This window comes from Arachis stenosperma, chromosome 3 (assembly GCF_014773155.1).
Source record: "Arachis stenosperma cultivar V10309 chromosome 3, arast.V10309.gnm1.PFL2, whole genome shotgun sequence".
Taxonomy (NCBI): Eukaryota; Viridiplantae; Streptophyta; class Magnoliopsida; order Fabales; family Fabaceae; genus Arachis; species Arachis stenosperma.
The window spans coordinates 154917655-155206012 of record NC_080379.1 but is presented as its reverse complement, the minus strand read 5'-3'; the positions used below and the strand labels follow the sequence as shown (position 1 = coordinate 155206012).

The 288358-nt window shown below is 34.1% G+C and overlaps 21 protein-coding genes and 3 non-coding genes across 41 annotated transcripts; 13 read left to right on the top strand and 11 right to left on the bottom strand.

Moving 5' to 3' along the window:
* Positions 1–22941: 22941 nt before the first annotated feature.
* LOC130967449 (protein GID8 homolog) lies at positions 22942–26989 on the top strand. 3 transcript variants are annotated; one of them, XM_057892304.1, is made up of 7 exons: positions 22942–23108; positions 23215–23328; positions 24386–24545; positions 24663–24769; positions 24971–25102; positions 25359–25515; positions 26530–26989. In XM_057892304.1, the coding sequence occupies exons 2-7, from the start codon at positions 23278–23280 to the stop codon at positions 26649–26651; spliced, it is 729 nt and encodes a 242-aa protein (XP_057748287.1). In that variant the 5' UTR covers positions 22942–23108; positions 23215–23277; the 3' UTR covers positions 26652–26989. The 3 variants fall into 3 exon arrangements, with proteins under 3 accessions (XP_057748287.1, XP_057748288.1, XP_057748289.1); XM_057892305.1 differs by having other exon boundaries at positions 22943–23108; positions 23205–23328; XM_057892306.1 differs by having other exon boundaries at positions 22949–23108; positions 23220–23328.
* Positions 26990–28034: 1045 nt separating this feature from the next.
* LOC130970424 (uncharacterized) lies at positions 28035–29403 on the top strand. Its single transcript, XM_057896509.1, has one exon. The coding sequence runs from the start codon at positions 28104–28106 to the stop codon at positions 29184–29186; it is 1083 nt and encodes a 360-aa protein (XP_057752492.1). The 5' UTR covers positions 28035–28103; the 3' UTR covers positions 29187–29403.
* Positions 29404–61577: 32174 nt separating this feature from the next.
* LOC130972762 (small nucleolar RNA R71) lies at positions 61578–61685 on the top strand. Its single transcript, XR_009083925.1, has one exon. It is a non-coding gene; the product is annotated as a small nucleolar RNA R71 (small nucleolar RNA).
* A 13634-nt stretch (positions 61686–75319) lies between these two features.
* LOC130971049 (small nucleolar RNA R71) lies at positions 75320–75427 on the top strand. The gene has a single exon (XR_009082285.1). It is a non-coding gene; the product is annotated as a small nucleolar RNA R71 (small nucleolar RNA).
* Positions 75428–94571: 19144 nt separating this feature from the next.
* Positions 94572–95435, bottom strand: LOC130966970 (uncharacterized). Its single transcript, XM_057891791.1, has one exon. The coding sequence runs from the start codon at positions 95433–95435 to the stop codon at positions 94572–94574; it is 864 nt and encodes a 287-aa protein (XP_057747774.1).
* Positions 95436–95444: 9 nt separating this feature from the next.
* LOC130966969 (uncharacterized) lies at positions 95445–98811 on the bottom strand. Its single transcript, XM_057891790.1, has 5 exons — positions 98612–98811; positions 98109–98374; positions 96144–97361; positions 95760–96030; positions 95445–95703 (listed from the first exon to the last, which is right to left on the bottom strand). Exons 1-5 carry the CDS (start codon positions 98809–98811, stop codon positions 95445–95447), a joined length of 2214 nt encoding a protein of 737 aa, XP_057747773.1.
* Positions 98812–102047: 3236 nt separating this feature from the next.
* LOC130966968 (uncharacterized) lies at positions 102048–104741 on the bottom strand. Its single transcript, XM_057891789.1, has 10 exons — positions 104673–104741; positions 104262–104366; positions 103605–103816; positions 103368–103484; positions 103149–103270; positions 102981–103059; positions 102748–102880; positions 102458–102612; positions 102215–102344; positions 102048–102107 (listed from the first exon to the last, which is right to left on the bottom strand). Exons 1-10 carry the CDS (start codon positions 104739–104741, stop codon positions 102048–102050), a joined length of 1182 nt encoding a protein of 393 aa, XP_057747772.1.
* Positions 104742–128146: 23405 nt separating this feature from the next.
* Positions 128147–132295, top strand: LOC130970794 (uncharacterized). The gene is made up of 2 exons (XM_057896983.1): positions 128147–128624; positions 131636–132295. Exons 1-2 carry the CDS (start codon positions 128316–128318, stop codon positions 131786–131788), a joined length of 462 nt encoding a protein of 153 aa, XP_057752966.1. The 5' UTR covers positions 128147–128315; the 3' UTR covers positions 131789–132295.
* A 924-nt stretch (positions 132296–133219) lies between these two features.
* Positions 133220–135017, bottom strand: LOC130970793 (uncharacterized). The gene is made up of 2 exons (XM_057896982.1): positions 133333–135017; positions 133220–133231 (listed from the first exon to the last, which is right to left on the bottom strand). The coding sequence occupies exon 1, from the start codon at positions 134696–134698 to the stop codon at positions 133889–133891; it is 810 nt and encodes a 269-aa protein (XP_057752965.1). The 5' UTR covers positions 134699–135017; the 3' UTR covers positions 133220–133231; positions 133333–133888.
* An 886-nt stretch (positions 135018–135903) lies between these two features.
* LOC130970791 (protein STRUBBELIG-RECEPTOR FAMILY 3-like) lies at positions 135904–140155 on the top strand. Of its 2 annotated transcripts, none has more exons than XM_057896981.1 (16): positions 135904–136026; positions 136115–136257; positions 136447–136570; positions 136759–136827; positions 136942–137007; positions 137103–137174; positions 137274–137345; positions 137427–137498; positions 137593–137658; positions 137793–137858; positions 137991–138334; positions 138465–138715; positions 138810–139075; positions 139218–139472; positions 139553–139715; positions 139951–140155. In XM_057896981.1, exons 2-16 carry the CDS (start codon positions 136158–136160, stop codon positions 140023–140025), a joined length of 2061 nt encoding a protein of 686 aa, XP_057752964.1. In that variant the 5' UTR covers positions 135904–136026; positions 136115–136157; the 3' UTR covers positions 140026–140155. The 2 variants fall into 2 exon arrangements, with proteins under 2 accessions (XP_057752964.1, XP_057752963.1); XM_057896980.1 differs by having other exon boundaries at positions 136441–136570.
* Positions 140156–152821: 12666 nt separating this feature from the next.
* LOC130967598 (katanin p80 WD40 repeat-containing subunit B1 homolog KTN80.1-like) lies at positions 152822–159844 on the top strand. Of its 2 annotated transcripts, none has more exons than XM_057892528.1 (18): positions 152822–153093; positions 153575–153705; positions 153880–153997; positions 154094–154320; positions 154408–154510; positions 154897–154967; positions 155624–155698; positions 155787–155930; positions 156062–156239; positions 156521–156997; positions 157247–157300; positions 157381–157649; positions 158269–158394; positions 158599–158673; positions 158809–158921; positions 159053–159169; positions 159251–159319; positions 159418–159844. In XM_057892528.1, the coding sequence occupies exons 1-18, from the start codon at positions 153069–153071 to the stop codon at positions 159476–159478; spliced, it is 2433 nt and encodes an 810-aa protein (XP_057748511.1). In that variant the 5' UTR covers positions 152822–153068; the 3' UTR covers positions 159479–159844. The 2 variants fall into 2 exon arrangements, with proteins under 2 accessions (XP_057748511.1, XP_057748512.1); XM_057892529.1 differs by having other exon boundaries at positions 152985–153093; positions 154089–154320.
* Positions 159845–164971: 5127 nt separating this feature from the next.
* LOC130970219 (uncharacterized) lies at positions 164972–168257 on the top strand. Its single transcript, XM_057896231.1, has 5 exons — positions 164972–165648; positions 166305–166357; positions 166462–166539; positions 166621–167230; positions 167368–168257. The coding sequence occupies exons 1-5, from the start codon at positions 165499–165501 to the stop codon at positions 167875–167877; spliced, it is 1401 nt and encodes a 466-aa protein (XP_057752214.1). The 5' UTR covers positions 164972–165498; the 3' UTR covers positions 167878–168257.
* Positions 168258–168518: 261 nt separating this feature from the next.
* Positions 168519–172783, top strand: LOC130967387 (protein POLLEN DEFECTIVE IN GUIDANCE 1-like). Its single transcript, XM_057892216.1, has 11 exons — positions 168519–169110; positions 169244–169383; positions 169644–169747; positions 170213–170301; positions 170424–170497; positions 170804–170960; positions 171072–171239; positions 171535–171632; positions 171739–171861; positions 171975–172043; positions 172135–172783. Exons 1-11 carry the CDS (start codon positions 168657–168659, stop codon positions 172333–172335), a joined length of 1677 nt encoding a protein of 558 aa, XP_057748199.1. The 5' UTR covers positions 168519–168656; the 3' UTR covers positions 172336–172783.
* Positions 172784–173778: 995 nt separating this feature from the next.
* Positions 173779–177160, bottom strand: LOC130967644 (inositol 1,3,4-trisphosphate 5/6-kinase 4-like). Of its 3 annotated transcripts, none has more exons than XM_057892594.1 (3): positions 176939–177160; positions 174883–176302; positions 173779–174008 (listed from the first exon to the last, which is right to left on the bottom strand). In XM_057892594.1, exons 2-3 carry the CDS (start codon positions 176300–176302, stop codon positions 173965–173967), a joined length of 1464 nt encoding a protein of 487 aa, XP_057748577.1. In that variant the 5' UTR covers positions 176939–177160; the 3' UTR covers positions 173779–173964. The 3 variants fall into 3 exon arrangements, with proteins under 3 accessions (XP_057748577.1, XP_057748578.1, XP_057748579.1); XM_057892595.1 differs by having other exon boundaries at positions 176946–177154; XM_057892596.1 differs by lacking the exon at positions 173779–174008 and having other exon boundaries at positions 174202–176302; positions 176939–177154.
* An 11654-nt stretch (positions 177161–188814) lies between these two features.
* Positions 188815–188922, bottom strand: LOC130971984 (small nucleolar RNA R71). The gene has a single exon (XR_009083191.1). It is a non-coding gene; the product is annotated as a small nucleolar RNA R71 (small nucleolar RNA).
* An 8155-nt stretch (positions 188923–197077) lies between these two features.
* On the top strand, positions 197078–202743 carry LOC130967746 (uncharacterized). 9 transcript variants are annotated; one of them, XM_057892743.1, is made up of 16 exons: positions 197079–197183; positions 198136–198231; positions 198357–198461; positions 198594–198635; positions 198854–198964; positions 199106–199189; positions 199262–199380; positions 199828–199929; positions 200142–200258; positions 200339–200404; positions 200649–200715; positions 201301–201354; positions 201510–201596; positions 201730–201756; positions 201853–201879; positions 201984–202740. In XM_057892743.1, exons 2-16 carry the CDS (start codon positions 198229–198231, stop codon positions 202125–202127), a joined length of 1155 nt encoding a protein of 384 aa, XP_057748726.1. In that variant the 5' UTR covers positions 197079–197183; positions 198136–198228; the 3' UTR covers positions 202128–202740. The 9 variants fall into 9 exon arrangements, with proteins under 9 accessions (XP_057748721.1, XP_057748726.1, XP_057748723.1 ...); XM_057892741.1 differs by lacking the exon at positions 197079–197183 and adding an exon at positions 197218–197483; XM_057892744.1 differs by lacking the exon at positions 197079–197183 and adding an exon at positions 197226–197325.
* A 1507-nt stretch (positions 202744–204250) lies between these two features.
* On the top strand, positions 204251–209892 carry LOC130968938 (secretory carrier-associated membrane protein). Its single transcript, XM_057894457.1, has 12 exons — positions 204251–204517; positions 205124–205240; positions 205341–205403; positions 205523–205556; positions 205805–205927; positions 206500–206562; positions 206678–206771; positions 208716–208761; positions 208847–208914; positions 209138–209186; positions 209395–209460; positions 209546–209892. The coding sequence occupies exons 1-12, from the start codon at positions 204461–204463 to the stop codon at positions 209630–209632; spliced, it is 867 nt and encodes a 288-aa protein (XP_057750440.1). The 5' UTR covers positions 204251–204460; the 3' UTR covers positions 209633–209892.
* Positions 209893–210442: 550 nt separating this feature from the next.
* LOC130969653 (PAP-specific phosphatase HAL2-like) lies at positions 210443–212789 on the bottom strand. Its single transcript, XM_057895484.1, has 3 exons — positions 212400–212789; positions 211044–211716; positions 210443–210963 (listed from the first exon to the last, which is right to left on the bottom strand). The coding sequence occupies exons 1-3, from the start codon at positions 212743–212745 to the stop codon at positions 210660–210662; spliced, it is 1323 nt and encodes a 440-aa protein (XP_057751467.1). The 5' UTR covers positions 212746–212789; the 3' UTR covers positions 210443–210659.
* Positions 212790–224184: 11395 nt separating this feature from the next.
* Positions 224185–226800, bottom strand: LOC130970742 (internal alternative NAD(P)H-ubiquinone oxidoreductase A1, mitochondrial-like). Its single transcript, XM_057896916.1, has 8 exons — positions 226192–226800; positions 225885–226098; positions 225600–225760; positions 225438–225503; positions 225163–225326; positions 224954–225068; positions 224652–224831; positions 224185–224566 (listed from the first exon to the last, which is right to left on the bottom strand). The coding sequence occupies exons 1-8, from the start codon at positions 226798–226800 to the stop codon at positions 224414–224416; spliced, it is 1662 nt and encodes a 553-aa protein (XP_057752899.1). The 3' UTR covers positions 224185–224413.
* A 1542-nt stretch (positions 226801–228342) lies between these two features.
* On the bottom strand, positions 228343–231295 carry LOC130970102 (endonuclease 1). Of its 3 annotated transcripts, XM_057896090.1 has the most exons (11): positions 231155–231295; positions 231026–231061; positions 230551–230704; positions 230222–230402; positions 230013–230120; positions 229841–229896; positions 229672–229755; positions 229403–229498; positions 229226–229290; positions 229065–229138; positions 228343–228686 (listed from the first exon to the last, which is right to left on the bottom strand). In XM_057896090.1, exons 3-11 carry the CDS (start codon positions 230683–230685, stop codon positions 228562–228564), a joined length of 924 nt encoding a protein of 307 aa, XP_057752073.1. In that variant the 5' UTR covers positions 230686–230704; positions 231026–231061; positions 231155–231295; the 3' UTR covers positions 228343–228561. The 3 variants fall into 3 exon arrangements, with proteins under 3 accessions (XP_057752073.1, XP_057752071.1, XP_057752072.1); XM_057896088.1 differs by having other exon boundaries at positions 231026–231174; XM_057896089.1 differs by lacking the exons at positions 231026–231061; positions 231155–231295 and having other exon boundaries at positions 230551–230983.
* On the bottom strand, positions 231026–234520 carry LOC130970103 (endonuclease 4-like). Its single transcript, XM_057896092.1, has 9 exons — positions 234033–234520; positions 233779–233959; positions 233598–233687; positions 233450–233505; positions 233242–233325; positions 232719–232811; positions 232583–232650; positions 232221–232294; positions 231026–232118 (listed from the first exon to the last, which is right to left on the bottom strand). Exons 1-9 carry the CDS (start codon positions 234138–234140, stop codon positions 232000–232002), a joined length of 873 nt encoding a protein of 290 aa, XP_057752075.1. The 5' UTR covers positions 234141–234520; the 3' UTR covers positions 231026–231999.
* Positions 234521–234822: 302 nt separating this feature from the next.
* LOC130970101 (bifunctional 3-dehydroquinate dehydratase/shikimate dehydrogenase, chloroplastic-like) lies at positions 234823–239454 on the bottom strand. Of its 2 annotated transcripts, none has more exons than XM_057896086.1 (12): positions 239293–239454; positions 238971–239202; positions 238782–238887; positions 237862–238089; positions 237224–237570; positions 236658–236721; positions 236432–236537; positions 236201–236344; positions 235676–235824; positions 235373–235535; positions 235160–235242; positions 234823–235065 (listed from the first exon to the last, which is right to left on the bottom strand). In XM_057896086.1, exons 1-11 carry the CDS (start codon positions 239315–239317, stop codon positions 235202–235204), a joined length of 1605 nt encoding a protein of 534 aa, XP_057752069.1. In that variant the 5' UTR covers positions 239318–239454; the 3' UTR covers positions 234823–235065; positions 235160–235201. The 2 variants fall into 2 exon arrangements, with proteins under 2 accessions (XP_057752069.1, XP_057752070.1); XM_057896087.1 differs by having other exon boundaries at positions 237871–238089.
* Positions 239455–263893: 24439 nt separating this feature from the next.
* LOC130969766 (uncharacterized) lies at positions 263894–265411 on the top strand. The gene is made up of 2 exons (XM_057895649.1): positions 263894–264763; positions 265228–265411. The coding sequence occupies exon 1, from the start codon at positions 263920–263922 to the stop codon at positions 264733–264735; it is 816 nt and encodes a 271-aa protein (XP_057751632.1). The 5' UTR covers positions 263894–263919; the 3' UTR covers positions 264736–264763; positions 265228–265411.
* A 12679-nt stretch (positions 265412–278090) lies between these two features.
* LOC130966966 (protein SHORT INTERNODES-like) lies at positions 278091–282308 on the top strand. The gene is made up of 3 exons (XM_057891788.1): positions 278091–278128; positions 278322–278744; positions 282173–282308. The coding sequence occupies exons 1-3, from the start codon at positions 278091–278093 to the stop codon at positions 282306–282308; spliced, it is 597 nt and encodes a 198-aa protein (XP_057747771.1).
* The last annotated feature ends 6050 nt before the right edge of the window (positions 282309–288358 follow it).

Here is a 288358-nt window from a genome sequence, read left to right as displayed (position 1 = left end):
CAGTAACTTCCCAATCTCAGTTTTCAAAAATGTCGAGACCAGCTAATTCTGAAATACATATTTCCGGATTACAAAACAATTCAAGCATTTCTCAAGGAGTTTACCAAGAAGATGATGGTGATGTAGAATTTGAAGTTGAATCTTCTATTCCATCTCATCAATCTCCAACATATTCTTCTTTGAATGGTAAATGAATAACACAGAATTTATTATAAACAGAGAAGCCTTACTTAAAAACCTTAACTCTAAAGAGTATGACCTCCAAAGAGAATGGTATTTAAGTAATTATACAGCTTCTCAAATCTCATCATTCAAAGAAAAATATTACAAATTTTTAAATGATGTTAGATTGCATATTCCCTTTTTTGAATGGTTTCATGCTTATTCCATCAAAAACAACATTGAGTATCCTTTTAAAAATAAACAAACTTCATTTTCAGCAAATGTTATTTCAACTTGGAAAGTCAAAGATGGGAACTTAGTTAGATCTGAGTTTCCCCCAAAAGGAGCTTTTATTATCTCAAACACGGAAGGACATAATCCTGTTATGGCCTCTCCCTTTAAAACAAAAATGTGGATGAAGCTGTCGCCCCTAAGGATATTAAAAATCTCATTGAACAATCAAATTATACCAACAAATTTTTACAATGCTTAGGCGACAATCTCTCATCTTCAAGATCTACTTTCTCTTTGAAAAATGATTCTGAAACATCTACTTCTAAAAGTATTGAGAAACCTCTTTTTAAACCTTTTAAAATAAGTAGCAAGGTTAAGCAAAGTCTTAAAACCTCCATTTTAAAACAACAATCTAGTGATTCGGAAGTTATTCAAAAGATTGACCAACTTTTGAACCGTTTTACTACTATCCCTGAAACTCCCACAAACTCCGGAGAATCTACTTCTCGTATTCAAACACGTGCTTCTAAGGCTATTAATGCCCTTGGCCTTGAGTCCAATGATTCTTGCTCTGAGCAAAGTGATGATTCTGGCAAATCATCCCTCAAGATCAGTCCCATTTTAACCAACTCTCTAACCAAGTGGAAGGGTTTAACTAAACCCTCTACGTACGGTTATAATCGTGTATCCGCTCCTGATCTAGCTCTTGAAGAAAGAGAACTAGGTTTTGTTAGCTTCAATGCCAATAATGTCTATGAATGGAATATAGATGGCAAAACGGAATATAATATCATGAGTATGCTCCAGCACATGACAATGGTAGGCACAGCCTATCAAGCAGCCCATGACACCTCTGAAGAAGCTATAGCTAATGTTATTGTTTCTGGTTTTAGTGGCCAGCTGAAGGGATGGTGGGATAACTACCTTTCCGATAACCAAAAGCACTCGATCTTTTCTGCCATAAAAGTTAATGACCAAAACGAACCCATCATTGGCGACGACGGGGAACCTATCCCCGATGCTGTCAATACCTTAATTTTTACTATAGCAAGCCACTTCATTGGTGATCCGTCTCTTTGGAAAGACCGTTCTGCTGAGCTACTTTCCAATCTCAGATGCAAAACTTTGTCTGACTTCCGATGGTATAAAGACACCTTTCTTACTAGGGTTTATACCAGAGAAGACAGTCAACAACCTTTCTGGAAAGAAAAATTCCTTGCTGGACTCCCCAAATCCCTTGGCGATAAAGTAAGGGACAAAATTCGTAGCTTAACTCCGGACGGGATAATACCCTATGATGAGTTAAGTTATGGCCAACTCATTTCTTTTATTCAAAAGGTTGCCTTAAAGATTTGTCAAGATGATAAAATTCAAAGGCAACTTGCTCGTGAGAAAACTCAAAATCGTATCGATCTGGGAACTTTCTGTGAACAATTTGGTCTTCCTGCTTGTCATCCAAGGAAATCCAAAAGACCTTCCAACCGAAAAGTTTTTAAACCTAACCCTGAAAAGAATTTCAGACGTTTCAAAAGGGATTTTCAAAAACCTAAACATGAAACAGGTTTCCAAAAGAATTTCCATAAGCATCCCCAGAGAAACCCCATTATTTGTTATACATGTAAAAAACCAGGACATGTTAGCAAATATTGTCGGTTAAAAGGAAAGATTAATAATCTGAACCTTGATCCTCAGATTGAGGACCAGATTAATAATCTTATGATTGAAAGCTCAGATGATAACTCTGGACCAGAATCTTCTGATAATAATATCAACAACATCCAAGTTGATGATGTTGAGTCATCATCAGATTCAGATATCAAACAAATTAATGTTTTATCCAAAGATCAAGATCTCTTATTTGATGCAATCGAGGCTATTGACAATCCAGAACAAAAGAAAGATTTCTTTTGAAATTAAAAAGATCTTTACAAAAGGAGAAAAAGCCCAAAAGCTTAGTTCTTAATAACAAATATGACGTCAAACCTATTTTCAAAAAATTAGAAAAACAAGTTATTCGTCCCGTAACCATTCAGGACCTCCAAAGTGAGGTTAACAACCTTAAGAGAGAAATCCAGGAAATCAAAAGAAACCAAAACGATCATCATCTTATTCTCTCACAATTAGTACAAGAAGAAGAATCTGGTGATGAGGATCTTGGTTCTCTTTTAAACCAAACTGAGTCCTCTAAGGAACAAGAAAACAAAATTTCTAACGACAATGAGGTAAAACAAATTTTGAGAATAATAAATGTATTCTCCTTCATGAAACACCGTGTTAATGTCCGAATTGTCGTTAAAGATTTTGTTTTTGACACCATTGCACTCTTTGATTCAGGTGCAGATTCAAACTGTATTATGGAAGGTCTGGTCCCCACAAAATATTTTGAAAAAACTACTGAACGCCTTAGCTCAATAACGGGTGAAAGGCTAAGTATCAATTTTAAAATAACCAATGTTTTTATTGAAAAGGGAAATATCAGTATTCCCACCGATTTCATCATCTCAAAAGAGATAAAAAACGATGTAGTTTTGGGGACACCTTTTATAAATCTTTTGTTTCCTTATCTGGCAGATTGGCCTGGACTTACCTCTTTTGTAGGAGGACAAATAACTTTTTTTAAGTTCTTAGACTCACCAAAGCAAAGATCTCTAAACCTAATCGAATCCAAAACCAAACAGATTTGTTTTCTAAAACAAGAAATCTCTTTCAAAACCCTTGAATCGCAGCTTTCGCAACCAAAGGTTCAAGAAAAGATAAAAAAATCTTTTACACCAAATTGAAACATCTATTTGTTCTGATTTGCCTCATGCCTTCTGGGATAGGAAACAACATATAGTTGATCTTCCATATGAAAAGGATTTCAAAGAATCTAAAATCCCTACAAAAGCCCGTCCCATTCAAATGAATGAGCAGCTTTTACAGCATTGTCAACAAGAAATTAATGATCTCTTGGATAAAAGATTAATTAGGCCCAGCAAAAGTCCTTGGTCTTGCTCTGCTTTTTATGTTAATAAACAAGCTGAGATAGAAAGAGGAACTCCCAGGCTTGTTATCAATTATAAACCTTTGAATCAAGCTTTACAGTGGATTCGTTATCCAATCCCAAATAAAAAGGATTTGCTTAACAGGTTAAACTCGGCAAATATTTTTTCAAAATTTGATATGAAGTCAGGCTTTTGGCAAATCCAAATTACTGAATCAGATCGATATAAAACAGCTTTTACAGTTCCATTCGGGCAATATGAATGGAATGTAATGCCTTTTGGTCTGAAAAATGCCCCTTCAGAATTTCAGAAAATCATGAATGATATTTTCAATCCATACTCAAACTTTGCAATTGTCTATATTGATGATGTCTTAATTTTTTCCCAAACTCTGGATGAACATTTCAAACATGTTAAAACTTTTATGTACATTATCCAAAAAAATGGACTTGCTGTTTCTAAACCAAAAATTGTTCTTTTCCAAACAAAATCCGATTTCTCGGTCACATTATTTTCCAAGGAACAATAACTCCTATTGAAAGATCAATTCTGTTTGCAGAAAAATTTCCAGATTATATCCTCGATAAACCTCAGCTCCAGAGGTTCCTAGGATGTCTTAATTATGTTTCAGATTTCATCCCGAATTTGAACAACCTCCTTAAGCCCCTCCATGATAGGCTTAAGAAAAATCCCCCACCTTGGACGGACAAACATTCGGATATCATCAGATTTCTTAAAACCAAAGTTCGCAATCTTCCATGTCTTTACCTACCAATTCCTCATGCATTCAAAATTGTAGAAACTGATGCATCAGATTTAGGATATGGTGGTATTTTAAAACAAAAACTGCATGATAAAGAAGGTATCATTGCATTTACATCCAAACACTGGAATTCTACTCAACAAAAATATTCCACTATCAAAAAAGAAATTTTAGCCATTGTTTTATGCATCACAAAATTTCAATCAGATTTACTCAACCAAAAATTTTTAGTCCGAGTTGATTGTAAATCAGCTAAAGACGTGTTACAAAATGATGTAAAAAACCTTGCATCAAAACAAATTTTTGCCAGATGGCAAGCAATTTTAAGTGTCTTTGATTTCGACATTGAGCACATCAAGGGTAACTCAAACTCTCTCCCTGACTTTCTCACACGTGAATATTTGCAGGGAGATAATCAAGGAAAAGATGCCTAGAAAGGCAGCACTAGCCTCGGTAAGAGGCAGAGGAATTCGCTTAGCCCTTCCTGGGCCAACAAAGAGGTCTGGGTCAAGTACCCCGACTGGGTCATCTACCCAACAACCTTCCCCTTTAACCCAAGAGCCGACTGGGTCATCTACTCAGATCACAAAAATGTAGTTGAGTCATCTACTCAACCCCCAAGTAGCCAAACAGCAAAACAAACAAAGGCAGACTATGCCTTCCCAATCCAAACCTTGTTGGCCTTACAAGATGCAGGCCTTACAAAACTTCATAAAAAATCCTGGGCTGACATATGTGACAGCTCAGATGAAGATGAGATAGACCTCACCAAACTTATATCACAGATGGCAACTCAAAAAACCATTTGCAATGATCCAAAAGGAAAAACAATTGCCCAAACCATGCCACCTCAATCAAACCAAACCCATCCTGTCAACACTCAATTAAAACAACCAACCACATACATTTCTAAAAACAAGTTCTCTTCTGTCCTTCTAATGGAACCTGAGTTTTGGGAAAAATCACCTTTTAAAGTTATTCCTAAAGTCTTTCTACCAGGATTCCATTTTAGACCAACAGCCTTGAATAAAACCAGACAGTTTTATGAATTCATATTAGTGGATTCAGATTCAGTCTCAATAAAACATTACAAAGATCCTAAAGATGCCACCAACATAACTCATTCAACCCTTCAAATTCTCAAAGTACTCACCCCTAATCAATTTGGTAAAAACCCAAACAATACAAAAAAATTCTCTAATCCTTATGACCCGATAGGATATTCTTATTGGGATTATGTGGATGCCTGGACAAGAGTATTCTGGTTACAAAATAATCAGAATAGACATTCTTGGCTCATTTATTTCAAGAAAAATACCAATTATCAATTCCCAAATTGGTTCACCCAATGGTGGGATTACTTTGGCCCTCTACCAGAAATTTTGCCCCCACCTGTCGATGAGGGGTTCAAAATTTTCACCAAAAAATTTGACCAACAGGAAACAAGCATTCCTGCTGATCTCCAATTTTTCTCTGTTTTCTCCCTGGCCTGGGTATTCTCATGGCAGTACAGGTACGGCAAACAAGAACATCCAAAATCACCACCTATGCTTCAAAGGAATGCCTATGTAAAATGGTGGTCTCAGTTTGACGCCTCCATGGCTCATCCAGACAAAGTTCGTAATTGGTTCAAAGAGCACCCCAAGTTCACCAAACCATTCGACCATGAAGAATCAGTATTTCTCAACCAGAAAGCCCAAATTGCAGCAGCCCTTGCAGGGGCCCAATCAAAAGAAACCTTAGCAAGACACCTTCAAGAAATCATGAAGATGATCGAGGAAGACAAAAAACACAAAGATGATCATACTCCCTCAGAAGAATCATCAAGTGATTACAATCAAAATGAAGACGATTGCTTTGGAATCAATCTAGGAGAAGATTAGAAGACAATTTGCAAAATAAATTGTATCAACTTGTTCTGTAGAAATAGTACCGGTTAACATAACCGGTACTGTAGAAACAGTATTTTTCTCAATTATAAAAGGGGGCTACGCTTTCATAGAAAGGCACCCTTTTCATTTTACAAAAACATAGAGAGAAGTTAGAGAGAGATGCTCTGAGATTTCCCCTTGTAAGCTCTTCAGCTCCTCTTCCCTCTTCTCCCTTTTCAATACATTCAATAAAAATCTTTTATTCAGTTCTTCATATTTGTGTTTCCATATTTACATTACTGCAGTTGCATATGTGTGCGGACTACCGCCACATCTAACTACATAACTAACTTGCATATGCGTGCGGACTACCGCCGCATCTAACTTCATATTTACTTCCCTGTTCTTGCACATCATACTGCATTCATACTGACTGCTATCTCCTTCTTCCCCTTTCCCTCCTTGATCCACTTCGGGCCATCTGGTATCAGAGCCTGATGGGGAAGTAGGAATATACATATTATCATTAAATTTTCTCTGAAATTCATGGATCTGGGATTTTACTGTTCATATTTACTGTTGTTAATGTTTTTATTCACTGTTCCTTTTGTACATAAGAAACAACACTTTAAATCTGGAAGTACAGGACGTTTAACCTTATTACTTAAAGGGACTGTAGCAGTAAGACCCTGGAATTCGGGCAGTAAGGCTAACTAGATGATGTCCCCAAAAGTAATAATGGTCCAAACGTAAGAACACCTGGTGGCTATAGATTTAGAGAGTTTTAAAAAAAAAAAAAAAAAAAGAGTTAAGAACCCAGATTCAAAAATTTGAGTGATAGTTTAGTGATAATATATATGTTCTCTCTGAACCAAAGGAGGGCTATGATATCAGATTTTATGTAATCATGTCTAAACTCTTTCGTTCTCTCTCTAGACGCCTTTCTTTTTCTTCACCGTCCTCTTCTTCCTCCTCTCCGATCTATTCTTCTTCCAACCCCCTTACTGAGAAAGTTACTCGTCCTGAGGAACTTTCCCCCAAACACAATATCTTCGAAGAAGAAGTCTGCTTCGAAGATATCAATCAAGCCATTGACAATTGGGAAATACCCAAAATCCCTCAAGATGAGTTATATGTCCCTGATGATAACAAGAGAAAATCTGATTATATCATCAAAACCGCTGAAAATAATATTCCTCTAGGACCCGATTCCGGTGAGGAATTCCATCTTCTGACTAAACAATCAGTTAGAGAACATGCCCGCCACTACAGATATCTGCACATAGGGTGTGTTCAAGTTGCAGTCAAACCTCTCATCCGAGAAGGCTTGAATGCCTCTATCCTCATGTGTCTTAGAGACATCAGACACAATGACTTCCAAGACTCCTTAATCGGAACGGTTGAAACAAGTCTTGGACATGGTCCAGTTTACTTCAACTGTTTCCCAAATAAGACGGTCAGCCTGTTAGATCTTAACATTCTTGACTCTCTTTTTCTAAACATCCGAATTCATGGTCTTAACATGAAAGAAGGTTCCATTCCAGCCGCCTTAATCTATAGGATTCAATACAAGGTCATGAACACTTGTAACTCTAGAGTCCTTCTTAAGTCCCAAGATCGTGAAACCACTTTGTTTGTCACAGACATGACAAAGGCCAATGTTATGATCCCAAAGCTCATAAGATGGGATGAAATTGACCTCCCACAATCATGGTCAATTGACCGAGCCATTCCAACGCAACCTAGACAAGCACCTCTTTTACGAGAAGTAAAACAGGATGAATCAGGGAAAGTAGAAATTTTCTTTGATAGACGAAACTCTTTTTCTTCTAGATCTGAAGCAGGAACTTCTAATGATTTTGCTTCAGCAAGAAGATCTTTTTCAGTAACTTCCCAATCTCAGTTTTCAAAAATGTCGAGACCAGCTAATTCTGAAATACATATTTCCGGATTACAAAACAATTCAAGCATTTCTCAAGGAGTTTACCAAGAAGATGATGGTGATGTAGAATTTGAAGTTGAATCTTCTATTCCATCTCATCAATCTCCAACATATTCTTCTTTGAATGGTAAATGAATAACACAGAATTTATTATAAACAGAGAAGCCTTACTTAAAAACCTTAACTCTAAAGAGTATGACCTCCAAAGAGAATGGTATTTAAGTAATTATACAGCTTCTCAAATCTCATCATTCAAAGAAAAATATTACAAATTTTTAAATGATGTTAGATTGCATATTCCCTTTTTTGAATGGTTTCATGCTTATTCCATCAAAAACAACATTGAGTATCCTTTTAAAAATAAACAAACTTCATTTTCAGCAAATGTTATTTCAACTTGGAAAGTCAAAGATGGGAACTTAGTTAGATCTGAGTTTCCCCCAAAAGGAGCTTTTATTACAAACGGAAGGACATAATCCTGTTATGGCCTCTCCCTTTAAAACAAAAAATGTGGATGAAGCTGTCGCCCCTAAGGATATTAAAAATCTCATTGAACAATCAAATTATACCAACAAATTTTTACAATGCTTAGGCGACAATCTCTCATCTTCAAGATCTACTTTCTCTTTGAAAAATGATTCTGAAACATCTACTTCTAAAAGTATTGAGAAACCTCTTTTTAAACCTTTTAAAATAAGTAGCAAGGTTAAGCAAAGTCTTAAAACCTCCATTTTAAAACAACAATCTAGTGATTCGGAAGTTATTCAAAAGATTGACCAACTTTTGAACCGTTTTACTACTATCCCTGAAACTCCCACAAACTCCGGAGAATCTACTTCTCGTATTCAAACACGTGCTTCTAAGGCTATTAATGCCCTTGGCCTTGAGTCCAATGATTCTTGCTCTGAGCAAAGTGATGATTCTGGCAAATCATCCCTCAAGATCAGTCCCATTTTAACCAACTCTCTAACCAAGTGGAAGGGTTTAACTAAACCCTCTACGTACGGTTATAATCGTGTATCCGCTCCTGATCTAGCTCTTGAAGAAAGAGAACTAGGTTTTGTTAGCTTCAATGCCAATAATGTCTATGAATGGAATATAGATGGCAAAACGGAATATAATATCATGAGTATGCTCCAGCACATGACAATGGTAGGCACAGCCTATCAAGCAGCCCATGACACCTCTGAAGAAGCTATAGCTAATGTTATTGTTTCTGGTTTTAGTGGCCAGCTGAAGGGATGGTGGGATAACTACCTTTCCGATAACCAAAAGCACTCGATCTTTTCTGCCATAAAAGTTAATGACCAAAACGAACCCATCATTGGCGACGACGGGGAACCTATCCCCGATGCTGTCAATACCTTAATTTTTACTATAGCAAGCCACTTCATTGGTGATCCGTCTCTTTGGAAAGACCGTTCTGCTGAGCTACTTTCCAATCTCAGATGCAAAACTTTGTCTGACTTCCGATGGTATAAAGACACCTTTCTTACTAGGGTTTATACCAGAGAAGACAGTCAACAACCTTTCTGGAAAGAAAAATTCCTTGCTGGACTCCCCAAATCCCTTGGCGATAAAGTAAGGGACAAAATTCGTAGCTTAACTCCGGACGGGATAATACCCTATGATGAGTTAGGTTATGGCCAACTCATTTCTTTTATTCAAAAGGTTGCCTTAAAGATTTGTCAAGATGATAAAATTCAAAGGCAACTTGCTCGTGAGAAAACTCAAAATCGTATCGATCTGGGAACTTTCTGTGAACAATTTGGTCTTCCTGCTTGTCATCCAAGGAAATCCAAAAGACCTTCCAACCGAAAAGTTTTTAAACCTAACCCTGAAAAGAATTTCAGACGTTTCAAAAGGGATTTTCAAAAACCTAAACATGAAACAGGTTTCCAAAAGAATTTCCATAAGCATCCCCAGAGAAACCCCATTATTTGTTATACATGTAAAAAACCAGGACATGTTAGCAAATATTGTCGGTTAAAAGGAAAGATTAATAATCTGAACCTTGATCCTCAGATTGAGGACCAGATTAATAATCTTATGATTGAAAGCTCAGATGATAACTCTGGACCAGAATCTTCTGATAATAATATCAACAACATCCAAGTTGATGATGTTGAGTCATCATCAGATTCAGATATCAAACAAATTAATGTTTTATCCAAAGATCAAGATCTCTTATTTGATGCAATCGAGGCTATTGACAATCCAGAACAAAAGAAAGATTTTCTTTTGAAATTAAAAAGATCTTTACAAAAGGAGAAAAAGCCCAAAAGCTTAGTTCTTAATAACAAATATGACGTCAAACCTATTTTCAAAAAATTAGAAAAACAAGTTATTCGTCCCGTAACCATTCAGGACCTCCAAAGTGAGGTTAACAACCTTAAGAGAGAAATCCAGGAAATCAAAAGAAACCAAAACGATCATCATCTTATTCTCTCACAATTAGTACAAGAAGAAGAATCTGGTGATGAGGATCTTGGTTCTCTTTTAAACCAAACTGAGTCCTCTAAGGAACAAGAAAACAAAATTTCTAACGACAATGAGGTAAAACAAATTTTGAGAATAATAAATGTATTCTCCTTCATGAAACACCGTGTTAATGTCCGAATTGTCGTTAAAGATTTTGTTTTTGACACCATTGCACTCTTTGATTCAGGTGCAGATTCAAACTGTATTATGGAAGGTCTGGTCCCCACAAAATATTTTGAAAAAACTACTGAACGCCTTAGCTCAATAACGGGTGAAAGGCTAAGTATCAATTTTAAAATAACCAATGTTTTTATTGAAAAGGGAAATATCAGTATTCCCACCGATTTCATCATCTCAAAGAGATAAAAAACGATGTAGTTTTGGGGACACCTTTTATAAATCTTTTGTTTCCTTATCTGGCAGATTGGCCTGGACTTACCTCTTTTGTAGGAGGACAAATAACTTTTTTGAGTTCTTAGACTCACCAAAGCAAAGATCTCTAAACCTAATCGAATCCAAAACCAAACAGATTTGTTTTCTAAAACAAGAAATCTCTTTCAAAACCCTTGAATCGCAGCTTTCGCAACCAAAGGTTCAAGAAAAGATAAAAAATCTTTTACACCAAATTGAAACATCTATTTGTTCTGATTTGCCTCATGCCTTCTGGGATAGGAAACAACATATAGTTGATCTTCCATATGAAAAGGATTTCAAAGAATCTAAAATCCCTACAAAAGCCCGTCCCATTCAAATGAATGAGCAGCTTTTACAGCATTGTCAACAAGAAATTAATGATCTCTTGGATAAAAGATTAATTAGGCCCAGCAAAAGTCCTTGGTCTTGCTCTGCTTTTTATGTTAATAAACAAGCTGAGATAGAAAGAGGAACTCCCAGGCTTGTTATCAATTATAAACCTTTGAATCAAGCTTTACAGTGGATTCGTTATCCAATCCCAAATAAAAAGGATTTGCTTAACAGGTTAAACTCGGCAAATATTTTTTCAAAATTTGATATGAAGTCAGGCTTTTGGCAAATCCAAATTACTGAATCAGATCGATATAAAACAGCTTTTACAGTTCCATTCGGGCAATATGAATGGAATGTAATGCCTTTTGGTCTGAAAAATGCCCCTTCAGAATTTCAGAAAATCATGAATGATATTTTCAATCCATACTCAAACTTTGCAATTGTCTATATTGATGATGTCTTAATTTTTTCCCAAACTCTGGATGAACATTTCAAACATGTTAAAACTTTTATGTACATTATCCAAAAAAATGGACTTGCTGTTTCTAAACCAAAAATTGTTCTTTTCCAAACAAAAATCCGATTTCTCGGTCACATTATTTTCCAAGGAACAATAACTCCTATTGAAAGATCAATTCTGTTTGCAGAAAAATTTCCAGATTATATCCTCGATAAACCTCAGCTCCAGAGGTTCCTAGGATGTCTTAATTATGTTTCAGATTTCATCCCGAATTCCAGGGTCTTACTGCTACAGTCCCTTTAAGTAATAAGGTTAAACGTCCTGTACTTCCAGATTTAAAGTGTTGTTTCTTATGTACAAAAGGAACAGTGAATAAAAACATTAACAACAGTAAATATGAACAGTAAAATCCCAGATCCATGAATTTCAGAGAAAGTTTAATGATAATATGTATATTCCTACTTCCCCATCAGGCTCTGATACCAGATGGCCCGAAGTGGATCAAGGAGGGAAAGGGGAAGAAGGAGATAGCAGTCAGTATGAATGCAGTATGATGTGCAAGAACAGGGAAGTAAATATGAAGTTAGATGCGGCGGTAGTCCGCACGCATATGCAAGTTAGTTATGTAGTTAGATGTGGCGGTAGTCCGCACACATATGCAACTGCAGTAATGTAAATATGGAAACACAAATATGAAGAACTGAATAAAAGATTTTTAATATCCTTAGGGGCGACAGCTTCATCCACATTTTTTGTTTTAAAGGGAGAGGCCATAACAGGATTATGTCCTTCCGTGTTTGAGATAATAAAAGCTCCTTTTGGGGGAAACTCAGATCTAACTAAGTTCCCATCTTTGACTTTCCAAGTTGAAATAACATTTGCTGAAAATGAAGTTTGTTTATTTTTAAAAGGATACTCAATGTTGTTTTTGATGGAATAAGCATGAAACCATTCAAAAAAGGGAATATGCAATCTAACATCATTTAAAAATTTGTAATATTTTTCTTTGAATGATGAGATTTGAGAAGCTGTATAATTACTTAAATACCATTCTCTTTGGAGGTCATACTCTTTAGAGTTAAGGTTTTAAGTAAGGCTTCTCTGTTTATAATAAATTCTGTGTTATTCATTTACCATTCAAAGAAGAATATGTTGGAGATTGATGAGATGGAATAGAAGATTCAACTTCAAATTCTACATCACCATCATCTTCTTGGTAAACTCCTTGAGAAATGCTTGAATTGTTTTGTAATCCGGAAATATGTATTTCAGAATTAGCTGGTCTCGACATTTTTGAAAACTGAGATTGGGAAGTTACTGAAAAAGATCTTCTTGCTGAAGCAAAATCATTAGAAGTTCCTGCTTCAGATCTAGAAGAAAAAGAGTTTCGTCTATCAAAGAAAATTTCTACTTTCCCTGATTCATCCTGTTTTACTTCTCGTAAAAGAGGTGCTTGTCTAGGTTGCGTTGGAATGGCTCGGTCAATTGACCATGATTGTGGGAGGTCAATTTCATCCCATCTTATGAGCTTTGGGATCATAACATTGGCCTTTGTCATGTCTGTGACAAACAAAGTGGTTTCACGATCTTGGGACTTAAGAAGGACTCTAGAGTTACAAGTGTTCATGACCTTGTATTGAATCCTATAGATTAAGGCGGCTGGAATGGAACCTTCTTTCATGTTAAGACCATGAATTCGGATGTTTAGAAAAAGAGAGTCAAGAATGTTAAGATCTAACAGGCTGACCGTCTTATTTGGGAAACAGTTGAAGTAAACTGGACCATGTCCAAGACTTGTTTCAACCGTTCCGATTAAGGAGTCTTGGAAGTCATTGTGTCTGATGTCTCTAAGACACATGAGGATAGAGGCATTCAAGCCTTCTCGGATGAGAGGTTTGACTGCAACTTGAACACACCCTATGTGCAGATATCTGTAGTGGCGGGCATGTTCTCTAACTGATTGTTTAGTCAGAAGATGGAATTCCTCACCGGAATCGGGTCCTAGAGGAATATTATTTTCAGCGGTTTTGATGATATAATCAGATTTTCTCTTGTTATCATCAGGGACATATAACTCATCTTGAGGGATTTTGGGTATTTCCCAATTGTCAATGGCTTGATTGATATCTTCGAAGCAGACTTCTTCTTCGAAGATATTGTGTTTGGGGGAAAGTTCCTCAGGACGAGTAACTTTCTCAGTAAGGGGGTTGGAAGAAGAATGGATCGGAGAGGAGGAAGAAGAGGACGGTGAAGAAAAAGAAAGGCGTCTAGAGAGAGAACGAAAGAGTTTAGACATGATTACATAAAATCTGATATCATAGCCCTCCTTTGGTTCAGAGAGAACATATATATTATCACTAAACTATCACTCAAATTTTTGAATCTGGGTTTTTAACTCTTTTTTTTTTTTTTTTTAAAACTCTCTAAATCTATAGCCACCAGGTGTTCTTACGTTTGGACCATTATTACTTTTGGGGACATCATCTAGTTAGCCTTACTGCCCGAATTCCAGGGTCTTACTGCTACAGTCCCTTTAAGTAATAAGGTTAAACGTCCTGTACTTCCAGATTTAAAGTGTTGTTTCTTATGTACAAAAGGAACAGTGAATAAAAACATTAACAACAGTAAATATGAACAGTAAAATCCCAGATCCATGAATTTCAGAGAAATTTTAATGATAATATGTATATTCCTACTTCCCCATCAGGCTCTGATACCAGATGGCCCGAAGTGGATCAAGGAGGGAAAGGGGAAGAAGGAGATAGCAGTCAGTATGAATGCAGTATGATGTGCAAGAACAGGGAAGTAAATATGAAGTTAGATGCGGCGGTAGTCCGCACGCATATGCAAGTTAGTTATGTAGTTAGATGTGGCGGTAGTCCGCACACATATGCAACTGCAGTAATGTAAATATGGAAACACAAATATGAAGAACTGAATAAAAGATTTTTATTGAATGTATTGAAAAGGGAGAAGAGGGAAGAGGAGCTGAAGAGCTTACAAGGGGAAATCTCAGAGCATCTCTCTCTAACTTCTCTCTATGTTTTTGTAAAATGAAAAGGGTGCCTTCCTATGAAAGCGTAGCCCCCTTTTATAATTGAGAAAAATACTGTTTCTACAGTGCCGGTTATGTTAACCGGTACTATTTCTACAGAACAAGTTGATACAATTTATTTTGCAAATTGTCTTCTAATCTTCTCCTAGATTGATTCCAAAGCAATCGTCTTCATTTTGATTGTAATCACTTGATGATTCTTCTGAGGGAGTATGATCATCTTTGTGTTTTTTGTCTTCCTCGATCATCTTCATGATTTCTTGAAGGTGTCTTGCTAAGGTTTCTTTTGATTGGGCCCCTGCAAGGGCTGCTGCAATTTGGGCTTTCTGGTTGAGAAATACTGATTCTTCATGGTCGAATGGTTTGGTGAACTTGGGGTGCTCTTTGAACCAATTACAAACTTTGTCTGGATGAGCCATGGAGGCGTCAAACTGAGACCACCATTTTACATAGGCATTCCTTTGAAGCATAGGTGGTGATTTTGGATGTTCTTGTTTGCCGTACCTGTACTGCCATGAGAATACCCAGGCCAGGGAGAAAACAGAGAAAAATTGGAGATCAGCAGGAATGCTTGTTTCCTGTTGGTCAAATTTTTTGGTGAAAATTTTGAACCCCTCATCGACAGGTGGGGGCAAAATTTCTGGTAGAGGGCCAAAGTAATCCCACCATTGGGTGAACCAATTTGGGAATTGATAATTGGTATTTTTCTTGAAATAAATGAGCCAAGAATGTCTATTCTGATTATTTTGTAACCAGAATACTCTTGTCCAGGCATCCACATAATCCCAATAAGAATATCCTATCGGGTCATAAGGATTAGAGAATTTTTTTGTATTGTTTGGGTTTTTACCAAATTGATTAGGGGTGAGTACTTTGAGAATTTGAAGGGTTGAATGAGTTATGTTGGTGGCATCTTTAGGATCTTTGTAATGTTTTATTGAGACTGAATCTGAATCCACTAATATGAATTCATAAAACTGTCTGGTTTTATTCAAGGCTGTTGGTCTAAAATGGAATCCTGGTGGAAAGACTTTAGGAATAACTTTAAAAGGTGATTTTTCCCAAAACTCAGGTTCCATTAGAAGGACAGAAGAGAACTTGTTTTTAGAAATGTATGTGGTTGGTTGTTTTAATTGAGTGTTGACAGGATGGGTTTGGTTTGATTGAGGTGGCATGGTTTGGGCAATTGTTTTTCCTTTTGGATCATTGCAAATGGTTTTTTGAGTTGCCATCTGTGATATAAGTTTGGTGAGGTCTATCTCATCTTCATCTGAGCTGTCACATATGTCAGCCCAGGATTTTTTATGAAGTTTTGTAAGGCCTGCATCTTGTAAGGCCAACAAGGTTTGGATTGGGAAGGCATAGTCTGCCTTTGTTTGTTTTGCTGTTTGGCTACTTGGGGGTTGAGTAGATGACTCAACTACATTTTTTGTGATCTGAGTAGATGACCCAGTCGGCTCTTGGGTTAAAGGGGAAGGTTGTTGGGTAGATGACCCAGTCGGGTACTTGACCCAGACCTCTTTGTTGGCCCAGGAAGGGCTAAGCGAATTCCTCTGCCTCTTACCGAGGCTAGTGCTGCCTTTCTAGGCATCTTTTCCTTGATTATCTCCCTGCAAATATTCACGTGTGAGAAAGTCAGGGAGAGAGTTTGAGTTACCCTTGATGTGCTCAATGTCGAAATCAAAGACACTTAAAATTGCTTGCCATCTGGCAAAAATTTGTTTTGATGCAAGGTTTTTTACATCATTTTGTAACACGTCTTTAGCTGATTTACAATCAACTCGGACTAAAAATTTTTGGTTGAGTAAATCTGATTGAAATTTTGTGATGCATAAAACAATGGCTAAAATTTCTTTTTTGATAGTGGAATATTTTTGTTGAGTAGAATTCCAGTGTTTGGATGTAAATGCAATGATACCTTCTTATCATGCAGTTTTTGTTTTAAAATACCACCATATCCTAAATCTGATGCATCAGTTTCTACAATTTTGAATGCATGAGGAATTGGTAGGTAAAGACATGGAAGATTGCGAACTTTGGTTTTAAGAAATCTGATGATATCCGAATGTTTGTCCGTCCAAGGTGGGGGATTTTTCTTAAGCCTATCATGGAGGGGCTTAAGGAGGTTGTTCAAATTCGGGATGAAATCTGAAACATAATTAAGACATCCTAGGAACCTCTGGAGCTGAGGTTTATCGAGGATATAATCTGGAAATTTTTCTGCAAACAGAATTGATCTTTCAATAGGAGTTATTGTTCCTTGGAAAATAATGTGACCGAGAAATCGGATTTTTGTTTGGAAAAGAACAATTTTTGGTTTAGAAACAGCAAGTCCATTTTTTTGGATAATGTACATAAAAGTTTTAACATGTTTGAAATGTTCATCCAGAGTTTGGGAAAAAATTAAGACATCATCAATATAGACAATTGCAAAGTTTGAGTATGGATTGAAAATATCATTCATGATTTTCTGAAATTCTGAAGGGGCATTTTTCAGACCAAAAGGCATTACATTCCATTCATATTGCCCGAATGGAACTGTAAAGGCTGTTTTATATCGATCTGATTCAGTAATTTGGATTTGCCAAAAGCCTGACTTCATATCAAATTTTGAAAAAATATTTGCCGAGTTTAACCTGTTAAGCAATCCTTTTTATTTGGGATTGGATAACGAATCCACTGTAAAGCTTGATTCAAAGGTTTATAATTGATAACAAGCCTGGGAGTTCCTCTTTCTATCTCAGCTTGTTTATTAACATAAAAAGCAGAGCAAGACCAAGGACTTTTGCTGGGCCTAATTAATCTTTTATCCAAGAGATCATTAATTTCTTGTTGACAATGCTGTAAAAGCTGCTCATTCATTTGAATGGGACGGGCTTTTGTAGGGATTTTAGATTCTTTGAAATCCTTTTCATATGGAAGATCAACTATATGTTGTTTCCTATCCCAGAAGGCATGAGGCAAATCAGAACAAATAGATGTTTCAATTTGGTGTAAAAGATTTTTTATCTTTTCTTGAACCTTTGGTTGCGAAAGCTGCGATTCAAGGGTTTTGAAAGAGATTTCTTGTTTTAGAAAACAAATCTGTTTGGTTTTGGATTCGATTAGGTTTAGAGATCTTTGCTTTGGTGAGTCTAAGAACTCAAAAAAAGTTATTTGTCCTCCTACAAAAGAGGTAAGTCCAGGCCAATCTGCCAGATAAGGAAACAAAAGATTTATAAAAGGTGTCCCCAAAACTACATCGTTTTTTATCTCTTTTGAGATGATGAAATCGGTGGGAATACTGATATTTCCCTTTTCAATAAAAACATTGGTTATTTTAAAATTGATACTTAGCCTTTCACCCGTTATTGAGCTAAGGCGTTCAGTAGTTTTTTCAAAATATTTTGTGGGGACCAGACCTTCCATAATACAGTTTGAATCTGCACCTGAATCAAAGAGTGCAATGGTGTCAAAAACAAAATCTTTAACGACAATTCGGACATTAACACGGTGTTTCATGAAGGAGAATACATTTATTATTCTCAAAATTTGTTTTACCTCATTGTCGTTAGAAATTTTGTTTTCTTGTTCCTTAGAGGACTCAGTTTGGTTTAAAAGAGAACCAAGATCCTCATCACCAGATTCTTCTTCTTGTACTAATTGTGAGAGAATAAGATGATGATCGTTTTGGTTTCTTTTGATTTCCTGGATTTCTCTCTTAAGGTGTTAACCTCACTTTGGAGGTCCTGAATGGTTACGGGACGAATAACTTGTTTTTCTAATTTTTGAAATAGGTTTGACGTCATATTTGTTATTAAGAACTAAGCTTTTGGGCTTTTTCTCCTTTTGTAAAGATCTTTTTAATTTCAAAAGAAAATCTTTCTTTTGTTCTGGATTGTCAATAGCCTCGATTGCATCAAATAAGAGATCTTGATCTTTGGATAAAACATTAATTTGTTTGATATCTGAATCTGATGATGACTCAACATCATCAACTTGGATGTTGTTGATATTATTATCAGAAGATTCTGGTCCAGAGTTATCATATGAGCTTTCAATCATAAGATTATTAATCTGGTCCTCAATCTGAGGATCAAGGTTCAGATTATTAATCTTTCCTTTTAACCGACAATATTTGCTAACATGTCCTGGTTTTTTACATGTATAACAAATAATGGGGTTTCTCTGGGGATGCTTATGGAAATTCTTTTGGAAACCTGTTTCATGTTTAGGTTTTTGAAAATCCCTTTTGAAACGTCTGAAATTCTTTTCAGGGTTAGGTTTAAAAACTTTTCGGTTGGAAGGTCTTTTGGATTTCCTTGGATGACAAGCAGGAAGACCAAATTGTTCACAGAAAGTTCCCAGATCGATACGATTTTGAGTTTTCTCATGAGCAAGTTGCCTTTGAATTTTATCATCTTGACAAATCTTTAAGGCAACCTTTTGAATAAAAGAAATGAGTTGGCCATAACTTAACTCATCATAGGGTATTATCCCGTCCGGAGTTAAGCTACGAATTTTGTCCCTTACTTTATCGCCAAGGGATTTGGGGAGTCCAGCAAGGAATTTTTCTTTCCAGAAAGGTTGTTGACTGTCTTCTCTGGTATAAACCCTAGTAAGAAAGGTGTCTTTATACCATCGGAAGTCAGACAAAGTTTTGCATCTGAGATTGGAAAGTAGCTCAGCAGAACGGTCTTTCCAAAGAGACGGATCACCAATGAAGTGGCTTGCTATAGTAAAAATTAAGGTATTGACAGCATCGGGGATAGGTTCCCCGTCGTCGCCAATGATGGGTTCGTTTTGGTCATTAACTTTTATGGCAGAAAAGATCGAGTGCTTTTGGTTATCGGAAAGGTAGTTATCCCACCATCCCTTCAGCTGGCCACTAAAACCAGAAACAATAACATTAGCTATAGCTTCTTCAGAGGTGTCATGGGCTGCTTGATAGGCTGTGCCTACCATTGTCATGTGCTGGAGCATACTCATGATATTATATTCCGTTTTGCCATCTATATTCCATTCATAGACATTATTGGCATTGAAGCTAACAAAACCTAGTTCTCTTTCTTCAAGAGCTAGATCAGGAGCGGATACACGATTATAACCGTACGTAGAGGGTTTAGTTAAACCCTTCCACTTGGTTAGAGAGTTGGTTAAAATGGGACTGATCTTGAGGGATGATTTGCCAGAATCATCACTTTGCTCAGAGCAAGAATCATTGGACTCAAGGCCAAGGGCATTAATAGCCTTAGAAGCACGTGTTTGAATACGAGAAGTAGATTCTCTGGAGTTTGTGGGAGTTTCAGGGATAGTAGTAAAACGGTTCAAAAGTTGGTCAATCTTTTGAATAACTTCCGAATCACTAGATTGTTGTTTTAAAATGGAGGTTTTAAGACTTTGCTTAACCTTGCTACTTATTTTAAAAGGTTTAAAAAGAGGTTTCTCAATACTTTTAGAAGTAGATGTTTCAGAATCATTTTTCAAAGAGAAAGTAGATCTTGAAGATGAGAGATTGTCGCCTAAGCATTGTAAAAATTTGTTGGTATAATTTGATTGTTCAATGAGATTTTTAATATCCTTAGGGGCGACAGCTTCATCCACATTTTTTGTTTTAAAGGGAGAGGCCATAACAGGATTATGTCCTTCCGTGTTTGAGATAATAAAAGCTCCTTTTGGGGGAAACTCAGATCTAACTAAGTTCCCATCTTTGACTTTCCAAGTTGAAATAACATTTGCTGAAAATGAAGTTTGTTTATTTTTAAAAGGATACTCAATGTTGTTTTGATGGAATAAGCATGAAACCATTCAAAAAAGGGAATATGCAATCTAACATCATTTAAAAATTTGTAATATTTTTCTTTGAATGATGAGATTTGAGAAGCTGTATAATTACTTAAATACCATTCTCTTTGGAGGTCATACTCTTTAGAGTTAAGGTTTTTAAGTAAGGCTTCTCTGTTTATAATAAATTCTGTGTTATCATTTACCATTCAAAGAAGAATATGTTGGAGATTGATGAGATGGAATAGAAGATTCAACTTCAAATTCTACATCACCATCATCTTCTTGGTAAACTCCTTGAGAAATGCTTGAATTGTTTTGTAATCCGGAAATATGTATTTCAGAATTAGCTGGTCTCGACATTTTTGAAAACTGAGATTGGGAAGTTACTGAAAAAGATCTTCTTGCTGAAGCAAAATCATTAGAAGTTCCTGCTTCAGATCTAGAAGAAAAAGAGTTTCGTCTATCAAAGAAAATTTCTACTTTCCCTGATTCATCCTGTTTTACTTCTCGTAAAAGAGGTGCTTGTCTAGGTTGCGTTGGAATGGCTCAGTCAATTGACCATGATTGTGGGAGGTCAATTTCATCCCATCTTATGAGCTTTGGGATCATAACATTGGCCTTTGTCATGTCTGTGACAAACAAAGTGGTTTCACGATCTTGGGACTTAAGAAGGACTCTAGAGTTACAAGTGTTCATGACCTTGTATTGAATCCTATAGATTAAGGCGGCTGGAATGGAACCTTCTTTCATGTTAAGACCATGAATTCGGATGTTTAGAAAAAGAGAGTCAAGAATGTTAAGATCTAACAGCTGACCGTCTTATTTGGGAAACAGTTGAAGTAAACTGGACCATGTCCAAGACTTGTTTCAACCGTTCCGATTAAGGAGTCTTGGAAGTCATTGTGTCTGATGTCTCTAAGACACATGAGGATAGAGGCATTCAAGCCTTCTCGGATGAGAGGTTTGACTGCAACTTGAACACACCCTATGTGCAGATATCTGTAGTGGCGGGCATGTTCTCTAACTGATTGTTTAGTCAGAAGATGGAATTCCTCACCGGAATCGGGTCCTAGAGGAATATTATTTTCAGCGGTTTTGATGATATAATCAGATTTTCTCTTGTTATCATCAGGGACATAACTCATCTTGAGGGATTTTGGGTATTTCCCAATTGTCAATGGCTTGATTGATATCTTCGAAGCAGACTTCTTCTTCGAAGATATTGTGTTTGGGGGAAAGTTCCTCAGGACGAGTAACTTTCTCAGTAAGGGGGTTGGAAGAAGAATGGATCGGAGAGGAGGAAGAAGAGGACGGTGAAGAAAAAGAAAGGCGTCTAGAGAGAGAACGAAAGAGTTTAGACATGATTACATAAAATCTGATATCATAGCCCTCCTTTGGTTCAGAGAGAACATATATATTATCACTAAACTATCACTCAAATTTTTGAATCTGGGTTTTTAACTCTTTTTTTTTTTTTTTTTTAAAAACTCTCTAAATAATGAACCAAACATATCACATAGGTTAACTATTAGGGTTTTATTAGGTAAAAAATGATTTTTTTAAATAATAATTTTTGTAAATAATGTGAATAATGAATTTTAAAATTGATCTAATAAAGTGAATATTCCACTCTTAAATTACTTCATAAATCTTAATATTAAGATAATCATTTACATACCTAGTGAATTGAACATCCAGCTATTGTTAACTGTGTATGAGTAAATTGAATAAAAAAAATAATCATCAAATTAAAAATAATGAACATAATCATCTGCATACCTATTAAATTAAACATCTGACATAATTATTCACATTGTTTAATATTCTCATTGTCTACTTATACTCTTCCTAATTATTATAACTTTCCATATTAATCTTATTAAATCCGATAAACTTTTATAGGTCCTTTGAGAAATTAGATTAACTCTGTCTTAACTATAACTTTAATTTTAGGCCATAGTATAAACATATTTCATATCTAAAATTTTGAGGGAAATTTTTAAAAATATATTTGACTCTTAATTTATTTTAATTTTATTCTTAATATTTTAAATATATTATATATTTGGAGTTTACATTGTTAATGAAAATGTTAACCTCTCATTTAGCACGTGAGATTTAACAATGATTTTTTTGGCTTCTTTGAATTAATTTCATGACTGAATTTCTTTTAAAAATCTTTTTCTGGTTCAAAAAGTTAAAAAGATTAACAAAAATATAATTGTTGTGTCAAAAGAATATTCGTTGATCCTTTTATTTATTTTATTTAATTTTTTGGGTGGGGGGGGGGGGGGAGTTCTTCAGGAATACTGCTTGATCAAATCCAACGGTTCAGTAGTGGGTTGGTCCCGATCTGATTTTAGGTGAAACTATTTTGGACTAAAATGGGCCTAGCTAAACATAAAAAAAGTGAGGCCCATCCAGATGAACCCGCTAAAACAAACCGGGTTCGGACCGACCACAACCATCGACCGAAAGTTCTTGCACCCTCCAGCCCCCCAGCTAGCTACTCTGCGTGCGCGAAGAGAGAGAGAAGCGTCGCCAGAACCTACATAGACACTCATTGCGGAATCGTCTTTTGTCGGCATTATTTTCCCGGAAAATAACAGTTCTACTATATTTTCCCTGAAAATACTTTTTGCGGTAATATCACATTCTGCCGACCTTTATTTTCTTTTTTGTTTTTTGGTTTTGACCTGGATTTTAGTTCAGGAATATATAATTTAACGGTTTCGATAGTTTCTTGCAGTGCAGGGAGACCGTAGTCGTTTCGCTTCGCCTCGGACTTAATGGGGTTGAAGCTGGTGCACTGATGTCACTATTCTGGATTGTGATTCGTGAGCTCGCAGAAATCGAGGCAATGGTAATTTAATTATTTTTATTTGTTTATTTTTAACAGTTTCTTTAGGTATTAGTTTTGAGCAAAGGATTCCCTATTTGTGTTTCCTTAATTAACAGCTGATGATGCTTTGTTTTACGTTTATTTGCATGATTCTGAATAGATTTAGAAAGATAGTTCGGATTTCATGTAATTTTGAGATTTACTTTCACTGATTGCGAAATGCTTTATACAATGCTTTGATTGTAATGATAGGGTAATGGGAGTAGATTGGTTTAGTTTAGCATGTGAGGTGTTTTCTTATGTTATACTATGTTAAAATTAAAAAGAGTAAAGTACTATTTTGGTACCTGATGCTTGGGCAAAATCCTAATTTGGTCCCTAATATTTTAAACGTCATATTTCTGTTCCAAAAAGTTTTATACAGGCTCAATATTGTCCTATGGTTAAATTTGACACTAATAGTTAACAAAATAAGTGACATGGACGTGAATAACGTTGCTAATTAAGTCATGTCTTCTTCTATGCGTAAAAAATATAACGAAAACCTTCTTGTAACACTTTTTCTCCTCAAATTTTTTATACTAAACTCCAAATCCTAACATTCAATTATCAATGCTTCAAAATCGAAAGAAAACTTTTATATTTTGTTGGACATTGATAGATCGATTTTACTTACATAATAAAATCGAATGCTATTGGCACTTCAATATATGAATTGTTTGTGTCAAATTTAATGGTGCGACAGCATTGAACCCGCTTAAAACTTTTTTGGAATTGAAATAGGACGTTTGAAAGTTTTTGGGATTGAAATAGGACGTTTGAAATATTAAGGACCAAATTAGGATTCGGCCCAAATGTTGGGGACCAAAATATTACTTTATCCGATTAAAAATGGTTGAAGAATTGCGATGTTCTATGTACTTATTGCTCAATTTATTCAATTGGTTGCTTCTTTTTTCTTCCGGAAGTTACTGTGTATCGAGAATGAAGTAATTGTGGACTTAATGGAATGTGTAAATTACAAATGTCTCTGCAGTGGCATGCTAATGCATTTTTCTTTAAACTTGTTTGTGCTAAGGCTGCATCAAAGAAGGTGATAACAAGAGAAGAGTGGGAGAAGAAGCTTAATGATGTGAAGATCAGGAAAGAAGACATGAATAAATTGGTCATGAATTTCCTTGTGACTGAGGGTTATGTTGAAGCTGCTGAGAAATTCCAGATGGAGTCTGGAACTGAACGTATCCTTCATTAAACCATGTCTCGCTGCTTCTTTTAACTTATGTATTTCTTTTCATTATTTTATTGGAATCACGTCTTTGCTGTTTTCTGCTTTGGTCTTCCTTATAGACACACAGCAGACATAGATCTCGCAACAATCACGGATCGCATGGCTGTTAAGAAGGCAGTACAAAGTGGTAATGTTGAGGACGCAATTGAAAAAGTGAATGACCTAAATCCGGAGGTAGGTTGTCAATACCTTTAGTTTATCCTTGCAATTGTAATGCAGTGTTAACAATATAGTACGTTAATTACTTTTATACAAAAAAACCTGTTCTCAATCTACTATATACCACAACGCATATAATACAATTTTTGGTGTAATCATCAGATTTTTGTTCATCTATTTATGAACTTAATATTTGTTTTGGAATGCTGTTTGCAGATACTAGATACAAATCCACAACTATTTTTCCATCTCCAACAACAGCGGCTGATAGAACTGATTCGGAATGGAAAAGTAGAAGAAGCTCTAGAGTTTGCCCAGGAGGAGCTTGCCCCAAGGGGGGAGGAAAATGTAAGTCTAAATTTGGTTAGTTTTTTTTAATCTATATTTTCCTATGTGGTATCTTGATTAATGAAGTATTTTATTAGCTTATTTATCTTTTTTAGTGGTAGATTGCTTGCACCCTTAGTTTACTCTGGTTGAATGAAGCTTGGAAAGATGCAAAATGTGAAAATAATTTTTCATCACAGAGAAGTTTATATATAGCATTATTAGTTGCACTAGTGTTACCCACTAATGCTTAGTTTAACTTTTTAATTACCTCCAGCAAAGCTTCTTAGAAGATTTGGAGAGGACTGTTGCACTTCTTGCCTTTGAAGATGTCTCTAACTGTCCTATTGGAGAGCTTCTTGATATATCACAACGTCTAAAGACGGCAAGTGAGGTGAATGCTGCCATCCTTACAAGCCAGAGTCATGAAAAAGGTCTGTATCTGCTACACCATCTGTTTCCTAGTATTTATGACTTGAGCATGGACCCTGGTTTTTTACTTTGTCATATTCCACATATATACATCTGAGGAATCTGTCTAACAAGCATGTATTCCTACTAGCTTTTCCTGATTGACTTATAAAGTTTGTTAGGTAGCATAGCAAATTAGCAGATGTTATAAAATTTCTGGGCATAATTTTCTGAGATTCTATGTCTGCACCGAAAGATGGATTCGAACTTCTTGTGCTTGTAACTTATTCATTACCTGAAATATATGCCCCCTTTAACAAATATAAATTGCAAGAGGACAAGGAGTGCACATATGATACTATCATTTTGTAGTTTTTTTATTCCATGTTATGTCATTGGGGGACGTCAAAAGCATGTTTGGATGTGCTTTTATTCCATTATATATGTACTTGAATTAAAGACTTGGCCTGTTATGAGCTTTTCATAGAGAAAGAGAGAATATGGAAGTAAACTGAAAGTATTGAATTGATATGAATGTGTTATGTTCTGATACAAAGAGATATGCTATTTATAGTAATGGTTGTTAGCTCTAACAACATTCTGTTATCCGTTATACTATATATAGCCTAATACTTGCAAAGCCAGGATTGGGTTGTCTATGTATGACTTATGGCCTTCAATTTGCTTCCACTTGAGAGATGAGCAATGAGAATTTTCTTCCATTTGGTGATTTAAAATTTCTTCTAAAACTTCTTTATTTTGATTTCTGCAAGTAGATTAAAAATATGTGGAACCAAGTCCACAGGATACATACCTAACAAGAGAATATATGCATAATAGCAAAGCATGAGGTAGTGGCTGTATATAATGTTTGAGTGACTGATATTAAATTTTGTTTTTCTTTGGTTATAGAGATATAGTTGTCAGCTTTTGCTAACTGGGGGGTTGCCAGTTTGAAATTCGCACTTGTTTTTTTGGTCTTGTTCCATTCCTCCACAATTGGATTTAATAACCTTGCCTGACTTTTGTTGTATCAGATCCTAAACTTCCAAGCTTGTTGAAGATGTTGATATGGGCCCAAAAAGAGTTGGATGAGAAAGCTGCTTATCCTCACATTAATGATCTATCCAAGGCTGTACTAGAAGACCCTGCTGTTTGAATGCTTGTAAGTTTACTTGCAATTGCATTGTGCAAGTTTTAGATGAAGATATGGTCATCATTGGCATCAAATGCGACATTTAATCCGAACGTGGCCAATCCAATGTCCAGATTCTCGTAGATAGTTCGTTTAAGTGGTGTTATACCGTTGTAAAAAGATAATTCAGTACATTTATCAATTCTTTCGTTAAACTTGGTGTTTGCAGCATTTTCATATGCATGCTTTTCGTTACAATCTATAGAATTTGTTCTGAAATTGCTTGAGTGTAGGCGATCTTTTCACTTTCGCTGTCTTAACTCCTAAATGCGTAATCTGTCCTGGACTATTGATTTTTCTTATTCTGGACTCGTGATTGGCGATTACATTTACCTCCCAGGCATTTATTATTTTGACATTGTGTTCTAGCTGGATTTAGCTCGGATAGCTAGTTAAAGGATGTGCTATTAACTAACAGCTACAAGTGAATCAAATTCGAAAGTTCACCAAAACGAATAAAGCTTAGGTAAACTTAATCGGAAAAGCTTAACTGGTAAACACTACTAGTGAAATTAAGATCATGGGCTAACTATAAAAAATCGCACCTAATTCGAGATGGAAAACCTATTTATAAACCAAGTTGGGTTGGTCTAGTGGTTAGCTCACTAGTCTGCTTAAGCAAGTGTCGGGGGTTCGAATCCCGTCTTGGAGCTCAGTACAGCGGTTTGATTAGAGTAGTATATGGGTGTGATGGATCTTCGCTAATGATAGTAGCTTTGAAGAAGTGGATTCTCTTAATTTAATTTTTTTAGTTGACAAAGATAAGTATAATCCTTATCATACGACTTCTAAATGAGATCAATATATTCAATACAAGGCATTTACCAATTTATTTCTGAAGGGATTTAAAACAAATATAGTGATGATAATACTTTGAAAATAGAAAATAATAGATATAGGAATGAATGATGCATTCTCAAGGTTTGATATTTCAATTATAGCTGCATACCCCAAGTACATCACATCAGATTTACTAACTAAGATGGCACGTTACTCAAATAAAACAAAACACCACTCAATGGATCACTTTACAAAGTCTCAATGCCTTGTCCAACTTCAAAATCCACGCCTCTAAGGAGACATTAAACAATTTGCTTTTAATCCAATCAATTGATTACCAGTATTTAATACTTGCTACAAAAACCTTGTAGAATCCGGAAAATTCATGTTTTAGCTTTATGTTTAAGAGATAAAAAGACAACAATGCATACAATGGGCAACAATATATCAAATGTGTTACAATGTTATCACCACAAGTTGATGTTAACACGCAAACTCTGATCTATATGCATTTTATTTTTGTTTTCTCCGCCAACCTTCCCTACAAATATCACTCTTCTTCATACTGTAACACTTCCCAGTGGCAACTTATACAAAACACACATAAGAGTGATCATTAACAGTATCCCAAAAAGAATGGGTTCCCTCTCATGTTTGTCAAGGCCAATGGAGGATGATTTTCTTTCCAATTATGCAATAGTTGCTGTGTTTTGTCCTACAAAACCAACAACTGACAATAAAGATATTGTTCCTAACTCAATGGAGCTCTTTAATCCATCCACCAACACATGGAGCCATGTGACCTCAATTCCAGGACTAATTGAAGGCCAAATCTTGAAAGCCTTTTCCATGGTCTCCTTAGGGGACTCTGTTTACATAATTGGTGGCCTAGTTTGCCACAAAGAAAGGGTTCATGTGTCTGATGACTCAGCTGAATTGGTTGATGTGGGTATCCATGTTTCACCAAATGTCCTGCGTTACAACATAACAACCAATCAATGGTTCCATTGCGCGCCACTTGGCATGCCAAGGTATGATTTTGCCTGCACCATTTGCAATAACAGAATCTACGTGGCAGGGGGGAAATCCAAGCTGGCGAGCGCACACGGGATCTCGTCGGCTGAGGTGTATGATCCTAGTCTTGACACATGGACACCTTTGCCTAGTATGCATATTTTGAGATATAAATGTGTAGGGGTGACATGGCAAGGAAAAGTATATATTATTGGAGGGTTCACAATGCCTAGCCTAGTGGAGCGTAGCTCTGCTGAGGTGTACGACACGCTGGCAAAAAAGTGGGACCTCGTGGCAGGGATGTGGCAGTTGGATGTGCCTCCTAATCAAATCGTGGCGGTTAATGACTCCCTTTTTAGCTCAGGGGATTGCTTGAATGCATGGAAGGGACATGTTGAGGCCTATGATGGGAAGCTTTGGAATGAAGTTGAAGGGTCACAGAAACCAAGCCTTTCCACATTGGAGACCAACTATGAGAATTGGCCTCATAGCCAAAGATCATACCTAACTATGGCCCCAATAGGGACTCAATTATTTTTCTTGGCAGGGTACAAGACAGGTAATGATTATGATGAGATAGAAAGATCAATGTCCCTTGTCCACTTGTTTGATACAACAAGGGGTGCATGGAGGAGCCTTGAGCCTGTGGAATTGGAGGGTGAGAAAGAGCTCTGTAGTCATTGTTGTGTTGTGCAACTATCATAAACATTTATTTTTCTAAAAAGTATGTTTAGATCAATGGTGATCCAAATCCAATAAAGATATCATACAGAATAGTAGTGGCATTAATCAATGCATGCATGACTTTTCGATTAAGACACACTGCATTTTCCAAGGCAGCTGTCTTTGTTTGGATTGATTATAATGATGGGGCAAATCAAAACAAGAAAAGATCTTGTACCATGTTTTTAGAATGTAGGAACGTGATATTATAGTATTTAGATATTAATGAATATTAAATCTTATTAGATGTTTGGATATATATAACTCTGATAACTCTCACCCTTTGGGTGATGGGAGGATTTAGAATAATTCTCTGAAATTGGAAAGAAACTAGTGATCCAAATCATGGTTACCTTTTGGTTAGCAATGTTTCAGAAAGTTAATTAATTTGCTCCGCACTTTGCAAACAGACATGACAAACGGACTGAATTGAATAAATGATCAACACGTGTTATTTGCACAACTTTTTTTCTTTTTTGGTTGCACACGGTATCCTCAAACTCGACAAGTCAAAGACTAATTCGTTACGAATCTGAGCTCCATTTAAGGGTCTGCTGCGGGCCAATAAATTACTGCATTCACGATGTGAGATTCAAATTTCCGACATTTATTTAGATGGACAAGTAAAGTGACCACTTGATCAACCAAAATTAATTTATTTGCACAACTTTTTCTAACACCTTTATGTTCTCTGAGTTGGGCTAGGGGAGAGTCCTTGGTCTATATCATGAAAACGATGTACAATATTACTATTTATGTGAGAATGCTTTTTATTAGCAGAAATATTGTGCGATTAATTTAAGAGTAACATACTATATAGAAATTTTAAAGATAAACACACAAATTTTTTAAGAGTAACATAGGATAAAAATTTTGACTTAATCAGATAAATTTTTTATGCTAAACGAAAAAATTCTTTAAAAATAAACACACAAATTTTTGAAGAGAAATATGAAATAAATACACAGAACATTTTTTTCTAATTACATAAATTTTTTATGTCAAACATAAAAATTTTATGATGTAAACATAGAAATATTTTGAAGATAAACATACAAATTTTTTTATTAGGTATACTACAAAAAGAGGAGCATTAAAGGCTAACAAAGAGATGAATGGAATGTGTTTAAGGAGCAAAAAAATCTTTGTGAGTGAGGCTAAGTACAGGAGGAGAATTGATGTCCGGAAAAAAATTACTATACATGATGAAGATTCTCTTGATGGAAAACAAAAAAAAAATTAAAGAAAAGGATATTGAGGTGAACGAGAAAGAGAGAGTTGTTTTGGAACACCATAGAAGTGAAGAATTAGAAATTCAGAGGGAATATTGGAGTTGGAATGGAATGCGGTGGTAATGATGCCACAGGGGCTACGGGAGGTAGAGCATGACAAGGATAGAAAGGTATTTGCCGTTGATGATTTGGATGAGTGGCATGAGTGTTTTTTGAAAACGCGAACAGATAATTCTTTGGTGTATCTGGCAATGGTGAGTGCGGAATCTATGGGATCTCAAACAATCAGTAATGAAGCAATCTATGAAAGAACGGAGACTTGAGAATACGGGAATAAACAGAAAGAAGGAGTTGATCTGGTGTTGAACAAAAGTTCAGTTGGGGTTGGGTTGAAGCATATAAGACCCAATATGTTAGTGAGGTGTGGCGGCAAAGTGGCTGTGTGGTGCGACGGAGAGTACGTCATTGTGCGTTTTAAAAGGGCCTCCTTGCTGGCTGCTGCGGGCGACGATGAAGAGAGGGCCGTGGCTGGTCATAGAGTTCGTGAAGGGGTTGATGCCATGGTGAACAACGCTGACGAGGTAGATCTGGGAGCAGTGCGGAAGTCAGCTGCTAGTGGCGGAAGTGATAATGTCCACGCTGAACTTGATGGCGTGGAGGGCAGGGAGGAGCGTGAAGCCCCTTATGCACCCGACGAGCAGAATCAATCCGGAAAAGAGATTGGCGAAGGTGCGGATAATTATTCGAACAGCACAGCGGAGAAAAAAATTCCACCAAATGTAGTTAATGATATCCACGCTAGTTTAGACGACAGTAGTAAGCAGCATGTTGGCATATGTCTGATGAGGGGTGATGCAGGAAACTGGGTTAGATGATAACTTGGAAGATTCGGATGACTCAGAGTAGGATGCAGATGGTGAAACTAATCAAGATGAACACGGAGAAAGTTGGGATAAAGATATGGCTGAAAATAAGGCTGCTTGGGATCTAACTGTTGAATCAGGAGCTGTTTTATATGACGAGAATGAGGACATTATGGTTATTCTCCAAGCTCAGAATGAAGTATTGGCAAAACAGAAAGAGAAAGCAAGAAGGTGCCGCCCCAAAAATCGAAATAAGGTGTGTAATAAAGTTTTTAAATGATTTTAGTTCGTGGAATATGAGGGGTTTAGGGAGTGTTGAAAAGTGAAAAATGGTGAAAAAATTTAAGCGTAAAAATAATGTGAATATATTAGGATTGATAGAAACAAAGAAGGAAGTGATTTCTAAGTTGGATATAGTACAATTTTGGGATAATGATGCGGTGAGTTTGGAATTTGTAGGATCGGAAGGTGTTTCTGGAGGTTTATTAATAATGTGAGATGTTATGATGTTTAGCTTGAGTAATTGTTACAAAGGGAAGATATGGTTATGTATAAAAGGAGAATTGACAAATAATAATTTTTATTTGTGCTGTTTGCTTGGTATACGGTGCACATACAAGGGAAAAGAAGCTTGCTGTGTGGGAAGAGTTGAATTTTTTTTATCGAAAATATGTTAGGTTCTTCTTTGCTACATGGGTGTCTTCAATGAGGTTGTGCAGTTGGAAGAAAGAAAAAGTGCTAGTGTTTTAACAGCATTATCAAACTGGTTGATATAAAGGTGAATGACCGTAAATTTACATGGTTTAGGGTCAATCGTGCAGTCAAATTAATAGAATATTGGTGAGTTTGATTTCATTGTTATCATTTGAAACCAGTGACGGATTCAGAAAATTTTGACAGTAGAACAAAAAATATATAATATAATAATAATTTTTATAATAAAAATATTATATATACATAAAAATTAACTATCAAAATATTCATTAATTATTATATATGTATATAAATATATGTATTATTTAATTTATTTTTAATGTATATTTTTTATTTTAATATATATATATAGATAGTTATTTTCTATATACATATAATATGATTAGTCTTTAAAATATTTAATTTATAAATTAAAATATTAAAATAATAATTTAAATAATAACATATAATTTAGAATTTTATTATTTAGGTTTTATATTTTTAAAAAATTGAGTAATCTTTTTCTTAATAATACAATTAAAATATCTCTCTTTTTATATAAAATAATACTACACACTCAAGTATTTTTTTGTTAAATAAGTCCAACCAAATTAATCTAAGATAACAAAAATCAATTATGACTAACATTATTCTAATCTTATTGTTTAACTTGCTTAAATTTAGTTCATAAAAAGACTTAAATGTGTAGTATTATTCTTATATATATATATATATATATAAAAGTAAATGCTTATTTAAAAATTTACTTCTCATATAATTAGAAGCTAACTTTTATTAAAATTTATAGTTAAAAAAGTTCTTTCAATTAATACAGTTGTTACAAAAAATATTAAAACTAATATAAAAAAAGATAAATAATACTCTATTTTAAGTTGATTTCTAAAAAAACATAAATTTATTTAAATTGATAATTGATCATTCTAATGACGTCTAATATGAAATTTTTAAATTGATTATCAAGTATCAAAAATTAAATAAAAAATTATTGTGGGGTCAAATTTAATAATTTAGTGGGGGCAAATAAATATTATTATCATGCCCCCACAACCAAACATATAGATCTGTCTCTGTTTGAAACACTTGATTGAAAAGGAATTATAAGAATCAAGAATCAAGTATTGTATGAGTATTTAACAGGTTGATTAAGAGTTACAAAAAGTGGAGTTATATTTGATCTTTTGAATTGTTGATGACTTTAGTCAAAGATGATTAAAAATTAGTTTATTTTAACTGTTTAATATTTTTTTGTTAAGACGTTGATACTCCAACTTATTGTGTTAAGATTTTTATTTAAAAAAAACAACAGAAACCAAATATATAATTTTTTTACGATAAGCATACGAAAAAAAATTTAATGTAAGAACACAACTTTTTTATACTATTAATTTATCTATACTCGATGGAAAGATTTTCCAAGTCATGATTAATATATATTTCTCTCTGCAAGACACACTTATTAACGTCACTATATATATATATAAAATTTAAACCTTTTTAAAAGAAAAATACTAAGAATATAACTAAAATATATTCTATAAAAATAGATATGTTGTATTAAATTTGGATAATTATAAAATTATTATTACACTAAAATAAAAAATAGAATACAACAATTATTCAATATGTCAATAAATGGTATAACATATATTCTAAAATAATAAAAGATAATAAAATATTCAAACAATTGTTGGCCACTAAAAAAACAGAAAAAAGAAGTCCAACAGAGATGTAGTTTACTATTATGTATTATCTTAAAAACACATAAGGTCAAGATACCTACTGATAGCAAAACAAAATATATACAATATATATAAATTTGTTCATTAAACAAAAAACAAAATATGTCCAAGACAATTTAACATATAATTCAAAATATCCATCAAATAGAGTTATACATAGGAGGCCTAACGTCGCTGAATCGATAACTCTATCTGGCGGTTAGCTATCGAGCCGAGTTTCAAGGTAATGATATCATCCTCCTTTAAATTGTATACTCTACAACATTCATTCCACTCGACCCCAAATTTTCATTCTCCACCTCTTCCTCCACTTTTCAGTAAGTGGAAAAAGAATACATTCTTCTCTACATTAGAATCTAGACCGGTGATCGTCCAAATCGAACCATCTCCAGATAGTTTAAGATACGCAGCAAATTTTGAAGCCAAATACTGCAACGAATAATTCATAGTTAACATAAACATAATATTTTCATACACAATGAATAACAGATTTAGAAAGAACATCCAATAAGCTTGCAAAAAAAAATAAAAGAAATCACTCTTTTGAGATGAAGTTACCAATCTAGATTGACCCAGATCCGAAACCGTGATGATCTTTTCATAATAAACCTCTGGAGCGTATCTAATTCAGGATAATTTAAATATGTTAGTCACCACCCTAAAAAATAGCAAGCTATGCCATGATATTAAAATCCAAAACAGAAGGAAAAAAAGGTACATCTAGAATTACCTAGGATCAGACAATTCATTTGCCGCGTTACTTTGTTCGTTGACCTCCAATGATAAACTGCTTCCACTAGACAAATCTATCGGATTATGCGGATTATCCTCTACCAGTGTCCCATCTTGATCATTATTTTCATCACCATTTGATGAAAACTGATCATCAGATGGTTCAGACCCAGATAGAACCATCACATCAGCTGATGACTCCTCATCAATCCTGGTATACTTGATGTGAAACACTCTTTATACATTATCAAGTATCTCTGGGTCCATTAGCTCAAGCACATATGCATCAGGATCAAGGTGAACTTGGATGGGTTGGTTATCCTTATTTCACAATGAAATAAAAAAATTTCAAAATCGACATACCTAAATTGAACAGATGCCCCTCTATTGATAAAATAGAAAGTTCTAATCTGTTCAAATGAGCAGTCAGTTATAAGCAACTGATCATTCTTTCTTATCACCTCCATGACTAAACAATTATCTAGCTCGTCAATGACATAGAACATTGGCCCAAATCCTTCGCCATGAGTTGAAACAAAAGTTGAGGGAAGAGGTCTCTCACCCTATATTCAAATTTCTTCCCAAAGTTAATTCATGTCTAACAAAAGATGCTAAAAATGCTTCAGATAATTTTACCTAATTATTTAGCAAAGAGAGCTATATATACCTTTAAATCTACCATTATTACCAACTGAGCAACACAAGAGAATAATAATCACGAATGAACAGATATTATAATCAGCATCACAAAAACAGGTAACTAAGTAACTAACACATATGAGGTCTTTTTGAATGTCCAAGAAAAAAATACTAAAGTTCTGAAAGAAACAATGAAAAAGAAATTGCTGTTATCTTGATGGATTCTGAAACCAAATCATGTACATAAACTTCGAATCATCTTTTCACATATTAATAAATGCTGAATTTTTAAAATCAGTATCAATATATGTATGATTAGTAAAGATTATATTATTTATTTTGAATGGACATTGATAATTTATAAAAACTAATCTTTTTAGATTTGTTTAGTCTACACCCATTTGAGATTAGAAATATCATGAACTCAGAATTAGCAAATCAAACTCACCTAACAGGAAAAAGAAACTATCAAGAGGAGGAAAGTAGAAAAGACCACTAACTGAATATAAATTAAAAACAAACCATTCGAAGTTAAAGATTAAACCCACCTCTTTAATCGGTTAACATGCATGATATAATATTCCATAATATATTTCGTTACCTGGTCACTGAAAAGGCGAAATCTAAAAATAAGTTCTTTTCTGTTGGGCCAATATTGCTGGGTTGCTAAAAACCTCCTATTAGCACATAATGGTACGATTAGAATGTAAGATTGAGACGTTTAACCAAAAAACGAACTAACTAAGTATACAAAAAAAGTTAAGTAACAAATTAAAAGCATATTAATAAAAAATACCCAAGAAACCACTTTGAAAGAAAAATCACTATACAACATATTTTACAGATTAGGTCAACTTATGAAATCTGGCCTACATATAAATGCGAAGACATTCAAGACAATAAAATTAAATTACAACATGAAAAATATCTGAGAAAGAATTTAAAAAAAAAAACTATAGATGGCATAACACGATATTTAATTGACATTAAAATTTTCAAAAGCTAATCTGAAATATATTGAATGAAAAAATAAATGAGACTTCAATGGAATTGAAAATACAGCAAAGAAAACATCTTTTCTAATGCTCAACACCATATCTGTTTGGATCTCTCTATTAGCATTCATCACTATTCAGCCTTATCAGATAGAGAGACTTAGTATAAAGATTCAAGAACAGAGAAAAGATCCTGTGTCTTACTGCAAAATAGAGTACTATAATAAAGTAAACCCTAATATGAGATTTCAACAAATTCAAGAAAAATAACTGATAAAATTGAATCCAGAAAGATAAAGAACAAACATAAAGAAGGAACAGCAATCATTGATAAACAAAAGAAGAAATAGATGAACAAGAATATGGTTATTTATTCTAGTAAATTAAATTTCTGCTAATGCTAATTATAAAGCCAAGAAGTTTCAGAAAGCTAACCACTACTACTAATAATAATTTAAACAAACAATCATGAATTATCAATTTGTTAATTACAATACGCATTACAAACGATATGGAAGAAAGAAAATATACAAAAATTAGATCAATATTAAAATATAAAAGACTAGAATGAATATTCAAAAATTATAAATATGATAAAACTGATTTCAAGAAAATCTTTTTTAAATTTTAAAATAATCGATAAAATAATGTAAACAATGATTATATGTTTTAAGTTGAGGAAGAGTTTACAAAACTTAAAAGAGTAAAGCCATACCTGAGAATATAAAATTGGGATTAATAGTTGGAGTACTTTGCAAAATAACTGATCTTTGTAGAGAACAAAAAAAAATTTAAATGTAAAATTAAAATCATGCTAACAGAAAGCATAAAAAAAAACAACTTGATAAGAATCAAATGTTGCGATCAAGGAAGTATGAGACATGTCATGTTCTGAAAATCAACTGTTTCTTTCTTTCCCTTTAAATTTGCAACTAAACTTTCACTGAATAATACATGCATGTCCAAAAAAAAAATTTAAAGGCAAAGAAAGCTAGCAGAACTGAAAAGAAAACGAAAAGAAAAAATATAAAACAGAAAATTTAGTTACCAGTGCAACCATTAGAGAAAAAGCTGAAATTGATCCTTATTTTCAGTTTTTAAAGGATTTACCTTAACAACACCTCCCTTGTTACTTGGCTGAAGTTTAGTATCTCGATCTGTCAAAACCTGAAGATAAAGAAGTATCCGCCGAATCACCGAGGTAGATTGGTCTGTCGGAGGGATTCGAAGCATTGGGAGCCACCGCAGATGAGGACAGCTTGGTATCCTGTAGGAGGATATGGGGTTTTGAATATGGAAAAATTCAGTTGTAGACTTTGCGGGTTGAGCGAGGTGAGACGATACAGAGAAAGACGAAGGAGCTTCAGTAAGTATGTTGTTATCGCGTTTCTTTCCTTTTTTTTCGCTAGGGGAAATGTGGAGAAAGTGGGTCCTGACCTTTGGATTTTTACTCTTTGCTGGTGATTACTGTTGATTTTCTTAAACCTAGGGAAAAATTAAAGAAATACAAAAATAAAAGATAGTTAATTTTTTTTTTAAAAAAGATTATACTGGACCATTATGAAGAATTAATTACTAATGATCATAAAGACTTTTAATATTTGAATTGTTAAGAAGCACTTATTTTTTTTAGTATTTATGACAATTAAAAAGAAGGGTTAAATGTTGAAAAAAATATATCATGAATTATTTTCTTTATTTATTTCTGAATTTTTTATAGAGTTAATACTCAAAATCGTCCCTGAAAGATATCCCAATCTTCATTTTGGTCCTCGAAAGATAAAGTTAATCAAAATTATCCCCAAAAGATACACGACTTGGTCACGTTAGTCCTTCCGTTAGTTGGCTGATGACGTGTCACGTTAAGTGCCACGTGGCACATGATAACGTGGTGGGTGATGCCACGTGTCACGACTTGATTGGTTGACGTGTCAGATCAGTGACGCGTGGCACGCCACGTGTCAGGTCAGTGACACGTGTCACTTGACATATAAAAAAGCTGAAATTGATCCTTGATTTTCAGTTTTTAAAGGATTTACCTTAACAACACCTCCCTTGTTACTTGGCTGAAGTTTAGTATCTCGACCTTTGGATTTTTACTCTTTGCTGGTGATTACTGTTGATTTTCTTAAACCTAGGGAAAAATTAAAGAAATACAAAAATAAAAAATAGTTAAATTTTTTTTAAAAAAAAGATTATACTGGACCATTATGAAGAATTAATTACTAATGATCATAAAGACTTTTAATATTTGAATTGTTAAGAAGCACTTATTTTTTTAGTATTTATGACAATTAAAAAGAAGGGTTAAATGTTGAAAAAAATATATCATGAATTATTTTCTTTATTTATTTCTGAATTTTTTATAGAGTTAATACTCAAAATCGTCCCTGAAAGATATCCCAATCTTCATTTTAGTCCTCGAAAGATAAAGCTAATCAAAATCATCCCCAAAAGATACACGACTTGGTCACGTTAGTCCTTCCGTCAGTTGGCTGATGACGTGTCACGTTAAGTGCCACGTGGCACATGATAACGTTGTGGGTGATGCCACGTGTCACGACTTGATTGGTTGACGTGTCAGATCAGTGACGCGTGGCACGCCACGTGTCAGGTCAGTGACACGTGTCACTTGACATATAAAAAAGTTATTTTTAATCAAAATAGTCCTTGAAAGTTCAGACGTAAGTCATTTTCATCCCTAAAATTTTAAAAAATAATCAAAATTAGTCCTTATATTATTTTTTTTATTTTTTCTTGATAATATTAAATTTGAAATATTTTTTGATACTACTAATTTTAATAAAAATATAATTGACAAACAAAAAATTAGTAATTATATCTTTTCTTCTTAAAAATTTTGTCAATAAAATTATCTTTCTCCTTTAAATCTTTTCAAAATCTCTCTTATTCTTTTCTATTCTAAAACTTTTTTCTTATATTATCACATTTTGCTAGAATATATATATATATATATATATATACTCAAAATTGAAATGTATGTATTTGTTAGGCTAAACAAAGTTATATGCTCAAAATCAAAATTTATATATTAAAAAAAATTATATAATCTATCTCAAACATATGGAACACACAAAAATTATATAATCTTTCACAATTATAAATTGAAACTAATTAAATTTAGAAAGTTCTAAGAAAAATTGAATTTCTTTTCAAATTCATTATTTAGAAAAAGTAAAATGACACTCCTTTGACCCTTGAATAACATCACTTATAAATTTAGATGTGATAATCACGTAATTAGTTTAATAATTTTGTTTGTGCTTTTTTATAGTTGTTTCTTGTAAATATTTTAAAAAAAAAGAAAAAATTTGGATCTCTTAATAGATCTTTTGACTCAAACCAAAATAATTTGACAACTAAGATATTAACCCTGGTAACGAATATATATTATGACCAGATTAATATTTTCTTTAGTACTTTCATATAGTTAAAAATATTTAATATTTTGTGTGTTTCATATGTTTGAGATAGATTATATAATTTTTCTTTTAATACATAAATTTTGATTTTGAGCATATAATTTTATTTAGGTTAATAAATACATACATTTTAATTTTAAGTATATATATATTCTAGCAAAATGTGATAATATAAGAAAAAAGTTTTAGAATAGAAAAGAATAAGAGAGATTTTGAGAAGACTTAAAGGAGAGAGATAATTTTATTGACAAAATTTTTGAGAAGAAAAGATACCATTACTAATTTTTTGTTTGTCAATTATATTTCTATTAAAATTAGTAGTATCAAAAAATATTTTAAATTTAATATTATCAAGAAAAAATTAAAAAAATTTATATAAGGACTCATTTTTATTATTTTTTAAAATTTTAGGGATGAAAATGGCTTACGTCTGAACTTTTAAGGACTATTTTGATCAAAAATAACTTTTTTACATGTCAAGTGACACGTCAACCAATCATGTCGTGACACGTGGCATCACCCACCAAGTCATCATGTGCCACGTGGCACTTAACGTGACACATTATCAGCCAACTGACGGAAGGACTAACGTGACCAAGTCGTGTATCTTTTGAGGACGATTTTGATTAATTTTATCTTTCGAGGACCAAAATGAAAATCGGAGTATCTTTCAGGAACGATTTTGAGTATTAACTCATTTTTTATATTAATAAATTTTATATATCCTAAAATTTAAGTAATGTTCACATTTTTTTCAATTATTTTTTCTATTGTTAATGTGCATAAAAATGACGAAAAATCACAAAAAGCTAAAAAAACAATAAATAACTAAATTATTGATAAAGATTTTTACGTGATACAAAAAATCATTAAAATACAAATTATGAAAATTACATAAAAAAATAATTACGAATATATTTATTTTTTTATAAAATATTTGCTTCTTCTTAAATATGATACATATTAAAACAAAAAGTTGATTATTCTTAACAAATTTGGTACTAAAAATCTTTTTAATAGGACTTAATTAATGATCTTGAGTTTAAGTAATAAAAAACTGACCTTTTCTATTCTCAATTTCTACTCTCTTTTTAATTAGATATTTTTTTTATATAATCTTGTAGTAGAATAATAATAAGACATTTTTATAAAATTTTAATCAACTCAAAGAAAATTAGAACCAACTAATATTCTCAATAATTATAGTTTGAAAAATTAATATTTACTTGTTAATGATTCAAATAAAATTTATAGACCAGAATGAAAAATATTTTACTAAAAAATTATGACTCAAATCACCAACAATAAGATCTTTCTTCACTTTTGAATAGATATTCTTGTGTTCGTGTAAAACTTTCCTAAAAAAGTTAAGCGTGCCTCAACCTTGAACCAATACCAAACGGCTCTGTAAGAATTTATGATACATGTTAAAAAAAATTAATTATTGTTACTAATTTTGGCATTAAAAGTTTTTTTAATAAGACTTAATTAATAATTTTGAGTTCAAGTAATAAAAAACTGACCTTTTCTATTCTCAACTTCTCCTCTCTTTTTAATTAGATATTATTTTGATATAATGTTGAGTGGAATAAGATTAACAGATTTTTATAAAATTTTAATCAATTCAAAGATAATTAGAACCAACTAATATTCACCATAATTATAGTTTGAAAAAATTAATACTTATTTCTTAATGACTCAAATGAAATCTATAGACCACAATAAAAAGTATTTTAGTTAAAAATTATTACCCAAATCACCAACAATCAGATCTTTCTTTACTTTTGAACAGACCTTATCAAAGCAAAGGTAACATCCTAGGAATCTTTCTCGAGAGATGTCTATGTCAGTACGATGTTATCAACTTGTAACCAGAGTATCAAAGCAAAGGTAAAATCTTAGGAATCTTTCCTCACCACATAAGTAAAACCATAATGAAACTTGAATACCTATGAAAAGTGAATTTTATATAATGCAATGTGCAAAATAATAGGAAATGAAAACAATAAGGACCACACTTCAAAATATATCGTGCTGCAAATTTAATGAAGCCTCACAAATTGCAAAATCACACTAATAGAAAATAGATCCAGCAAGAGCATAATATTCGAGAACCCAATTTGAAATAAATCAGAATATTTTTTCTAGAAAATTCATTTAAACACATCAATTATGAAGATTGAACCAAATGAAAATAAAATTAAAAAATATAAACTTTTATCACTCATGCAAAAGAGTTCAGGTAAAACTTCAAGAGATTTGAAAAACAAAATAAAACCTACACCCAAAAAAAGACAAATTTGAGACGAACCCACACCAATTCAAAATAAACTAATCACTTTTTTTCTCATTGATAATTTTCTTTCAACCTGAACCTAGATTAGAAAATCATTAAGGAGGTTGATTAAAGTCTTACTTTATCACTTTACCAACTTCCTGAAAATATATGAAGATAAGTCAATTTTTATCCTACCATACCAAAGATAACATAACTAAAGGAAACATGAGAGAGAGAGAGAGAGAGAGAGAGAGAGAGAGAGAGAGAGAGAGAGAGAGAGAGAGAGAGAGAGAGAGAGAGAGAGAGAGAGAGAGAGAGAGAGAGAGAGAGAGAGAGAGAGAGAGAGAGAGAGAGAGAGAGAGAGTATTATCATAGGCACTGCTAGCAAGACTGCTGCCTCTATCAGAAGAGAAGATCCCATTAATCAAAGAATCAGCTCAAAATTATGATTCTTGGTGGATGAGTAAACCAATTGACATGTGATGTTTAATATCACAGAGGGAAAACACCTTCCTACATAATTAGAAGAAGAAGTTAGAAAACATACTAACATAAGTTTAATTAATGTTAATGATGAATTCTTACAAACTAATAAACATAAAATTGAATCTGAAAACACATAATTAACTAACAATCAGAAGATAAAAGCATCAAAGATTGTAAATACATAATAATCAAAACCCATCATTTGTTGCAGGGATCAATATCCACAGGAAATAAAATTTAAAGAGAAGAAAATACCTACTCATTACACATAACGTTATAATATACTAACTTTGAAACATCTGCACTAAAAAATCTTTCTCCTTCATTTCCTTTACAGTGCATATCGAAATTATAGTTATATGAAAGTGCTCAAGCTTAACTTCAACCGGGATGGCAATAATTCAAACTCTCATCCATGTACATTAGAAACCCAAAAAGCACACAGTTATATCTAAGAGACACCTAATGAAGAACTAAGAGACAGAGAAGAGGAAACCACCACGAAACCCAAGAATCTAATATTATGCACAATTTCACTTAACTCTTAAAAAATATCCCACTTCTAACCGAAATGAGATGAAACAGAACAGACAAAAACCCCCAATTACTACCTCCTTCCCCAACTTACCCCTAAACACAATAAAATCTCGCCTAACCATAGAACAGATAGCAAACATGATCACAATTTACACAATTAGAAATTTTAGAAATCCTAGACAATAGAATCTCGGTTAACCATGGAACAGATACAAAAAATGATCACATTTTGCACAATTAAGAATTTCTCAAACCCTAGACAATTGAATCTGGGTTAACCCTGCAACAGTAACTAAGATTGATCAGAAGAATGTACACAATGAAGGAAAAGAAATAGGATGAAGAGGAAAATAGGTTTGAACGCACCTGATTGATTGATCATAGATCTTCCATTTGAGCATCCACTGGATGAATGGCGACGAACCAAAGTCCTAGAAAAACAGGGCTCCTGAACAGAGCTTCCTAGGGCAGAGTAAGGACAAGAAAGCAAAGCTCGTATGGTTTCAAGTAATCATTACTTGTTCAAACAAATCGATGGAGAAGCCAGGTTGCGTGAAAGACTCGCTGAAAGGGAAGGTAGGAAAAAAATCAGACATGAAAGAAGGGGGATAATAAAAGGTTCCTAGAGAGAGAAAGGCTAGGGTTTTGATACAGAGAGAGAAAGAGGATGAACTCACAGTGACATTGAGGTGGCTCCATTGAAGCTCGAGACTGATCCCCCCTCCCGAAGAGTGTCGAGGAGCCAAAGCGTTAGAGTTTTAAAAAGAGAATATGTTAAACAAAAAAAAGGGAATATGCATCTAATATTACTTTTTGCATTTATAAATAACAAAAAAAAAATATAACAAAATGCATACATATTAAAAAAATAATGAGTGAAAGATATGTTAAACAAAATAGAAACAGAATAAAAAAATAAAAAATTAAAAGAAAGAAGAAGAAGAAAAAAGAGAAAAAGAATTTATAAAAAAAATTAAAAAAAGGATGAGAAACAGTAAAGTGTAAATTTAGTAATATACATCCCATGAATTTTTTTTAATAAATTCAAAAATCATTTAACTTTCTTAACTTGGTCAAATTTTAAAAGTGTGAAAAGATTATATGTGAGCATGTAATCCATTAATGTGAGCATGAAAAGATTATATGTGACCGTAATGGAATAAAAACATATTGTTCACATATAATCTTTTCACATTTTTTAAATTTGACCAAATTAAAAAAGTTAAATAATTTTTAAATTTATGATAAAAATTAATAGAATGTATATTACTAAATTTACACTTTACTGTTTCTCATCTTTTTTTTTAATTTTTTTATAAATCTTTTTCTCTTTTTTTCTTCTTCTTTCTTTTAATTTTTTTTATTCTGTCTCTACTTTTTTAACATATATTTGACTCATTATTTTTTAATATGTATACATTATATATATATATATATATATATATATATATATATATATATATATATATATTTGTTATTTATAAATGCATAAAGTAATGTTTTTTTCACTGATTATTTATAAATGTATTAAGAGAAAATATATTTTTTCCGATAAAAAAGAGAAGAAAGAAATCATAAAAAGAATATCTCACAATAACAAGAAAACACACACACACACACATATATATATATATATATATATATTTTTTTTTTCTTTTTTAAAATTCACTAAAATAATTTATGTAAGAGTGATAGTTATTTAGAATGTTTCAATTTTTATTTCTAGAAAAAAATAACTTTCTTTGTATAAAAAAGGGAAGTAGAATAAGTACAAATTATAACACGATTGAAAAAATACATTTTTTCAATGATTTTGGGGTTCATTATTTATATTATTGCATACATTTAAATAATTTGTAAGGAAAAAAAATATATCATATATATATATATAAGGATATATATATATACCAAACAAAGTACATGTCTATATATAATAACCATGGTTTATTCAACAATACAGAGAAACATACCCACACATAGAAATTTAAATATATGAAAGAGAACAATAAGTTTCATAAACATCACAACTCCGGAAATAAGTTGATATTACATACCAAAATAGATATGTTGACAACAGATTTTACCAATTTTCCAACTACTTAACACAACTAAGCAAACTTCTGACAATTCTTTACAGAGTTGGAATTATATTATAGATATCTATATATATTGTAATGTAACAAATGATTAGCCACTACACTCATCCATCCTTTCAACAGCCTCGACAGTATTTTTACATTGTCTAAAAGCACTCCGAAACTCTTCCCTAATAGTGAGAGGCTGATGACTCCCAAATAAATTTGAACCTTGTGAGGACGAGATTCTTGCATGAAAATCATGGTTAACAGTCTACAAATAACATAGCAAAATATAAGAACAACGAATGAAGAAGCCACAAAAAAAGAGATGAGAAAGAAACCAGGTATGATGAAACTTTGAAGAGTAATAAAACAAATATTAAACAAATAAAGTAAAAAAATTTAAGCGATACATATGTAGGAATATATCTGTTACTGTTCACATAGTTTAGCAAGAGATAAAGAATCAAAGTGCATTAGGTCAACAAATACCCAACAATTCCAGTTGAGAACAGAAATGGGTGAAGCCTGACCCACCGCAGGACTTGAGCTCGATGAACATTGAATGCTTGCATTGGAGTGAAACTGAATTGGATTCTTAAATTCGAAAGGAAAATGAGGAACAAAGGGATCCAAATCAAATTTCTAAATTGAACAACAGAGGAATAACATCAGTAACCATTAACACATGACACATGAAAAACACAGAACAATATAGCCAATTCAGGTTGACCTGATTAGAAATAAATTCGACTAACTCAACATCAGATTCACTTAACAATCATATCGCCTGCTATTGATTATCATGACTGGAGTCCTCCAAAAATTTCACAATTTTAACATCATCACATACTGCATGAACAACGTGAAGAGATGTATTCAATTCATATCCAACAGGTCTAGGATCCACTATGAAGACAATTTTCTTGTTCATCAACTGAGAAATCATCCCATTCGGAACAGTGTAATCATCGGTTGACTAAGAAAAAAAAGGAGAAGGTACATTATCAAAATCCACATACCAGAACCATAAATACTAAACCGAAAAGAAGGACAACTAAATTAAATTAAAACCAAAATGATTACTTGGGAGGATTTTCTTTCGTCTATCAAAAAGTCTGAACAACTCTTTTTGAGTAATTGCATCACCTCATCATCCTCAAGTATGAAAATATTGCTGCCATTTGAATGGGAAACAATAATTTTGACCCGATACCTAAATAATGTAAACAAAAAAATATACAATAAGAAACATGTGCAGAAGATGCAATAAACCAAAAAGAAAACTGGTACCAACAACTCCGAGAGATAAAATAGATACCTTCTTATGGCATCAACACACTCAACTCTACACAGATAACAATAAAATACATTCCCAACATGAGAAACATGTGCATTACACAAACAACAGTAGTACCACCACTTCTGATGTTTCAGCACATCAATAATCTCACCGATCAAAAAACAAATCTGATCCTGTAGACAAACAATAATTAGTATATTATGATACATATTTTATCATACTACACATTTTGAAACACAGTTCAGATGGTTGAAAACAAAAACATAAATACTAACATTTCTTAATGCAGAAGAATATATCTTAGCACAAAGAATGTCAGCAAGCATCTCTTTAATGCTATGCAGTTGGATTGGAACACCAGATATGACTTGGTTCTCATAACTTCTAAGCTGTCCATACGGAGAGAAGTCTTCAAATATTGGGCTAAAGGCCAAATCAGAACTAATATCATTAAAATTTGGAAAGAAAACATGAATTATTAAACGCAGCCAACTTTGTAAAGTATGAGGCAAAATCATGTTGGCTTGTAAAGGATACCATTCAAAACAACAGCCAAATAATTAAAAAATGGGGATCAACAAACTATATATAAAAATGATTCCTCCAATTTATCCATATCTAACATAAAGAAAGAATACTAACCTTGATGCACTGATCAGCCTGAAGTTTGTTGAAAAAACGTGCATCACTAATGACATTGATGACTTTAAAGGTACCACAATAACCCTGAGTGCTAATCCTCTTTGCTTGAACTTTGAAAATAATTTCTTTTCCAAGGAGTTTATGAAAAAACTGTGGACAGTATCGGTGCTCAATTCTCTATCATACACACAAATGAAGTATAAGAAATACTTATTCATAGAGTATACAGCAATAAAATCTAAGTGGATAAACCATACATCTATTTCATCTTCTAACAACAAAAAGACATCAGAACAGGTTCTCCCTAATAGCTTAGTGGCTGGGCTGTCTAACAAGACAAACATTCCACAAGAAGTACCGTCTTCAACAAGTATCTTAATCCTGTAATTATAACAAAGAAAGTAAATATGAGATTCACCTATTTCTGAGTCCAAGAAGAGGCTGATACATGAAGGCTACTTATATTATTCAATCAGAACACACGAAAGAAAATTTGTAAATCATAACCTGGATTTACCTTATTATAAAATGTTGAACCTCTCTACTGCACAGCTGACAATGGAACACATTATCATCACCTACAATAGGATGACCGCAAACACAAGAAAAAACCCACCACTCCGGATCTTCAATCTCCTTAATTTTTCCAACCACAAAGAATTGTCCATCCTATTAAAAAAAATTATGAATTGAATGGGTAAGGGATGTCTACAATTTTCAAAAATCAATTAACATGAGTACTTCTTACATAGCACTAAAACATGTTAAAAAACTAATAGTGCGCACCTCATTGTTTGCCTTAAGATTATCAATAGTGTGTATTAGCTTCCAATCAAAAGATTCATCATCAATTACACATACTAAATCCCCAACCTCATTACTACGGAGTCTACTGAAATGGTGGCTCACAATACCATATCTATTTAAAAAAAATTAATATTAGGATGAAAAAATTTCAAGAAGAGAGTTATAGAGGGACACAAAGAGAAAGAGAGAAACAGAAAGAGATAGAGAGAGTGAGTAGAGAGGGAGGCACAAATTTTGAGTTTAGAAAGGCAAAACTTAAAGAGAACTGAATAAAACTAACTGATTCAGAAAATTCACAGTTTCTTGTATATCAGGGTTTATCAAAACTCGAGAAATATTGATGACATTTTGGAGACTGACTTTATCTACAAATCAGAGAAGACAATAAGAAGAAATTAATTCATAAAGAAAGTATTCATTCGTATAAAAAAATATTTAAACAAATCAAACTGAGACATGTGCAACATGGACAACTCTTCACCTCCATTGACTTTGATCTTGAAAAATTACAAAATTACAACGGTGGTCTCTGGTACCTTTTCAAAGTATTCATGTCTATAAGAGTAGGACAATCACCAACAAAATTGCAGGAGATCTTCTTCCTGGGTAATGATTATAAGAAAGGATGGACAACAATAGAATAATTCAAGAGCAGTAAAAAAACAAGAAAAACAAACACAACGTAATTTAAAAAAAGATGAGAAATAGAAACATAATCGATACCCATCAGCAAAAACTTCAAGGGTCAAAACTTTCAATATCTTTCCATTACACTCAACATCCCTTCTCTTTTTCAATCCGCAAAGGACCCCAACAAAATCTGTTTAGTAAAATTATAGAAGACAAGATTAAACCCTCAGATAGAATACCATGAGACATTTGTTGAATTTTTATTAATTTCAATTTAAAACACCTTTATAATGGTTCATATTTCAAAAAGTGAAACTTACCTATTAAGTACTCACAACCAATGCACTTCTAAAGAATCTGGTCCATAGAAGTTACACTTAAACCAGGATTGGGTATGACTATACTTGCAGCAGCAACAACAGAGGTACTACACTTGAAAATGATGCGAAACCGATGTCTTGTAACCCTGACCAATCCACGATTAGGTATCACTTTGAAGTCAAAAATAATGAATACTTCTCCTTCTTTTAACTGATCAATAAAAGTTGCAATCAAATCATCCTCAACAGTTGCTTTTGGATTTTGTGGTGCTGAAAAAAAAAGAAAAAAAAAACACCTCAGCTTTTATAAATATTATACCATGAGACATTACATGCTAAAAATTATCACATATAGAATTTTAAAAAACATAATTTAGTTAACTAAAAAATGAGTTTTTGATAGAACATACGCACACACAAACACACAGACACACACACATATTCACCTGTTTATCCATCAAGACCATGTGTAAGAGTTTCTGCATATTTTCATTAACAATCGTAACATCTTCCCAAATGGTCAAGATCTTAGCTTCAATACTCCAAGCTTCCTTCCATGGAGAGATTTTTCCAAGAGCATCAATAGCAAGACTCATCTTATAAATAGTAAAGATGAAAGAATGTAGATGAAAAAAACAGAAAGCAAAATGTTGGCAAGAGAAAACTGTGTCGGATCTGAGTCTTATCTCAATGGAAGGGAATGCAAGAGAAGAAAAACAAGTAAGGAACAAGTGATAGCTTCTGAGAGATCAGCACAATACTCCATCACCTCATCACTACTTATAGCAGAGAAATGAGCAACCCTGTAACGCAAAGCTTGTAGAATACGTTTCTGTTGAAGTCCTTGCATAGATTGATTGATTGATTGACATATGACTTTCAATGTGTCCATACTTAATTAAATTACATATACTCATACCTCTATATATAGGTATGTCATATTAACCTATCTATGAATCTATATCTATATATCTATCTATCTATAAACAAACCATACCTATTGTTTCATGATATCTTTGACTATATAATTATACTGTTTCCCACCAATATGAGTGGTGATATAGAACACATGATCAAGATTCACACAAATAAAAATAAAATAAAAGCTACAAACTTTTATCAATCATGCCCAAGAGCTCAGCTGAAACTCCAAGAAAGCTGAAAAAGAAAGTAAAAACTACACCCAAAAAAAAATAAATTTCAAACCAACCCAGACTAATTCAAAATCAACAAATCACTTGTTTTGTGGTCGATAATTTTGTTTTTAACCTGAAACAGAAATCAACATAAAAAACGATATCCCTTTTTCAAATTGTATCTTTTAAATATAATAGAGCTCCCAATAACAACAGGCTTTGGAGATATTTCAATTGAAGAAATGTTAACATCCTAGTTTGATTCTTATCAGCATAGATTTTAAGGACACCATTTTCCTGAGACCAAACACGGAAAAAAACCTACAAATGAAAACAAGTATACTGTCCCAAGAGCCCCTGTATAAACGGTATAGTCCCTTGCATGATTTTCACTTGAATCCCTTCTCTCCTTCACTACCTGAACACACTCAGAAAGAAACCAAATGACCCAAAACAGCTGGTGAGAAAAGTAAAAAAAAAAATCGATCACAATTGAACATAGTTTCTACACAAATAGCTCAGAAGAAAAATTATTTAACTTAACTTTCTTACAAATTTTCCGACCACATCTCAATTTTTAGTGAAACCCAGTTGCAATTTCAGATCCAAAACCAGCTCCATTCTCAATTGATCTCTTATACATCTTCATCTACCAACAGATTACAGTATAAAAATTACTAAATTAGAATTCTATTTTAAACAAAAGGAAACAAATCACAGAAAACACGATGATGATAGGAATATTGTTCCGAGGGGACCTTTGAGACCGAAAATGTCAATCGAAGTGGGTAACCTTGATGCACAGTTTTTCGACAGAGAGAAAACTCAGTTAATCCAAGAAAGGATCCAGAAACACGAATTGCATAGGGATAAAGAAAACCATGTTGATGATGCTGAGGGACGAATCGGGGTCACAACAACCACAAAGAAGAAAGAAGAAGGAACACAAGAGTGGCAACAGCTAGCAAAAAGAGAAAAGAGAAAGATAGGGCTGAGGTCTCGGTAAGGAAGGAGAAAGTTATGAGGAAGATGACTTCCAACCCATTGAGCACCGAACAAAGTAATGAAACCAAAATAAACCAATACTAAATATTCGAAGATTATCATAATGCTGTTTTATTAATCCAATACTATTGTAATTAAAAGCAAATAAAAGCAACAACAATGAAAGCTCATCCTTAAACACTCCTTGTTAAGTATGGAGTGTTGCATATTTTGTTAATTCGTTAAATTTGAATTATTTATTTACTATATCTTATTTGAATAGTCTATATTTAAAAACCTAACCTGTTAATTAGGTGAACCATTTTTTTATGTTTTAGATTCTTTTATAAGTTTCAGATATTAGCTTGAAGTCCAAAATAAAAATAAAATAGTATAAAAATATTAAAATCAACATATCTGTACAACAAAAGAAATTACTAGTCCTTAAAACTAAAATAAATAATATACGAAAAAAAAGTTAAAAATTTATGTACTAAATTATGAAAAAAAGATATATTAGAATCTTAAAAAAAATTAATATTAAATATATATTAGGTATATAATATGAAAATTTAAATAAATTTTGTTTTGTCTAAAACAAAATTATAATATTAAATGTAAATACAATAATAGAAGCTTTTATGCTATATAAAAGAATATTTAAAATATATATTATTTTGTATCATAGCTTTAGTGATTGATGAGACGGCTGATGCTACAACACCCTACCATCACGACCACGCCACCGACACCGCTACCCTATGATAATGATACGACTACCTCACTAAGCAAACTAACTAAAATTGTATATATATGTATATTAATTAGATTTATATATTATTATAAAAGAATATTTAAAATTTATTATTTTGTTTTAAAGATATATTATGAGTTTTTTATTAAAATAAGATTTTCTTTTTTTTGGTTCAAATACCATGAAAAAAAAATTTACACCACAATTCAATAAACATTATATAAGATCTTTTAGGTGAGCATGAAAAGAGTACACCAATAAATTTAAAGTTTAATTATTTTTTTAATAAATTAACAAAAAAATAATACAAATAATTCTTTAAATATAATTGTATTTTAATTGTTCATGTTATTACGTACACGTTGAGCAGTGGCGGAGTTTGAAAAAAATTTTTGGAGGGGCGAGAAATTTTAATAAAAATTATATAATAGTATTTATATTAAAATCAAATTTATAAATTTAATTATTTTATTTTTAAATTTATTATTAATATGTAGGATTATATATGGTTAAAATTAATACAAAATAATTTTGATTTTGATTAATAAATTTTTTTAAGTTAATAATCCAATTTGATTTTAAATAAAACATTAATTTTAAAAAATCAATTTTTACATAAAAAAATAGTTTTTGCACATAAAAATCTATTTTTATTTAGAAAACTAATTTTTTTATCTAAAAACTGAATTTTCTTTTTAAAAAATTGATTTTTTATTTAAATTATATAAAATCAATTATAACTTATAAATTATTTTTTAACATTTTAAAAAATTAATTTTATTTTTATAATATTTATCTCTCAAAAGTCTCAAGATTAATTATTTTTATTATTACTTTTATTACAAATTAAATAATATAATACAACAAAATAAAATCTTAAATTTCTAATAAAATAAAAATATCAAAATTTATTAATGTAAATAGTGTTATACTATAATGACATTAAATTTGTAAAGTTGATTTAAAAATAAAATAATATTTTTTATTAATAACTGATATTACTACTAGTTATATTATAATTTATATTATTCTAAAAATAAAATAATGCATGAAACTATATAAGAAGTTAAATATAATTTAGTGTTAATTCTATAATGATATTTAATTTGTAATGTTGATTTAACGATATGTCACTTGTTGTTGATTTAAAGATATGTTATTTCTTATATCAAATAGGATCGGATAAAAAGTTTGAAAAAATGGTGAAAATAGACATGAAACTCAGACACATAAGTTAAAAGTATATCAATTTAATCAAACAAGCTAAATTTATTTTCTTTAAAGTAGAATTACTAATATTTTTACAAAAACTTTGGGGGGGCCATGGCCCCCCCTTGCCCACACAAAGCTCCGCCAATAACGTTGAGGATGATTTGAAATAAAAGATAATGAACTTGTTGTAACTACAATATATTTTGTCTTTTGACTATGTTGTCATAAAAAAAATCCTTTCATATGAACACCGGAGTTCTTCTACAGAATCGATTCTGTATTTGGAGTTAGCCAACCAGCAACGACTTTCATATTTATATTTCAATTTGAAATGTTATAAATTTTTAAATGAAGAGAAGATATATATTTTTTAATAACAATTAAATTTAACTTTAGCTTGAATACATTTAAAAATGTAAATGTAAAGCATTTTATTAACCAACATCTATATCTTTTTGGTCGATTATAATTTTTTCTTGTTTTTATCAACAGAGTAATAATTAATTAATTATTAAATCAGTTCATTTGAAATTGATAAAATAAACGAATATTTTCTTTTCTTGTAATTAAAAAGAACTTTGATTAAATACATAAATATCACAATTATATCCATATTAGAATTCAAGAGACACTAAGTATCACAAATCAAATAACAATTTAAAATAGTATGTGAACACATTAAACTAAAAAGCATGCTGATTCTCCACAGCCTCATGATCGCTTCCACATTGGCTGAAAGCATCTTCAACTTCAGGCATAGAATCAACCAGAACATTAATCTGAAGAAAATTGAAATCCTCTTAGTTATTGATATTTTTAAACACTAATAATTGAACAAATTATAAAAAATATACAACAGACCTTATGCTCATTCATTTTAGCAGTAGCCTCAAAAACATTAATAACAGAGGCATCATCCCAGATTTGTTAAACAATATACATAGATCGATTCATCTCATAACCCACAGGCCTAGCATCAACCATGAATACAACTTTTTTGTGCAAAAGACTTGAAATGAGTTTCAATGGAACAACTTTGCAATAAGATCCCTAAAAACAAAAAAAAAAACAAAACAAAATACTTAACAAAATACGTCAATAATAATTTATGTTTTCTCTAGGAATTTCAAAAGAAACAAAGTAACTATATCTATATCTATATACTAATTAAAACCACAATTGGATGACAACCTGATTGAACTCTGGGTGATTATCCAAAAAGCTCGAGCATCTTGTCTTTATTATTTGGATGATTTCACGATCTTTAAGAACAAATATATTGTTCCCATTTGAATGAGACACTACAACCTTCAAGCAGAACCTTCCAAAGCATGAGAAAACAACGAAAATTTGAGTTAACATTGAAATAATAATTAGTTACCAAAATAGAATAAAACGAAAGAACAAAACACCTTGGGACAGCATCAATGCATTGAAACTGATATAAATCACATGATAAAATATTTTTATTAGTTGACACAAGAGAACCACATAAACAAGTTGAGAACCACCACTTATGATTCTTCAAGACAGGTGATATAGTTCCTAGAATAAAAACAAAACCATCCTGCAGTAAAGAAAAAAGGATTACAGCATTTAAAATTTCAAATAATTTACAAAACTATCATTTACTAACTTTTCGAGTTATGATATAACAAGATTAACAAAAACAAATGATCTAAGAGATTTTATTCCAAATGAAGAAAAAAATATACGTTCCCAGCATCAGAATAGCAGCAGTTCGGTGAAATAAGATCAGTGATAATATCTTCAATAGTTTCTGATTGAATAGTATTATCACACACTACTTGAGTCTTGTAATCTTTGCCAGTTGCATACTGCAAGTAGCTGTCATAGATTGGTGGAAAAATGGGACCATGAAGCATTGCCTAGGACAAGTTGGTTAGAATAAGTATCGAATGCCGAATGCATTGATTGAGAAAAAAACAATTGCATGAACATGTTGTAACATAAGGTGAGGAATCATACATTGATATAATCATCGGTTGCAACTGGTTCTGGATTATGACTAAAGACATTTACAATTTTAAAGCAGCTAGAGTAATCTGGATCAACTACAGAATCAATTTCAACCTTGAAAACTTTCTCCTCTCCAACAGCATCATCAAACATTTGTGGAGAATATGACCGACAGACCTTAGGAGTTTAATATAAAAAAATCAATAAACATGAACACAAAATATAAATAATAAAGATTAAATGAGGTTCGCTATAAAAGAGTTCATACTGCAAGCACACTAGGATCAACAGGAAATTCTTCTTCTATCCTCAGAAATGCTTCAGAACAGGTTCTTCCAAATAGTTTTGTTGCCGCATTATCAAGCAGAACAAACAAAACAGTACACCCACCATCCTGAATCTTTACCCGAATCCCATATCTAACACAATTAACAACCAAGAATGATAACTAAAACCAAGAAATCTGCTTAACAACACATAGAGTGGCGCATAACAAAGAACTAACAAAAAATCCATAAGATTATTAATTAATCTATTCCAAAATAAAGTTACATATGAAGCTCACTGGTGCACGAAATTGTGATCATCAATGGTGCCATCAACATGGTACGCTCATTGCAATCTCAACTCTCTATCACAACTCCGCACAACTAACCAGCAAGTGCACTGGGTCGTCCAGGTAATAAACCTTACGCGAGTAAGGGTCGATCCCACGGAGATTGTTGGTATGAAGCAAGCTATGGTCACCTTGTAAATCTTAGTCATGCAGACTCAGATGGTTATAGATGAAATATGAATAAAACATAAAGATAAAGATAGAGATACTTATGTATATCATTGGTGAGAGCTTCAGATAAGCATATGAAGATGCTTTGTCCCTTCCGTCTCTCTGCTTTCCTACTGTCTTCACCCAATCCTTCTTACTCCTTTCCATGGCAAGCTTATGCAAGGGTTTCACCGTTGTCAGTGGCTACCTCCCATCCTCTCAGTGGAAATGTTCAACGCACCCTGTCACGGCACGGCTATCCAGCTGTCGGTTCTCGATCATGTCGGAATAGAATCCAGTGATTCTTTTGCGTCTGTCACTAACGCCCCACAATCGCGAGTTTGAAGCACGTCACAGTCATTCAATCATTGAATCCTACTCAGAATACCACAGACAAGGTTAGACCTTCCGGATTCTCTTGAATACCGCCATCAGTTCTTGCCTATACCACAAAGACTCTGATCTCACGGAATGGCTGGCTCGTTTGTCAGGCGAGCGCTCGGTTGTCAGGCGATCAACCATGCGTCGTGTATCAGGAATCCAAGAGATATTCACCCAATCTAAGGTAAAACGGAGGTGGTTGTCAGTCACACGTTCATAGGTGAGAATGATGATGAGTGTCACGGATCATCACATTCATCAAGTTGAAGAACAAGTGATATCTTGGAACAAGAACAAGTTGAATTGAATAGAAGAACAATAGTAATTGCATTAATACTCGAGGTACAGCAGAGCTCCACACCTTAATCTATGGTGTGTAGAAACTCCACCGTTGAAAATACATAAGAACAAAAGTGATCATTGGTTTCGGCCCCAGAGAGGTAACCAGAAGAACCAAGATGAAAATACAATAGTAAAAGGTCCTATTTATAGGGAACTAGTAGCTTAAGAATTACAAAGATGAGTAAAAGACATAAAAATCCACTTCCGGGCCCACTTGGTGTGTGCTTGGGCTGAGCATTGAAGCATTTTCGTGTAGAGACTCTTCTTGGAGTTAAACGCCAGCTTTTGTGCCAGTTTGGGCGTTTAACTCCCACTTTGGTGCCAGTTCCGGCGTTTAACGCTGGGAAATCTGAGGGTGACTTTGAACGTCGGTTTGGGCCATCAAATCTTGGGCAAAGTATGGACTATCATATATTGCTGGAAATCCCAGGATGTCTACTTTCCAACGCCGTTGAGAGCGCGCCAATTGGGCTTCTGTAGCTCCAGAAAATCCACTTCGAGTGCAGGGAGGTCAGAATCCAACAGCATCTGCAGTCCTTTTCAGTCTCTGAATCAGATTTTTGCTCAGGTCCCTCAATTTCAGCCAGAAAATACCTGAAATCACAGAAAAACACAAAAACTCATAGTAAAGTCCAGAAAAGTGAATTTTAACTAAAAACTAATAAAAATATACTAAAAACTAACTAAATCCTACTAGAAACATACTAAAAATAATGCCAAAAAGCGTACAAATTATCCGCTCATCACAACACCAAACTTAAATTGTTGCTTGTCCTCAAGCAACTGAAAATCAAATAAGATAAAAAGAAGAGAATATGCAATGAATTCCAAAAACATCTATGAAGATCAGTATTAATTAGATGAGCGGGGCTTTAGCTTTTTGCCCCTGAACAGTTTTGGCATCTCACTTTATCCTTTGAAATTCAGGATGATTGGCTTCTTTAGGAACTCAGAATCCAGATAGTGTTATTGATTCTCCTAGTTAAGTATGATGATTCTTGAACACAACTACTTTATGAGTCTTGGCCGTGGCCCAAAGCACTCTGTCTTCCAGTATTACCACCGGATACATACATACCACAGACACATAATTGGGTGAACCTTTTCAGATTGTGACTCAGCTTTGCTAGAGTCCCCAATTAGAGGTGTCCAGGGTTCTTAAGCACACTCTTTTGCCTTGGATCACAACTTTATTTCTACCCTTGCCTTTTGGTTTAAAGGGCTATTGGCTTTTTCTGCTTACTTTTTCTTTTTCTCTTCTATTTTTTTTCGTTTTTCTCCTTCTTTTTTTTTCACTGCTTTTTCTTGCTTCCAGAATCATTTTTATGATTTTTCAGATCCCCAGTAATATGTCTCCTTTTTCATCATTCTTTCAATAGCCAACAACTTTAACATTCATGAACCACAAATTCAAAAGACATATGCACTGTTTAAGCATACATTTAGAAACAAAAGTATTGCCACCACATCAAAATAATTAATTTGTTATAAAATTTGAAATTCATGCAATCCTTTTCTTTTTTTTTTCAATTAAGAACAATTTTTTATTCAAGAAAGGTGATGGATTCATAGGACATTCATAACTTTAAGGCATAGACACTAATGATCATAAGACACAAACATGGATAAACATAAAGCATAATTTTCAAAAAACAGAAAAATAAAGAACAAGGAGATTAAAGAACGGGTCCACCTTAGTGATGGCGGCTTGTTCTTCCTCTTGAAGGTCTTATGGAGTGCTTGAGCTCCTCAATGTCTCTTCCTTGTCTTTGTTGCTCCTCTCTCATGATTCTTTGATCTTCTCTAATTTCATGGAGGAGGATGGAATGTTCTTGGTGCTCCACCCTTAGTTGTCCCATGTTGGAACTTAATTCTCCTAGGGAGGTGTTTAGTTGCTCCCAATAGTCTTGTGGAGGAAAGTGCATCCCTTGAGGCATCTCAGGGATCTCATGATGAGAGGGGTCTCTTGTTTGCTCCATCCTTTTCTTAGTGATGGGTTTGTCCTCATCAATGAGGATGTCTCCTTCTATGTCAACTCCTACTGAATAACAGAGGTGACAAACGAGATGAGGAAAGGCTAACCTTGCTAAGGTAGAGGACTTGTCCGCCACCTTATAGAGTTCTTGGGCTATAACCTCATGAACTTCCACTTCCTCTCCAATCATGATGCTATGAATCATGATGGCCCGGTCTAGAGTAACTTCGGACCGGTTGCTAGTGGGAATGATTGAGCGTTGGATAAACTCCAACCATCCCCTAGCTACGGGCTTGAGGTCATGCCTTCTCAATTGAACCGGCTTCCCTCTTGAATCTCTCTTCCATTGGGCGCCCTCTTCACAAATGTCAGTGAGGACTTGGTCCAACCTTTGATCAAAGTTGACCCTTCTTGTGTAAGGATGTTCATCTCCTTGCATCATGGGCAAGTTGAATGCTAACCTCACATTTTCCGGACTAAAATCTAAGTATTTCCCCCGAACCATTGTAAGCCAATTCTTTGGGTTCGGGTTCACACTTTGATCATGGCTCTTGGTGATCCATGCATTGGCATAGAACTCTTGAACCATTAAGATTCCGACTTGTTGAATGGGGTTGGTGAGAACTTCCCAACCTCTTCTTCGGATCTCATGTCGGATCTCTGGATATTCACTCTTTTTGAGTTTGAAAGGGACCTCGGGGATCACCTTCTTCAAGGCCACAACTTCATAGAAGTGGTCTTGATGCACCCTTGAGATGAATCTCTCCATCTCCCATGACTCGGAGGTGGAAGCTTTTGCCTTCCCTTTCCTCTTTCTAGAGGTTTCTCCGGCCTTGGATGCCATAAATGGTTATGGAAAAATGAAAAGCGACGCTTTTACCACACCAAACTTAAGAGGTTTGCTCGTCCTCGAGCAAAAGAAGAAAGAATAGAGGAGAAGAAGAAGAAAATGGAGGAGGTTTTGGTTCGGCCAAAAGGGGGAAGAAGTAGTGTTTAGGGTGTGTGAAAATGAAGGAGTGAAGATGGGTTTATATAGGGGTGAAGGGAGGGGTAGGGTTCGGCCATTATGGGTGGGTTTGGGAGGAAAAGTGGTTTGAATTTGAATGGTGAGGTAGGTGGGGTTTTATGAAGGATGGATGTGAGTGGTGAAGAGAAAGATGGGATTTGATAGGTGAAGCGTTTTTGGGGAAGAGGTGTTGAGGTGATTGGTGAATGGGTGAAGAAGAAGAGAGAGGGTGGTGGGGTAGGTGGGGATCCTGTGGGGTCCACAGATCCTGAGGTGTCAAGGAAAAGTCATCCCTGCACCAAATGGCATGCAAAAATGCGTTTTAAGCCAATTCTGGCGTTAAACGCCGGGCTGGTGCCCATTTCTGGCGTTTAACGCCAAGTGCTTGCCCATATCTGGCGTTTAACGCCAGTCTGGTGCCCCTTTCTGGCATTAAACGCCCAGAATGGTGCCAGACTGGGCGTTAAACGCCCATCTGCTAGCCTTACTGGCGTTTAAACGCCAGTAGGTTCTTCCTCCAGGGTGTGCTGTTTTTCTTCCTGTTTTTCATTCTGTTTTTGCTTTTTCAATTGATTTTGTGACTTCTCATGATCATCAACCTACAAAAAACATAAAATAACAAAGGAAAATAGATAAAATATAACATTGTGTTGCCTCCCAACAAGCGCTTCTTTAATGTCAGTAGCTTGACAGAGGGCTCTCATGGAGCCTCACAAATGCTCAGAGCAATGTTGGAACCTCCCAACACCAAACTTAGAGTTTGAATGTGGGGGTTCAACACCAAACTTAGAGTTTGGTTGTGGCCTCCCAACACCAAACTTAGAGTTTGACTGTGGGGGCTCTGTTTGCCTCTGTTTTGAGAGAAGCTCTTCATGCTTCCTCTCCATGGTGACAGAGGGATATCCTTGAGCCTTAAACACAAAGGATTCTTCATTCACTTGAATGATCAATTCTCCTCTGTCCACATCAATCACAGCCTTTGCTGTGGCTAGGAAGGGTCTGCCAAGGATGATGGATTCGTCCATGCACTTCCCAGTCTCTAGGACTATGAAATCAGCAGGGATGTAATGGTCTTCAATTTTCACCAGAACATCTTCTATAAGTCCATGAGCTTGTTTTCTTGAGTTGTTTGCCATCTCTAGTGAGATTCTTGCAGCTTGCACCTCAAAGATCCCTAGCTTCTCCATTACAGAGAGAGGCATGAGGTTTACACTTGACCCTAAGTCACACAGAGCCTTTTTGAAGGTCATGGTGCCTATGGTACAAGGTATTGAAAACTTCCCAGGATCTTGTCTCTTTTGAGGTAATTTCTGCCTAGACAAGTCATCCAGTTCTTTGGTGAGCAAAGGAGGTTCATTCTCCCAAGTCTCATTACCAAATAACTTGTCATTTAGCTTCATGATTGCTCTAAGGTATTTAGCAACTTGCTCTTCAGTGACATATTCATCATCTTCAGAGGAAGAATACTCATCAGAGCTCATGAAAGGAAGAAGTAAGTCTAATGGAATCTCTATGGTCTCATTTTGAGCCTCAGATTCCCATGGTTCCTCATTGGGGAACTCAGTGGAGGCCAGTGCATGCCTATTGAGGTCTTCCTCAGTGGCGTTCACTGCCTCTTCATCCTCTTCAAGTTCGGCCATGTTGATGGCCTTGCACTCTCCTTTTGGATTTTCTTCTGTATTGCTTGGAAGAGTGCTAGGAGGGAGTTCAGTAATTTTCTTACTCAGCTGTCCCACTTGTGCCTCCAAATTTCTAATGGAGGACCTTATTTCAGTCATGAAACTTTGAGTGGTTTTTATTAGATCAGAGACCATGGTTGCTAAGTCAGAGTGGCTCTGCTTAGAATTCTCTGTCTGTTGCTGAGAAGATGATGGAAAAGGCTTGCTATTGCTAAACCTGTTTCTTCCACCATTATTGTTATTGAAACCTTGTTGAGGTCTCTGTTGATCCTTCCATGAGAGATTTGGGTGATTTTTCCATGAAGAATTATAGGTGTTTCCATAGGGTTCTCCGATGTAATTCACCTCTTCCATTGAGGGGTTCTCAGGATCATAAGCTTCTTCTTCAGATGAAGCATCCTTAGTACTGCTTGGTGCATTTTGCATTCCAGACAGACTTTGAGAAATCAAATTAACTTGCTGAGTCAATATCTTGTTCTGAGCCAATATGGCATTCAGAGTATCAATCTCAAGAACTCCTTTCTTCTGATGTGTCCCATTGTTCACAGGATTCCTTTCAGAAGTGTACATGAATTGGTTATTTGCAACCATTTCAATTAGTTCTTGAGCTTCTGTAGGCATCTTCTTCAGATGAAGAGATCCTCCAGCAGAGCTATCCAAAGACATCTTGGATAGTTCAGAGAGACCATCATAGAAAATACCTATGATGCTCCATTCAGAAAGCATGTCAGAAGGACATTTTCTGATTAATTGTTTGTATCTTTCCCAAGCTTCATAGAGGGATTCACCTTCCTTCTGTCTGAAGGTTTGGACTTCCACTCTAAGCTTACTCAATTTTTGAGGTGGAAAGAACTTTGCCAAGAAGGCATTGACTAGCTTTTCCCAAGAGTTCAGGCTTTCTTTAGGTTGTGAGTCCAACCATATTCTAGCTCTGTCTCTTACAGCAAAAGGGAATAGCATAAGTCTGTAGACCTCAGGGTCAACCCCATTAGTCTTGACAGTGTCACAGATTTGCAAGAATTCAGCTAAGAACTGATGAGGATCTTCCAATGGAAGTCCATGGAACTTGCAATTCTGTTGCATTAGAGAAACTAATTGAGGCTTAAGCTCAAAGTTGTTTGCTCCAATGGCAGGGATAGAGATGCTTCTCCCATAGAAGTCGGGAGTAGGTGCAGTAAAGTCACCCAGCACCTTCCTTGCATTGTTGGCATTGTTGTTGTTTTCGGCTGCCATGGGTTCTTCTTCTTTGAAGGTTTCTGTTAGATCCTCTATAGAGAGTTGTGCCTTAGCTTCTCTTAGCTTTCGCTTCAAGGTCCTTTCAGGTTCAGGGTCAGCTTCAACAAGAATGCCTTTGTCTTTGTTCCTGCTTATATGAAAGAGAAGAGAACAAGAAAATATGGAATCCTCTATGTCACAGTATAGAGATTCCTTTAGGTGTCAGAGAAAAAGAAAAATAGAAGGAAGAGGGAGAAGAATTCGAACTTAGTGAGATAGAGTTCGAATTGTGCATTGAGGAGGAGTGGTACTTGGTGCGCAAAATTGTGATCACTACACAACTTTGCACAACTAACCAGCAAGTGCACTGGGTCGTCCAAGTAATAAACCTTACGCGAGTAAGGGTCGATCCCACGGAGATTGTTGGTATGAAGCAAGCTATGGTCACCTTGTAAATCTTAGTCAGGTAGACTCAAATGGGTATAGATGATATATGAATAAAACATAAAGATAAAGATAGAGATACTTATGTATATCATTGGTGAGAACTTCAGATAAGCGTATGAAGATACTTGCCCTTCCGTCTCTCTGCTTTCCTACTGTCTTCATCCAATCCTTCTTACTCCTTTCCATGGCAAGCTTATGCAAGGGTTTCACCGTTGTCAGTGGCTACCTCCCATCCTCTCATTGGAAATGTTCAACGCACCCTGTCACGGCACGGCTATCCATCTATCGGTTCTCAATCAGGCCGGAATAGAATCCAGTGATTCTTTTGCGTCTGTCACTAACGCCCCGCCCTCAGGAGTTTGAAGCACGTCACAGTCATTCAATCATTGAATCCTACTCAGAATACCACAGACAAGGTTAGACCTTCCGGATTCTCTTGAATGCCGCCATCAGTTCTTGCCTATACCACGAAGACTCTGATCTCACGGAATGGCTGGCTCGTTTGTCAGGCGAGCACTCGGTTGTCAGGCGATCAACCATGCATCGTGTATCAGGAATCCAAGAGATATTCACCCAATCTAAGGTAGAACGGAGGTGGTTGTCAGTCACACGTTCATAGGTGAGAATGATGATGAGTGTCACGGATCATCACATTCATCAAGTTGAAGAACAAGTGATATCTTGGACAAAGAACAAGCGGAATTGAATAGAAGAACAATAGTAATTGCATTAATACTCGAGGTACAGCAGAGCTCCACACCTTAATCTATGGTGTGTAGAAACTCCACCGTTGAAAATACATAAGAACAAGGTCTAGGCATGGCCGTGAGGCCAGCCTCCCAAAGTGATCAAAAGATCTAAAGAACAAGAGATTCCAAAGATCAGAAGATTAAAAATACAATAGTAAAAGGTCCTATTTATAGGGAACTAGTAGCTTAAGAGTTACAAAGATGAGTAAATGACATAAAAATCCACTTTCGGGCCCACTTGGTGTGTGCTTGGGCTGAGCAATGAAGCATTTTTCGTGTAGAGACTCTTCTTGGAGTTAAACGCCAGCTTTTATGCCAGTTTGGGCGTTTAACTCCCATTTAGGTGCCAGTTCCGGCGTTTAACGCTGGGAATTCTGAGGGAGACTTTGAACGCCGGTTTGGGCCATCAAATCTTGGGCAAAGTATGAACTATCATATATTGCTGGAAAGCCCAGGATGTCTACTTTCCAAAGCCGTTGAGAGCGCGCCAATTGGGCTTCTGTAGCTCCAGAAAATCCACTTCGAGTGCAGGGAGGTCAGAATCCAACAGCATCTGCAGTCCTTTTCAGTCTCTGGATCAGATTTTTGCTCAGGTCCCTCAATTTCAGCCAGAAAATACCTGAAATCACAGAAAAACACACAAAATCATAGTAAAGTCCAGAAAAGTGAATTTTAACTAAAAACTAATAAAAATATACTAAGAACTCAACTAGAACTACTAAAAACATACTAAAAACAATGCCAAAAAGCGTACAAATTATCCGCTCATCAGTACTCCATAAATAGAAGGATGTAAGAAGAGGGGAAGAAATTTCGAAAATTAAATTAAAAAGATTTTAAAAACATTTTGAAAAACTTTAATTGATTTTCGAAAATCAAGAGTGGGAAAGAGATCAAGTAATTTTTTGAAAAAGATTTTGGAATTAGAAATCAAAAAGATATGATTAAAAACTGTTTTGAAAAAGATGTGATTAAAAAGATATGATTAAAAAGTCATTGTTTTAAAAAGATATGATTGAAAAGATATGATTTGAAAAACAATTTAAAAAGATTTGATTTTTTTTTTAAAAAATAATGACTTGACTAACAAGAAAAGATATGATTCAGACATTAAACCTTTCTCAACAGAAAAGGCAACATACTTGAAATGTTGAATCAAATCATTAATTGATAGCAAGTATCTTTGAAAAAGGAAAGAAATTGATTTTGAAAACATTTGATTGAAAAGAATTGATTTGAAAAAGATTTGATTTTGAAAAACTTTGAAAACATGAAAAAAATTTGCATTAAAAATAGAATCTTCCCTCTTGTGCCATCCTGGCGTTAAACGCCCAGAATGGTGCACATTCTGGCGTTTAACGCCCAATGCTCTACCTTTTTGGGCGTTAAACGCCCAACCAGGCACCCTGGCTGGCGTTTAAACGCCAGTCTGTCCTTCTTCACTGGGCGTTTTGAACGCCCAGCTTTTTCTGTGTAATTCCTCTGCTGCATGTTCTGAATCTTCAGTTCCCTGTACTATTGACTTGAAAATAGAACCAAGATCAAATAAACAATGCATGCAAGACACCAAACTTAAAATGAGACATTAGACTTAAACAAGAAACATAAAATATTTTTGGTTTTTTTTTTATGATTTTGTAATTTTTTTGGATTTTTCGAAAATTAAGTGGGAAAAGAAAATAAAGGTATCAAAATTCTTAATAAGAATTCCAGGAATCATGCAATGTTAGTCTAAAGCTTTAGTCCAAAGGAATTAGACATGGATAACCAAGCTTCAGCAGGACATTGCATTCAAGAGCTAAATTGATGAGAATCAATCAGCTTTGGTGATGATAAGAACATCACCTTGAAACACTAGAATTCATTCTTAAGAACTCTGAAAAATACCTAATCTAAGCAACAAGATGGACCGTCAGTTGTCCATACACGAAACAATCCCCGGCAACGGCGCCAAAAACTTGGTGCACGAAATTGTGATCATCAATGGCGCCATCAACATGGTACGCTCATTGCAATCTCAACTCTCTATCACAACTCCGCACAACTAACCAGCAAGTGCACTGGGTCGTCCAAGTAATAAACCTTACGCGAGTAAGGGTCGATCCCACGGAGATTGTTGGTATGAAGCAAGCTATGGTCACCTTGTAAATCTTAGTCAGGCAGACTCAGATGGTTATAGATGAAATATGAATAAAACATAAAGATAAAGATAGAGATACTTATGTATATCATTGGTGAGAGCTTCAGATAAGCATATGAAGATGCTTTGTCCCTTCCGTCTCTCTGCTTTCCTACTGTCTTCACCCAATCCTTCTTACTCCTTTCCATGGCAAGCTTATGCAAGGGTTTCACCGTTGTCAGTGGCTACCTCCCATCCTCTCAGTGGAAATGTTCAACGCACCCTGTCACGGCACGGCTATCCAGCTGTCGGTTCTCGATCATGTCGGAATAGAATCCAGTGATTCTTTTGCGTCTGTCACTAACGCCCCACAATCGCGAGTTTGAAGTACGTCACAGTCATTCAATCATTGAATCCTACTCAGAATACCACAGACAATGTTAGACCTTCCGGATTCTCTTGAATGCCGCCATCAGTTCTTGCCTATACCACGAAGACTCTGATCTCATGGAATGGCTGGCTCGTTTGTCAGGCGAGCGCTCGGTTGTCAGGCGATCAACCATGCGTCGTGTATCAGGAATCCAAGAGATATTCACCCAATCTAAGGTAGAACGGAGGTGGTTGTCAGTCACACGTTCATAGGTGAGAATGATGATGAGTGTCACGGATCATCACATTCATCAAGTTGAAGAACAAGTGATATCTTGGAACAAGAACAAGCTGAATTGAATAGAAGAACAATAGTAATTGCATTAATACTCGAGGTACAGCAGAGCTCCACACCTTAATCTATGGTGTGTAGAAACTCCACCGTTGAAAATACATAAGAACAAAAGTGATCATTGGTTTTGGCCCCAGAGAGGTAACCAGAAGAACCAAGATGAAAATACAATAGTAAAAGGTCCTATTTATAGGGAACTAGTAGCTTAAGAATTACAAAGATGAGTAAAAGACATAAAAATCCACTTCCGGGCCCACTTGGTGTGTGCTTGGGCTGAGCATTGAAGCATTTTCGTGTAGAGACTCTTCTGGGAGTTAAACGCCAGCTTTTGTGCCAGTTTGGCCGTTTAACTCCCACTTTGGTGCCAGTTCCGGCGTTTAACGCTGGGAAATCTGAGGGTGACTTTGAACGCCGGTTTGGGCCATCAAATCTTGGGCAAAGTATAGACTATCATATATTTCTGGAAAACCCAGGATGTCTACTTTCCAACGCCGTTGAAAGCGCGCCAATCGGGCTTCTATAGCTCCAGAAAATCCACTTCGAGTGCAGGGAGGTTAGAATCCAACAGCATCTGCAGTCCTTTTCAGTCTCTGAATCAGATTTTTGCTCAGGTCCCTCAATTTCAGGCAGAAAATACCTGAAATCACAGAAAAACACACAAACTCATAGTAAAGTCCAGAAAAGTGAATTTTAACTAAAAACTAATAAAAATATACTAAAAACTAACTAAATCCTACTAGAAACATACTAAAAACAATGCCAAAAAGCGTACAAATTATCCGCTCATCACTCACTTGACCATAACATGTTCAACACATGAACCACAAGCATCAAAAAGGTAGAGATCCTCATGCTCAACAACGGCATGACCACACACACATGTGTAGTACCACCAATCTGTTTCATCCATAACTTCCTTACTTGTCCCAATAACAAAGTAATGAGGATCCTATAAAATTTTAAAAACAATGATATACTATACAATAATCATTAACAAACCAGATTACAAAACCCAAGACACATGTTTAAGAAATTTAAGTTTAAGTATTAAATGAAGAGTTTGCCAATCTAAAATAGTACCCCATTATCTGAATGAAGATCTTGAATATTACTGATCTCTTTGGGATTGAAATAATCACCATCAACTTTAGAAACTAAGTATCCAAGGTCATTGGTCACAAGTCTTGAGAATCCATAACTGGCTATACTAAATCTACACACAAGATACAATAACTAATCTTTATAACACAAAACATATACATGAATACCAACAAAATAAGCATAGCAGCTTCTAGGTTTTTAATATTTTTTTCACAACTAACCTGCTTAGGAACTCAACAGACTCAGGAATTTCAGGATTAATGAATAACCTAGAGACATTTATCACATTCTGTAGGATTACCCCACCTGCATGCAAGAATCCTATTTTATTAGCCTCAAACCATATTTAGAATAAAAGGTCAAAAAACAGAAAACTAAATATTAGAGTAAAAATTTGCTAAATATGGGTGAAACTAACCTTCAATTGCTTTGATTTTAAAAGACTCGAGGACAACCAGCGGATATCTTGGATATTTTTGTAACTTATCATATTCTAACAGATCACAAGCATTTCCAAACACATTGCATTGTACCCTTTTGCTGAACAGATAAGTTTCAAAAGATCAAAAGGATCTAACTATATATTTATTCTTATAAACATAAAGACTGGAAGAAAAAAAATAGAATGAATAGAAGATAACTATTGATATAGGAGACAGTCAGAGAGATATTACCCATCAGCAAAGACTTCTAGCACCACTGCTTTGACCAGCTTCCCATATGATTCTACATCTCTTTCTTTTCGAACACCAGTAATGATCCCAACAAAGTCTAATAATTAGATTGAAACATATACAAGTTTGAATGAGAAACCACACTTTTTAAAACATAATACTATGATAGTAAAAGGAAATAGCAAGAAACTTGTACGAACCAATGAAAAAATTATGGTCCTTTGTCATTTGATCAATTTCATCTATTGATGCAAAACATAGACCCGAATGAGGTATCCTTGGAGATACCATAGAAACAACAGAGGTGTTGTATTGGAACAAAAGTCTGAACCGATGTTTCATCACCCTGTTCAAACCAGTGTTCGGTACAACTGTAAAATGGGTCATCAAGTACACATCCCCTTCATTTAGAGACACCACAAAATTTGATATAAGCTGATCTCTAATGGTGGCTTGGATCTTGTGTAACTGTAGTTGAAAAAAATGCTTCATATTTTGAATTTATTAACTTATTTAGGTATCCAAACAGCATAACAACACTTGATTAAAAAAATAAAACAACAAAAACATATCAGTTTCCAACCTTCCCTTCTGCATATTAAAAAAAAAAAGAAAACTTGCAACAACCTAAGGAAATGCTAACATAGAATAAAACTCACCTTCTCATCCATTAAGACCATATGCTATAACACCCTAACTACCAAAACTCACGCTTCCGGCTGCGCACTCTGATAGCTCGGACATTACGATGACACTTATACTATTTAATACTAAAATATGAGCATGTTTAAAACTTTTTAAACCGCAATACCACAACCAAAAATACTTTTGCTACACAACGTACATCCATACATACCATACAACTTACAAAAACTCATAAAGAGTACATCCATATATATACATATATATATATAAATAATATTATAAGCATTAACCAATACAATTCCTATCCCTCTTATAGAATATATCAAGATAAAGGCGAGGGTACAAAAATAATAATTTAACGCAATACAGAGCATCTCAATAACAAATAAATAAACTCCTCGTGACTTCTGCGCCCATATCCTGAAAGGAAAAAATGTAGGGGGGTGAGAACATCATCCTCGAAAGGGTTCTCAGTAGAGGGTGTTTGGGAATTACTGTAATAGGATATGGTGTGCGAAATTGTGATCACTACTTTTCACAACTCAAATAATCCCTAGTAATGGCCCCAAAAACTTGGTGCTCAATACCATGGCATAAACACAACTTTGCACAACTAACCAGCAAGTGCACTGGGTCGTCCAAGTAATAAACCTTACGCGAGTAAGGGTCGATCCCACGGAGATTGTTGGTATGAAGCAAGCTATGGTCACCTTGTAAATCTTAGTCAGGCAGACTCAAATGGGTATAGATGAAATATGAATAAAAGATAAAGATAGAGATACTTATGCAATTCATTGGTAAGAACTTCAGATAAGCGAATGGAGATGCTTTGTCCCTTCCGTCTCTCTGCTTTCCTACTGTCTTCATCCAATCCTTCTTACTCCTTTCCATGGCAAGCTTATGCAAGGGTTTCACCGTTGTCAGTGGCTACCTCCCATCCTCTCAGTGGAAATGTTCAACGCACCCTGTCATGGCACGGCTATCCAGCTGTCGGTTCTCGATCATGTCGGAATAGAATCCAGTGATTCTTTTGCGTCTGTCACTAACGCCCCACAATCGCGAGTTTGAAGCACGTCACAGTCATTCAATCATTGAATCCTACTCAGAATACCACAGACAAGGTTAGACCTTCCGGATTCTCTTGAATGCCGCCATCAGTTCTAGCCTATACCACGAAGACTCTGATCTCACGGAATGGCTGGCTCGGTTGTCAGGCGAGCGCTCGGTTGTCAGGCGATCAACCATGCGTCGTGTATCAGGAATCCAAGAGATATTCACTCAATCTAAGGTAGAATGGAGGTGGTTGTCAGTCACACGTTCATAGGTGAGAATGATGATGAGTGTCACGGATCATCACATTCATCAAGTTGAAGAACAAGTGATATCTTGGAACAAGAACAAGCGGAATTGAATAGAAGAACAATAGTAATTGCATTAATACTCGAGGTACAGCAGAGCTCCACACCTTAATCTATGGTGTGTAGAAACTCCACCGTTGAAAATACATAAGAACAAGAGTGATCATTGGCTTCGGTCCCAAAGAGGGAACCAGAAGAGCCAAGATGAAAATACAAAAGTAAAAGGTCCTATTTATAGGGAACTAGTAGCTTAAGAATTACAAAGATGAGTAAATGACATAAAAATCTACTTCCGGGCCCACTTGGTGTGTGTTTGGGCTGAGCATTGAAGCATTTTCGTGTAGAGACTCTTCTTGGAGTTAAACGCTAGCTTTTGTGCCAGTTTGGGCGTTTAACTCCCACTTTGGTGCCAGTTCCGGCGTTTAACGCTGGGAATTCTGAAGGTGACTTTGAACGCCGGTTTGGGCCATCAAATCTTGGGCAAAGTATGGACTATCATATATTGCTGGAAAGCCCAGGATGTCTACTTTCCAACGCTGTCGAGAGCGCGCCAATTGGGCTTCTGTAGCTCCAGAAAATCCACTTCGAGTGCAGGAAGGTCAGAATCCAACAGCATCTGCAGTTCTTTTCAGTCTCTGAATCAGATTTTTGCTCAGGTCCCTCAATTTCAGCCAGAAAATACCTGAAATCACAGAAAAACACACAAACTCATAGTAAAGTCTAAAAAAGTGAATTTTAACTAAAAAGTAATAAAAATATACTAAAAACTAACTAAATCCTACTAGAAACATACTAAAAACAATGCCAAAAAGCGTACAAATTATCCGCTCATCACAACACCAAACTTAAATTGTTGCTTGTCCTCAAGAAACTGAAAATCAAATAAGATAAAAAGAAGAGAATATACAATGAATTCCAAAAACATCTATGAAGATCAGTATTAATTAGATGAGCGGGGCTTTTAGCTTTTTGCCTCTGAACAGTTTTGGCATCTCACTTTATCCTTTGAAATTCAGAATGATTGGCTTCTTTAGGAACTAAGAATCCGGATAGTGTTATTAATTCTCCTAGTTAAGTATGATGATTCTTGAACACAGCTACTTTATGAGTCTTGGTCGTGGCCCAAAGCACTCTGTCTTCCAGTATTACCACCGGATACATACATGCCACAGACACATAATTGGGTGAACCTTTTTAGATTGTGACTCAGCTTTGCTAGAGTCCCCAATTAGAGGTGTCCAGGGTTCTTAAGCACACTCTTTTTGCCTTGGATCACAACTTTATTTCTTTCTTTTTTTCTTTTTTTTCGTTTTTCTCCTTCCTTTTTTTTTCTTTTTTTTTTTGTATTCACTGCTTTTTCTTGCTTCAAGAATCATTTTTATGATTTTTCAGATCCTCAGTAACATGTCTCCTTTTTCATCATTCTTTCAAGATCCAACATTCATGAACAACAAATTCAAAAGACATATGCACTGTTTAAGCATACATTTAGAAAACAAAAGTGTTGCCACCACATCAAAATAATTAATCTGTAATAAAATTTGAAATTCATGCAATTCTTTTCTTTTTTCAATTAAGAACAATTTTTTATTCAAGAAAGGTGATGGATTCATAGGACATTCATAACTTTAAGGCATAGACACTAATGATCATAAGACACAAACATGGATAAACATAAAGCATAATTTTCGAAAAACAGAAAAATAAAGAACAAGGAGATTAAAGAACGGGTCCACCTTAGTGATGGTGGCTTGTTCTTCCTCTTGAAGGTCTTATGGAGTGCTTGAGCTCCTTAATATCTCTTCCTTGTCTTTGTTGCTCCTCTCTCATGATTCTTTGATCTTCTCTAATTTCATGGAGGAGGATGGAATGTTCTTGGTGCTCCACCCTTAGTTGTCCCATGTTGGAACTTAATTCTCCTAGGGAGGTGTTCGGTTGCTCCCAATAGTCTTGTGGAGGAAAGTGCATCCCTTGAGGCATCTCAGGGATCTCATGATGAGAGGGGTCTCTTGTTTGCTCCATCCTTTTCTTAGTGATGGACTTGTCCTCATCAATGAGGATGTCTCCTTCTATGTCAACTCCTACTGAATAACAGAGGTGACAAACGAGATGAGGAAAGGCTAACCTTGCTAAGGTAGAGAACTTGTCCGCCACCTTATAGAGTTCTTGGGCTATAACCTCATGAACTTTCACTTCCTCTCCAATCATGATGCTATGAATCATGATGGCCCGGTCTAGAGTAACTTCGGACCGGTTGCTAGTGGGAATGATTGAGCGTTGGATAAACTCCAACCATCCTCTAGCCACGGGCTTGAGGTCATGCCTTCTTAATTGAACCGGCTTCCCTCTTGAATCTCTCTTCCATTGGGCGCCCTCTTCACAAATGTCAGTGAGGACTTGGTCCAACCTTTGATCAAAGTTGACCCTTCTTGTGTAAGGATGTTCATCTCCTTGCATCATGGGCAAGTTGAATGCTAACCTCAAATTTTCCGGACTAAAATCTAAGTATTTCCCCCGAACCATTGTAAGCCAATTCTTTGGGTTCGGGTTCACACTTTGATCATGGCTCTTGGTGATCCATGCATTGGCATAGAACTCTTGAACCATTAAGATTCCGACTTGTTGAATGGGGTTGGTGAGAACTTCCCAACCTCTTCTTCGAATCTCATGTCGGATCTCCGGATATTCACTCTTTTTGAGTTTGAAAGGGACCTCGGGGATCACCTTCTTTAAGGCCACAACTTCATAGAAGTGGTCTTGATACACCCTTGAGATGAATCTCTCCATCTCCCATGACTCGGAGGTGGAAGCTTTTGCCTCTCCTTTCCTCTTTCTAGAGGTTTCTCCGGCCTTGGATGCCATAAATGGTTATGGAAAAACGAAAAGCAACGCTTTTACCACACCAAACTTAAAAGGTTTGCTCGTCCTCGAGCAAAAGAAGAAAGAATAGAGGAGAAGAAGAAGAAAATGGAGGAGATGGAGGAGGTTGTGTGGTTCGGCCAAAAGGGGGAAGAAGTAGTGTGTAGGGTGTGTGAAAATGAAGGAGTGAAGATGGGTTTATATAGGGGTGAAGTGAGGGGTAGGGTTTGGCCATTATGGGTGGGTTTGGGAGGGAAAGTGGTTTGAATTTGAATGGTGATGTAGGTGGGGTTTTATGAAGGATGGATGTGAGTGGTGAAGAGAAAGATGGGATTGGATAGGTGAAGGGTTTTTGGGGAAGAGGTATTGAGGTGATTGGTGAATGGATGAAGAAGAAGAGAGAGGGTGGTGGGGTTGGTGGGGATCCTGTGGGGTCCACAGATCTTGAGGTGTCAAGGAAAAGTCATCCCTGCACCAAATGGCATGCAAAAATGCGTTTTGAGCCAATTCTGGCGTTAAACGCCGGGCTGGTGCCCATTTCTGGCGTTTAACGCCAAGTGCTTGCCCATATCTGGCATTTAACGCCAGTCTGGTGCCCCTTTCTGGCGTTAAACGCCCAGAATGGTGCCAGACTGGGCGTTAAATGCCCATCTGCTAGCCTTACTGGCGTTTAAACGCCAGTAGGTTCTTCCTCCAGGGTGTGCTGTTTTTCTTCCTTTTTTCATTCTGTTTTTGCTTTTTCAATTGATTTTGTGACTTCTCATGATCATCAACCTACAGAAAACATAAAATAACAAAGGAAAATAGATAAAATATAACATTGGGTTGCCTCCCAACAAGCGCTTCTTTAATGTCAGTAGCTTGACAGAGGGCTCTCATGGAGCCTCACAAATGCTCAGAGCAATGTTGGAACCTCCCAACACCAAACTTAGAGTTTGAATGTGGGGGTTCAACACCAAACTTAGAGTTTGGTTGTGGCCTCCCAACACCAAACTTAGAGTTTGACTGTGGGGGCTCTGTTTGACTCTGTTTTGAGAGAAGCTCTTCATGCTTCCTCTCCATGGTGACAGAGGGATATCCTTGAGCCTTAAACACAAAGGATTCTTCATTCACTTGAATGATCAATTCTCCTCTGTCCACATCAATCACAGCCTTTGCTGTGGCTAGGAAGGGTCTGCCAAGGGTGATGGATTCGTCCATGCACTTCCCAGTCTCTAGGACTATGAAATCAGCAGGGATGTAATGGTCTTCAATTTTCACCAGAAAATCTTCTACAAGTCCATGAGCTTGTTTTCTTGAGTTGTCTGCCATCTCTAGTGAGATTCTTGCAGCTTGCACCTCAAAGATCCCTAGCTTCTCCATTACAGAGAGAGGCATGGGGTTTACACTTGACCCTAAGTCACACAGAGCCTTCTTGAAGGTCATGGTGCCTATGGTACAAGGTATTGAAAACTTCCCAGGATCTTGTCTCTTTTGAGGTAATTTCTGCCTAGACAAGTCATCCAGTTCTTTGGTGAGCAAAGGAGGTTCATTCTCCCAAGTCTCATTACCAAATAACTTGTCATTTAGCTTCATGATTGCTCCAAGGTATTTAGCAACTTGCTCTTCAGTGACATATTCATCCTCTTCAGAGGAAGAATACTCATCAGAGCTCATAAAAGGCAGAAGTAAGTCTAATGGAATCTCTATGGTCTCATTTTGAGCCTCAGATTCCCATGGTTCCTCATTGGGGAACTCAGTGGAGGCCAGTGCACGCCCATTGAGGTCTTCCTCAGTGGCGTTCACTGCCTCTTCATCCTCTTCAAGTTCGGCCATGTTGATGGCCTTGCACTCTCCTTTTGGATTTTCTTCTGTATTGCTTGGAAGAGTACTAAGAGGGAGTTCAGTAACTTTTTTGCTCAGCTGACCCACTTGTGCCTCCAAGTTTCTAATGGAGGATCTTGTTTCATTCATGAAACTTTGAGTGGTTTTGATTAGATCAGAGACCATGGTTGCTAAGTCAGAGTGGTTCTGCTTAGAACTCTCCATCTGTTGCTGAGAAGATGATGGAAAAGGCTTGCCATTGCTAAACCTGTTTCTTCCACCATTATTGTTATTGAAACCTTGTTGAGGTCTCTGTTGATCCTTCCATGAGAAATTTGGATGATTTCTCCATGAAGAATTATAGGTGTTTCCATAGGGTTCTCCCATGTAATTCACCTCTTCCATTGAAGGGTTCTCAGGATCATAAGCTTCTTCTTCAGATGAAGCATCCTTAGTACTGCTTGGTGCATTTTGCATTCCAGACAGACTTTGAGAAATCAAATTGACTTGCTGAGTCAATATTTTGTTCTGAGCTAATATGGCATTCAGAGTATCAATCTCAAGAACTCCTTTCTTCTGATTTGTCCCATTGTTCACAGGATTCCTTTCAGAAGTGTACATGAATTGGTTATTTGCAACCATTTCAATTAGTTCTTGAGCTTCTGTAGGCATCTTCTTCAGATGAAGAGATCCTCCAGCAGAGCTATCCAAAGACATCTTGGATAGTTCAGAGAGACCATCATAGAAAATACCTATGATGCTCCATTCAGAAAGCATGTCAGAAGGACATTTTCTGATTAATTGTTTGTATCTTTCCCAAGCTTCATAGAGGGATTCACCTTTCTTCTGTCTGAAGGTTTGGACTTCCACTCTAAGCTTACTCAATTTTTGAGGTGGAAAGAACTTTGCCAAGAAGGCATTGACTAGCTTTTCCCAAGAGTTCAAGCTTTCTTTAGGTTGTGAGTCCAACCATATTCTAGCTCTGTCTCTTACAGCAAAAGGGAATAGCATAAGTCTGTAGACCTCAGGGTCAACCCCATTAGTCTTGACAGTGTCACAGATTTGCAAGAATTCAGCTAAGAACTGATGAGGATCTTCCAATGGAAATCCATGGAACTTGCAATTCTGTTGCATTAGAGAAACTAATTGAGGCTTAAGCTCAAAGTTGTTTGCTCCAATGGCAGGGATAGAGATGCTTCTCCCATAGAAGTCAGGAGTAGGTGCAGTAAAGTCACCCAGCACCTTCCTTGCATTGTTGGCATTGTTGTTATTTTCGGCTGCCATGGGTTCTTCTTCTTTGAAGGTTTCTGTTAGGTCCTCTATAGAGAGTTGTGCCTTAGCTTCTCTTAGCTTTCGCTTCAAGGTCCTTTCAGGTTCAGGGTCAGCTTCAACAAGAATGCCTTTGTCTTTGTTCCTGCTCATATGAAAGAGAAGAGAACAAAAAAATATGGAATCCTCTATGTCACAGTATAGAGATTCCTTTAGGTGTCAGAGAAAAAGAAAAATAGAAGGAAGAGGGAGAAGAATTCGAACTTAGTGAGATAGAGTTCGAATTGTGCATTGAGGAGGAGTGGTACTCCATAAATAGAAGGATGTAAGAAGAGGGGAAGAAATTTCGAAAATTAAATTAAAAAGATTTTAAAAACATTTTGAAAAACTTTAATTGATTTTCGAAAATCAAGAGTGGGAAAGAGATCAAGTAATTTTTGAAAAAGATTTTGAAATTAGAAATAAAAAAGATATGATTAAAAACTGTTTTGAAAAAGATGTGATTAAAAAGATACGATTAAAAAGTCATGGTTTTAAAAAGATATGATTGAAAAGATATGATTTGAAAAACAATTTAAAAAGATTTGATTTTTTTTTTAAAAAATAATGACTTGACTAACAAGAAAAGATATGATTCAGACATTAAATATTTCTCAACAGAAAAGGCAACATACTTGAAATGTTGAATCAAATCATTAATTGATAGCAAGTATCTTTGAAAAAGGAAAGAAATTGATTTTGAAAACATTTGATTGAAAAGATTTGATTTGAAAAAGATTTGATTTTGAAAAACTTTGAAAACTTGAAAAAATTTGCATTAAAAACAGAATCTTCCCTCTTGTGCCATCCTGGCGTTAAACGCCCAGAATGGTGCACATTCTGGCGTTTAACGCCCAATGCTCTACCTTTTTGGGCGTTAAACGCCCAACCAGGCACCCTGGCTGGTGTTTAAACGCCAGTCTGTCCTTCTTCACTGGGCGTTTTGAACGCCCAGCTTTTTCTGTGTAATTCCTCTACTGCATGTACTGAATCTTCAGTTCCCTGTACTATTGACTTGAAAATAGAACCAAGATCATATAAACAATGCATGCAAGAAACCAAACTTAAAATGAGACATCAAACTTAAAATGAGACCAGTGCCTCAGTAAGAAACATAACATATTTTTGGTTTTTATGATTTTGTAAAATTTTTTTGGTTTTTTGAAAATTAAGTGAAAAAGAAAATAAAGGTATCAAAATTCTTAATGAGAATTCCAGGAATCATGCAATGTTAGTCTAAAGCTTCAGTCTAAAGGAATTAGACATGAATAGCCAAGCTTCAGCAGGACACTGCATTCAAGAGCAAAATTGATGAGAATCAATCAGCTTTGGTGATGATAAGAACATCACCTTGAAACACTAGAATTCATTCTTAAGAACTCTGAAAAATACCTAATCTAAGCAACAAGATGAACCGTCAGTTGTCCATACACGAAACAATCCCCGGCAACGGCGCCAAAAACTTGGTGTGCGAAATTGTGATCACTACTTTTCACAACTCAAATAATCCCTAGTAATGGCCCCAAAAACTTGGTGCTCAATACCATGGCATAAACACAACTTTGCACAACTAACCAGCAAGTGCACTGGGTCGTCCAAGTAATAAACCTTACGCGAGTAAGGGTCGATCCCACGGAGATTGTTGGTATGAAGCAAGCTATGGTCACCTTGTAAATCTTAGTCAGGCAGACTCAAATGGGTATAGATGAAATATGAATAAAAGATAAAGATAGAGATACTTATGCAATTCATTGGTAAGAACTTCAGATAAGCGAATGGAGATGCTTTGTCCCTTCTGTCTCTCTGCTTTCCTACTGTCTTCATCCAATCCTTCTTACTCCTTTCCATGGCAAGCTTATGCAAGGGTTTCACCGTTGTCAGTGGCTACCTCCCATCCTCTCAGTGGAAATGTTCAACGCACCCTGTCACGGCACGGCTATCCAGCTGTCGGTTCTTGATCATGTCGGAATAGAATCCAGTGATTCTTTTGCGTCTGTCACTAACGCCCCACAATCGCGAGTTTGAAGCACGTCACAGTCATTCAATCATTGAATCCTACTCAGAATACCACAGACAAGGTTAGACCTTCCGGATTCTCTTGAATGCCGCCATCAGTTCTAGCCTATACCACGAAGACTCTGATCTCACGGAATGGCTGGCTCGGTTGTCAGGCGAGCGCTCGGTTGTCAGGCGATCAACCATGCGTCGTGTATCAGGAATCCAAGAGATATTCACTCAATCTAAGGTAGAACAGAGGTGGTTGTCAGTCACACGTTCATAGGTGAGAATGATGATGAGTGTCACGGATCATCACATTCATCAAGTTGAAGAACAAGCGGAATTGAATAGAAGAACATTAGTAATTGCATTAATACTCGAGGTACAACAGAGCTCCACACCTTAATCTATGGTGTGTAGAAACTCCACCGTTGAAAATACATAAGAACAAGAGTGATCATTGGCTTCGGTCCCAAAGAGGGAACCAGAAGAACCAAGATGAAAATACAAAAGTAAAAGGTCCTATTTATAGGGAACTAGTAGCTTAAGAATTACAAAGATGAGTAAATGACATAAAAATCCACTTCCGGGCCCACTTGGTGTGTGTTTGGGCTGAGCATTGAAGCATTTTCGTGTAGAGACTCTTCTTGGAGTTAAACGCTAGCTTTTGTGCCAGTTTGGGCGTTTAACTCCCACTTTGGTGCCAGTTCCGGCGTTTAACGCTGGGAATTCTGAAGGTGACTTTGAACGCCGGTTTGGGCCATCAAATCTTGGGCAAAGTATGGACTATCATATATTGCTGGAAAGCCCAGGATGTCTACTTTCCAACGCCGTTGAGAGCGCGCCAATTGGGCTTCTGTAGCTCCAGAAAATCCACTTCCAGTTCAGGGAGGTCAGAATCCAACATCATCTGCAGTCCTTTTCAGTCTCTGAATCAGATTTTTGCTCAGGTCCCTCAATTTCAGCCAGAAAATACCTGAAATCACAGAAAAATACACAAACTCATAGTAAAGTCCAGAAAAGTGAATTTTAACTAAAAACTAATAAAAATATACTAAAAACTAACTAAATCCTACTAGAAACATACTAAAAACAATGCCAAAAAGCGTACAAATTATCCGCTCATCAGGATACATGAAGACAAATCGTATCAGTGATTAATAACAGTCTTATGCTTCTTTTCAAAAACAACGGCTTTCAATAAAAGTAAAGTCATAAATCTTTTCTGAAAGAGGAACCATTTAATACTCAATAATTCAAAAACCTTTCAAAACGGTTTATCTATGCTGAAACAAAATAGCCTTTCATATTTATTCCAAACCAGAAACACAAAACCGAAATCAACCATCGATTCATCTCATTCCAACTACGGCCCTAGGCCCAAACAATCCAACCATCAACCAATCACCACAGTCCAACAGAGTCCCAGTAAAAAAAACACAAATAGGAAGATGCAAGCACAAACAAACAGTTATTGCAAGTAGGACAATTAGCAAATAATCACATAGGCAAACCAAGTATAATATGCACACACAAACAATGTCACATAGATGCATATGATGCATGCCTGTCCCTAGTGGCTGATGATATCATCTTTCGGTTACTAAGCCAACCCGACGTGTCCGGTAGCTAACCCGGACACAGTCTCTCTGTTGCACATTATTATCATTAGAGGGTATCTGCGCCCTGTCGCCATTAGAGGGTATATGCGCCCTGTCGCCATTGGAGGGTATCTGCGCCCTGTCGCCATTAGAGGGTATCGGTGCCCTGTCACCCTTACAACCAGAGAGAAAACACAAGCATACTCGCTTACAACTTTCATCTCAACCATTCGGCTTAAATTCACAAATCATTCAATTGTATACATGCATTTATATTCAATCATGGATCACCATCCATCTCAGCCATCCGACTCACGGTTCAATCCAGAACCAACCAATATTCATAATCATACACAGCCATTCTGGCCCATAACAAAAATAGTACTTCCATCATTCAACATCGTCAAATTCATAAAACCGGCATTTAAGCCATAACTCACTTTTCTCAAGCCATTTCACTTTGAAATCAAATTTTAACTCTTTTCGACCTTGGCTTTAAAGATCTCATTTCTCAAATCATCTCAGGCTCATAAGCCAAATTTACTCAAAGTGAGTTCTCTTTTAAAACAAAGCCACTCTCGGCATTCTCTTTCCAAAACTTCCAAAACCACGGCAAGTTAAGGATTTATTTCAAAGTATTCAAAATCACCCATCCAATAATGGGATTTTATAATAAAAGCTTCTCGGCAAAGTCCCAAGTCTTTAGGGAAGGTCAAACTATATCAATTCCTTAAAATTCATTGAGACTCTTAAAATCATAGATTCTCGGCTCAAGTAAATAAAGCTGAATTTATTATGAAACCGAACCATACAAAATCACAAGTTCCAACCCGGTCCAAAAATCAACTCATTTGAAACGGAACCGGTTCATTTGAATCAAACCACTTTCAGGTTTCTTTTTGGAACCCATTTTTCTAACTCTTCCAGAATGCCTCAAGCTTAATTACTCAATCAAAAGTCTGGTTTCTTTTAAAACCACCAAAAGCTCCCTTTTATATTGAAATCAATATTAGAGCACTATTCTTCCCTTCAGTGATTCAAATGGTAAAAATAGTTCATTTCTAAATAAGCCGAACTCAAGGTATAAGGTTCATTAAATAAATTAAGTTTGAAAACATAAATATTCTCTTAATAAATCAAATAATACAATTTCTCAAATCCAACCCTTTTTAAATAACTTTTCTAACAAGATTAGGATTTTGTAGAAATTTCGGCAGCACCTCCCCTAAAACTTGGACTTTTGCCACCCGGTTCGGATCCCAACTAAACCGTTTCTCATTCCTTTTCAACAGCTCAAAACCAGAAATCAATTCAAAAGCAAGCTAAATCCAACAGTCGCCTCAGTGGCATATCTCAAGGAAATCATTACAAAATCAACTCAATATCAACCGTTTTAACTCATTTCCAAAGCCTTAAAGAAACAGCTCAGTAATAAATCATTTGTCCAAAACCAAGTCAATTAAAGTAAACCAGGCTGAATCCAAAAGTGCATTCAACTTCTCAAATCATCAAAATAATTAACTCAAATCAAATCAATCCTCAATGGATTAAACTTAAATTTTGAATCTTTAAAGAATCAGCTTCAAACATTACAATTCACAAAGCCACACAACAATTCAGCCAAACCAACATCCATAATCATTCGAGTCAATCAAATAATACATAAGGCAGTTACAATCACCAAATACACAATATCTCACATCAGTATCCATATGTAATAATTCCAATACATAAAACATAATTCTTGGAAAGCGCCACTACCTCAAAACGCAAATCCATAATCCAAACGTCTTACAGAGTCCTTTCTGCCTCAACCCGAACTGACGGCAATCAAAACATCAGCTCCCAGTCACTTTCGCAATAACCATAGCAACACTAATCGCAACATACAACAATCAGGACTCGATTTCCACGTTATCAAAACTCATATTCATTAACCGAACACAACAGAATACTAACGCGAGATCATTCGAAACATAATTTCTTACCGAAACAACACAATGAGGCAACTGCGATTTCGAACTGGCTCGGCAACAACTCCGGCGGCGGCCAGAAGCTCCGGCGGATCAACTGGAAGAACCGTACAACATTAAAACCATCTCAAAAACTAAAAAGGCAGAAACCTCAAATGAAACCCTTACCGACAACTTTTCCGGCGACGGCAGATGTAGCCAGAAGCTCCGGCGGTGGTTCCGGTGGCCTCAGAACTCCGGCAGCGGCGGATCTGAACCCTCTCCTGACCGCGGTTCAACTAACCATCACCAGCAACGGCGACGGACATCAGCAGCGGTGAACAGCAGTAGCTCCGGTGTGGTTCTGACAGCCACAACCACTCCGGCGGCCAGAATCACAGAGATACAGCTCCTTTCTCCGGTCAGATCCAACGGCTGTAAAAGGATCAACCCCGACTCGCGACGCCATTTCCTCCTCCCTTCATGCTTGACGGTGGCAGACCTAGCAGGAAAAGGATCCTCGGCGCGGCGAAACGGCGGTGGTCAGTGGCGCGTCGGCGGCGACTGGACGCAGCTCGTTGCTCCACGGTGACTCCCTTTCTCCCGTTGTGTCGCCTCCACCTCCTCGGGTTCTCCGACAACAGTGGCGCAAACATCGGCGACCACCGTGGCTGGGAGCAGCTCCTTCAACGGCGAGGAACAAGAACCCAATGGCGACTACATTTGACGGTTCTTTCCCCCTCCGCGGCCCTCTTCTCCATCGGTCTCTCTCTCTGTCTTGTGCTGTATTGGCGGAAGCTCGATTGGACTGTGACGGCGTGAGATTAGCGGCGGCGATGCGTGGCAGGTTCGGTGGCTTGGTGTGGTCACGCAGCTGGCAGCAGTGAGGATGGACGGCGTTGACCAGCTGAGCGGCGGCGCCCTCACCCTCCTCTGCCGCAGCTCAGCCTCTCTCTCTCTCTCTCTTTCTTTCTGCTCTCGTTCCTTTCTTTCATGAAAAGGGAAAAAGGAAAATCATGTGCTGCTGCTGCTTGGTTGAGTGGGAAGGGAACCGGGTCATGGTAACGGGTTACTGGGTTAGGGTTTTCTTATTTTAAAAATTAGGGTTAGGGGTAAATTGATAATTTCACATAAAATTGGGAATAATATAATGATTGAAACTCAATTAAATCCAAAACTAATTATGTATTGAAAATACTATTTGTTCCTCAACTTTACAAATTATTTTCAATAAAGTGTCCAAATCAAGTAATTAGAAATAATATACTTAATTCTTTCATTTTCAAAAATAACAGTATTAATATTTTAAAATATTAATTATTTAATCCAAACCATATGAAAATCCTTATTATTTCACAACTATCAACTTTATACTTTAAATATAGAAAATAATCCAATAATTGTGAAATTGGATAATAATCATAACTTATCTCAAATCCAATATATCAAAACTTGCCTTAAAATAATTTCTAAAATTAAGGCTATAAATAGCTATATGATTTGAGACTTGATCATAGAAATACTTTTCAAAGATTTTGGGTCTTACATTCTACCCACCTTATAAAAATTTTTGCCCTCGAAAATTGATGCAAAACGAAAGGAATTTCATAACAGTTCACCCTTAAACACATTTAAGGAAGAAGCAAAATATCTCAACGTATAAACATATATATACCGTTTTTCAAATACTTGGATGGTCGTATGCATAAAGATACAAAGGTAGGAGTGTGATTGCAAAGCAAACCTTACAAGATAGGCTCAATGCACAAGGTCATATGATCTCAAGGCTTTACAAAAACTTGAGGTGCTAAAATAGGGTGCAAATCAAGATAGGCGCTCACAAGGCAAAGTGGTAATTAGTGTGGTAAAAGGCTGCAAAGCATGTTGGTATCTAAATAGCGGCATAATTCGCTAACAAATCTCGTTCCCACTTCAGAACTTCGATTTCCCAACTCCACCAAATATTTTACAACCTCATAGCCAAACATACGCCTAACACTCGCAAACTTGTTTGCAAGGGACAAAACACCCACAACTCATAACATTGTATACCTACCGCTTCAACTTCCATATACACATATCACGTCTTAAGAACTAACGCATCGCGCTACGTATACGTCTACAAGTCGCAAGTGATATCAAAACAATTCTCGAGTCTACTCAGAAGGATACAAGATTTAGAAAGGAGAGTCAAATATCAAAGATAGTACTCATAGATCCGAGGGAATGTATCCAATCCCAGACAACAAGGATGATCAAGCAAATGAAGTTTGCTAGAAATAAATCAATTGACAACCTCAAAGATGACCCTTGGATCAAAGAAATTCAATAGGGCCAATAAGCAGAAAATTAACGCATTAGTTTAAAACAATTTCAAGCTGAGCCGAAGAAGCATGAGATTTGCAGAAGAGAAGATTTCAAACCCGAGACAAAGCTCACAGAACTCAAGAGCATGATTAAAAGTACTTCTGAATGCATTATTCACAAAAGAATCGAAAACTTGCGGAAAATCACTTCGCAATTTAGAAGAAAAGTTAAGTAACAAACATTCTCCAGGAGAATAACAAAAGCAATAACGTGGCTTTGCTGTAATACCATTTTCTGTTGAAGCAAGTCATGCAGTATTTTAAAAACAAGGTGCACACAAGTTTGGCTAAAGGCTAAAATATCTCCTCAAATATTTTAGAAAGATAATTAGGTGCACAACTTAACCAAAAGCAATCATAAAACTCGGAAGAAGAATCAAATGCTTGTTCAAAAATCTCCAAAGTCCATATTCAAAAAAGCGTGTATAAAAATCTTAGCGAAGTCGAAAGAGAAAGTTAAGCTCTATTTAGAAAAGGAAATCCGAGGTAAAAGTTTGCTATAAATTGGTAAAGGAATTAAGTGTTGCATTACTGACAAACCGGTTTCCAATAAACAAGAAAGCTTTCAAAACTTCATTTAAAATAGCGCATGCCCAATTTAAATCAACTTTGTCAAAGATTGAACAATGGTCTCAATTGTAACCAAGCAACAAAAAAATAAGTTCGATTTAGAGCTTCTTCAAAGAGAATTCAATCTGCTTTATAAAATTCAAAACAAGACTCCAAAAGTATACTTGAAATCACCATCTCACAATAATATTCAAGAAGATTAGAATGTACTTGAAAAGGAGTCAAGTCATACAAGAAAGGATCTTAAATCAAAGTAGTTCAAACAAGATCCACTAGGCATGAGACATCAAACAAGCTTTCAATTGATTCAAAAGAATACAAAAGTCATAGAAAAGACAACTCAACCATTAGTAACTTCTCAAGGATAAATCTTTGACTAAAACTCTGGTAAAGACAATGAGAGGATAAACGATGCACCATTTTGAAACGAATTAAACTAACTCATATAGGAATGAGATTCACAAGAAAAATAAAAACCAAGATCAATAGTAACGTTCACAAGGTGTAAAAGGTTAGTTAAAAACAAAGTCAAACATGACGTTCATGGAGATAGAAAGCTATGAGTCCAACATTCTCAAAAGAACAACAATGGCATAAACCATATAGCATGCTAAATCAAACTCAATTCAAAATAAGTTAAGTAAAGCTTATCAAACGAAACTCAACCGGGATAGAAATGAAAAATTCCTTCTTTCCAAAATTTTGAAAAATATCCAAATACATAATCAAATGAAAATGTGCCTTAGAACTATAGTAAAATTATTAGAAAGTCAATTTGTATTTAAAGTAAGTGCAGTTCCATAACACAGTAAAAGCTCACACGAGGTATTAGAAATAGACAATTGTTAAACTATATAAGAAATCTTCAAAGTTGCACCTATAGAGAAGTATATATCTTTTTAACAGCAATTTTCATAAAAATCTCAAAATTGGTTACAATCACTGTTAAATAAGAGGAAAATTGAATCAACAATTTCTCTATTAATGGACTCGGAATCCGGAGTTAAAATGCACAACGCAGAAGGACAAGTTCAAAGTCATATCAAAGGATACATGAATCAAGAAGAACTCAATCAGAGAAAGGTAGATACAACAAGGATTTCAACCAAGCATATGCAATTAAGTTCAAACAGGAATGCATATGAATAGAGGAATAAAGTTGAAAAATCGAGCTACTTTTCAAAAGGATTAGTAACCAAGAACGTCAAGTTAGGATACGAAAGAATAGGTCGACTCGAACAGAATTCAAGACACACAACTGAATAGCCTCGAGAAATAGTTTCCAACGCTCCCAAAACTCGCGATTTGCTTTACTCAAAACTCGTATATCATCTATGATAACCCATTAGTGCTTTCATATACAAAATTCACTAGTATTAAGCCGGCCAAACTTAATACCAAGAATTATGCAATGCAAGACTAACAGCGTTAATCAATAGATCGTCATGTGCACAAAGTTCTAATTCTCGTCATCCGATAAGACCTAATACATGACAAACGCCCAGAGTATGCAATTGAAGCATAGTTGGTCCATTCCTCAGGCTCTACAGGAAGGACTGCTCTGATACCATAATGTAACACCCTAACTACCAAAACTCACGCTTCCGGCTGCGCACTCTGATAGCTCGGACATTACGACGACACTTATACTATTTAATACTAAAATATGAGCCTGTTTAAAACTTTTTAAACCGCAATACCGCAACCAAAAACACTTTTGCTACACAACGTACATCCATACATACCATACAACTTACAAAAACTCATAAAGAGTACATCCATATATATATACATATATATATATATATACAATATTATAAGCATTAACCAATACAATTCCTATCCCTCTTACAGAATATATCAAGATAAAGGCGAGGGTACAAAAATAATAATTTAATGCAATACAGAGCATCTTAATAACAAATAAATAAACTCCTCGTGACTTCTGCGTCCATATCCTGAAAGGGAAAAAATGTAGGGGGTGAGAACATCATCCTCGAAAGGGTTCTCAGTAGAGGGTTTTTGGGAATTACTGTAATAGGATACATGAAGACAAATCGTATCAGTGATTAATAACAGTCTTATGCCTCTTTTCAAAAACAACGGTTTTCAATAAAAGTAAAGTCGGAAATATTTTCTGAAAGAGGAACCATTCAATACTCAACAATTCAAAAACCTTTCAAAACGGTTTATCTATGCTGAAACAAAATAGCCTTTCATATTTATTCCAAACCAGAAACACAAAACCGAAATCAACCATCGATTCATCTCATTCCAACCACGGCCCTAGGCTCAAACAATCCAACCATCAACCAATCACCACAGTCCAACAGAGTCCCAGTAAAAAAAAACACAAATAGGAAAATGCAAGCACAAACAAACAGTTATTGCAAGTAGGACAATTAGCAAATAATCACATAGGCAAACCAAGTATAATATGCACACACAAACAATGTCACATGGATGCATATTATGCATGCCTGTCCCTAGTGGCTGATGATATCATCTGTCGGTTACCAAGCCAACCCGACGTGTCCGGTATCTAACCCGGACACAGTCTCTCTATTGCGCATTATTATCATTAGGGGGTATATGCGCCCTATCACCATTAGAGGGTATATGCGCCCTGTCGCCATTAGAGGGTATATGCGCCCTGTCGCCATTAGAGGGTATCGGTGCCCTGTCACCCTTACAACCAGAGAGAAAACACAAGCATACTCGCTTACAACTTTCATCTCAGCCATTCGGCTTAAATTCACAAATCATTCAATTGCATAAATGCATTTATATTCAATCATGGATCACCATCCATCTCAGCCATCCGGCTCACGGTTCAATCCAGAACCAACCAATATTCATAATCATACACAGCCATTCTGGCTCATAACAAAAACAGTACTTCCATCATTCAACATCATCAAATTCATAAAACCGGCATTTAAGCCATAACTCACTTTTCTCAAGCCATTTCACTTTTAAATCAAATTTTAACTCTTTTCGACCTTGGCTTTAAAGATCTCATTTCTCAAATCATCTCAAGCTCATAAGCCAAATTTACTCAAAGTGAGTTCTCTTTTAAAACAAAGCCACTCTCGGCATTATCTTTCCAAAACTTCCAAAACCATGGCAAGTTAAGGATTTATTTCAAAGTATTCAAAATCACCCATACAATAATGGGATTTTATAATAAAAGCTTCTCGGCAAAGTCCCAAGTCTTTAGGGAAGGTCAAACTATATCAATTCCTTAAAATTTATTGAGACTCTTAAAATCATAGATTCTCAGCTCAAGTAAATAAAGCTGAATTTATTATGAAACCGAACCATACAAAATCACAAGTTCCAACCCGGTCCAAAAATCAACTCATTTGAAACGGAACCGGTTCATTTGAATCAAACCACTTTCAGGTTTCTTTTTGGAACCCATTTTTCTAACTCTTCCAAAATGCCTCAAGCTTAATTACTCAATCAAAAGTCTGGTTTCTTTTAAAACCACTAAAAGCTCCCTTTTATATTGAAATCAATATTAGAGCACCATTCTTCCCTTCAGTGATTCAAATGGTAAAAATAGTTCATTTCTAAATAAGCCGAACTCAAGGTATAAGGTTCATTAAATAAATTAAGCTTGAAAACATAAATATTCTCTTAATAAATCAAATAATACAATTTCTCAAATCCAACCCTTTTTAAATAACTTTTCAAACAAGATTAGGATTTTGTAGAAATTTCGGCAGCACCTCCCCTAAAACTTGGACTTTTGCCACCCGGTTCGGGTCCCAACTAAACTGTTTCTCATTCCTTTTCAACAGCTCAAAACCAAAAATCAATTCAAAAGCAAGCTAAATCCAACAGTCGCCTCAGTGGCATATCTCAAGGAAATCATTACAAAATCAACTCAATATCAACTGTTTTAACTCATTTCCAAAGCCTTAAAGAAATAGCTCAGTAATAAATCATTTGTCCAAAACCAAGTCAATTAAAGCAAACCAGGCTGAATCCAAAAGTTCATTCAACTTCTCAAATCATCAAAATAATTAACTCAAATCAAATCAATCCTCAACAAATTAAACTTAGATTTCGAATCTTTAAAGAATCAGCTTCAAACATTACAATTCACAAAGCCACACAACAATTCAGCCAAACCAACACCCATAATCATTCGAGTCAATCAAATAATACATAAGGCAGATACAATCACCAAATACACAATATCTCACATCAGTATCCATATGTAATAATTCCAATACATAAAACATAATTCTTGGAAAGCGCCCCTACCTCAAAACGCAAATCCATAATCCAAACGTCTTACAGAGTCCTTTCTGTCTCAACCCGAACTGACGGCAATCAAAACATCATATCCCAATCACTTTCGCAATAACCATAGCAACACTAATCGCAACATACAACAATCAGGACTCGATTTCCACGTTATCAAAACTCATATTCATTAACCGAACACAACAGAATACTAACGCGAGATCATTCGAAACATAATTTCTTACCGAAATAACACAATGAGGCAACTGCGATTTCGAACCGGCCCGGCAACAGCTCCGGCGGCGGCCAGAAGCTCTGGCGGATTAACTGGAAGAACCGTACAGCATTAAAACTATCTCAAAAACTAAAAAGGTTGAAACCTCAAATGAAACCCTTACCGACAACTTTTCCGGCGACGGCAGAAGTAGCCAGAAGCTCCGGCGGTGGTTCTGGTGGCCTCAGAACTCCGGCAGCGGCGGATCTGAACCCTCTCCTGACCGCGGTTCAACTAACCATCACCAGCAACGGCGACGGACATCAGCAGCGGTGAACGGCAGTAGCTCCGGTGTGGTTCCGACAGCCACAACCACTCCGGCGGCCAGAATCACAGAGATACAGCTCCTTTCTCCGGTCAGATCCAACGACCGTAAATGGATCAACCCCGACTCGCGACGCCATTTCCTCCTCCCTTCATGCTTGACGGCGGCAGACCTAGCAGGAAAAGGATCCTCGGCGTGGCAGAACGGCGGTGGTCAGTGGCGCGTCGGCGGCGACTGGACGCAGCTCGTTGCTCCACGACGACTCCCTTTCTCCCGTTGTGTCGCCTCCACCTCCTCGGGTTCTCCGACAACAGTGGCGCAAACATTGGCGACCACCGTGGCTGGGAGCAGCTCCTTCAACGGCGAGGAACAAAGACCCAATGGCGACTGCATTCGGCGGTTCTTTCCCCCTCCGCGGCCCTCTTCTCCATCGGTCTCTCTCTCTGTCTCGTGCTGTATTGGCGGAAGCTCGACGGGACCGTGGCGGCGCGAGATTAGCGGCGGCGATGTGTGGCAGGTTTGGCGGCTTGGTGGGGACACGTAGCTGGCAGCAGTGAGGATGGACGGCGGCGCCCTCACCCTCCTCTGCCGTAGCTCAGCTCTCTCTCTCTCTCTCTCTCTCTCTCTCTCTCTCTCTCTCTCTCTCTCTCTCTCTCTCTCTTTCTGCTCTCGTTCCTTTCTTTCATGAAAAGGGAAAAAGGAAAATCATGTGCTGCTGCTGCTTGGTTGAGTGGGAAGGGAACCGGGTCATGGTAACGGGTTACTGGGTTAGGGTTTCCTTATTTTAAAAATTAGGGTTAGGGGTAAATTGATAATTTTACATAAAATTGGGAATAATATAATGATTGAAACTCAATTAAATCCAAAACTAATTATGTATTGAAAATACTATTTGTTCATCAACTTTACAAATTATTTTCAATAAAGTGTCCAAATCAAGTTATTAGAAATAATATACTTAATTCTTTCATTTTCCAAAATAACAGTATTAATATTTTAAAATATTAATTATTTAATCCAAACCATATGAAAATCCTTATTATTTCACAACTATCAACTTTATACTTTAAATATAGAAAATAATCCAATAATTGTGAAATTGGATAATAATCATAACTTATCTCAAATCCAATATATCAAAACTTGCCTTAAAATAATTTCTAAAATTAAGGCTATAAATAGCTATATGATTTGAGACTTGATCATAAAAAGACTTTTCAAAGATTTTGGGTCTTACATATGCAACAGATTTTGAGAAGGATCCAAAGTAGGATTCTTGTGGTACCACAACTTCACAACTTTAACATGAACTTTCCATGATTCTCTCCACGGAGTGATTTTCTCCACCAGATCAACATGGTTATTCATTCCCAAAATATGTAGGATAAGAACACCAAATAGAGAAAATATACAGAGAAGAATTTAGAACTAAGATGAGAAGATAAACACATGAGTTTACAATGTAAGCTTTACATATAGGACAGAGATAGACTAATAGGCATATATAGATTGATATGGCTACACACATCATTTAGGAAGATATCACAAGTAACCAAACACTCATGGGAAAAGAGCAAAAATAATATGGGAAGAGACCTGTTGCAAATTACCAAATACCTACCACATATAGTTGATTTGACAATTCACAATAAAGTAAAAATAGAATTTCATCAGTCAACTATACCAAACACTACAGTTAACTTCAGTCCAATAGCAGAAAGAAAATTATATAATTTATAATGAGCAAACACCCCAAGAAGTAAATTATTTCACAGAAACACCAATAGCACAAACATAGGAGAGAACCATTGATTTATAAAAATAAGTAACAATCACCATGATTAAATCAGAAACCAAACAACTCAAAATTAAATGATAGATCCAGAAAATAGCAACAATTAACACAAAAAAGAAATTGAAACTGCAGAAGGAATCGAGAATGAGATTGAACAGGAGGAGAATAGAACCATAGCCCACATATATCTCTTGAATCGCGGTGGCAACGTCTGCTATCCAAAACCGAGAAATCGAGATGGAGAATGAGATATGCTCGACAGAGCAACCCTGGGGAGAAGGAACAGACACAACGAAGAGAACAACACCCTCATGGTGGGATCGAATGGAATCGCAAAGATAGCCATAACTTCCCTGCATGTGGCCAGAACCGAGGAGGGAAGCCGAAATCTCAGTCGTGGATGGGGGTGCAGACATCATGCGACGGATGGAGATTGGGTTAGGGATAGAGGAGATGGGGTGAGGTAGAAACGCCTTTTAGGATCCCTAATCAACCGAAAGTGATGAATTTGCTGAAAAAAATTAGAATAATCTCACTTTAATTAAGTTTATCGTTTAATTGAGATGATTATATTAATAAAAACAAAATCCTGCAACCAAGTATTTTTTAGACTCGTACTAAAAAAAAGAAAATCAATAATTTTATATATTTAATTTTTTTATTTTATGCAAATTCAATGTATTTAAAAAAATAGTTTAAATTGAAATTTTTAAAAAATAAAAATCTGGTTCATCTATTAAAACAGATACATTTTAACTAACAAAAAAAACAAAATCAATTGAGATTTAGATAAATTCACAAAAATAAAATATAAAATAATAACAATATATTTTATTTGAAAAAAAAACAATATCAGATTTAAAAAAGTAAATAATCAAGTTTTTTAATAAAATTTAATATTTTCAAAAAGATATAGGGCCCGTTTGCAAAACTTTAGAAGTAACTTTTTTAACTTTTAACTTATGAAAAGTAGTAGTATTAATGTCTGATACAATTTTCAAAACCAAATTGCAACTTTCTAAAAAGCTATTTAGGAGCTTATAAAGAAATTAAAAAAAGTGACTTCTCTCATAATACATTTACTTTTTATCACATTTCTATAAAATAAGCACTTTTAGAGTTAAAAATCTAAACACAAAATAACCTAGTTATAAGTTACTTTTAATAGAGTCATTTATTATTTAAGTTATTTTATCAAAAGGAGAAGTTGGTTACCCAAACTGGCCTGGGCCATAGTCAATTAACTTTTTGATAGTCGATAAAATAGCAATATTTAAAAACTGGCTTTTTTAAATGAAAAAAATCAAAGTAAAATATGAACCATCAATTCTATTCATTAAACAAGAGGGTATATCTTAAATGAGAACAACAATTATGTACTTATAGAGTATGCCATATTTGTATAGAGCATTAGATTATATTACATAGAGATCAAAGGTTAATATAAAAGAAGAACATTGGTAGACTGTAATAGATACATAATATCTTAGTGCATAATTAAGTACTTTAAATAACAATACTATAACAATATTTAAATTCATACAAAATTATTTTGAACTAAAACAAAATATTTAAAATATTAGACATCAAATTAGAATTTTTACTAAATATTAAAACCAAAATAATAAAAAAATAGAAGACAGAAGACACCAAGAATAATTGATACATACATTATAAAAAAGTTACTACTAATAATAAATATTACATAAATATATATCTTAGAAATAATTAACAAAAATAAAATAAATTGTATGGACCGAGTCTAATTAAGATTAAAATAAATTTTTTGTTTATAATATTAAAATGAAACTTGCATTGGTATCATATGACTTTTCTTGCAGTAAAAAGATAAATAATTATTTTTCATTAATAAGATGGTCATATTTTATTTTTATTAATATATTAACAATATAATTTCTTTCTAATTTTTTGGAAAAAATAATATTAGAATTAAAAAAGTAAATAATCAAATTTTTGAATAAAATTTAATATTTTCAAAAAGACACATAATATATGGAAGAACATCATTATATGTGCAGAAGACATTTTTAGGGAAAGATAACAGAGGACCATGATGCCAACTTGGTGTCACAACACCCATTCCTTTCTCAATGAAGCTATTAAATTCAGTGCAAACAACTTTATGTCTATGAAATATAACAGATGAAATATAAAATAGTTTTTATTAAAAAAATAAAAAAATGAAATTAAACAATATAACAAACAATTTAAATGGATTATTGAATGGGAAGAAAAATCGAAATGCAAAACTTGAATAGGAGAGGGTGGATCCATAAACTCACTTTGTTGGAAAAACTCTGCTAATCACATCACGCTGATGAAGTAGATTAGGTAGAAACCCGATACCTAGACAATGACTGACAAAAACAAACCATGATCCATAAATATAAAAAAACATAAGTAGAAATTTCATCTTTCTAATCATTATAAAAACCAAAATATTGATAAAATAGACAAACCACATACAAAAAAAACCTCAACAGCTAACAATAGGAGAAATGATAATCAAATTAACACGAAATTGCAGACAATGAAGGTGAAGAAGATGAATCCAATTGATAGACCATATTCAAATTAACATCAACTTCCAAAGAATGTAAAAAAGAACATGAACCCAGAAACATACGAAGCTAGATAACAATTCACAAATTAGCAGATTCACAAACCCTAGACAGTAAAACCTGGATTAACAGTGTAAGAGATACGAAATTTGATCACAAGAATATACACAATGAACAAAAAGGAAAACGATGAAGACGAAAACAGGTTTGGAAGTAAAGGTACCAGAAGAGTGTATCTGATTGATTGGTTGCAGATCTTCTATTTGAGACTCTATGGGAAAATCCTTAACCTGCAATGAATGACAAGGAACCAAAGACCGAAGAAATAGAGGCTGTAGACAACGTTTGGTAGGGCAGAGGGAAGCAGATCAGGAAATGAAAACAAAGGGGCTTGTGTTCAATTTGATGATTACCAGATCAACTAAATCCGCAAAAAAGGGGCTTGCATGAAGGAATTGCGAGAAAAGACAGCTGACGGCGAAAGCAAAGAGGAGCACATACACCCTTCCTGAGGAGAAGCCACACTGGAGAAGAACGTCCATCTTGGATGTCTGCGGGCCTGAAACGCGGATAGCTCTCCACATCGGAGATGAAACCACGCGTATGCTAATATATAGTAATATATTCTATATTTATAAATCGTATAAATACTCTTCTTTTATAACATCCTTTGATTTTCATTTAATAGAATCTAACGGTTCATAAAAAATGGTGCATCTAGTGCACACAAAATGGTTGAGACGATTTTACACATACCCCAAAGAAATTGTCCCTCTCTAAAGAAAACATAGACCAAAATAAAACTATAAATTACATAGATAAGATTGGAATGTATAAGAAGAAACTACATTATATCTTATCAAAAACTTCCGTAAATACAACGTTTTCAGTTCTGATAGGATCAACTAATCCATCATCACAAAGTAAAATCTTAAGACCATTTCTATTCCTAACTCGGGAAACAGCTACATAAAGTTGACCGTGACAAAACACAGGACGACGCAAGAACAAACCAACTGTTGATAATGTCTGACCCTGGCTTTTGTTTATTGTCATCACAAACGACAGAGAAACCGGGAACTGACGGCGTTGGAATTTAAACGGTATAATATAACTGTATCACTGGAAATCATATTCATTCTACTGATAAAAACTTTATCCCCAACATTGCTACCAGAAACAATATCCGTACCGATCACATTTCTCCCTAAATCTCGCACAACAAGTCGGGTCCCATTACACAAACCCCCAGCTAGATCAATATTCCTCAACAAAATAATAGGCACGCCTATTTTCATCTTCAACGAATGATTAGGTAGACCAGAACACCTAATCTGATTCAAGAATTCAACATTTATCCAATCAACATCAACATTAGAATAGACATCACTACCACATATCGAATCAGCACTGAGATAATTTTTCTCCTCCCCGGACAACAAGTCAACTATATAATTGTTTATCTCTTCAACATTGTCGACAGTCTGAGCCAAAATTGCCCTATCCTGGAAAAAACTTGGATCACGAAAATTCTTAACCAAATTCGGATAGATTGTATTTACAATATCTTCCACTGGATTTTCCAAGACAGGAATGATTAGATCAGAAGGAATTTCAACAAAAAGTTTATCATTGACCACTGTTCTACATCGACCTTCACCGATTTGAAGTATCCAATCTGAAAATGACCTTAACTCCTGAGGAGTTGATTGTTCCAATCCCATTGTTAACCTCATATTTTTCGTCAGACACAAAACTTCACAATATTTCCAGAGGACAGAAGAATTTATCGAAGCCATGACAATCTCAGCACGAGAACCTTTCGAAATAACTGGCAAGACCTGCCTAAAATCACCACCGAGAACGACCACCTTCCCACCAAAAGGTAAATCTTTATTCCTATCAGAGACCGAAACCATTATATCACGTTACGTCTTATCGAGCGCTTCAAATGCCAATTTGTTAGTCATCGGTGCCTCATCCCAAATAATCAAATCGGCCATTCGGATTACCTCAGCTTTTGCACTATCCTTCTTAATCTTACAAACAGTATCTTCAGTCAGCTCAACAGGAATATTGAACATAGAGTGAGCCGTCTTACCACCAGGTAACAACAGAGAAGCAATACCACTAGAAGCAACGTTTATAACAATCCTTTTCTCAGATCGTAATCTAGCCGACAAAACCCTGTATAAAAAAGTTTTTTCAGTGCCACCAAACCCATACACAAAAAGAATCTATGCCTCTTATTCGAAACGCAATCAATGATTTTATCGTAGACCACCCTCTGTTCTTCATTTAACTTTAACACATTTACATCATGCTCACGAGTCAAAGAAACTGTGTCATACTGCAACTCACGCAGCAGCATCAAGTTGCTAAATTGAGAGACTAAAGAGTTATTAGGAACCGGCATGTCAGCATAATTTCTCAATGATTTTCCATTACTCTGCAATAGTTTCTCAATCTCCAACAAAAAAAATGTTTGCAACTCATCCTGACTCATCGTTAGATCTATGTTTAACGATAATTAATAAATATTAGCACGATAATATAATTTCTGCACTGTCTGTGTCCGTGTGTGACTGCTTGTCATATAATAAAATCACCATGAATAAAATTCTTACCAGGATATTGCAGCTCATGCCTTCTGCGATAAAGAATATCATCAGACAAATAAGCCCAAGTTTGTTCCCAAACTGACAGAGGCCTTCCCATGGAACCAGATAGTAACAACATCACAAAAGGCTTCCTTAGCTGTGTAGCGGACGCTACCTCGGCGACTTCCTTAATAGTAGAAACATACTCCTTATCATCTATCAAGAATCCCATGGCAGAACATGCCTCCTGAAATGTATCATAAGTAACACCATTCACGGTTCTTATACTTCGAAAACTGGTACAACCTCTCTGCACATTCAAAAGCATCCGCATATAGAAAAGTTCACCAGATGAGGGATGAGCAAAACTCAATCTTCCAATTGAGAATCCCCTCTGTCTCGGCTTCCACTCCCTACTGTTCGAACAATAGACAAATTTTCCTGGATATTCAACATATGTTAAAGACCGCCCATCCGAAAATCGCCTGTTGGCCATCATCCAACCCGTAAACATCGTTAGCAAATCTTTGTTGCGCAAATAAATATGAGTAGTGATATCAGCATCATCGAATACAACATGCTGCTGGTTCGGCAACTGAAAAGTCAACCTCTGTACTGACGGCCATCTATGATGAATATCATAAGCAAAAATTCTCCACATGGATTCAGACGGTGATGAATAACGACAATCGTAATACTGTTTGATCTCATCAACCACCTGAGAAGATTCACCAACATGATATGTTTCTCTAACAGTTGCAGTCACCCGATCCGGACCCTTATTGATATACTTAAAAAGATACTTGTTGATGTTTGACTTGTTATAAAACTCAAGATTTATGTGAGCTTGATATTTCATTAACAGCTGTGGATTATAAGGCACAACAAATCTGTTGTCAATATCAACGTTGTTGATCTTCACTGTCACACCCATATTACGACGTCTATATATCGGATAGCCATCTTCATCAAAGCTCGTTTGATCAACGAATCTTTTCGGATAAAATTTTGAGCACTTACCATCTTTCATGCAAGGAGAACTCGGTCTAAGTCGACCATAGGGACCATGGATCATGTACTTGGTGACGACATTATAAAGAGCTGGAAATTTGAGGGGATTGGGTAGCTCGGCACATATGAATTCATCAACAATTTCAACACTTTGTAAGTTGCTTTCCTCGTTAAGCCATAGTAACATGTGTGCATGTGGTAGACCTCTTTTTTGAAACTCAATAGTATACATACCTAAAAAATACAAAAGCATCATTAAGAAGCCAGACAATAACATGTCCGAGCACAACAGACAAAAATTGAAATGCCAAGCGAGAAATAACATACCTGCACTAAGTGAACCAAAAAACACACCTTCCTTGAGATTGCTTAGAAGGCATTTTAACTTAGCATGAAAAACACGGCAAGAGATATCAGGACGATCAACGATGGGAATTCGCTATCGCTCTGTGAATCGCTGAAATTCAGGCCAATTTGGATTACACGTAATAGTAAGGAATAAATCTGGATAGCCAAAATATTTACAGATTGCCATCGCATCCTGACAACGATTAAACATATAACGTCTACCACCAGTGAACAAAGAAGGCAAGATGACTCGTGTCCCAATTGAAGAAGCTTCGTCATTACCACGACGCATAGCCTTTTCTATTCCTTAAAGCACTTCTCCTCTAATTGTACTTTGCTTCATTCTAATCTCATACAACCTCTGGGACTCAATCATGGTGAAATAGTCAACAACAAATTATTGAAATAATCGCCTACACTTGTGAATAATTCCATCTTCTTGCTCCCTAATCTGCAGACGAAAACATATGAATTCCCTGAGAGAAACCCTTGTTCTCCTTCCAGGGACATATCCCTCCTGTTGACCTCGATAAAGAATATTCAACTGGTAACCATCCTCACCATATGAAAACAACAATGGATACTATAAAGGCCAATACAGAGCATGAGTTTCATAGATACGTTACAACTGACCAGCAGTAGATCGAACAATAATGTCACAACCATGATCCGACGAATCAAAATCTCCAACAATCAGAGCAGCAACTTCATCACAAGAGGGAGTATTGTAAGTTCTTCGATCAACTTTCCTATGCGAATACAACTTCAAAGAGAAGATCTCGGATGGATGACACTGATAGAATTCTCTGACTCTTCGAAATGACTGTGCTATGACATTATGAGTATCGATCATTTGTAATAACTCAGTTATCAATTCTTTATCTATCTCAGATGTTTGCCTAAAATAAATATACATTAACCACAAAAATATATTTAAAAACCACACAGAATACAATTTCGATATGTTTTGATACATCATTATAAGTCAAAAATGATTAATAACGCATTATAATGGGAATGAAATACAATATAACTATGCAATGACAGATATAAACGTGTTTTTCAATGCAAATAACATTAAAAAATCAGGGAAATAAAATAAAAAAACTTAACAACAAAACTTTAAATACACATACCGAAAGATTCTCTGCCTATGCATTATCTCATGCTGAGTGTCATATATATATAATTGTGCAAATTTAGGCTTCTGACCAGGATCCGGGAGCAAACTTCCAATCCGATGATAATTTTGACCAGTTATTATAAATTGCGGTGGACCACTCCCATCATTCACTGAATCCAAAACCTTACCACCAAGAGACGTGAAGGCAAACATAATGTTATAAGATCGAATATTTTTTTGGAAATACAAACTCTTCCTATCATGTCCATTAATCAAATTATATAGCAGATCTAGGGGCTTTCAGAGATAAGGTAACTGAATATTCCCTTTTGAGCAATAAATAGTAAAAACAGCACGATTAATTGTATAGTCTCTTTCAACATGTTCTGATAACTAGAAACACGCCCCATATATTGAACATTCATAGCTAGGATCACCAACATCAAGACAACCTGGTAAAGATAAAGGAGAAAAAAACATGCATAACAATAAAAAAAAAAATTTATCTCAATTAGATGGCATGAAATAGATTCAACATAAAATGAATAAACCATTAGCTTACTGATATAATATATAATAAATACTTGACTCATTTAAATTTTGTCAAAAGAATATATCACAAAATATTATTTCTATTTTACACTGCCTGAATAATATCTCATCACGGAAGCACAATAGAATCTTTTAAAACTAAGTAAATAAGATTTCTATTTGACTATTCTTGAATAATAGATTATTTAAGAAAGAAAGCGTACCTTGCATCTCACTTTGCAAGAACAGAGGATGATCAATAATAGAACCAACTTGACTGAATGAATTTATCGAAGGATCATATATTTCTGATTGGTCTATATCATCCATTTTAATTTAAGATAACAACACAAATTTATGTAAATATATATTTCACAACCAAACATAAAAAAAAGTTAATGATGAAATAAGAAATCAATTAATTATTTAATAATCAGCATGCAAATTGAACATTAAAAATGTAATAAACTACAAAAATCAATCTGAATTAGCATTGATTTATTAAATAACTAAATATAAATAAAGCTTAATGCACATTCAAGAACAGTTTAATTTTTTTAATGTTAGAATAGACTTTGTTTCATTATTTTAATCACTCATACTAATTGTCTAGGTTGCAATTAAATAACCTAAATCACTATTAGAATCATTTTGTATTTTTTTAGACTTTAATCGCTCTATTGCTCCATAGAATCCTGCAAAATTTTTAACCAAGTGCGTATATTTTTTTTTCTACTATCAAGGGAGGCATAATAAAATATTTTTATTAACCTCTAGTACTTGTGTATGTTTGAAACAACAATATAAATTAAACATATATACTGATCTAAATCATTCCATAGAAAAATTTATAACAGTGTAAAAAAAACAATAATAAAACAACAAACCAATCTATTATTAGATATAAATCCAAAGAATTTAAAATATAATTTAACAAAAACAAAATTGAACAGGGATAAAATACTTAAAGATATTATTATACCTGACAAGATAAGATTTGAACTCTGATTAACATTTTGGGACACATCAACAAAATTTTCTAAAAAATATAAATAAACAAAAACATTGGAAACATATAAAATAAACAGATAAATTTTTAGAAACACAAAGATTAATTAAAAAAATATAGGTAGAGCAAAAAAAATTACCCATATAATCATTAAAAGAGAGAGCAGGCATCGAGGAATCGAGGACCTCTAAAACATTAAAAAACAAAAGAAAATTACAAAAGATTCCCATAGATATAAAATCACTGAAAAATGGAACATAAAACACTAAAAATATCACGAAAGTCAATTTAGTACTTACCTCTTACATTTCGATGGTGACTTTGTGTTCGCTTTCTTTTCAAAGAATTTCGCCTATATTCTCTAGCACGAACAGAATTATGAGACATCTTTGTTACTCGTACTAAAGAAAACAAGAGGTTGAAACATAAATCGCAAAAACTACTCCTAATTCATTGCCCAAAAGACATCCACATTGTTAAGTTCCTATAAGCAAGAGGTAAAAAAAAGTGGGGGGTTGAGTGGGAAGAGAACTTGTGAAACACACCAACAAAGAACTTATACAACCATGCACACCTTTGATAACGCAGAACATAAAAAAATAAAGTATTATAATTAACACCAATAATAGTGATAGTGATATACAAAAATAAAGAAATAAAAATAAGAACTGCCACATTTCATTAAAATAGTGATAGTGATATACACAATTACATATGGGTATCTCTCCTATGATAAGGAGGATTCCAAGATCTGATACATATCCTAGTATGTAACCTAAAGAGGGTACAACATTGAAAATGTGTCCAATCCCTAGCAAAGTCACTATTACAAAAGAAGGAGTTGATAATAGACATAGTTGGCAGATGACACTAGCTAACAGAAAAGAAAAACCCCTATATCTGACAATCTTATTTGTTGGACACAATCCAAAAAGGACAAATCAAAATACCATCCAGCCAGCATGATTATATTTCGATGTATTTGGAATCACAAGCCTTCCTAAACACTTGTAGATATACTATATAAACTACCTACACCTAAACACATCAGCTCAATTCCACACCTTAGATCAAACTCCATTAACCTTGGCAATCTTGAACCCACGCCCATCTGCATCAGCAGCCGCCTCTTCAAATTGGGGATTCAGATTCCTCTTGCCCTTGGAGGTGACAACATCATTTTCATGAATAAGCTTCTCTCCATATTTGGAAGGTGCATCAATAACGTGGGACAACACCTTCTATCACAAAGAAATTAACGAAAGGTATGAAAGTCAGTCAAGAAATACAAAATCCATTTAGAAACAACACACATAGGAAGGAGGAAAAAATATTATATAACAGCACCTGAGTTTCTTTTTCTTGTGAGTGAAGTAATATATCTAGTTCAGCAGAAAGATCATCACTAACAGTATCATTGTGGATGTTTTCTCATCTTTTCCATGTTCACCATTAATTAAGGAAGCAAACTTGGTCCTTCCGGAAACAGCAGGCTGCTTTCCAGCCAGAAAATCTATAAGAACTGGGGATTTATATAAAATCTCAGAAGACTTACCAGTAACTTTCTCACTTTTGATAAAATTCTTTGATGAAACCTTCTTAACACCAATATCCCCTTCTCCACAGGGAACAGATTTGTGTAAATCAGCCACCTATTCATATGCCACAAGAGTTTAAAAATACATAAGACCGTAAGGAAAATTCACCACAGCACAATAAATAAAAAAAGGAACAAAACATGAATTTACACAATCTAAGAATAATTATACTTATATCTAACCTTTTTTGGAGTAGACTCATCATCAGCATCATAATCGGAAAGCTCAAACATGGCAATAATGGTGGATCATCACATATTCTCCTAACTCGGAAAGTGCCATAAAATGTATCATGTGGCACACCTTTGTTATCAACCTTCAGCAGTAACTTCTTTCCAATGAGCCCTTGGAATAAGGGAGGATAAGTATCCCTACATACAAGCTATTTTGAAAATAATACATAACAAATACAGAGTTTAAATAACACATATCACATCCCATAAAGGGAACAATACACTAAAGAAAACTAAGAACATACACTTGCATCTCTTTGAACTTCGGTAAACAAATAAGCACATGATTTCTTAAGCAAATAAGATGCCTCACGATCAAAGAGAAGGAAAATACCCTCCCCACTATGATCTTCAACTGTTATTTTAATTTTAAATCTGCGGAGAAAAAAAGGAACACAATGATTCGGAATAAATAATACCAAGAAACATTATTTTCATAAACAATCCACAAGACAAAATGAAAAGACATTTTGAAAAAAATTTCTGACCTTGGAGTCACATTAGTTATGTGCTTGAAACAAAAATCATAGTAGTATGCACCATTTTGAGGATAGATACCCTTTCCACACATACAAGCAGAATACCACCAACCTCCATCCTCAACAATACCTTGGATTGTACCAAAAATGATAAAAGAACTCTCCTATGCAATCAGCATTTCAAAATTTGTTAAGAATATGAATGGAAAAACAGATCTGGAAATTGTTCTTTAATTTTTCTTTTAAGTTCATTTCTGTATAAAATAAATATAAACACAACTAACTCAAAAGAAGGCAACCTCATTGTTATCTTGAAGCTCTTCAATAGTGCATTTTCTAGTTAAACGCATGAAATCATCTTCCAAGGAGACAACTTTACCCTCATTTGAAATAAACAGTGGCTGGGTACCATTGACACCTTGCTCAACCATACTAAAAAAAATATATGCAAATACTTGTACTTGTTATTCCAGATTGGTTGTAAATAAAGAATACAATAAAAATCAACAAAATAAAACATCCTAACCTCTACCTGAATTCAATAACTTCAGGAAGATCAGGATTAAATAACATTTGAGTGGCATACATCATATTTTGAAGGCCTACTTGACCTACAGAGCAACATAGAAATAGTCTAGCAAAGTTTATTGCAGGCAACACCTAGAGTAGCAATGAGATGTACAGAAAAGAAACAGTTTACCCCTAAAGAACTTGACTTTAGCAAGTTGAATCACTACAACAGGCTGCTCCACATAGCCAGAGGCAAGGAAATGATTTACTTGATTAACATAGTCCCCAAACAATGCACATCGCATTGTAAGACTGAAACTCAAAACATGACAAAGGATCAAACAGAAAACAAGAAAAAAGATGACTAAAACATAAAGAGAAACCAGCAGAAATGACTCAATCAACATACTCTTTTGAACTTAATTCAAGCACAATCATTTTCACAATTTCCCCCTCTTTTGCATATTCTTTCTCTTCTCCCACTGAAGTTAAAAGGCCAATGACATCTATTCCAAATAAACACAACCTATTAAATATTGAAACCATTTGTTAAAAAAAACTTGAATAACAGCAAACCAAGAAGATAGACACACCAACTAAAAAATCATAATCTTGGGTCATGTTCAGCAGCTCAGAAAAAGAAAACATGTTGAAATAAGTCTTAGGGATAACATCTTCATCAACAGCTACAACAGTGGTTCGGTGAAGGAAAACCAATTTGAATTCATGAGAAGTTGCTCTATAACTACCATGATTTGACACAACAGTAAAGTATGCCATTCTATAAACTTGACCTTCAACTATATGATCCCTAAACCTATTGAGTGATTTCTTAACTATAGCTTGAATTTTTCCACACTGGAAATCCAACAAAAGAACGAAATTAGATCAGTGAAACACATTATTTAAAACTGAAAACTTAAAAAACAATAACTAAGACCATATTTAAAAGAGAAGCTAATAGGGTCTAATATGCTCATCAAGGAGAATCATCTCCATTGAGTTAGGAACATCATGATTCCCAAAAGAGGGTACAATCTAAAGCCTTAGAACCCTAACTTTCAGCCTCCAAGCCTCTCTAGGAGGATGCATCTTAGAAATCATATCAAATGGAGGAGGCATTGCAGAAAAAAAAAAAGAAACAAAGGAGGTAAATAGAGTTGATGAAATAGATCAAATGTAAACAGAAAAATTCTAATGTAGACAAAGCTTAGGAGGAAATAGAACAAAGCAGAATGTTTGTGCATTGAATGTGCATCACCAACCATCCTTTTATAGAAAAAATCAAGGGATTTAGGCTCACCTTTTTTAATTCAAATTGAATATGGAAAATGGAGGGAAAATAAAACATGGGTCCATATGCATCTCCATTCAATGCCATAGAGACAACTAATGAGAGCGGAAAAACCTGAACCAACACAAAAATAGCAAAAACAAGTGAAACTTTCAAGAAATCAAGAAATAGGGACCAAAAACTGAGATATCACACTATACCTACTACAGTGCACCTACATGTCATCACACCATAGGGAAGGCAGTCATCAACTACCCCAAACAATCATTGTACTCATGGCAATGAGACTTGGTAAATGTCTTAGGTAGAGATACATTGGAAACAGCAAAATGAATGGGAAAAAAAAGTATACAGAAACATCAATAAAAATCTGTCAATCACATCAACATTCAGGAAATGGGTGAGATTGAAACCTCATACCTTGATAATGATTGCCAAATTTCCAATGAAGAATAAATAGCACAACCTTATTATGTGTGCAGAAGACATTTTCATGGGAAGAGCAGCTGGTGGATAGATTTTTCTTTGGATAAAGAGATGTGCTAGTTAGATAAACAATACCATGGAGCCATTTTACTCGCACAAGGCCATTCTTTTCTCAGTGAACCTCTTAAATTCAGTCCAAAGAGCTGTATGTCCATCCAACAGCTGATATATAAAATAATGTTTACACAAAGAAAAAAATGTAATGCAATTCAGTTGAACTCAAAAAATAAATAAATGACCAGCAGACTATACATAAATTTCTGTCAATCACATAACCACGGATAGAATACATTAACCACAAAAATAATTCTTTGATAATGATTCTCACAACCCACATGTAACCAGCAATTCATTTTAGGTAAACTTAATGGATTTGATGGACATAGCTTAAAAAAAAGATTCATCAATGGCATTATTGAATCAGAATTGAAATGGGAATGCAAGACTTGAATAGGAGAGAATGGAATTGGGACGGAAAAACTTGAATGGGAGTGGCAAAAGCATATTCTTTTAAAACAGAAGCACACAAATTCATGACAATCAGCTCTACTTCTATGCAACAGGCGAAATATAAAGCACTCTTTGCATAACCAATAAAGAATTCAAATGCAAGTGAGTTGACTAACAAAAGCTTTCATCAAAATACAAATCAAAATGCAAAAAATCATGAAGAAGCTATCAATCAATTCCTATCAATCACATTATCACTCATCAAATAGACTACCTAGAAGAGAATTCCCTAGTAACACAAACAGTGGAGTGAGGCCATCTGATTGTGAGAAATCCACCTCCTTCCTATCAATCACATCACTACTGACTAAATAGATATAAAATGGAATGAAATTGACCTAAAATCAAAACATCAAAACATATAAATAAACAACCAGCAAGCTATACATCAATTTCTATCAATCACATCACCACCAATAGAACAGATTAGGTACAAAACCCATTCCCTCATCATGATTCACACAACCCAGATGCAACCACCAATTCACTTGATCTAAACTTGATAGATTTGTTGAATATACAGAAAATAAAAAATAAAAATAGATTCATGAAATTTTAATATTGCATTCAATGGGTCTACTCTCAATATAATTATGAGAGTGCTTCATAAAATTTGAAATCAAACATAAAATGAACGAACATGATCCTGAATACAGAAAACAATATAAAAACTAAATGGATTTGTTGAATATATACAAAGTAAAAGATTAAAAATACATTCATCAGTTGATATATAGGATTTAATGGTCTACTTTGGATATAATTAAATGAAGCACGCAAATGTATCACAATTAGTTCTACTTGTATGAAAGAGGCTCACCTTTTTTAATTCAAATTGAATATGGAAATGCAGGAAAAACAAAATATGAGTCCATATCCATCTCCATTCAATGCCATAGAGATAACTAATGAGAGGGGCAAAACCTGAACAAACACAAAAACAGCAAAAACAAGTGAAACTTTCAAGAAATCAAGAAGTAGGGACCAAATCACACCATACCTGCTACAGTGCACCTACATGTCATTTCACCATAGCGAAGGGAGTCATCAACTACCCCAAACAATCATTGTACTCATGGCAATGAGAGTTAGTAAATGTCTTAGGTAGGCATACATTGGATAAAGCAAATGAATGGGAAAAAAAGTATACAGAAATATCAATAAAAATCATGAAATTTTAATATTGCATTCAATGGGTCCACTCTCAATAAAATTATGAGAGTGCTTCATAAAATTTGAAATCAAACATAAAATGAAAGAACATGATTCTGAATACAGAAAACAATATAAAAACTAAATGGATTTGTTGAATATATACAAAGTAAAAGATTAAAAATAGATTCATCAGTTGATATATAGGATTTAATGGGTCTATTTTAGATATAATTAAATGAAGCACACAAATGCATCACAATTAGCTCTACTTGTATGAGAGAGTCTCACCTTTTTGAATTCAAATTGAATATGGAAATGCAGGAAAAACAAAATATGACTCCATATCTATTTCCATTCAATGCCATAGAGACAACTAATGAGAGGGGCAAAACCTGAACTAAAACAAAAATAGCAAGAACAAGTGAAAGTTTCAAGAAACCAAGAAATAGGGACCAAATCACACCATACATGCTACAGTACACCTACATGTCATTTCACCATAGGGAAGGCAGTCATCAACTACCCCAAACAATCATTGTACTCATGGCATTGAGAGTTAGTAAATGTCTTAGTTAGGTGATGAGCGGATATTTTATACGCTTTTTGGGGGTAATTTCATGTAGATTTTAGTATGTTTTAATTGGTTTTTAGTAGAATATTATTGGTTTTTAGGCAAAAATTATATTTTTGGACTTTACTATGAGTTTGTGTGTTTTTCTGTGATTTCAGGTATTTTCTGGCTGAAATTGAAGGAGCTGAGCAAAAATCTGAGTTAGGCTGAAAAAGGACTGCTGATGCTGTTGGATTCTGACCTCCCTGCACTCGAAATGGATTTTTTGGAGCTACAGGAGTTCAATTGGCGCGCTCTCAACGGCGTTGGAAAGTAGACATCCAGGGCTTTCCAGCAATATATAATAGTCCATACTTTGCGCGAAGATAGACGACGTAACTTGGCGTTGAACGCCAAGTACATGCTGCTGTCTGGAGTTAAACGCCAGAAACACGTCATGATCCGGAGTTGAACGCCCAAAACACGTCATAACTTGGAGTTCAACTCCAAGAAAAGCCTCTACTCGTGGATAGCTTTAGTCTCAGCCCCAGCACACACCAAGTGGGCCCCAGAAGTGGATTTCTGCACCAATTATCTTAGTTCACTCATATTCTGTAAACCTAGGTTACTAGTTTACTATTTAAACAACTTTTAGAGAATTATTTTGTACCTCATGACATTTTTTCAGATCTGAGTTACATACTTTTTGACGGCATGAGTCTCTAAACTCCATTGTTGGGGGTGAGGAGCTCTGCAGCGTCTCGATGAATTAATACAATTCCTTTATTTTCCATTCAAACACGCTTGTTCTTATCTAAGATGTTCATTCGCGCTTAATTATGGAGAAGGTGATGATCCGTGACACTCATCACCTTCCTCAATCCATGAACGTGTGCCTGACAACCACCTCCGTTCTACATCAGATTGAATGAGTATCTCTTAGATTCATTACTCAGAATCTTCGTGGTATAAGCCGGATTGATGGCGGCATTCATGAGAATCCGGAAAGTCTAAACCTTGTCTGTGGTATTCTGAGTAGGATTCTGGGATTGAATGACTGTGACGAGCTTCAAACTCCTGAAGGCTGGGCGTTAGTGACAAACGCAAAAGAATCAATGGATTCTATTCCAACCTGATTGAGAACCGACAGATGATTAGCCGTGCTGTGACAGAGCATAGGAACGTTTTCACTGAGAGGATGGGAAGTAGCCATTGACAACGGTGACACCCTACATAGAGCTTGCCATGGAAGGGACTTTGCGTGTGGAAAAGGATTTCAAGGAAGAGTTGAAGTTCAGAGGACAAAGCATCTCCAAAACTCCAACATATTTCTCATTACTGCACAACAAGTAACGCTTTTATTCTCTTTTATTTTTCCAATCTAATAATTCCAACTGATAATTTTAATTAATATCCTGACTAAGAATAATAAGATAAACATAGCTTGATTCAAACCAATAATCTCCGTGGGATCGACCCTTACTCACGTAAGGTATTACTTGGACGACCCAGTGCATTTGCTGGTTAGTTGTGCGGATCACAAATTCGTGCACCAAGTTTTTGGCGCCGTTGCCGGGGATTATTCGAGTTTGAACAACTAAAGATTTATTTTATTTCTTAGATTAGGAATAATTTATTTTTATTGTTATAGAGTCATTAAATCTTGATAGGATAGTTTCTTTTCAAAAATTTCTTTTCAAAATTTATTATTTTTCTTAATTAATTGCTAATTTTCGTGAGTTTAGTGTCTTGTTCTAAGTTTGGTGTCAATTGCATATTTTATATTTTTTTTTTAAAAAAAAAATTTCGACTTGTGTTCTTTATTCTTCATTGATCTTCAAGTTGTTCCTGTTTATTTTTCTTGTTTGATCTCAAGTTTTTCTTGTTTTGTGTCTTTTCTTGTTTTTCTTGTGCTTTTTCAAAACATTAACTTTCAAAAATTTATATTTTTATCCATAAATATGATACATTTTTAAAAATCAACATTGAAGTTACTGCCCAATTGGCTGGAGCATTGGTAGTTGTTCTTGATAATTGGGTATCTTCTTTAGAATCTTTTTCAAAAATAATTTTCTTTGATTGAATCTTGTGCCAAACTCTAAGTTTGGTGTTTTCTTGTTGATCTTTCTTTAATTTTCGAAAATTTATCTTGGTTTTCTAAAAATTTTAAGTTTGGTGTTCTTTCTTTTGTTCTTGGTGTTCTTGTGAATCTTCAAGGTGTTCTTGAGTCTTTCTTGTGTTTTGATCTTAAAATTTTTAAGTTTGGTGTTCCTTAGTGTTTTCCCTCCAAAATTTTCGAAAATAAGGAGCATTGGATCTAAAAATTTTAAATCTTGTGTCTTTTGCATATTTTTCTCTTTCCTCATAAAAATTCAAAATTCAAAAAAAAAATATATACTTTCTAACTAATTTTGAACTACATTTTTTTCGAAAATTTTATATAAAAATTCAATTTTCAATTTCAAAATATTTCCAATTTCTTTTATTTATTTCGTTTTTATTTTATTTTATAAAAATTAATTTTTATAAAATAAATAATATCAACATACATATCATCTATTTTATTCCATCATGGAATTAAGTGGGAATGAACAGTCCAGGAGGACTCTGGGGTCATATGCGCGCTAACCCCACTACTGCTTCATATGGGAGTAGTATCTGTATACCCTCCATTGGAGTTAGTAGCTTTGAGTTGAATCCTCAGCTCATTATCATGGTGCAGCAAAACTGCCAGTATTCTGGTCTTCCACATGAAGAACCTACAGAGTTTCTGGCATAATTTTTACAAATTGCTGACACAGTACATGATAAAGAAGTAGATCAGGATGTCTACAGATTATTACTATTTCCATTTGCTGTAAAAGATCAAGCTAAGAGGTGGTTAAATAACCAACCTAAGAACAGCATAAAAACATGGAAACAGCTGTCAGAAAAATTCCTGAATCACTATTTCCCTCCAAAACGGATGACACAGCTAAGGCTAAGCATCCAAGGCTTCAAACAAGGAGATAATGAATCTCTTTATGATGCCTGGGAGAGATACAGAGAGATGCTAAGAAAATGCCCCTCTGAAATATTTTCAGAATGGGTGCAATTAGACATCTTCTACTATGGGCTTACAGAAAAAGCTCAGATTTCTCTAGACCACTCAGCTGGTGGATCTATACATATGAGAAAAACAATTGAAGAAGCTCAAGAGCTTATTGATACAGTTGCCAGAAATCAGCATCTGTACCTAAGCAGTGAATCTTCCATGAAGGAAGAAGCTAAAACAGTAACTACTGAACTCAGTCCGGTGGATCAGGCTAATGAATTTAATCAGCAATTAGACTTTCTAACTCAGCAGCTAGCCGAATTCAAGGAAATATTACAGGAAACAAGAATGGCTAGCAGGAATATGGAAGTACAATTAAAGCAGACAGAAAAGCAACTGTCAAAATAAATAGCAGAAGAATGCCAAGCAGTTCAATTAAGAAGTGAGAAAACATTAAATACCTCACTTCAAAGCAGCAGAAAACCAAGAAATGAACAAATGGCTACTCAAAATCCCTCTGAGGACAGTCAGAGCCCAGAGAGGAATAAAACTGGCGCTGAACGCCCAGACCATGCTCATTCCTGGCGTTCAACGCCAGAAACAAGCATGAATCCGGCGTTGAACGCCCAAAGGGAGCATGGTTCTGGCGTTCAAACGCCAGTAACAAATAAGGAGGTGGCGTCTAACGCCACTCCAGCTTCCACCCCTGGCATTCAAATGCCAGTGGGGGATCAGTCACATACAAGTGCTGATGACAACCCTTCTAAAAAGGCTTCCCAACCCACTTCTGTAGGTAATAAACCTGCAGCAACTAAGGTTGAGGAATACAAAGCCAAAATGCCTTATCCTCAAAAACTCCGCCAAGCGAAACAGGATAAGCAATTTGCCCGCTTTGTAGACTATCTCAGGACTCTTGAAATAAAGATTCCATTTGCAGAAGCACTTGAGCAAATACCCTCTTATGCTAAGTTCATGAAAGATATCTTAAGTCATAAGAAGGATTGGAGGGAAACTGAAAAAGTTTACCTCACTGAAGAATGCAGTACAGTCATTCTGAAAAGCTTACTTGAGAAGCTTAAAGATCCTGGGAGCTTTATGATACCATGCACATTAGAGGGTACTTGTACCAAGCAAGCTTTATGTGATCTTGGGGCAAGTATCAACCTAATACCTGCATCTACTATCAGAAAGCTTGGTTTAACTGAAGAAATCAAACCAACCAGGATATGTCTTCAACTTGCTGATGGCTCCATTAAATACCCATCAGGCGTGATTGAAGACATGATTGTCAAGGTTGGGCCATTCGCCTTTCCTACTGACTTTGTGGTGCTGGAAATGGAGGAGCACAAGAGTGCAACTCTCATTCTAGGAAGACCTTTCCTAGCAACTGGCCGAACCCTCATTGACGTCCAAAAAGGAGAAGTAACCTTGAGAGTCAATGAGGAGGAGTTCAAGTTGAATGTTGTCAAAGCCATGCAACATCCAGACACCCCAAATGACTGCATGAGTGTTGATATTATTGACTCTCTGGTAAGAGAGGTCAATATGGCTGAGAATCTCGAATCAGAGCTAGAGGACATGTTTAAAGATGTTCAGCCCGACCTGGAGGAATCAGAGAGAATAGTAGAACCTCTGAAAATCCCTCAAGAAGAGGAGAAACCTCCAAAACCCAAGCTCAAACCATTACCACCATCCCTGAAATATGCATTTCTGGGAGAAGGTGATACCTTTCCTGTAATTATAAGCTCTACCTTAGAGCCACAGGAAGAGGAAGCACTAATTCAAGTGCTAAAGACACACAAGACAGCTCTTGGGTGGTCCATCAGTGATCTTAAGGGCATTAGCCCAGCCAGATGCATGCACAAGATCCTATTGGAGGGTGACGCCAAGCCTGTAGTCCAACCACAAAGGCGGCTGAATCCAGCCATGAAGGAAGTGGTGCAAAAGGAGGTCACTAAATTACTAGAGGCTGGGATTATTTATCCTATTTCTGACAGCCCCTGGGTAAGCCCTGTCCAAGTCGTCCCTAAAAAGGGAGGCATGACAGTGGTTCACAATGAAAAAAATGAACTGGTTCCTACAAGAACAGTTACAGGGTGGCGTATGTGTATTGATTATAGAAGGCTCAATACAGCCACCAGAAAGGATCATTTTCCTTTACCATTCATAGACCAAATGCTAGAAAGACTAGCAGGTCATGAATACTACTGCTTTCTGGATGGATATTCAGGTTATAATCAAATTGCAGTAGATCCCCATGATCAGGAGAAAACGGCATTCACCTGCCCATCTGGAGTATTTGCATACAGAAGGATGCCATTTGGCCTGTGCAATGCACCTGCAACCTTTCAGAGGTGCATGCTCTCAATTTTCTCTGATATGGTGGAAAAATTCCTGGAAGTCTTCATGGATGACTTTTCAGTATTTGGAGACTCATTCAGCTCCTGCCTTAACCATTTAGCACTTGTTCTAAAAAGATGCCAAGAGACTAACCTGGTTTTAAACTGGGAGAAGTGTCACTTTATGGTGACTGAAGGAATTGTCCTTGGGCACAAAATCTCGAACAAGGGGATAGAGGTGGATCAAGCTAAGGTAGAGGTAATTGAAAAATTACCACCACCTGCTAATGTTAAGGCAATCAGAAGCTTTCTGGGGCATGCAGGATTCTATAGGAGGTTTATAAAGGATTTTTCAAAAATCGCCAAACCTCTGAGCAACCTGCTAGCTGCTGACACGCCATTTATCTTTGATAAAGAGTGTCTGCAGGCATTCGAGACTCTGAAAGCTAAATTGGTTACAGCACCAATCATCTCTGCACCAGACTGGACATTACCATTTGAATTGATGTGTGATGCCAGTGACCATGCCATTGGTGCAGTGTTGGGACAAAGGCATGACAAGCTTCTGCACGTCATTTACTATGCCAGCCGTGTTTTAAATGATGCACAGAAGAATTACACAACCACAGAAAAAGAGCTACTTGCAGTGGTTTACGCCATTGACAAATTCAGATCCTATTTAGTAGGATCAAAAGTGATTGTGTATACTAATCATGCTGCTCTTAAATATCTACTCACAAAGCAGGATTCAAAGCCCAGACTTATAAGATGGGTGTTGCTTCTGCAAGAGTTTGATATAGAAATAAGAGATAGAAAAGGGACAGAGAATCAAGTAGCAGATCACCTGTCCCGAATAGAACCAGTAGAAGGGGCGTCCCTCCCTCTCACTGAGATCTCTGAAACCTTTCCGGATGAGCAACTCTTTGCCATCCAGCAAGTGCCATGGTTTGCAGACATTGCAAACTACAAGGCAGTGAGATTCATACCCAAAGAGTACAGTAGACAGCAATCAAAGAAGCTGATCACAGATGCAAAGTATTATCTTTGGGATGAACCATATCTCTTCAAGAGATGTGCAGACGGAGTAATCCGTAGATGTGTGCCTAAGGAAGAAGCGCAGAAGATCCTATGGCACTGCCATGGATCACAGTATGGAGGACATTTTGGAAGTGAGCGAACAGCCACAAGAGTCCTCCAAAGTGGCTTCTACTGGCCTACTCTCTATAAAGATTCCCGAGTGTTTGTGCTTAATTGTGACAGTTGCCAAAGATCTGGCAATCTACCTCACAGTTATGCCATGCCTCAACAAGGGATCTTGGAGATTGAGTTGTTTGATGTATGGGGTATTGACTTCATGGGACCTTTCCCACCATCATACTCAAACACTTATATTCTGGTGGCAGTGGATTATGTATCCAAATGGGTGGAGGCTATTGCAACACCCACTAATGACACTAAAATAGTGTTAAAATTCCTCCAGAAACACATCTTCAGCAGATTTGGTATCCCTAGAGTATTAATCAGTGATGGGGGCACTCATTTCTGCAATAAACAGCTTTACTCTGCTTTGGTTCGTTATGGAGTTAGCCACAGGGTAGCTACTCCATATCACCCACAGACTAATGGGCAAGCTGAAGTCTCAAATAGAGAACTCAAAAGAATCCTGGAACGGACTGTAATTAACCGTAGAAGGGATTGGGCAAGGAGCTTGGATGATGCTCTGTGGGCATACAGAACAGCATTCAAGACCCCTATAGGGACCTCTCCATACCAGCTTGTGTATGGAAAGGCATGCCACTTGCCAGTGGAACTGGAACACAAGGCCTATTGGGCAACCAGATTCCTGAACCTTGATGCCAAGTTAGCTGGAGAAAAACGTTTACTACAGCTAAATGAGCTAGAGGAATTTAGACTCAATGCTTTCGAGAATGCAAAAATTTACAAGGAGAAAGCAAAAAGATGGCATGATAAGAAATTGTCATCCAGAGTCTTTGAACCGGGGCAGAAAGTTCTGCTATTTAATTCTAGGCTCAAATTATTCCCCGGGATATTAAAATCCCGGTGGAGAGGTCCATATGTAATTACAAGTGTATCACCATATGGATACGTAGAGCTTCAGGATAATGACTCTAACAAAAAGTTCATTGTTAATGGACAGAGAATTAAACATTATCTTGAAAGTAACTTCGAGCAAGAATGCTCGAAACTGAGACTTACTTAGAGCTCAGTGGTAGTCCAGCTAAAGACAATAAAGAAGCGCTTACTGGGAGGCAACCCAGCCATTTACAGGGTTTATTTACTAATTAAATAAATTTCCTTTTTTTACAGGTATGTGTCCAAGTATCTTCAAAGGGTAAAAATAGCAATTGATTGAATTCATAGAGTTACAGGAAAATTTGGAAGCTCACTGGCGTGAAAAAAAGCCAGTAAGAAACATTTTGGGCGTTGAACGCCCAAAAGAAGCACCCACTGGGCGTTCAACGCCAGTAAGGGTAGCCATCTGGGCGTTAAACGCCAGAAAGGAGCATCTTCTGGGTGTTGAACGCCAGAAAGAAGCACCTTCTGGGCGTTTAACGCCAGATTGTCAGCATCCTGGGCGTTCAAAAAAACACCCAGTGACAAAGGACTTCCTGGCGTTCAACGCCAGAAAGAAGCATCAGCTGGGCGTTGAACGCCCAGGAGAAGCAGCATGTGGGCGTTAAACGCCCAAAACATGCATCGTTTGGGCGTTTAACGCCAGGATGGTGGGGAGGAGGTAAAATTCGTTTTTCTTTACAATTTTTCTAAATTTTTATGTTTCAATCCATGATTTCTTGCATAAACATGTTTCAAAATGTCATCCTTCAAAATCAAAATTAGTTTTCTAAGAACCCTAATTTCTAAAATCCCTTTTTCAAAAATATCAAATATATCTTAATCCATAAAGACAAATTGTTTTCCAATCCAATCCAACTCTTTTAAGTTTGTTTTCAAAACTCAATTATCTTTTTAAAATATCTTTCAAAATTAAAAATTCAGATTTATCTTTTTAAATATTATTCATATCTTTCTCTTTTTAAACTATATCTTTTTCTTATCATATCTATCTTTTATAAATCATATCTTCTATCTTATCTTTTTCTTATTTTCGAAATTTCCTACCCCCCTCCCTATATATTGAATTTGGCGCCCCTCTCATCATCACCATGCCACATTTGCTCTCCTCCTATCCCTCTCCTTTCTTCTCTTTTGCTTGAGGACAAGCAAAGCTCTAAGTTTGGTGTGGTTATCCGTGATCACAAAAACATACTCATTAAGATCATGGCTCCTAAAGGAAAACAACCCACCCCAAGAGGCAAGAAAGATAATACTCCAAAGCCACTTTGGAATCAAGGGAAGTTCTTAACTAAAGAACATTCAGACCATTACTACAAAATAATGAGTCACAGATCAGTGATCCCGGAAGTCAAATTTGATCTGAAAGAAGATGAATATCCAGAGATCCAAGAGCAAATTCGAAACAGGAACTGGAAAATTCTGGCCAATCCTGAAACGAAAGTGGGAAGGAACATGGTTCAGGAGTTCTATGCTAATCTATGGCAGACAGACAGGCAAAGAATAATTGGAGCTGCTCTCTATGACCATCGGACCTTAGTCAGAGGGAAGATTGTTCATACCCATCCTGACAAGATCAGGGAGATATTTAAGCTTCCTTAACTAAAAGATGACCCAGACTCCTTTAATAGGAGAATGATGAGGGTAAATAAAGGTCTAGACAAGATTCTAGAGGATATATGCATCCCTGAAGTCAGGTGGACCACCAGCACGACTGGCACCCCAATTCAACTCAAAAGAGAAGATCTAAAACCAGTAGCCAGAGGCTGGCTGGATTTCATTGGGCGTTCCATTTTGCCCACCAACAACCGTTCTGAAGTTACCATTAAAAGAGCAGTAATGATTCACTGCATCATGTTGGGAAAAGAAGTAGAAGTCCATCAACTGATCTCATGTGAGCTATACAAAATAGCAAACAGGAATTCCAAGGACGCCAGATTGGCCTATCCAAGCTTAATTTCTATACTCTGCATCATGTTGGGAAAAGAAGTAGAAGTCCATCAACTGATCTCATGTGAGCTATACAAAATAGCAAACAGGAATTCCAAGGACGCCAGATTGGCCTATCCAAGCTTAATTTCTATACTCTGCAAAGATGCCGGAGTGAAGATGGGAATAACAGAGTATATCTCAGTTGAGAGGTCAATCACTAGAATATCAATGGACAGACAACAGCTGCAGGATGATTCAGTCAAGAGGAGAGCACAGGAAACCCTCCCAGAACTCCCTCAATTTGAATATTGGGAACATCTTGAGGCTTCTATTTCCAAATTGCAAGAAGCTATGGACCAAATAAAGGAAGAACAGAACAATCAAAGTAGCATGCTTTGCAAACTGCTTAAGGAACAGGAAGAGCAAGGGCGTGATCTAAGGGAGCTGAAGCGCCAAAAATTAATCCTTGAAAAGCACCCCATAGATTAAAGGAACATCTACTCCTCAAAACAACAGGTTGTTGAGTTCCAATTTTTTTTTTTTTTGCTTTAACTTTGTGATAGTGTTATTATAGAAATTTACCTTAGGAGATATATAGTAGTAGTAGTAGTAGTAATTAGTATATCTATTTTGATTTTATTTCCAATTAAGTTATAATTTATTTTTCTCATCATCATCAAGCATGAATAAAGTAGTAGATTTTTAGAATAAAGAAGTAATTTATATTTTTCGAGTTCTTAATAATAAAAATTATAATTAATTACATGTGGTGGCAATACTTTTTGTTCTCTGAATGAATGCTTGAACAGTGCATAATTTTTATCTTGAATTTTATGAATATTGGCTCCTGAAAGAATGAGGAACACGAAAAATATTATTGATGATCTGAAAAATCATGAAATTGATTCTTGAAGCAAGAAAAAGCAGTTTAAAAAAAATTTGGATCAAAAGGAATAAAAGCCAAACAGCCCTTAAAACCAAAAGGCAAGGGTGAAAAGGATCCAAGGCTTTGAGCATCAGTGGATAGGAGGGCCTAAGGAAATAGCTCCAGGCCTAAGCGGCTAAACCAAGCTGTCCCTAACCATGTGCTTGTGGCATGCAGGTCCAAGTTACAAACTTGAGACTGAGTGGTTAAAGTCGTGATCCAAGGCAAAAAGAGTGTGCTCAAGAGCTCTGGACACCTCTGACTGGGGACTCTAGCAAAGCTGAGTCACAATCTGAAAAGGTTCACCTAGTCATATGTCTGTGGCATTTATGTATCTGGTGGTAATACTGGAAAACAAAGTGCTTAGGGCCACGGCCAAGACTCATAAAATAACTGTGTTCAAGAATCAACATACTACACTAGGAGAATCAATAATACTATCTGAATTCTGAGTTCCTATGGATGCCAATCATTATGAATTTCAAAGGATAAAGGGAGATGCCAAAACTGTTCAGAAACAAAAAGCTACAAGCCCCGCTCATCTAATAAGAATCTGAGCTCCATTTAAAACTCTTAGATATTATTACTTCTTAATTTCTTTCATCCTATTTTATTTATCTAGTTGCTTGAGGACAAGCAACAGTTTAAGTTTGGTGTTGTGATGAGCGGATATTTTATACGCTTTTTGGGGGTAATTTCATGTAGATTTTAGTATGTTTTAATTGGTTTTTAGTAGAATATTATTGGTTTTTAGGCAAAAATTATATTTCTGGACTTTACTATGAGTTTGTGTGTTTTTCTGTGATTTCAGGTATTTTCTGGCTGAAATTGAAGGAGCTGAGCAAAAATCTGAGTTAGGCTGAAAAAGGACTGCTGATGCTGTTGGATTCTGACCTCCCTGTACTCGAAATGGATTTTTTGGAGCTACAGGAGTCCAATTGGCGCGCTCTCAACGGCGTTGGAAAGTAGACATCCAGGGCTTTCCAGCAATATATAATAGTCCATACTTTGTGCGAAGATAGACGACGTAACTTGGCGTTGAACGCCAAGTACATGCTGCTGTCTGGAGTTAAACGCCAGAAACACGTCATGATCCGGAGTTGAACGCCCAAAACACGTCATAACTTGGAGTTCAACTCCAAGAAAAGCCTCTACTCGTGGATAGCTTTAGTCTCAGCCCCAGCACACACCAAGTGGGCCCCAGAAGTGGATTTCTGCACCAATTATCTTAGTTCACTCATATTCTGTAAACCTAGGTTACTAGTTTACTATTTAAACAACTTTTAGAGAATTATTTTGTACCTCATGACATTTTTTCAGATCTGAGTTACATACTTTTTGACGGCATGAGTCTCTAAACTCCATTGTTGGGGGTGAGGAGCTCTGCAGCGTCTCGATGAATTAATACAATTCCTTTATTTTCCATTCAAACACGCTTGTTCTTATCTAAGATGTTCATTCGCGCTTAATTATGGAGAAGGTGATGATCCGTGACACTCATCACCTTCCTCAATCCATGAACGTGTGCCTGACAACCACCTCCGTTCTACATCAGATTGAATGAGTATCTCTTAGATTCATTACTCAGAATCTTCGTGGTATAAGCCGGATTGATGGCAGCATTCATGAGAATTCGGAAAGTCTAAACCTTGTCTGTGGTATTCTGAGTAGGATTCTGGGATTGAATGACTGTGATGAGCTTCAAACTCCTGAAGGCTGGGCGTTAGTGACAAACGCAAAAGAATCAATGGATTCTATTCCAACCTGATTGAGAACCGACAGATGATTAGCCGTGCTGTGACAGAGCATAGAAACGTTTTCACTGAGAGGATGGGAAGTAGCCATTGACAACGGTGACACCCTACATAGAGCTTGCCATGGAAGGGACTTTGCGTGTGGAAAAGGATTTCAAGGAAGAGTTGAAGTTCAGAGGACAAAGCATCTCCAAAACTCCAACATATTTCTCATTACTGCACAACAAGTAACGCTTTTATTCTCTTTTATTTTTCCAATCTAATAATTCCAACTGATAATTTTAATTAATATCCTGACTAAGAATAATAAGATAAACATAGCTTGATTCAAACCAATAATCTCCGTGGGATCGACCCTTACTCACGTAAGGTATTACTTAGACGACCCAGTGCACTTGCTGGTTAGTTGTGCGGATCACAAATTCGTGCACCAGTAGGCATACATTGAAAATAGCAAATGAATTGAAAAAAAAAGTATACAGATAAATGGGAAAAAAAAAGTATACACAAACATGAATAAAAATATGTCAATCACATAACGACCAATAGAATACATTAGCTACAAAACCAATTCCTTGATAATGATTCTCACAACCCACATGCAACCAGCAATTCATTTTAGGTAAACTTAATGGATTTGATGGACATAGCTTAAAAAAAAGGAAAGATCAATCAATGGGATTATTGAATCAAAATTAAAATGGGAATGCAAGACTTGAACAGTAGAGAATGGAATTGGGAGTGCAAAAAAATTGAATGGGAGTGGAAAAAGCATATTCCTTTATCAAAGAAGCACAAAAATTCATGACAATCAGCTCTACTTCGATGCAAAAAAAGGAAAGACCCATCAATGGGATTATTGAATCAGAATTGAAATCGGAATGCAAGACTTAAACAGTAGATAATAAAATTGGGAGTGCAAAAAAATTGAATGGGAGTGAAAAAAGCATATTCCTTTATCAAAGAAGCACAAAATTTCATGACAATCAGCTCTACTTCTAGATATTCAAAATGCAAATAAATCACAAAAAATCTATCAATCAATTCCTATCAATCACATCACCACTCATCAAATAGACTACCTAGAAGAGAATTCCATAGTAACATCAAATTGGGAATCCAAAAGTTGAATAGGAGAAGCTGGGTCTATAAATTTTGATTCTGAATGCAAAATAAAATTAGAAATTACTAGATTCAGCCCAAAAAATCCAAATAGATTAATGAATCAAAATGGAAATTGGAATGCAAAAGTTGAATAGGAGAGAATGAAATTGGGAATGAATTGACCTAAAATCAAATCAAACTATATAAAGGAACAACCAGCAAGCTATACATCAATTCTTGTCAATCACATCACTACCAATAGAACAGATTAGGTAGAAAACACATTCCCTCATCATGATTCACACAGACCACATGTAACCACCAATTCACGTGATTTAAACTTAATAGATTCGTTGAATATACACAAAATTAAAGAATAAAAATAGATTCATGAAATTTGAATATTCCATTCAATGGGTCTACTCTCAATATAATTATGAGAGTGCTTCATAAAATTTGAAATCAAAGATAAATAACAGAACATAATTCTGAATAGAGAAAACAATATAAAAACTCAATGGATTTGTTGAATATACACAAAGTAAAAAATTAAAAATAGATTCATCACTTTTCAATATAGGATTTAATAGGTCTACTTTGGATATAATTAAATAAAGTACATAAATGCATGACAATTAGCTCTACTTGTATGAAAGAGGTGAAATATACAACACTTTTTTGCATAACAAATAAAGAATTGAAATGCAAGTGACTTGACTAACAAAAACAGTTTTATCAATATAATTATTTAAGTTCTTCATAAAATTTTACATCAAACATAAATAAGAGAATTTTGATTCTGAATGCAGAAAAACTTATAAATTGCTACATTCAGTGCAAACAATTCAAAGGGATTAGTAAATGCAAATGGAAATTGGAATGCAAAAGTTGAATAGCAGATAATCAAATTAGAAATGCAAAACTTGAATAGAAAAAGCTGGCTCTATAAATTTTGATTCTGAATGCAGAATAAAATTAGAAATTGCTACATTCAGCCCAAACAATTCAAAAACATTACTGAATCAGAATGGAAATTAGAATGCAAAACTTGAATAGGAGAGAATGAAATTGGGAATGCAAAATTTGAATAGGAGAAGCTGGGTCTATAAACTGACTTTGCTGAAAAAACTCTGTCAATCACATCATCATGGAGAAAGTGGATTAGGTAGAAACCGCATAGCTAGACAATCATTCAGAAAATCAAACCCATGATCCATAAATATAACATAACATAAGTAAAAAGACAATCTTTATAATGATTATAAATACCCAAAATTTGATTAAATAGACAAACCACATGCAACAAACAATTCAAGAGATAGGAATAGGAGAATTGATAATCACATAAAATTCTAAATGAGGAAATAAAGAAGATGAAACAGATTCATAGACCATACTCAACGTTAATAACAACTGGAAAGAATGTAACTAACAACATGAACCGACACACAAACTAAGTCATATACACAATTTTCAAATTACAATTTTCATAAATCCTATACAATAAGATCTGGAATAACAGTGGAACAGATACCAAAAAGGATCCGAATTTGTAAAATTAGAAATTTCACAAATCCTACAAAATAAAATTTCGCCTAACCATCGAACAGATAGCAAACATGATCACAATTTGCACAATTAGAAATTTCAGAAATCCTAGACAATAGAATCTCGATTAACCATGGAACAGATACAAAAAAGATCACATTTTGCATAATTAGGAATTTCTCAAACCCTAGGCAATTGAATCTGGGTTAACCCTGCAACAGTAACCAAGATTGATCAGAAGAATGTACGCAATGAAGGAAAAGAAATAGGATGAAGAGGAAAATAGGTTTGAATGCACCTGATTGATTGATCATAGATCTTCCATTTGAGCCTCCACTAAAAAATGGCTAAGCTGGATGAATGGCGACGAATCAAAGTCTCAGGAAAATAGGGCTCCTGAACAGAGCTTCCTATGGCAGAGTAAGGAGAAGAAAGCAACGCTCGTAGGGTTTCAAGTAATCATTACTTGTTCAAACAAATCGATGGAGAAGCCAGGTTGCGTGAAAGATTCGCTGGAAGGGAAGGTAAATTATGTGAGCGAAGAGATGAAACGGATGACTAACAGCGATTTGACAGAGGAGCACATGCACCCCCTGAAGATCAGAAGCCACGCTGGAGGGGAGGCCACCGCGGAGGAGAAGCGCCACCTGGGACTGGAACCGGCGTGAAACGCGGAAAGGTGGCCATGTCGGAGATGAAACCATGACTATCTATTGTTTGATATATATAGGTGTAGTCTATGGTGGCCACAAGTTTTGGTGTCTATGGTGGCTATGGACTTCACAAAATGATATTTTCAACCAAATAAAATGAAAAATTGAAGCACGTTTCAATTTTATTAATAAATAATGACATGTTTATTAGTGTAAATAAAAGAAAAAAATTAAACCATTTATCATATTTTTTGACAAAAAAATGATCTATCATTTTCTCTCGTCATCGAAAATGAAGTCGCTACCAATACCCAAAATTTAAAAAATGATAGTATCTAAAAATACTTACATTGCATTAATTTTTTTTTCTCACGTTAATAAATAATTATTTATATCTTTTATTTTTAATTAAAATAATTATTTTATTCTGCAATAAAAATTTTGAAGTCTAATATATATTACTGTTATTAATTAAATTTTAATATTAGTAAAGTGAAATTTAAAATTATTAATTACAAAAAAAAAGTATAAGTAGATAATAAAAATATTAGTTAAATAGATTTTAATTTTTATTTTATTTTTTAAAAAATATTTTAATAAAAAATATATTTTTAATCTAAAATTTTAAATAAATAATGTTTTATTAATTGATGGATCGAGTTTTCGAATCAAATAAAATTATTAGCCTCCTAAACTTTTCTTAAAGGAATATATTGACTAAAAATACTTTTTTAAATGTAAAATAGAACCGTCCATTTAATTTGTAGAAACGGCCATTTAACCGTTATTTTTTTAAATTAATTGAGTTCAACTCATTTAATTTTAAAGATAAAATTAGTTTTTTTTTTTGTCGATGAATTGAAGAACCCCCAATTTTAAATTACACAACACACACTCACACACAATAAAGATTGTATCACTACCCAGCTATAACTGAAATTCGAACCTGAGATGAAACTTCGCCAACATATTAGCCATTGGTGCAATGCCTTGGCCACAAAATTAGTCTATCTAAACGAGTAAACGGTTGGTCCCATAGACTTGGCCTATTTGAACGGTCGCACCCACCTGCCTGATAAAAGCTGTAAGGCAAAAGGAAATGGAACAACAGCGGACATGTCCTTGACTATAAGCCCAAAATTGGCCCATATGTTAAGTGGACCCATGACAAGCCTTACGGGCTCCACCCACTGTCTATTGGACAAAGAAACACAGATAAATATATACAGCCCATCATACTTTTATGTCCTCAAAGTTGAAACCCTAAAAATAGGTAGGAAAAGCCCAAAACACATTCCTTTCCTTACCTTTGCTTTCTTCTCTTTAGAGGGGTGAGGGGTCAACAAGACAAGAAAGAAGCATTAACAAGCTTTTACAGGCATGAAAAGAAGATAAAGTTGGTTAGCAAGCAAAAGTGGGCATTGTTCACGTGAGCCACGTGAGCCATGGGCTCAGTCTCCTAGCCAGCACGAGCCCGGGGTCAGCCCCCCCATGACCTGACTTGACCTGAACCACTCTGGTCGTTGGGTGGGCCCACACACTCTGACAACAACCCACGCTACAACAGCAGTGTACTAATACGTGTTCACACGTGCGAGATGTGTCATCTGTTGCATGCATGCATGCATGCTTATGTATGTAGACAGTGAAATATGATCTTATGTTTCTGTAGTGTGAATTGAAATCAACGGCCATGATTTGTTTCGAGGAGGACCACATGTCGGGTTTGGGCCTGAAAAGCCCGACACACGAAATAAGTTGATGTGGACATTGACACGTACGTGTAGGGGGGTATACCCTATAACCCTAGCTAGTAGCTGAGACTTGCATTGAGAGGTTTGGGAGTAAAGAAAACTCTACAATTGATAATGTATTATTAGGGGTGCACAGACCCGGCCCGGCCCGAAGGCCCGGCCCGGTCTCGAACACTTTTGGGACTAATTTGGTGTGATTTCATCGGGTTTAGGGCCGGGTAAGGGTCTCAAAAATAGACCCGGTCATTATTTCGGATCGGGTCCGGGCCATAGCTCGGGTCACCCGAAGTTGGCCCGGTGGCCCGGTCATCATACACAATTAATATTTTGTGTTATTAGTGATGGATCATGACTGTTCTTATGTGAAATTTAAGTATTGTAAATCTTAATATTTTGTGTTAGTCATTATAAGACTATAAATTAATGTTTTATGTTTAGAATGCATAAGACTTTAGACTAATGCATAATATTATGCTATTTGTATTGATTTAAATATTTGGTATTATTAGACAATATTAGTATTGATTGTGGTTATACTTTAGTATTGATTGTGGTTATGCTTTAATTTTGAAGAAGGGTTGGTTCTTGTTATATTTTTCTAAGTGAATTTTACCATGTTAAATAATGGTTGGAGTCTTAGAAATTTGGATATTTTTACATGCTAGCTTACAAGAAGGTATCAACGTAATGTAATGTTAATGGCCCGGTTTTTACCCGGTTTTCACCCGGTATATTTGTGGCCCGAAAATGTATTGGTTTCATCGGGTCTAGGGTCGGGTTCGGGTCTAATAAATAGACCCGGTGTATATTTCGAATCGGGTCTGGGTCACATCAAACCCGGCTTCACCCGGCCCATGTGCACCCCTATGTATTATCATGTGTATTTATTTGATTACTATACGAAAAAATGAATAAAATTGCAGTTGATATAAATGGAAAGTTTGAAATGTGAGGTTGACAGCATGCATGTGGTATGTTGGGATGAATGGATTATACACATAAGGGAAGAGAGACATGATGGAGTATGATTTGATTCATATTATTATTGTATGTTCTCATAGGTCCCTTGCACGTTGGATAATGTTGTTTCTTTATCATGGATTATATCTGTGTGTGCGCGCTTTTGTATCAACATGCATCTTCATTGACAATAGATTATTTGTACAATATATACTTCAAAATAATCATTTAAGTGCTAGAGATAATAAATATCTTTTCAAAAACTCTTAAATTTTTAGATCTAACGTTTTAATACCATATCATAATATCACTCATTCCAAAAACTTCAGTTAAGATAACACTAATGATTATATCTTTAATATTCCATAAACCTTCATTTATTGACTCCTCATACTTTCTCTTTTAATATATATTATTCTTCTTTTATTAAATCACAAAAATGCCGCACAAATTAATTACTTTTTGTTTCTTTGCGTTCTTCTGTGCTTATTAATTTGATATATATGGAGTAATAATAGAGCTTCATTCTTGTTACTTTTAAAAAAATTAGATAAAATATTATTTTAATTTTTAATATGAGTTAAATTTTATGTTTCAGTTTTAAACATTTTATTTTAATTCTAAAAAATTTTAAATAGATAAATTTAATATTATTTTATTATTAAATTTGATTCGAATAATTAAAAAAATATATATTAATAATTATTAATAATATAAGTTTATTTTACTTATATATATAAATATTAATTTTTAAATATATTAATTATTTATGTTAAATTTAACTGTGAAATAATATTAAATTTTTTGAAAATTTTTTAAAATTAAAATAAAATATTAAAATAATACTTTATCCTAAAAATAAATTTGAAGTGAGAAAGTGCAAAAACATCAAAATATATACTCCTAATTAAGGGAGAGATGATAAGCCCAACTTTATAAATACATTGAATAATATTAAAGATAACATAAAGATGTATCTGCATATACATTAATACCAATGATAATACAAAACTAAACAATATAATATAAAACATTACAACAATGATTAATTAAGGTTAATAGTTAATTTAATTGATTAAGTTGTTTGAGCAGTAATTTTGACCAATTGATTAAAGCTTAGTTGAATAAGCAGCAGGCGGTGCAGGAGACCTGCAGCGGTGTCGTAATAATGAGCAAGTATCAACTTTTTATTATTATTTTTTCTTGTTAAAGATAAAAAGTTGAGAAACTAATTTATTAATTCATTTTTATAGTCATATATATAAACATAAACTAAGGTTAAATATAATGATCGATATAGTGTCGAGCATTCTATCCCATCAATTAGTAATGATAATAATAATAATTAAGTTTTTTATTTCTTAATCTTATCTTAACATATATAATTAGTTTATAATATAAATTAAAAAATAACAATAATATTTTCAAGTTTCAAGCTTTGCTGTGACATGGTCTCAACCTGAGCGGGTGGTGAGAATCATGGTAGTGTATGCTCTATTCTTTTCTTAATACAAAATAAAATATTATTAAAATAACAATTTCAAAATTAAAAAATAAAAGGCTTTTAAAAAATAGATTTTAGATCTTTTTGTCTTGTCCTTTTCTATTTTTCCTTTTACGGTTTTATAATTTATTTATCATCTGAAACACAAAAATACAAGCTTTGACCTTAAATATTAACTATATATTAGTATATAGAATTATAGAAATCGTATAATATAATTTATCTTATTGTTAAAAATAAAATAAAATGCATCCTTTTACCGAGTTTAGGAAAAATGTTAATATTTAACAATATTTTATTTAAATTAAATTTTCACTTAAATGCTAATAGTAATTATTAAAAGTAAATTAGTATGTGTTAAAATATCAACAATGAGTAGCGCTCATCAAATGATATTATATGCTTTTTTTTTTTGGAACCGATGAAAAATGTGTTTCCTTTGTTAGATCAAACTTTACATGTATTAAACTTTATATATATAATATTCCAAAGCTTCGTACGTATTCGATTTTGTCACAAAATGGAAACTAGGTGCCAAAGAATAACCTAGATTTATAAAACCTGCTGACAAAACCAACAAAAAAAAAACAATAAATATAAAGATAACATTTTTTAAAAAATAAAATACAATTGTGGATTGACTGTGGGAATAGCTGATAAGATATTGCTTGTCCTCTTCTTTATTGCTGCATGTAATAATGAAAGATGCAAGAAATGATATTTATTTTAAGCTTGTTTAGGGAGCAATTAGCCACAAATTGTTTATTAGATTAAAGTTTGTCGAATTGTTGAATTGGGATTAGACACAAAGCCTGAATAATTGAAACCTTCTATGAGAGAAAATTTTAAATGCAAAAAAAAAAAAAAAAGATGTTACAGCCCTCTATAATAATCTATTGCATGCAAACTTCCATCATACATAAAGGGATTAGATATGAAAAATATTATTTTACACTAATACAGAGGTAAAAGTCAAAATCATGATCAAAGGTGAAAAGGCTTCATCATGTCGCTAACCACAAATTAAAGAAATTAAAGACCCCTAAAATTAAAAAAAAAAACACCATTATTCCTTCCTCCGTTCTATGGTTTAAAAGAGAGAGAGAGAGGATAATAAAATTTCCCTTATTTTATCTAAAGAATAACTTTATTCTGTTATTATTACAATTAATTTATGTTATTAGTCATTAGCAGTTTAGCACCAACCATATATAATAGCTTTCTTTTATTTTCAAGGAATACATCATAATGTGTCCTCTCCTATATGTAAATTTTGTTTATACTATAGGTGTATAAAAATTATTATCTTTAATTATTTTAATTCAAAATGCTTATAATTTTTATGAGTGCAACAATCAATTCAATAAAAATTATGTTATCAATATTGTTACAATTATATAAAATAAGACATTTAATGTTTTAAATAATTTAAGAACCCTAATTATTATGACTTTTTTTTTTTCTATGGCATATATTAGCTTAAGGGTAGTACTGTAAAAGAGTAGTTTTAGTTATTTTCTGTTTTTATCGTTTTTGTCGAAATACAAAAGGAGACAATCCCATTCTGCCATTCACATTCCAATGTTCCTCACTTCAACACTTCTCTCTCTCTCTCTCTCTCTCTCTCTCTCTAGCTACTTAACTAATTCTCCACTAAAACCAAGACAAGCTATTACCTTTACCAGAATTAATTAAAAACCAACATGCTGAGAGCATAGCATAACAGAAGAATACTACAGCATCAGCGTAGTTTTGGAAGAAATGGTGGTTGAAGAGAACAACAGCAACAACAACAATGGTGGGTGGGCACCAATAGGGTCTCCAATGAATGTGAATGTGCAGAGCAGAGATGACTCCCATTGGACCAACTTTGAGAGTTCAGTCAACGCTGTCTCCTTTGGCTTTGTGGCCACTGCCATACTCATCTCCATGTTCCTTCTCATGGCCATCTTTGAGAGGTTCCTTAGACCCAACAACTCCGATGAATTCTCCCCCTCTGCTCGCCGGACTTCCACTGATGTTGAGTCCCAGATGGCCTTTCCCGGCAAGCTTGGCCACCCTTCACCCAAAGTCAGTCAAAAAAACTTTCTTTATTCCAATTCTCATTTCAATGTTTTGGGGTGTGGGAAAAGGCTTTAACTTTTGCTTCTTTCATGCCAAAAGTGCTTTCTTTCTTTGCTGTTTTACTGATTTACTCTTTATTACTCTCACATTTTCCTGAGAAATGCTGGCTGTTGCAAAGTGCTGTTTTTTACTTCAAAAGTCTTGCCTTTATTTATTTGGGGTAGCTAAATTTGGGTTTTGGATAATTCATGATGAGGATTCTCTGACAAAAGATGAAGATTTAGTTTCCTAATTTTGTTATTGTTTTAGGTTGCTCTCAATGTTTCAGATCTTTTGCTGTCAAATATCATTGCCATAAATTGCTTGTAGCTTCCCCTGTTGCTGTCACAAAAATGCTGGATCTTGGATTGAACTTTTATGAAAACCACCACCGTTTTCTGTTTCTTTAATCAATTTTCCTACTCGTCTATTTGTTCAATTCAAAATGATTCTGTTCTGTTCTGTTCTGTGCCTTATCACCTCCATCACCATGATTAGCAACATCTCATTGATCTCCTTTGGTGTTTGTCCTGTTCCATTGTCACTCACATTCTCCACAAACACAAAAGGGTTCTCCATTAGAATGTCTTCCAAGTGGCCTAATAGTAAAATGGTGTTACTCTTTCCATCTTCAAATGTCCCAATTTATCAAAAGTTTTATGCTTTTCTTCTGTTTGGTAGTTTACTGTGATGATTAAACACCAAATCCACTTTTGAAGCAAAGGTAAAAGAAAAAAACCTGTCAAAATATGAATCAACCTCCTAAGAAACATATATATTTGTTTTTATTATAATGGAATTTTGAACTCGAAAGCTTTATCCTAACCCCACCATATTTTCCATCTCATTTCCCCACCACTATTTTACACGTTCTGTCAATTATCTTCATCATGATTCATGAGTGAACCTTGTTGTCTCCTTCTAAAATTCTATAAGGTGATGGACCTCCTGAAAATTTGTAATGAAAGTTTGGTACCAAGCCACAAGTCTTAGAATTTATTTCTAGTTTGTACATTCTTAGCATGTTTTTCAGAGTTGAGACCCTAAATTGTACCTCCCATCTTCAATAACACTGTGCATGGCTGGTGTGTATGTCCTGAGACATATTTTCAACCATTCTCTGTTACTAGTCTTATCTGCTAACTAATAGTGAAAATCAACCCTATGAAGTTAACTGTGAAAAAGAGATTAGCCTAAAAATGACAAACCAAGAAATACCCTTTTAATTTATTCTAAATAATAAATATATATTCTTAGTTCTTACCTTGCAACTTTAGGATTTTCTTTTATATAATATTATTTATTTAATGTAGTATCCTATGATGAACAAACACCATGTAACAATTGTGTTGTCTACCTTTTGCTACTGCTTTGGTGGAACACGGTGGCCCACATACTTATCAAACCTCTGTTCAGTAGGGAGGCCTCAACTTGATTGTGACTTTGTTTATAGTAATGTTTCTGTCATCTTTTAACAAAAATTATTAAAGATTCCATTGTAATGGCCAATGAGGTTCCAAAGACATAAAAGCTCCCAAATCAACTAATCTAGAATTTAATAACCTATTTGTTTGGCATTTTCATTACATCAGGGATCTCAAGCATGGTGATAATGGAATGAGAATATGGAAGAGTTAGACAAAATGCTTCACCCACTTAATACTCTTTCTATTTTTTTATATTAAAGATGCTACTTAGAGACCATTTTTCTTCCTTGTCTCGTCACTTATTAGTGTTTCATTTAATTTAAAGTCAGTTTGATATTTTTGTATCTTTGATAACAAGTAAGAAATTGGATTAAATGTAGCATGTTATTCTTGAATAACTAAACTATTCAGCATGTAGAAAGGTACAAAGTCATTAGTTATAGAAGAAATGCATTAAGAGGTAAAACAAACCTTCTAATTCTAAGAGAAAGTTTGATATGGGAACAAAAATTGAGGATAAATTTTTATGGAGGAAATTTATGTATAAAATTGCATATTGATATTATCTATAAAAATCTATCCTCTGTTATTACTTCCATACCAAACACAACCTAAATTTTTAAAACTGTTGAACTTCCCCTATATATGCAAACATTGGCTTTCTTCAATATTAAGTCAATTATGTTGTTTCCCTTAATCTGAATCTATATGGCTCATCTGTATGTTTTTATCTTGGTGGTATTTACATTAATCACTTTATTTATTCCTTTTATTTTATGTCAGTTTGTTTCACTTGATACCAAGTGAGGTTGATAGAAGATTCAGTGTACCTTGTAATATTTATACAATGAACTTTAATCACTTTGATGTTTAGCATCAGATGCAGACAATTTAAGGGTACAATTCTGGTTCAACCGTGGTTTTCTTCTTCTTATTTTGATGATTAAAATGGCTGTCATTTTTGGATGCTGTCGATGATTTGGGCCACAATTCACTTTCCCTTTTGTGCTTGTACCTTAGATCCATATATGCCTTTGATGTTGTGTCAAACATCGTTTCAAATCTAATCTTATCTTCAGTGTAGAAAATCCATGATACATGGCGAGTGTTAATCGGTTGCTTTCTCCTTTATGATATATTATTACTGCATACTTTTGCATATGTAAGTAAGTAGGTTAGACCTGATATTTCATGTGATTATCAACAAGGGTTTTGGTTTCTTAGTTTTGAGTTTGTCTTATGATGCTGAAAGCAATGCTTTTTAGATATGCTCAATAAAAGAGAAATATGGCATCTACTTTTGGAAACATTTAATGTATGTTCTTAGAACATTTATAATGCCTAAAAGTTATATTAAGAATGAACAGTGGTTTGTCTTAACATTTTCTGGTTTGATGTTTAGTCCACTAATTGTGTAATTAACACTTCTAATTTGTTTCATCTCAAGTAGGAAGTTACTTAGAATGGGGGAAATATCTTTTCTGTTAATAATCATAAGGTGATGATACCTCATCAATAATCAATTCTCCTTGTTTAATAAACTATGTGCAGATGAGTGTATATGCAAGTGGAGTTTCAGTTCTGATGCCAGGTGATGAGATTCCAACATTCATAGCACACCCTGCACCTCCACCATGTTGCCCTGAACGAATTTCATTCCCTTCTCATCATCATCATCAGCACCATAACACTTTCAACATTTAGAGATGGAGCTGAATTAATATCAGAGTAGTCCTGCATGCATGCATTCTGGGTTGAAGAGTAGCACCTTTTTCTTGCATCCAATTTTTCATCCATTGGATCTTATCCTTAATAGTTCTATGAAGATAACATGTATATATGATTTAGTTTGAGCAAATTGGTTTTGCCATTCATATATGTTTGAAAGTGCAATATCAATTTGTGTCCAAATTGTGCTTAATTCTTGTCCAATTAATTAAGGATGAAGAGCTTTTATGGGAGGGACTTTTCTGTAAATCATTTCTCTCTATCTATAAGATACTAGTCACCTAAATATTCTATGATCATTCAAGCCCATTTGACATGGTGTTACCATGACATCACTAGTCAAGAGTATGAAGCATTTAATTGTTTATAAATTTTCATTCTTTTTTGGTTTTTTTCCACTTTCTTCTTCTTCTCCTCCTTTTCTACTCTGGATGAACGAAAAATGTAATAGTGGTAGTGGATGTTCTTAAATAAAAGAGTATATGTTTGGGTCAGGGTGTAATTAAACATGTTAATGGGTTTTATAAGTTATAAGATTTACCAATTTAGTTGGTCGACTAGCCGAGTCATTAGTTTTTTGTCTGTTAAGGTAAGTACAGAAAGTTCAAATATCGTCTTGTATATGGAGTAAGTTATTAACCACTTAAACTTTAAATAGAATTTAAATTGGCGACAAACTAGTATTTAACTTGTTGGATTAGGGATTAGAGTAGGAAGCTAAAAAAAAATTCTAAAATTAATTTATTGATCAGATGTTCTTTGAGATCCACTTACCTTCATTTGATAGCAAATGTTTTCTTTTCTAAATACAGATTAGTTAGGAATTTAGGATAAGAATACATTATTCACAACCGTGAGCCTTTTCTTTTTGAATTCCAGTGGTGGCAGGGCAGGCAGATATAATTAACGAATCCCAAAAGCTGAGAATAATTCTAAAATAAATTGTTTCTAGAAAAATGCATAAAATAATTGATTCTTGTCCACTATGGAAACCAAGATGGTGGAATATAAATTTGAACTTAGAGCTTTGAGTATCTCGGGACATTCCATTTCCACATTCCACTTCCCACATGATTGATTGATTGATGGCATTAGATAAACTATTTGTCTCTTGTGCTTGAAACAACAGAACATGCAACACTACACTCCAAAACTCTTGATATGATTTGCACTTGCCACCATATAAATATTCTACACACTCCATTCAATTCAAGGCTTTCATATATTTATAAATAAAAATGAGGACCACTCCACTAGGCATCAATTTTGTCCCACTCAGTTCCCTCCATCCTCAAATCAAATTCAACACTCAAATTTTTTGTACTTATTCCAATCACACAAGACAAAGTTGGGGAAAACATGTATATGAAGTTTGGAATAGTTACTCATTAAATCGGACAACTGTGGCTAGCCAGCTAGCTGGATAGATTGTACAAAAAATAACACAGACGAAAACTATTCTCATTTCTCAAAGCTTTTAAGTTACTATCAAATATAGAAATTGAAAACTCATAGCTTACTTCTTTGGACTTTGGAAATTTGTAACAAACAGTGTGTGAATGTGACTGTGACTGTGATGTGATCTGAAACATCTATAAAAATGGTGAAATGGGAGATGTATGTAGCAGTAAGGTAAGTTTGGATTTTGTATTGCCATGAAATGGAGTAAAGAATATTTTGGTACAGACCTAAATCACATTTGGCAGAAATGCAATCTTTCTTTCCTTATATATATCAATTATTCACCCTCAATACTGTAACACAAGTCAACACAGGTCAAACTAACTCATTCTAATTAATTTGTTTAGCATAAATCATAGTTGGACTTAACTGACCGACACTGAAACAAAAGAGAAAAACGTGGTTGGTGATCATTGATTAATGTTTGTGGTACCATTCATGAGTTGACTTTGACTTCAATTATTTACAGACAAACTGCCTTAACTCCTAACATCGAAACAAACTAGAAACTACTACTAATGTGGTACAGAAAATTAATCTATTATTATTGCATTGGAGTTAAGCGAACCCAACTACCGACATTTCACGGTGGTTGACGGTGGCGCCCGCCGCCTGTTATAAGAATATGAAGCATTCCAACGACACAAGTGGATTCTCCAGTGTCTCACTAGCACAACCTGCTCCTTTTCGCTCCCTCGCCGGAATCTCCGTTTTCCGGCAACTGTTCTTCTCCGACGTGACGGTTCCGGCAGCCGTCAAAGGTGTCCTATTTGTTCTTCTCGCAGACGGGCACCGACCCATCACGGGCTTTGCTGCACTGTCGGATGCGACAATCATCGCCAGCGACCTTGACCGCCGGAAAGAGGTTTCACCGAGGTCACGCCGGCGAGGCTGGTTCCTTGCCGCTTGGTCCCTGCACTGAACATGCAGCCTGGCCGAAGCGTTATTGTTGTTGGAGGCATGAAGCTTTGTGTCTCTTATCTTGGCAGTGACGTCAGCGCGGGAAAAGGAACGATTTTTTTGGAGTTTGTTGGGAGATCTGATGACCCTTTTGCGTGTTTGTTCTTCTCTGATGAGTTCGGATATGGTTGTGGTTGTGGACATGGAGATGGTGTCACTCTGACTCATCAAGCTGCAAACTTCTTGTGAGACCTTCCCCTGCGAGTTTTCTTCTTCTTCTTCTTCTTGATGTTCTGCTTTCTTAACGAGTAATGGTGATGCCTTCTTGATCTCATATTCCTTGTTTTGTGGTTGTGTTGGGTGGTTGTTGTTGTTGTTGTTACATGTGGGGGTTTCTGATGAGAGGACTTGCTTAACAGTTTCTTCCTCTGGTTCAGGTTTTGGTGGCTCAGCAACCACCGGTGCTGCATCTGCATGGCCTTTTCTTGCTGAAGGTTTATTGTTACTGCTGACACAGCAACCCATTTGGAGTAGTTGCCTTAACACAAGATAGTATAGAGTTGAAGAACAAGTTTATAGACTCTATGTTGTTAAGGATGAAGCTTTTTAGGGACTAAGGTTATGGTTTTATGCAGTATGTATCCCGAATGAGGTAGATTGCCATTATTTTGAGACATGTAGGAGTGAAGGCTAAGAAGATATTCTTAATGCTCTAAAACACACAAGATAAGTGAAAATGAAATGAAGTTGGAGGGATATATTTAGATTCAGGCAAAGAGTTTGCTACTTTTCTATTGTGTAACTATTTAGGAGGGCATGGATTGCTGGCACCTGTCATTTTTCTGCTGTCATGACTTTGAGGACATTAGCAACTTCTCCATTCTAAACAGTGACCACTGACCACAGAGTAATACATCATATTCATGCCACATACAACACGCGTATTCACACTCATTTACTCTCTTGTCCTTATTATGTGTTAATTTTTTTGAAGAAAGTAAAATTATTTATGTGCTCAACAAGACATCCAATTATCGTATAGGTAAAAACCAAGGAGAAATTGAGCATTATTATGGACCCATTTTAGTTGATTGGGATAAAGCAGGACCCGATAAACGAGGGACAACACAAGAATAAACACATTATGGAGTAGAGAATAAGGAGCACTTGAGGTACAAAAATCTGCACCTTCTATAATTTTAAAAAACATTTAAAATTACTGTGTTAAAATATATCACCCATCTTACCTTCATCAAGAAAAAAATTAGCCACATTATGGAGTAGAAGAGTAAGGGGCAGTTGAAGTTCAAAGAACCGTTACATTGAGGTCAACAATCACTAATCACTAATCACATTAATATCAGGAACTCTTCAAAGTTCAAACTTGAATAGAATGCGTCATCCACCTCCATCACTTGAACGCTCTCTCCCATTATTCTAATTAATTAATAATTATGCATACGTGAATGGATAAGAGAAAATATTACATTATATTAGTATATTTCATAACCTTTCATGTTATATAGCCGTTACCTTAACTAGAAAACAGTCACATAACAAGACCAAAGAAATTAGCGTGGTGTCATCATATATCATATGTGGCAGTCCAAGTAGGTTTAATGGACCCCATAATCCTGATTTTAATCACAAGAATTTGAATCGAGTAACTAACGTTCAGATAATTATATAAACAGTGCTATTGGTTCTTTGCTTTTTCTAAAGTAGTACAAAGAAAAAAGCAGCACACAGAAAATAGTGAGATTGTGTACTGTAATTCTGCATGTACCTTGGACGATCCGAACCTTCTATTCTCTCTCTTCTTCAAACATTATCTACCCTCTCAACTCTCAAGGGTATGTTTCCTTTCTCAGTTTCGTTTCAAAGTTTCTACCTTTGTCTTTTGTTCTATCTGTTCAATTTTGAGCTTTGCTTCTTCATCAGAAGGCATTGGAAACAGTGGTGGAGCTATTGAAGAGGAAAAAAAATGGCTTGTGCAAATTTGGCATTGCATTTTCGAATTCTCATCATGTCAGTGATGATTTTTGCAGCTACTTTCTGTGTTGGAGACACTGACCCCCTTGATGGTATAGTACATAACATAGTTCTTATTTTCAAGTTCTGTTTCTAATTTCATGATGATTTCTTCCATTCTCAGACCATAATTAACTATAATGCATTGAATTCTCTCACTTGTAATCCAATTTCAAAAAGTAGCAAATTATCTGAATGTGGTTCTGTTGATGTGTATTATGATTCACACTTCACAGTTGCAGCAATCAATAGCTTATATGTAGCACTAGGATCACCTCCCCTTCAAGGGTGGAAACCTACAGGAGGAGATCCATGTGTGGAACAGTGGCAAGGTGTCAGCTGTGTCTTCTCCAATATAACTGCTTTGTATGTTCCCTCTTCACTTTCTAAACTATTTTTAGTTTAATGTTGTGTTGTTGTGCTCACATTCTAAACTATTTAGTGTTCTATTTGGTGTTTACTTAGTTGTTTTTGATTGATTGAGTTGAATGTGACTGTGATCAAATTTTAGTATATGTCTTGCCTGAAATTTGTTGTAATTTTTGGATGGATAGACAACTTAGAAGCATGAATTTGAGTGGACAGCTTGGAAGTAATTTGGATTTTCCATCCATCATAGAAATGTAAGTTTTGTATAATTCAAATTCGATGTTACCTTACTGAGTTAACATTTAAGTTTTGAACTCCTCCTATTTTGCATGAAAACCTAATGAAGTTTTCTGTTCCTCAATTGGCAGGGATATTAGCAACAACAGCATTGGAGGGACCATTCCATCCACTCTGCCATCTACTCTGAAGAGATTGTATGCTATCTTTGTCATCTTTAAACTTGTGACTTGTGACTTGTTTTGTTGTATCATTAAACAAGTTTCTATTTCCTCCTTTCTTTTCAACTTAGGTCTCTTTCAGAGAATAAGTTAAATGGAAGCATTCCAGATGCCTTATCCATATTAACTCAACTAACAGAATTGTGAGTTTATGGAATATCTGATCTCAATAGTTAGATTTTATCTTTTTTCCTGCATAATCTGTTTCTTCAATATGAATGGCAATTTGCTGCTGCCCTTAGGTCATTAAACAATAACCATCTAACTGGACAAATCCCAGATGTGTTTCTACAATTTACCAGTTTGACAAATATGTAAGAAAATTATGTAAAATCAGATTGATATTTTGGTGTTTTCACCATATCCGGTTTCACAATAATCCTTTAATGCTGCAGGAATCTGTCAGGTAACAACTTGAGTGGTCAGCTACCTCCCTCGATTGCGAATTTATCATCTCTTACTACATTGTGAGTATAATTTCTTACAACTAACTAACTAAGTGATTCTACTTGACCTTGCTTAAATCAATGTTGTTCTTATTCATTTATTTATTTCTTGCAGACACTTGCAGAACAATCAACTTGGTGGAACCCTTTTTGTTTTGGAGGACCTCCCTCTTCAGAATCTGTATGTATTTTAGAACACATTTATTCATTGCAGACAACATACATATAAGTATATAACTACTACCTATATCTAGCAACAATGCTTAGGAAGTTTATTGTGAGTTTTAGTTAAACCATGAGTTTTTTATGCTGTAGGAATATAGAGAACAATCTATTCTCTGGGGCGATTCCTCCAAAGTTGTTGACTATTCCTGAATTCAGGTTAGTCATAGTTTGAACTTGATTTTCTTTTTTGTGCTAACTTCTAGCTTTCCTTTTAGCCAATCTGCCTATTCTGTTTCTAATCTAAACCTTGCTTAATACAAGTTAATTATAGTTGCATTTACTTTGCAGAAAAGATGGGAATCCCTTTAATACTACTATTATTCCCTCACCTCCAGCTGCAGCTCCTTCACCTGAAGCCATGGTTCCTTCTCCTTCCCCTACTCCTTCCACTGAAAAGTCACCTGGTAAAGCTGCAAAAAGTCCCTCAATGACCATGAAAGCTCCAACACCTTTGATCACTAGGAGTTCCTTTGAAGTTAAGAACATGGTTTGGTGGATTGCTGGTTTTGGGATCTTAATATTTATTGCATTAGGAATTTGCCTTTTTATGTGCTGGTACTGTAAGAGAAAACCAAGGAGCAAGAATCATGAGGAACATAAAGACATGGATGTTTATATTGATGAAGAGAAAGGTAAATCTAATTCATCTTAGATGAATCTCCCTTTCTCCTAACTTGTTATAGTGTAGCTTTTCAAATCCTGCTTGCAATTACAAATTACATAGCTCAGAATGCAATAATTGTTGTGAATTACTTAATATAGGACAGGGCTCAAAACTTCCACCGCTGCAGCAAGCACCGCCACATCCTCTCCCAATAATTTCTGGAGAGAATATCATCAGTCCAGCTAAATCCACCAAAGTAATTGAAGGTGGAAAACAAATTATAACTAGTTCCATCAGGGTTTATTCTGTTGCATTACTTCAGCAGTACACAGATAGTTTTTCACAAGAAAATTATATAGGAGAAGGCACACTTGGCCCTGTTTATAAGGGTGAGCTCCCTGATGGAAAGGTAATATTAGTCTAATTTATTTGGAACTACCTTCCCATTATGCCATTATCCTAGTTGATTTCTATGCTTATAATCTGTCATATGATTCTTGCAGTTGCTGGCTGTGAGGAAGCTGAATGCTTCCATGGTGCAGAATCATGAGCAGTTTCTTCAATTAGTATTCAGTATCTCCAAAATTCAACATCCTAACATTGTAAAACTTTTAGGCTACTGCGCCGAGCATAGCCAACGACTACTTGTGTATGAGTATTGCAGCAATGGAACCCTTCATGATGCATTGCATACTGATGATAACACTCGTGTTAAACTTTCGTGGAACGAAAGAATCCAGGTGTCACTCGGAGCTGCTAGAGCTTTACAGTAAGTCTAGCTGCTACTCAATATCTAATACTTATTTGTGCAAGAATGTCTTCAAGAAAACTATGTGAAATTGGATTTTCATCAGCATAGAGGCTAACTTTGTTCAACTCTTTTTTTTTTCTTCTTCTTCTTGATGTGCAAGGTATCTGCATGAGAACTTCCAGCCACCTGTTGTGCAGCGAAATTTTCGATCTTCTAACATTCTCCTGAACGACAAGATGGAAGTGTGTGTCTCTGACTGTGGATTAGGTTCTTTACTATCTTCAGGGCAGGTCGTGACGGCTCAGGGCTATGATGCTCCAGAGTTTGAATCAGGGAGTTATACAGAAAAGAGTGATGTATTCAGTTTTGGAGTTGTGATGCTAGAACTCCTAACCGGGCGAAAAGCCTTTGACAGGTTAGCTATCCAATTACTTGAATGTAAAGAAATAAAACATTGGATTTAGCTAAGGAGCAGTTAATTCTGTTACTATGTAGGTGGCGGCCTCGGGGAGAGCAATCTGTGGTGAGATGGGCAGTGCCTCAGCTGCATGACATTGATGCATTGTCTGAAATGGTAGATCCCTCCTTGAATGGAAGCTATCCTCCTCCTATGAAATCCTTGTCACGTTTTGCTGATGTTATTTCTTCATGTTTACAGGTAACTTTTTTTAGAGTTTAATTTTGATGTACTGATGTAAAATGTTTTATACAACTGTACAATCACAATCATTCTCTTTTATGACCATTCACACGATCAATGTAAAAAGTAGTTATTTTTTATAACATGGTGTTATGTGATTGGATGTACAACTTTCTTAATGTTCAAATGTTTTCAAACAATTTTCTCTGGAATTATAATTAGTATTCTTCTTGTGTTTTCCTTTGATTTCCAGCATGAACCTGAATTCCGACCAGCAATGTCTGAAATCGTTCAGGATCTATTGAGAATCACGTCAAGTCTTGGATGAACATCAACTCCCTTAACTATAAAAATTTATTGATTCTTTCTATTATTCTTTTTTTCTCATATTATTCAATTGATTCAATTCAGTGTGTGTGTGGCTTTTTTTTTGTCAGAATTTCAGTGTATTTGATGTTTTTTTTTTTTTGTCAACTCAGATTAATAAGCATAGTTCATATTAATCTGAATTGGGCTTGTGGCTTAAATAATCTATTGTAGTCGCTGATTTCTTGGTCCAATACAAACATGAAATTTTTTCATTAAAAAAATAATACATTTACATTTTTAGTATTATTGAAAACCCAAACCTCTTTTTTTTTTATATAATAAAAGTTTTTTATATTTGTATCTTTAACGAGTGTCCTTTTAGGGCATGACTTGGCGGGAGTTGTTGTAGAATAACTAAATAAATAAAGAAGAAGTAACAAATATAAAATATGAAAATATAAAATATGAAAATATAATTAGGTAATTTAAGTAGTAATATTCACTAAAATTATAATATCAATATAGTAGATATAATTAATATATTTAATAATATTAAAATATATAAGAAAGAGAATAGTATAAAAGAGAGAGAATAGTATAAGAGAGACTATTGTTTTTATTGCTTATACGAAAGTGAAACTACATTTCACTATTTATAGAGGTTACATGCTTGCTTTTTCAAAATTTTTTTAATGTCATTCACTTTAGAGAATGTGAACCACTCACAATGAATGGGCATCCACGTTATAACATTATCATAACACTCCCCCTTGGATGACCATTCAGAATTATGCCTCGTTAAAACCTTACTAAAGAAAAATCCAGTGAACAAAAACCTTGGTGAAAGAAAAATAGTACAATATCCTTTGTGATAGAGACCGCCTCATTAAAAACCTTGTCAAGAAAAACTCAATGGGAAAAAAACTTGACCAAGGAAAAAAGAGTACAGTCTCCTCTTGTCGACATCACTTAATGTCTCAAAATCGACGCATCCAAATCTCATGTACCAATCCTTCAAATGGGGATTTTGGGAGTGACTTTGTGAATAAATCTGTCAAATTGTCACTTAAGCGGATCTCATGAGTGAAGAAGAATTTGGGAGAAATATGCTTTGTTTTATCACCTTTAATGTATCCACCTTTAAGTTGAGCAATGCATGCTGTATTATCTTCAAACAGGATAATTGGAGCTATCTTATGATCAATCAGTCCACATGATGACATAATATATTGGATCAAACTCCTGAGCCAAAAACACTCACGACTAGCTTCATGTATCGCTAGTATTTCGGCATGATTAGAGGATGTTGTAGCAATTGTCTATTTCGTGGACCTCCATGATATAGCTGTTCCACCATATGTGAACATGTATCCTGTTTGAGATCTCCTTTTATGTGGATCAGACAAGTATTCAGCATCTGCATAGCCAACTAATTGTGACTTGGATCCATAGCGATAAAACAATCACATATCAGCTGTTCCATGAAGATATCAAAAGATTTGCTTGATTCCACTCTAATGTCTTCTGGTTGGAGAAGAACTATACCTTGCTAGTAAATTCACCGCGAATGATATGTCAAGTCGCGTATTATTAGCAAGATACATTAGCGCTCCAATGGCACTAAGATATGGTATTTCAGGACCAAGGATATCTTCATTTTCTTCCTTAGGACGGAAGTGATCCTTTTCCACATCTAAAGATCTTACGATCATTGGGGTACTTAATGGATGTGACTTATCCATATAAAATATCTTCAAGATCTTTTTTGTGTATGTTGTTTGATGAACAAAGATCTCACCTTTTGTATTCTCGATCTGTAGGCCGAGACAAAATTTAGTCTTTCCAAGATCTTTCATCTCAAACTCTTCTTTTAGAATTTTTATAATTGTTGAAATCTCTCCAGGAGTTCTAATAATATTTAACTCATTAACATACACAACAATTATAATAAATCCAGATGCAGTTTTCTTTATGAAAACACAAGGACAGATATCATCATTCTTGAATCCGTTTTTGGTCAGATACATAGTAAGACGATTATACCACATTCGTCCAGATTGCTTCAGACCATATAAAGATCTTTACAATTTGACTGAGTATAACACTTGCGAATATTTATTGGATGATTTAGATATCTTTAGTCCTTCAGGGACTTTCATATAGATATCCCAATCTAATGAGCCATATAAATAGGCTATTACCACATCCATTAAATGCATATGCAGTTTATGATATGCAGATAAACTGACCAAATAACGCAATGTTATCGCATCCACTACAAGGAAATACGTTTATTCATAATCTATACCTGACCTCTGAGAATAACCTTGTGCTACAAGTCGAGCTTTGTAGCGTACAACTTCATTTTTCTCATTTTTTTCCTCACAAATACCCATCGGTATCCAACAGGTTTTACATCTTCTGGTGTACGGACTACAGGTCCAAAGACTTCACGTTTTGTAAGTGAATCTAATTCATCCTTCATGGCTTCTTTCTATTTTGGCCAATCATTCTTTTGTCGACATTCTTTGACTGATTTTGGCTCAAGATCCTTACGTTCATGCATGATATTTAGTGCCACATTTTATGCAAATATTTCATTGACAATTGTCTTATTTCGGTCCCATTTCTCCCCTGTAAAGACATAATTTATCAAGATCTCGTTATTTTCACAATTTTCAGGTACCTGAACGTCTTCTGGCGTTAAAATTATATCAGAATTTTGGACAACTGCAGGTGTCTCTACTATGACTTTTCCAATAGGAATAGTATTTACCTCTTTTCACTTTTGAGGATTTTTGTCTTTGGAACCGACAGGCCTGCCACGCTTCTGGCGTGTATTTACTTCGGCGGCAATTTATCCAATTGGGACATCAATTCGAATTGGGGCATTTTCACTGGTGTATAAGATTTGGTTATCCTCTTTGTATCGGAAAATGCATCTGGCAATTCATTTGCTATTCTTTGCAAATGTATAATCTTTTGAACTTCTAGTTCACATTGCCCTGATCGAGGATCTAAATACATCAAGGATGATGCATTTCAATTAAGTTTCTTTTCAGGAAGCTTATTCTCTCCCCCTAATATTAGAAATTTTGATTCATCAAAATGACAATTCGCAAACCCGGCTTTAAATACATCTCCGATTTGTATCTCAAGATACCTCATTATAGAGGGAGAATCATATCCAACATATATCCCTATTTTTCTTTGGGGTCCCATTTTGGTGCAATTAGGTGGTGCAATGAAAACATATATCACACACCCAAATATTCTTAAATGGGAAACATTTGGCTACTGGCCAAAAGCTAATTGCATAGGAGAGAACTGATGGTAACTCGTTGGCCTAAAACGAATAAGTGATGCGGATGTAAAATAGCATGCCCCCAAGTCGAGATTAGAAGATTTATTCTTATAAGTAAGAGTCTAGCAATTAATTAGAGGCGCTTAATAAGTAATTCTGCTAACCCATTTTATGTGTGAACATGAGCTACTGGATGTTCAACACTTATTCTATTAGCCATACAATAAGCATCAAAAGCTTGGGAAGTAAATTCACTAGCATTATCAAGACAAATTGCTTTGATTGGATTTTCTGGAAATTGTGTTTTTAATCGAATAATTTGAGCCAATAATCTCGCAAACGCCAGGTTGCGATAAGATAATAAGCACACATGTGACCATTTCAAAGATGCGTCTATTAGGACCATAAAATATCTAAAAGATCCACATAGTGGATGAATAAGTTCACATATATCACCTTGAATCAAATCAAATCTTTACTGGTGATGACCTTAAAATTAACTTTTCCTGAGAACATGCAGCACAACAAAATTTACTAGTTTTAAGAATCTTCTGGTTCTTTAGTAAATGTTCATGAGAGTTTTCAATAATTTTTCGCATCATGGTTGTTCTCAGATGACCCAATCGGTTGTGCCAAGTTATGAATTCATTTGGGTTAGTAAACTTCTAGTTTACAGTGGCATGTGATTCAATTGCACTAATCTTGGTATAATATAACCCAAATGAAAGTGAGGGCAACTTTTCTTATATAACCTTTTTATTTGAATCATGAGTTGTGATACATAAGTACTCATGACTTCCCTCATTCATAGTCTCAATATGATACATATTTCGGCGAATATCTTTGAAACTCAACAAGTTCCTCAAAGACTTGGTAGATAATAGTGCATTTTTTATTATGATTTTTGTTCCTCCGAAAAACAAAATTATAGCTCTTCCGGAGCCTTCAATCACATTGCCTGAGCCAATAATAGTATTAACACATTCTTCTTTTGGCACCAAATGGGTAAAATATATATCACTTTGGAGAATAATGTGCGAACTTGCACTATCCGTAAGGCATACATCTTCATTACATATCCTTGTCATTTTTTTAAAGATAAATAATAATAAAATGAGTAGCAATACATGCACAGTCAAATCGAATTCTTGATTGAAATTATTTTTCTAAAAAACACTGCATATAATGTCATATACTAAAATTTTATTTTAAAACTTAACACATTTAATAATTTCAAAATTCATAAACATTAATATTTTATTATTTATATACATCACATTTGAAACTTAAATACATAGAAAATAAAACTTAACAATAAGTTCTTTACATTATTTATTTACATGGATACATAACAATCCCATATTTTAAACTATTCCATCATTGATCAAATGACCAATATTTCCTTCAGGATCCTCAAAGAAATCAGATACATCATAATGAGTGATGAAATTTTCAGCATCGAAACAAAATTTGTTTCTTTTCCTTTATCATCCTTTTTCAAAGATGCTTGGTAAAGATCGACTAGGTGCCTTGGGATACGACATGTACATGAATAATGGCCCTTTCCACCACAACGGAAACACTTATTCTCTGTTAATTTATTTTGCCCAATACTTCTTTCTTTAACCCACTTTTAGTGAGATCCTCTCTTTTGAATATAATTCTTTTTCTTTCCATAATTTTTCTTGTTATTAAAACCTTGCCATTTACCTCTTCTGGAGTAATTTGTCGCATTTACTTCAGGAAATGGGGCGGCGCCAGCTGGGTGCACTTCATGATTTTTGAAGAGCAACTCATTGTTGCGCTCAGCAACAAGAAGGCAAGAAATTAACTCATAATATTTTTTAAATCCTTTTTCTCGATATTGCTGCTGCAGGAGCACATTCGAGGCATGGAAGGTCGAGAAAGTTTTCTCTAACATATCATGATCAGTTATCTTTTTCCCACATAATTTCATTCGTGAGGTGATTCGAAATATTGCAGAATTATATTCATTTATGGATTTAAAATCTTGCAGACGCAAGTGCGTCCACTCATATCGGGCTTGAGGAAGTGTCACCGTTTTTTTTATAATTATACCTTTTTTTAAGGTCTTTCCACAGATCTGCAGGATCTTTTAATGTGAAGGTATTCATTTTTCAATCCTTTGTCAAGATGACGACGAAGGAAAATCATGGCCTTGGCTTTATTCTTTTGGAATGCATTATTTTCAGCCTTAATGATATCTTCAAGATCCATTGAATCAAGATGAATTTTAGCATCTAATATCCATGATAAATAATTGTTTCCAAATATATCAAGAGCATTGAATTCAAGATGAGAGAGTTTCGACATAATAAAAATTTGTTACCTGAGTCTTCCTAAAAATTTGATTAGAGTCTTGTGCTCATAACGTATTGTAGAATAACTAAATAAATAAGGAAGAAGTAACAAATATAAAATATGAAAATATAATTAGATAACTCAAGTAGGAATATTCACTAGAATTACAACATCAATATAGTAGATATAATTAATATATTTAATAATATTAAAGTATATAAGAAAGAGATTAGTATGAAAGAGAGATAATAGTATAAGAGAGAGACTATTGTTTTTATTGCTTGTACGAAGGTGAAACTACATTTCACTATTTATAGAGGTTATATGTTTGTTTTTTCAAAACCTCTTTAATGCCATTCGCTTTAGAGAATGTGAACCGCCCACAATGAATGAACATTCACGTTATAACCTTATCACAACAGGAGTGAATATTTTCAATTTTTTTTTTAATTATTTGATAAAGTGTGCTTTTTTATTGTTTAATATTTTTTTATATTTTTTTTATCTCACTTAAAAAAACCATATTTTACCATACAATTGAGAGAAAAAAAAAATTAAGATCACATTTCTTAACTTGTTAGTAAAATATTACATGAAAGCATAACTAAACACACGCTTAAAATGTGAATGTGAAGAAGTACATGTTATTTATTGTTAATTTGTTATGGAGAAGGAAGGCAGTTTCCTAAACATTAATGTAAAGTAATAAGATCGTAATTTGCTTTGTTTTGTTTAACGAACAATATCATATGAACAATAAGTTCAAGTTATTATGGATTGAAAAGGAGAGTATTCAAGTTTGTTGCTGGTTCATAAAAGCATCCACGTTTAGTAATTAATGGACCAATGAAAATGATAAGAGTCTAAAAGGATCATGAGGAACGTGGTTATGACTTCATTATTGAAAGAAGTTGCATAGCAATTAGATATATATTGCTAATTTATAATTTTAAGAAATTAAAGTTTAACGGGTTGCAAGGATAATTAAAATAGTTTTATATTAGACTGATTTTGTTAGTAAAATGAATTTAATTATTATGCTTGAAAAGTGTATAAAATAATGTTACAATGTCATTTTAATTAGATACCTGTGTTTATAAAAGTCCGTTAGAATAGAAAAAATAATCAGTTAAGTCAAATACGTTTTTTGTTCTCATTAATACATGATGCATATTTGAATATTATTATTTGAACAATAATAATATTTTTATAAGCCTTTAATAACATTTGCTAGTAATCATTAATTCACAGGAAAAATTGGTTGGTACTTGGTAGCTTGCGATGGATGTTCATTAAACAAAATAAGCACATGGTGGTGTCGTAAACTATGTTGTAAACGTTTCAATTACGGCTGTTTAAAATGGCTTAGTGGCTTACAAAGAAGGACAACGATGACCGAAAGCGACCACAAATTATGCATCATGCATGGTTACCGCTCCTAATTAAGTCCTAATGACTTTCGTTGAGCATTTTTAAGCAAAATTTTGGTGCAGTTTTCACAATGAAAATTATGGACAACTTACTGAAATATAGAGAAAAATAAAGAATTTAGTCCATAGGAATAGTGTGCAATGCAGGGGCTATTTTTTTTTTATATCAATGAAAATTGTGCATTATATATTGTTACTAAAAAGATTGGTGTTTTTTTTTAATATGAAATTAATTTTTTAAACTGTAATGTTAGAGAGATAAAAAAAAAGTCAGAATCTGCTTTATTTAACATTTATTAATTATCGCAATAATTAATGAATATGAAATAAGGCAAGTTATGACTGTTCTTTTCTAATTTTCTTTAGTTATCAAACATTTCTATTTTTTAAAATTGTTATTAAGTAAATCTAACAGTTTGATTTGTTGCTTTGTTGAGAGATAAAGAAGAATATAAAATTAAAAATAGTATAAATAATTTAAAAAATAGAAGGTTAGATTTTACTGTATTTTTTTAAAAAATTTTAAAAATATAAATTTAGATCAGAATTTGCCTAATATAAAAATCAAACGGTCATAATTAGATTTACAAATTAAAAATTAATTTATTATAAATTAAAATTTTATTTAAACATTTGTCTTTAGCTAAAAAATTGTTACCTATATAAGATGAGATTTAACTCTTAATATTTATTTAAATAAATTAATAAACTAATTACTAAACTAATCTAACTTAATATAAACTCCTAGATTTATCCTAAATTAGCATCCTCCACAGACCACACTGGTATATAATATATCCTTGAGCCCAATAAAGTTGCATATAACCCAATATAAAAAACTAAAGGGTAGGCATGCATGAGTGAAGAATGAATGCAATGATGAGGGTAGACCCATGTTTGAGTAAATGAAGCATGGCTAAACATTCCCTTTGCCTACTGCCTAGAAATCAGAAATGAACTCCATCATCACATCACCAATTCAGTGAAATCACCAATAATACTCATTCACAATTTAATTTTGGGAAAACTATACCAAAATATTAAAAAAACCCTAAAACAAAAAAATAAAAAAGAAAGAAGCGACAAAAAAAACTTTCAACAATAGTAAATATTTGATAAAAATAGTAGAGACTTTTTTTGAACATTTTGTTCGATTTAAAATATTATGAATATTATTTTAATAGTTTACGATCAAATTTTTAATCAAATAGTTTATCCAACTGTATTTGTATGGGTTAATGTTCAAATTCGTCCCTTAAAAATCACGCGATCTTCATTTTCGTTTCTGAACGATTTTTTTAATCAAATTAGTCCCTGAAAAATAAACTGTTAGTCAAATTAGTCCTTCCGTCAATTGGATAATAATGTGTCACGTTAAGTGCCACGTGGCATGATGACGTGACCCGCCACGTGGCAGGTCAGTGCACATGCCACGCCACGTGATAGGTCAGTGACATGTGGCAGTCACTTAACATATAAAAAAAATTTTTATTAGTCAAAATAATCTTTGAAAGTCTAGACGTAAGTCATTTTATCCCTCAAATTTTAAAAATTAGTCAAACTAGTCCTTATATAATTTTTTTTATTTTTTCTTCATAAAATTATCCCTCTCCTTTAATTCTTCTCAAAATCTCTCTTATTCTTTTTTATTCTAAAACCATTTTCTTACATTACTACATTTTGCTGGAATATATATATATATATAAAATTGAAATGTATGTATTTATTAACCTAAACAAAGTTATATGCTCAAAATCAAAATTTATGTATGTTAATCTAAACAAAGTTATACCATTATTTTTTTTACTACATTTTTTTTTTACCATTACGGTATTACTTATATATAGGATGTATGGTAGTGATACTTAGAGTCAAAATTCAAGAAGATCCACAAATTTTGCTTTAATACTAAACTTTAGAAAATATTAAAAATTTGTTGGTTAATTATTATTATTATTATTATTATTATTATTATAAACGAATTGTTTCTTAAGCGTAATACGTGCAAAGATCATAATAAATTTTTGTGTATTTCATATGTTTGAGATAGATTATATAATTTTTCTTTTAATTTCACAAATCAATGAGATAAAATGAAATAAGAAACATTATAGCTATGCATAACACAGGCTACTCCACACTAGTACATTATATAAATAGATATGCTTCGTATTAAAATAAAATTTCTTTTGTTTTAAATGAAATATTTAAAAAATTATATTAGAATATTAAAATTCAAAAAGTGATTCCATAAACCAGTTTTTCAATTATTGAGTTTTAATATATAAATTAAATAATAATAAAAATTATAATTTTAAAAAATTTAAAAGATTTAAAATTTAAAATAATTACTATATTATTTAGTAAAATTTAAAATATTAAATTTTTAAATATATAATCAACAATAATTTGATAAACTCATTTAAATAAAAAAATTCAAATAAAAGTTACAATTTGAAAGTGTAAAATTTTAAAATACAAATGATAAAATAACTTTATAAAAATTTAATTATTTTTATTATTTTATGTAAAGAGAATTTTGTTTATTAAGGTTTAAAAAATAATATTAAAATTAATAGTATAAAAAATATTATAAATTTAATATTATAAAAAATTATATAAGGATTAGTTTGACTAATTTTTAAAATTTGAGGGATGAAAATAACTTACGTCTAGACTTTCAAGGACTATTTTGACTAATCGAAAAGTTTTTTATATGTCAAGTGACTGCCACGTGTCACTGACCTATCACGTGGCGTGGCACGTGTCACTGACCTGCCACGTGGCGGGTCACGTAATCATGCCACATGGCACTTAACGTGACACGTCATCATTCAATTGACGGATGGACTAATTTGACTAACAGTTTATCTTTCAAGGACTAATTTGATTAAAAAATCATTTATATATATAAACTAATGCATATTTATCCTCAATTTCTCATTAACCCCCTTTTTTTTTTTGACTTTTTCGTGCGCTACTTCTCTCCTATAATTAAGAGCGAGAGAATTGCGGTAAAGAATCATATTATATTTATATAAAAAAAAACAATTAATATAATTAAAGTGATATATATTAGTATTCACGGAAAACAATTTTTTTTTTGGTGACTTCACGGAAAACAATTAATTATGTTGTTATAATTCTGCTGTAAAATATTTAATTATTTTAATAGTTTATTACTAAAAAAATTAGGTAAAACAACATGAATCTAAAGAAGATAACCATGGGCTTTTTTCATCTTTTTTCTCTCTTCTCCACCCTTTTGGAATAAAAATTAATGAGTAATAGTAAGTGTATATATATATAGAAGTTATTATATATTATATAATTTTATTTTATATTTATAAAATAAAATAAATAATTGTCTTATACTAATAATTAAATTATTAAACATATTGAATGTTTAATTTAATATAAATAAAATTTCAGTCTAAATATTTTCATCTCTAATAATTAAAAAACAAGTGACAATATATATTAAAAAAATTGTTACTACCAATCACTTTTTAAAAAGATAAAATTCTCAAATTTTCGATAATTTGGCCTTTTATAATAGCTTTTTTAGGTGCAATCCTAAATAATTGTTTACTCAAATTAAGCAAAATTACTAGTATGTATATGTAAGTATAGGAAAATAATAAATAGAATAAATGAAAGTATAATATTAGGGTTGACAGAATTAGAAATTTATAATAAAAGCCTGACTCAACCTGTACAAAGTCACAGAATAGAAGAAAGAATGAGAAACAAAAAGAATTACAGGAAGAGAATTCAGAGAGAGATTCAGAAAAAAAGGCTCACAATTCACACACGTCAATTTATAATGGTAGTGTGACTCAATCTGGATAACGCCACAGAACAGAAGAAAGAATGAAAAATAAAAAGGAAATCACAGAAAGAAAATTCAGAGAGAGATTCAGAAAGGAAGGCTCACAATTTACACACGTCTCTCTTGTCAATGTCATGTCAGATTAATAAGTACAAATTCTATTAGTTGTCCTTGTTGATCATTCTTGTTACAATTCTCATTATGCTCTGCGTGCATTGCTCTCTTTGCGTGCAACATGTTACTACTCTTACTATCATTAATATATATAAAAATATATAAATATACGATCATCATCAGTATTTTGTATTTATATAATATTTTTAATATGCGATAGATTTTTTTTTACCTCATTAGATTGTTGTATACATTGTGTTTTTTTTTAAATTGAATGTTAAAATTTTTAATCAAACATCTAAAAGTATTTTCTTTTTTAATTTTTTAAAAGTATTTTCTTTTTTAATTTTTAAAAATATTTTTTTATTATATTTTTAGTAATTGTCCTACCACCATAACAGCCTATAATTAATTAACTGGGATTCATTGAGTAGAAACTTCATATAGTACTTTTGGTAAAAGGCTTCTCAACTATTTCAAGAAAAACGATGAGAGTTTATAAGCATTGATAGGTATTTATTTTAGCACCAATATTGGAGGCGTATACAATATGCAGTAAAATATCTAAAGTCTAAACATTGAGGTATTACTCTTATTTAAGTTATGGTCGATATTGTTAAATATATATCCAACACCCTTTTTTAATTCAATGTGTGTTCTTTTTCAAATAAACTAACATAATTTGAATAGTTTGATGCAGTTGATAGGTGCCCATCCATATGAATATGATTCAATGACAATAAAGTTTGTAGTGTGGGTGTCACTATCAAACTTTTCTCCTAAATTTAATTAAATATATAATGGAAAATTAAAGCTGAAGAAATGGGGATTATTCTATAAGGAATTCCCCCCCTAGTTCGATACAAGTCATTTTCATACCTTTTATTCACATCAAATTTTGCATCTCCATTCTCCATGAATGTTTGGTGAATCACACTCCCAAAATTAGGTAGCCCTATACAGTAACTAGTATAAGAATCTTTAGTTCCCTAAACCTTTTATTCATTTTATTTAATCCAATCAATAAATCAACCTAATATCAACTTAAAAAATAAAACTAATATAATTATGATAAAGAAACGGAAGTTTTAAGTCACTCTCTAAAAGGTCATAAAACATTAACGACGTATATATAATTAATACATTGGATTTATTACCAACATACAATAATAATTTAATTTATTCTTGGATAAAAATTTACGTATAATTATCTTTATATTAAATTATTAGTTAAAAATTATTAAATAATTTTATATTTGTAATTAAATTATTATCTAACGATTTTCAATTTATAACACTGCATTTGAGTTTTTTTATCATTATAAAAATATTTATTTAAAGTAAATAACTAGATATAAAATAAAATACTTTAAAAGATATACAAAACTTAAAAGAACTCACTTTTTTCACTATATGAATAAAAGTTACTATTATTATTTATTGATGATATATCCAAAGTGAGAGACACAATAATATAAGAAAGCAACGACTTTAAAAAAGAAATAATAAATGTTATCATATAATGAAATCGTGCATTACACATTTCCAATATATTATATAGCTAAAAACAAAATTGCAATATCCACAATCTATATATTATATTATTAATTATTACTAATTGGGGGGTGTTTAGGTAAAATGGTAATGGCAACAGCAAGAATAGAAGGGCAATTTGGTCCGAGCAGTGAAAAACAGTGGTCTATGACTATCTCTCTCTTGAGGTCGTTCTCCACGGACAACAAAATACGAAAAAAGTTGACACAAATAAATAATAATTATAAAAAAAAAAGTTTTCTTTTCTGACTACTGAATCTGAAATCTTCTTCCTTCACATCATCTTCTTCTTGTTGTTGTTGTTGTTCAGAGCAAAACACCAAAATCCAATTGCAATCTTGTCCTTTTGGATTTCCATTTTCATCCTACTCAGCCAGAAAAGCTGTGGCCTTTTCCATTCTGCTATGCTTCTGAAGCAGCATCGGCCACATTTGAAGTATACCCAACTCGCCAATTGCTTCATTTCTTCTTCACAAGCTGGTTTTCAGTAGCTCTTCAAGAAACCAATGGCTAAACCACCATACAAACTACGTATCCTTTTCTTTTTCTTTCGGTTTTTATCATTCTTCTTTTTTTGGCCTCAGAAAATGCTTATTAGGGAATGCAAAGTGGGTGTAAAGATTTGAGCTTTGTATCGTTTCTTGGGGATTTTTTAGTGGGGAAGGGGGAGTGAATGAGTGATGCAAATGTTGATAGCTAAAGAGCAAGTTGGAAGTTATGGTGAAAAAGATGACATATTTTAGGCATTTCCTCCCTTTCTTATGGAAACTTTCAAGTTGCAATCTATGATATCTATTTTACTGGATTTTTTTTTTCTTTTTGATTTAAATAAGTTGATGCATTCTGCTAGAAGATATGCATATACTTTGATGCCTTAGCATAACTTTTTAAATATAACATGCTAGGGACTTGATTTTGTGTTTCTGGATCTGGATTAGTCTGCTATCACTTCTGTAAAGCATAGATATTTGATGGTTTTGATAATGTGCTTTCCTTAGCCAATGAACTGCAGAGGAATTTGTGGCTCATTCAGGCAATGTGAATTGTTTAAGGATAGGAAAGAAGGCATGCCGCCTTTTCGCAACAGGAGGGGATGATCAAAATGTCAATCTATGGACAATTGGGAAACCAACTTCTTTGATGGTTAGTTTGGTTGCTGGCTTGCTGCTGTTGTTTCTATAGTATCTTGGATTATGGCTACTAGTGGATCATTAGTCAGTCATAGAAGGGTCATGTGCATTGTGTTGCAACTTATGTTATTGTTTGTGGTGGCAAAGCCATGCTCTTAACAATACTTTCTGCTATAAATGTATGCAGAGTCTCTGTGGTCATACAAGTTCAGTAGAATCCGTTGCTTTCGACTCAGCAGAAGTGTTGGTTCTTGGTGGAGCATCATCAGGTGTAATAAAGCTTTGGGATCTGGAAGAAGCAAAGAGTGAGTTAACTATTATATTTAATAATATGGTTACCACCATATACTAACATTCCTCAATATGCTTCTAATGTATCATTTCTTGTTCTTGAAGTATAGTGGTTCGCTCTGTTGCTGGACACAGTTCCAATTGCACTGCCGTCGAGTTTCATCCATTTGGTGAGTTTTTTGCATCTGGCTCCTCGGATGCTAATCTAAAGCTTTGGGATATACGGAAGAAAGGATGCATTCATACATACAAGGGTCATAGCCAGGGTATTAGTACAATCAAATTCACTCCAGACGGCCGTTGGGTAGTTTCCGGTGGATTTGATAATGTTGTGAAGGTAATATTATGGAATATGGTGTGCTTTTGCTAGCAATATTTTTGAACTCTTGGATTTGTTCTATAAAAAATTATATCAATGTTACAGGTCTGGGATCTAACAGCTGGAAAACTCTTGAATGACTTCAAGTTCCATGAAGGACGCATTTGCTCCCTAGAATTCCATCCTCTTGAGTTTCTTATGGCCACAGGTGGGTTAGTGACTTTGGAGCAGTTGCACATGGTAGATGATGCTTATCCATGCAATGTCCATGAAAAGATTCCTTATTTCATTTTGTCTTGCTATTTCTATTAGGTATTCATTTACAAGCAAATCCTTCTACTATATTGCCATTTCAAATGCACTAAATGAAAATTTAATTAGGTTGGTATAAGTGGTCCTGATTTTCTTTTTCTTTAAAAAATTCGGTTCGGATCCATTCAATAGAATGATGTATTTGGACTTGTCATTTATGCATATATTTATTTTCTCCAATCTTGGTTCATTTAGTTGTGACTTATACCTAAAAGATGGGAACTCTCATGTCAATCAACATGTTTATTCTTAAGCTTTTCAATATCACAAATTGTATTGCAGGGTCAGTGGACAGAACAGTGAAATTTTGGGATTTAGAATCCTTTGAACTGATTGGATCTACTAGACAAGAGGTACCTAATTTTGCAGAATATTTCTACCTTTTTAATCCAATATATATGCCATTAACATGCATATCTAGCACTTCTCAGTTGGAATTTATTGCAACACCTCTATCAGTTTTATATTTATACCATTACAAACTTCATGGAAACTGTTATATAACTGCTGCAGTGGATCACCATTCTTGACCCTTATAATTATAAACAATTTTCCCCGACATTATTGTTAGTTGTGAATGTTTAAAAAGCTGTTAGTTAAGTTGTGTCCAAGTCCTTTTTCCATTCTATGTTTTCCAGGCTTAAATATTTACTTAAATTTGAAAATGTTGGTATATCATGGCTAGTGGTTAATAATATACAGTAATAGATGCATAATTGTGTTTGTGCTTTAATTCAAATATTGTTAATATCAAAGCTATTACCTTCAAAGCATGCTAAATTGTTTGCTCAAATTATGTTGCGTGTCAACTTTGTTATTTATTCTCCTTCTAATGTAAAGTAAAATCAACATTTATTTGTATTTATTATTTAGTCCACAATTGTATTCACATGCATTGAAACAGGACAACTTTTTGTAAAACATTGAACTTTAGTAATAATTATACAAGGATATGATTTCAATTCTGTTCATATTACTTCTCTAATCATATTAAATGATTTTTTCTTAGGTTTCAGGGGTACGTTCAATAGCGTTTCATCCTGATGGACGGACCTTATTTGCAGGACTTGAGGGTAGTTTGAAGGTACAGATTATTCACTTTGATAAGTACTTTATAATAATGAAGCTTCTCAAGCAGGGGTAAGTTATCATTTAGTGCTCAATTAATGTAGGTCTATTCATGGGAACCTGTAATATGTCATGATGCTATTGACATGGAATGGACAACACTTGGTGACCTCTGCATTCATGATGGAAAACTTTTGAGTTGCTCATTCCACCAAAATTCAGTTGTAGTATGGATAGCGGATATATCGGTAGGACTTCCACCATTAAGAACAGCTCCATTTCTGCTGTATTTTACATGGCAATAGGATTTCTTGAGACATGTTTGCTATTCTTTGTACTCTGGTAGATATCCTTCTGAGTGTTATTTATTTGTGTATAGCGTATTGAACCATATACTGCTGGCTTGGAAACCAAGAACAATGAAAGAACAGAGCAGCAACTTAGTCTTCAGGCGAGTCCAATAGAGAAAGTCGAGGTTGGTGTAGGACTTACTTCTGGGTTGCGCAGTGTTTCTCCGGACATTGAATCAAAAGAGATAAAGAATATATATGTTGACTGTAAGCCACTGATCTTGTGTCTTCCTTCTATATTAAATCTGAATTTCTTGAAAAAAAAAAATTCAGCTTTCAAAATGGAATTTTCACTATATAGTGCCTCTGAGCAATATTGGTAAGATAGGATTGCATCAGTTTATTAATTTGGTATTGGAAATTTAATGCACGAGCAAACATGAACTCTTGTTCTTGACACAGTAATAATTTATATATGTACCTGTTTGTTTGTAGTCACAATTATGTATCTAAGAACCTCTCTCTTACACACAATTATGCATATACAGCTTCTGGAGGGGATCCTATTGCTTTACAGAAATCTAGGTCTTATCGTTCTCCAAAAGTAGATTTCTCAGAGGAATCAAAGGAAATGCTAAGGCAAAGTCCTGCAAAAGGTGTTAATGCAAAACCAAATGAACAATCAGTAAAAAGATCTTTCATTTCACCTAACATTGTACCTCGGGACATTCCTCATAGCAAGGACTCAGCAAAATCTGGAAATGAAACAATCGCCTTTTCAAAGACAAAACCTGGGATGTTACTTAGGCCAGCTCATGCTCGGAGAGCATCTACTGGCATATTTGATTTTGATAATGTGGATACCAATAGTAAACTATACAGTGCTAAAGACTGCAACTTCCAGGTGACAGTAGAATCTCAGAACAATGTCAAAGAAGCTTGTGAAGACAAACATCCTATTAAGAGTGTTACAGAGAAGTTTGAAAAGACCTTAACTCCGGACACATTTTCCGACACAGACAAACGTAAGTGATTTCGATTAAGCCACTGAGAAGGTCAAATGCAAGTTCTAAATGATTATATTTCCTTATTGTTCTCTCAATTTCCTTTCTTTGGTTTATATATGCACTATGAATATTCCTGAAGTTATATGGAGTCTAGTATACTGTATGCATCTTATTGTATTTGAAGCAAAGAAAATGTATGTGTTTGATATAGAATGTAGCATATTTGAAATAAAGTCATTCTGACCCTTTTTACCCATTATGTTGCAGGTGTTGAATCCTCACCCTGCAGTGAAGAGATTACTCCGGTTAATATCAATGGAGGTTTGTCATAGCTCAAAAATATAGATCTATTCAATATTAAAGCCTCTCAAAACTTAATAATCTCCATTTTGCTTTTGCAGTTGCTGTTGTCCGAGGAAGGACTCGTTCTCTGGTTGAGAGGTTTGAAAGAAAGGAAAGAACTCCTATCAGTGAGGATCAAACTAAGGCATCCCTCATCACAATACATGAAAGGAAGGAAAAAAATCTCAAGGAAGACCAAAGCAACGTGTCCACCACCCCCACCACAATATTTGGGAGGAGAGAAACAATTCCCATTGTTGAAGATCGTAACAACACACCCAACATTCCCAGCACAATGTCTGAAACTGATAAATCTCCCAACATCCTGGTAAATTTCTAGCTTTTACAAAAGAGACAAGCTTTGCAAAACTTTGGACACTAGCATTTCCACTTTGTATTCTTTTCTTCAGCTAAAATCTATATTGTTCTCAATTCAGGACTGGTAAGACATAATATGCTACCCTGATTACACGTATTTGTGGCTGATGTCTTGTTAGAAATCTTTGTCAAATTTAGAAATCTTCGTCCAAAGGGATTTGGGATTTAGGAAAAGGAAGGATATCAATAGGTTGAACAAATTGTTATTTCTTATTTTTTTTTGGTTTCCCACGGTATCGCCACTCGGCAGGCCAAGGACTAAACCATCAAGGATCTGAGCTCATTTAAGGGTTTGTTACTGCCCAATGAGTTGCTGCATGCACAAGGCCGAATTCAAACCCCAACACTTGCTTAAGCGGATTAGTGAGCTAATCACTAGACCAACCCAAGTTGGTTACAAATTGTTATTTCTATTCTTTCAGTTTTGATCCCATGGCTTTGATACTTCTTTTCTTGATATTTAAGAATGAAAATTCAATCATAAAACCTCATTTTTTGGGTACATAATGCCCCTTTTTTGTGTATGTTAGTTGAACTTGCAAATTCATCCTGTTTTCTAAAATGGTCAGAAAGCTGAGCCTCAAATTGATGAAAGGATCTCAAACTCTGCAAATGAAGGGGAACTAATCGAAGGTCTCATGCAAACCCATGATGTAACATTAAGTAATCTTCGATCACGTTTGACAAAAATACAGGTAAGTTTTGCTAATCATTGAAATTAATAAAATTATAGAGTTGTGTTCTGATTAACAGTGTTTTGGTATAGCCTATATGCTCGAGTGTGGAAGTTTGTCTTTGCATTTATTTGCTTTGACAAGGATAAAGAAAGAAAATGATAAGAACTGGAAACATTAAGAATATATAGTGTCACTTACTGGCTGGTTAATTTGCATTGGTAGGTAGTGCGACATTTTTGGGACCGCAACGATAGTAAAGGTGCCATCAATGCTTTGAGAAAGTTGCCTGATAAATCTGTACGTATCTCTTTCAATAGGCATATGTCAGCCTTCTTGGCTTTTTGTTTGATCAGATATTAAATGCTTTAGGCAAGTTATTTATGGATTTGTCATTAAATATTTAGTCCTGAGAACAGCATCATTCGGATGCAGGTTCAAGCAGATGTTATCAGTGTCCTTGTTGAGAAGATGGAGATTCTCACTTTGGATTTATTTTCCTCCTTACTTCCTGTGCTCGTAGGTTTGCTTGATAGCAAGACAGAGAGGTAATTCTTTGTCAATTGTGAAGGAATAATTCTCATTCTGGGAGTTGAAATATTTGGTTGGTGCCTCATGCATGTTTCTCATTCATGATAAAGTGGCTTTGATGGATGTTTCCTATACTCTTACTGTGCAGACATGTGAAGGTGTCGTTGGATTTGCTATTAAAGCTTGTAGCAGTTTTTGGTCCAATGATACGATCAACTGTTTCTGCGCCTCCGTCAGTTGGGGTTGATCTACATGCACAGCAAAGGTGTCCTCCATCTTCACCCTTTATATGGCTTTGGCTCTATCCTGAAGTTTATATTTGTAGTAACTTAATTTATGTGAACAGGCGCGAATGCTGCAACCAATGCTTTATGCAACTGCAGAAGATCCATATGATTCTTCCAATATTAGTAAGGTAATCAATCATCCAGTAGGGCTCGACGCACGAGTAACTGATTCTTAAGCACTCTCTGAAGTTTCGAATCGAGTCACGGCTTCTTTTTTTGGCTGCAGGAGGGGTGGCTTGTTGGCCAAGTCTGCACAGGAGCTGAATTTAGTCCTTCAACAATCCTAACTGAAGATGAGTGTGATCCAGCCACAAATATGGTTAAGCAGAATTATGTTACAGAAGATGAAACCTTCTTGTTGGGTTATTTTGATCACAGCCCAACGATTTTGTCTCGATGATTCGCACGCATCGTCGTCGGCAGAGAAAAGTACAACAAATGAACTGTGTGAGACAGCTGAATGAATGGTGTTTGGATTATTGGAAGTTGAAAGCAACCATCTAAGGATATTGGTATTCACCCTTCAACTTGTATTTAGAACTCATGAGTTTTCTTTGTAAAATGCAATGTCATATATGATGGCTAATGAAATGGGAACATTGGAGTGTTCACTGTACATTGATATCTTAATTCTACTTGAAAACTCAAATCCATTTATGCTGTTTTGGTTAGATATGAAATTTCACTGATACTAGGAAGTGTAGTGTGGTCAAAATGGGATGATCAAGGCATTTTTGTTGGATAATATTTAATGTAATTAGTATTCTATAAAAATTGAAATAAAAAATTAATATCACTAGATGTGAAAAGCAAATAATAATTGTTTATTAGTGCCGTAAATGATGATTACAATCTATGAAGCATGGACACTTTGCTGAGTTACCGTGTCTGCGAGTTGGACACATTTCGGACACGATACTTATCGACACTCGTCCGACACGCGTGTCTGTTGTGTCCAAACTGTGTCTCAATCAAAAATAAAAAATTCTTTTCCGGATATACTTGGACACACCTAAATACCATCACATGTCAGCGTATCCGGTCTTATTTTTAATATATATTTTTAAAATAAATTTAGATATAGTATATATTATTATTTATTAAAATAAAAAATATTTTAAATACTTGATATAATTAAAATAGTACATTAAAAATAATTAAAAAAATTAATTTATATTTTAATATCAATAAAATATTAAAATATCATTACGATTTATCTAAAAAATACTTTATATTTTATATGTATGCGTGTTCCCATATTATGTAAGATTTTAAAATTCGTATCTCGACGTATTCTGTGTCGTGTCGTATTCCGTGTCCGTATTCCGTGTCCGTGCATCATAAATTACAATTCATTTTTCCATCACAAAAGTTACAATTTTATTTAAAGAGAAAATTATCTTTTCCGTAAAAAATGGTGATATACTCAATTCAATAGGTCAAACATGTCTACTCACTTGACACTGAATCTATGAACTAGAAAAAATTGTAGTTGCTTCCTAGACTTTTTCATAAATTATTTCTTCTTAGAAATCATACCCATGTACTTCGAAATATAATCATTATTTAGTTTTCTTATGCCTTTGGTTTCATATAAGAACTTCTTAATTAGTTTAATAAGTACTTCAGTTAGAGTTAAAATACTTGTGTGCAAGACGGTGTGTCCCACTAAAATTCAACGATGGTTACTTGTTAGGAATGTTTTACATATATTATACAATTTGGTTAAAAGGGTCAACAATTCAAAGTCCTGTCTAGCTAAGGCTTTATCCTAAAGTATGAAATGCATTAGTTAGGAAACGAAGAAGCCAAAATACGAAGACAGAAAAGTGAAGACTTCGTGAAGAAGGAGTGTATGAGTTCGTTTGGGTGGCATTTATTCGTTGGAAAAAAATTGTAAAAAACTCTTTTTTTATTCTTTAACATATTTAATCATTTTTAATAATAAAAATAAAAGTATTAGTAAAATAAAAAAATACTTTTTTCAGAATTTATAATTTACACTTTTTTATTTTAAAAAAATATTTTTTATATAATAAATAAATAAATAATATTTTTATATTATTATATTCAAATATTTTTTTAATTTAGCACAAATAATTAATATATTTAAGAGTTAAATAATGTTTAATTTCAGTACGTATATAAAATTAATTTATCAATAATTATAAATATTAAATTTTTTTATTAATTATTTGAGTCAAATTTAATTATAAGATAATATTAAATTTATTTAAATTTTTTAAAATTAAAATAAAATATTTAAAATATTACGAATTAAATTAAAATTTGACATAGACGATAAAGACTAAAATAATATTTTAAACATGATAATAATAAACACAAGCAGTACCATATTGCTTTAGAAATATATTGAACATCAATTAAATTAAATCTTTGAAGTTGATCAAGATTCAAGAATTAAATTACGTGATTGCATTGACTTTGAACATATTGCACTTTCAATCCAAATCATGGCTTATTATTTTTTTGAATAATGTTTGCTTGTGTTTTAAGTGGAAACGAAGTTCTTTTATATATAAAAAAAATTAAATGCAGTATATATAAGCCTATTAATTTTCATTTCTATTAATGTAATGCTATATTACAGAAATTAATTTTATTATGGAGTCATCGTTAGTATAGGACGCAGATATAAAAAGGAGGAGAATTTTACTGGGATGTGGTGTCAGGAACACAGTAATCGAATTCTGTGAGTTGTTGATGGGAACTCGGACCCTCCGATTTCCTGTAAATTAAAAAAAAAATTCCTCTCAAGCAGAAATCGGACCCAACGACTAGTATAACGAAATAAAAATAAAAAAAACCAACCAAAAAAACGGACCTTCCATTTTGATGAAGACATATCGCACAGTCCGTTTTCTCCTATGTGAATTTTGTATACAAGCAAAATGGACCCTCCGATTTGCTTACAAAATTTTCAAAACAAAGAACTCGAAGTGTCCGATTTCTTCCTTCCCACAATTCGGTGTAACACCCCCACATTTCATAATCCGGCACAACACCTATCCCTCTTCCATAACCAAAAAAATTAGCCGCTATATTAGCTACACTAGTTTATTTTATTAATAAAAAAATATTTTTATGAACTTATAGTGTAACAAAAATTATATAAGCAACTACTTATATATAGTTATATTGGTAAAAATAATTAATTTTTAAATTATTACATAAATAATTATATAAAAATATGAATTTAATTTTTTTATATTTTCAGTGTATCAAAATTAAATTACAAAATGTTATATAACATAAATCGACAAAAAAAATTATATGTCAAAATTGTATTTAAATCAGACGATTTAAGAAAAAAATAATATTATGTAACAATTTTGTTACACATTCAAATTTTTTTTTTTTAACCAATTTCAATTAAGTTGGTTCAAATCTAATAAAAATCATTTTTATTAGTAAGAGTGTGTAGATATGTTCCAACTTCGAGTAGCATTGCGCGTTTTTTCTTTTTTTTTTGTATTTTTTTTTCTTTTCTATATGCAGTTGTTATGTTTTTTTTTTTCTCCTCATCTTTATGGTGTTTTTTGTAGTATTATATTTGTTTTTTTTATTTTTTTTTGTTTTTATTCTTATTAAGATGATAAAAAAAATTATGTGAATGTGAGACAAGAAAAGAAGAAGATGATGATAACCAAAAAGGATGAGAAATTTTGAATTATGCAAAATTAATTAAAAAATAATACCAAAATTTTTTAATAATAACACCGAAACTTATTAATTTTGATATCGAAATTTAACTATAAAAATACAACTTCTTTAATCCTACATTTTTTTAGCATATGATGATGATGAGTTGTTATTAATAAAAAATTGAATGAATGTAAAAAATTGTATAATAAAAAATCACAAGATAACACTAGAATTACTTGAATGAACATTTTGTACTATGTTAAAATTTTATTTAGTTGAATGAATGTATGTTTATATTTATTGAATTGAATTCTAGTTAGAAATAAAAAAATATCGAAATTTTTTAATTTTGATACAAAATAGTATTACAACTTACAAAAATACATAAATCTCTTCTTTAATGATGTATTTTTTTTTTTCAGTTGCTCTTATTTTTTTTAAGAATATTGCTTTTCAATTAGATTTGAATGTACATTGATTGGATTAAATTTTTACATGTGCAAAAATTTTAAAAAGAATGAAGGAAGAAATAAAGTACGGTAATTTACGTATAAGAAGAAAATGACAATGACGATGATAACGACGACGATGATAATAATAGTGGATGAGGAGGAAAAAAAGAAGAATAAATTCAAATAAAAAAGAAAGAAGAAAGAAAAAGAGGAGGTGATAGTAGTGGCGATGATGATAATAAAAGAGAAAAAAAAAAAAGATAATAACAATAATGAGGTATGAAAAGAAGAAAAAATATACAAATAAAAAATACATTATAATAATTTGATTGAATTTGATTCGGTAAATGAGTTTGACGTAGAGTTTTTTGATTATGTAAAAAATTTAAAAAAATTTATAAGACTTTAACGTAATTTAATGCGGAGACTACTTAATAAAATTACAATATTACCAAAATAAAATCCAATCCTCGAATAATTTACAAAAAATATTGTTATTAGAAACTCACACGATTTGAATAGAAAGCATGAAAGACAAAAGCAAATTGATTGTTCAACCAATGGAGATTCAAATTTTCGGCTTCGAGCCTCTTGCCCAGCCAAAACCGCGCAATCTCGTCTCGTGAAAAGTTTAAAGTTATGCAATAATAAACAACAGAAAATAAAAACGACATACTTCTATTAAGTTCTATCATTCTATGCAATTCAGTGTGTTAAAATAATTGCACTTTTACATTATCTATTAAATTAATACTTAACAAATAGATAAATTTTAAAATACTTTATAATTTAATTTTGATGCATAATAGAATAAAATTTACATAAACTTTTTTTATATAATATTTCATCAAAAGAAATTATGATTAAATTTATCACATGATTATTTAAAAGAATAAATATTATTTAATAATTGAATTAAAATTAAATTTATATTTTTAATATATTAAATAATAAATGTTAAAACCTTTCAAATAAAGTAAGGGGTATAATATTTTTTAAAAAGAACTTATTATTAGAAGTAATAAATAAAATACATGTTATTATTTTTCAATAATAAATGTAATTAATCTATTTAAAAATATAAAAAAATAGTTAATCGGATTGATAGGATACTTTTTTAAGGGTAGTGCTAGGGAGCCAATGGCCTAAGAGTACAATGTGTACAATGGGTTAAATCTTTGATCTATGAATAAAATGAACATCACCCATACTATCCAGAATAACCATCCGGATACCAGGATAATAAACATCTCATGTCATAAAATCACTCATCTCAAAAAATTAAGTTGATTTTAGAATTCACCAAGAATCGAATCCTTGACGTTTCGGATTTAGAACTCTAATACTTCCTAAACCTCTATTGTATACATTGTACGCTTAGGTCATTGACTCCCTATACTTTTTTTTTTTTTTTAAATATCAATAATTCATATAAAATATAACAAAAAATATAATTTGTTTAATTAACAAAAATAGTGTTTAAACAAGTTCCTTTAAATTCATTCAAAATTTTAAACCCTGAAAGTATTAAATATTAATCACCAAAAGAAAAGTTGAAAAATGTAAGCAGAAGTAGTGAAGAACAAAATGGTAATTTCACACAGAATTCATGGGAAGTATATAAAAAGGCAGAAAGAAGAGAGAGAAAACTGGTGGTAATTAGGAAAATGAAAAAATCGAATTGTACAATTTCCATCCTTTTTCCCTTTGCTACTTGATTTGATTTCTCTCTCTCTCTCTTAACTTGTCACTCCCAATTCGGACTTCAAAGTTGAAGCTTTTTCTCTCTAACTATCCCTCAACCCTTTCCCTTTCAATTCGTTTCTCCCATTCGCATAGCCCTAACCTCAATTCACAATCCTCCACCTCCGATTTCGGCCGGAAAAGGAATCAAAGCTGCCTTCTTCCCACGTCAGCAAAAAATACGGTTTTTTTTTTTACGATACCCAAAAAGCTATTCCTCTGTTTCTCGGTTGGCGAATCACGAGTCATTTTCCGTTTCCGTTTCCGTTGTGTTTGTTACTATTCGAGGTTGCCGTTTAGATACCCGCAAAGGCTGGTCTTTTTCTTCTTCTTTTTTTCGGTTTTTCTTTTTACGAGGGGCCTGGTTGCTAACGTGAGCCCGGGTGCGTAGGATTAGGAGGGTGTGTTATTTCTTTTGTAATCGGGGGCGTACACGTGTACGGCGGATGGGAGCGGAGGTGATGGTGACGTGGGGAACCTGGGAAGAGCTTCTCCTCGGCGGAGCTATTCTCCGGCACGGCACCCGTGACTGGACCGTCGTCGCCGCCGAGCTCAGTGCCCGAACTCACCTTTCTCCATGCACTTTCACACCCGAGGTAATTAATCATTTTTAAATACAATTAACTAAGCCTATCTATCTAATCTTTATGCTATTCTGTTTTAAAGTATTTATAATAGAACGAAAATGATTTAATTTGTGATAAGTTGATAACATTCCAAACCGTTACGTGGTCATGACTCATTGCGATTATTATAGAAATACTATATTTGCTTAGCTGGAAAGTCGTTTTTATCATTCCCTTACTTTAATAATAATTATTATGTTTGTGACTTAGATAATAAAAATAATATACTTTCTAATCGCGGTCAACCTAACGGAATGTTGAATTGAAACGAAGATCTTAGATTGGACCCTTTAATGGGTCATTACTGAAATTATTATTCTAAGAAGATGCGAATACTACTACAATGAAGAACATTAACAAGTTGAAGAAATGAATGGTTTGCGTGAATTTAACGTGGAAATATAATAAGTGGCGTATACAAGGGGCACTTAGTTATAGTTAACACTGCTTGCATCATCGTTTGCACATGCTTGCTTTCAAACCATACCTCTCTTTTGTAACGTTTATTTAATAGAAATCGCCGCCATCACATGGCAGTTTACCTCAACATATCTAGAGGGTTCGAATCTTGTGGCCTAATTGCTATTTTTAATTACTATCATGTACAAAGATGGTTATTTTTGTAGGCCTGCAAAGCCAAATATGAAGACTTACAACAGCGTTATTCTGGGAATAGCACGTAAGTTGAATAACTACTTTTTTTTTTCATTCAAACTTTCCCTGTTTGGGTAGTACATATAGAATAGAAGTCTAATGCTTTAACTCATTTCATTGTCGTATCAGGACTTGGTTTGAGGAGATTAGGAAGAAGAGAGTTGAAGAGCTTAAGAAAGCTTTGGAGCTATCTGAAGATTCTATTGGGTTGGTTGCATGCTTTCTTTCTTTCTACGGAAAGTTGATCATATTCTGAAACATAGGATGGTACCATTTTTTGTATTCCAGGTGTCTTGAATCAAAGCTTGAATCCCTTAAGGCTGTGAAGAATGAGAATATAGATGATTGTCATGTTGGTGATGGCTCAGCTGGACCTGAATTACATGCTCCTCCACAGAAAATGGCAAGAGTTGAATCCTCCGCTAAAGAGACATCGAAGGATGGGCTATCTGCCGGGAGCTTCACACACGAAACTCGGCCGAACTGGTCAACTGAATGCCAGGTTCCAGCAGTGTCTTCTGAAGATGTGGAGACTAAGCCCGAAGTTGCAAGGTCTACCGACCACGAGAAAGATTTAGATGTAGATAAGGTAGAACAAACTATAGATGAAGGAAAAGGAGTAAGTTTGAAAAAACGAAGAGGGACGAGGAAGAGAAAGGATTGTGGCAAAAATGCTAATGAAGCTAGCGGTCCTGAAAGTGACAATTTGGTTTCTATTGATGCATCACGGTGTAAAGAAAGTTCTACCAGCAACTGTGATGATGTTGCCAAATCTTCCGGCATTGGTGAGGACAATACAAACCCTAAAAAGGATGGAATACAAGAAATGATGGAGACTTTAGATTCCATTTTGGAAACCAAAGGTGCTTCTGCCTTCCGCCGGAGACATGATAGTCAGGTATGTGTATAATAGAAATCCCATCCCATCTTTCTATAGTTGGCTCCTGAGTTTTGTCACCATAAAATCGCTATTTAATCACTGATACAACGAAAGAGGGATGGATGTATTTTACCAATAACTATATTTCATAACAGAAGCGCGGAAGGTACAAGAACATGATCCGGCAGCATATGGACTTCGACACCATACGAACAAGAATTAGCAACCAAACAATTAAGACATCGAAGGAACTTTTCAGAGACTTTCTGTTACTGGCCAACAATGCTCTAGTCTTCTACTCCAAGTGCACACGTGAATATAAAACTGCCCTATTGCTTAGAGACCATGTCACTAAAATATTGAGGGAGAAGCTAAATGCTTTTGGCAGCAGCATCACTCATGCTAATGTCTCAACTGCATCGCTGACCACGGATCCTCCTGTGGAAGGTGGAACTGTGCGCCCCAGTGATTGCAAGATTGCTACACCGGCAACAGCTGATGGCAGCAAGGCAGCCAAGAAAGCCAGTGAAGTGGCTTCCCCGCCTTCGGTGGAATCCTTGCCCGTCAAGAAAGCTTCTGGCAGAACCAAAAAGGGAGGACGTGGAGCCGTGGTTGAGAGAGCTGCAACACCAGTGAAGGGAAAGAAAAGAGGGAGAGCAAAGTAATATTGCTGAGATTAATTTTAATTTTGAGCGGTATATGTACAAATATTTCCCTTTTTCAGTTAGATTTTTTTTGGTTGCATGATGAACCTTGAATGAGGGAAGCTAACATATGAAATAGTTCTAAATTACAGTAGTTAAGAATTAAGGTAGTGTGGTCTGTGTCTAAATGTTCTATAAGATGTAAATACGAATTTTGTTTGTATCAATAGAGAACTATACTAAGCTTATTAGTCAAGTGATTGTCTTGTCTGTTGAGACTAAATTGCTAGTATTAGATTTTATTTGACTAGGAAGATGAGATGTTAGTTAGTCTTATAATTAAACTTGGATGTAAATTAACAGAAGTGAAATTTTTGTTAATATCATTATTATTTATTCAATAGTCAAGGCCATTGGTAAATGGGTTCTTGGCCTGACCCATTGTGATTTTGGTTCGGTTCGGTTTAATTTCATCGTTGTGAAATTGTTATTTCAAAAGCTTCATAGAGTAGCATGAATGATATATATTGAATAAATTATCATTTAGCCATATAAAAATATGTATAATTCTATGAGAAAGATATTTTTTAAAGAGAATAAAAAATAGTATATAATTTACTTTAAAAATTAATAAAAATAAAAGTGACAGTTTTTTTTAAATGTGTTTTAATTTTCATTTTCTTTATCCTGCTTAGCATGCATTCCGTTTATTTTGGTTTTGGTTAGGTTGGGTCCGGTTTGGGTCAACCGGTGGTGTGCAAAAACTAGTCTCTTTGAGAGCGGTATACCTTACAGGGAAGATGAGGTACCGAGGCGGCGGCGTCATTGGAGGGTTACCGCCGCAATCCCAACCGCAGCGTAGGAAGAAGCGGAAGCACAAGCCCGCTCACCCTGAATCCGTTACTTTTGATTCCGTTAACGGTTCTAACCATGACTTCGAAGTCAACACCAGTCAACTACTCGCTGAGGTCACAACTGACGAGATGCCTACCACTTCCGCCACGGAACAAAGTACAGCCACTGCTGCCAGCGGCCACGGTTTCAGCTACGGCGAACTGCGGTGTAGAATCCTTAACGGCGGGGCTACATGTGCGGTTTCGGCGCTTGATGACGGTAACGCCAAGGAACTTAGTTCGGTAACTTCGGCAGAGGTTGAGAATTCGCAGAAAGAACTGGTCCTGAGTGGCGGTGGTAATGTTGCCAGATCTGACACCGTGGAGTTGAATCGTGTTTTGCTGGTTCATGGTTCTGATTGTGAGTACAAAGATCCAATTCAATTAACGTCATTGCTTTATTTCACGGTTCATCAACCAATGGGAACTAGTGAAGCAGTTTCTTACCTGCAATTTGGTGTCTTATTCGTGATATTGTGCTTTATATGTTTCAGCGGATAAGTCACCTGTAACATACTTCCTGAAGGAACTGTACAATGGAAATTCTTTGAGGGGCACAACTACTCTTGGCGACGAAAAGGGAAGAGAAAGAGTTTATGACACTATCTTTCGATTGCCGTGGAGATGTGAATTGGTACTTGTATACTTTCATTTGTTTTCTTTGTTCACCAGTAATGGAAAACAATAAAATGATGAAATCTGGTTGCAGTTCTGTGATGCCTCTATGGGTTTATGCTCCATTGTTTAGACCTTAGGTGATGTCTGAGTTATGGGGAAAGGATTTGGCTTGAGACTTTATGCTGACTGTATGGTTGTTATTTTTTACAATTGCGCATTTCTAATGACTAATCACATTTTCTGTCTTGTTGTCTCATACATGAAATCGATTTGCAGCTTATAGATGTTGGCTTCTTTGTCTGCTTCAATTCTTTTTTGTCATTGTTAACTGTGATGCCGACAAGGATTGCTATCACCATTTGGAGACTTCTAAGAGCAAGGTCTGTGATTCACCTCAATATTTTCTCTTATTGTACTTAAATATAATCTGCAAATGGCAGTAGGATTTAGATGATAGATTTATCCTGCTGTGGTTGTTTTCTTTTGCTTATTATTTCTGGTTTAAGCAGTGTCCATTCAGTACAAAATCATTCTTCCATGTACTCGGGCTCTGAAATTGTAGTAAATCTTTGAAAAAGAGAACAGGGTGATTGTAGTTGAACCATGTTACCTGTATTATGCTGTTAGATACGTTGTAAGCTATACAGGCATTAGGCCTCAAAGTCTCAAACTTTTACTGCTTAAGCTGTGTTTGCTGAAGAGATTGGAACTTTATGATATGATCTTCCACTTTATGTGCTTTGATTTGTATGCTTTTCTACCAACTCTCTTTTACTGTCCAAAAATTTGTGGTAGGTTTTCATGGTTTTCCTCATTATCTTATGATCTTTTCGCGCCTATGACAGGAAGTTCAAGAGGCCATCTACTGTTGAGTTGTCGGATTTTGGCTGTTTTCTTATGATGGTATGTGGAGTCATTCTTTTGCAGCAAATAGGTACAGTGATAGTGTGCTTTGATATTTATTGGTTATATATTTTCTTTTAGTATTAATCAGTTTTGTTTTGTTGTAACAAATTGGTTTTTATGCTCCTCCTTTTTAATGTTTGTTGTCTTTAGATATCAGCTTAATATATCATATGATCCGAGGTCAATCAACCATCAAATTGTATGTGATCTACAATGTATTAGAGGTGAGCATAAATTATTATTTGAATCTGGATTTTACTGACTAGTGTCTAATTAGATACCCAGATATGTCAAATTTATGGACCTCTGATTGCAAGGTTGATATTCAATTAGATTTTGTGCATGACATTTCCTTGTAATGTGAGTGTCTGTAATGCGGCCTTTTGGTATTTGAACAGTTTACTTTACAATTACACAAATTGTAAGCCAAGGAGTCAGATGCTGTTATTTTTGGTGCGATGTGCACTACTATGGCGATTAAATTGATATCTTAATGTTCTGGACTGAGTGATCCTTATACTTTCTTGCAGATATTTGATAAATTATGTCAGCATTTTAATGGGGATGTAATGAGAATGTTATTTCATTCAGCTGAAGGACTAGCAAAATTTCACCCAGAGATGGAAAGTACGAGATTCTGGATTTGGAGATTCATTTCTGACCAAGTTGTAGCTATTGTTGCTTCAAATATCCTTTTTCTTTGAGGATAATATTTTTAAGATTAGTTTGCAATATTATTTTATTTATGAAGGTTAAAGAGAAAACTGAAGTGCCGATAGTTTCCTTGACTAGTTGTACTTGTTCATTCTTGTATCCTGTTAGTTCAAGCAATCACTTTATCAGCCTGTATGGTTGCTCACAATAATGCATTGCCAGCTATGCTTGTGTCAAATAATTTTGCCGAGATCAAAAGCTATGTGTTCAAGGGTTATAATAAGGATAATGTTCGCAGTTTGGTGTACTTCGGTGAGATGTCTTTTTCCCTTTCTTTTTCTTACTATATTTTGTGCAGTTTGGTTGGGATATCATTCTTTTTCATTTCAAACTTGGAAAAGAACAATAATGTTTGTACTTGACACCTTGTTGTTAGAATACTGTGTACACGCCAGCATAATACTTGCTTTCCATGGAGTGCATGTCTAGCAATTCATGTTTGTATTTAAGATGTGCGTGTGCGCGTCCATGCATGTTTATATTTATAGCATTTGTTCTTAATTTATCAATTTCTGTTTCCCATTTCTATTTTACTGCTGACAAGCAGATTCCATAGAGAGATTCCACATATCAGCACTTATCTTATTCGTTTTGGCTCAAAATATTCTGGAAGCAGAAGGCTCTTGGTTAGGAAGTTTTCTCATTGTAAGATCATTTGGAAAATTATACATTCCATATGTTTATTAAATGGAAATCAAATTCTCTGCTTCTCTCGATCTTGCTACTAACACAGGTATTCTGTATGGTGCAGAATATCCTCTTGGTTTTTCTATGTGAAATGGCTATTGATATTATCAAGCATTCGTTCATTGCTAAATTTAATAACATTAAGCCCATTGCATTCTCTGAGTTCCTTGAAGCCTTGTGTAAGCAGGTATTGTCACGACTTTTTATTTTGATAATCCATTTGCCGAAACATTTTGTTTGTTTGTTTTCTTTAATGGACCTTCTTTTTTAATACACCTGACTGCTATTTTTATTTATTAGACACTAAATATAGAAACTGAGGATGCAAAGAAAAACCTAACTTTTGTCCCTATTGCTCCAGCATGTGTGGTAAGCATGAATTATTTATTCTGTGTTTTACCATGGTTTTTAGCTGTTGATTCCATGTCTTTATATCTTCCCTTTTTTCCCCTGTTCTTAGGTCATTCGAGTTCTGACTCCAGTATATGCTGCTAACCTTCCTTACAACCCCCTTCCTTGGAGGCTTTTCTGGATTATGCTGTTTTCAGCAATGACCTACATTATGCTCACAAGCCTCAAGGTTCTAATTGGCATGATTCTTCATAAACATGCCACTTGGTACATTAATCGCTGCGAAAGGAGGAAACTTCATGCAGATTAATTTACATGAGCTACTGAGTTACTGTACACTGCTGCTCAAGCATTCCTTTGTGTTGTGCCTCAAGAGTGAAGACCACATGCTGAGATGGATCTGTTCAGGTGAAGTATTAACTCTGGGATCATCACAAGGACCTGCCACATACAAGAACAGGTTCAACCAGTTTTTTAGGTTTAACTTGGAGTCTTAGAGTGATTTCCCCTTTGAAAATTGGTTTGTAAGAAATAACTTATTGATGGCTTCCATGCAAGTTGCCTAAATTGTGTGTTTCTCTGGTAAATAGTATTGTTCCACTATAGTTGGCATAAAAAGGAAAATTATGTCTGGCTACTATATTTTTTATTTTCACTGTTAAGCTATTGTATTAACTGCAATTTTTGAGTATAGTAATCAATTTTTTGTTATTCTAGGCTGTGTTTGTTTGAGAACAAGACAAGACACTGAGAATAAGACATAATGGACAAAGATACAAAATTTTCTGTTCTTGTATTATGTTTGGTAATAAATTAGAACAAATTATAAAAATTTAATTTATTCTTTTTTTATTCAAAAAATTTGAAAAAAAATAATAAAAAAATTAAAAAGAATAATGAAAAAAATAAAAAATAAGTTGTCTTTTTTTAGTGTTTCTGTATTTTTTTGTCATGATGGATACAAAATACATCAATTTAGTGACTGTGAATACAATATCTCTGTCTATACGATTTTATATTTTTGAATTTCTATCTTAGTTTCCTGTTTCTATAAACAAACGCAGGCTTATATATTAAGTTTTAATATGACGAAAGTTCGTTTTTCCGTTGAGAAAAGCTTCTCATTTGTTCATAATTATTAATTAATCAGAAATGTTAATTTAACCTCATTTAGTAATATGTGGATGATTTATCAATTATCACTTGGGTTGAGGCAGGAATGCATGGTAGATAACCGACTAATAATATTGAGTAAATGGCAAGTCAATTCTTAATCAGATTTTTAATTAAATTTTGGCTAACCCGGAAAGCCACACACCTAAGGGTTACTTTTCCATGTTTATTTAATGCGCCGACTAAGATATGGAAACTCCCTCGATAGATCTACCCTATCTCCATGAACACGTCACACTTCATTAATTATTAGTTATAATTTATTTGTGCTTAATCTGCTGTGTTCTACTTTCAAAGATACTCATTAGAAACTGTTGTAAAACTTTTTCGTGAACTCGGGAAGTTGTTGGAGTGACATACACAGAAAAATAGATAATGACACTAGCCAAAGTGAGAGTTTTTTTTTATGAGTGAAGTAATTGCTAAAAGGGGCTCTTGATATTGTGTGCGCCAATTATTAGAAAAGCACACCATTAGAAAAGGTTGAAGGGACAATATATAATCATTAAGTTAATAATATTAAATATTAAGCAATCTCAATTTCTCAACTGTTGAATTTGTCCAACAACTCCTTTGTTGTCTGACTCTAAATATACATCTAGCTTCAACAATCAAAATCAACCAACTATATATTATCTTGTTAGCTACTCAAACTTTTAGGTTAAACTGATTTAATTTGGTGTAGGTCGTTAGACACGTATCCTGTATGGTGACCTTAACAACCGGGATTAGAAACACCAACCGATTATGTTTGTTAAGATTATGATTATGAAGAAGCCTTCCCTGGAATCCAAACGTGTAATTGAAAACCTGAATTTACAAGTAAACAGATGTAAGAGCAAATGAGCAATCTACATTTCAACGTTAGTTTAGTTAGCCTAAGATATCATATCTATAGTTTCCTAGTGATTTGTTTCAAATTCCAAGTTTAGCCTTTTTTTTTTTATAGAAAATAGCTCAACACAAAATGGTGGAGAACTAAAAAAAGTTAATTAGCTAATATGCAAAATGAAATTTTCTTGGGATTATATCAATTTTCTTTATTGGTATGAATTTTCAGAAACGAGTGAGTTTCAGATCAGCAGAACAAGTAGAAATTCGTGTTGAGGCAGCAGCTCCTCCTTCCTCATAGTCATTCATGTGGAAGCAATCATAGCAAGATAGCCACAACCTTCTTTTAACTCTCTTTTTGAAGCTAGTTAATTTTTGTACTATAATCTGTAGACTCTGGTAGTCTGGTATATATATTGAAATAGACATAGACATGTCTATAAATTCATACATCTTTAGTGCTCATATAAGATTAAGCAGATGGAAATGTTATCTCAAATTATTTTTTTTCCCCTTAAGAAAATAGGTTCATATGTCAGTGTGGACATAAAACTATAAAGATGAGACATTCAACAAGGAGCAATTGGTGTCTAGCATGACCACTCAAATCAATCAACTTTCGAAATGTGTAATGGCATTGCTTTAGAAGCACCAATTAGGAATAAGTACTAAACTAAATAGCATCCATCACAATTCACAGATATGAAGTATTCTAAATGTCATATGTCCAAGCCTTAGTGTTCAATTTCAATTTTCAGCTTGAAATCAAGAGTTCTATAGGCACTGAATTCCTTGCCAAAGAATCACAAAATTGTAACATATGGTTATTTAGACAACCTAAGGTCATACTTACCTCTAATGGATTCCCAGAAGGCAGGTATTGAGATTTCATGAGGTACTTCCTTAAATGACGGGAGATAATTAACATCCACAATTACATGATCTTGCGTACCTTCCTGAATTACAACATCAAAACCAAAGATAGTAAGCTGAAGCCTTCTTCTAAGCCAATTTGCAGCATCTGTAACCAGTTTAACATCAATAGACTCTCTGTTCGTCATGCTGCAGTCACCACTGGCGGTGGGTAAAGATTTTAAGCTGTCAAACTCTAGAGGTTTGAGTTCATCACCATTGGATGATTTCTTCAAAACATCAGCATTTGGTATCGACTTCTTGACAGCATGGAAAACTTTCTCACCCAAGACATAAAATTTATACAAAGTGGATGAATGATCCACATATTCCTGGATAACAGCTGGAAGAGGAACATTTACATTCTTAAAATCATCAACTTTGAAAACAATTGCCATCTTATGTGCATCACTGACACCACAAGCAACCTTAGGTTTCACTATACATGGAAGAGACAATCTGGCTTCAGCTAACCCAGTCTCAAAATTAAATTCTTCAAAATTATCGATCTTAAGAAAATGGGCCCCTCTGATCAAATGGCTGCCTTCCTTATTTAGTTCTTCTAAGCCACTTAGAATTTGCTGTATTTCTAGTCTATCCAATAATGGATATATGTTCTTCAGTGGATCAATCACACAAAGATCCTGGTGAAGTTCCAAATATCTTTGCAGTTCTTGTATGTTTTCCGTGAAAGTAATTTTATTGTCTTCAATGGATAATATCTCATCTGTGGCTTTGTGGAGAACTATATCAATGTCCTTCAATTGAGTTGATAAAGGAAGCATGGGTGTGAGAGGCACAAACATCAACCCATTTTGAGTAGGACATAATGGAAATGCACCCCTCATTGCAAAATCTTCAACTCGAGAAGGCTTCATTATATAACCCACAGTTGCAGCATTAGTTCCGGTTGAACTTTTATTTAACTGGCACATAGTCAAGGGAAACTCCGCCAAATTTTGTATTCGAAGTGCATCTGTTGTGTAATACAAGCTTTCATCTCCATCGTTCAAAACAACAAGAAGCCATTTATAACTGCTTAATTTAGGTAAGACCTCCTTCTTGTTAGAAACTAGATAAACAATCCCGCCATCAGTATTAATGCTCCATGCAGGCATAATCTCACTCGTAGGATCATTTAAGATAAAACAATCAACAGGGTACGAACTTGCACTTTGAAGAACACTCACCTTATCATCTGGAGAGTTTACGTCATACGAGATTCCTATATGAATTTTGGACAGGGAGAGGGTTTGGATGAGAGACTCAGCTCCCGGCCGTAGTATGAATCCATTTTTATCCCCACCACCTTCAGTTAAGAGTGCCGATTCATCCAATATCACTCCTCTCACTACACCCATCTGATAGTGTGAGCAACAATACAAAAGACATAAAATTATTACAAACTTTGCCAAGTAAAAAAATGAACAAGCATGACTTAGTAATGATCAAAAACACATTATCAAAGTTTTTCCAATCAATCTACTACAAATTTTCAAAAAAGAAAGAAATGAAAAATGCACTAGATTTATCCGGCATATATATTGTATATAGTATATAAACAATGGTCTAAATACCAACTTTTCTCTAAGTTTCAATGCATCCAAAAAGTTCAGGGTCCCCAAAAATAAACCCCAAAAAAAGAAAAGTATCCTGTTTACTATGACATGATTAATTCCATAGTGTCTTCCATTACCTATTTTATTTCATATATCATCAAAGTTGAGCAGAATCTCTAGAGGGGGGAAAAGGCATTTAATGAAATTGGTAGATTACAAGTTTAAAATTTTGGAAATAGACCCAAATTAACATTAGGAATTAGTTTATTAATGAACATGGCACTGGGAGTGTGAATGCGACCCAAGAAAAATAACCTCAAATAGAAACTTGTGGATGTAACATAGAATACACAGAGAAATAGCAACGTGTAAAGTGAAAAAAATCCAGACATGCATGCAAAATTGGATGAAGAAATCATGGAAAGGGTGAAGAATTACCGAAGACCTGGTACGGATTTGAATCTGTCTCTGCGATATGAAAAAGTTGTGTCCTAATAGATGGCTGGAATTGCGAGGGATGGGTTCTGAGTACGACGCTGCAAATCACAATTTCAAAGCTTTACTAACCGAGAGTTTGGAAGAAGAAGAAGGATCAAGTGCAAATTGCATATAGAGGAGTGCATTCATTCGACGCTGCAGTGGTAAGGGGTGTTCGGATTGGTTCGGTTTTTTTAAGAAAAATCATCCGAACCAATTATATAATATTCGGTTTGATAAATTTTTTTCTTTTTTTTTTAAAACTAACCAAACCAATTAAAATTAGATTGGTTCGAGTCTGTTTTTAAATTTTTGTGGCTACTTAAAAAAACAAAAATAACATGTCCTAAACTCCTAATCATATCTAGGATACTAAAAATTTATCCTAAGCTATTTTAATTAATATGCAGCAAAATACTATGTACCAATACATAATTAATAAAATAACAAATTCAATTTCACAAAATTTAATTTGTAGTAGTTTTTCACCTCCTCTGCCGATATTAGCCAGCTTTTTAATAATATATTTTTACATGAAAAAGTCTAGAAGCCAACAACTTTATTAAATTCTGGCCAACATATAACTAATAAAAAAAAATATACCATTAAAAATTTTATTAATGGCTATTTAATGACTATAAATCTCAAAAGTTGCTGGACCTAACATTTCTCTTTTTATATCATAGACTATTAATATTCAATACTTTTCATGCAAAAAACATTCATATCATATAGGCTATACTATAGCACCACTCAAGAAAATTATGTACACGATGTTGAAAATTTAGTATGTGCATAAGGAAAAACACCTAAAATAGTAGTTATAAGATTATATTTAGCATTACATATAAAATAAATGAACAGAGTACTATAAATATCAAAAGGGTGCATATTAAATCACTTTTCATGCCAGTGAAAAATCAGCCAAATTGAAGGTAAAAAATGAAGGCAGTTTTGGAGAACACAGTGATAAAAAGAAAGGTTTTATCATAGTACTGATTTTTATGATTTTCAAACAAGTTCTTAATGTAAAATTTCAAAAAAGCTACTTTGTCAATGCATAGAATAAAATTAGTGGTCGTGTTCATGCATGTGTGGATCATAAAACCCTAATCACATGGTGAGTGTGAGTGTATGTGTACGTTGACATGTTAAATTGACTATGTTAATGGTAACATAAAAACACAATAAAAGAATTTTAATTACATGCCATGTATATAGAAAATTTTCTTCTATAGTTCTATAGTTCTATTAGAATGAGTAGAACCAAAGAAAACGCATTTTAGAATCCTATTATCGTTCATATTATTTAATTCTTAATTCAACTTATTAGTTTGGGTGCGTGGCATCAAGTTATTGGACCAAGCTCTTCACACCAAACCCATTGATTCTAAGCTCTCATCAATTTTTATATTTCGGAAATGGCATTCACATAGATTCTGATAATCAATTGCCACTAGCGTGTTAATAGTAATATTTTATTTCTTGATTACTCAACATTTTAATAAATCTCAGTTGAGAATCATCCGTACGTTAGTTTTCTTAAAAACACAAGCACTAGGAATTTAATTAGTTAACATGATCACCATGTAAAACCTTTATTATTATTATTAGTTAAAGCTGTTTATCCATCACCAAACTCAGCTTTTTCAATTATACGCATGTTACCCCTTAATTAATTAATTAATTAATAGTTACAAACTTACAATACAACTCTTTCTCCACTCTTTGTTTCATTTTCTGTCAGAGAGGAAAAAATATTGGGCCTTACACAAACACACATAGCTGTCATCACTCTTATAAATTTCATTATCGTGTGCTCAAATAAATAATTGGCTACTCATTCATATTTATGGTTTTTCTTCTTAACTTATCATGTTTCATTAAAAGATTAATACCAAAGAGAAAATAAATGAATAAAAATTGAATAGTTGAATACTATTCATAGCAACATCTCACGAGATTATATAAAGAAAAAATCTTTTGAAAGATAAGTATTTTAGAATTTTAGTCCGACAATGTCTATGAAAGCAAAAATATTTTAAAAACTATAATTAAATAAAATAAAATAGCCGGTATTGTGACCGTATTTAAGAATAGTAATCTAAACAATATCATTATTTATGTAACATAGTTTCACGATTCAGGAACCGACAGTGTTAGCGAATAATTTAAGCGTTTGAATACTTCAATACTGTGCTCTTTATTCCATGAACAACATTTTGATCCTATATTTATTGTATTTTATATAGATGATTTATTATTTTAATTAGTTAAAATTTTCATAATATATTATTTATGATGATAAAAGTTTAAATAATATCTTACTTTAAAATTTAAATATTGAAGTGAAAATTCAAGTATAAATAATTTTACATAAAGTTAATAGTTAAGAGACGTTAAATAATTTGATAAGTTTGACTAAATTATTAAACTTCATGTAAAATTAATTGTATCCGAATTTTTTTTTAATATAACATAAATATATAAAGAATTTTATTGTACTATAAAACAGTAAAACACGAGTTAAGCCCTGTTTTGGTTCCTAAGATTGACGAGTTGCACTGATTTAATCCTCCAGATCTCGATTGCACTAAATTAGTCTCCCAGATTCGAAAAAATGCACCACGTTAGTCCTTAGTTTATTTTCCGTCATCGGAAGACTGACGCCGTTAGTGACGTGGCCAAATAGTACCACGCTGGACACACTAACGGTTATATGACGTGGCTTAAAGTTTGATTTGCTCCAATTTAGTCTTTATCCCCCTTTTAAAACCTAAGTTCATCATGTAACCTTATCATCTTCTTCTTCTTCCTGTTTCTCTCTGGTTCTTCGTCTCCTGCTCCCTTTCTGAGTTTACCATCATGATTGCAAGTGGGAGGCAGAGTTCCATACGGTCCAACACAAGGAGTTTCAGTCGAAGTAGAGCATCGGGTGTTCCACAGTGGTGTGAGTGTGGGTGCCACCCTGTTCTTCGGTGGTCAACAACAGAGGCTAACCCTAACAAGCAATTCTTTGAGTGCCCTAACTACAATATTTATGGTAAGAGGTGGTGTGGTTTGTTTGTTTGGGCTGACATTGGAGAAGAAGACCTCAGAAGAAGGGTAATTTCTACTATGGATGGTGACCAAGTTAGGATGGATTTGACATGGAAAATTGGAAAGATAGAGGCTGAAGTTAGAACCCAAAAAATGTACATTTTAGTTTTGGCTTTGTTTATAGTCTTTGTTGTTGGTTTTATGTTGGTAGTTAAAGCTTGAAGATGAGTTTGTGTTACTGTGTTCATGGTGGAAGTGTATTAGATGAAAGAAAAATTCTCCTTCTCAAATTTTTTAATTGTTTTCTATCATTCAATGAAATTATTGAAAAAAATTGCAAAAATGCATCTAAAGTAGCATAATTGAAGTTGGAAGAAATTGTCATAATAATAATAACTATACCAATAAGTTTTAACAAAAGTAACAATAATCCTACCATAGTAATGACAACTCTCCAGACAAGTAAAGAGTAGTTCTAATTCCAAAATACACCTTAGCTAAACGACACAGAGTGCCATCATTGTCATATTGTATTCAAATATAGTAAAAGTCTACTGCCATAAATTCAGCCCACAAAACAAAAAGTAAGATTCACAAAAAGATTCAAAGTTTCATCTAAAATAGGCTGCACAAATCAGGTACATCTTCATTTATTCTTCCTTGGTGGCTTGAAGCCAGGTGTTAGGACAAATTTCAGGAAATTAGCCAGTCTGAAAGATGTGGCTGAGCTTGCTCTTTGTAGTGGATCCATAGTGCATCGGGTGTTCCACAGTGGTGTGAGTGTGGGTGCCACCCTGTTCTTCGGTGGTCAACAACAGAGGCTAACCCTAACAAGCCATTCTTTGAGTGCCCTAACTACAATATTTATGGTAAGAGGTGGTGTGATTTGTTTGTTTGAGCTGACATTGGAGAAGAAGACCTCAGAGGAAGGGTAATTTCTACTATGGATGGTGACCAAGTTAGGATGGATTTGACATGGAGAATTGGAAAGATAGAGGCTGAAGTTAGAACCCAAAAAATGTACATTTTAGTTTTGGCTTTGTTTATAGTCTTGGTTGTTGGTTTTATGTTGGTAGTTAAAGCTTGAAGATGAGTTTGTGTTACTGTGTTCATGGTGGAAGTGTATTAGATGAAAGAAAAATTCTCCTTCTCAAATTTTTTAATTGTTTTCTATCATTCAATGAAATTATTGAAAAAAATTGTAAAAATGCATCTAAAGTAGCATAATTGAAGCTGGAAGAAATTGTCATAATAATAATAACTATACCAATAAGTTTTAACAAAAATAACAATAATCCTACCATAGTAATGACAACTCTCCAGACAAGTAAAGAGTAGTTCTAATTCCAAAATACACCTTAGCTAAAGGACACAGAGTGCCATCATTGTCATATTGTATTCAAATATAGTAAAAGTCTATTGCCATAAATTCAGCCCACAAAACAAAAAGTAAGATTCACAAAAAGATTCAAAGTTTCATCTAAAATAGGCTGCACAGATCAGGTACATCTTCATTTATTCTTCCTTGGTGGCTTGAAGCCAGGTGTTGGGACAAATTTCAGGAAATTGGCCAGTCTGAAAGATGTGGCTAAGCTTGCTCTTTGTAGTGGATCCATAGTGCATCGGGTGTTCCACAGTGGTGTGAGTGTGGGTGCCACCCTGTTCTTCGGTGGTCAACAACAGAGGCTAACCCTAACAAGCCATTCTTTGAGTGCCCTAACTACAATATTTATGGTAAGAGGTGGTGTGATTTGTTTGTTTGGGCTGACATTGGAGAAGAAGACCTCAGAGGAAGGGTAATTTCTACTATGGATGGTGACCAAGTTAGGATGGATTTGACATGGAGAATTGGAAAGATAGAGGCTGAAGTTAGAACCCAAAAAATGTACATTTTAGTTTTGGCTTTGTTTATAGTCTTTGTTGTTGGTTTTATGTTGGTAGTTAAAGCTTGAAGATGAGTTTGTGTTACTGTGTTCATGGTGGAAGTGTATTAGATGAAAGAAAAATTCTCCTTCTCAAATTTTTTAATTGTTTTCTATCATTCAATGAAATTATTGAAAAAAATTGCAAAAATGCATCTAAAGTAGCATAATTGAAGCTGGAAGAAATTGTCATAATAATAATAATTATACCAATAAGTTTTAACAAAAGTAACAATAATCCTACCATAGTAATGACAACTCTCCAGACAAGTAAAGAGTAGTTCTAATTCCAAAATACACCTTAGCTAAAGGACACAGAGTGCCATCATTGTCATATTGTATTCAAATATAGTAAAAGTCTACTGCCATAAATTCAGCCCACAAAACAAAAAGTAAGATTCACAAAAAGATTCAAAGTTTCATCTAAAATAGGCTGCACAGATCAGGTACATCTTCATTTATTCTTCCTTGGTGGCTTGAAGCCAGGTGTTGGGACAAATTTCAGGAAATTGGCCAGTCTGAAAGATGTGGTTGAGCTTGCTCTTTGTAGTGGATCCATAGTGATCGATCCTGATGGTGGTGTGGAGGACCTCCTTCTGGTCTGCAACTTGGATGGCCTCGCAGGTGGATCCTGTTTCAGCAGGACATAAATTCAGTTGAATGTGCACAACAATTTTAAGTATGAGTTGTGAAACTAAATGCAACTACCTCTTGACTATGTTGGGACTGTTGTGCATCAGAGTAGTTTGGCTGGAAGAGGTCGATCTCAACCACCTGGGCATCAACTGGTGTAGGTGCCTGAGCAGGGAATTATGGAGCAGCTTGAGAAGGTGCTTCTGGATGAGCATGAGTAGGTGCATCTGGAGGAGCGTGAGTAGGTGCTTGAACAGTATTTCCTTGTGCGGTGGGCTTTGTCTTAGCAGCAGCTACATCAGCAAGAGCTTGAACAACATCAGCTGCTCTCTTTTTTGGACAACCCCTCTTTGTGTGCCCCTTTTGTAGACAGTATTTGCAAGTAAATGGTTTTAGTTGTCTCTTTAAAGTCCTAGTCACCTTAGATTTCTTTCTTCCTCCATTACTCTCATCTGCATCCTTTCTCCTTTTCTTTGTTAGTGGTCCGGTCTTCTTCTTTTTCTTTGGAGCTTGTGGTCTATTTTGCTCAGATTTTTTCAAAGAGATTGTCCAGGCAATGGATTTACATAATTTGCATAAGTGTCTCTATATGCATCCATGGTGAGCCACTTATGACAGAAATCTTCAGGTTTCTTATTCACCCTAGCGAGTGCTGCACACGCATGCACACAGGGCATTCCTGAAGTAATTAACAAAGTAATGTGTTATCAAAGTATTTAATAAATCGTAAATACACAGGTCTTAAAGGCTTTTTAATTACCTGTTAGCATCCAAAATTGACATGTGCAGAGTCGCTTGCCCAAATCCACTACCATGTTAGTTGGATGACCATGCACTTCAAACTTCTCATACTCATCATCCCCAGTCTAGATTGGCATCCAACTTTTAGACTCCTTCCTGATCTTGTCCAACCTACTTTGAACCACTAGTGGTAGCTTTCCCACATGGTTGGCTAACTTAACTTTGTTTTTAGCGATTGTTCTCATGACAAACATTCTGACCTCCTCAAGTAGCGTGATGATTGATTTGGCCCTTGCTTCTTTAATTCTTGCATTAAAGACCTTGCAAGCATTATTTCAGATATTATCAAGTTTAGGAGCATGACTAAATGCTGACTTTGTCCACGACTCCATAGGCCACTTTTTAGGTAATTCCAGGCCTCTTCATTAATTTTCTTAATCTTCTTCATATTGTCAGAGAAATCTTGATAAGTTGTTGATCGTGCGCATTCCCAAAATAACTCCTTTAACTCTAAATTCTTCCACTGCTTGTTAAAATTTTTCCATAAGTGCCACACGCAGAACCTATGGTGGACATGAGGCATTACCTCCTAGACTGCAGAAAGCAGGCCCTGCATGTGAATCAGATACAATTAGTGATACATAATAGTCCATGAGTTACAAATCGTGACACATAAGAGTTCCTGAGTTACAAATCTTGACACATAATAGCCCCTGAGTTACAAATCGTGACACATAATAGTCCCTGAGTCATATTACCAATAAAGAATACTAAGAAATAATCAGTATAATCAGTCAGTTCACATCTATTCAGACCAACATGTGGACACATTAACGAACAACTTACATTAACTAGCAATAAGCTACACCTTAAGAACTATTCTACTAATAGAGTATAATATGAAAGGGCATGGAGTAGCAATTTATATTTACTTTCTGCATGTCACTCATGAAGCACCATTTGTTTTCTTTATAGTCTCCGAGGTCCTCATGGAGTAGCTCCAGAAACCACCTCCAGTTCTCTGTGTTCTCGACATCCACAATTGCCCATGCTATAACATAGATGTGATGATTTGCGTCCTGACCCACTGCGGATAAAATATGGCCTCCAGTTTGTGTTTTAAGAAACGCACCATCTAAACCAATCAGTCGCCTACACCCTGCCTTAAAACCATTCTTGCACCCACTAAGACATACATACATCCTCTGAAAGATCACCTCCCCATCTGGTTGAGGGATGGTTCCAATTCTAATTGTTGAACCCGAATTACACTTCAAGAGGGTTTCTCCGTAGTCCCTGACCATTGCATATTGGGCCTTCTCATCTCCATACACCACAACTCTAGAGTCTGCCAAGGCTCTAGAAATTGAATTTCTGTTTAACACCAGATCACATTTGGACTTGAAGTAGACAGCTGCCTCACATTGTCTGAAGTTAGGATATTTCCTAACCTTCTTCACTAACTTGCTAGTCAACCAGTTTCTATTTGCAGCTCGGTTGGTGGCTTCTCTAGCACATGTGTGGTCATTGATGAGCGGATAATTTGTATACTTTTTGGCATTGTTTTTAGTATATTTTTAGTATGATCTAGTTAGTTTTTAGTATATTTTTATTAGTTTTTAGTTAAAATTCACTTTTCTGGACTTCACTATGAGTTTGTGTGTTTTTCTGTGATTTCAGGTATTTTCTGGATGAAATTGAGGGACCTGAGCAAAAATCTGATCCAGAGACTCAAAAGGACTGCAGATGCTGTTGGATTCTGACCTCCCTGCACTCGAAGTGGATTTTCTGGAGCTACAGAAGCCCAATTGGCGCGCTCTCAACGGCATTGGAAAGTAGACATCCTGGGCTTTCCAGCAATATATAATAGTCCATACTTTGCCCAAGATTTGATGGCCCAAACCGGCGTTCAAAGTCACCTCAAGAAATTCCAGCGTTAAACGCCGGAACTGGCACCTAATTGGGAGTTAAACGCCCAAACTGGCACTAAAGCTGGCGTTTAACTCCAAGGAGAGTCTCTACACGAAAAAGCTTCATTGCTCAGCCCAAGCACACACCAAGTGGGCCCGGAAGTGGATTTTTATGTCATTTACTCATCTATGTACTAGTTTTCTATAAGTAGGACCTTTTACTATTGTATCAACATAGAGATCTTGGTAGCTATCTTTGTTTTAGGCTATCTTAGACCTTTGGGAGGCTGGCCATTCGGCCATGCCTAGACCTTATGCTTATGTATTTTCAACGGTGGAGTTTCTACACACCATAGATTAAGGTGTGGAGCTCTGCTGTACCTCGAGTATTAATGCAATTACTATTGTTCTTCCATTCAATTCCGCTTGTTCTTTATCCAAGATATCACTTGTTCTTCAACATGATGAAGGTGATGATTGACGCCCATCACCATTCTCACCCATGAACAAGGTGACTGACAACCATTCTTGTTCTACAAGCATTTGAGGCTTAGTGAATATCTCTTGGATTCCTGATTGCACGATGCATGGTTGATCGCCTGACAACCGAGTGCTCGCCTGACAAACGAGCCAACCATTCCGTGAGGTCAGAGTCTTCGTGGTATAGGCAGGACCTGATGGCAGCATTCAAGAGAATCCGGAAGGTCTAACCTTGTCTGTGGTATTCTGAGTAGGATTCAATGATTGAATGACTGTGACGTGCTTCAAACCTGTAACCTACTGGGCGTTAGTGACAGACGCAAAAGAGTGATTCTATTCCGGTAGGGGAGGGAACCAAACCGGTGATTGGCAGCACTGTGACAGAGTGTGTGCATTAGCTTTCACTGCGCGGATGGGAGGTAGCTGCTGACAACAGTGAAACTCTACACGAGCTTGCCATGGAAAGGAGTAAGAAAGGATTGGATGAAGGCATTAGGAAAGCAGAGAGACGGAAGGGAAGGCATCTTCATACACTTGTCTGAATTGTATGAAGCTCTTACACCAATGATATACATAAGTATCACTATCCTTATCTTTATATTAATTTCGTTCATCATCATATACATTTGAGTTTGCCTGACTAAGATTTACAAGATGACCATAGCTTGCTTCAATGCTAACAATCTCCGTGGGATCGACCCTTACTCACGTAAGGTATTACTTGGACGACCCAGTGCACTTGCTGGTTAGTTGTGCGAAGTTGTGTAATGCCATGGAATTGAACCACCAAGTTTTTGGAGTTCATGACCAGGGATTATGAGAGTTGTGAAAAGTATTGTTCACAATTTCGCGCACCAAGTTTTTGGCGCCGTTGCCGGAGATTGTTCAAGTTTTGAGCAAGCTTTTGGTAACAATGCCTGGGATTGTTCTAGTTTGGACAACTGACGGTTCATCTTGTTGCTTAGATTAGGTATTTATTTTTTCGAAATTCTTGAAGATGAATTCTAGAGTTTCATGATGATTTGTTGAAATCTGGCTGGCTGAGAAGCCATGTCTAATCTGATTGGACCGAGGTTTCAACTTATCACCACAAGAGCTTGTTGATTCTCATCAATTTTGCTCTTGGAGCAGTGATCTGCTAAGATTTGGCTGACCTTTGGTCATGTCTAGTGTTTTGGACCGAAGCTTTCTTTGAGAGCTTGGCTGGCTGTGAAGCCATGTCTAATTCCTGGACCGGAGTCTTAGACTAGCATTGCACTGATTCCTGGAATTCTCATTGAGAATTTTGATACCTTTTCCCACTTAATTTTCGAAAAACACAAAAAAATTTACAAAATCATAAAAACCAAAAATATTTGATGTTTCCTGCTTAAGTTTAGTGTCTCATCTTAAGTTTGGTGTCAATTGCATGCATTCATTCATGTGTCTTAAGGATCCTCAAGTAATTCTTGATGATTTTTGTGTTCTAATCTTTGAATTCTATTGACTTGAAGCATTTTGTGTGTCTCATATGCATTCTCATATTGTTAGTGTCAGTAGTATACAAACTGCTAAGTTTGGTGTCTTGCATGCATTGTTAATTGATTCCTTTTGCATTTTGATTATTAAAAAAATCCAAAAATATTTTTTTTGTGTCTTTTCAAGTCAATGATATAAAGAATTAAAGATTCAGAACATACTGCAGAGGAATTATACAGAAAAAGCTGAGCATTCAAAAATGCCCAGTGAAGAAGGCAGACTGGCGTTTAAACGCCAGCCAGGGCACCTGGTTGGGCGTTTAACGCCCAAAGAGGTAGCATTTTGGGCGTTAAACGCCAGAATGTATACCATTCTGGGCGTTTAACGCCAGGATGGTGCTAGGGGGAAGATTTTGTTTTCAAAATCAATTTTTTTCAAGTTTTCAAAGTTTTTCAAAACCAAATCTTTTTCAAATCATATCTTTTCAATCAAATGTTTTCAAAATCAAATTCTTTCCTTTTTCAAAGATACTTACCAACAATTAATGATTTGATTGAACATTTTTTGCCTTTTCTATTAAGAAAGGTTTTATGTTTGAATCATATCTTTTCTTGTTAGGCAAGTCATTAATATTTTTTTTAAAATCATATCTTTTCAAATTGTTTTCAAATCATATCTTTTAAAATTGTTTTCAAATCATATCTTCTCAATCACATCTTTTTAAAAACCATAACTTTTCAATTAAATCTTTTTAACCACATCTTTTTCAAAATAGTTTTCAATCAAATCTTTTTAATTTCTAATTTCAAAATCTTTTTCAAAAATCACTTGATTTCTTTTTCACTTTTAATTTTCGAAAATTATCAATCAAATTTTCAAAATGTTTTCAAAATCTTTTAAAAGAATTTTCGAAAATTCTCTTCCCTCCTTCCCACATCCTTCTATTTATGGAGTACCACTCCTTCTAAATGCACAATTCGAACCTTATCTAATTAAAGTTCGAATTCTTCTTCTCCTTCTTCTTTCTATTTCTCTTTTCCTCTGACATTTCAAGGGATCTCTATACTGTGACATAGAGGATTCCACATTTTCTTTTTCTCTTCTCTTTCATATGAGCAGGAACAGAGACAAAGGCATTCTTGTTGAAGCTGATCCTGAACCCGAAAGGACCTTGAAGAGAAAACTAAGAGAAGCCAAAGCACAACTCTCTTTAGAGGACCTGACCGAATTCTTCAAGGAAGAAGAAGACATGGCAGCCGAAAACAACAATAATGCAAACAATGCAAGGAAGGTGCTGGGTGACTTCACTGCACCTACTCCTGATTTCTATGGGAGAAGCATCTCTATCCCTGCCATTGGAGCAAACAACTTTGAGCTTAAGCCTCAATTAGTTTCTCTAATGCAACAGAATTGCAAGTTCCATGGACTTCCAATGGAAGATCCTCATCAGTTCTTAGCTGAATTATTGCAAATCTGTGACACAGTCAAGACTAATGGGGTTAACCCTGAGGTCTACAGACTGATGCTATTCCCTTTTGCTGTAAGAGACAGAGCTAGAATATGGTTGGACTCTCAACCTAAAGAAAGCCTGGACTCTTGGAAAAAGCTAGTCAATGCCTTCTTGGCAAAGTTCTTTCCACCCCAAAGATGGAGTAAGCTTAGAGTGGAAGTCCAAACCTTCAGACAGAAGGATGGTGAATCCCTCTATGAAGCTTGGGAAAGATACAAACAATTGATCAGAAAATGTCCTTCTGACATGCTTTCTGAATGGAGCATCATAGGTATTTTCTATGATGGTCTCTCTGAACTGTCCAAGATGTCTTTGGATAGCTCTGCTGGAGGATCTCTTCATCTGAAGAAGACGCCTACAGAGGCTCAAGAGCTAATTGAGATGGTTGCAAATAACCAATTCATGTACACTTCTGAAAGGAATCCTGTGAACAATGGGACAAGTCAGAAGAAAGGAGTTCTTGAGATTGACACTCTGAATGCCATATTAGCTCAGAATAAGATATTGACTCAACAAGTCAATTTGATTTCTCAAAGTCTGTCTGGAATGCAAAATGCACCAAGCAGTACTAAGGAGGCTTCATCTGAGGAAGAAGCTTATGATCCTGAGAACCCTTCAATGGAAGAGGTGAATTACCTAGGAGAACCCTATGGTAACACCTATAATTCTTCATGGAGAAATCACCCAAATTTCTCATGGAAGAATCAAGAGAAACCTCAACAAGGTTTCAATAACAATGGTGGAAGAAACAGGTTTAGCAATGGCAAGCCTTTTCCATCATCTTCTCAGCAACAGACAGAGAGTTCTAAGCAGAATACTTCTGACTTAGCAACAATGGTCTCTGATCTAATAAAGACCACTCAAAGTTTCATGAATGAAACAAGGTCCTCCATCAGAAATTTGGAAGGACAAGTGGGTCAGCTGAGCAAGAAAGTTACTGAACTCCCTCCTAGCACTCTCCCAAGTAATACAGAAGAAAATCCAAAAGGAGAGTGCAAAGCCATAGATATGGCCGAATGTGGAGAGGAAAGAGAGGAGGAGGACGCCACTGAGGAAGACCTCAGTGGGCGTGTACCAATCTCCTCTGACTTCCTCAATGAGGACCAATGGGAATCTGAGGCTCAAAATGAGACCATAGAGATTCCATTGGACTTACTTCTGCCATTCATGAGCTCTGATGAGTATTCTTCCTCTGAAGAGGATGAGTATGTCACTGAAGAGCAAGTTGCTAAATACCTTGGAGCAATCATGAAGCTAAATGACAAGTTATTCGGAAATGAGACTTGGGAGGATGAACCACTTTTGCTCACCAAAGAACTGGATGACTTGTCTAGGCAGAAACTGCCTCAAAAGAGGCAGGATCCTGGGAAGTTTTCTATACCTTGTACCATAGGCACCATGACCTTCAAGAAGGCCTTGTGTGACTTAGGGTCAAGTGTAAACCTCATGCCCCTCTCTGTAATGGAGAAATTAGGGATCCTTGAGGTGCAAGCTGCAAGAATCTCATTAGAGATGGCAGACAATTCAAGAAAACAAGCTCATGGACTTGTAGAGAATGTTTTGGTGAAGATTGAAGACCATTACATCCCTACTGATTTCATAGTCCTAGAAACTGGGAAGTGCATGGATGAATCCATCATCCTTGGCAGACCCTTCCTAGCCACAGCAAAGGCTGTAATTGATGTTGATAGAGGAGAGTTGATCATTCAAGTGAATGAAGAATCCTTGGTGTTTAAGGCCCAAGGACATCCCTCTATTATCATGGAGAGGAAGCATGAAGAGCTTCTCTCAAAACAGAGCCAAGCAGAGCCCCCACAGTCGAACTCTAAGTTTGGTGTTGGGAGGCCACAACCAAACTCTAAGTTTGGTGTTGAACCCCCACATTCAAACTCTAAGTTTGGTGTTGGGAGGTTCCAACACGGTTCTGAGTATTTCTGAGGCTCCATGAGAGTCCTCTGTCAAGCTAATGACATTAAAGAAGCGCTTGTTGGGAGGCAACCCAATGTTTTATGGTTGACTATTTTCTTTTGTTATTTTATCTTTTTTGTAGGATGATGATCATAAGAAGTCACAAAAACAATGAAAAAAGCAAAAACAGAATGAAAAACAGGAAGAAAAACAGCACACCCTGGAGGAGAAAAAGCTGGCGTTCAAACGCCAGTAATGCTAGCTGTTGGGCGTTTAACGCCCAGTCTGGCACCATTCTGGGCGTTTAACGCCAGAAAGGGGCACCAGACTGGCGTTAAACGCCAGTAAAGGGCAACAACCTGGCGTTAAACGCCAGGAATGGGCACCAGCCCGGCGTTTAACGCCAGAAATACCTCAAAACGTGATTTTGAGCAATATTTGGTGCAGGGATGACTTTTCCTTGACACCACAGGATCTGTGGACCCCACAGGACCCCACCATCACTCTCTCTCTTCTTCCCCCATTCACCAATCACCTCAATACCTCTTCCCCAAAAACCCTTCACCTATCAAATCCCATCTTTCTCTTCACCACTCACATCCATCCTTCATAAAACCCCACCAACCTCACCCTTCAAATTCAAACCACTTTCCCTCCCAAACCCACCCTCCATGGCCGAACCATTACCCCCCCTCTCTCCTATAAATATCCTTCTCCAACCCTTCATTTTCACACAACCTAAACACCCCTTCTTTCCCTTCTTGGCCGAACACACCACTTTCCCCCTCTTCCTCATTTCTTCTTCTTCTACTCTCTTCTTTCTTCTTTTGCTCGAGGACGAGCAAACATTTTAAGTTTGGTGTGGTAAAAGCGTTGCTTTTTCATAACCATTTATGGCATCCAAGGCCGGAGAAACCTCTAGAAAGAGGAAAGGGAAGGCAAAGGCTTCCACCTCCGAGTCATGGGAGATGGATAGATTCCTCTCAAGGGATGCACTTTCCTCCACAAAATTATTGGGAGCAATTAAACACCTCCCTAGGAGAATTGAGTTCCAACATGGGACAACTAAGGGTGGAGCATCAAGAACACTTCATTCTCCTCCATGAAATTAGAGAAGACCAAAGAACCATGAGGGAGGAGCAACAAAGACAAGGAAGAGACATTGAGGAGCTCAAGCACTCCATAGGATCTTCAAGAGCAAGAAAGAGTCGCCATCACTAAGGTGGACCCGTTCCTTGATTTCCTTGTTCTTTATTCTTCTGTTTTTCGATTTTTTATGCTTTATGTTATCCATGTTTGTGTCTTGTGATCATTAGTGTCTTAGTGTCTATGCCTTAAAGTTATGAATGTCCTATGAATCCATCACCTTTCTTGAATAAAAACGTGCTTAATTGAAAAGGAAAGAATTGCATGAATTCTGAATTTTATAATAGTTTAATTATTTTGATGTGGTGGCAACACTTTTGTTCTCTGAATGTATGCTTGAACAGTGCATATGTCTTTTGAATTTGTGGTTCATGAATGTTGGCTCTTGAAAGAATGATGAAAAAGGAGACATGTTACTGAGGATCTGAAAAATCATTAAAAATGATTCTTGAAGCAAGAAAAAGCAAAAAAAAAAAAAGAGAGAAAAAGCAAACGAAAAAAAAAATATTCGAAAAAAAGAAAGAAAAAGAAAGAAATAAAGTTGTGATCCAAGGCAAATAAGAGTGTGCTTAAGAACCCTGGACACCTCTAATTGGGGACTTTAGCAAAGCTGAGTCACAATCTGAAAAGGTTCACCCAATTATGTGTCTGTGGCATGTATGTATCCGGTGGTAATACTGGAAGACAGAGTGCTTTGGGCCACAGCCAAGACTCAATAAATAGCTATGTTCAAGAATCATCATACTTTACTAGGAGAATCATTAACATTATCTGGATTCTAAGTTCCTAAGGAAGCCAATCATTCTGAATTACAAGGGATAGAGTGAGATGCCAAAACTATTCAGAAGCAAAAAGATAAAAGCCCCGCTCATTTAATTAATACTGATCTTCATAGATGTTTTTGGAGTTCATTGCATATTCTCTTCTTTTTATCTTATTTGATCTTAAGTTGCTTGGGGACAAGCAACAATTTAAGTTTGGTGTTGTGATGAGCGGATAATTTGTATACTTTTTGGCATTGTTTTTAGTATTTTTAGTATGATCTAGTTAGTTTTTAGTATATTTTTATTAGTTTTTAGTTAAAATTCACTTTTCTGGACTTCACTATGAGTTTGTGTGTTTTTCTGTGATTTCAGGTATTTTCTGGCTGAAATTGAGGGACCTGAGCAAAAATCTGATCCAGAGACTCAAAAGGACTGCAGATGCTGTTGGATTCTGACCTCCCTGCACTCGAAGTGGATTTTCTGGAGCTACAGAAGCCCAATTGGCGCGCTCTCAACGGCATTGGAAAGTAGACATCCTGGGCTTTCCAGCAATATATAATAGTCCATACTTTGCCCAAGATTTGATGGCCCAAACCGGCGTTCAAAGTCACCTCAAGAAATTCCAGCGTTAAACGCCGGAACTGGCACCTAATTGGGAGTTAAACGCCCAAACTGGCACTAAAGCTGGCGTTTAACTCCAAGGAGAGTCTCTACACGAAAAAGCTTCATTGCTCAGCCCAAGCACACACCAAGTGGGCCCGGAAGTGGATTTTTATGTCATTTACTCATCTATGTACTAGTTTTCTATAAGTAGGACCTTTTACTATTGTATCAACATAGAGATCTTGGTAGCTATCTTTGTTTTAGGCTATCTTAGACCTTTGGGAGGCTGGCCATTCGGCCATGCCTAGACCTTATGCTTATGTATTTTCAACGGTGGAGTTTCTACACACCATAGATTAAGGTGTGGAGCTCTGCTGTACCTCGAGTATTAATGCAATTACTATTGTTCTTCCATTCAATTCCGCTTGTTCTTTATCCAAGATATCACTTGTTCTTCAACATGATGAAGGTGATGATTGACGCCCATCACCATTCTCACCCATGAACAAGGTGACTGACAACCATTCTTGTTCTACAAGCATTTGAGGCTTAGTGAATATCTCTTGGATTCCTGATTGCACGATGCATGGTTGATCGCCTGACAACCGAGTGCTCGCCTGACAAACGAGCCAACCATTCCGTGAGGTCAGAGTCTTCGTGGTATAGGCAGGACCTGATGGCAGCATTCAAGAGAATCCGGAAGGTCTAACCTTGTCTGTGGTATTCTGAGTAGGATTCAATGATTGAATGACTGTGACGTGCTTCAAACCTGTAACCTACTGGGCGTTAGTGACAGACGCAAAAGAGTGATTCTATTCCGGTAGGGGAGGGAACCAAACCGGTGATTGACAGCACTGTGACAGAGTGTGTGCATTAGCTTTCACTGCGCGGATGGGAGGTAGCTGCTGACAACAGTGAAACTCTACACGAGCTTGCCATGGAAAGGAGTAAGAAAGGATTGGATGAAGGCATTAGGAAAGCAGAGAGACAGAAGGGAAGGCATCTTCATACACTTGTCTGAAGCTCTTACACCAATGATATACATAAGTATCACTATCCTTATCTTTATATTAATTTCGTTCATCATCATATACATTTGAGTTTGCCTGACTAAGATTTACAAGATGACCATAGCTTGCTTCAATGCTAACAATCTCCGTGGGATCGACCCTTACTCACGTAAGGTATTACTTGGACGACCCAGTGCACTTGCTGGTTAGTTGTGCGAAGTTGTGTAATGCCATGGAATTGAACCACCAAGTTTTTGGAGTTCATGACCAGGGATTATGAGAGTTGTGAAAAGTATTGTTCACAATTTCGCGCACCAGTCATCATTGAAAGTTTTTATCTGCCAACATGTCTCCTCATGATCTCGTGAGGCATATACCACCCACTTGCACTCCTCAGCCTTACAGACAGCCCTGCATCTCACAGCATCATTCTTGATAAACTGAATCCGCCTACCTTCTTGAATTGTAAACTCTCTCATTGCCTCTTTGAACTCAGACTTTGTATTAAACTTCATTCCCACCTCAAGTTTTAAATTACCGAACTGAATACCATCTCTAAATACCGGGAATACGTTATCTGACTCTTCTTCAGAAAATTCATCTTTCGAAGGAGGAGGAGTCTTCATTTCCTCCGAGTGCCAAGAGTTGGCACCATCAGACTCTGCTCCAGGATCCAAAGCGTTGTCTAGGTTTTCATCTCCTATGACAGGGACTTCTAAGAAACTTAAGTCCACCTCACACTCCTCGTCATCCACCACCAATGCATCATCATCGTTAAGAAACTTTCTCTTAGACTTTGCTAGTCCCTCAGCAGGTGCATGCTTCAACCCAGGCTCTCTTTTCTTGGTCTCACATTTTTTTCTAACAACATCATCATCACTTGAGCTATCATCTCTTCCAGGATCATATGAACTGTCTTTTGTGGTGTGTTCATCTTCAGAAGAAGACAACCTCAGCACTTGTTTTTTCTTGTCATGTTGCTGCCCCTTCCTCACTTTTGAAGCAGACCTTGTGCAATAGGCTTTAGTTGTAATCTTGGACTTTGGATTTGGTTTGGGCTTGGACATAGAATTCCGGTTGGGCTTGGACTTGGGCTTAGAGGCATTCTTCGGGTTGGCAGTGGCCTTATATGATGATGTAGTATTGGATTTCGGATTTGGGTTGACATTTGAATTGTGTTTAGTTTTTAGGATAACTGGAGGAGTATTGGTAACAGGCTTTGCAGTAGTAGCTTGGTTAGGATTAGAGTTGGATGTGGTAGTGGAATTATTGTTTTAGGGTGTTGGGTTATTAGCACCATGATCTGTTGGTTCTGTGGTCTTGGGTGGTGAGGTATTATGCATTGGTTCATTGTTGTTGGTGAATGGAGTCTCATCAGCAGGGGCAGTGGGTATATTAGCTTGGTTTGGGATCTTGTCATGTAGGGGTTCCTTGTCAGCTTCATCACTAACCTCTCTCAAATAATCATGGTCACCCTCAACATACTCCACAATCTCATTTTCCTCAAGAATTTCTGGTGTTGAAACCGCATGCTCAAAGTAAACATCAACCAGCTGATCATTCTTTTCACCCATGAAATACATCTCTCTCAACTCATCATCACAATTCAGAGCTCTTAACCCAATGTCTAAACTCCTCCCGGGCACATGCCACCAACATTCTCCTATCCTATCATATCCTAGTTCTTTATAATAATTTCTCACCCAAAAAACATCTAAAGTATCTACATCAATGTCACCAACGCATGCCTTCTTATCAGAAGAATAAATAGTCATTCCATTTTCATCTTTCTGAAAGTTTCCCCCATGGTAGAACATAATATCTAAGTGCACATCCATCAGCCCGATTCAAAAAAAAAAATATTTTCAGCACCAGTTCCACACAATGGTCCCTTTAAGATAGTTTTCATCAACTACATTCATACATGACAGAAACATATATCAAACTAAAACAAATTTATCCACCATCGAAACAGAGCATGAAGACAAACCCCAAAAAATAGTTGCAGACAACATCGAAATAAAATTCTAGCCTAAATTCTACTACAAACCTTAGGGAAAAACAATATACAAAGCAATAAACTATGATCAACAACCATCAACGCATTCTCTAAAATTTGAAAAAATAAAATTTTAAAATCTTCATTAATCTCGGTGACGGAATAGAAGCTCCTTGTAGCGGAAAAGTACCTCCTCAGACAACTGTACAGTGTTCACTCGTGATCCAGCAGTCTCCGGAAATCCTAATGCAGTTACTCGTTCCTATTTTAAGTGAGTAATGGAAGAGAGACGTTTTTCCTCTGCGTCATTCATGGAGGAGTTGAAGACGAAGAGTGGAGACAAAAGAGGGAGAGGCCAACGTTTTATTTTCCATCGCATAGAAACGACGTCGCTCAAAGGGGTTTTTTAGCGCCAATTTAGAAACGACGCCGTTTCCTAGTATCCAACGTGGCACTATTTGGCCACGTCACTAACGGCGTCAGTCATCCGGTGACGGAAAATAGGCTAAGGACTAACGTGGTATATTTTTTTGAATCTGGGGGACTAATTTAGTGTAATCGGGATCTAGAGGACTAAATCAGTGCAACTCGTCAATCTCAGGAATTAAAATGGAATTTAACTCAGTAAAACACATTAGCATTTGGGTTCTAAAAGACTATGTAAATATAAAATATTAGTAATTTTTTAGAATAAAAATTCAGGTATAATCAATTTTATGTGAAATTAATAATTAAAAATTATTAGATAAAAATTTAGTCAAATCAATCAAATCACCTAATAATTTGACTGCAGTTAAATTTTTACTATTTTAGAGAGGCAAATATGTTTTATTTACAATAAAAGATAGTACAGGGATGTGAGCACGTCCTTCATAACTCTTGAAGTTTTTCTAAATTTGGATTATAGTAATATGTATGATGTATGGGTCCAACTTTTCTCGATTTCTGAGTTACCAAACAAACATGAATGAGCTTTATAGTTGTTATAGCTACCACCACCATCCATGCACTCCCATTCTTCACTCTCTCCCTCTTTCTCGCTCTTATCGCCACATTTCTCTCCCTGTTCTTTTTGATCTTCATGTTGGTATTCTGATCTTCAAAGTTCCTCTCTTTTCCTTTTTTCATGCCTGCCCTTTTTGTTTTCCTGCCTATTCTATCTCTGTCTCCATTGCCTTCTCTCCTTTTCCGCTTAACATTCATGCAGGGGGGAAGATTTTCAAATGTAACGAACCTCTCAGTAAAATAATCGAAGCTATCCATCATTAACTTCGTTTTTGGTTTTTGTTGTGAAGCTCTTATTTTGGGTTGTGACTGAAAGTTAACTCTTTCCTAAATGGTATTGAGAATAAACTCTAGGAGGAGTTAGATCTGATTGAAATGGTAACAGTCGTTTTCTTTCTTTGTTTTTTTCTGTGGAAAGAAAGTACTTTTGTTTTTTTTCCCCCTTCTGTTGCCTTTGTTTATATATTTATTTTCTTTTTTGCATTTAGCTTATTTCAAAATTTTTTTTATGGGAAAATCAATTGGAATTTGCTGTGAAAAATGAATTTTGATTTTGAGGTGTGTTTTTAGTTATGGACAGCTATGCATATTTTCATGTGATCCTTGGTGCCGTGGATTCCAATACATAGAGTTCCGTGTTTCTGGGTTGCTTGTTTTGTACCATACTATCATGTGATGTCAGTTTCAACAGAATTGCTTTGGTTTGGTTGTTCTCTTTTGTTGCTATCTTATTATGATAGAGGTTTTGTTGGTGGAGTAGATAACTTAATGAGTGTTGATTAAGCAACCTGAGATTCCCTTTTTGCCATGATTGCCAATGTTCTAAGCATGTTTATCTCACATTCACATGATGAAGTGCCTCTTTCTTCTCACACTCATAACAAGTGCCTTTGTTAATCTTGCCAAAATCCTGCATGAAATTCATTCAGTTCTGACAAAGTTGTTTCTGTTTCATACCTTGGATTGACTTTGCCACTAATAGCAATTATGGCAATCGTTGTAACATAGTTTCTGCACTTTGTGTTTCCAGCATGCAGTGTTTGTGATGAATAAGAGACTCAATTTTCTATGAGGTCAATCAAATCATGGAGGTGGTTGATGGGAAGAAAGATTGTCTTGTCTGATGGTCTGTTCTCTTTACTTCGGAATCACTGGCCTTTAGATTATTATAAGTGGAATTTCTCGTATACATTTTTTCAATATCGAGTTCTTTTGTGCTTTGTAACCCTCAGTTGTGCTTTCTTGATGCAGGGAAAGTCAAGTTTCAAGATGAGACAACTGCCTATGGCAGTTGTTTGTATAGTGATGTTGTTTGTTTTGTTTAGAACTATAAATTATGAGTATTACCAAGAAGAGGTATGAGATATATAGAATTCTTCTGTTTATTCTATTCTATGACAATTTCTATTTAGAGAGTATCACAACATTGCAGTGTGCTGCGTCTGCTAATTTGAAAATTTCTTCTGTTAATCATTCTGGCATAATCAGAGAGAGAAAAAGTGGAGTTTCTTTGGAGAAACAATGTCACAGGTATTTCAATGTCTCTATCTTGCTTTCTGCAAATTGTCAAACTCTTTGTTCCAGATTTTATTTTTGATGAATTAAACAAAGCGTTGTAGTAGATGATGTCTGGGGCTGCTTTAAAAAAATTCGATGCGCACCATCCTACTTTTCAATTATTGATTTAATTTGATAATGTAACTTGGATGCATATGTTATTCACACTGGTACTTTTGATGCCTTTGCAGGAGAATGCTGACAATTTTGCAAAGTTAAAAGGCCTGCCGCAGGGTATAGTACACGCTACTTCAAATTTTGAGTTGAGGCCTTTATGGTTACCAAGTGGATTAAGGTCAAAGGTAGGCATTGTTGCATTAATACCATTACATTATAGTTCTATTGAAACTGAGATTTGATAGCCAAAATTTAGTAATGAGCATTCCCATGTTTATAATGTTGCTTCACCTGATGATTGCTTGGTTCCAATTATTTGACTGCAGGTTAGTGATTACTCTAATAGGAACTTGCTGGCAATGCCAGTTGGAATTACACAAAAGAACAATGTAAATGACATGGTGCAAAAGGTATTTTCATCTTTTATTATATTATCAAAACTATTCGAACCAGCATTCCTTATGTAATTTCATTGATTTCAGTTTCTTACAGGAAATTTTACAATTATTTTATTCCATTATGATGGCAAAGTGGATGAGTGGTCAGGCTTTGATTGGAGCAGAACGGTCATACACATAGCTGCTCAAAATCAAACTAAGTGGTATGTATTATGATGGGTGATTTCCTGTCTGAAAATCTTATATTGCGAATCATATGTTCATTGGAGGGAGATTACTCTAAATCTTTTTAGGAAAACTAGGAATGAATGGCGTATCTTTTATATATTAATGGCAAGGATTCATTGAACATCAAAAGGGTTCTTGAGAACAAAAGGAGCCAGTGAAGTTTGTAAGCTTCATTGAAGTTGGGAGAACCATTTATTCACTTAATGCTGTGGATTCCATTGTTATTTGTTACCCTTTTTCTTCCTGGGAATCAACACTAACCAACTGAAAAGAATTTGCATAGCAATATAAGGTCTCATTGAAACTATGAGATGGATTCTCCTCTTACTTTGGTTTCCTAACATTTATGCTTTCCTTTTAAAAAGACTTGCAACTTATGGACTTCAATTGTTTATGATATTAATTCTTGTGTTCTTTTCTAGGTGGTTTGCAAAAAGATTTCTACATCCAGATATTGTATCTACTTATGATTATATCTTTCTCTGGGATGAGGATTTAGGGGTGGAGCATTTTTCTCCATCAAGGTATGACTGATTCATATATTCCTGAGTGTTCATTCTTATGTCAACTGTCAATAATGGAGATGCATTATCTTGTTTCAATTTAAATATGGACCTGTGATTTCAGTATTTCTAAAATTATTTCCCATTCTATATTACATCCTTATTAGATTGATGAGGTCACATTATGTTCCTACATGATCTTTCCTAAATAGTATGAATGGCTGTTTTCGTAGATACATTGAGATTGTGAAGGAAGAAGGATTGGAGATATCACAACCAGCTCTTGACCCAAATTCAGTAGAAATACATCACAGAATTACAGTTAGAGCTAGGATGAAGAAAGTTCATAGGTGACTTACATGTAGAGATTATTGAAATGTACTGCTAACCAACATTTGTTATACTCATACTGGAGTTTTTATACATGCAGAAGAGTCTATGAACTTAGAGGCAAAACTAAATGTTCAGAGGAAAGCCAAGGGCCACCATGTACCGGGTAGCTCTTTCTTTTAATCTGATCTCGCTGTTTAGTTGTTCATTCTGGATTTCATTCATGTGGTTCCATCCTTCTATCTGCCATCAAGATGGGAGGAGATTTTCAAATATAACCTCTCAATGTACTGAAAAGGAAATTTAGTAAAATATTTTATTTGTTCTGTAATTTATGATAAATTTTACCATTTTGATATACATGGAAAATCATGTTATGAATGACATAGATTTGACTACAATCTTTGCAGCTTTGTGGAGGGCATGGCTCCTGTTTTCTCTCGTTCGGCATGGTTTTGTACTTGGCATCTTATACAGGTAACTTGTTTCCAAACTTTTCACAGTCCAAAGGAACAGAAACAACTCAGGAATTCCTTTCAAAAGTATACTGTTATGAGCCGAATGATATGATGAAACCTTAAACACTCATTATTCATATTTATCTGTGCTCTTTCCTCACTCATGTTCTACTCCATTAATCTTCCACTACAATTTTGTTAGGCTCCTCCCATTTCTTTCCATTCCATATTCTCATCGTTTCTCTGCTCTACCCCCTTTCATACTATTTGGTTCCCTGCTTAAGCCTTTTTGAATAAACAGCTGTTATGAACCTAACATACTTCTATTTTTGTGGAAGCATCACTTTATTATATTCATACCAGTTGTTACAGCCTGCTTACAACTTTCAGAGATGAGGTTGTCGATTGGCTTTTTGTCCTCATCTAGTAGCCAAAAATAGAGCTTAATTCCAATATACTTGGATTCAATTACATTTTACTTTGATTGATTTCATGATAAAGTTTAACTTTTTCTCATTATTGAATCGTTGCATTGGATCAGTAATCGATCAAAATAGTCCATAATTTTGGTAACTCATTGTCATAGTCATTTTCGTTTTGTCAGAATGACCTTGTCCATGGATGGGGAATGGATATGAAGCTAGGATATTGTGCACAGGTATACTTAAACATCTTTTTAATTGTGCATCAACTTGGAATATATATAAAACTTGGTTGTGTTTACACTAGACTGATCAGCACTTCTCCTTTTCTTTAATCTTCATTTACTGAATGACAAAGATCATGAACTGCGTAACAAATGCTATTTTTCAGGGTGATCGCACAAAAAATGTGGGGGTTGTCGATAGCGAATATGTTGTACATAAGGGAATACAAACTCTGGGTGGTGATTTAACAAAAGTATTCTCCTCCTCTTCAAATATTTTGAATTAATTTTGGATCAATTAGCTGCCTTTTCAGTTGTTTTGAAAATATCTATCTGTTCATTCTTTGCATAGTTGATCTTAAGATTCTTTTCCCCATTTTTGTGCAGGATGCAAGTACTAAAACACCACCTACGGTAGATCATTTACTTTTGAGTGTCATTTAGACTCTTCTTCAGTTTTCTATAATCCTTATCTATAATTCACTTAACATTCTTGTTGGTTTACTTCAGAAGCATGGCTTGGACGTGCGAACAGAGGTGAGGCTTTTGAACTTTTTTCAAAACTTAGGCTTGTTTCAATCATCACTCAAAAAGTAGCTTAGAAATGATTTTATTAACATTTTGGCATTGCTAATGAGCAGATACGAAGACAATCAACATGGGAACTTGAAGTCTTCAAAGAGAGGTGGAATCGAGCTACTTCTGAGGACACTAGATGGGTAGACCCATATAAAAGTGATCAAAGGCGCTTCAGACGAAGGCGCAACAGCAAACGGCTATCATAACTGCTTGTTTAACTAACTTGGTTTGATTGTGTTAGCCCTACTTCTTTCATGGGTACAAGTCTTGCTTAAAGGTGCAAGGCCGATTGCGGTATTGGGAAGGTGATATGTAGCCTTGTAGCCTTATCTGCAGCATCAAAGAGGCCGTTTTCTGGCTTCTTACACAGGCATGAGTCTTCTTTATAGGCATATTAGCATTTTGGTAGCTCAATGAATCCTCAATTCATTCAATTTTGGAAAAACATTCTTCTTTTTTTTCTTCTCTTATTCTTTTGTTCTTTTTTTTTTTTATATATATCCTATATGGCCAGATTCTGCTACTAGCAGAATTGGTCCTTCCTCCCTGCTACTTCCATTTTGTAATTTCTTTTCAATGTAATTATCATATATAGATAAAATGCAGCCTTAGTATTTACCATTAGAGCTGAAAATGAAGAAGTTTCAATTTTTTTATAGTGATTTTGATTTTGGATTCTATGTCCATATAGTACTGAACCTCTACAGCACATACTGCTATATATTTGGGATACATCATAGTATCATGTTTATTCATTTATTTTTTAGAATTTATCAGCTGTCGTTATTGTTCTTTTTCATCCTATTAGTGGATTTTGATAAGATGGTGTAATTGTAATACCAATTGCTACCTTAAAAAAACTGTAGCTGTTCCAAGACATTTTCCAATATGCAGAAGGGGAAAAAAAAAAAAAAGAATCAATACATTGTTTGTGTTTATAAAAAAATTGTATAATCTTTTAATCGTATATTTGTAATATTAGATTAACACATGATTATGCAAAATTAATATCTTAAGGAAGAATGATTTGTAAAGGGATCAGTACATTAGTAAGGTTGAGAAGTTGGTTATCATTTATTATGTCATAAAGGACACTAATTTTAGGTAGGGTTACTTAACATAACATATCATGTATATGTCTCCTCTAATCTCCAACTTATATTACATAATTAATAATTAAATATGACTAGTAAATAAGTTTTACATCTTGGGTTGGACTAAAAGGTATTTGCGAATATAAGTAACTATTTATTAAAGTAAAAATAATCAATTATTCCGCTTAAGCAAGTGTCGGGAGTTCGAATCCCGCCTTGTGCATCCAGCAACTTATTGGCCAGCGACAAATTTTTAAATGGAGCTCAATACCGCGATAGATTAGTCCTTAGCCTGCCGAGTTAGGGGATACGTAGAAAACAAAAAAAAAATCAATTATATTTTTATATAAATATAAATAATAAAATTTAGGTATATTTTTAAATTTTAAGAAAGAAATATTTTTTAACTTTTACTATCAAAAGATATATATTTATATATAGTTAAATACTTAATATTTATTTTCCAAACAAAAGTTAAATAATTAAAAGCAGTTGGTGTTAGCAGCGTTAAAAATGAATTTTTTCAATTTTTTTTTCACTTGATAGTATGAAGTATGGTTATTACTCTTAAATATTTTTTTTATATTTGTTTGTCTAACTTATAAAATTTATAATAAAAAATTATATTTTATTCTCTTAAACGAGGAAAAAAAATAGAGAAAATTCAATCCGGACAAAGATTAGCATCCAAATTGAAGACAGGCCTAATTTTTGAATAACAGCTTTGGAAAAAAATGAGGGAATCAAAATTTGAAAACAAATTTGTCCTCTTTCTAACAGCAGCTGCACAAGACACATTGGGACAAAAAAATTATTGATTACGTTTTTTAATTTTTTCGGGGTGGTAATCACCTTTTCACTTTTATGTTTTAAGTTTTAACCAGAGGTATGGCAACACATTATTTTCAAAAGAAAACTTGATTATGCTTTTCTGTCACCGAATGCAACTCTAGTTCGTTTTTCAATTCGGTCTTAATAAATCAAATTAATAACACTTACTCTAATTAGAAAAAAACACACACAATGAATTAAAATGAAATTCCACAATATTCATTTTTATTTTTTTTAAATTTACATTGCAATACTTTTTCAAGAAAAAAATTAATTTGTTTGGAAAAAAGTTTATTATTTGTTTATTTATTATTATTATTATTTATTTATTCTTTTTTTTTCCCTTGGTTGATGAGCAAAGTTGAATTTGAAAGCAGAGTGTCTGTGTTACTCTGTTTTCTTGTGTATTAAGCTGACCAAAGATAAGCTCTTTTCTTTTGTAGCTGTAATTTTTGCTTCTCTTCTTGCAAACCCTTTCTTCCCTTCCCAACAAAGTTTCCAACTTTCAGTCTCAACTATTCGAAAAATTCTCTCGTTCTGGTTACCCATTTGACTCTGTTCTCCGCAGAGTCCCCCAGATCTCTTCACCCCCTTTATCTCTGCTTCCAATTCCAATGGCCGGTCGCTATGACAGTAACCCCTTCGATGAAGAAGAAGTTAATCCCTTCTCTGTAAGTCCCTTCTTTGCGAATTTTTTGTTTGATGTTTATCATTGTTGGTTGACTTGTTTTGATTCTATAATTGATGTGCTTGAGGAAGCTGGTTTTCGGGCGGGGGAGGGTAATTTTCTTTTGGAACCAAAAATAACATGGTAGTTATAGTTTTTGTTGTCTGTGGTTCTTCATGTGTATATGGGATTTGGTGTTATCAGATTTTAGTTTTGGATTATGAAGCTGTCTTTGCAATTGGGTATAGTGACTGACGTTTTTTATTGAATCAAGATGAAGTAATCATCCCGTATGAGGTAGGGTTTTGAAGAGCTTTTCAAAAACCATTCCTAATGAAAGAAAAGAAATATTAAACCAATTAGTCTTGAGTATCAACTAGAAAGCTAATGATAATAATTTAGTCGGTGAGACTGCAGGAAACTATAATTTGAAAATATGCAGGTTAAAGCTGTATGATAGTATGGTTGATCTTTGGCTGGAATATAGTCTCTAGCTTATTGTCAAACTTTATTTTTGGAGAGTGTAATTGTCAGATGCTTTTACTTGCGCGGGTAGAATTCTGAACAAACAATTCCCAACTTATGCTCTGTATTGTTTAACGATTGTCAGAATCCTGGAACTGTTGCCCCTGCCACAAATTCAAGGCTTCCACCTTTGAAGCCAGAACCTGCTGATTACAATTATGGCTTTGGTGCGACTGTTGACATACCTCTTGATTCATCGACGGTATGTATTTAGGTTCTTGAATTCCTGCTTCATTTATATGTGTATTTTGTGTATTGTTTCTAGGATTGATTGTTTTTTCTGAATCTATTTCAAAATTTAGGATATGAAAAAGAAGGAGAAGGAACTCCAATCCAAGGAGGCTGAATTGAGAAGACGGGAACAGGTATATACCTGGATGTTTGGTGGTTTTACTTAGTTTGGAGTTTCCATGATTGGTAACCATAACCTGATAACATAGGAATTAACGTGCATCTTATTTCATTTGATGTATCAAAAATATAGGAACTGAGAAGAAAAGAAGAAGCAGTTGCACGAGGTATACATTTCCTTTATGGCTACATTTTTGGAAGACCTTAATGTTTGCTGATTTGGGTTAAATTACTGGAATAAGCAACTATGAGGCATCTTGTATTTAATGTTTTGGCTTGAGTTTGCTTGTTTTTGTAAACTTGGTGACGAATTTTTTGGTAATGAATTAAATTCCATGTTTTATCCCTTTTAAAAACTCCATGTTTCTTTTGCTATTCAAATTCTGTGCTTCATGTATTAGATTCTGTTTTGCAGCTGGAATTGTTATTGAGGAGAAGAATTGGCCACCTTTTTTCCCCATTATCCATCATGATATTGCTAATGAAATTCCAATTCATCTTCAGAGACTGCAATACGTTGCATTTACTACGTTGTTAGGTATGTTACTCCTCTCTTTCTCTTTCTCTCCCTCTCTGCCGGAGTATTTGAAGGTGTTTTATGCATGTTTATTATTATTCTTCTTGTTACTTCATTTCCATTCTTTAAGAAGATTCTGTTCCAGGGATCTTTTTGTATGTAAAATTTAATGAAAATAAAAGAAATGTTTTTTGCACCCAAAGAAAAGGGGAAATTCTTCTAAAGTTGTTGTCATTAGCTATCACTTTACATCTTCTGCTGGCAACATGGAACATTTTATTCTTTTTACCCCCAAAATCTTTTGAAATGAGCGATTTATAATATTAAAAAAAAAAAAACAAAGTGAAGAGGTTAGGTACTGAATAAGCTAGTTTTATGAGCAATCAAAACCGCTAACATGTCAGGCTGGAACTAACCTTTTCTCCCTCCTTTGAGTAAAATAATGGCTTGATAAGACATGGTTCACTGTGGAATGTATCTGTGATATATATTATTATATTTATTCACATGTCATGTTATATCATTCATTTCACCATGAAGTTGTTCGGATGATGTGTAGTCCATGGCCATTCATGAAAAGTTATATTTTGCAGGATTAGCATTGTGCCTGACATGGAACATTGTAGCTGTCACTGCAGCTTGGATTAAGGGTGAAGGTCAGTTTGAGGATATAGAATAAGAATATTTCTGAGTACTGAAAAGCTAGAATGAAAATTCTAACATTTCTAAATTCCATGCACGTGGAACTTGGCCTTTTCTATTCTTTTGTAGGTGTAAAAATATGGTTTCTTGCTATTATCTACTTCATAGCAGGGGTTCCTGGAGCATATGTTTTGTGGTATCGCCCACTATATCGTGCTTTTAGGTATTTTTCTAAAAGCATAGGAATTTTAGATTTCTAAAGTAAATGAATTTAATATGATTGAGCTTGTTCCTCCTAAATCAATAATGTGTTATTCAACGGGACACAGTTACCCCAAACGAACCTCTGACTAGTATGCCGCAAACAATTCCTAGAGGCCCCGAGTCGTCTTACTTGTTTCCCAAGTAATATGCGCCCCTCTCTCTCATGGCCGAGATTATCTCAGCCTCTCACCCCTCTCTACTATGTTTTTAACCCCGAGTAACTAACCATGATTAACTGCGGATAAGCACATCATTATGAGGTTGACTGTATTTCCTTGAAATCACGCCCCTTCTCTCTCAATCTCAGCCCATTATCCTCTGATTTTTCCAGCCCCTTTTACCATAATTAATTCAGCCAAGACTCAGATTTTTACTTAAGGAATCCTTGATCACAAAATTCATGAAACACTTTATGCATTTTTGCACAAAATGGCTGAGTTTTAGAGAGAGAAAGAGAGTAAATTCCTGCACTTCTTCTCTGCGTCCAAGTCCTTATTCCAGCTGTTCTTCTAGAATCTAAGCCATACAAACACAATTCCTTGCCTGTTTTCACTAATTCTTGTGTTTTTACTGAAATTTCAGCAAGGTAAGCTCTTGTTCCTTCTCCATTCTTTTGTTTTTTCAGCAGTAATCATGATGAATTCTTGCTCTCTTCCATGCTAGAAAACCTCTCTTGAAGCCTATATGGAGCACGCCTAAGGAGCTAGAGAAATTCAAGCTCAAAGAGACTAAATTTCATCATTTTTTGTGACACTTTTCAGCCAAGAAAAAACTGCACCTCCCTGCCAGTGTGTGTGTGTTTTCTGGTGTTTGAGAGGTTAAGAACTGAATTAAATAAGAGGTAAGGGTTAGGACTAGATAGAACATGTTTGTGCTTGTTTCAGGGTTTATGTGAACACTGAATCAAGCACCAACATATTCTAACTATTCCTAACCCTTACCTCTTGTTTAATTCAATCACTAGACCTCTCAAACACCAGAAAATACTCTCACAAAGGCAGGGACATGGCTGGTTGTGGTGCAGTTTTTTCTTGGCCAAAAAGTGTCACAAAAAGTGATGAAATTTGACCACTTTGAGCTCGAATTGGTGTAGCTCCTTAAGCGTGCTCAATATGGGCTTCAAGAGGGGTTTTCTAGAGAGTACGAATTCACCATGATCACTGCTGGAAAAACAGAAAAGAATGGGGAAGGAACAAGGGCTCCCCTTGCTGAATTTTCGATAAAAAGGCAAGAATTAGTGAAAACAGGCAAGGAATTGTGTTTGTATGGCTTGGATTCTTAAAGAACATTGGAAGAGCAGCTGGAATAAGGGCTGGGACGGAGAGAAGAAGTTCAGAAATTTACTCTTTTTCTCTCTCTAAAACTCGGTCATTTTGTACAAAAATGCATAAAGTGTTTCATGAATTTTGTGATCAAGGATTCCTTAAATAAAAATCTGAGTCTTGGCTGAACTAATTGTGGTAAAAGGGGCTAAGAATTTCGTGATCAAGGGCTGAGGATTAATGAAGAAGGGGCGTGAAAACGAGCAGAGAGTTTAAACACAGCAGAGAGGGGCGTGTTTACTCGGGAAACAAGTAAGAGGATTCGGGGTCTCTAGGAGTTGTTTGCGGAATACTATTTTTCTAAAAGCATAGGAATTTTAGATTTCTAAAGCAAATGAATTTAATATGATTGAGCTTGTTTCTCCTAAATCAATTAATGCGTTATTCAACAAAAAATGTGAGAATATTTTACTGATGATAGGGGATTTTATTGAGATATCCTAGTCCTGACCAATTATTTTCCTTTTTATGCTTTTTGGAAGCATTCACTGGAACAATAGTCATTATACCAGCATATTTTGATCCTCCTTATTTGGTGTCACAATAGATTTCTGTAATTTTCTCGATTATTATTTTTGCAGGAATGAAAGTGCTTTGAAATTTGGATGGTTCTTCATGTTTTACCTGGTAAATTTATTATATTTATAATACAAGTGCTATACTTCAATTGGAAGAAATCTGATCGCTTCTTCCTTTTTTCATCTGCTTTCAGCTTCACATTGGATTCTGCATCTTAGCTGCAGTTGCTCCTCCTATAGTTTTCAAAGGAAAATCCCTGACGTATGTTGCCTTCATATATCTACACGCTATTTAACATGCTACTATTAGTTATACGACTTCCTTTTGGTAACGAAGGAGACTGAACATCAAATTTCTTTTCCTTGCAAAAGATAGATCGCTTTTCCTTTTTCATTTTAGGCTAAATTGAAGTACATATCTTTTTCATCCTTTTATTTATTTATTTATTTACCTGACGGTTGCCACTGTGTACTCATTGATGCAGAGGCATTTTGTCTGCCATAGATGTGCTGGGTGACCATGCTTTGATTGGCGTAAGAATGCTCATCTGGATTCTTAGTCCTACATACTATTTAATTATTTAATTACCAAACTTGATTTTTATGATTTATAATGATTTAGATATGTTAAGTTGACTATTTTTATCTTTATTAAAGATTTGTTCTACACGTGATTTTAATGCAAATACTGCTGAACTCAAACTAAGTTGATCATTCGTTATCGTTCTCTTTTTGCTTGTAGATCTTCTACTTCATTGGATTTGGACTATTCTGCATCGAAACATTGATCAGCATTTGGGTTATTCAGGTTTGTTTCCACCTTTTTCAGATTTTGAATGACATGATTTACCTTACCATTCACCTATTCATTTTCTTTCTTGGTTGCCATACAGCAAGTGTACATGTACTTCCGTGGCAGTGGCAAGGCTGCGGAGATGAAACGGGAGGCTGCAAGGGGAGCAATGAGGGCTGCAATCTGATCAAACCATCTCGTACCGGAAAGCAGTGTGGTCGGCGTTGTGCCTGGATCAATGTAAAAATCAGTAGCCACAGAAATCACGACAGAGAATATGTTACCTAGCGTGATTTTTGTTTATAACGTTTGTTCATGTATTTTCCCACCGTTTTGTTTTACATGCTACCTATTAATGTGGTTTGTGTAGTGTATATTATAAGCAGATTAGTAGACATAACAGTGGCTTGTAGAAACGTGCTCAATTTTATTCTTAGTTTTGGTTCACTATTTCTTCCCTCTACATGAATTATGATCACATTCTTATCCCAGAAACTGGTACTATCAATCTTGAATGTACAAAGAGATAAGTGATATCAGGCGTGCCAAATAAAATGAAATGCATCATTGCAAATGAATAATAGCAGCTGAACAAACTCCATTCCGATCAACATGGATAATATATAACAACTTTTATTTACTGATGTGTTTCAGACACTAGTATAGTAAGGCGTGGAGGAAATAGAAGCTTCCCTCAACAATATCTTATTGAAGACTCTAACTTATTATCTTACTTCATTCTCTGTGTTATTATATAATTTATGTAAATTAAAGCAACATAGTCAATCTTGCAATATATATATTAGGTGCATGACATGCTTGTTTTGTATAATGGAAGCAGCATAATTAAATACATACAGCTGTGCAGTTTCTCTTGTGGAAAGACGATATTTGTTTATATGACACTAATTAGCGATGGTATACTCTCATTTATTATATCAAATGATGTTGTTGCAATACTTCATTTTCAGTCTTGGGAGTAGGAATCATGCCTTATTAAATGTTACTTAACTTTTTATTATTCATACAATGCCATACACTAGTAGTTTCCATGATACCAATACATCAGCATTCAGCAGTAACATAATTGAAGTTGATACAGGGGGATCTCTACTATAAGGAACTGCATATAATTAACAGAAAACAAAAGATTAATAATATTATTCACATGATCACAAGTCACAACATGCATGCATATCAACAAAAACAGTCTTTTAAAGGCAAGAGGAGGTCCAGCTAGCATCAATAGCATCAATGATCTTCTCATGCAATGTGGCTCCACAAGAAGCAACTATACCACGGTCAATGCCTTCTATATCTAATCCTTTTGCGAAGTTTAGGGGACTCCCTCTAGCATCTGTTACCATGCCACCTGCCTCCTGCATGATGATAAAACCAGCAGCATGATCCCATATTCTTTCCTTGTAACCTGCCTTTGCAAACTTCATGAAAGCCTCAGCATCCCCATGAGCAATTGCTGCATATTTTGCCATGCTATATACTTTTAATGGTTGCTTCCTGCATAAATATTGAGTTATTGTGAGAGTAATGTTGAGGGTATCTAATAGTGATAATGGAATGAATCAAAATATATGCACCTGAGACCAACACTGTGAGCTAGTCCTTGAGTAAAAGAGTGACTTATTGGATTAGCTTTCTCAACTGTTTCACAGAAAGTGGCCAATGAAGGATCCTCAATGGAAGAGAAACAAACTTGCTTTGCATGGTTTGGCCACACAAACTTGTCATGAGCATGGAGAAGAAGTGGTTGCTTCCAAGCCTTGCCACTTCCTCTTTTGGCATAAACCACACACCCTTTGTTCCAAGATTCATGTGTTGGAGGAGCCAACTTAGACATGATCCTAAGATAGCTGTAAGGATAACTAGACCATTCCTTTTTCATAGGGTAGTTAGGACAACCAAGAACTCCAAGAACCACTTCTCCATCCTCTATGAGTGATAGAGCTACAGCATGCTGATCAACAGGACTAAGTGTCCAGAATTTTCCAGACGGACCCCCAACGGAGTTGTTGCAGTGACTTTTGATCATGTCAATAATCTCTGAAGCTCCAAGAGGTGATTTTGTTTCTTGGATTCCAAATCGAGGCGATTCGGCTAGAATTTCGTTAACTGTTTTGACAACAGATTCTAACAAACCAGATGCATCAGTTTTGGTGAGAGTTTTGACATCATCTTTGACTAGAATTGAGAAGTTTTCATTCCCTAAACACTGGGAGAATATCCAACTCACAATTGCTTGGACACTCCAATCTGTTTCAAATAACATAATGAAGTACTTTAACAAGACTGAATTATTTGAGTATATTAGATCATGAATAACCACTATGAATTCAAGTTGGAAGTTGGAACCAAGATCACTAGTCTTATGTATAATAACATGTCCAAGATCATAGGATAAGCAATTGATTTCTTCAACATGAAAGACCTTGGAAGCAGTTCAATCAACCAATAAGACCAGCTAACTTGTACAATTCCATCATGATTATTGTATAACCCTTGAAATCCTCCAAAACTAACATTTCATTGACTTACAAGAACTTTAGAATATATATATAAGTATTTATTTTGATGATGATGTCCCACAAGTGAAGAGGCCACTTGTTATAATTTTACTGGAAACCATGAATCTTAGCACAGGTACTATGTCCGTACACTATTTATTCACTAAAATATGTTACCGCACACCTCTATACTCCAAAATTGTTCCAATATAATCTAACATAACCCATGTTTCTTTAATAGAAAATTCTATAAAATAAGTTTTTGGACAAACATAAAAGTATAAAATGTCATAAAAACAAAGAGTTGTGTTATCTGTACATGTTATTTTTAAAATGAGTGGATATGTCTCTTGCATTATATATATATATATACACATGACAATTTTGTAGAACACTTAAGGTTCAACAATTATGCAGTTGAGGAACATTGACCTGCAATTTCATAATCATGTGTAGAATTATAATCCAGCTTGTGAGAGAGGCAGCATGCCATGTGCACTGCTCTAACAGCAACATCCAACTCCTTAGAATAACATTCCTCTTGTTCAGATGAGACAAGACCAAACATTTTCCTGTCCTCCTCCATGGCATGAGAAGAGTAAATTTCGTCGAATTTCGAAGCAAAACTGAGGTGCCTAGATAGATTGTGAGGGTGTTTATGATGAAGGAAGGACAATAAGGAAGAAGTTGATGAAGGCTCTACAAGGGTGTTTGTGAATGTGTCATGTTTCAAGGTATATGGCAAGTTTGCACACAAGGGGTAACAATATAAAGGCATCTTTAGTAGTACCAATATTATTGAATTTGATTATTTATGGAGTAACCATAGAGTATTATATATATTCTCGTTGCTTCTATGATGTTTACATTTGCTCTTAGTAATTTTTTCAATAAGAAGGCTGTTTTTATTCAACCTTCTTGACATTAATATTAAAAATTATATTTAAGACAGCAAACTTGTTCATTCTCCATGATTGAGTATAAATCTTCTCTTAAATAGTAAACAGGGCTAGTGTGAATTGTAATCTTCTCAAATTTCAATCATTACCTAGATTAGAATCATTCATGTTAGTTTATCCTCAAGTATAATTTTACCCTCCCCTTTATTTGGAGCAGGGAACAAAGGGTGATCCTCGAATCATGATGAGCTCATCATCGTCACTATTTGGTTAGTTGTTCTTAGAATAAACAATTACTCTTGCCAAAAATAATAACTAAACTTGTTTTCATCTATACATAGTGTATGTATTCTCCCTTTTTCAAAACAAATGTCTCTTTCATAAACATTCAAGCAATTTGCAAATATAGTAAACCTTAAAAAGAATGATATATGATTAATTTTTATTTACTCTCAGTATCCCCCAATGGGTGTTTTGAGTCATAGGGTTAATCATGTAATTCCTCTGTTACATACTATTAAGGTTAATTTGAATAACCAGTTTAATTAAGTTCTTTTTTAAAAAATAATTTAAATAATAAATATTTATATTAAAAATAATTTATAAATAAATTATTTTATGTTTAATTTTTTTAGTTCTAAAAATATTTATTTAAAAAAATATAATTAAAAAATTATTACAAAAAAAAGTCTTTTTTTTCTTTAACTTCTTTATCAACATTTAAATAATTTTTTAAAAAATTATAATTTAATTTTAAAAATTGTACTACATTAATATTATTATTTTTTATAAATAAAAAACTCAAAAAAATAACTTATGAGGCCAAACAGAATCTCTTTTAGTTAAGTAATAGAAATTGTAACAGATGAATTAGCCAATTGGATCAATTATTGTACTGCCTCATGACAAATTGGCGGTAACCATCACTAAAGGTCTATAGCAGTGAGAACATACGCAACACATCATTCATTTTTATTAAGCCATAATCAACTGTTAATTAATTCAAAAAGTATGATATATCCATCTAACACTATCCTTTTTTGTGTGAATGACATAGACATGTGCCATGATAATCAATTTGGTTGATGTATAGGATGAGACATAAACATAAAGATACAGATATTAAAGATATAGATATAAAATATTTGTATGTATGTATTGTGTTTGGTAAAAATAATGAATAAGACACAAATATTTAAAAAAGACTGAATTTTCTTTCATTCAATTACAAATTTTACTAACACTACTTACATGTCATCACCATTAAATTTTTATTTCTTCCTGTACTTTTATTTTCTTTTAATATCATCTCAAATTATCATTCAAATATTAAATATACAATTTAAAAAAAAATAGAAAGCCAAAGTCCAAAATTTATCAAAGATTAACTAAAATTTAAATTAATAAAAAATTAAATATATATATTTTTTTGAAGAAAATAGGAGAACAAATTTGGTTGTAGAATCTAAAAGAAGAAGTAAAAAGAAATATTTGGGGAGATAAGAGGATAAATATTGAAAATTTAAAATTTGAATAAGGGTAAAAGAGTAAAAAATTAATGTCTCACAAGTTGTGTCTGAGTGTCTTATCAAATTGGAGGTACACAAATTTAGTATCTTCATATCTATCCGTACGGATGTCAATGGGGCGGAGCGGGGGCGGGGGATGCTTCCCTGCTCCCGTTCCCGCCCCCAGAATTAATCCCCATCCCGCCCCAATCCCCGCCATGGGGGATAGTTGTCCCCATTCCCATTCCCCAGCGTTCCCCGTATTCCTCGTGGGGTCCCATTTCCCATCCCCTTATATTTAACATTCATATGAAAATTATAGTAAAAAATATCAAAAAAATAAAAAACAAACTACAAAATACTATTACAAACACACAAACATATCTTATCCAAGATTATAAGTCCACAAATACAACATAGCAAATTATAGTGCATAAAATAAAATCTTAAATACAATTTCCATTCTAAAAAAAATAATAAGATATAGTCTTTAACATCAAGTGGAGACTGGAGAGAGTTGGGGCTGTGAGAGAGAATAACGTATCGTGCTGTGGGAGTTTTGGAGTTTGAACAAAGTGGAGATGGAAGAGAGTTGGGGCTGGGAATAGAGAGTAGATGGCGCAGTAAACAACACAGTAAGTAGGGAAGACTGAATAATAGGATTAGGATTTTTTAATTGGTAAAATTACTAAAAAACCCCTATGTTAGAAATAAAGTAAGGTTATTTAAGAAATTTCAAACATGTCACCGCGCCTGTCTCGGGAGAATTTTGCTCCTCATCTCCATCCTTACGGAAAAATTTCCACCATCAAAGTCCCATTCGGGATGGTCCCCATGGAGATCCCTACCTCATGGGGATTTTTGACACCCCTATCTATCCGTATCTTTTCGTGTCCATTAAAAATTTGTGTTTTATCAAACTAAACAGTAGACATATGTCACCGTATTCAATTGTTCATATTTCATTAAGACATGAAAATGAGACATAAACATTGAGACATGAACATCAACAAAAAAATTACAATTTAATTTTAAAAATTATACTATATTAATATTACTATTTTTCATAAATAAAAAATTCAAACAAGTATAACTTATGAAACTTTCTAAACAAAATCTCTTTTAGTAATAGAAATTGTAACAGATGAATTAGCCAATTGGGTCAATTATTGTACTGCCTCATGAGTCAGGACAAATTGGCGGTAACCATCACTAAAGCAGTGAGAACATATGCAACACATCATTCATTTTTATTAAGCCATAATCAAGTGTTAATTAATTCAAAAAGTATGATATATCCATCTAACACTATCCCTTTGTGTGTGAATGACATAGACATGTGCCATGAGTTTCAGTAACCTTGTTCATATTATTCAAAATAAATATGATTGGTTATGCAAGTATGTTGGTGTTTATATAACAAGTGTCACATTTAAAATTCAATTCCACTGCATATACATCTTTTATAATAAACACTGTTTTAATATTAATATTTTTTTAATAAGTAAATATATATTTTTTATTAATTAAAAAATAATTTAAATATATAATTAATTAATAACAATCATATTTTTATAGGATTGTGTATAAATATTTAGTGTATAAATATTTTTTTTGTTTCATGGGTTTAACATTTTTTGTTTATAATAGTAAGCGTCTGACTTAATAATACTAGTAAGAAGTGTAACATTTATTGATAGATTTTGACTTTTTGTTTTTCTTTTTGTAAAAATATAAATTCAGTTTATTTGAAAATTTAAAAAAAAAATATATAATTAACTTAATTTATAGCATAGGTTATTTTTTAAAATCTCAATTGTATATATATAATATAAGAAAATGAAAAATTACGATTTATAGTTCTCTTTACTTAATAAAAAATATTTAAGGATGAATGATATGCTTAGATTCAATTTGTTATAATGATCAACACTAATAATTTGATTGAACAGAATATATTGCGTGTACAATGTGTAAGTCTGAATGCAAGAAATAACTGAAGACAAGAAAGCTCGTTTGATACTACCACATACACATAAAAGTGCCATTCTGAAAAAGAAAACAAAACTTGATCATTTTGGAGTGCTGGCCCTTAATTGCGGGTGGGTTCAATTATAATATTGATGTGAAGCCATTCTTACTTTTATGGATAAATTAGATGTACTTAATATCTAGCTGTTCCTCTATGACGTGAACCATATGCAAAAAGTGATCTCATCCATTCTCTTGTTTTTTTTAGTTCACTCCTTGCACCGATAGCACGGGTTCTTTTTTTTTTTTTTCTTTTGGTCAAGGATAGCACGGGTTCTTCAACTAGTATTTTTTCGTACATGAAATAAAGTTTGACATAGGGGGCCGAAGCCCAAGAGGGAAAACATTTTTCTTTTGGGTGGATCCAAGAATGGTAAGTTAAAGCTACGTTTATATCATGTCCAAAAAACAAAAGCAAAGTTACATGTATAAGGTTGACATGAGATAATGGCATGCTAATTAACCCAATATTATTGCAGTAACAAGATTATGCTTGAAATTTATTGGGTTTTCCTCACAGCACTACAAAAAAGAAAGAAATTAATTTTAGAGTAAAGTATTGTTTTTGTCCCTAATATTTGGAATAAATTTTAAAGTTGTCTATAACGTTTCAATCGTCCTATTTAAATTTCTAACGTTTTAAAATTAGCTCAATGTTGTTCTACCGTTAGAGATCCATTAACAGAATTGACGGCGGGACAAAATTGAGATAATTTTAAAATGTTAAGAACTTAAATAGGACGAAAACATTAAGGATAAAAACGATACATAAAAATAAATTTTAGTTTTATCCTTCAGTAATATCAATTTATTATTGTACACCGTATTCAATTACTTGATAGATGCATAAAAATGAAGACGTACCAATACCATATATAATAAAATGAAAATCTCAAGAATAAGTTAAAACTTCGTTTGATTCGTACATTGATGGTGTAAAAAATTATATTCTGTGTTATTATTATTTGATCGGATTCACATATTTAAATCACTCTACTGTTTTTAAGTAAACCTAATATTCTTGAGTGATCATTCATAAACATAAATAGTAGTATTATACTTGTGTTAGGTATTTCCTATCGAGCGTTGATTTATCATCGGTTTTGACTTTTGACTTTTGACTATATAGGGTTAGTCGTTAGATACATATTTATCTTGTATATCAAAGTAAATGGCCTTAGGTATATATGAGCTAACTGAGTTGTTTACCAAACTTCAATCATGATATCTAATTAGATCATCTCTGAATGCAGTAATACTAGAAAGATGAAAAAAAATTAAAATTTATTTTATTTAATATTTATTAATTATTATAATAATTAAAAAATGCTAAATAAAATAAATTCTCACTGTTTTTTGTTAATTTTTTTTTGGTACTAAATATTTCCACACTGATTGCTTAGTGTTTCTTGTCCTTATCATGAGAATAACTTAGAAGATCCCAAAATCAGAGAACCTTGGCTACACAATCTTTAAGCTGCATATTCAAATAACTTGTCCAGTAGTGTGTCCACTATGTATATCCTTATAGTACAATTAAATCTATTTATCATAAATCATAATCAAAGTGAGCCCCATTGCCGCTTTTGTCTACATACATACAATACAATGCAAGATATCTTGGATAATTTAATTTCATGTAGTAGTTTTCTTTTCTATTAATTAAGGCAGCTTCCCCCACTTGTTCGAGGTGGCATATTTCTTAGGCAAATTAAACCGTATCTAATTAATACTTGAATTATTGACCACTAAACCAAAACATTGAATATATCCAGCCACTTTATTTTGTGCTGTCACGTTTGGGTTGTCAGATGAATAATATAGGTATCTCTGAGCTTTTAGAAAGCATAATAAAGCATTGCTAATAAGTTAGGGGCAGTGGAGCTTTACTACTTTTAATTTGTGGACAGATTCTCATTCCTTTATTCAAAAGCATAAGCAAGCAAGATTTTCCACGTGAACAATATGCAACATGGCACAAAACAATAATATCATTGGATTCTGAATGAAAACATGCCAAAAACATTAACTAATTTAATTTGGGGTCTCTTAAGTTTCTTTAACCTAACCCGGGGTACGATATAACAGAGATACTTCTTTGAAAATTTATCTTTTGGGAACAACATGAGAAGATCATTCTCTAATTAAACATAACAAAATTTTAACAAATAAAACACTTTATTAAAGATATTTACTGCTTAAACAATAATATCCTAAACAAATTTGTGAGAAACTTTGGGCATGATGTGTTCAAGTTTTGAATCGTTGTTTGCGTGAAATGTGAAGCATGAAATCAGAACATTCATAGTATCTGGATCGGAGGGGACCAATTGGTGATGGAAAATGTCTGTGGACAATGTAACATTTTAAGATAAGACTAGACTAAGACTTGTTTAATGAGTCCAATAATTTCAAATTAAATGGGACCATGGATTTTGACTATGGTGATAGTAATGTGGGGGCATAAAGTGATGCCTTGTGGTTCTGGGGATACATAATATCTGTTTTAAGAAGTAAAAAAATAAATAAAGAAAGAAAGAAAAAGAGTTACGATCTTTAGAAAATAGTTTGAGAAATGAAAATTTGAAAAGTTCCATTAAACAGTGAGAATTTTTTAAAAAAAAAATTAAGCTGCTTTGTCTTAAAAAAAATATTTTGAAATTAAATTGGAATAATTGTATGTTTACTAATACAAGCAGAACTCAAGCAAAATGTTGAGTCGAGTCAAAACAAATGAATAAGATTGTTGACACTTACTATTTTTAATATTGCTCGGGTATGTGTGTAATACAAGATTGTGAGACAAAAAATGTGTTAATTCCCTGTTATAAAAATAAGAAATTAAAAGTCTCTAATTTTTTGTTGACTAACAATGATGTGCATAAAATCATAGTTATCAATTTATATCATTTAATTAAAATATCTGAAATTGGTTCTGTAGCGGAGTGATGACAAAAATTAGGCGATTGTTGGTGCATGAATCCTCCCCGATTCAAAATTGGCTTTCCGTCCCCGTGAAAGCAGAAAGAGCATAGTGGGTGACGTGGCAGCAAAATAAGAGAAGGTCAAAACCGTCAAATCATGCAGTGGCAGGCTTTGTAATTCCAATCCTAACCCTGGGGCCAGGGTGAAGCGTCTATATAAGGAGACGTCAAAGGGCAGAGCTACTCATCAGTCATCACTCGTCAGTTATCACAAAGCATCTACTTAGCTTCTTCTTGTGAATTAAGAATGGCAGGATCAATGATGAAGAAAATTCCAAACAACAGAAGGAGGTTGAGTGGGCGTCCAATACCAAAGAGGGGACAGGTCAAGATGGGAATTGTCGTCGGACTCGCAAACTCCGTTGCTTCCATCTTCTCGCGCACCTCCAACTCCGCCAGATCCACTTCCTCACCTTCTCACTTTCCCCGTTAACTTAACACATGCGCCACCGCCACTCAATTTTGTTGTCTCCTCTTCTTTTTTGTACAATCCCTTCTGCTATGTATCAATATTAGTCTTATGTAAATCTATTGTTAATCAAATCCAATCCAATCCAATCTACATGTTTCTGCAACTTCTCCCATCAATCTTTATTTTCTAAACTCCAAACAGTAATCGCCCAAGCAACAAGTAATCTTAAATATCGATTAATTTGGCAATAATTGAGATTAACAACTGTCCCTCAAGTTATTATAATGTTTAAGTACTAGTAGTACTATATTTTAAAAAAAGTGTCAACTTAAGCCAATTTTTTGTATTTTTAAATTTAAAATTTAAAAAATTAAAATAATAAAAAATTATATATATATTTTTTATAATAAACCTTCTATTTTTAATTAGTTGGCTTTAGTTACCTATCTTCCTAATTAATTCTCTAACACGCAGAACTGATATTTTAATTATCCGTATCTATTCTTCCCTCAACACAATCCGACATGATTAAACCAATGCCCTTTAAATATTAGGGTACGTACGTTTCTTCTTGTACATTGTATCTACTATCTACGGCCTTTTCATTTCAAGATTCATTGCACTGCAACACTATGCGTGAAAAAATTATATAAAAGACTATTTAAGAATTAAGAGTGAAAGCTACCACTTTGCGTTCGAGTTCAATTATTTAATAATAATCATATGGAGTTTAGATATTTTCTCTTTGGATCTAGTCACACACTAACATTTTTTGCATTTCTTAAACCAATTGAAAAATTCGCTATTTTACTACTACAAAAGTCAAACTCGTAGTAGATAGTTGTAATTAATTAATCGATAATTACTGTGGCTTTGAATCATATCAGCACTAAACAACGTAAAGAATTAAGGATTAATAGCTGAGAACCTCTAATTAATTTACAAGCCAATAAATCATAATAAGATCTAACATGTTCGTCGCTGTTTTGAATATATTAGTTGGCTTGCACCCGGGGCTTTGGATGTTTAATTAATTAATCTTTTGAAAAATATATTTTTTTATTTTGGTATATTTTATGAAAAATACTTTATTGTTAGTGGTTGGTAGGCCCTTAAACTAAGCGACAAAAAAGGATACGGAAATATATGTTTGAGGTTCTCTAAAATTAGAACCCATTACCATTAATTTTCTAATGAAGGAATCGTCCACGTGATTTTAATGCCAAAAGGAAAAAAATAAAAAATGATAGGTATGATTATCATTACAGTGCAAGTTGCAAAAGGCTTATGCTTATCTGAAACTTCCGAAATTTAAAATTACTTATTGAATTTATAGTTATTACGCTACGTTAAACAAAAACAGGCTGCTGGGCTTTTAAATATAGCCGGCGTTGGGGACCAGAAAATAAAGTCATGATAACGATATTTATACTATTTAATCTTTAAGTGCATTATTGTGATCATTTTAATATCTTTAACCTTTCCTCATTAGATATCCCATGATTTAATGGGTGAAATATTAATTCATGGTGAATTAAAATTTTATTTAAATATTTATTATTGGTTAATTAAATTAATTTATATAAACTAAAATTTAAGTTTTTAATATTTATTTAAACAAACGAATAATTTTATCCCCAACCACTTTAAATTGATTTCTCAAATGCGAAATATAGTTGTGGTGGTAAGTAGTAGTTCACCGATGCAAAGTCCAAAATAACACTAAAAGCAGACGAATAGTAGTTATCCAAAATATGTTTTTATTTTTTTTATTAAATTTAAAAAATAAAAATATTAAAAATAAAAATAAAAATAAAATACAAACCAAATGCACCTTAACTTTTTTTTTTTTTTTTTTGTGAATGGTAAGATGTCCTTGACTATTTTTCAATGGAATGGTACATTTTTATCGAATTTCATGTTCACACTTTGTATATCTTTGAAGACGACTAAATTTCTATTTTGGTCCCTGAGATTCACGCGATTACTCATTTTGGTCCTTGAAATTCAAAATTATGGTCCTCCAGATTCAAGTTTGGGTACCAATATGGTCCCTCGACTCTTTCCGGTGATAATTAGACAAATGGAGTGCTGAGATGACACCCTTCTTATCACGTTGGACGCTGTAATGGTTAGTTGATGTGGCAAGGATTGTATTTGTATCTAACTTAGTCCTCTTTTGTTAAAACTTTGTCATTATAACTCATATAAATAATAAGATAATTAGGGTTTTATGGACTAAATTGGATACAAATACAACTCTCGCCACGTCAACTAGTCGTTGTAGCATCTAGCGTGGTAGGGAGGGTGTCATTTTAGCACTTCGTTTGCCTTATCATCGCTGAAAATATTCGAGGGACTACATTGGTGCCCGAACTTGAATCTGAAAGACCAATATAGGTAATTTTAAATTTCGGAGACCAAAATGAGTAATCGCGTGAATCTCAGAGACCAAAATGGGGATTTAGTCCTTTGAAGACATTCAGATTTCCAGAGCCACAAATGATGTACTAGATTTCAATCAACCTTAACGACAAAAAGGTCGCGTTACAATTTTATTTATTTACTTTTTTTTTCAGTTCACACTAGAACGGAATGTGCCTGCTACATTTTGAAACCCTTCATGTCGGTGTGTACGCAATTTTTTCCCTCAGTTTTGGTTAAAATTGTAGCCACTACCACAAGTAGTCTTATGAAAACCCAGTGTATTATGACTATTGACTCATTGACTGCCTTTTCGAAACTTTGAGAAAAGATTAACTAATGTTGACAATTGATTATTAAAGCTAACTATACTCCGTATATATTATGCATGATAATACAAATCCATAGCCGTATGTAACGCCAATAACTGACCATTGTTGACCTTACTTATCGTATATAAAGGATTTGCTATAATTTAATTTTTCACGCATATTTTAATATAGTTTCACACATGTTCTCTCTATTTTTCCCCCTTAATTTGATCTCTTATTTGTAGTCGTTTTGTCCCATTCTAACAGGACAAACCAGTACGAGAACTAGTGTACTTGTTTTATTTTTTGTATCCAAATTAGAATCACAAATCACGAATCACAAATCCCAAATTATCTTTATAAGGAAATTTGAGTTTTGCAAATAAACACATACAAGATACAACAATTTGTTTACAACTAATTCAATAACAATACGATTAACTTACATATAGAGAGAAGAAATACTAGCACATTGAGAAATAAAAGATATAGATAAATAAAGGGTACAGAGACAGCTGGCAGAGAAAGTAAGACGGCAACCGCTGCTTCATTCAGAAAAGTACAAAAGTAATTAAGCGGAAAATACGGGGGCAGTATTGTAAATAAGCAGAAGGTGAAGTAAGTGTTGTAGTAATATATAAGGTGGCGAGTTACATGATAAAGACGAGGCGAAAATGGAAGTGGCGGTGGTGAGAAGAAGAGATGTTAGGGTGAGCGATCATCATCAAGCGGGGCGTCTGATTCCAAAGAGGGGCCAAGTGAAGGTGGCCATAGTTGTCTCTTTGTATCACTCGCTCTTCTCCGTTCTCTCCTCCATCATCGTTCCCTGTGTCGATTCTTCTTGATGAGGGACCACTTGTTTCTTGTACATAGCTGCCAATTCATCATCAGTTAGTTTTCTTTACTCCATGGATTGGTCTAGTTTAGTTTGTAATCTCTTCTCACTGCGAATGAAATGTATGGATATATGTTTTGCTTAAACAATAAATCTAAATGTATCCTAACAATCGCATTTCAATCTTCCAACTGCAACTTGCTGTGTCTTCAGTCTTTTTTTTTTTTTTTTGGATTGGGCTGTGCCTTCAGTCCTTAAATTGCTTCTAAGACGACTTCTGAGATAATATTACTTTACTTCTCTAAAATGTTATCACGTAAAACTAGTTCTAGCATTAATTCATATAATTCTCAAGCGGGTAAAATTTACAAGTTACTTCGGAAATTAAAACTTGTCCATTTAAAATGAACTAATACACGAATCGATATAATATCATACATTCTTTGAGAATCAAATTAATATTCATAAACTTTTAAAATACCAAATTAATGCCTCAAATCGGTATTTCTCTCTGATAAAGGCGAAGAGATCAGAGAGAGAGAGAGAGAGAGAGAGAATAGTAAAAATGTTATATTTTCTCATGATTTGGGTTTTTTTTGTTTTAAAAATTATTTATGCCATAATTTAACAATTTGTATTAAAAATAACATAGGTACAATATTTATTTATTTATTTTTTAGTTAATTTCATATGACATGGCCTTTTTATGGGTATAGATATTTAACTTATTCTTTTATCTACTTTGTAGAAATTATGAAAAAAATAAATAAATTCTTTCCAATGAACACATTATATAATTATAAAAAGAAAAAAAATTGATTATGTACTAGAAAATATAAGAATAATAGAAAGTTGTGACAAGAATTAGTTATTATTTTCTATATTTGATACTAATAAATTGCCAGGCAAAAATAATCAAAATTTTAAAAGACTAATAACAGAAATAAAAAGAGAGAGAGAGAGGGAAAGAATTGAGTGAATGATTGTGCTGTAAAGGTAGAATGGGGTGTCAAGTTTGAAGTTTGAAGTTTGAAGTTCCAAATTAGATCTTGCTATTGTCTCTGCCAAAGACCAATGTGGTTGCCCAGTTGACTGCCACGTAAAACCTGTTCCTCCAGCTTAGTACACGTGTCAGGTAAGCAGAACGCCATACTAGCCAGCTGACAAAACCAGCCAGTGAGACCCCCTTTGAATCCTGCATTTGGAAGATATACAAACATGTTACATTGCACTGCAGTGAATGATACCTATATTTGATGATAGATAAATCATAGATTCACCTTTGACTGGCGCAGGTCAACGAGGGCTTTATAGCCTCCTACTGATGCCATGCTGCCAAGATGAGTGTACACAAAAGGGTCTCCAAGAGGGATGCTCTTAGCAGAGAAAGCCTTCCCTCCATTTTGTTTTCCCATCTTGTTGAATAACTCCACTAGGAACTTCCCTTCCCTTTCAGCTACCTGCATTCATGCATGCATTTTTACCCATCATTCACTCATGACTTCCATGCACTCCTCTTAGTTCTAGTCTTGATCAGTTTTAAGAACATGCATGATAGGAAGAGGCTGTATATCTTTAATACCTGAGCTAGAGCTGGAAGCACAGGCCTTTCAGTTTGTTCAAGAAAACCAGCACAATCCCCAAGGGCGAACACATCTTCTACAGAAGGTACACGCAGCCATTCATCCACACCAATCCTGTGTAATAATTAGTTCAACACAACAATGTATAAATGAGTAAAGGAGTGGAATGAAATCACTCTCTCTGTTTCTTTCTGCACAACTAACATACCTCCCACCGGGAGACTTGGGAAGGTTCAGTGTCTTCACAAACTCAGAAGGTCCAACCCCTGTGGACCATACCAATAGGCCATAAGGAACTTCAGTTCCATCACTCAGAACTACTCTTTTTGGATGAACCTCCTTCACAACACCCTTCATTAGATGAACCCCACTCTGATAACAAAAAAGTTGGATGTGTCAGCCTTATGTACATGAAGGTTGAAATAATATGAGCAAATTGGCCAATTTTGATAGAACAAATGATATAATCAAAATAATGTTTACCTTTGTTAAGTGCCTTATAGCATATTTTCGTAGGCTAACATCAAAGGATGACAATATCTCGTTTGCCTAATAATGAGAGAGTTAACATTGTGGTTAACTACACCAACTTTATAGCAGCTTACAGAGAAGACTTTAAAATATGAACCATATTCACTTAGGTACCTCGATGAGTGTGACACGAATGTAATCTTTAACATGAGTATAGCGCTTATGAACATCTCCCATGATGAAATCACTCAATTCACCGCTGAATTCCACTCCTGTAGGACCACCACCAATAACTACACAATGCAAAAGTCGCTTCTTTTCTTCTTCTGATATGCCTGATATAATGAAAACAGAATGTGAGTTGCATTGAAATACAACAATTTTTCTGTTAAAATGACAAAGAGAACCATGAGAAGACTCATAAAGAGAAAATTATAAAGAATTTGCTGTGGTACACACCAGGATTTTCAGAAAGCATAAGGTTGAGGAGAAGTCTTTTCCGAATTTCTTGAGCATGGTTTACTTCACGAAGGAAAAATGCATGCTCCTTCACTCCCTTGATACCAAAAGTCAAAGGCTCAGATCCGGCTGCAATCACAAGCTTGTCATATGCCACTTTAAACTGGTAAGGCTCCCTAGGTAATCCACCATTATTAACTGCCTCACAGTACACCTGTTGATACAGAACATAAATCACCCATAAGCATTCACCACAAAAACTTCACAACCAAACATAGCCAAATGGGTAAATGATTCTTCTACTCACCTCATGCTTGTTTGTGTCAATGCTAGTGCAAGAAGCCAGAAAGAAGTAGGAACTGGGGCCATTTGACAGTGCATTCTGTATTCTGCTGACAGGCTCAGCAACAGACCTGAATTCAAGTGTTCCAACACATGTTGAAGCCAGCAAAGGAGTGAAGACCATATGGTTCCTAGGTGATATACACACAACATCATAGATTCTGGTGTCTAGCCCTTTCAAGAACCTGCAAGCAGCCCAACCTGTTCCAAGAACAACCACCCTTGGCTTCTCACCTGGCTTTGTTGCCTCTAGTCCTGCATATCTTGACTCATCATGTTCCAGCTCCGAATCGGACTCCTCCAGAACCCTCTCTGTACTGGCAGAAGGATGCTGATAATAAGGAGTTGCTGATATTCCCCTCATTGAGAAATTCATCCAGTTCTGTTCCTTAATGCTTGGATTATATGAAAGATCGTCACCTGCCTTGGAATTTACATGGTAATAAGGTGATGTTGATGAGAATGTGCTTGTGTATGCTCTTCCCTCAGACAGTACGTTCATCTCAGGTGCATAATTGCCAAAAGTACCCTCTGATCTTCTCAGGTTGGCCCTAGCAATTCTTGCCAATGCCATTGTTACAGAAGCAATTCTGCAGGCAAGAGTTTATTACAATCTCTAAAGCCTTCTGAAAAAGGCCATAGTTAGTTGAGAGGTGTGTATTCTAAAATTTTAACTGCACCAAGAGAAGTATGAGACGCTAATGTACATGAAATAACAACATTATATACACACTCTGGTATACTAAATGAGTGCTACTAAGTTCAAAACATGAATGGACAAGTTGAAAACCTTCTTTTCCAATAAATTGGACATGAGATATAAGCAATTGACCTACATAAAAAATGTATAAAACTGCCAAAATGCTAACTGATTCTACGAAATTCGGACACACAAGTATAAAAAAGACAGAATATTCAGCTCTGATGAGTAATTTTCGTTCATCTTAGATTAAGACGAACCTGTACAAGGGTACAAAATTGGAATCATAAAAGACAGAAGTGGTACCGAGTTATGTTAAATGGCAATATGACAAGTACATGAAATCTTTAATCTTGTAAACTGCATCATTTACAGAGGACAAAGTGCAGCATATTTATCTAAGCAAGAGTAACATGCAACACATCAAAATTGATCGAGATCCGTTTTCATTCTATAGATATCATCATATAGTAAAGTTAAGAAAAGGAAGATTCATACCCTTGTCTTTGTTGAAATTTGATTGTGCTTTGTTTTCGAAGGATGAAGGAAACAAGGTTTGTTGGTGTGCCAAATTGTTGCCGCCACCCTATAAGTTGGGAGCAGTTAGAATTAAATATTTATTGTAATAATGAGGCCACTTGGGACCCAAGAAATTAGGGCGTTGCGGAGATTCGTTCTAGATCCAGAGCATGAAAAGAAAAACTCCAACTTTGTAAAAAATAAAATGCATGTTCGTATATTCTCAATGAAAAAGACTAAAATGTCATTAGGAAAATGAAGGCGGTGTTTGGAAACTGGGAAGTAATAGAAGGAGAGATGAGACTTTGGATCCAAAAATAGAACCTTCCAAGTTGCAATTGCATCATCAGTGACATTCGTATCGAATCAAATGAGTAGATACCATATTAAAATCTGTTGCTTTGCTATTTTCATAATCTTTTAAATAATTTCTCATCTCTCTATTTAACAATTTCAAGTTTTAGAATAAAAAATTTTATTACATAATATTAGACTATAACTAAGAGTTTAGACTTTAGATTTTGTTGCTCAAAGAATTTAATACAAAACAAAAATGGACTTGCACACATTTTACGTATTAAATTTTTGAGTTATTTGAGAGAAACAAAGAAATAGAATGAAGTCTAGGAATTTGTGAATAATAATTTTTGTTAAATGGTTTAAGACGAGTAAACTAATTATTTCACTAAGCCAAATTGGTTAATGTAAAATTGTTATAAATTAAACAATTGGATTTTATTTCTTCAATTTTCGGAAGAACAATAACTTAGCCATCAAAATTTAATGATTTATCCATAAAAAATGACAAAGAAGATCAAGTTACGGTTTTTCTTTTCAAACAAGTCATATGATTAAAGAAAGTGAGAAACCATAAAAAAAATTAAAGTCACAAAGGAAGAGTTTCATAGCTCCTCAAGTCTCATTATTGATCTAATAATAATACAGACACTAAATGTTCTTGTTACAAATTATTACGGAAAGATGTCAACTACTACTCATAAATGAAATGACCAACAATATTGGAAGGAAATTAAATGGATTAGAGACCCTATGGTTATTAAAAAAAAAATTAAAGACTAAATTTTGTAGAGTATTGATGCACGGTTAAATGTTTAATTAAGTAGCTGCTGCAAATCCTTCTTCAGAGCCACCAAACACTTGGTTCAAGATCATGGCTAACCGAATTCCACCTTGAGCAATTCGTTTCATCACATAGGGCATCCTTGAGTTAAAGTAATCATCTATGAAAATCACGAACCATACCACAGTCAAAACATAAAATCTAATGTATGTAATGTTCAGTACCATAAATAAAAAAGAACTCTTGAGGCCTGCAATTTTTAGCATTTTTAACCATCATCTGACCAGTATAAACACTCAATTATCTTTAATAAATAAATTTTACTAATTCATGTGTGCAAATTCTAAAAAATGTGGGTGCAAACTGTATTAATTCATATGTGCAAACTCTGGTAAATATAGGTGCAAACTATATGCTTCTTAGTTCTTATGTACAAAATCCCTGTAAATATGGATGCAAATTATTACTGGATAAGTGCTGGCAAGAAATGATAATATTTGCTGGTCACGTAGCATTACTCAATAAAAAATGTTAGTACCTGCTAGAGTTTCCCCAGCTTCAACTCCACTGTAACCCCATTTACAAGCTATTTGAATACTCTCTTTGGCCCAGCTATGATTTCAACACAAGCATATTGGTGAGAATTAAATGTGAGTTACAAAAAAAGATGATAAGGTGTGGAAGGATAATAGAGTTCACCTAGTTACACATTTAGAGATATCACTACAATGTTGCCATGATGAAACATCACTTGACCATATCCCCTGCATGTGTGTGATTACATCATAAATAACTTGTCATGAATCTAAACTAAGATTATTTATTTTATTTGGAATATAATAACAAGAACAAGATGCGTGTGGAATTGAGTCTTACATCAGTGTAGTTCCTTTCAATGTCTTGTAAGAGTTGATCCACATCCTTTTCATAATAGTCTGCTAGTGCTGTCAGGATGATTTCTCTGTCCCAAACCTAAAGAAAAGAAAGAATAGAAAAATATGTCACATGAAGAAGTGATTTGTAAATGGAGATTTGAGTTGGAAATTTTATGTCTACATTTGATCCGTTTTAGTTCTAGATTAACATATTTGGCTTGGCTAGAAATATTAATCTGGCTATTCATATGAATTTTGATTCTGACTTACATGGTGGAGGTTGGATTTGTGGCGAAACCATCGCAGTTCGATTGTGTTTCCTCCTTCATCAGTGGTGAATCCAACATGCATTGGCTGGAAAAGATGAAATAAGGATTATGATTTGTGTAAGAAGCTATGGTGAAATGGAATTCAATTTCAAAGAGATATTTGTACAGACCTGATGTATATCTCCCATGAAGTGTGACAAGAATAATAAGGCCTCAGTCATGTTGTCTGCAAGATTGTAACATTAGAAACTAACAAGAATTAATGCAACTTAAAAAAAATCATAAAGAATTCAACTCAAATTTTCTCAAGGGGGGGAAAAATTCATGAACTTGGCCCCTTACATCTCCTATCTGCAGTGCCCTCTCTGTAATGCAAAAGCTGAGAAGTGAAATTTTTTACAGCACCAGCAACACACATATCCTTCACTCCATGCTGATCATGACAGTCCCCTATGGCAAGAATAACAAAAACAAAGAGAATTTTGTATTAATATTTTTAGAGCAGAAAGTTTGATAGAAATAGAAGCCTTTAATCTTTACTTGATACTCACTTGAGTAAGAAAAAGAACAAGAATCATCTGGTGTGTCAATGAAGTGAAGTGGACTTGTCCACCTATATTTGTACCAGTGCCTTATTTGGTCTGGCCATACACAAAGGGCTGATAAGTCTCCTTTAACATACTCAGGTAACAAATGATGAACAGCTTCTTCTGCCTCAGGCTCTAAAAGTGACTACAAAACAGAAATCAATTACAATTTAATTATTTGTTATTTAATTCATTAGCCAATACTCATTTTTTTCGTCGAAACCACATGTATCTTCCAAGAGAGGCGATTCTGCTCGAACCACTAGTCGTCTTAAATTAGAATTGAAGTTTACCTGTGCAATTTTGCAGGTTATCATATGACCCTCTTTGCTCCAAGCATTGGCACCAGGTGCTGAATTGAAAGCAGCACCTAACAACAAAAGAAAAGCTAATGGAAGAGAACCCCACAAACCTCCAAGCCTATCCATCTCTTCTGAATATGTTTTTCTATACTCAAACAAAGAAAAATAATAATCTTGCAAATGAATAATAAGCCTCTAAAACCTTTTTGTTTTATATATTTATAGTTTGTTAAGAAACACGTTAAGGGGTTTTCATTGAGTGCAAGATTTAACTAGCTGCTTATTTAATTTAGGTACTCTCAAAGTTGACCTTAAACACAAGCAAGATTGGCATATTCTGGTATAAATGAGGAAGCACCAACATAAAACCATAGGGAATTACATAAAACACCAAAAAATAGTAGTTGTACGCATTAAAAGAGTTGACTAAAAGGTGAAAGGTTATGTAAAGTTATGGAACACTTGCCATGAAGTCTCTACAAGCAACGTGTTAGTGTGATTCCTACACATCAAAAAACACAAGCTTCAAGCATGAGCAATTATGTTCTATGGAGCAAAATTATGGAAAGATGGGTGTGTCGTGTTTGATACATACAAACTTGGGTTAGCCTTTCGTATACAACAAGCAGCAAAATAAGGAAGCAATTATCAATTATGTATGACTCTATGCTATGAAATAGTGATAACTGATAAGAGTAACCAACTATATCATATATATTTCATGACATTGAAGATGAAAATTGGCCATGTGATGTGAATGATTATGGATAGGACAATACTATAAAACAATTAATCAATTAAGTGTTGGTCAATTGGCAAAAGCTAGAGTAATAAATAATTTGTTGAGCCAACATGTGAAAGAAATTTATTAGTTCATGATGTGAACGGTCTTTTTTAAACACAAATTTATGTATGTCATATCCGCTGGCAATAGTTGCTGGACAATGAATATGTAACCCAAGATGTGACAATTTTATCATAGAGATATGTTGTGTGCTGTGCAGGAAGTTTCTTGGGTCATTAATTATATTCTCAAATGTGCTTTTTCTTTAAACACACGTGCTTAGAAGTTTAGAAAAAGGTTGCATAAACGTGACGTAAATAGTTTCTAGGGTGTCAAGGTGATCAGTACAAGAACCTTAAGAAATGGCACAAATGAAGATAAGATACAGAACATTAACATGTTAGTCTTTGAATGTAACTGAATGGTCCTTATGAGGTAGCTTCATTGAATCAACCAACTTGTCCTATGCAATCCTCAATCAGGAGCCAAATACACCAACCAAAACAGATACTACTTGTGTTACTCTATATTGTAAGAATTAGCAAGTCTAAACTTTAGTACACTTGCCCAAAGGATTTCACATTTCACAGCGATATCTATCTATCTATCTATCTGCTATGGAAGGAACTGGCTTCTGGATTTGTTTTGTTTTGATGCTATGATTGAGCAATTCTGGTCTTTGAAGTAAAAATCCGATTGAGGATTGCTGCAAGTCGCACACCAGCTTGTGCCAGCCTTTTCTCCACAATAGGAAGTCTTGAAAGGAAGTACTCATCTACATTATGGCGATACAATCATAATTTATGAGAGTCCATACTTCAATGATCATGCAAATCAAGTAACAATACTTTTTATATGATAGAGCAAAAAAAAAAACCTTCCAAGGTGCTTCCTGGTGTGGCGTTCCTGTAGGCAAACTTGCACGCTAAGCTAATGCTTTCAGAAGCATACCTGAATGATAACCAACAAATGGTTAACTAGTTATTATGATTGATTAAAGTAGTTTCAAGCTATCATACAGCATCTGTTCACTTGGTTTCAAGGTGTAGAGTTAGCCAGTTAGGATAATCAGACCAACAAGTCAAAGCATGAAATTGGTCAATACATATGAAAATAATCACTGCTAAGCAATAAAACCTGGAGCCGAAGATGTAAATAGTATAATATTCAATTAAAGATCTGACCGAACTACAGCATAATAATGTAGAACATTGAAAAAGAAATGTAGTATGCATATACCAATTTGGACAAGCTGTATAGTTGTGTGCACAACTTTCCCAAACACGTACATCATTTAACCAAATGTCCTGCATAAAGTAGTAAACAGTCAGTCTAGGCACATTATGAGACTAAGCAAAGTAATAAATGAACTTACTGTAATATTGCTTTGAATAGCTTGTATCATAGTTGAAAGATCTGAACCGTAGAAGGTCTTCAGAGCAGATTCAATTATCATGTCATCCCAAACCTAAAACATAATGAAAATTTATTAAATCTACTGCATTACCTATAGGGAACCATTGCACAAACATTAGACCAGACCAACCAAAGAATATGCAGAACTTGATGACAATGACATAAAGATGCAATTTTGAAAGCAAAAGCATCTTTAGCTACATATGCTTGGCCATATAGCATGTAAAATACAAAGTACCTCTAAATCTGGCATCAGATACTAAGTGTAGGAATGTGTGCAGAACATACATAGGGCTGAAATTAAGATTCGAACTAGTTCTCTTTTCCTTATTCCAGCCATGAAATCAAAATTAAGATTTGAACTAGTTCTCTTCCTAAAACTATGTATGATTGATAAAAGACAAGACGAAAAGGAAACAACACATTCTCTCCACCAACCACTGAATTAGCAGTCAGTGATAGTATCTGATGCATACACTTACATGATGAAGATTTGTTTTCCTCCGATACCATCGAACTGTTATGGTGTTTCCACCTAGGTCTCCAAGAAAACCAACATGCAGGGGCTGCATCAGAAAATGAACACAAAAATTATTAAATCCTTTAAAGCACAAGTATAGAGAAGAGACAACAGCATCCATTAAAGTTTGAAGATAAACTCTATACAACTAAATCAAGAAAACATTTAACCTGATGAACATCGCCAACAAAATGTGACAAGAACATAAGTGCCTCTGTCAAATTATCTGCAATAAAAAAAAAAAAAAAAAAAAAAAAAAAACTTAAGAAGGGCAACAATGAGCAAGTGAAGAATGAAGATGTGTAAGTAAATGGTTACAGTTGAGTTGCGATTTGAGTTGCATTGTATAGTTGTAAATAGCTGCAGTGACACAGACATGTTTATGGGCATAGGAATCATGACAGTCTCCTGCAAAATGAAGAATTAGACAAGGGAAGGAAGAAGGAAGAAGCAAGAAGAAAGAAGCAGAAGGAGTTGGAGCAAAGATGGAAAGACTGACTGCAGTAACGATAGTTACAGATGAAATCAGGGGTGTCAACGTAATGCAAAGGTTGGCTCCACCGATAGTTGTGGGTATATCCAACGTCATCGGCCCAAGAGCAAACCGCCGCCAGATGGCCTTGGGCGGAATCGGGAAGAAGCTCTTTCAGTGCAGATACAGCATCTTGGTTCAGATAATCCTTCAAACATAAAGAATGCAATGAGGATGAAGCGGATGGGATAAGCAGTAAATAAAAGAAAAAAGAAGGGAACCTGTGCAATCTTGCAAACTGCATAGTGCCCGTCCTTTCCCCAGCACAGAGCTGTTGGGAATGGAAACAACACCACAACAACAACAAAGGACACTAACAACAGTGACATACTTCTCACGGTGAATATCTTGCGTGCTACAAAAACTTATTTGTATGATTGTATCAATTTTTTTACACCACGTTCTGCATATAACAAGTATTTTTTCATATTCTTGAACATTTAATATTCATCCTATAAATATTGACATTTAGAATACACAGACAAAAATTCTCAATAAGTTTTTATTATTCAAGATGTTCTCAACAGATTCACCTCTCTCTGAAAAAATTAATTTGCCTTATAATATTCTTCTAGAATCTAAATGCGTTATAATAAATTTGTTAGAAATTTATTTATCAACCAATGTGTTCAACATTTTATTGAAAACGTTAGAAAGTTAATGTCTAACAAGAAAATTCTCCAAAAATTTTAGTTGAACATTGCCAAAATAATATTGCCTCCTTATTAACTCTTTTAATTTAATCCTTCCATAAAATAAAAAAATCTGATTTCATTGTTGTTCTAGTTACGCTACATTCCTCCTAATTTGGATTTTGGCATTGTAATATTGTATAGCTCAGCTGAACGATTAATCAGTCGCTTAGAAAGAATAAACAGGGGAAATAACTAAGCCATGCTTGGTTGCATATTGTTCACTCGTGCTTGTGTGTTGCTCTTTTGATGCAGCAAATATTTGATCGGACAAGGAAATATCTTACTGCTTAAAAACGTTAGATACAAAGCAGCAGCGTTCAAGAATTGACAGGAAAATTCATTTGCCAAATAATAATTTTACTTGTCAATAACTCTTTATGGCTAAGATACATAAATTTAGTCAAGTGAAACAGGGGAAAAGGGAGGGGTAAAAGCAATAACTCACTACGCCCTAAAGAAACCTCCCCATTCAAAGGCAACTGGAAGCTTGCTGGTGCATGCAGCAATGCGCTGCTAACCGTCCTGCTTCTTGGATCTGTGAACCAACCACGGACGATCTCTGAAGCAGAAAAAAGAAAATATACCTTTTTAGAGATAGGTGTCATGTAACATGGATAGATTGATAAATTAAAAGCAAAGTTTGAACTCTATACCCATTGGATCAGTAAGATAGAAGTTAGAGCTGGGAGACCTTATCAGTAATTCTCCATAATTTTTTTGAAGAGCTGCTTTGGTGCTGCATATGCAAACAATGGAATCACAGAAGTTATAGAAGATACCCTAATCCAATCCTATCAGAATAAGTACAGACAGGGGAACTGAAGCTGCTTAAAAAGTACACTGAGCTCGGTTTACTAAAATAGTACCTGGCTTTCCTGTATACTTCTCAAATTGTCCATATGCTTGTCCAAGAAACATCTCCAATCCTGTAACAACAGTAGCTCCTGATTCTTCTGCTTCCGTCAAAAGTCTAGTCATTTTGGGTGTGTAGACGGCATCAAAAACCAGGGAGTAGTATTTCAACGCATGCTGCATAAACAAAAGAATGGTTGGTTCTCTGGCATTCAACTCACTCTCACTCACGTTCCACATATAGGATTGTCAATAATATCATACTCAAAACAATGTTACAAGAGCCTAATTGGTACAGTCATATCAAAGGAGCAAACCTTAGAAACAGGTGTTTCATCAACTTTTGGTTGCATTCCAATAGATGTCGTGTTTGCAAGAATCATACCATCCTCCGGATGGTAATTATCTAAATCAGCAAGGGCTAAAGCATCTCCTCCAATTAAATCAGCAAGTTCTCTAGCACGCTCTGTATAACACAAACGATACTGTAGTACTACACTAATAACGAACGAGAAGTAATAGCCAACATCATTTCCGTCAAAAAAGCTATACAAAGAATGTGAATATGTTAAGAAGTGAATGTGCATATTAATTCTGGACTACAAAGAATGTGAATATGTTAACAGATCTAACCATTAATATTATCTGTGCATGCAATAATATTGCCAAAGAATTAAACCGCCATAAGACCATTTTTTTCTGTAACTACAAGAGAATTTATCATACTGTCAGCTATTTGATTAGCTCCCAAGTATGGAATTCTGTCAATAATGATCCTAGAAGGATCTTTGACAATTCAATGTTTTAACTTTAAGCACAAAAATGCAAATCATGAAGCTTACCATAGGTTCGGTTAGCAATCACAACCCTTGCTCCTTTCTCTTTTGCACCATAAGCAAGTGCCTTCCCAGCACCACCAGCACCAATAACAACAAACAGTTTACCAGCTAATGGTGAAACAACTGTGCCACTGCCATTTTGTTTAGCTGCCAAAAAATACACAAGATGTTCAAAAGAAAAGTTTATGGCAAAATGCCCGTGTAAAATGCTTAGCCACTAAATTTGACAACTACCCCGTAGCCCATCCTCAATTGCAGAAATAGCACCAACGTAATCTGTGTTATACCCAATTAACTTCCCATCTGGTCTTCTTATAATGCAATTGACAGCTCCAATTGACTGCACCCAAAAGTAACTTAGAGAATTCAGAAAAGAATGGAGCGAAAATGTCAAATAACAAAAAATAATATTAGATGTTCATGACACTTTTTAATGCAACCTGTGTAAGTAACCAATTACCTTAGCCACAGGGTCAACCTCATCACAGCACGTAACTGCTGCCTCCTTGTGAGGAATGGTAACACTGAAATAAAAATAGTTAAAGATCAAACTCCATTAGTTGTGAGAATGTTTAACTATCTAATAAAGAAAATATCAAATAGAAACCTGAACAACAAAAATGTGATGGAGCAACAAAAGATAGAAATGAAGAGCTTAAATGGATACTTGGATAGGCTTTGATTTTGTCAATGTAAGATTCGTAGAATTGGATAAAAACAAGGAACCACACAAGATTTGTTGAAAAAGGGATTTGATCATAATGCATAATAATATAATATAAAGATGCTGCTCGTCTACTAGTTGACTTTTGTTACTTGTAATTGTATATCTCTATTGCCTACATCCCTAAATTTGAAAGGATTACAATTATCCCAAGCCAAAAGGGAACAAGTGATAGACCCAAAAAAGTTTAATAGCATACAAAAAGAAGCTAGAACATGTTACCATCATTTAACCATACAGACATGCAAAAATCATCAACATTAGATTCCTTAATTAAAGCAATTATCATAAGGGGTTAGAACCTGAATCCCACAAAATCTGTAGATGAGTAAGTGCTGAGAAATTTGGCAAGGTCATCCACCAACAAAAATACATAAACTCCATTGATTCCAAGTGACTTGAAGGCCTCATTGAACAATGTGGGTGATTTACTGTGACCAACAGGCTTTCCAATTATCCCAAATACTTTCGTATCAGGTCCTACTTGTCTCAAATTGTATAGATGCAATAGATCCTTAAGTGTAGGTTGACCAGGAGCTGAAACTACTCCTGACTCAAGGGTACCAAAAGTAAGATACCCACCAAATTTTGCACAAAGTATCCGTGAAATCAATCCCCTATCACCCATAACAAGTCCAATAAATGGAACCTGGAATCCAACAATAGTTATGCTAAAATTACTTATTATCATATAAAAAATACTCAACATACAGCCATCATAAACTTCAGTATAACCAGCAAAATTAGAACAAGAGGAGTATTGCTATAACAGTGATGAGACTTGAAATTGGGGGGAAATAAAATAAAATAATTAAGCATTAACAAATAAAACAGAGTTCAAACCTACTGGAACATGATATTTAGAAACAATGTAAGGACTTTGGAGAAAGTCAAATTTGCATCTAAGAATCAGATTACCATTGACCAAATTTTGACATACGCTTCTTACTTGAGAATGCACCATTATTTGAAACATGCGTGCCACATCAGTGATCTCCAAAGCAGTTGTTGCAATCTTCACTATGTCTGCCCCGGTTGCTTGTATTCTAGCAGCAAGGTCACCAAGATCCTCAACTGACGGAGTTTGCTGATAATTGTGAGATGAAACAATGACCTTGGTTTTATCATACGCCGTTCCACGTATAAAGTCATAGAACTGATTTGCAACCTTTGGATATGCAGAATAAAGAGGAAATGTTTCATTAAGTTTCAGAGTTCAGATTTTGTTATTAGCAAAGCAAATAGTATAAATGATAATCAGATGAGATTGAAAGACAAAAGAACGACTTTAAGCAGGTGACAAGGATAATTACTTGCTTTTGAGTCCAATACCTTAGATTTCTAGTCACTACTTTGAGTATGTAAAGCAATAGCTCAATGCCAAATGACAGCAGGGTGAAATATACCCTAATTAACACATGCAAAGAATCACTCAAAGACTAAAATCTAACAAGAGAAACCAAACAATCAAAAGGTGGCCTAAAATGCAGATTTTCTGCAGCATCATCATCGGAAGCAAAAGAATCATAATGCGTGGAACTGTTAAACTAAGATAGTGGCACACGAGGAATGAAAAAGCTAAATAGTATAAACATAAAACTAAGCAAGCACATGCTCACAGTAGCTACTTTTACTTCATATGACTTAAAACCAAAAACCAAAAAACAAAAAATAAAAAACAAAACAAGGAAATGTTAAGGTGCTAGATTGAGACAATTTGGTACAGTAGAATCATCACATCATCAGAACCCGCCAGAGAGCTTATCCGAATGAAGTAAGATTCGTACGGATTACAGTTTGAATCCAAGTAATTTATATTCTAGTGAATCAGAAAAACACTGTTAAAAAAAACAAACGAACCTTGAGTTCAATGTCGATGTAATCAGCTCCGAGCTCCATGGCCAACCTCAGAGCATGAAAGCGTGTATTGTCATCACCTTCATACATACCACCTTCCCAATTGGGCCTTGATAAACAAAGACATAAGAGTTTCGATTATTTAGACTGGGAGCGAATCGAAATTGAAAGAGGTAGAGAAAACAGGGAAACCTGTAAGTAAATAAGAGCGGCAAAGGACGGTTATTGATAAGAGCGGGAAGGTGCGAAGAGGGATTGAAGGTCTTCAAGGAGTCCAAACGAATCTCGACGAGGTCAGCGCCGCTGGCTTTGGCCTTGCTGACGTCAAGGTGCATCTTGTCAACGGAATCCGCCATTACAGGAGCGCATATCAACGTCGGGTTCTTCCTCATTCCTCCGCCTTCACCTGCCGAAAACTGCGACGCTACCTGCAATAAGCAAAAGTAAAGACAAAGAATGAGATTGAGGAATTGGTAGTATCAGAGATGAAGGAGTTGACGGCAAAGAGAAAGACGTGCCAGAACGTTGGGGATGTCCATAGGCGCGTGTGTCTCACTCACTCACTGTTTTGATATTGGGTTTAGTTGGTTGGTAATGGTATTAGTAAGCAATGCAAATTGAAAAGTGGTAGGTAAATGTGGTGGGTGGGATCTGGCTGCTATGCCCACCATCTACTCTGCCAAGAGCAATATATGAATAAAAATGCTATTCGTGGATATTCGTATATTAAAATTAGCTACTATAATTAATTATTAATGTATTTGTGTATAAATATATATTATTTAATTTATTTTTAATATATATTTATATTTTAATATGTATTTTATATTAGTAGTTAATTTTAATAAATAATTTTAATATACACTTGTAAATCAGACAATGCTGATGGAAGAAATATGATTAATCTGTGCAACCTTTTTTGTTCATCTATATTTTTTAAAATATAAATACAAATTATATTGCTTCTTATATGTATCTATGTGAAAAAAAAATGATAAAATGTCAAAAGCTCAGTATATTGATGTGGTTTTATTCAAAAGTTATTCGATACCTCTTTTCTCCAACTCAAAGTAAAATATAGTATAGTCATTAGTCAAAGATGTAGTGCTATTGTAATTTTAATACTATAAGAGTGAGATAATTGTATATATGGATATAACTGTAACGTATAAGAACATGAAGATTAAGCAGAAAGAGGAGATAAGGGCACATTTGGTATTTGGTGATGGACCATGTGTTTGAATTCAATTAGTACCACACAAACTCGTGGAGTTCATGGCCATCTAAAAAGACTTGTCTTCTTCTGCTTCTGCCTGCTAGAACAACAGGTTAATTGAGCTGTACTCTCTGTACTGCGTTTAATCATATCGTACACAAGATCCGTTAGACCGCGAGGTAGGAAATGTTTCCGTAACATAATGTTTTTACACTTCTATTTATTCCATCACTCTATAACTCTATTGCCTTAAAATTAGAGTGTAATCTTAGTTTCATTGTAAGTTTATATTTCATCATTAATAATAGAAAAATGAGTCCGACAAGTTTATAATTTTTTTTAATTCGTTTTTCACTATATCTTCTAATTCGACAAGTCCGTCGCAAATCTAAACTCTATTTAAGAGTTTATCGTTAGTTAATAATTTGCTACCTACATAAAATGATATTCGAATTCCTAACACTTAATTAAACGGATTAATGAATTAACTACTAGAACAAAACAACTTAACATAAGGTCCATTTCTTTTTTTTGTATAACGGAGCAAAAGGTCTATAATTATCATTGTCTTGAGGCAAAAAATTAAAGCAACAAAGATCATCAAGAATATGGAACGGCCCATCAAGACAAAAATGCTGAAAGGGGACCATAACGAATTGAACAATTTTTGGTGCAATACGTATATGGTAAACACTTGCATGCATATGCAATTTGGGCTTCGAATCTTGGGCCATTAGAGGTTTCCCAATTTGTTACGCAAGGAAAAAACTTTATTTCTTTAGAGTAAATTACCAAAAATTTTGCTTGATGAGGCCCATACATAATGAAAAATGTTAGGGGTAAACAATCAACACTCTTTCCTGTCCAAAAAATAATCAAAATTCTTTCTTGATAGATTAGTGTGTGTGTGAGTGTGGTTGTTTGAGCCAAAAAAAGGAGGTCTGGATCAAATGGTAGATTTGGCTGCATAAACTGCACCAGGTTCCCGTCCAAAAAAAAAAAAAAAACTTCACCAGGTTCAAATATCAACTAAGACTCGGATGAGGTTTAAGAACATCATGGTCAAAATTCTTTTAAACTTAGCACGTATGTTATGCCTTTTAATTAGTTCTATAATACCTGCAATAATGGTTTCCTTCAATAAAATCAAATGTAGACGAGTGCAATAAACAAAATAAATTATCGCAGTCATTCTATGTCATTAACTACGAAAATCCTGCTATTATATCTTTTTCATAAGTAGTTAATTAATTTAATATACCAGTACTTTTGTGAAAAGTCCACAACAACTAACTACCATTGGGATGACTTTGTTTTATTTCGAACAAACATATATATAGTTGACGAGGTATGTGTTCTTTAAAACTAACAAGTTACAGTGATAGCTAAGAATTTGGTTTCGACTTTAGAAAATCTTGAATGTGAACATACAAGTTCGTCATCATCAGCATCTGAAAATTACGTCTTTCTCTATTTTCATTACTATAATATAATGCCAGCTGTCAAAGGGCTATAGAAGTATACTAGTATTCCAAATATTTCACCCTATTTTTATTGGAAAAGTATGAGGAGCTAATAGAATATTTATATATTTATACAATGTGTACAATGGAAATTTATGGAGTATTAGAGATATAATCATTAGTGTTATATTTTTTTATCAGCTGAAATTTTTAGGATGAGTGGTATCATGATATGGTATTAGAAGGCTAGATCTGAAAGGTTAAAAGTTCGATTCTTGGTGAACCTCAAAATCAGTTTAATTTTTCAAGAAGATATTTATTATCCCTAATACTCGGATGGTTATTTTAGATAGTATGGGAGATATTCATTTTGTAACTCAATTTGTACACATTGTATAAATAGTCCATTCTCTCCGTAGCAGAATCCATTTTTATTTTATACCTTTTTTGGTTTTGAATCTTCCACCACCACCAAACTGGTACCATCGAATCTGGTACCCTGTGACCATTATCGTTTACTCTATCTTCTTCATTATATATAGCAATATTAATTTTAGTTCATCGTCCTCACTCGCATAGTCTATATTCAAATAATTAATAAATTAAATCCAACAAAGTGACTAGTTAGTTAATAACAACCAAATTAAGTTGATCTAATAATTACTTTATTGATCTATTTAAATAAATATTAAAAATTTAAATTTTATTTTGTATATACTGTAATTTTATAATTTATTGATCAATAATAAATTTTTAAATAAAATTTTAATGTGTAATAGATTAATCTTTAGTCTATCGAACAAAAAAAATATGAAAAGAAAAAGGAGCTGCCTAGTAACTTTAATTTCTTGATTTGTCAAACTCCTAAACAAAAGGAAATATACCACATAGGCACATAATAATGTAAGAATTTTCAATCAAAAAGTTCCATAGAAGATAATGGCAGGTACAGTTATATATTAGTGGTAGTTAAATAAATTCAGGGCCTATATATTATTAGAGTGGGTTTAATGATTTTATTTTTAGTATATTTTATTTTTTGATTTTATAAAAAAAATTGAAAATAAAAGATAAAAATAGATTTATTTTTACAAAATAAAAAATAAATAAAATACTAAAAATAAAAGCAGAAAATAAAACACACAAACTAAACGCTATCCGAATACCGAATCCGGTTTCAGTTTCCACCATTGACAGATTGAAATATCTTGTGCTTTAATATTTCCTTATGTATGTTTATCCTTTAGGGTCCTGTGGCCTCAATGAAATATGCCCAATTAGTCAATTCCACAACGACTCCCTTTAGAATTAGGACCTAAAATAACCTAGCTAAGGAAACTACGTATGAATATATTAATTTGATATACAAAAGGAGAATGAATCAAAATAATATATATAACACTAAAATATAATCTACACTTATCAGTGGATGCAGTTGAAAGTGCACACATACATATATATCAAGACAGCTATATATTCAAATAAAGGTGATAAGAATATAATTTATTTATTTATTTATATTTTAAATAAAAATAATATTTTTATAATATATTAAAATATAATTTTATAATTTATCATTTAATAATTTATAAAATTATATAAAAATAATTATAAAAGTTTAAATAAATTATCATTTGTGCCCATAAAAAATACAGATACTAACAAATGTATCCATATAAGAATAAAACGACAATTATAACCACGAAAGATGGTTTCCGTGTGCTAAGAGTACCCGAACGTTGGTTACACAATTAGTCCGTTAGGGTATTCTTGGCACACAAAATCTATCTTCCGTGGATACAATTATCATTTTATCCCTAGCTAGCTAGCCGTCGTACTCATACACCGAACCAAAAGGAATAATTATCTGAACTCATTATAAAAGGTTAAAAGTTGTTCTTTTAATAATTTGGTCCGTAGAACTTTTGTTGAAATTTTATGCGTTTTCTTTAAAAATATATATATATTTTTTCTATTTAGATTGCTTCTTTTGCGGGTAAATCATGACGACTGATTGTTCCCCTTGCATCACTCGTAAAATATTTTATACCCTTCTTTTGGTATATCGCACTAGCTAGTGCAGTAGTGCACTATACGCTGCATATTATGATTAACAAAAACATAATTAATAATTAATACAAAAAAAGGTGTCTTACTTAGCCTGCATCATTATTCAATTTTCTTTTAAAAGAAAATTAAAACATCTCTAAAACTATATGAGCTTCTTATTTATTTTCGTAGGAGTTGCGTTATAGCTGTTTTATAAGTAAAAAATGCCCTGTTATTGCCTTCTTATTTAATTCACCGACAAAATAAAGAACGCATATATATATATATATATATATATATATATATATATATATATATATAGTTATTCTACAAAACGCACTAAAAAATATACGACGGAAGAAGACAGTTATATCATTTGTAGTGTATTTTTCAAATCTTTATTTCATATATTTTATAATTACAGAGCAGTGAGAGACACATAAATAAATATTGATGATATAGTTTAATTTCGAATAATTTTTTTTTTGATTTGGTTGTTAAAGAATTTATCTATCAAATCTTTTTATGCAAAGACAATCTTAGCTTACTATTTTGTTACTACAATAATTTTTTTATAGTATCAAAAAAATAAATTTGTTTTTTATGTTGATGATATCATTGACAAAAAAATATTACTCTTCTTGGTGTATGTGTATCTAATAAAAAATTTTAGCATGCTCAAATATAAGTGAATCGAGTTAGAAAAATAGTTGATAATTATATTGAGAAATAGATTAAATAATGGTACTTCTAAAATTTTTTTTTGTTAAGTTAAATACAGACGGTTTAGTTTTACATAATGAAAAAGTAGTTTTCAAAAAAATTATTAGAGACACATGAATAGAAAATTTTTAGCTGATTTTAGTACAAACTTAGCTTTTATCTCAGTTACTTTGACAGAGTTCTAAAAAAATTTAATAAGCGTAGACTTTGCTGTAAACCTGAAATATAATCATGTAGTTGTGGAGGTGGACTCATCAGTTGTTGCAATAAAGTTTGTTCTTCATGATGATATTTATTTGCATTCTTCTCGAACTCTTATTTTAGCAATTAGGAAAAAATGTAGCAAATTAATCAACTAGAGAATACAACATCAATTCCAAAGATGTTGTCTCTAACCCATTTTTCAGGCCTTATTTTCCTTGGTTTCAATACAAAACAGAATAGACACCATAGCAAAGTCACCCAACAGCAACGACACACAATGAAGAACAAAAAACCTGCAATATTGGCGAGGATCAGAGAACGAGCGACCGCATAAGAGGAGCCAGAGAGATAGAGAACGAGCGACCGTTATTAAAAGAGAAGAAATCCTAACAAAGCAAAAGTCTATTTTCTTTGAAATTAATTTCAAAAAGAAAAGAAAGAATGTCTAAAAAGAACAAATAATATAAGACAAATAAAAAAATTGTACAAAAATCAAATAAATCTAAAAAAAATTTACTTAAAAGAGAATGTTATATATTTCTTTTATCAGCTTAAACATGTGAAATGAGTAATTTTATAATGGGTTGACCACTCCTAAATTTTTTAGATGTTGACAATAATGACCCCTCTTTTGTTATTGACAAAAATAACTTCAAATAATTTAAAAATGCACACGAAATACCCAATCAAAAAAGACATATTCTGTTAACAAAAACATTTGATGTGACAAACAAAAAAATATATGTAATAAACAGAGATGCTAACTGATAAACCATTCCCAAATTTTCTAATTTTTTAATCCTAATCCCCAGTTCCAAAATTAGAACGCGATGTATGTGAAAGGTGATTCAACTATGGGTGAAGCTGGAATGAAGCGAAGGTTTACATCAATGGTAGAAGCAAGCAACGATCGATGAGAAAGAATATGCTTCGAAGTGGTATGATGGTACATGCTTCTTTTCTCTTGCAGTTGTTGCTTTGAAGTCAAAGACCAAGCTAGGCAACCTAGGGAACCATGACTTGTTAGTCTTGTTGTGCAATTAATTACTAACGTTGTTCTTCCAATGAAAAAAAAATTAACAAACTAAACCCTAACCAATAAAATACAGTAAATAACTGAGAGACCAAAAATCAAACTTCTAACACCCACAAATTAACACTGTTGTATACTTGCTTAGTTGCCATTTTTATCATCTAAATTACAAGTAACAAGAATAATATGAAAAACACAAGTTACTAATGGAGAAGATAATAGACGTACCTTCTCATATGAAGAACCTCCAAGATGCCACAATGTCTCTTCCTTTTAGAGACACAACAATAGTGGACGAAGATCTTCGATGGTGACTCGATGAGAAAGAGAAGATGGAGAGACGATCATGGTTTTCGTGGCGTTTAATTCTTTTACTCTCTTTGACACTTTTTTACAGTATTTAACGTTTTAACTTTTCAATATATAATTGGTAATCAGGTTAATAAAATTGGGGCTTAAGATTAAAAAATTGGGAATTAGGATTAAGAAATTAGAAAATTTAAAAATAATTTATTAGTTAAGCATTTCCGTTTGTCATATATGTTTTTTCATTTGTCATGTTAGAGGAATACGTCTTTTTTGAGAATGGGTATTTCGTATGCGTTTTTAAATTATGAGTTTTTTTGTCAATAACAAAAATAGTTATAATTGTCCGCGTCTGAAAAATTCGAAGACAATTTCAGTAATTAACCTATGTTACAACAAATTATATATTCAAATTCCTAAATTTTACTCTCTGATTTTCAAATTTGTTTATTTTAGTTTTGAATTGTTTTTAATATTTAATTTTAAATGATTAATCTTGACTATAATGTTAGTCGAGTCCATAACTTTTCATTTCGATCCAAGGTAGGAATAAATTGATTATATTATATTATATATTTTGAATTTTAATTATTTGATTAGCAGTAAGCACTGATTTCGTCCACATCGCATATTGCTTTTGTCTCAACTTTTTAAGCAAATACAGGGGTACTTTCGTCTCTCAAATGGACCCCGCAAAACAAGTCAATTTTCATAGATTATCCGTGAATGGAAAAGGGATAAAGTTTACATATACTTATCTTGTTTTTATATGGAACCGACCATTTTATCTCTTACCAATAGAGACCATGGTAGAGAAGAAATATGTGTACTTAATAAAGAGGGTACGTGTGTATATCCTATTATTGTTTGAGCAAACTTAACGATAAACAGAAATTAAGGACGATATGGGCCCCGCTATGAAGAATATCCAAATCCCTCCTCAAGTATTTTATTATTTCTCAACTCCCATAATTACGGTGTGAATTCTACAAAGACATCATTTGATAAATAATTTTTCAATTTTTAAAATTTGTTTATTAAAATTAATTTTTCAAAATAGTATTTCAAGATTTATACCAACTATATTTGATAAATTAAAAAATTACTTTTAATAAATACACGTTATAAAAAAATATTTGGTAAAATTATTTTTAACATTTAAGATATAATTATAAGGTGTAATCTATGATAGTCACAAGTTTTGGCGTCTATGGTGGCTATAAATTTTATAAAATGATATTTTTAACCAAACAAAATGAAAAATTGAAGCACGATTCAGTTCTATTAATAAATAATGACATATTTATGAGTGTAAATAAAAGAAAAAAATTAGACCATTTATCATATTTTTTGACAAAAAAATGATCTATCGTTTTCTCTCGTCGTTGAAAATGGAGTTGCTACCAATGCTCAAAATTTAAAAAATGATAGTATCTAAAAATACTTACATTGCATTAATTTTTTTCTCACGTTAATAAATAATTATTTATATCTTTTATTTTTAATTAAAATAATCATTGTATTCTACAATAAAAAATTTGAAGTCTAAAGTTACTATTATTAATTAAATTTTAATATTAGTCAAGTGAAATTTAAAATTATTAATTATAAAAAAGAAAAGTATAAGTAGACAATGAAAATATTAAATAATGTGAATAATAGATATATCGGATGTTAAATTTACTAGGTGTGCAGATAATTATTCTAATATTAAAATTTAAGTAGATCATTTTTTTGTCAAGAAATATGATAAATGGTCTATTTTTTTCTTTTATTTACATCCATAAACATATCATTATTTATTAATAGAACTGAAATGTGCTTCAATTTTTTATTTTATTTGGTTGAAAATATCATTTTGTAAAGTCCATAGCCACCATAAACACCAAAACTTGTGACCACCATAGACTACACCTAATTATAAATATAATAAAAGTAAAAATAAACATAAATATTGATTAATATACGACTGTATTAAATATTTTAATTTTAAAATTATAAACAAATTTTGAAAAAAAATTATAATAAGTAATTTTAAAAATATTTTTAACTTTTCAAAGCTAAAAGCAAAAGGATAAGCAAAAATATAATCTTTTTTATTTATAAAAAATATAATTAGATACTTAGATAAATACCTCTCTAGAAATTTTACCAAATCAGATCTATCTATCAAAAAAATTGGATTTTAATATATATGGGTGTCATTATCAGGCAGTTAACTAACATTCAATTGTATAAATTTACCAGATATTGCATAGAATTAAACCTTAAATTTAAGAATATTAGATTAGGAGATCACTACCGCTTTCTCCCTTTTTCTTTTTCCTTTAAAGATTTAAAATTTCTAAATTAAAGATGGTCCACACGTCAATAATAATTTTATATATGTAAAATGTTATCCTCTCATTAACACACATACATGCATATATCACATCGTTCTTTTATTAGTCAAAAATTAAATATTTAATTCGAAATCTTTACTTATACGCTCAAATTCTAAGTCCATCTCTACCATGAATTAAACCACCACTACAATTAAATTTTCCTATGCAAGTTGAACCATTTTAGTTAAGCTTCTTGATTGTATAGTCATAACAATAAATATTTCTACTATATATATATATATATATATATATATATATATACGTTGATGCATCGTGTTTACAATGCCCTCCTTCACAGGGGATTCATATCCACTACTACACTAGCAAGTGGCTTAGACTCAATCTCCTGTCATTAACATTTAATGATTATTACAAATCATATCATATACTATATGATTTCATAGATATGGAATGATAATCTCTCTCCCATTAATTATTAACAAACCTTTAATAAAATGAAGGTTTCGTCAATTTTTTTTTGGTTTTTTAATTTAAGAGTATATATACTATAAAAATGTTAAATGAATTGAAACTTGAAAGTATAAAAATATTTCTAACCTTAAAAAATATCATGAATAAAAAAGGAAGAAAACACCAAATTTATTGATACAAATGTGTAATTTAAAAGTAAGTCGTGCATTCCCCTCCTTTTAATAATGGTCCTCCTCATGTATGTAATTTAGCTTAAAAAATGAATTTTAATTTTAAATTCATATAGTAGACTACTTATAAATACTTATAATTAAAATAATTAAAGATACTCTTAAAATGTGTTAGCTGATATAGGTGCCAGCTCAGCTTAGATATTTATAATAAAGAAATTAGTTAGAGACTAGTTAAGTTACTAGAGTTAGATTCTAATAGGACTAACCGTGGTTGATTTAGTGGTTTAGCAAAATATTACTAATTGTATATAAACTACACTGTAGCTTCATTACAAGTTTTGTGACTCTCCATTATCTTCAACAAAAAATCTTTCACTTTGTGAACTTCTTCTCTCTGCCACTCTTCTCTCACAACATTAATCCTCTTTGCAACCTCCTCTCTGCTTCACTCTTTATCATGGTGCGGTAAGCGTGGAGGTTGCGAAAGTGACGAGAATCCGAGTTAGCAAAGAGAGAAGAAAGAGATTGTTGTTGAAGCTTCCCGATTCGGCCCAACTATGGCGAATGAGGAAAGTTTGGAGAATCCAAGTTCGAACATGGAAGACGTATTCTCTTTGAGCGACATTCAGAATCTTGCAAGACTTCTGAATCAATTTTCCAATTTTCAAAATTTTCAGAACAGATCTGATCGTTCATCCTCAAGCAATGCAAACGTGATGTTGGATCTAAGCAGCCCTTATTATCTACATCCAGGTGAGAATCCTGGAATCTCAATTGTGAATGTGACTCTTAACGCTTCGAATTATCATTCTTGGGCTAGAGCAATGAGACTTGCACTCAAGTCGAAGAATAAATTGTCGTTTATTGACGGATCTCTCTCCAAACCTGAAGAATCAGACATGAACTTTCTTGCTTGGGAAAAATGTAATACATATGTGATAGCTTGGCTAAACTTGTCATTAAGTAGTGAAATCTCTCACAGTGTGATTTGAAATGAGAATGCATGCGATATGTGGAATGACTTAGAGCATAGGTACCACCAAGGAGACATTTTTAGGGTTGCTGAATTAGAAGAAATGTATGCTGCTAGGCAAGGGGACCTTTCTGTGACTGCCTATTTTACAAAATTAAGAACTATTTGGGAGGAATTAGAAACCTTTCAACCGATTCCGAAGTGTCTATGTGGTCCAGAATGCATTTGTGGTCTGGGAATAGTAAGAAAATATAGGAAAGTGAGGCAATTGGTGAGATTATTGAGAGGTCTTAATGATGAATATATCAATGTCAGATCTCAATTGATGCTTATGAAGCCTTTACCTGACGTCAACACAGCATTTTTACTCTTAACCCAACAAGAGAGGCAGTTGCACTCGCCTGAGATCAATGATGCAAGAGCCCTAATGAGTTCCTCGGATTTGATTGAGAGTGAACGAGGACAACAACAATACTCAAATGCAAATAGCTTCAGAGGAGGTAGAGGTCGTTTTGGAAGAGGTAGATCTGGTAGAGGAGGAAGAGGACCTCCTAAACTCTGCTCGTATTGTCATAAAACTGGACACTTAGTGGACAGCTGCTACAAGAAGTATGGACCTCCTCCGCACATGAGGCAGATGAAGAGGACAATAAACTGTGCAGCCACCTTATCTGGAAAGGACAGTGAAGAATCCAGTGAGGCACTGCAAACTTCAACTCAGAAAGGAGATAGTAAGACATCACATCTTCTTTTATCTCAAGAGCAAAAAGACACACTGCTTGCACTTCTCCAACAAGACAATACTCTACAGCCTAATCAAATCACCAACCCAAATCCCTCACTACAACCAGGTATTCCAACATACACTTTAACAATGAGCTCTCAAATTTCACATATTTTGTTCACTAAAACTTTTTCACCACATACTTGGGTCATTGACAGTGGTGCAACCGATCATGTGTCATCTCTTTAGCTAATTTTTACAATTACCAACATATCAAACCTATTCTTGTTAAACTGCCAAATGGACATCAAACAATTACTAATATTGCTGGGACAGTAATATTTTCAAATAAGTTGTATCTCACAGGAGTGTTGTACATTCCATGCTTTACTTTCAATTTGTTATCAGTTTCTAAAGTTGCCAAACAATTGAAATGTCATTTTTCAATTTCTGACACTACTTGTGAGGTACAGGACAGGAGTACTTGAAAGATGATTGGGTATGCTAATGAGAATGGAGGCTTATACACATTGACTATTCTTGCATTAATACCACAGTCATCAAATAGCACTGCATTAACATCATGTCATCCCAAGCATACAAGCACAGTTGCTGGACACATCACTCACACTACTAGCGGCTCATCCACATTGCATATAGCTGATAGTGTAAAAGACATTACAACTTTATGGCATTTCAGACTTGGGCATATTCCTATAGATAGAATGCATGTAATAAAGAGGAGTTACCCTCTCATAGAATATACAGAAAATATGAAACCATGTGATTTTTGCCACTTTGCCAAGCAAAAGAAACTGCCTTTTGTAAATAGTACTACAAAATCTAATAAAATTTTTTATTTAGTGCACCTTGATGTTTGGGGCCCAATAGCCACTCCTTCAACTGTTGGACATAAATATTTTCTAACTGTCGTTGATGACAAGAGCAAGTTCACTTGGCTCTATTTTATGAAAATCAAGTCTAAAGTCCAAACCTTGATAAAACAATTTGTGGCCTATGTGAAAACCCAATTTAACACAACAGTAAAGTGTTTTAGAACAGATGACGGGACTGAATTCAACTTGCACGAATTTTTCAATGATAATGGCATCATACATCAAAAATCATGTGTGAAAACACCCCAACAAAATGGGGTGGTTGAGAGAAAGCATCAGCACCTCTTGGGCATGGCTAGAGCTTTATTATTTCACTCTTCAATTCCAAAATGCTTCTGGACATATGCAGTTGGGCACGCTGCCCATCTCATAAATAGAATACCCAGCTCAAATCTAATGAACAAATCCCCTTATGAGATTTTATTTGAAAAATCTCCAAGTATAATGGAATTGAAGGCCTTCGGGTGTCTAGCCTATGCCACTACACTAACCACTTATAAAAAGAAATTTGACAAAAGAGGAAGAAAATGTGTTTTCTTAGGCTATAAGCATAACACAAAAGGTTTTGTTTTGCATGACTTATATACACGGGAATTGTTTATATCTAGGCATGTTCAATTATATGAAAATGTATTTCCCTTTTCATATTAATGCTACTCCTGATTGTTGTCAAGCATTGAACTCATTTAATGACATTGACACAAATAAGAAAAATTTTAATATGCATCAATATGATGATTCTTTGAATTGTGAACTGTATTATGCATCCAAGCATCATGGTGATCCCTTACACATCACACCATCTCATGGGCATCTCGAGGAAGTCATCCCTGACTCTCCGAATTTGCATAATACCCCTGCATCATTTAATGATAGCAATGCATCCCTTGATCATCAAAACACTGCATCATCATCTTCCATGACTCAACATCTGGCTCATAGGAAATCATCTAGAATTAAGAAACCCCCTGCATACTTACAAGATTACCAATGCTCCACTATTCCAGCTACATTAGCATTTTCATCTGCCAATAAGTATCCTTTTTCAAAATATGTTTCTTACAATAGGCTGTCTCCGAAATTTAAAAATTTCTCACTAGCCATAACAGCCACCTCAGAACCCAAAACCTTTGATGAAGCTGTGAAACTGAATTGTTGGCAAAATGCAATCAATGACGAGCTTCGAGCTCTTGAGAATAATAGAACATGGACTATTACTAGCCTACCTCCTGGGAAGAATGTTATCGGTTCAAAATGGGTCTTTAAGGTGAAGTTTAATGCCGATGGAACTGTAGAAAGACACAAAGCAAGATTAGTTGCAAAGGGGTTCACCCAAACAGCTGGTTTGGACTATTTCGACACATTTAGTCCTGTGGTACGCATGACTACTCTGAGAGTTCTATTGTCCATTACTGTCCCAAAGAGATGGTTTCTACAACAATTGGACGTTAATACTGCTTTTCTCCATGGGGATCTACCTGAAGAGGTCTATATGAAGGTTCCTCAGGGTTTGCAAACTGAACAAGTCGCTATATGGTTTGAAGCAAGCGAGCCGGCAGTGGAACACCAAGCTTGTTTCAGTCCTTGCAGAATCTGGATACACACAATCAAAGTCTGACTATTCATTGTTCACCAAGCGAACAACTTCAGGTTTTACTGCGATTCTAGCCTATGTGGACGATCTCGTGTTAGCAGGGGATGATGCTAAAGAAATTGAGAGCATCAAATCTGTTCTGGATGCCAGATTCAGCATCAAGGATTTAGGAAAGCTCAAATTTTTCCTAGGCATGAAGGTTGCTTATAACAAACATGGACTTGCCTTATATCAAAAGAAGTACACTACGGATCTCTTGGAGGAATTTGGGTTACTAGAGGCAAAACCAGCTTCGACGCCGATGGACTATTCCATTCACCTTTCTAAGACTTCAGGGAAATCCCTATCTGAACCTACTTTGTATAGAAAACTCATTGGTAAGTTGCAATACCTTACCAACATAAGACCCGACATAGCTTTTGCGGTTGGAAAATTAAGTCAATATTTGGAGTCTCCCACCAATGAACACTACAAAGCAGCTCTGCGAATTTTGAGATACTTAAAAAATGCTCCTTCTACTGGTCTATTCTTCCCTATTGCTACAGATTTTAAACTCTCAGGTTTTGCAGATGCTGATTGGGCAACATGGCCCGACACCCGACAGTCAGTTTCTGGATACTGTTTCTTTTTGGGCACAACATTGATTTCATGGAAGAGTAGTAAGCAACTGACAGTATCAAGGTCCTCATCTGAAGCCGAATATCGAGCCTTAGCAAATGCAACATGTGAAGGCCTCTGGTTACTTCGACTACTGCAAGTGTTTGGAGTTAATCATGAAGAACCTCTCACCCTCTATAGTGATAGCCAATCTGCCTTGGCCATGGCAGCCAACCCTGTTCTGCACGAGCGTACAAAACACATAGAAGCGGACTGCCATATAGTTCGTGACAAAGCTCATGAGGGTATCATCAAACTGCTTCCTGTGACCTCTAGCAATCAAACAGCTGATCTATTGACTAAAACACTAGCTCCGGGGCCCTTCAATTCATGCTGTTCCAAACTAGGATTGTTGGACATTCACAGTCCTAACACTCCTAGTTTGTGGGGGGATGTTAGCTGATATAGGTGCCAGCTCAGCTTAGATATTTATAATAAAGAAGTTAGTTAGAAACTAGTTAAGTTACTAGAGTTAGAATTCTAATAGGACTAACCGTGGTTGACTTAGTGGTTTAGCAAAATATTACTAATTGTATATAAACTACACTGTAGCTTCATTACAAGTTTTATGACTCTCCATTATCTTCAGCAAGAAATCTTTCACTTTGTGAACTTCTTCTCTCTGCCACTCTTCTCTCACAACATTGATCCTCTTTGCAACCTCCTCTCTGCTTCACTCTTTAAAATGTTTAATCTAACTATTAGATTACGGTTTCTATATAAATAACTTTAACATAACTTTTTCTTAAAATAAACTTTTTTTAAAGAAAAAACTTATCCAAAATTCCAAACAAACATTTAAACATATAAGATTGAAATTCAGATTTATTATCTTATTATAGTTTCGTAAATTATTATAGTTCCAGCGCGCAGTTGTAGTTAGTAACCACTTTTTTATGCGTGCATAAATGTATATATTTGTACGGATATTTCTAGAAATATATGGAAAAATCATTGAAGAAATATTGACGTGAAAATTCTTGCCCCACCGACCACCTTCTAACCATTCTCTCAAACCAAAACTGAAAGTCATCCATGTAGTTTCTGCCAATTAAAATTACTAGGTTGAGTTAGAGTGCACCCAATGTATGCATGCAATTCAATAATAAGGATAGATTTTAACATAATTATAATTTCTAAAAGAATAACATGTAATAAAACGGAAAGAGTATATAAAGAGTAAGCAAAGATAATAAAATTGTGAAAGAAAAATAAAAGAAAAAAAAGATGAAGAAATCTTATTGATTATTGATTAATTGAGAATTGTAAACTATGAAGGTAAAATTAAGTATATATAGAGTATTGTTCTATGAAAGATAAAAGCAAATAAAGATAAGATAAATATAAAGATAAAGATAAGGTAAAGATAAGATAAAGACTAAAATTATAACTGAATTTGTGTATTCTGGGCTGAATTTGCCGTGAGACGTCTTTATCTAAGGTAAAAGAGTGGTTTAATACGCCTCGCAAGCTGGAGGATGAAAGATGTCAAGAACACTGAGCTTATTCAGATTAAGATGGAAGGGTTGAGAAGATAAAAGCTTGGTGAATATGTCAGCTAGTTGTCGAGAAGAGGAAATTGGGAGAAGTTTCATCACTCCAGCTTGAGCTTTTTGTCGAACCAAGTGACAATCAACCTCTAAATGTTTGGTCCATTCATGAAAAATCAGGTTAGCAGCAATATGAAGAGCACTCTGATTATCACAATATAAAACTGGTGGGCGGATAGGAGAGATGCGTAAAAATTGTAACACATTTAGTATCCATTGAAGTTCACAAGTTGTGTTGGCAAGTACACGATATTCTGCTTCCGTGGATAAGCGGGCAACAGTAGTTTGTTTCTTGGTCTTTCAAGAGACTAAAGAACTGCCTAAGAAGAAACAATAACTTGTTAAAGATCGCCGAGTGTCAGGACATCCGGTCCAATCAGAGTCACTGAAGTTGAGAAGCTGAATTTCTGATTCCCTTAAAAAAAAGAGTCCTTTGTCGGGACTAGTTTTCAGATATTGTAACACATGCTTGGCAGCTTGAAGATGAGATTCAGTAAGAGATGCCATGATTTGACTTAATTGTTGAGTGGCATACATGACGTTCGGTCGAGTAGTGGTGAGATAGATAAGAGGGCCAACCAAACGACGATATACAAAAGGGTCAGATAGCAGGAAACTTTTGTCTTGATATAGTCTTGTGGTACTATCCATTGAAACAGAGGCAGGTTTAGCACCTAATAAACCAGAATCCTCCAAAAGATCAAGACAATATTTTTTCTGAGATAAGCAAATTTCCTTAACTGACTGAGCAACCTCAATGCCCAAAAAATATTTTAATAAGCCCAAATCTTTAATTCGGAAGTGTTGGTGCAAAATAGACTTAATGGCAGTAAGTTCAGAAATGGAATTACCAGTGAGAACAATGTCTTCAACATAGACTAAAAGGATAGAAATTTGATCACCAATGAATTTAACAAATAGACTATAATTATATGAGGTCTGCTGATATCCATGAGATAGCAAAAGATGAGAAAGTTTGTCATACCACATACGACTAGATTGTCGTAAACCATAAAGTGACTTTAGTAGCTTACAATATTGATTTGGTTTAGGAGATGTAAATCCGAGTGGCAGAGTCATATAAACATCCTTAGAAAGATCCACATGTAAGAAAGCATTATTGACATCCAACTGATGAATGGGCCAATGCTTCATAGAGGCTAATGCCAAAACTAATCTGATGGTGGCAGGCTTGATAACAGGGGAGAAAGTTTCCAATAAATCAACACATAGTGAACCCTTTAGCCACAAGGCATACTTTATATCGATCAACTGAACCATCAGACTTGCGTTTGATGCGATAGACCCATTTACAGCCAACCGGCTTAACCCCTACAGGGCAATCAATAAGACGCCAAGTTTTATTCAGCTCAAGAGCATCCAACTCATCTTTCATAGCACTACGCCAATTAGAGTGTTGATTGGCGTCCTTAAAAGACTTTGACTCAACGTTAGAATGTAGAGATAAAAGAATCTTTTTATCTGAAGATGAAAGAGAAGAAAAAGACATGACTGAAGATAAAGGATACTTGCACTTTGAGGGAGGTTAATTTGTAGAGATGAGAGAGGAATTACACAACTAATCAGAGAGATATACTGGAGGTCGATGAGGCCGGTCAGAATGATGAGGATGGAGTTGCTCAGGTGGTAAAGAAGGTGACGGGGGATGAGAAGGTGATGGTGGGCTGGTGTCTAGTGCGAAAGGAAAGAAGGGTGTGTGCCTTGAGAGAGATTCGGTGGTCATGGGTTCAACTTGGTTAGGAAATGACAGTGAGGAAGAAGGAAAGGTTGTTGGAGAAAATAAAGAATTAGGTGGAGTTGGGTCAATGGGTATGGGTGAGGGTTCAACTGGAAGACTAACTGAATCTTATTTTTGAGAAGGCGTTTTTGGCAATGTTGGGATGGGTGTATGAAATTAGACATTTTTGGTGACTAAGGGAAAGATCATTTCATAAAAAATTACGTTTCTAAAAATCTCAATTCTTTTATATTCTAAAACATAAATAATATATCCTTTAAAATCATGTGAAAAGCCAATAAACACAGCCTTTTTGGCTCTTGGATCAAATTTTGATCTGTTTGCCCACCGATGATCACTCACTACCACCAATGGCAGCCAAGCTTTCACTTTCGTTCATCATTCTGTATGTTGTTGGTGCTGTCATGTGTGACGACGCTCGTTCACCGTCACCTTCCGTGGACTGTTCGAACTTGGTGCTAACAATGGCGGATTGTTTGTCATTCGTCACGAATGGGAGTACCACAACGAAGCCAGAAGGAACATGCTACTCTGGATTGAAGACTGTACTCAAAACTGAACCAAACTGTCTCTTTGAGGCTTTTGAAAGTAGCGTTCAGTTTGGTGTCGTCTTGAATATCACCAAGGCCTTAGGCCTTAGCTCTTCCTTCTTATTGCGGTCTCTCTGCTGCTTCTTCTGCCACTAACTACTGTGGATTGAGTGGAAGGGTTTCTTCAGGTAGTTCTCCATGTCCAGCGTCTGGTAGTGAAACAACAGCACCAAGTTAGAATAATAATAGTCCAATAAATGAGGTATCTCAAAGATCAGTACCATCATCACCATCTCAAGGGAAAAGCCAGCATCAACCTAAGCATATTAACTATTAGTTTCTCCGTGCCGTTCGACATTGGCGATAGAGGAGCGATTAATCAGTGGATATATCTGTGACCTAATGACAGCGATGCTTATGTATAACTTTATCGGTGGAGGGGCGGGGATAGGTTAAACTGTTATCTGGCTACTGCCAATATGACGGATCTTATTAGCGCACGAAAAAAAGTACCAGCACGAGTTCTTCACCGGGTGACTCCACTCCTAAAAGCGATGAAGATTATTGTTTAGCTTTCTTTTGATTTTCTTTCATTTGTCATAGTATGTTACATCATTTTCTCCACATACAAAGAAAGTGATCATCAACCATAACTTTTGAAACCAGGCTCTGATACCATAATAAAACGCGGAAAGAGTACATCAAGAGTACGCAAAGATATCTGCCCACTACCAGTACCGCGGATGTTCTTATTGATGGTTTCAGTGGCTAAGAGAAGGGGGGTTGAATCTTAGCCCCTTTTTTCTTGCTGACACTTGCTGGACTTTAGATGAGACTTTTCTGTTTTATCTCGTCCCTAGTCACGAGACATTTTCATTTTGTCTCGTCACTTGGCATGAGACATTTTTGTTGCTGCATCTTGAACAATAAAAACAGAATTGAAGTAGGAGAGAGAGAGAAGATGACACCCAGATATATCCTGGTTCAGCTGCTAAGTGCAGTGCAGCCTACATCCAGTCTCCATCACAACAATGATGGAATTTCACTATAATCATCCAGATTACAACTTGTAAAGTGCTAACCCAACTTACAAGGGGATTCCCACAGAATCATGAAACACAACACAGATGTACAAAGGAACTCTAAGACATCTATGGCTTTTTCTTTTAATTTTGCACTCTCTGCCTTTTTCCGCTCTATGACTTTTTCATACAAACCTTACTGTTTGCCTTTTTCCATGAGACTCAAGACATGACAAAATTAAATAGAAAAATACAAAACAGAATACATTGAAGGAGAAGAAGAACTGCTAGTTTAGGTAGCTCTGAGAACTCTGTGCCTTGCACTCTCAAATCTTACTCCTTACTCCTTGAATCAAACCATGACTGTTCACCTCTTTTATAGAGAAGTGAAGCCTTCACGGTTTGACACACAAACCCGAGCTCAGCTTCCTTTCCTTCAACAAAAACCGGTTCGGCCATACAGAGAGAAGAGGTAACACATGCAAAAACCAACATGCAAATACCTCTAGTCCTTCCTTGGTCACCACTCTTCATCAATCCGAGCGCTCCATCCTTGGCTTCCTCTCCAAGATGGATTTCTGGCCCTTGATACTTCATGATGATGATGACTTCATCTGCTTCAACTTCTGCCTTCAACCATCACTTCGCCACTCTAGCTACTTCCTGTGGTGGTTGATCAGAAACGAAGACAAGTCACGCCTCCAAGATCCTTCTGCTGGCCGAATCTTCTTCATTCTTTTTTGAGCATGAAGAAGCCAAGATCTCATCACAAAATCTTACCATAAGCGATGCAAATCTTAGCCACAGCATACTTTTCTTTTTCTTTTTCGTGCCATCATCATGATGGTCTTGTAGCTTGTTCTTCCTTCCTTTCGGTAGCTTACATTAGCTTCCATGGAGGCCAATATTTTCTGTGTAATAACCGAAGAGAGAAGAAGAAAGAGATGAGAGAGAATAGAGAAAGTGAAGAAAAGCAATTCAAAACAAATTAAATGAAGATAGCTTTGCTTTTACTTCCCTGGGTGGCGTGTAACACTAATCATAATGATTCCCATCAAATCAAAATCAATTTCTCTCTCATAGTTCCAAAGCTAGCATATTAAATTTGAAATCCATTCTTAGCAAGCAATGGAATCCGTTGGAAGTAATTTAGGCATTTCATATGCCTCATGGATTCGGACAAGGCATGGAAGCATTCACCAACATTGGGCTTGGTACCAATAAACTTTATTTTGGCCCAACTAAAAGCATTTGCTTTCCTGATGCATATTGGATCCGGATCATGCATGGAAACAAACTTGGGCTTATATCAATAATAAGTAAAGCTGGCCCAGATAAATAATTCAGCCTCATAGTGTGGGAAATATTCAACAAAGCTGAGATAACATTATTCCATTGGGCTTGCAACATGTTATATAATTTTCGGCCCAAGTAAACCTGCAAAATTAAATTAATCAATATTAGATCAAAAATTAATTTTGCAATTAATCAAATTAATAATGTTTAGTCATCACAAATATTAATTTAGAGTTTTCCAAACTCATCACTTATCAACACACGAAAAAAGTGCCAGCACGAGTTCTTTGCCCGGCCGTGACTCTGCTCCTGAAACAGGTAACCTCGACCGCTGACGAGAGAAGAAAACTTGCAGTGGTGGAAGCCACCCATGAACACCCAATGCAACTAAAAAGCAATGAAGACTATTGTTTAGCTTTCTGATCTTTGGATTTTCTTTCATTTGTCATAGTATGTTATATTATTTTCTCCACATAGAAGAAAAGTGATCAACAACCATGACTTTTGAAACCAGGCTCTGATACCATAATAAAACGCGGAAAGAGTACATAAAGAGTACGCAAAGATAATAAAATTGTGAAAAAATAATGAAAAAAAGAAAAAATAAAGAAATTTTATTGATTAGTGATTGATTGAGAATTGTAAACTATGAAAGTAAAACTAAGTATATATAGAGCATTGTTCTATGAAAGATAAAAGCAAATAAAGATAAGATAAAGATAAGATAAGATAAAGACTAAAATTATAATTGAATTTGTGTATTCTGTTGGTTGAATTTATGGGTCGTGAGACATCTTTATTATTGTCATGGGCCAGGTGAAAGAGTGGTCTAATAACATAAGCAGAAATTAAACAAACACAAAAAAAATATCGTTTAATGTAATTATAAACATAATTAAAGATAAGAAGAATAATTTTTTACTCCAATAATAGAAAATAATTTTTTACATTTTTATTTTTGTTCCAAACACAAAACTCAATGTTAAATATATAATTATTAGTGTACATTCTTCTATCAATATAAATTTTCGGGACAAATAACACATGAATATTATATTGTGAAGCGTTAAATAATTCAATCAAATACATTCAGTTAAACATGCCAATCCATCTAATGGTTTATAATGTAATTTTTATGTAAAAATTTTATCATTAAAATATCTGCTTAAAATTTTTATGATCAAATGATCTAACATTCAAATAATATAATAATATATAGAAGAATAATTAAATTTGTTTATAGTATTATAATAAAAAAATTATAAAATGCTGAATATATTTTTTACATATATAGTGGTTATTTTTTTTTATACACATTACATGTTTGTTTTGTATGTATATTTAAAGTTAGCTCCAACGAACTAAATGTTATAATTAAGGTTAGCTTACCTTCTAGCCATAGATAACGAATCAAGCTTGATAGATGATCCACATAATATCTCTTATGAAAGCCACACACAATGTCCATTCCCATCAGGTGAAGATCGAGTCACATCCTTGCAAATTAAAGCCCCCATGCTTGCATGCTCCATCAACTTGCATTGTTGGACAGACATTTCCGTGATAGACATATATCATGTATAGGAAAAGTATATAAACCACATAATTGTTGCGGATCATAGTTAATGAAGCTATGATTATGTGTGTGCCTGTGTTTTCCGTCGTCCCTCAATTAATAATAATGTCCATTATGAATGATTACTTTGTGAAAAAGTATTAGTAAACAACCCAACTTTAAACAACTATAATTAATAATAATTAGTTTTGTATTTTTTTTAAAAAATAAAATTTAAATAATTATCATTAATTAATATAGAATGTAATTTAAAAATATTTGTTGACTTGTTATTAGCGAAATTGTTACTTTATTTTCTTGCACAAATAATATTAGTGCTATATAATGGACAAATATTATATTTGGGTCAATAATACTTAATTAGTAATAGTTTCTATACATATTTATAAAAATTCATACACATAAAATACATAATTTATATTTATATTTATTAAAATTTGTATATATAAATAAATGCATGGTGTTAAACTGTTAATTGTTAATTTATTGTAGATTTATAATACTGAATTTTCACTCTCGTGATGAGTTATATTCTTTTTATTATAAGTAGAATAAGTTATTAGAAATACATAGGATCATAGAAGTACATAGTCAAATCATAAAAAGAATTTCACAGAAATAAGATAAAACTACACAAATCAACCCCAACAAATTAAAAATAAAAATACCTCTAAAGCCTCAACAAGACTAGACATTCACCACTTTGTATAAAGTACTATAAATTATTGCTTACCTTAGCAGTATCAAAGTGGAGCATGAGTGAGATGAGAATGAATGATTGTATTGCTCAAGAGTTATTGCACTATATTATAGTTCAGAATAGTTTTGGTTAATTACTATATATAGATAGAGTAACCAACCAACCTGCGCTGAAAGAAAAGGGAAAGACTAACAACCATAAATAACACAACTAGCCTAACTATACTTTACCCCTTGTCATTTACATCATTACCCTTAATAGTTTAAGCAAGGTTAATTTCCATCACAATAATCATGATGAATTAATTTATAGAAAAATTATAAATTATCTTTTTCTTTATTTTCTCACTATTGTTTTCTCTTTCTTAGTTATTATGACAAAATAAAAGATATTAATTCTTAAGTCATTTTTCAAACATTTAAAATATAACCATGACAAAAAAATGTCAATAAACAATGTTAATATTTACAAAAGTATTTAAAACAAAATAACATTTTGTTTTTATTTAAATTATAAATTTAATTTTGATTTATTGATAATATAAAAATTTTATATAAATATCTAATTAAATTTATATATTTATATAAATTTTAAATAATAATATAAAAGTGAGTTAATTTTAATAATATGATAATATATAATTAAAAAATATTATTTATATACTAAAATTAATTACTATATATTTATATATAAATATATGTATAATTTAATTTATTTTTAATATATATTTTATATATTAATATATATTTTATACTAATAAATAATTTTAATGACTAATTTTAAAATATACTTAATATATTTGTATATAATTAGTAACATGTATGAAAATATAACGAAAAGTCTCAAGATACAAAATTTTTGAATAAAAAAACTATAAAAATTTATTATATTTAATTTTATTTAATATATTTTATAATAAACAAATATTAATAAAATAAATTTAAACTATTTAAACGTTTTTTTTCGTACTTCTAGAATTACCGAAAATATAAACCTAAGGTGTACAAAAGATTCAGCGAAAGTATAAAAAAATTAATTTAATTAGGGCAGTGCCACGGTAGCAGCTACTGCAGTGGAATATAGTCAAAGCAATTAAGGCAACACACGTAAAAAAATAGGGGCAAAGCCGAGATAGAGACCTGGCATGTTCCAGAATTATATGAAGAAAAAAAATAAGTAACCACCATTCCCAATTTCCCATATCTATTTTATCTTCTATCCAATTGCTTTGTGCCTACGTCCGGGAAGCATCACCATGAAGCTCCCAAACACATACATATATACTACTATATTAAATTATTAATATTACATATCTTATCAATTTCACCGTAGTTTCTCTCCTCTTACACTGAAATGTATGTGTAACATCATTGCATTATGTCAACTACTTACTTACGTTTGGTGGAAATTACCATGTAACAGGATCGATGCCTACTCTCATTAAAAATTTTGAAAAATATAATTTTCTGGTTGCAAATACAATAAATAAAATTTCATAAAACAATTTAACAATAAAATAAAATTATGATTGTGTCAAAAACTAAGGGCACACATCAACATCAATACAAGAAAATAGTGTCAAAAAAGTATATATATATCCCAGATATATTCGGTACGTAAAATATATATATATACTTGTATAAAAAGCGTTGCTTTTCTATTCTTTTTCAAAAAATAATATAATAATAATATACGTGTCTTTCTCCATATGATGTACCCAGTGCCCTTGAGAAATAGTCACCATATAAAATCCAACGCTTCAGATTTCACCATCACCCGCTGCACGATATAGCTCCCTTTTCTGCTTTATAAATAGGTTATCGTTCATTCCAGTTTTCAGTATCTCACACACACTTCATAAATTTCAGTTATTAGTTCAACATGGCGTTCCTAATTAGTTCCCTGAAGCTCTTCTTGTTCTCCACGTGGCTCATCTTCACCGCTTTGGGACTCAACCTCTCACTTCCAACCATTACTTACTTCTTCTCCACCCACGTGCCTCTCACGTGGAATCTCTGTCTCACGTACCTCAAGCCACCCTATCTCTTCCTCCTCCTCAACGCCATCATCCTCTCTATCGCCGCCTCCTCCATCTTCCACCACCCTATTCCTCCTCCGTCTCCTACTCACCAACCGCTTCATTTTGCTTACGTCACCAAACCATCCCCACCACTACATCCGCCCTTATCCATACACCACGATTATCTTCCTGCTCTCGTCGACGTCAAGCCTGTCGTCGTTAACGGCATCACAGCCGTGCCCGAAGAAGAAGAACAATACAAAACGGCGACGGCGGAGTTGACGTGGACACCGACGCCGGAGACAGAGACGGCGGAGTTGACGTGGACACCGACGCCGGAGACAGAGACAGCGGAGTTGACGTGGACATCGACACCGAAGACGGCTCCGTCGATGGCGCCGACGATGGATGAGGTGTGGAAGACGATAACGGAGGAACAATCGAGTGCGATGAGGAAGAGATCGAAAACGATGAAGGAGCGGAAGAAGACTCCGATGGTATGTGGCAGCGACGATAATGACAAGAGGAGAGAGGCGGAGGAGGTGAGTGATGATGAGTTGAATCGGCGAGTTGAAGCGTTCATAAGGAAGTTCAACGAAAATATGAGGCGGCAGAAGAAACAATCACTGAATCGTTCGCTACGTGAAATTGGAAACACTGGTAAACCCTGCCAGTGATCATATGTATGGAACTGTATACTATTTTGTGAGTAATTAGAATTTAAAAATATCTTCCAAAATCAACTAATTAAAATTCCTTTTTCAATTTTAGTGCTTCTTTCTTATATATAATAAATTATATATATATAAATTGATAAAAATTATTTATTAAAAAAATTAATATTTATACCCAATAAAATTATTAATTATTGTTGAGGACTTGAGGTTATTAATTATTTGTTAGCAGTAGTCATGCATGATATTTTCTATTATGCGTGCCTAGCGTGTCTTAACTGAAATAAACATTCTTATTAAATAACGATTATTTAATGAAAAAATGCTACATATTCTTTACATTTTTAGTTTGTAGTCAGTTTTTTAATTTAAATAATATTATTTAAATATTTATTTTTATAAAAAATTATTTGTTTTTTTATAAAAAATTATTTATTTTTCTAATTTTTTTTAAACATACCTAATTACACTGTTATTTAATTTGCTGTCCAGTAGTGGTCCGCGCTTCAACGCTTTTGAAGTTATTTTATACGTATTCGGGATTATTTATATAAGGAGCAACCATAATAGACCATATATAGAGGTCAGAAGTAACCTTGATTGATTTGTTCCTCATATAAAGGTAATGAGATAATTTAATTTATATGGTTATCCTAATAAACAACAATTTACTGTATTGACTAACAAATATACAGTATTCGCAGTACTATTTCACACGTTACTAATCATCATATTCAAGCATTCCTTTATTTTACTTTTATTTTTTCTTTTCTCTCTCCTTTATTATTTCACTAAAATATATAAATGTTCGAATAAAATTCGAGTGTTGTTATTTTTCGGGTATATATCATGATCTTAATTAGACTAAACAGATTTGTTTGTTCTAATAATTCAACAGTCAACGTCTACATACTCAACAAAGTGGTTGGGAACAATATATAATAATGGCGGTTGATAAAACTTTTAATCTTTATTTATTTTATTCTATGAAAGTTACCTTCGTTATACAGCATGAATGAATAAGTATTAAGCCAGTGAATTATAGTCTAAATGTCATCATTTTTTTATATTTATTTAAAAAGTTATAGATTTAAATTTTTTTATCTTTAATTAAAAAATAAAAAGAAAAAGTATTAAGATTTAATTTTTATTAAGTAATATTAATTATTTTGTATTGTAAGATTATTTTTTTAATTTTATTTTTTTAAAGATTTAAAATTTAAAATTTAGAATATAAAATTTATGTTTTGAAATTTAGAATAAAATTTTTTTTAAAAAAATTAACTCTCTATTTAAATTCATAAAACATGTGTTTCCAAAATTAAAATTAAAAGAAAAAGAGACCAATTCTATCATGTCATTATCTATTATATCTATGAAAATAGCTAAAATTTTATATGAGGAGTGCTAAGAGGTCAACAACTTTTGTGATTTGTAGCCATCAAGTAGTCATTAATAATGATTTTAATGGTGTGAGATTGATGTGAGATTTTATCTAATGGCTCACTTTTCTTTGTTGGTTACATGCTGACAAGAATTTACTAAAGTTGCTGGCCCTAAATTTGTTCATTTTATATCTCAAATCATAACGGATATGATGATGTTATACTTATAAGCGTTTTTTAATTAAGTTTAATTAAGTTGGTATAATTTTACCAAAAAAATCGGTGTGTCGCTATTTTTTTTTTCTTTCTCTACGCTTTTTCAGCATAAATTTTTTTGTTGGAGAATACAAAAATTTGTATCTAGCACAGAATTTTTGCATACCACATAAAATTTTATACACAATATATGTGGATATATTTTGTTGGTTTTGTGATTCAATGTTTAGAAATATAATTTTTAAAAAAATTTATGTGTAGTGCAATAAATTTTTTATGTTGTATACCAAATTTTGTATTGTGCATTAAAATATATTTATATTCTGCATATTTTATTGTTTGAGTGTCAAATATCTTTTACATATAATATTTTAAAAATTTTCGTGTTATGTATCAATATTTATATACTACGTATAAAAGTTTATGTGATAAATGATTTTATAAAACATATAAAAAAATAATAAATCAAATAAAAAAGAGAATAAAAAAAATATATAAAAAATTGTGCACACACGAAGAATTACGAAAAAAAGAGAGAAAGAGAAAGAGAGAGAGAGAGGAGGAGGCCTCGTTGAACAGAAAAACATGTGATGACTTAGAGTAAAATGTTAGCATAATCTTTTTGAGTATAAAAAAAAACTGAATTAAACAGTAAAAATTGTGTATTATTAAAATTCAGTTAGTGAATTATTATTAATAATTCCTTAAAGTGTTTTATATAGGTGATCGATAAAAGGAAGAAAATTGTCTTTAAAGTTTAAAGTAACTTAGGCAAGGTAACCGCGGCCATAGGCATCATTAAGAAAAGGGCGCTCCTTATAACAATTAGTCCGTAGAGGAAACATGCTTATAGCTTTATCTACTGCGTACGTGGCAACGACTATATTGATTCATGTCAACCCATAACAAACGAAAAGAAAAGACAAGATTAACGGATAAACCCTAAACTAGTAACCGCACGAGTGACTGTATGGTGAAGGATTAATATTGTCATCTTTTTTTATTTCAAGGTTCAAGGTGAAACATTTGGAAGGATAAGAGAGGGAAATAAAAGAATAGGGGAGATTACGACCATATCGATATCTTCATAGGACCCCCTCATTCCACAAATTAAATTGCATGAGAAACACTCGTCAATCTGCGGAACTGGGCACATGTTTTAGTTCTAGTAGCTTTCTTTGCAAATTGCAATTGTACATGTCATGCTACTATCTTCTTCCACTACAGGACCCGCATATTAATCACAGGCAGGTTGAGCTACCGTACCATATGTCTTCAGCACAAAATCCTCTTTATCATTTTTTTGAACCGTAATATTATATATCATCAATAGAGTTTATTGTTTTTAAATGAGTGATTAATAAATAATATTTAAAAATATTCATTAAAAATATGATATTAAATTATTAAATTAAAAATTATTATATTATTGGGTAAAAGTACTAGCTAATGTAGTGTGACTTTTTTCTTTATTATTTTTTTCGATTTCAAAATATATATAGTTTATATACAAGTAACTACTCAAATGAAGATGGCAAAAATATATTTTTATAAAAATATTTTGTTTAAAGTGTGATTTATTTATTTAACTATACTTTAAATAAAAATAAAATTTTTATAAATATTAAAATCTAACAATACAATTTATCGTCTAAAAATTAAAAAAATAATTTTACATAAAAATAATTATAAAATCTTTATTATAATATCCATCTTTTATATATATAGCTCTTGTATTATTAAGTGTGTTGTGTAGTAGTTGAGCAAATTGCATTGCAACATCAAAATTCAACATGTTAGGATTTGGTTGAATTAGTCCCACGTTGCTTAGGATAGCAAATGGAGTGGGTGGCCTAAGCTATAAATATGAGGCTAAGTTCTCCATATTTTTTGCACCAGTCGGAAACACTTAAAGCTTGTATCTGACTTTTCTTTTCCTCTATACCTTTTGATTAGAGAGTGTTGTGAGGTGTAGTTAAATATTTGCTTTGAGAGTGTGGGTGTACTGGGGTGCCGGTGTTAGAGAGAAAAAAGTCTATGTGTTGTAACAATTTTCACATAGTGATATTCTCTGGTTGTCATTTGGCAACGGCCGTAGTTTTTCTTTAGTAATTGGAGTTTTCACGTTAAATTCTTGTGTTGTGATTGTGTCTATTTTATTTCTCTATGAAAGGTATTTTCTCAAGGGGAAATGGTATATTATTCCCAACACAACAGTTCTTGTAATTTAAAATATTTATTATTGTGGTAATTAAAATTTTGTATATATTGTATGGTTTAATAATTTTATAAGTGTGAGTCTCATTATTTTTCTTTTAATATTTACATATGTATACTTAGTTTTGATTTAGGGAGCAAGCGCTATAGAAACTCAAATGAGATTGTTTGAGAGAAGAAGAAAGAAGAACAGAGAACAAAAGACCATAAAGTTGAAATGTGTATAGAGAGAAAGAACCCTTCTTCACCAGAAAAAAACTAATCAACTATTAACTTTGAATGCACTCAATACTTTGAGGAAGTGAATTACAAATCTCAACTAACCCACCAAGATAGGAGGTAAGGCTACTACTTATACTAAACATGCTCAACAGAATTTTAACAAGAATTTGTTATTCTCAACGGTAAACCTTAACTCTCTTTATATTGCAGACTCTGTTTTTTTTACTGCTTAGCAAGACTGATCCTCAATACCCCCCCTCAAGCTCAAGGTGTGCCTTGGCACAACTCTGAGCTTGTTCTTGAGCCGTTCGAAACTAGCAGCAGATAATGGCTTTGTCAGAATGTCAGCGACTTGTTCTATTCCAGGTATGTGAACCACTTGGGGAGCCTTATTATTCACCTTCTCTCTAAATACTTGAATGTCAAGTTGAAAGTGCTTAGTTTTGTCATGTAGTACAGGATTTGCTGTGAGCATAACGGTGCTCATGTTGTCACAAAAAATCATTGGAACAGTTGCCAGAGAAATCTTCAACTCATCAAGTAGATTTTTAACCCAAGTCACTTCTGCTTCACACGATGCTAGGCTTCGAAATTCTGCCTCTGTAGATGACCTGTTTATAGTTGGTTGCTTCCTACAAGACCAATTAACCAGATTAGTTCCCAAGTAAATGCAATAACCTGAAACAGACCTCCTGTCTTCTAAATCTGCTGCCCAATCTGAATCAGAAAAATTATACAACCTGTAATCCCTGCACTTATGTAGAAGTAAACCATGGTCTTTTGTCCCTTGTAGGTACCTGAGTATCCTCTTCACAGCCTTCCAGTGAGCTAAAAGAGGACTATGCATAAACTGAGAGACCTTTTGAACAGCAAAGCTTAGGTCCGGTCGAGTTATAGTAACATATTGTAGAGTTCCTACAACTGACCTGAAGAGTTTGGGATCCTCAAAACGTTCTGATCCAGTAGACAATAATTGTAAGGATGAGATCATAGGAGTTGGCATAGGAGAAGCCTCACTCATCCCTAGTTTAGATAAGAGATCTTTAATGTACTTGGTTTGTGAAAGGTGTAGCTGCCCAGCTTTACTTTCGCTAAACCTCAATACCAAGGAAATATGATAATTCACCAAGGTCTTTTAAAGTAAAGATTTTGTTTAAGTTCTGAATCATAGCATTTATTTCAACGGAATCATTACCCGTTATTATAATATCATCAACATAACAAAGAATAAACATAACATAATGAGAACCATGCTTAATGAACAACGATGTATCTGATTTTGTGCTATAAAAACCAAACAGATTTAGAGTTTTGTTAAGCTTTAAGAACCATTCACGAGGGGTTTGTTTCAGACCATACAAGGACTTGTTTAACTTGCATATAATGTTGTCTGAATCATGAGAAAACCCAACTAGTTGATGCATGTAAATAGTTTCTTTTAGATCACCATTAAAAAAAGCATTATTAAAATCAAATTGTCTAATAATCCGATCTTTTGATAAAGCAATACTCAACACTAATCTGATTGTAATTGGTCTAATAACAGGGCTGAAAACTTGTTCAAAATCAAAGCCTTCAGATTGGTGGAAGCCTTGTGCCACCAATCTAGCTTTGTACTTTTGAATGGAACCATCAGGGAGTCTTTTAATGGTGTAGATCCATTTGCAGCCGATGATCTTAGCATTATCAGATTTGGGGACAAGAGTCCAGGTTTGATTTTTAATCAACGCATTATATTCTTCTTGCATAGCATTCTTCCAATGTGAAATGGCTAATGCAGCAGAGGGATTCTTAGGTGGTTGTTCTACAGAGGCATCAGAAGGTGTCTTAGTGATATAGGCTTTCGGTTTAGAATTTTCAGTTTTAGACCTTGTAAACATGGGATGACGATTATTAGTTAAGGGTGGGGAGGTAGAGAGAAGTAGAATTGGTATCGCGAGTATAATAGTGACTGAAAATAGTGGAGGGTATAACAGAACCTATACTAGGTATAGAAGTATCCGATGTAGTAGAAGAATGGAATGAAAGTGTAAAAAATAAGTCTTTGTAAGGGAAGGATGTTTCATCAAATTGAACGTGTTTTGTGATGTAAATCTTGCCACAAGGAGAAAGGCACTTATAGCCTTTTGAATTTGGAGCATATCCAATGAAAATACATCTATGAGATCGAAAATCAAGTTTTGTTTTGCTATAAGGTCTACGAAGAGGGTAGCAAGTACTACCAAAGACTCTAAATTGATCATAGTCAGGTGTGGATTTGAATAGTGTTTCATATGGAGATTTCTTATCCAAAATCGGGGTGGGAATGCGATTAATAATATGAGTGGCTGTTAGCACAGCTTCATCCCAATATGTTAATGGCATAGAGGCTGTAGATAACATAGCAATGCTCATCTTAATGAGATGCCTATGTTTTCTTTCAACCCTGCCATTTTGTTCAGGGGTGTATGGACAACTAAATCTTTGAATAATACCCTGTTCATCCAGGAATTGAGTGAATTGGTTAGAGGTATACTCACCTCCATTATCAGACTGAAGAACCTTGATTTTATGTCCTGTGAGATTCTCTATTTGTTGCTTAAAGAGTTTAAAAGCCTGAAATACTTGAGATTTAGTGACAAGAAGAAACAAATATGTATATCTAGAGAAAGCATCAATAAACGTTACATAGTATCTAAAACCCAAATGAGAAATCACGGGTGCTGGACCCCAAACATCAAAATAAACAACTTGTAGAGGCATAGTATAAACAGTAAGGGATGAAGTAAATGGCAATTTATGCATCTTGGCATTCATGCAATTCTCACACACTTTTGAATTCAACTTTTCTTTATTATGAACCAAGTCAGGATTACGATTTGAAAGAGCAGAACTTACAGTTTTCATGGCCGTGTGGCCCATTCTTTTATGCCACAAGTCTAAAGAAATCCTAGAAGCAGTAAAGACACATGATTTTTGTAAAATAGAAGATGTGTTAGGGGCAGCAACATTATAGAATTTGTAGATTCCTCCTTTTCTATACTCTTGTAATAGCACCTTATCAGTCCACTGGCATTTAACAAAACACACATGAGCATGAAATTGAAAATACACGTTATTATCTTCAGCAAATTTAGAAACGCTAATAAGATTTTTAGTGATTTCAGGTGAGTATATTAATGTCTGCAATTGAAAAAATCTATTTGAGTCATAAGCATATAGATAAGAACTTCCAACTTTAGATATATGCAAACCTGCACCATTACCAATTTGTATTTTCTCAGGACCAGTGTAATTTGAAGAGGAAATAAAGTTTGATGATTCTTGTGTAACGTGATGAGAAGCCCCTGTATCTGGATACCAAGAAGGATCTGCAATAGTTCCTGGGGCTGCTATGTATGCTGTAGGATTATGGAATGATGGGAGAGGTGATGGTGGTGGTGTGGTGGCTGAATTCTGATTAGTTGTAGAAGAATTAATATTTGTAGCATTTGAAAATTGTCCAAGATGATTTTCTTGAAAGGTTTGTGATGGTGGAGGAATATTCTGATCAAAACGATTGAAACAATGCCAAGCAATGTGGCCAAAGCGTCCACAAATTTGGCATTGTGGCCTTGGTGAAGAATAAAAGGATCGGCCACCCCTTTGTGACCTACCACCACGACCTCTTCGACCTCCAAAACCTCTGCGAGTATTAGGGATTGATGGAAAAGAGGATTGGGTGAAGTTAGCTTGTACCATAGGGTTTTTAGATCTGCGAAACTTGTCCAACATATCATCATAAGACATGATGATGGTTTCAACTTCACATAGACTGTATAATTCTGGTTTTGTATTGACTGTAGTGAGAATCATTTGATATTCTTCACTCAATCCTTCAAGAAGAGCTTCTTTGTGTTCTTCTGTGGTTAAAGAAAATTCTAGTGCAGCTAATGAATCAGCAATATTTTTTATTTTAAAAACATAATCAGTGGGGCTTTGACCTTGTTTCTTGATGGCCTTGAGTTGAGCCTTTAGCTGCTTCACTCGAAATCTTGTTGATTCAGCAAAGTACTCCGCAATCGTTGTCCAAATTTGATGACTAAGTGTGCAGCCAACCATTTTGTTCTTGAACACAGAATCAATAGAAGCAAGCAACCATGATTGAAGGTTATAATCATCTTGGAGCCACTGTTGATAGGTAACAGATTCAAGAAAATTTCCCTGATCTTCAGTGGAAGCATATTGAGGTGGAATACGATCTGGAAACAGGTGATCCTCTAATTTTTTACCATTAATAGCTGCTAATGCCTGCTGTTCCCAAGTCTTGTGATTCTTTTCTCCAAGCTTGTCACTAATGGGGTTGAAAGGTCTCGAATTTAGTAGATGTGATGGGAAAGAGAAATTGTTTGCAAGAACATTGTTGTTAGGGTTTGAATTTGCAGAATTGGAGGAATTTGAATTCCCAGGATTAGAGTTGACAGATGCATCTGTCATGATTGAAAAATTCAGAAGCTCTTGATACCATATAGAAACTCAAATGAGATTGTTCGAGAGAAGAAGAAAGAAGAACAGAAAACAAAAGACCATAAATTTGAAACGTGTACAGAGAGAAAGAACTCTTCTTCACTAGAAAAAAACTAATCAACTATTAACTTTGAGTGCACTCAATACTTTGAGGAAGTGAATTACAAATCTCAACTAACCCACCAAGATAGGAGGTAAGGCTACTACTTATACTAAACATGCTCAACAGAATTTTAACAAGAATTTGTTATTCTCAACGGTAAACCCTAACTCTCTTTATATTGCAGACTTGTTTTTTTTCATTGCTTAGCAAGACTGATCCTCAATAAGCGCGTGTTGAAAATAAGTAGTATGACCACAGTCCAATCAATCATGTGTCAAATAATTTGTTATTATTATTATATTAAAATGTTAATATAATAAGGTCCTTGATTAAATTTAGAGGTTTATTATTGTGATAGTGATCATAATATTGAGAGATAAATCTTTTATAATTTAATTTAAATTGTTCTTGGTCATAGGATTATTAAAAAGGACATTAATAATTCGGAAAGATCAATATATATATAACGGTCTTCATTGGATGAAGATTAATAGATCTCATTTATTAAATTATATATATAGATGGTGCATATAGAGATATGACCATTGAACTGACTCACTTTGAGAATTCCTAATGGTTATAATTACCGTATATTTGTCAATAAGATATTCTCAAGATGAACATAGTAATAGAGTTTTCTTTGACCTGCGACTGTCATAGTAATTAACAATGTCTTTATTATACTTTGATTCCGAACACCTAATACCCTAGGGTGCTAGTTGAATGGATATTGGATATGATTTAAATACTTGTAGAATTAATGATTTGTCAATAAGGAATACGTCAACTCTTGGTAAAGAGTTTGAGCTCTATGATTATAATGACTGAGATGAATAAAACCTTGGCTAACGAGATTGAATGAATGAAGAAATGAGTTTCTTAAGTTATTCACAGTTCATTATAATAATGGTAACAAGTTAGAATTTGACAATTAAACCATACTCTAAGGGTTAACCAAGAGCTGGAATGATGGAAGGAATTATACTTTGTTCTTCTAAGGTTCTTAGTAAAAATATTACTTCATACTATCGGGTCGTTGAGGAGTGTTGCTAGACGCCAACCTTGATTAGTAAATTTAGTACGACTAATTTATTACCCGCTTAGTATTGAACCTATGGGGTCACACACTAACGAGTATTCTAATCTTTACTATAGAATTATTTAATTATTATTTTGATTTGATCAAATAAATAATTATATTAATTCAAATGGAATATTATTATATTCTTTGCTAGCGCCAACAATATAATAATAGTATGATAATTGAGAATATTAAATGAGATTTGAGAATAATTAGTTATTCTATTTCTAAATTTGGATGTGATCCTAATTGATTCTGTTTTCAAATTGAATTATGATATGATTCATAAATTTGAAGGATTCAGATTTAGAATTTCAATATATGATTTAAGATTCAAATTTAAAATCAATAACAAATCTCATACTATATATATGTACGTCAAGAGTATAGAAAAGAGGTGAGAGTAAAACACAAGGGTTTTATTCCTTTACCTCTACACATATAAACGTATGTGAACCTGATTCTTGGAGAAGAATTTTATGACGTGCAAAGAGTTGCAAGAGGTTTCTCAATTTAGATCAGATGTCCATTGGTCAAAGAGTTGACTGCAAAGGTTGGTCTCGGTTTGGATACGCATAGCGCCTTCGTACCATCGAAGGAGAAAAAGATTTTTACTAGCGTACTCAAGTATTTAGATTTTTAAAGTTTGTGAATTAATAGGATTAATTCAAATTATTTTTTAAGCATGTGATATATTTATTTCTATTAATATGGTTTTCTAATAAATTAATAGTTAATTTATTTTAATTATATAATTGTGATTAAATTATCATTTTTTAATATAAAAGTTATATTTATAATCAAATATTTTGTATGATTTTATTTATTTATTAAATTTTATTGTGATTTTGTTCACAATAAAAGAAATAAGATACAAAATATCTTTTGTTCGTTTTTTATACATATAAGTGTATATATAAAGGTCAAATTTGATTTGATAATTTTTAATGCTAAACGTTAGTACATGAAAAATCAAATTTTGATTTGATTAATGTGTTTTGAATACTATAATTTTAGAAATTAATTTTTCTAATATTTTTTATTATAAAGAGTATTTTCAAGATAATAATCAGAATATACATTTGATATATTAGGAATTTAATTTTATATTTTGTCTAGACAACCTGGGAGTATAAGATTTAATCCATGAGTATTGATAAAAATTCTCTAACAATAGAGATAAATCCTAAAAGTTAGGAGATTGGCAAACAAATAAATTTATCTCTTGTTTACAAGGAACAATCTGCCAGGAGACTTGTATTCAAAGATAGAATTTATTTATGCATATGATGATGTATAAAGAGAATTAATTTTATACTTGAACCTAGACAACCTAGGGGTATAAAATATAATTCAGTTAAATAATTGTCTGACAACCAGATAATTATTTGGGATTATAATTATATGGGATATAATTTAATCATGTTTATTTGGAATAGGTATGAGTAAAAACTTGACAACCAAAGTACTCATTCACGATTCTAAATAATTTTGCTAGAAATATAGATTTCTTAATTTACTTTCATATTTTAAATATGTCCATCTTTCATATGGCATAGTTGAAAGTAATAAAGTGACTATACATTGAGAATTGTTCTTATGTATAAAAGGGTTTCATGGACATGATAATCCTATTGAAATAATATTGTCCAATAAAATTGGTGATGGAATAGTCAATACTTGTGAAGTATCTAAAATGTTATTTTATTACAATATGGGTTGCTTTGACAACCATGAGTTCTAATTTCAAAAGTATATACCCACTATTTATTACTGAACATCTTGAGAAGATGTATGGTGCCCAAAGTTAGATAGTATGACTATCAAAGATTTTATTTAAACTAGTGGGAGTATTGGGTAATATATTTTGAATTAAATAATTTTAGAAGTTGGAATGCCATTAGCCAAATGGTTTTAGTGAGAATTGTTCTTATAAGCATTTTTAGAGATTTATTTTGTTACAAATAAAATTTTTCTTAATATGATTAAGGTTTGTGATCATTTTGGAAAAACTCAATATGAGTATTGAGGATGCCAATCAAAATTGCTGATATTGAGTATTTTTATTATAAGAGTTTAAAGTAAAATCTCTAACATCTAATTGATATTCTATTGAATAGAGAATGAGTCTCTCAATGCACAAATACGAGTACTCTATGTACTCCATCATGTTTAAAGAAATATGAAATTTGATTTATCTGAGGATCCCTATTTGTTAAATATTTAGACTAATTATTAAATTAACAAATTTCTCACTAAATCAGTTTTTTACCTATATGAGATAGGGAAAGGGCATAAAGCGAAACTCAAGAGCATTAGAATTTGGAGATGTCTTACATGTGTTAATAGAATTGATATTAGGTCTGATAAATGAGATTTATTGGTTACCCTAAAGAAATAATGAGTATTATTTCTATCACCATTCTTAAGATAAAGTGTTTGTGATAAGAGGTTGAACTCTTTTTTTTTTAGAAAAAGGATTCCCTGAAGGAAGATAAGGTGAACAAGCAGAGGATATACTTTCTCCTGAAAGTTAAAATGTTTGATCGTCAAACTAATTTTTTGAAAAAGTAGCCTATTTGTATAATGATACAATTCTATAAAGATAGATCTAATGGTTATTTAGATTTTTTATAATCATGTTCAATAAGGGTTATCCTTAAAATAAATTATGTACTATTGTAGTGAAAGATTTCATGTTTTGAGAAAACAAGATATTTATTATGCACTAGGTGTATTTTACAAAAGGTCAAGCAAACATGCTCAAAAGTAAAGGTGTTTAAAGTCAAAAGAGTTTTGATAAATACAAATGTGCATGAAAAATTATACACATGATTGATTGGCTCTAGTGCAAGTGAGAGATTATTGAGATAATAGTATGCCCAAGATCCAATCTATCATGATTGGCTCTCGTGCAAGTGGAGATTGTTGGAAAAATAAGTAGTATGACCACAATCTAATCAATCACGTGTCAAATAATTTGTTATTATTATTATTATATTAAAATGTTAATATAATAAGGTCCTTGATTAAATTTAGAGGTTTATCATTGTGATAGTGATCATAATATTAAGAGATAAATCTTTTATAATTTAATCTAAATTGTTTTTGGTCATTGGATTATTAAAAAGGACATTAATAATCCGGAAAGATCAATATATATATATATATATATATATATATATAGATATATATATATATATAATGGTCTTCATTGGATGAAGATTAATAGATCTCATTTATTAAATTATATTATATATATATATTATATATTATATATATATATATATATGGTGCATATAGAGATATGACCATTGAACTGACTCACTTTGAGAATTCCTAATGGTTATAATTACCGTATATTTGTCAATAAGATATTCTCAAGATGAACATAGTAATAGAGTTTTCTTTGACCTGCGACTGTCATAGTAATTAACAATGTCTTTATACTTTGATTCCGAACACCTAATACCCTAGGGTGCTAGTTGAATGGATATTGGGTATGATTTAAATACTTGTAGAATTAATGATTTGTCAATAAGGAATCCGTCAACTCTCGGTAAAGAGTTTGAGCTCTACCATTTGTAACCATGAATTTTGCGAACGTTGACAAAAGTACACATCAAACAAGAAAACTAATGTTGTACCCATGAAAGATGGGTTCCGTGTGACAATAGTACCCAAATCGTGATTTTTCGTTGACTTTTTAATAAAATTCCCAAATTACCCCTTCTATCTTCTTCCCCAAATTCCAAATTTCACAACCTTCATCCTTCGTCTTCCTCCTCTGCTGCTGCCAGCCACCAGGCATGAAGACGTTTCCTCCCTCCGACACCTTTTACTGGTACAAGAATGAAGACGTTTCCTCGTACTGAGGTAGCTTGGAGCTGTGGAACCATCATCATCAACCGGAACACGACCTCATACCTCAAGCAAGGCCTCTCTTCCACCAAGATCTTTACAGCTTCGTGGCTGCTCTAGGAGTGGGTCCAACCACCGTGTCCGACGATCAGTCACCCTCGAAATCGGCCTTCCTAGTGACGGCGTCGGTTGTGGGGAGCAGAGCAGCAAGTGGAGCAGGTGGGATTAGTTGCCAGGACTGCGGGAACCAGGCGAAGAAAAATTGCCCTCACATGCGGTGCAGGACATGCTGTAAGAGCCGTGGCTTCGATTGCCAAACCCATGTGAAGAGCACTTGGGTTCCCGCTTCCAAGCATCGCGAGAGGCAGCACCAACTCGCCTCTATTCAACAACAACAGCTTTTTGCTGCTGATGTTCCCAAGTGCCAAAGAGATCATGCCTGGTAACTGGCAGCAGTAGAGGAGGAAGACGAAAGATGAAGGTTGTGAAATTTGGAATTTGGGGAAGAAGATAGAAGGGGTAATTTAGAAAATTTATTAAAAAGTCAACGAAAAATTATGGTTTGGGTACTATTGTCACACGGAACCCATCTTTCATGGGTACAACGTTAGTTTTCTTGTTTGATGGGTACTTTTGTCAGCGTTCGCAAAATTCATGGGTACAAATGGTAGTTTTTTCATGATTATAATGACTGAGATGAATAAAACCTTAGTTAAGGGGATTGAATGAATGAAGAAATGAGTTTCTTAAGTTATTCACAGTTCATTATAATAATGATAACAAGTTAGAATTTGACAATTAAACCATACTCTAAGGTTAACCAAGAGTTGAAAATATGGAAGGAATTATACTTTGTTAATTCTTCTAAGGTTCTTAGTAAAAATATGTTACTTCATACTATCGGGTCGTTGAGGAGTGTTACTAGACGCCAACCTTGATTAGTAAATTTAGTACGACTAATTTACTACCCGCTTAGTATTGAACCTATGGGGTCACACACTAACGAGTGTTCTAATCTTTGCTATAGAATTATTTAATTATTATTTTGATTTGATCAAATAAATAATTATATTAATTCAAATGAAATATTATTATATTCTTTGAGAATAATTGAGAATATTAAATGAGATTCGAGAATAATTAGTTATTCTATTTCTAAATTTGGATGTGATCCTAACTGATTCTGTTTTTAAATTGAATTATGATATGATTCATAAATCTGAAGGATTCAGATTTAGAATTTCAATATATGATTTAAATTTGAATTCAACAACAAATCTCATCCTATATATATGTACGTCAAGAGTACAGGAAAGAGGTGAGAGTAAAACACAAGGGTTTTATTCTTTTACCTCTACACACATACACGTATGTGAACCTGATTCTTGGAGAAGAATTTTATGGCATGCAAAGAGTTGTAAGAGGTTTCTCAATGTAGATCAGATGTCTATTGGTCAAAGAGTTGACAGTAAAAGTTGGTCTCGGTATGAATACACATAGCGTCTTCGTATCATCGAAAGAGAAAAAGATTTTTACTAGCGTACTCAGGTATTTAGATTTGATCTACTATATATTTATTATTAGAATAAAATTTAAACATAAAAATAAATTTTTAAAATTATTTTCTTTTTTTTCGTTGTGTGTTATAAACACATGATAATTCTTCAGCACGCTCCGCCACAAAAAGGAATACAGTATTGCATTGGCATTTAATTTGTAGATATTAAGATTATATTCTTAATTCATATAACTAACGTGTAAAGTTGGCGGCATTATTTTTAATTGGATAAAGTAACTTATATCTAGTTATATATAAATAAAATTTTATATATAAAAATTTAATTCTATCCAATATGTAATAATACTATCATACACTTATCTTAAGTTGTTATAATAACGTGATATCCGACCTGGCTAAGTTTTTGGTATATATCGCAAAATGGTTATCATTATAGTGGCTATAAAACTTGATGACACTTAAAAAACGATGTTAAAATTAAAATAATATTTTTTAAATATTTAAAAATATTTTTTAATTTAAAAATATAAATAAAAAGTATTATAAAAACAAAAAAATATGACCTTAATTCAAAAATTATATAGCCACCATAGCAAGTATAATGATAGCCAGGATACAGTCGACAAAATTCTTAATCTACAACTAATAACATTTGATTTTGACTGTAGTAACGCCACTAAAATATGCTATTATAACTTCATATTTTAGTTTGTAGGTATATATAACTGAAAGATTTTGTTAAAAAACTACTAAAGATTAAAATAAAAAAAACAGAAATAAAAAGATTGAATGAATATTAATTTTTATTTTTTTCTATATCATATATGTTCTTTTTTTTTGTCAGGTGGATTGGACAATTTTTAATTTTTTTTTCTCGATTGCAGTTGATAAGAATAAGAGTTGAACTCAAAATTTTTGAGATGGAAAGGGCAGAATGCCGTGTGAGCTAAGGCTCATTGGCATATTATATATGCTGTAACATCATAAATTTAACCATAAAGCCAATTATACATATATTTATTTAGTTTTGGGCCCGAAATGCCCAGTTATATTAACAGTTCTTCTTTTATTGGGGTCCATATTTAGTTCATCAAACAACTAAAATAATTTCTCCAAATTTTTGTCCGTCTCTTTATGGTTTGGGCTTTGCATTCCTTATATTTTAAAAGGTAAAAATTCATGTTTAGTAAAATTAATAGTTACCGACCAAAAAAAATTTAAAAATTGATAATTATTAATTTTATATAAAAATAATTATATATAAATTTTTATCATTTTAAAATTATCATATGAGAGTGAGAGACTGCAATACTTGGCAATTTGACATATTATTTTTCTTTTGGTAGATAATTTGACATATTAATTACCGCCGGAGAAGGCACATTACCAGTCCATATTGATATTTACAATTATGGCATCATCATTAATTGTTGGAACCATTATTTATCTATAATCTAGTTCATTCTGCCAGTTTTGTCTGGCACCGTAGCCCAAAAGGGCATTGGTGATATATAAAGAAAAGACAAGACAATACCACTAGGAAACAGAGGTACATTTTGTACTTAAAGAGTTCTGTTTCTATTTTTATGTATGGTTGTGTAAAATTAATGACAGTCAATGGGCGGAGCTAGATAAAAAATTAGAGGGGACTAAAAATATTTATATAATAAAATAAGATTAAAATAAAATTTTAAAAAGGATTAAATTAAAATTTATATATAATTTATATGTAAAAAAATTAAAATTAGAGGATATTGTCTCCCTTTACTATAATGTAGCTCCGCCCCTGCGGTCAATAAATATTATTTAATCTAATCTAATACTAAATTATTAACAGAGAATTATCAAGTAATAAAAATTTTACGTGTCTTGAAATAGAGTTTGAGAGTTGAATTGACTATAGTGTTTTTTATGCAAATTAAAGTTGTTGTACTATCATCTGAGGTTTCTCACTATTGGGTTATGTATAAAGTAATATTAGTTTCAATATTTTTAATGTCTTTTAACAACTCTCCTTTTAATTTTAGAGGATAAAATGAGATCTCTAATTATTGAATGTTTTTTTTTCATATTTTTTTTATCCCACTTATAAAATAAATGGTAATAGATCATACTTTATTCTCTAAAGTAAAATTCAAAATTTAGAAAATCCAAATCTCATACATTTATTTTCCTTTCCTCCCTTCTGACAACTCTTCCTTTAATAACAAGTAAGAAGAACAAAAAATTTTAAATTTAAATTTTAAATTGAAAAAACAAGCATATTTATAACCCCTTCTTCTATTATTTATTATATTCTTTTGGTTGCCTCACTCATTTTTTATTTTTTCAATCTGTCATCGTGATCATAGTGGTGGCGAGAGCATGGTGACAATTGCGATTGCTACAACTGCAGTGGGATGGGTCACATGGATTAGAATTGTAACAAAGGAGGAAGTGAATGTGAAGGCATGCATGGCAGTGATGGTAGATGCAAATCTGTTATAACTATGGGTTTCTGAATATTTTGCAATGGACTGTCCAACAAGTTCTTTGAAAATAAGGTTTAATCACTTTTGATTTTCAAAAATTTTCAATTTCAAGGTTTTTTATTTGATGTTTTTCAAATTTTTGTCCAAATCTACTATATTTTGAATTTTTGCATTTTTTAAATCTTTTTTTTTTCTTTTTTTGCTTCATCAAATTCTACACTTTCAGTGAGGTGTTCAATTATGAGACTCTAAGACAATAAACCTTATCCATTCCAGGTAGTGAAAATTAAAAGAATCTTGATAAAGAGAATTTGAGAATTGGATATTTTATAATATTTTCTATACAATTAATTCATTTAAGTCACAAAAAAATCATTTGTAGTCTCCTATTCAATTATTTATTCTTTTTTCAAGTGAATTTTGCTTCTTATTTTTCATGACTTCCGACCATTTCTTCCTTTAATTAATTCTCTTTCATCACCGATTATTTTTCATCCATTCTCTATTTATTCCCTCTTCACCTAACAAGTAACAAAAACTTAAAATTTAAAATTTAAAATTTGAATGGCAAAAAAAAGGTATACTTACAACCCCAACATTCATTGTTTAGTGAAGTTGTATAGTTGCTTCTCTACTTATTTTTTGAATCTATCATCGTGGTGGCGGTGACATTGCAATGAACATCGAGGTAGGAACTACGGTGGTGGAGGAGGTGGCGACCGCTATGGTGGTGGAGCACAACATGGAGGTGGTGGTTATCAATGTGGTGGTGGTGGATTCAAAGGAGAAAACGGTTGAAGAGAGTAGATTAGTAGAAAAAATTGAGCAGCGATAATTTAGAGCACATGCAGCAAGATTAGAAAAGTATAGAGCATATTACCAGTTAACACCCCAATTAGCCTAAACTTTACCTCATGTTGTAAAGCAAAGGTTAATCAGAGATTACGACAGTTCTAAGCTTATACATATAATATATAAAGAGAATTAATATAATCTAGAAACCCGATGAATGATATAGCTCAAAAATAGGATTTAAAAGCGCAAAACGTACTAACGAAGTTCTAACTTAGAGCACAAGAAACAGATGTGATATAACAAAAGATAAGGAGTATAATATCATAATAATCTAGCCACGGCTCGCGGAGTTTAAGCTAGCTAGTCATATATACAGACTAATAGAAACCTGACAGTAAAAAGTGCTTATACAAGTTTTGTTTTCTCAAAATATGCCTCTAGGCCAAAAACAAAATACAAAAGTGAGAGATATATAAACAAAATAAACCAAAAAGACTCCAAGAGTAACAGGATCCTCCGCTTCTGTTACCATCCAAGCAACTCACCGAGGTGGGTTGCGACCTGCATCTGAAAAACACAACATAAATATGGTATGAGAATCGGAGGTTCTCAGTATGGTAACAATACCCAGTGATGTAGGATATAAGACCCGGAACGCCAAAGAAATCATAGACTTCATATCCATTACAAGATTTCAAATCTTAAGGCATAACTAAAACAGTAAAGTATAAACATATATGAGACCTTAACATAAGATAAACAGGGTTCTCTATCTTAGAGAGTTTCTATTCTAACCAAACACTGCTGTCCCACAGTCTTTACCAACATATTCTCCATGCGATTCCATCACCACCGCCTTTCGAACCTCCTCAATCCTAGTAGAAAGCACAATTATATACAATGCAAGTAAAACACAAGTATTGACATGTAAGGCAAGTAATTCAAGTAGCAATTAGGCATGTTATACAAATAAGCATACAATTACAAGTCGGCAAAGCAAACAAACAGGTAGAAGATGCACATGATTAATGCTTGCCCTATTGGCTGTGATATCACATTGTCGGTTCAACTGCCAACCCGACATATCTCCATGCAGATGTCGCCCTTCGAAATCATAATTGGGAACGCCTGAGATATGGTGCTCGGATCACCGTCCAGGATTTTGTGGCTGCACACTCTAGTGATCCGAAGGGATGCGAGCGGGATACTCTTGCCACGAACCTTACATCTCAACGCAAGCTGGACGAACCACCGCCGCTACCTCGTCAGGCGGGATCCAACCGCCGTCCCTGTCGGGCACATAGCGTCTCATAATCTCAATATAAAATAGTAGTTCAGTGGTTTTTCAAAAAATATTTTCAACTCATCAATGAATCATAATTGAACATTTGAGTCCTCGACTCATCTCAACCACTGTCCAATCAACATTTTCATTCAGAGTCCTCGACTCAGCTCAACTACTGTCAACTTAATCTTTATTACAAACTCATCCGTTCATCAGTTCTCATCTCACATATCAATCATTCTTCTCATACCATCAAACCATCCTCAGTACACCAGAAACCTAATCCTCCGTTTTTCTAATTTTTCATAAGAATATCAACTAAAACCCTTAGATTATTTCCCATGTTTCAAATGCCCAAAACTAGGTCCAGTCTTAAAATAGTGTTATAGAAGCTTACAATCTTGTTGGGAATGTGGAATAGTTGAAACAAAGTTAAAATTTGAGAAACAGGGCGTGTGCGTACGCATAAGGGTGTTCGCACGCACGCCTTGGAGAAGTTTTAAAATGTCTGCGTACGCACAGGTACCAAAATTCACAATGTCTGTTCGCTCGCACGACCTGTGCTAGCGCCCTCAACAGACTGGCCTTCCCAACGTGTGCGTGCGCACAGTGCTGTGCGTACGCACAGGTTGCAAATCCTCATTGGTATGTGCGCGCACAAACTGTGCTAGCACTGTAAACAGATTGCCTGCCTCTGCGTGTGCGTACGCACAGGTCTATGCGTGCGCACAGGTTAAAATTTTCGCAGAGGTGTGCGTGTGCACATACCAGAAATCATAAAATTCTGCAACTTTGCAAAATTTTAGATTTTAACACCAATCTTTGTTTGATCATAACTTCCTCTTCAAAATTCCAAATCTTACAAATTTTATATCGTTTCAAAGAGTTTTCAATAAGCTTTAATTTCATACAATTTTCGACCAATTTTAAAAACTGAGTCAAAAGTTATGATCAGACAAAGTTCACCAAAATTCCCTTTTTACCAAAAGTTCACAATTTACCACATTCCTCAATTTCACAACTTAAACCAACCAAAACCAACTAAAACCATTTCAAAGTCCATTTTTCACCAAAATTTACCCTTTATGTCATATTACACCCAACTTATCATATTTTCCTTCACATATTATTCTCAACCTCAATATCACATTATAATCAATCCCCTTCCACATTTTTCCAACCACATTACCATTTCATCAATCTCAACATCACACATATTATCACTATTTACTTTTCAATTCACACAATCAATCATCATCATCATATCATCATCAATCCATAATAAATAATCATATATCAATATTCAACAACTCATCAATCATTATAATTCAAATGTATCCTATAGGTCACTAGCTTAAGTGTCCATGAATATTATATACTACAGAGAGAAAATCGAAATCATACCTTGGCCGATTCCCAATATGCGCTAAATCACCAATTTTGAGTGAAATCAAGCTTTCAACCATCAACAATTCACCAAAAGCCACCAACTCAAATCCAAAAGCTCCCAAAATCACAGTAACCAAGCTATACACAATTAATTCATAAAATTAATACTTAGGGTTCTTTATATACATAAAACCACAAGTGATTTGGGATTCCTTACCTTGCCTAATGTGGATTGGGACAAAACCAACTAATTACCCGGTGCTAGATTGTAAATAAATAATCAAAATCACAAGAACCACTCATTTACCATAGCCAAAAATAGAATCTGTTATAGAAGGAAGAACTGGGTAAGAAATTGGAAGTTCCTTAGCACTTTGTTCGAATGAAATCGAAGAGCTCGACGAGAATTTCGCGTGGCAACTAACGGTAGGCGAATCGGAGCTCTGGAGAGTGAGATATGGCTCCAAGAAGAAGATAATGAATAGGGAATTTTGGAACCCTATCTCTCTTCTCTCTTTTCACGTTGTTGCTGCTGGTTATGTGGTATTAAAGTGGCTGAATTGGCCACTTAAAGGGATTTATATAATGTTGGGCTTGGTCCCAACTTAGGCCCGGTCTAACTCGTTAGCGTTTTTAGCCCGTTTAGCCCAACTTTGGGTCAAACCTTTAAAATTAATGCCCGACTTTCGACTTCTAATATTTTTCTAAGGTTTTTGACTGTTTTAAATTTTTCCCATACAGTACCGAACAGACTTGAACCGGTTCAACCGGTTTAACTGCCAATTTACGGTTTTTTACGATTTTTCGCAGAAAATACATTTTCTGACTCAAAAAATCTACTGAGTCCAAAAATCATATTTAATTCCTCAAATTCTCACTCTAACTTTTCGGAACCTAAATAGGGCAATATAATTACTTAATTAAACGGGTAATTAAGCTCGGTTTTTACAAGCAGCGTGTAAGGAGTAAAATAAAGGTATGTGATTCACAATCATTATTTGGAACTTATATATGCAGCAGTGTTGTTCATGAGCAATCCAACTTTTGAATTCTTTATATAATACTTGGTCTATTGAACATCCTTCTGAGATCCCAAAATTGAATTATGATGGATCTAGCACTGGACAGACAACAGGTGCAGACAGTGAAATATTCTTATAGTAAGAATATATACTATTGCATCGTCACCAGCTTAAAGGTTAATTTTAGTTTTTTAATTTGTTCAATCCTCTAAAAATTTTCAAAGATCCTTTTCGGATGGTGATAGTATCTTGGTAAGAATTGTTATGTGCCTTATATCTCTAAGAAATGTGATGGCAATGGCATGTTGACTGAATTTATATTATTAAGTTTGTGATTTTGCTTGATTGTGTATGCTATTTTTTTTAATTTAAATTTGCTTCATTTTTAGAATTGAGCAATGTTACATGTCCAGCAAATATTATAATTTTTTGCCAGTACCAGCAATAATTTGCACCTATATTTACAAATATTTTGCACACAAAAATATATAATTTGCACTTATATTTACCAAGAGTTTTGCACACACGAATTAATACATTTTGCACCCAAATTTTTCAAAATTTGCATACATAAATTAATAAAATTTATTTGTTAAAACAATTTAGTATTTGTGACTACTTGGCTAAATAATGGCTAAAAATACTAAAAGTTATTGGTCCCAAGAATTTTTTTTAGAATTATTGTTCGTATATGAATGTTGTTTGACTAATTCTTTTTAAAGTTTTGTCTTGAAGCTGCTCACGTTGTTGAACCCATCCTACAGTCAATTTTAAGGATTAATTGAATGAATTAGAGTGAAGTGATTACTATATTCTCATATTTGCACTAGGAGATTGTGTTTAAAGTTATCCTGTTTTTCATGCAGTAACAATAGATAAAGTGGTTAGTTATAACATGGTTTAACTCTTTTTTCAAGTAGTTTCATTATTCTAAGCGTTTTACATGTTTAGTTTTACACATTTTTTTTCATGTTTAATTTTGCACCTTCATTTTGATACTGATAAGATATAAACATATGTGATTAGTCTTCTAATTACTAATGGAATCATTTTATAGTGAGCCTTAAGTTCTTCTAATTGCAATGAAAAGGTTCACTTGAAACCACCTTACAGAAACAATACACAAAACTTTCTACTATGGAAGTTTATTCTCATCTAGTTTCTAAGTTTGCAGTTCACATCTTGGAATGTTGATGACTTAATGGAATTATGAGTTATTGAATCACCTAAAAAATTAAGAAACCCTTTCTTTCATATTATCTTTTGTGTACTACTACTAAAATAATTATAATAAATATAATTGACTAAATATTAAATAAATATTTATATTATTTGTATAAAATATTTTTAAGCATTTTAAGTATTTTTTATGTAGTGAGTTTTATGTATATGTTTTGTATTAAGATTTTTTCTTTAACTCCCTGTCTTGCTATTCTTTGCAGGTACAGGTGCATTATTTTTGCATATATTAGATTATGCAATTTATAAATGAACTATGATATATTAAGATTTTTTTTATTTCTTTTTCTGCTGTTAGGTAATTCAATCATAAGCATTATATAATAATTTTAAAAG

Excerpts from the sequence above, each read along its gene's own strand:
- LOC130969766 (XM_057895649.1), top strand. The coding sequence starts at position 263,920 with ATGGCGTTCCTAATTAGTTCCCTGAAGCTCTTCTTGTTCTCCACGTGG.
- LOC130970793 (XM_057896982.1), bottom strand. The coding sequence starts at position 134,698 with ATGGGTTGCTGTGTCAGCAGTAACAATAAACCTTCAGCAAGAAAAGGC.
- LOC130970794 (XM_057896983.1), top strand. The coding sequence starts at position 128,316 with ATGGTGGTTGAAGAGAACAACAGCAACAACAACAATGGTGGGTGGGCA. Across the intron at positions 128,625-131,635 it reads TTGGCCACCCTTCACCCAAA|ATGAGTGTATATGCAAGTGG; the intron begins GTCAGTCAAAAA and ends AACTATGTGCAG.
- LOC130970103 (XM_057896092.1), bottom strand. The coding sequence starts at position 234,140 with ATGTCACTGTTGTTAGTGTCCTTTGTTGTTGTTGTGGTGTTGTTTCCA. Across the intron at positions 233,960-234,032 it reads CAGTTTGCAAGATTGCACAG|GATTATCTGAACCAAGATGC; the intron begins GTTCCCTTCTTT and ends TTATGTTTGAAG. Across the intron at positions 233,326-233,449 it reads TTGTTGGCGATGTTCATCAG|CCCCTGCATGTTGGTTTTCT; the intron begins GTTAAATGTTTT and ends TTTCTGATGCAG.
- LOC130967746 (XM_057892738.1), top strand. The coding sequence starts at position 198,174 with ATGAGGTCAATCAAATCATGGAGGTGGTTGATGGGAAGAAAGATTGTC. Across the intron at positions 198,462-198,593 it reads ATGAGTATTACCAAGAAGAG|AGAGAGAAAAAGTGGAGTTT; the intron begins GTATGAGATATA and ends TGGCATAATCAG. Across the intron at positions 201,757-201,852 it reads GTACTAAAACACCACCTACG|AAGCATGGCTTGGACGTGCG; the intron begins GTAGATCATTTA and ends GGTTTACTTCAG.
- LOC130970101 (XM_057896086.1), bottom strand. The coding sequence starts at position 239,317 with ATGGACATCCCCAACGTTCTGGCAC. Across the intron at positions 235,825-236,200 it reads GATTGCTAACCGAACCTATG|AGCGTGCTAGAGAACTTGCT; the intron begins GTAAGCTTCATG and ends TGTGTTATACAG. Across the intron at positions 235,243-235,372 it reads GAAGTATACAGGAAAGCCAG|CACCAAAGCAGCTCTTCAAA; the intron begins GTACTATTTTAG and ends TTGCATATGCAG.
- LOC130970791 (XM_057896980.1), top strand. The coding sequence starts at position 136,158 with ATGGCTTGTGCAAATTTGGCATTGCATTTTCGAATTCTCATCATGTCA. Across the intron at positions 137,175-137,273 it reads TTAACTCAACTAACAGAATT|GTCATTAAACAATAACCATC; the intron begins GTGAGTTTATGG and ends TGCTGCCCTTAG. Across the intron at positions 139,716-139,950 it reads TTATTTCTTCATGTTTACAG|CATGAACCTGAATTCCGACC; the intron begins GTAACTTTTTTT and ends TTTGATTTCCAG.
- LOC130967387 (XM_057892216.1), top strand. The coding sequence starts at position 168,657 with ATGAGGTACCGAGGCGGCGGCGTCATTGGAGGGTTACCGCCGCAATCC. Across the intron at positions 169,748-170,212 it reads TGGAGACTTCTAAGAGCAAG|GAAGTTCAAGAGGCCATCTA; the intron begins GTCTGTGATTCA and ends CGCCTATGACAG. Across the intron at positions 172,044-172,134 it reads CTATTGCTCCAGCATGTGTG|GTCATTCGAGTTCTGACTCC; the intron begins GTAAGCATGAAT and ends CCCTGTTCTTAG.
- LOC130968938 (XM_057894457.1), top strand. The coding sequence starts at position 204,461 with ATGGCCGGTCGCTATGACAGTAACCCCTTCGATGAAGAAGAAGTTAAT. Across the intron at positions 205,241-205,340 it reads TACCTCTTGATTCATCGACG|GATATGAAAAAGAAGGAGAA; the intron begins GTATGTATTTAG and ends TTCAAAATTTAG. Across the intron at positions 206,563-206,677 it reads AGCTTGGATTAAGGGTGAAG|GTGTAAAAATATGGTTTCTT; the intron begins GTCAGTTTGAGG and ends ATTCTTTTGTAG.
- LOC130966966 (XM_057891788.1), top strand. The coding sequence starts at position 278,091 with ATGAAAGATGGGTTCCGTGTGACAATAGTACCCAAATC. Across the intron at positions 278,129-278,321 it reads GTGACAATAGTACCCAAATC|CTTGGAGCTGTGGAACCATC; the intron begins GTGATTTTTCGT and ends GTACTGAGGTAG. Across the intron at positions 278,745-282,172 it reads TGCCAAAGAGATCATGCCTG|TGGTGGCGAGAGCATGGTGA; the intron begins GTAACTGGCAGC and ends TCGTGATCATAG.
- LOC130967598 (XM_057892528.1), top strand. The coding sequence starts at position 153,069 with ATGGCTAAACCACCATACAAACTAC. Across the intron at positions 155,931-156,061 it reads TATGGATAGCGGATATATCG|CGTATTGAACCATATACTGC; the intron begins GTAGGACTTCCA and ends ATTTGTGTATAG. Across the intron at positions 157,301-157,380 it reads TCCGGTTAATATCAATGGAG|TTGCTGTTGTCCGAGGAAGG; the intron begins GTTTGTCATAGC and ends TTGCTTTTGCAG.
- LOC130970424 (XM_057896509.1), top strand. The coding sequence starts at position 28,104 with ATGGGTTCCCTCTCATGTTTGTCAAGGCCAATGGAGGATGATTTTCTT.
- LOC130970219 (XM_057896231.1), top strand. The coding sequence starts at position 165,499 with ATGGGAGCGGAGGTGATGGTGACGTGGGGAACCTGGGAAGAGCTTCTC. Across the intron at positions 165,649-166,304 it reads CATGCACTTTCACACCCGAG|GCCTGCAAAGCCAAATATGA; the intron begins GTAATTAATCAT and ends TTATTTTTGTAG. Across the intron at positions 167,231-167,367 it reads GCCGGAGACATGATAGTCAG|AAGCGCGGAAGGTACAAGAA; the intron begins GTATGTGTATAA and ends ATTTCATAACAG.
- LOC130966970 (XM_057891791.1), bottom strand. The coding sequence starts at position 95,435 with ATGGTTTCGGTCTCTGATAGGAATAAAGATTTACCTTTTGGTGGGAAG.
- LOC130970102 (XM_057896090.1), bottom strand. The coding sequence starts at position 230,685 with ATGGATAGGCTTGGAGGTTTGTGGGGTTCTCTTCCATTAGCTTTTCTT. Across the intron at positions 229,756-229,840 it reads TCATGGGAGATATACATCAG|CCAATGCATGTTGGATTCAC; the intron begins GTCTGTACAAAT and ends CATCTTTTCCAG. Across the intron at positions 229,499-229,671 it reads ACAAATCCAACCTCCACCAT|GTTTGGGACAGAGAAATCAT; the intron begins GTAAGTCAGAAT and ends TCTTTTCTTTAG.
- LOC130967644 (XM_057892594.1), bottom strand. The coding sequence starts at position 176,302 with ATGGGTGTAGTGAGAGGAGTGATATTGGATGAATCGGCACTCTTAACT. Across the intron at positions 174,009-174,882 it reads CTTCTGGGAATCCATTAGAG|GTTTTCAATTACACGTTTGG; the intron begins GTAAGTATGACC and ends TTGTAAATTCAG.
- LOC130969653 (XM_057895484.1), bottom strand. The coding sequence starts at position 212,745 with ATGCCTTTATATTGTTACCCCTTGTGTGCAAACTTGCCATATACCTTG. Across the intron at positions 211,717-212,399 it reads ACATGATTATGAAATTGCAG|ATTGGAGTGTCCAAGCAATT; the intron begins GTCAATGTTCCT and ends TATTTGAAACAG. Across the intron at positions 210,964-211,043 it reads GCTCACAGTGTTGGTCTCAG|GAAGCAACCATTAAAAGTAT; the intron begins GTGCATATATTT and ends ATATTTATGCAG.
- LOC130970742 (XM_057896916.1), bottom strand. The coding sequence starts at position 226,800 with ATGGCATTGGCAAGAATTGCTAGGGCCAACCTGAGAAGATCAGAGGGT. Across the intron at positions 226,099-226,191 it reads TTGACACAAACAAGCATGAG|GTGTACTGTGAGGCAGTTAA; the intron begins GTGAGTAGAAGA and ends CTGTATCAACAG. Across the intron at positions 225,761-225,884 it reads TATGCTTTCTGAAAATCCTG|GCATATCAGAAGAAGAAAAG; the intron begins GTGTGTACCACA and ends TCATTATATCAG.
- LOC130967449 (XM_057892304.1), top strand. The coding sequence starts at position 23,278 with ATGTCACTATTCTGGATTGTGATTCGTGAGCTCGCAGAAATCGAGGCA. Across the intron at positions 24,770-24,970 it reads TGAATGACCTAAATCCGGAG|ATACTAGATACAAATCCACA; the intron begins GTAGGTTGTCAA and ends TGCTGTTTGCAG. Across the intron at positions 25,103-25,358 it reads CCCCAAGGGGGGAGGAAAAT|CAAAGCTTCTTAGAAGATTT; the intron begins GTAAGTCTAAAT and ends AATTACCTCCAG.
- LOC130966968 (XM_057891789.1), bottom strand. The coding sequence starts at position 104,741 with ATGTCTTCTGCACACATAATAAGGTTGTGCTATTTATTCTTCATTGGA. Across the intron at positions 104,367-104,672 it reads ATTTGGCAATCATTATCAAG|GTTTTTCCGCTCTCATTAGT; the intron begins GTATGAGGTTTC and ends GTGTTGGTTCAG. Across the intron at positions 102,108-102,214 it reads AAGTTCAAAGAGATGCAAGT|GGATACTTATCCTCCCTTAT; the intron begins GTATGTTCTTAG and ends GCTTGTATGTAG.
- LOC130966969 (XM_057891790.1), bottom strand. The coding sequence starts at position 98,811 with ATGTTTGCCTTCACGTCTCTTGGTGGTAAGGTTTTGGATTCAGTGAAT. Across the intron at positions 98,375-98,611 it reads CATAGGCAGAGAATCTTTCG|GCAAACATCTGAGATAGATA; the intron begins GTATGTGTATTT and ends TATTTATTTTAG. Across the intron at positions 96,031-96,143 it reads GCATGAGCTGCAATATCCTG|ATCTAACGATGAGTCAGGAT; the intron begins GTAAGAATTTTA and ends CGTTAAACATAG.